General features: G+C 40.3%; 1 protein-coding gene and 1 non-coding gene across 2 annotated transcripts; one reads left to right on the top strand and one right to left on the bottom strand.

Moving 5' to 3' along the window:
- Window positions 1-42,314: 42,314 nt before the first annotated feature.
- Window positions 42,315-218,608, bottom strand: LOC126088487 (flotillin-1). Its single transcript, XM_049906630.1, has 11 exons — window positions 218,448-218,608; window positions 195,957-196,032; window positions 170,907-170,997; window positions 166,035-166,178; window positions 165,338-165,457; window positions 102,788-102,918; window positions 102,606-102,690; window positions 81,038-81,225; window positions 65,001-65,211; window positions 61,782-61,946; window positions 42,315-42,951 (listed from the first exon to the last, which is right to left on the bottom strand). Exons 1-11 carry the CDS (start codon window positions 218,497-218,499, stop codon window positions 42,934-42,936), a joined length of 1,281 nt encoding a protein of 426 aa, XP_049762587.1. The 5' UTR covers window positions 218,500-218,608; the 3' UTR covers window positions 42,315-42,933.
- Window positions 108,115-108,188, top strand: Trnat-ugu (transfer RNA threonine (anticodon UGU)). Its single transcript has one exon. It is a non-coding gene; the product is annotated as a tRNA-Thr (tRNA).
- Window positions 218,609-229,617: the final 11,009 nt, after the last annotated feature.

The raw sequence follows: 229,617 nt of genomic DNA, 5'->3' as shown, positions 1-229,617 counted from the left end.
GCCAATGACATTGTAATTCTGTCAGAGAAAGCAAAGGACTTAGAAGAGCAGTTGAACGTAATGGACAGTACCTTAAAAGGAGGATATCAAATGAACATCAACAAAAGCAAAACGAGGGTAATGGAATGTAGTTGAATTAAATCGGGTGATGCTGAGGGAATTAGATTAGGAAATGAGACACTTAAAGTAGTGAAGGAGTTTTGCTATTTGGGGAGCAAAATAACTGATGATGGTCGAGGTAGAGAAGATAAAAATGTAGACTGGCAATGGAAAGGAAAGCGTTTCTCACTAGGGGTAAGATAGATACTGCCTACAGGAAAATTAAAGAGACCTTTGGAGAAAAGAGAACCACTTGTATGCATATCAAGAGCTCAGATGGAAACCCAGTTCTAAGCAAAGAAGGGAAAGCAGCAAGGTGGAAGGAGTATATAGAGGGTCTATACAAGGGGGATGTACTTGAGGACAATATTATGGAAATGGAAGAGGATGTAGATGAAGATAAAATGGGAGATATGATACTGCGTGAAGAGTTTGACAGAGCACTGAAAGACCTGATTCGAAACAAGGTCCCGGGAGTAGACAACATTCCATTGGAACTACTGACGACCTTGGGAGAGCCAGCCCTGACAAAACTCTACCATCTGGTGAGCAAGATGTATGAGACAGGTGAAATACTCTCAGGCTTCAGGAATAATATAATAATTCCAATCCCAAAGAAAGCAGGTGCTGACTGATGTGAAAATTACCGAACTATCAGTTTAATAAGTCATAGCTGCAAAATACTAATGCGAATTCTTTACAGGCGAATGGAAAAACTGGTAGAAGCTGACCTCGGGGAAGATCAGTTTGTATTCCGCAGAAATGTTGGAACACGTGAGGCAATACTGACCCTACGACTTATCTTAGAAAATAGATTAAGGAAAGGCAAACCTACGTTCCTAGCATTTGTAGACTTAGAGAAAGCTTTTGACATTGTTGACTGGAATACTCTCTTTCAAATTCTAAAGATGGCAGGGGTAAAATACAGGGAGTGAAAGGCTATTTACAATTTGTACAGAAACCAGATGGCAGTTATAAGGGTCGAGGGGTATGAAAAGGAAGCAGTGGTTGGGAAGGGAGTGAGACAGGGTTGTAGTCTCTCCCCGATGTTATTCAATCTGTATATTGAGCAAGCAGCAAAGGAAACAAAAGAAAAATTCGGAGTAGGTATTAAAATCCATGGAGAAGAAATAAAAACTTTGAGGTTCACCGATGACGTAATTCTATCAGAGACAGCAAAGGACTTGGAAGAGCAGTTGAACGTAATGGACAGTACCTTGAAAGGAGGATATAAGATGAACATCAACAAAAGCAAAACGAGGATAATGGAATGTAGTTGAATTAAATCGGGTGATGCTGAGGGAATTAGATTAGGAAATGAGACACTTAAAGTAGTAAAGGAGTTTTGCTATTTGGGGAGCAAAATAACTGATGATGGTCGAAGTTGAGAAGATAAAAATGTAGACTGGTAATGGCAAGGAAAGCGTTTCTGAAGAAGAGAAATTTGTTAACATCGAGTATAGATTTAAGTGTCAGGAAGTCGTTTCTGAAAGTATTTGTATGGAGTGTAGCAATGTATGGAAGTGAAACATGGACGATAAATAGTTTGGACAAGAAGAGAATAGAAGCTTTCGAAATGTGGTGCTACAGAAGAATGCTGAAGATTAGATGGGTAGATCACATAACTAATGAGGAGGTATTGAATAGAATTGGGGAGAAGCGGAGTTGTGGCACAACTTGATGAGAAGAAGGGACCGGTTGGTAGGACATGTTCTGAGGCATCAAGGGATCACAAATTTAGCATTGGAGGGCAGTGTGGAGGGTAAAAATCGTAGAGGGAGACCAAGAGATGAATGCACTAAGCAGATTCAGATGGATGTAGGTTGCAGTAGGTACTGGGAGATGAAGCAGCTTGCACAGGATAGACTAGCATGGAGACCTACATCAAACCAGTCTCAGGACTGAAGACCACAACAACAATATATATAGAGGTTTATTACTGTCATAATTTTTTGTTCAGTAAATAAGTATTTGCAGTGAGCCTTACGTGAAAATTTGTAGTTATCCTAACGGCTTTCTTCTGTAATAAAAGGATATCTTGTATGTGACTACAATTACCCCACAAGATAAAGCCTTAGGATATTATACTTTGGAAAAATGCAAAGTAAGATGATCTGACATATGTTTCAGGTACAAAATTTCTGAGTTGTGTTAATAAATAAATTACTCTAGATAGCTTACTACTAATATAGTTTACATGTTGGCCTCAGGATAACTTTTCATCTAAATAAACTTCCAGGAATTTAACAGAATTAGGGTCATCAGATAGTGGCTTGTATCTTAGAGTGAAGATTATCTGCTGAGTTTTATTTTCATTCAACAAGAAACGACTTGCTCTGAACCAATATGCTGCGTGAGTGAGTGTAATTTCAGCACAGGTTTTAAGATTGTTACTGCTATGTAGAAAAGTCATATCATCTGCATAGAATGCAGTGGTGGATATAATAAATGAGGGGAGGTCATTGATCAGAAACAGGGAGGGGCGCAGTACAGATCCCTGAGGCACACCTACTTTAACATTTTCTATGTTTGACATTTTCTTACCAACACAAACTACCTGTTTACGGTTATTGAGATAGACTTTTCATAGTCTGAGACTGTTTCCTTTGATGCCATAGAATTCTAGTTTCACACAAAAGCAAATAGGGCTAATGCAGGAGTAGGTTTAATAATGAATAGGAAAATAGGAATGCGGGTAAGCCACTACAAACAGCATAGTGAACGCATTATTGTGGCCAAGATAGACACGAAGCCCACGCCTACTACAGTAGTACAAGTTTATATGCCAACTAGCTCTGCAGATGACGAAGAAATTGAAGAAATGTATGATGAAATAAAAGAAATTATTCAGATAGTGAAGGGAGATGAAAATTTAATAGTCATAGGTGACAGGAATTTGGTAGTAGGAAAAGGGAGAGAAGGAAACTTAGTAGGTGAATATGGATTGGGGGTAAGAAATGAAAGAGGAATCTGTCTGGTAGAATTTTGCACAGAGCACAACTTAATCATTGCTAACAATTGGTTCAAGAATCATAAAAGAAGGTTGTATACATGGAGGAAGCCTCGAGATACTGGCAGATTTCAGATAGATTATATAATGGTAAGACAGAGATTTAGGAACCAGGTTTTAAATTGTAAGACATTTCCAGGGGCAGATGTGAACCCTGACCAAGTAATTGCAAAAAGGTGGGAATTTAAGGAGATGGGACCTGGATAAACTGAAAGAACCAGAGGTTGTAGAGTGTTTCAGGGAGAGCGTAAGGAAATAAATGACAGGAATGTGGGAAAGAAATACAGTAGAAGAAGAATGGGTAGCTTTGAGGGATGAAGTAGTGAAGGCAGCCGAGGATCAAGTAGGTAAAAAGATGAGGGCTAGTAGAAATCCTTGGGTAACAGAAGAAATATTGAAGTTAATTGATGAAAGGTAGAAAATATAAAAATGCAGTAAATGAAGCAGGCAAAAAGGAATACAAACATCTCAAAAATGAGATCGACAGGAAGTGCAAAATGGCTCAGCAGGGATGTCTAGAGGATAAATGTAAGGATGTAGAGGCTTGTCTCACTAGGGGTAAGATAGATACTGCCTACAGGAAAATTAAAGAGACCTTTGGAGAGAAGAGAACCACTTGTATGCATATCAAGAGCTCAGATGGAAACCCAGTTCTAAGCAAAGAAGGGAAAGCAGAAAGGTGGAAGGAATATATAGAAGGTCTATACAAGGGGGATGTACTTGAGGACAATATTATGGAAATGGAAGAGGATGTAGATAAAGATGAAATGGGAGACATGATACTGCATGAAGAGTTTGACAGAGCACTGAAAGACCTGAGTCAAAACAAGGCCCCGGGAGTCGACAACATTCCATTAGAACTACTGACGGCCTTGGGAGAGCCAGTCCTGACAAAACTCTACCATCTGGTGAGCAAGATATATGAGACAGCCGAAATACCCACAGACTTAAAGAAGAATATAATAATTACAATCCCAAAGTGTTGACAGATGTGAAAATTACCGAACTATCAGTTTAATAAGTCACGGCTGCAAAATACTAATGCGAATTCTTTACAGACGATTGGAAAAACTAGTAGAAGCCTACCTCGGGGAAGATCGTTTTGGATTCCATAGAAATATTGGAACACGTGATGCAATACTGACCCTACGGCTTATCTTAGAAGCTAGATTAAGGAAAGGCAAACCTACGTTTCTAGCATTTGTAGACTTAGAGAAAGCTTTTGACAATGTTGACTGGAATACTCTCTTTCAAATTCTGAAGGTGGCAGGGGTAAAATACAGGGAGTGTAAGGCTATTTACAATTTGTACAGATACCAAATGGCAGTTATAAGAGTTGAGGGGCATGAAAGGGAAGCAGTGGTTGGGAAGGGAGTGAGACAGGGTTGTAGCCTCTCCCCAATGTTATTCAACCTGTATATTGAGCAAGCAGTGAAGGAAACAAAAGAAAAATTTGGAGTAGGTATTAAAATCCATGGAGAAGAAATAAAGATTTTGAGGTTTGCCGATGACATTGTAATTCTGTCAGAGACACCAAAGGACTTGGAAGAGCAGTTGAACAGAATGGATAGTGTCTTGAAAGGAGGATATAAGACGAACATGAACAAAAGCAAAACGAGGATAATGGAATGTAGTCGAATTAAGTCGGGTGATGTTGAGGGTATTAGCTTAGGAAATGAGACACTTAAAGTAGTAAAGGAGTTTTGCTATTTGGGAAGCAAAATAACTGATGATGGTCGAAGTAGAGAGGATATAAAATGTAGACTGGCAATGGCACGGAAAGCGTTTCTGAAGAAGACAAATTTGTTAACATCGAGTATAGATTCAAGTGTCAGGAAGTCATTTTTGAAAGTATTTGTATGGAGTGTAGCCATGTATGGAAGTGAAACATGGACGATAAATAGTTTGGACAACAATAGAATAGAAGCTTTCGAAATGTGGTGCTAAAGAAGAATGCTGAAGATTAGATGGGTAGATCACATAACTAATGAGGAGGTGTTGCACAGGATTGGGGAGAAGAGAAGCTTGTGGCACAACTTGACTAGAAGAAGGGATCGGTTGGTAGGACATGTTCTGAGGCATCAAGGGATCACCAGTTTAGTATTGGAGGGCAGCGTGGAGGGTAAAAATTGTAGAGGGAGACCAAGAGATGAATACACCAAGCAGATTCAGAAGGATGTAGGTTGCAGTACCTACTGGGAGATGAAGAAGCTTGCACAGGATAGAGTGGCATGGAGAGCTGCATCAAACCAGTCTCAGGACTGAGGACCACATCAACAACAACTAGTAGTGGTGTGTTCTCAACACAGCCAGAGGCCTTCCTTAGGACACAGGATGAGACCTGAGCAAAGCGTTTGTTCTCAAAAACTTTGAGGATGTAATTGACTACTGTGTCGATTGCATCAGTGGTCGACAGGTTCTTCCTAAACCCATATTGGGTAACATTATTTATTCCTAGGTTCTCAAAGTGAGATGATAATTGTTGGTACATGATGTATCCTATTACCTTGAAGAATGCAGGTACTATTGAAATAGGCCTGTAACTAGATGGAGAGTTTTTATCTCACTTTTTGTACACTGGGACGATCCTAGACAGTTTTAATTCATCAGGAAAATATCCTTCAAGTAAGCACTTGTTTATGCAATGGGTTAAAGGGTACAGAATGCAATAACACACTTTTTTTAGTAGGTTGCATGATATGTCATATACAGGGTGGTCCATTGATAGTGACTGGGCCAAATATCTCATGAAATAAGCATCAAATGAGAAAATTACAAAGAACGAAACTCGTCTAGCTTGAAGGAAACCAGATGGCACTATGGTTGGCCCGATAGATGGCGCTGCCATAGGTCAAATGGATATCAACTGCGTTTTTTTATATAGGAACCCCCATTTTTTATTACATATTCGTGTAGTACATAAAGAAATATGAATGTTTTAGTTGGACCACTTTTTTTGCTTTGTGATAGATGACGCTGTAATAATCACAAACGTGTAGGTATGTGGTATCAAGTAACATTCCGTCAGTGCGGATGGTATTTGCTTTGTGATACATTACCTGTGTTAAAATGGGCCGTTTACCAATTGCGGAAAAGGTAGATATCGTGTTGACGTATGGCTATTGTGATCAAAATGCCCAACGGGCGTGTGCTATGTATGCTGCTCAGTATCCTGGACAACATCATCCAAGTTTCCGGACCGTGCGCTGGATAATTACATTATTTAAGGAAACAGGAAATGTTCAGCCACATGTGAAACGTCAGCCATGACATGCAACAAATGATGATGCCCAAGTAGGTGTTTTAGCTGCTGTCGAGGCTAATCCGCACATCAGTAGCAGACAAATTGCGCGAGAATCGGGAATCTCAAAAATGTTAGTGTTGAGAATGCTACATCAACATCGATTGCAGCTGTACCATATTTCTGTGCACCAGGAATTGCATGGCAATGATTTTGAACGCCATGTACAATTCTGCCACTGGGTGCAAGAGAAATTACGGGACGATGACAAATTTTTTCCACGTGTTATATTTAGCGACGAAGCGTCATTCACCAACAGCAGTAACGTAAACTAGCATAATATGCACTTTTGGGCAGCGGAAAATCCACAATGGCTGTGACAAGTGGAACATGAGAGCGACCTTGGTGGGTTAATGTATGGTGCGGCATTATGGGAGGAAGGATAATTGGCCCCCATTTTGTCGATGGCAATCTAAATGGTGCAATGTATGCTGCTTTCCTACGTAATGCTCTGACGGTGTTACTACAAGATGTTTCACTGCATGACAGAATGGCGATATACTTCCAACATGATGGATGTCCGGCACATAGCTCGTGTGTTGTTGAAGTGGTGTTGAATAGCATATTTCATGACAGGTGGATTGGTCCTCAAAGCACCATACCATGGCCTGCACGTTCACTGGATGTGATGTCCCCAGATTTCTTTCTGTGGGGGAAGTTGAAGGATATTTGTTATCGTGATCCACCGACAACGCCTGACGACATGCGTCAGCGCATTGTCAATGCATGTGCGAACATTATGGAAGGCGAACTACTCGCTGTTGAGAGGAATGTCATTATACGTATTGCGAAATGCATTGAGGTTGATGACATCATTTTGAGCATTTATTGCATTAATGTGGTATTTACAGCTAATCACGCTGTAACAGCATGCGTTCTCAGAAATGAAAAGTTCACAGAGGTACTTGTGTCACATTGGAACAACCAAAATAAAATGTTCAAACATACCTACGTTCAGTATTTTAATTTAAAAAACGTACCTGTTACCAACTATTCACCTGAAATTGTGAGCCATGTGTTTGTGACTATTACAGCGTCATATATCACAAAGCGAAAAAAGTGGCCTAACTTAAAACATTCATATTTCTTTACTTACTACACGAATATGTAATAAAAAATGAAGGTTCGTATTTAAAAAAAAACACAGTTGATATCCATTTGACCTATGGCAGTGCCATCTAGCGGGCCAACCATAGCACCATCTGGTTTCCCCCTTCAAGCTAGACAAGTTCTGTTCTTTGTAGTTTTTTCGTTTGATGCTTATTTCGTGAGATATTTGGCTCGGTCAAGATCAATGGACCTCCCTGTATCTCTTAGCTATCAGATGATTTCAGTTGTTTTATGACCTCTTGTACAAATCTAGGTGATACTTCACAGTAATTTTGAGAGAGTGACTTTGATAACCTTATGTCTGGTTTGATAATTGTATCTCCTATTTCTTTTGCTGAATTAATAAAAAAAAACTCATTGAGTGTTTGAGTTGGAATATTAATTTTGTCCTTTTTAGTATCTGTGGCAGCACTGTTAATTATTTTCCAAGCAGCTTTGCATTTATTGGTGGAATTCTGTACACTGTTGGCATTGTAGGTTTTTTTTGGGTTGCAGCATGGCTTTTTTGTATTCATTCCTCCATTCCACATAGGCTGATTTGGCATAGTCAGATTTCATGCTAGTGTATATGTTGTACAGTAACAAAACTTTTTTTTAAAAAATCTATCAGCTGTTTAATGTACCACATATTTTGTCTGTTATGAGATCTGGATTTGTGGCTGCTGTCCATTATTTTGATTTTCTTTATGGGACTACTATGGCTAAATAGGGTCAAGAATGCGTTAAAAAATCTATCAAATATTATTTTGGCTGGCAATCATTACTTGATGTGTAATGTCCATCTACACTACAATGGCAAGGGAATTACGAAATGTGTTAATTGTATACTCAGTCACGGGTCTGGTAATCACAATTGTTGGGACAGGTCTGTTTGTATTGCTCTTATTGAGGGGAATTTTACTTGCATAATTTAAAGATACAAGAGTCATGGTCTGAGAATGGGAACACTACAACTTCACATGTGTTTTCAGTGGTCTTGAAGTTTACAAAGATGTTACCTAAACATGCTTTGTTTCTTGTGGGTCTGTTGTTGACATGATGCAAACTGTATTGTCTTAGTAAGTTTTCCAGTTCTGCAACCCTACCCTTATATTTAGTAACTTGAAAATCAGCATTCAAAACACCTCCTATTGCAATATCATCATAGTGTAGCCATTTAATATTACTTAATTCACTCAGTAGCATGTCCATTTTTTCTAAAAATATGTTAATGCTTCCCTTTGGTGATCTGTACATGGATACTACTATTAGCTTATGACTATTAATGATTATACCTGTAACTTTCCCCCCATGAATCATGGACCTTGCCGCTGGTGGGGAGGCTTGCGTGCCTCAGCGATACAGATGGCCGTACCGTAGGTGCAACCACAACGGAGGGGTATCTGTTGAGAGGCCAGACAAACATGTGGTTCCTGAAGAGGGGCAGCAGCCTTTTCAGTAGTTGCAGGGGCAACAGTCTGGATGATTGACTGATCTGGCCTTGTAACATTAACCAAAACGGCCTTGCTGTGCTGGTACTGCGAACGGCTGAAAGCAAGGGGAAACTACAGCCGTAATTTTTCCCGAGGTCATGCAGCTCTACTGTATGATTAAATGATGATGGCGTCCTCTTGGGTAAAATATTCCGGAGGTAAAATAGTCCCCCATTCGGATCTCCGGGCGGGGACTACTCAGGAGGACGTCGTTATCAGGAGAAAGAAAACTGGCGTCCTACGGATCGGAGCGTGGAATGTCAGATCCCTTAATCGGGCAGGTAGGTTAGAAAATTTAAAAAGGGAAGTGGATAGGTTAAAATTAGATATAGTGGGAATTAGTGAAGTTCGGTGGCAGGAGGAACAAGATTTTTGGTCAAGTGATTACAGGGTTATAAATACAAAATCAAATAGGGGTAATGCAGGAGTAGGTTTAATAATGAATAAAAAAATAGGAGTGCGGGTTAGCTATTACAAACAGCATAGTGAACGCATTGTTGTGGCCAAGATAGACACAAAGCCCATGCCTACTACAATAGTACAAGTTTATATGCCAACTAGCTCTGCAGATGATGAAGAAATAGATGAAATGTATGACGAGATAAAAGAAATTATTCAGATAGTGAAAGGAGACGAAAATTTGATAGTCATGGGTGACTGGAATTCGTCAGTAGGAAAAGGGAGAGAAGGAAACATAGTAGGTGAATATGGATTGGGGGGAAGGAATGAAAGAGGTGCCGCCTTGTAGAATTTTGCACAGAGCATAACTTAATCATAGCCAACACTAGGTTCAAGAATCATAAAAGAAGGTTGTATACCTGGAAGAATCCTGGAGATACTAGTAGGTATCAGATAGATTATATAATGGTAAGACAGAGATTTAGGAACCAGGTTTTAAATTGTAAGACATTTCCTGGGGCAGATATGGATTCTGACCACAATCTATTGGTTATGAACTGCAGATTGAAACTGAAGAAACTGCAAAAACGTGGGAATTTAAGGAGATGGGACCTGGATAAACTGAAAGAACCAGAGGTTGTAGAGAGTTTCAGGGAGAGCATAAGGGAACAATTGACAGGAATGGGGGAAAGAAATACAGTAGAAGAAGAATGGGTAGCTCTGAGGGATGAAGTAGTGAAGGCAGCAGATGATCAAGTAGGTAAAAAGACGAGGGCTAATAGAAATCCTTGGGTAACAGAAGAAATATTGAATTTAATTGATGAAAGGAGAAAATATAAAAATGCAGTAAATGAAGCAGGCAAAAAGGAATACAGACGTCTCAAAAATGATATCGACAGGAAGTGCAAAATGGCTAAGCAGGGATGTCTAGAGGATAAATGTAAGGATGTAGAGGCTTGTCTCACTAGGGGTAAGATAGATACTGCCTACAGGAAAATTAAAGAGACCTTTGGAGAGAAGAGAACCACTTGTATGAATATCAAGAGCTCAGATGGCAACCCAGTTCTAAGCAAAGAAGGGAAGGCAGAAAGGTGGAAGGAGTATATAGAGGGTTTATACAAGGGCGATGCACTTGAGGACAATATTATGGAAATGGAAGAGGATGTAGATGAAGACGAAATGGGAGATAAGATACTGCGTGAAGAGTTTGACAGAGCACTGAAAGACCTGAGTCGAAACAAGGCCCCGGGAGGAGACAACATTCCATGTGAACTACTGATGGCCTCGGGAGAGCCAGTCATGACAAAACTCTACCATCTGGTGAGCACGATGTATGAGACAGGCGAAATACCCTCAGACTTCAAGAAGAATATAATAATTCCAATCCCAAAGAAAGCAGGTGTTGACAAATGTGAAAATTACCGAACTATCAGTTTAATAAGTCACAGCTGCAAAATACTAACGCGAATTCTTTACAGACGAATGGAAAAACTGGTAGAAGCCGACCTCGGGGAAGATCAGTTTGGATTCCGTAGAAATGTTGGAACACGAGAGGCAATACTAACCTTACGACTTATCTTAGAAGAAAGATTAAGAAAAGGCAAACCTACGTTTTTAGCATTTGTAGACTTAGAGAAAGCTTTTGACAATGTTAACTGGAATACTCTCTTTCAAATTCTGAAGGTGGCAGGGGTAAAATACAGGGAGCGAAAGGCTATTTACAGTTTGTACAGAAACCAGATGGCAGTTATAAGAGTCGAGGGGCATGAAAGGGAAGCAGTGGTTGGGAGAGGAGTAAGACGGTTGTAGCCTCTCCCCGATGTTATTTAATCTGTATATTGAGCAAGCAGTAAAGGAAACAAAAGAAAAATTCAGAGTAGGTATTAAAATTCATGGAGAAGTAGTAAAAACTTTGAGGTTCGCCGATGACATTGTAATTCTGTCAGAGACAGCAAAGGACTTGGAAGAGCAGTTGAACGGAATGGACAGTGTCTTGAAAGGAGGATATAAGATGAACATCAACAAAAGCAAAACGAGGATAATGGAATGTAGTCAAATTAAGTCGGGTGATGCTGAGGGAATTAGATTAGGAAATGAGACACTTAAAGTAGTAAAGGAGTTTTGCTATTTAGGGAGTAAAATAACCGATGATGGTCGAAGTAGAGAGGATATAAAATGTAGACTGGCAATGGCAAGGAAAGCGTTTCTCAAGAAGAGGAATTTGTTAACATCGAGTATAGATTTAAGTGTCAGGAAGTCGTTTCTGAAAGTATTTGTATGGAGTGTAGCCATATATGGAAGTGAAACATGGATGATAACTAGTTTGGACAAGAAGAGAATAGAAGCTTTCAAAATGTGGTGCTACAGAAGAATGCTGAAGATAAGGTGGGTAGATCACGTAACTAATGAGGAGGTATTGAATAGGATTGGGGAGAAGAGAAGTTTGTGGCACAACTTGACTAGAAGAAGGGATCGGTTGGTAGGACATGTTTTGAGGCATCAAGGGATCACAAATTTAGCATTGGAGGGCAGTGTGGAGGGTAAAAATCGTAGAGGGAGACCAAGAGATGAATACACTAAGCAGATTCAGAAGGATGTAGGTTGCAGTAGATACTGGGAGATGATGAAGCTTGCACAGGATAGAGTAGCATGGAGAGCTGCATCAAACCAGTCTCAGGACTGAAGACCACAACAACAACAACCCGTAACTTCGAAGTGCTGTTCATCACACAAGGAATTTAGGTCAATTTTGGTTATTGTGCAATTAATGACTGGTTGGTATAAATTGCCACACCACCTCTAATGTGCTCTTTCCTACAGTAGCTATTTACTATGCTAAAGTTGTCTAATTTGGTAACTGCAAGTTCATTCTCATTAGCCCAGTGTTCACTCAGACAAAAAATATCAAACTGGTTATCAAGACCAAACTCATTTATGATAAGATCTTTATCTTTCAGTCCTTGAATGTTAAGGTAACACATTTTAAGATCTACACTCTTATTGCTTACACACTGAACACTGTGGTGATTGGTTTTCAAACCTATTACAAGGCTTATCTTTTGGATTTCTGCCTCTTTGTTGCCTTTTACTAAAAAATTGTTCACTTGGAGTGATAGCACATTTACTGTTTTATACCTACTCTTCCCTCCTTGTGATGATATTGTAGGTGAGGCTGCTATTACAGAAATTGATGAAACTGCTGTTATGGTGTGTGGAGGCACTGTTGTGGCATCTGGTGACTGTGGAGATGTGGATGTTGCTTCATCTTCTGCTGCTGTTGAATCCTGTACATGAAGTGTGGTAGGTACTGCTGCTGCAGCGTTTATTATGTGTGTAGGTACAGTTGCTGCTTCCACCGCTACTATTGCTTTAGAAGTAACCATTTCTTCAGGCTCTGCTTGCATCAAGGAAGGAACCGGAAGAGCAGCAATTACTTCATGGTTGTCAGATTCTTTCGGTATCATGCTGATGTTTTGGCACAGAATCTTCTTGCCTCTGTTATTAAGGTGCATGCCATGTCTCGTATAACAGTCTCTTTGCAAGGAGTCCAGACTTATAAAATATGAATTTTGGTAGGCTTTGCAAATCTTTTGAGTATTGCCTATTTGCTTTTAGGATTTCCATGATCAAGTGACCATTCCAAAAGTTCATGCCTATGTGGAATTTCGACTACAAAAATTGATTTCTCTTCTGTTGAATTTAGTACTGCCTTAAGGTTTCATGTTGCACTGTGGAGATCGTTTTTATAGACATTATTGGCTCCAGTTATGGCAACAATATGATGATAATTTTCAGTTTCTATGTTTCTAATGAGTTGTTGAATGGGTGCACCTGGTTTGACAATACTAGTTGCTTGTATACAATGACTGTAATGTAGTATTTTTGCAATTTCACGTCCATGGCTATCAGAGAATATTTTCACTTTGAGTTTGTCGTCATGTTTATTGTGGAAGTTTCTGCTCATGTGCTTTTCACTTTATAGATTCGCCGTGTTGTTGTTGTCACAGTTTTTCGTAGATTCTTCATTTATATCTGAATGTAGTGCATGAAAAAGATTAATTGTTACCATAGGATTTCTACAGTCACTATGTTTTACACGACCAAGGCTTTTTGGCCTAGTAAACATTTGTTGCTTTGTTGTTTGTACATTTATATCCATTTCACAACACTCGTTTACTGTAGGTAGGACACTGAAACTGCTTTTATTGCTGCGGTTCATTCCATTCATTGTATTTATCACCTTTTTGCTACTTTCTTCCGTGATCATGCTAGTCCTGTGCTCCCAGTTCTGTGTTCTAATTGCTTTGCCAATCGGGATATTACGCACCTTTTTCAGTTCGGTATTTTCATTTTCTAAATGCACTATGTCCCGCCTTAGAATATCTACGATTAAGTGCAGACCTGATACATGTTCATTTAGCTTTTTCACCGCACAACTATTATTTTTGTTCACTTTCTCACTATAAACAACTGCACCAGACGCCATCTCGAACACATGTGTTCCCTTTCATCATATTGTCATTGTTTCCATACTTCATCAGGATTGTATGGCAAAAGTACCCTCAGTGCATATTTCCTGTAACACTTTTATGACTTCTCTGCAACCACTGCTGTAATCTCTAAATTCAAAATGATCAAATTTTATGGCACTCGAAATTATTCTACGTTAGTCTTAATATTGTTTTCAGTCCATCAATATCTATCTGATTCTTCCATCCACACAGAGAAAATGTTCTTTGCAAATAACTCCATTAAGTACACTACTGGCCATTAAAATTGCTACACCACAAAGATGACATGCTACAAACGTGAAATTTGACTGACAGGAAGAACATGCTGTGATATGCAAATGATCAGCTTTTCAGAGAATTGACACAAGGTTGGCACCGGTGGCAACACCTACAACGTGCTGACATGAGTAAAGTTTCCAACCGATTTCTCATACACAAACAGCAATTGACCAGTGTTGCTTGGTGAAACGTTGTTGTGATGTCTCGTGTAAGGAGGAGAAATGCGTACCATCTCGTTTCAGAGTTTGATAAAGGTCGGATTGTAGCCTATCGCGATTGCGGTTTATTGTATCGTGACATTGCCGCTCACGTTGGTTGAGATCCAATGACTGTTAGAAGAATATGGAATCGTTGGGTTCAGGAGGGTAATATGGAATGCCGTGCTGGATCCCAAAGGCCTCGTATCACTAGCAGTCAAGATGACAGGCATCTTATCCGCATGGCTGTAACGGATTGTGCAGCCACATCTCGATCCGTGAATCAACAGATGGGGATGTTTGCAAGACGACAACCATCTGCATGAACAGTTCAATGTTGTTTGCAGCAGCATGGACTATCAGATTGGAGACTGTGGCTGCAGTTATCCTTGATGCTGTATCACAGACAGGAACGCCTGCGATGATGTACTCAACGACGAACCTGGATGCAAGAATGGCAAAACGTCATTTTTTCGGATGAATCCAGGTTCTGTTTACACCATCATGATGGTCTCATCCGTGTTTGGCGACATAATGGTAAACGCACATTGGAAGCGTGTATTTGTCATCGCCATACTGACATACCACCCGGCGTGATGGTATGGGGTGCCATTGGTTACATGTCTCAGTCACGTCTTGTTCGCATTGATAGCACTTTGAACAGTGGACATTACATTTCAGATGTGTTACGACCCATGGGTCTACCCTTCATTTGATTCCTGCGAAACCCTACATTTCAGCAGGATAATGCACGACCGCATGTTGCAGGGCCTGTACAGGCCTTTCTGGATACAGAAAATGTTCGACTGCTGCCCTGGCCAGCACCTTCTCCAGCTCTCTCACCAATGTACAGGGTGGGCTGCAATCTCAAAGGGTGCATGGCAAATACAGGACGTGCTTGGATCAAGGAACAGTCGGAATTGTAGTTGTAAATTGTTGTAGTTGTGCTGGGAAAGTCCCTGAGCTTCAAGTGCTAATAGAAAGCACAGAAGCTGAAATCGTTATAGGTACAGAAAGCTGGCTAAAGCCTGAAATAAGTTCTGTAGAAATTTTTAAGAAGTCTGACGGTGTTCAGGAAAGATAGATTAGGCAGATTTGGTGATGGTGGGGTGTTTGTGTCTGTCAGTAGTGGTTTACCTTGTAGTGAAGTCGAAGTAGATACTCCGTGCGAATTGGTATGGGTGGAGGTTATACTTAACAGCCGAACTAAGTTAATAATTGGCTCCTTCTACCGACCCCCAGACTCCGATAATATAGTTGCGGAACAGTTCAGAGAAAATTTGAATCTCGTAACAAATAAATACCCCACTCATACGGTTATAGTTGGTGGGGACTTCAACCTTCCCTCGATATGTTGGCAAAAATACTTGTTCAAAACCGGTGGTAGGCAGAAAACATCTTCAGAGATTCTCGTAAATGCTTTCTTCGAAAATTATTTCGAGCAGTTAGTCCACGAACCCAAGCGAATTGTAAATGGTTGCGAAAACACATTTGACCTCTTAGCCACAAACAATCCAGAGCTGATAGAGAGCATCATGACTGATACAGGGATTAGTGATCACATGGTCGTTGTAGCTAGGCTCAATACCGTTTCTTCCAAATCCACTAGAAACAAGCTCAAAATAATTTTACTTAAAAAAGCGGATAAAGTGTCACTAGAAGCCTTCCTAAGAGACAATCTCCATTCCTTCCGAACTGACTTTGCAAATGTAGATGAGATGTGGCTCAAATTCAAAGATATATTAGCAACAGCAATTGAGGGATTCATACCTCATAAATTGGTAAGAGATGGAACTGATCCCCCGTGGTACACAAAACAGGTCCGATCTCTGTTGCAGAGGCAACAGAAAAAGCATGCGAAGTTCAGAAGAATGTGAAATCCCGAAGATTGGCTAAAATTTACAGACGCTCGAAATTTGGCATGGACTTCAATGCGAGATGCCTTTAATAGGTTCCACAACGAAACATTGTCTCGAAATTTGGTAGAAAATCCGAAGAAATTCTGGTCGTATGTAAAGTACACAAGTGGCAAGACACAGTCAATACCTTCGCTGCGCAGTGCTGGTACTGTTACCGACGACTGTGCCGCTAAAGCGGAGTTATTGAATGCAATTTTCCGAAATTCATTCACCAGGGAAGATGAATGGAATATTCCAGAATTAGAAACACGAACAGCTGCTAGCATGAGTTTCTTAGAAGTAGATACCTTAGGGGTTGCGAAGCAACTCAAATCACTTGATACGGGCAAGTCTTCAGGTCCAGATTGTATACCGATTAGGTTTCTTTCAGATTACGCTGATACAATAGCTCCCTACTTAGCACTCATATACAACCGCTCGCTCACCGATAGATCTGCACCTACAGATTGGAAAATTGCGCAGGTCGCACCAGTGTTTAAGAAGGTTGTAGGAGTAATCCATCTGACTACAGACCTATATCATTGACGTTGGTTTGCTGTAGGGTTTTGGAGCATATACTGTATTTAAACATTATGAATCACCTCGAAGGGAATGATCTATTGATACGTAATCAGCATGGTTTCAGAAAACATTGTTCTTGTGCAACACAGCTAGCTCTTTATTCACACGAAGTAATGGCCGCTACCGACAGGGGATCTCAAGTTGATTTCGTATTTCTAGATTTCCGGAAAGCTTTTGACACTGTTCCTCACAAGCGACTTCTAATCAAGCTGCTGGCCTATGGGGTATCGTCTCAGTTGTGCAACTGGATTCGTGATTTCCTGTCAGGAAGGTCACAGTTCGTAGTAATAGATGGCAAATCATCGAGAAAAACTGAAGTGATATCAAGTGTTCCCCAGGGAAGCGTCCTGGGACCTCTGCTGTTCCTGATCTGTATAAATCACCTGGGTGACAATCTGAGCAGTTCTCTTAGGCTGTTCGCAGATGATGTTGTAATTTACTGTCTAGTAAGGTCATCCGAAGACCAGTATCAGTTACAAAGTGATTTAGAAAAGATTGCTGTATGGTGTGGCAGATGGCAGTTGACGCTAAATAACGAAAAGTGTGAGGTGATCCACATGAGTTCCAAAAGAAATCCGTTGGAATTCGATTACTTGATAAATAGTACAATTCTCAAGGCTGTCAATTCAACTAAGTACCTGGGTGTTAAAATTATGAACAACTTCAGTTGGAAAGGCCACACAGATAATATTGTGGGGAAGGCGAGCCAAAGGTTGCGTTTCATTGGCAGGACACTTAGAAGATGCAACAAGTCCACTAAAGAGACAGCTTACACTACATTAGTTTGTCCTCTGTTAGAATATTGCTGCACGGTATGGGACCCTTATTAGGTGGGATTGGCAGAGGACATCGAAAGGGTGCAAAAAAGGACAGCTCGTTTTGTATTATCACATAGTAGGGGAGAGAGTGTGGCAGATATGATACGCGAATTGGGATGGAAGTCGTTACAGCAAAGACGTTTTTCATCGTGGCGAGATCTATTTACGAAATTTCAGTCACCAACTTTCTCTTCCGAATGCGAAAATATTTTGTTGAGCCCAACCTACATAGGTAGGAATGATCATCAAAATAAAATAAGAGAAATCAGAGCTCGAACAGAAAGGTTTAGGTGTTCGTTTTTCCCGCGCGCTGTTCGGGAGTGGAATGGTAGAGAGATAGTATGATTGTGGTTCGACGATCCCTATGCCAAGCACTTAAATGTGAATTGCAGAGTAGTCATGTAGACGTAGATGTAGATGTAGAATTGAAACTGGCTCGTCACAATACGCCAGGCACTACTCGTGATGAACTGTGGTATCGTGTTGAAGCTGCATGGACAGCTGTACCTGTACACGCCATCCAAGCTCTGTTTGACTCAGTGCCCAGGTGTATCAAGGCCATTATTACGGCCAGAGGTGGTTGTTCTGGGTACTGATTTCTCAGGATCGATGCACCCAAATTGTGTGAAAATGTAATCACATCTCAGTTCTAGTATAACATATTTGTCCAATGAATACCTGTTTATCATCTGCATTTCTCCTTGGTGTAGCAGTTTTAATGGCCAGTAGTGTACTTATTGGTAAAAGCTTTTTCTAACACACAGTTCCCATAAAAGCTGCATAAACCTAAAATGGTTTTTAACTTGATATAATTTTTAAAAACTTGCAATTCCTTTTTTGCTTTGAATTTATTTGGATTGTGAGTTATTCCTTTTATGGTTAGTATGTGTCCTTTAAAGTTTAATTCTAATCCCACAAATTCCAATTTTTTAATTATGAGGCCATGCCTTCAGAGTTGTACATACCTAATCCAACATTGGTATTGCTATTTTTATATTTTGGGTCTGATAACAAGTCTTCAACATATGTGATGATTCATGAAATGAGCACCTTACTTAATATCTAATCTGGGTCTGTAATAAACTGTGACACAGGTATAATATATGAACAAACACTGTTGGGATCCCATCTTATTACTGACTACTGGTTTCAATCTGTGCTGCAGATCATTTTCAGGTCTGGTGCGCCAAAGTGCAGTTTGTTTGTCGACATTGCTATAAAACCAGTGTACTGATGTTGGCAAACTGCACTTTGTGGCAGTGAACCTGAAGGTGATCTGCACCGCAGACTGAAACTGGTAGTTAGTAATAAAAATTTGTAATCCAAACAGTGTTTGTTTATTTATTGTAACAAAAGGGATCATGGTTTCTAAGAGATGGCATCAATTACATGACAGGGTTAGGTCCAAAGGTATCAGCCAAAGTAATCACACTTCCCATCAAGTAAGACTGCCACATATAGCAGAGATGCTGAGTTGCAGATAGGCACAACAAGAAGACTGTCAGAAAGTGAGCTTTCAGCCAACAAGGCTGTCATTGGACACACACACACACACACACACACACACACACACACACACACACACAAAAACACACACTACAGGCTCTGGCTGTTGGGAGCAGAGACTGTGCCCCAACAGCCAGAGACTATGGTCGTGTATGTGTGTGAGTTGTGTTTACGTGTCTGTCTGTGTGTGTGTGTGTGTGTGTGTGTGTGTGTGTGTGTGTGTGTGTGTGTGTGTGTTTTTCCTATTTCTGACAAAAGACTTGTTGGCCAAAAGCTCACATTATGATAGTCTTTTTGTTGTGCCTATCTGTGACTCAATATCTCCATTATATGGGGAGTAGCAGTTATCCTTTTCATAATATTGTTACATTTCATCCTGGATTTTCCATTATTTGATACAGCCACATTTCCTAGAACTGGGATCCACAGGCACCTAACATTATCTAGCCATTAAATCCAAAGGTGATATTAATTGAACTTCTTAAAATTTTGGTGTAAGTTCTTATAAATTTTCAGGTCAACTTGTGTGTTTTGTATGTCTGTGCTGTTTGTCTGAGCATCAGTTAACAACAAGCACCCTTCACTCTTTCCTGACTAGTACAAGTGGGTTGTTGAGCTCACTATGGCTGTGCTGTGTTTGGTTATGTCCTGTTCCTCTCCTCTTTCTAATTCTTCAGCTGCATCATCCCTTTCTACTAATGATATTGGGCAGGGCTAAAAAAAAAAAAAAAAAAAAAAAAAAAAAAAAAAAAAAAAAAAAAAATCATGAGGCTTCATACTTAACTTCAAAGTCACAGTTGATTACATTTCCTGGCTTGTCAGAAAATATGTCTTCGTTGTTAGTTAAAATCTGCAAGTCTCTTTCATAATGCATAAGTAAACCCACAAGCAATATGATACAGCTTCCTTACACTTATATCTCTCTGTATCTTTCTGGTGTCATAAGCTAGATCACTCAAGAACATTCCTATTGTCAATACTTTGAAACTTCCATGGCATCAGCCGGGTATTCTCACACTCTTTGTGGTGTGCGTTGCTTGAGACAAATTATTTAATACCTAATTCTATATGTTACTTTGAAATGTTTATTGGTAGACTCAGATTAATCTTCTGCTCTGCAACACTATTACCGTATTTACTCGAATTTAAGCCGCACTTTTTTTCCGGTTTTTGTAATCCAAAAACCCGCCTGCGGCTTAGAATCGAGTGCAAAGTAAGCGGAAGTTCTGAAAAATGTTGGTAGGTGCCGCCACAACTAACTTCTGCCGTAGAATTACATAGCGCTACACAGGCATGCTTTGCAGGAACAAAACCTCTGAAAAAAAAAAAAAAAGAAAAAAGAAAAAAAAAGTGGAAGACGAGCTTTTTTTCACCGCCCCGAGTTTCGACCACTGCATTTTCATACATTATCCAACGAAGTAAATACAAATTCCGTATTGTTCATCTTCGAATGTTGCAGCATTTCCGTACTACGAAAATCCGACTGGCAAGATTGTTTGGGATGTTTGTCAATATGGCCAACTCTATGTTCTGAATTTTTTCCTACCTGTGACAAGAGATCGTTGCTAATAATAACTTTTATGAATTGTGAATCGCATGCAGTATTCTTTTCACCATAAGAATAATACCGTACGAATATAAACATTTTGCCATGTATTCTGTCGTGTTTGCTGCTATCTCATTTAAATCCTGTCTGCCTAATAAACTATGAAACTATACGAGTGAGACAACAGCAAACGCAGAATAAGATACATATCATGTCGTGTTTATATTCGTATTGTTCTTATGCCTAATAGTGATACAGTCAGAAATGAAGCGCGGCAATTGACAAGATTTTTAAATCTAAGATGACTAATTTCTGTGCAGAATGTAATGTACTACAGAGGCGTCTGTAAAGATTTTCAACCGGAGAAAAATTTTCGCTAAACTCTCGTTCAGAACATCTTCTATCATACGCATTCTATTATTTGGTTCTTGTTGATCATTATCAAAGCAAGCAGCAGTGTAAGTAACAGCAAATAGCAAGCAGTCTCTTGCCATTGTTTTGCTAGTGAGATGATTCCTTTTTTTTTTTTTTTTAACACTCACTATGAGAATGCGACAAACAATGCATGACACAGTACAGTAATGCATTTTCAGCTTAGAGTGACGTAAACATCCATAAAAAAGAGAACGGCACTTACCAGATCAAAGAAAAATATGAAATCAATTCAAACCAGATGAATCACGTGAAAAAGGAATGGTACCCATATAAATACGGACGGAGCACTTGACGCATAGCAATGGCTACATGGTAAAGCTTAACTGCTAAACTTAAGACTCGAACCAAACTACTGTAGCTGTATAGTCATTCATTCGACCTAAATTTTGTCTCATATTACAGTGGACCAACTTTGTTTCGATTTGGATGTGCAGCCTAAAACTTTTCTCTCCCTTGGAATTTCGAGTCTCAAATTTCAGGTGCGGCTTAGATTCGGGAAAAGTTTTTTTCCTTGATTTCGAGTCTCATTTTTCAGGTGCAGCTTAGATTCGAGTGCGGCTTCGATTCGAGTAAATACGGTAAATCACTCTAAAAAGGGTTTCCCTTCTTGCAGATAGGGTTAAAATTGTCACAGTTCTTATATCACCAATAAAATTCCTGTTACAATCGAAGTACAAACATCAATAAAAGTTTTGCATCACCTCAGTTCTGAGAGTTCTGGAACTCATACAGAAAATTGGAATAGAGATCAACGTAAACATCATTTCTGCCCTTTTTATTGCTTGTGAAAACCACACATTGCATGTTGTACCACCATACAGCAAGACCTTCAGAGGTGGTGGTTCAGATTGCTGTATACACCGGTACCTCTAAAACCCGGTAGTATGTCCTCTTCATTGATGCATGCCTGTATTTGTCATGGCATACTATCCACAAGTTCATCAAGGCATTGTTGGTCCAGATTGTCTCACTCCTCAATGGCGATTCGGCGTAGATCCCTCAGAGTGGCTGGTGGGTCATGTGATCCATAAACAGCCCTTTTAAATCTATCCCAGGCATGTTCAGTAGGGCTCATGTCAGGAATACATGCTGGCTACTCTAGTCGAGTGATGTCGTTATCCTGAAGGTAGTCATTCACAAGATGGGATGAATTTTTCTCCATGAAGACGAATGCCTCACCAATATGCTGCTGATATGGTTGCACTATCGGCCAGAGAATGGCATTCACATATTGTACAGCTGTTACGGCGCCTTCCATGACCATCAGCGGTGTACGTCGACCTCACATCATGCCACCCCAAAACAGCAGGAAACCTCCACCTTGCTGCACTTGATGGACAATGTGTCTGGGGCATTCAGCTTGACTGGGTTGCCTCCAAACACATCTCTGATGACTGTCTGGTTGAAGGCATATGCAACACTCATTTGTGAAGAGAACGTGATGCCAATCCTGACTGAACCATTCGGCATGTTTTTGGGCCCACGTACCGTGCTGCATGGTGTCGTAGTTGCAATGATGGACATTGCCATGGACGTTGGGAGTGGAGTTGCGCATCTTGGAGCCTATTGCGCACAGTCTTGAGTCAGAACGTGACGCCGTGTGGCTGCACAAAAAGCATTATTCTACATGGTGGCATTGCTGTCAGGATTCCTCCGATCCACAATCCGTAGGTAAGAGGTCTTCCACTGCAGTAATAGCCCTTGGGTGGCCTGAGCGAGGCATGTCAGTGACAGTTCCTGTCTTTCTGTATCTCCTCCATTTCCAAACAACATCGCTTTGGTTCACTCCGAGACACCTGGACACTTCCCTTGTTGAGAGCCCTTCCTAGTACAAAGTAACAATGTGGACGCAATCAAATCGTGGTATTGACTATCTAGGAATGGTTGAAGTACAGACAACACGAGTTGTGTACCTCTTTTGTGGTGGAATGAGTGGAACTGATGGGCTGTTGGACCCCCTCCATCTAATAGGCACTGCTCATGCATGGTTGTTTATATCTTTGGGTGGGTTTAGTGACATATCTGAATAGTCGAAGTGACTGTGTGTGTGATACAATATCCACAGTCAATGTCGATCTTCAAGAGTTCTGGGAACTGGGATGATGCAAAACTTTTTTTGATGTGTGTTGTTTCAGAAAGATTATGTAAGCTAACCACTATACTGGAAAATGTATACCAACTGTCCGCCTGCTTAGCTGGGTGGCAATGTGTTTGCCTCCAGTGCAAGCAGGCTCGGGTTCAATTCCCAGCCGGGCTGGAGATTTTCTCTGCTCGTGGACTGGGTGTTGTGTTGTCCTCATCATTATTTCATCCTCATTACTGGCACACATGTCACCCAATGTGGCGTCGACTGCAATAAGACTTGCACTTGGCTGCCGAACTTCCCCGAATGGGGCCTCCCGGGCCACAATGCTATATGCTTATTTCTGTTTTGTATACCACTAGTAGTTCATACATTACTTCCAGGTGGCTTCTAGTAACTTAAATCGATAATCACCACCAGAAACAAAACAGGACAACAATTCAAAGTCATTAGGGAACGAAAAGTCCGAACAAAATAACACACTTCAAGTTTCCATGGAAACAAGTATTATTTATTGGCTCAATTAAACTTTGCTGTGTCTGCCTTGTTCACTAAACATTACCTTTCAGAAAGCTAGTTGGCTGTAGAACCTAATTTGAGATCTCTGTCTAAAGACTGTGTGCACACTTGCTGAATGGTAACACTCACTCAGAAAATCAAAAATAAATGAAGCAGAAATCTGCACCTTTGTGTGGGAGTGCATTTTCAAATTTTCTCAGTTTTCTGTTCTGGAAGAAATAACTTTGTTGATCATGAAGGATCACTTAAATGTGTCTTCAAAAATGGAAATGCATGACAAAAATATCACCAACACCATACGAGGACTTGTGACTGACTTCTCTATTTTACAAACTCCTCAAAATTAATTTTAATATTTAGCACTTTCAACAAATCAGACTCAGGAACAGAATTCAGGTGTTTGCATTGGTCATTTCGTGCTTCTGCAAGAGCACTCTTCAGCTGCTGATGGTCTATTCAATTCTGTGAGAAAAAATTAACAGAATACTGGATGACCCAATTTCAAAAAAGCCTCTAGGGTAGATGAAATTCTTTCATGATTATTGAGATCCTGCAGAGAATTAATCATGGCAAATTTGTTCTAGCTGGTAAGTGGGATATATAAGACAGGTAACACAGCCTCAGACTTCAAGACAATTGTAATAATCCCAGTACCAAAGAAGGCAGCAAGCTCCATGTATTACCAAACCATCAGTTTCATAAATCTTGAATGTAAAATGCTAACATTACTAACATGAATTATTGAAGAAGACACACACACACACACACATTTATTGCATTTGTAGCTTTGACAATTTTGAAAGGAATACACTAAAATTATGTAGCTATAAGGAGTAAAATACAGGGAAAAACTTGTATGGAAATGTGACTATTTCAAAAATTCAAAGGATAATAGAGAAGGGAGTGAGACAGTGTTGTAGTTTATCCCCCATGCTATTCAGTCTCTATGTTTAGCAAGCAGTAAAGGTAACTGAGGGAAATTAGGAAAAGAAGGTAAAGTACAAGAATAAGAAATATGAACTTTAATGTTTGCCAAAGACATTAGTAATTCTGTAATACAGCATAGTATTTTGAAAATTAATTAAATATTGTGGATAGTATCTTCAAAGGAGATTATACAATAAATATCAACAAAAGCAAAACAGTGATAATAGTGTGTTACCAAATTAAACAGAATTAGATTAGGGAAGAAGACACTAGGACTAATAGATGTACTTCATTATTTGGACACAAAAGGAAAACAACAACAGATGATGGCATAAGTAATGAGAATATAAAATGGTGGTTGGCAATAGCAAGCACAGCATTTCTGAAAAAGATAATTGTGTTAATATAAGTGCTAGGAAGTCTTTTATGAAGGTTTTTGTGATGTGTTTCTTTGTACAGAAGTGAAACATGGGCCCTAAACAGTTCAGAAAAGAAGGGGATTTAAGTTAAAAGATAAATTTATTTTTTTGCTGATATTTTACTGCTAGTTTATACTTTCTCATGCGTTATTATTCATTGCTTGACCCTGGAAAGTTCCATTTGCCAAACCATTCTTTCTGCATTTTACCAGACCACGGAACTGCTTTTTCAAAAAAGTAAATATGACACTAATTTTTGTCTCTCTCTACTATCAAGAAGTGTCTACGTGTTGTTTCTATTTATGATGTTGTAATTTTATTTTTACAGTCATTTTCTGTATTAAATCTACTTTAAGATAAGTGTTAAAGATGTACACCATTATGTTAATTACCTTTTTAATATTTCATGACAAATGTGTGAATATAGCTCCAGACTTAAATTCCAACTGCCTGATCATTTATTCACATACTTTGTTTCATAAATCCCATGATGAAGATGACACTTAATGGTTTTGAAATGAGTTTGATTATATAATAACTGGCAGAAGTAGCCACTTTTGCAAATATCCATCACCGGTGCTTTACGCATGAGAATATGTATTTTGAGGAAAAATAAAATTGAGTGAGTGAAACATGATGTGTGGAAACCTAAAGGCTTACTTTTTGAAGGTCTATGATTTCTTAACTTGAGACACACAAGGATGACAGATATTTTCTGTGGTCTTCATTGTTTTTGTTACTTTCTTTAAAAATACTGTATGTGAATTAATTGATGGTAATTTCAAGTAAACTACAAAGGCTCTATTTAATTTCTCAGTCCACTTTTCTCAAGTGAACCAGTATCTTGCAGTTCAAAGTGGCCCTTTAACTTAGAGCAATGGTTTTCAAGAGTTTTGGGTCCACTGAAGTGTTTTTGACCCTCTTCTTATGTGTTTGGAGTGGAGTCAGAACATACTCATTTGCTCTGTCACCCAACAATATCATGTGTTAACTTACCTTTAATGTAACTTGGTCACATTTAATTATCTTCTTTATGTGGGGGTCCTGCAAAGCCTATCTCTGTAGAACTGTGCTTAGCCCTGGAAAGACTTGAACTCTTCTCCTTTACATATGTTAATGGCGGAAGGAAAAACCATATCTACTCTAATTACGAAATAACAACAACATTTTGTCATTGACTGTCTTGTATTTGTTTCAGTGTGTGTACAGATCATAATTACTTTGTAACTTGGAACAGATACAATATAAATTAAATATAACATCTGTCTTGAAGGCTCAGCAAGAAGTAAGTGACATTTCATTTTAGAGCTTCCTTTGTTCATTGTTGTTTATTTTGATGGAGAAGTTGTCTGCCCCTTGACAGTCAAAACACTGCCAAGCTACAGTGTCAAACATAAAAGGCTCCACTCGCAGCAGTTGAAGATGTTTACTCCTGTCAGCCTTGCTGATTACTCAAACCATACATCTCTCCATTTAACTCTGCACAGATGTGAAACATAACAACCACATGCAATAGGTGTTTCACAACTTATTGCCTACCTAATTCTACTTTACTATTTTGTCATCCTCATCTTTCCACGTCATAAGTAGGCTTTGGGAAATGTTTACAATGGATTGTAATACTGTACACAGTTCCCTTGACCTGAACATGAATATCCGTGGCTTCTTTTGCACATGACTTCAGGCCCAAGGTGGAGAGTAAACAAACTTAAGTTTTAAAAAAATGAGTGGTTATTTTATTACCTACTGAAAAGTGCTCCTATCAGAGCACAAAAAAGGCGAATATGCTCCTCTTTATTAAAAGACTGCCTCAATCTTCCTTCCTCAGTCCCTTTAAAAATTTTCACAAAAATATTGGTATATGAACATATTTGCACTTTTTATGCTGAGAGAGAGGAAACAATGCCAGCAGGAAAGAGACAGAGAAGTAATACTTACTGGAAGATAGTAGAAGTGGTTGTGGTATAGAAAGAGCAAAGGAGACAATGGCAGTATGAGAGAAAGGCATGCAGTGGCAGTGGAACATAGTTGACAGGGCAGTGCAAGGAAAAAAGTGAAGGAGACAGTGCCAGTGGGAGAGGAATAAAGAGAAAGTGGAAGTGGGTGGGAGTCAGTGAAAAGACAGAGTCTAAGACAATGACAATGAAGAAGAGATAGATAGTGACAGTGAGAAGAAACAGCAGCAGTGGGAAGGAGTGAATGAGATAGCAGCAGTAAGAGAGAACACGAGGGAGACAGTGACAGTGAGAGCAGGCAGTAGTAGTAGGACAGAACGGATGAGAGGAGACAGTAGTAGCAGGACAGAATGAAGGAGGCTTTGACTATGACACAGGAGACCATGACAGAGAGAGACACACAAAGAGAGAATAACAATGAGTTGGGCTGAATGAGCTAGTGAGAAAGAGCAACTGGCAGTGGATGGGTATGAACGACTTACAATTAGGAGAGTGTGTGGGAGTCTGAGGTGAGTTGAACATTAAAAAAAGTGTGAATATGTTCACATGCAAAAATTTTTAAAGGTGCAGAGGAAGGTACAATGACAATGACAATGACAATGTCATTCATCTGCAAAGAACGTGATGGATCACTACAATTTTGATAGTTTACTTATTTGAAATTGAAATAACACGAAACTAATTTTACATCAGAGGCCGGATTTTATGTACACAAAAATTTTGCATGTGGTTTAGTATCTCAACATGGGGTTCCCAGACCCCATCTGATGATAAAGGAGACACTTTACAGCATATTTCTCCATGCTGCATCACTTTATAAACTACATTTTCACCTCATACCAGATTTTACATGCATATACTGTCAATTTACAATTTTTGATGTCAACAGGCATAATTTTGATAGTGAATTAGACTTGTAATGTTAACGCAGATTTATCATGGAAATACCTGTCAGTTTAAAATTCTTGAAGCATATATATACAAATCTGAGGAATTTTATCTGCAAAATTTAGTCACACACATCATTCATTCATTAATTTGTGAGTATATCCTTCAATTTCTTTAAGTTACAGGTAGTATACCTGTCATCATCAATCAATTTATTTAACAAATAGTGTAACTTGGAACCTCTGTATCTGGGAAAGGGATAAAGACATCAAGAAAATTTCAAGGTTGTTTGAGATCGGAATCTTAGAACTATATCATACAAATTTCAGCCATTTGCTGTGCACAGCCATCTTGGAATCCTTGGCTGGGTTTTGGTCTCTGGTGACATCGGAAATATAGTAAAAATAAATTATTTTTTTTTGTTATCGAGGAACCACCCAGGAACTAATGATGCCTCTATAAGTCCCACAAAGCCTACCGCAGACCACATCAAGGTGCAAAAAGAACCAACTGACTTACTCCATTTGCCTAAGTAGGAAGAAGTTCATATTTTGACCCTGTGATACAGGATACAACCATTCTGATGGTCCCTAGGCCAAGGGTTATCCAAAATACTTGACCTTACATTTTTATCACCAACAGAACCCTACTTATGAGCACTGGAAAATCCCATTATTGTGTTTGGTGTTATGGAACATATTAGTAAACATGCTGTCACCTGCATACTGATTAACTGTTAATATAACACATCTTAATCAACTTATAATGTTATTGCAACTGATACTAGCTTATTCTTCTTCATCACTACTTCAGATCTGGACACAACATTGGAAACTGGGACTCCCAACTATATCTCCACATTCATTCACAATATATATTTCATGTTAATGTCTGCCAATGCTGAAAAGCCTACCTCACTAAGTAGGATGTTGCAAAATGTATCAAAAATCTGTGGGACTTTGTTATCTCCATGCTGATACTAACCAACCTTCAAACTGATCGTTACTGAATAAAAACAAATGTTTTACATAGTATGATTCAACTCCCATCCACCGCACTGCCATACTAATAAGACTTACTTGATGGCCTGTTAGACTTCACTACTAGCGTATATGAAATCTCTTGAACACCCATATTGTAAGGCTGCAAAGCCCATGAGGGCCGCAGCGCACAGTTTGAAAACCACTGACTCAGAGGAAACCACACTACGTTTAGAGCTTATGTTGTGGTTATTGCCGAATCTTCTACCTATTTTCATGCAACCATTTTGAAGCAGCTGTGGCTACTCACCTACCTGACTGCTGCACATGCATGTATCTACTTGCAGCCCTTTGGCAGCAAGTACTTAGGCACCTCACATGCCTGATTTGACACTGCCTACCTATTGTGATGTTCAAGTAAGAAGGTGGGTGCAGGACATTCTGCACAGGTAGAGACGGAGGCTAGTAATGTGACATCACCAGTGTGCTCTGTCTTTGTCTCATGCTACATTCTCTATCCATTGTCTATGCTGATAAATGGCACTGCTTTGGTGAGTGCCACATCACACCACTGTTTCTGCATCTGACTCACACAAGAACAATTTATTTGTTTGGAAAACTATGGATTGCACTTTTTAACATAACACTTTGTGCGTACTCTTTACCCCAACCATAATCAATGTTGTGTGGTTAAGCACCTTCACCATACCTATGCTAACATGAAAATCTATGCCATATGTTTTATGCACATGTTACTGACTCACCTGCGTAATGCTATTGACAGGAGTGACGTGGTACACTGCTTCTTCTCACCGCATATCACTCTACCAGTTGCTTTCATGTGTGCACACAATTATAGGACTAGGATACTCTGGCACTAGTTGGATTTGAGTAGTGCCAGAGTGCCAAAATAGAAACACTACGCAAGGCACATCAAACAGTGCATAAACTGGCACTATTGGGGGCCTTGCTGGGATGGGGATAGAGGCCAATGTCAAACAGGCATTAGAAGAGATTGAGGGCTCAAATGGGTCACAAAAGTGTAGGATATGCTCAAGAGGTACAGTACGAATGGCATAAGTTTCCTTTTTTATTATTAGTGACAAGCACTATGGAAATCAGGTTCATGTTCTGGCACTTAAGCACACTTTTAAGTGAACCCAAATTTAAAGAAGAAAATAACATAATAATGTAGTACACTGAGAGGAACATATAAGATGGTTGGCTTTATCTCATGGGCATAGAAATAAAACTCAAGGTTAATTTTGATGAAAGTCATCTCAAATTTGTTCCAGAGATTTAGCTACTGGGGTGGTGGTGGTGGTGGTGGTGGTGGTGGTCTTCAGTCCGGAGATTGTTTTGATACAGCTCTCCATTCTACTCTATTTTGTACAAGTCCCTCCCACCTCCCAATAACTATTGTAACCTACATCCTTCTGAATCTGTTTACTGTGTTCATCTTTTGGTCGAGCTCCATGATTTCTTCCTCCCCCACCTCCCTCTAATACTACATTGACTACATTGGTGGTCCCTTGATGTCTCGGAATGTGTCCTATCAACCAGTGCCTCCTTCTAGTCTGGTAGTGTGCAAATTACTTTTCTCCCAAATTATATTCAGTATCTCCTCATTAGTTACATGACCTAACCATCTAATCTTAAGCATTCTTCTGTAGCACCACATTTCAAAAGCTTCTGTTCTCTTTCTGTGTAAACTGTTTATCAGCCACGTTTCACTTCCATACATACCTCCACTCCATGCAAATACTAACAGAAAAGCTTCCTAAAACTTAAATCTATATCCAATGTTCAGATTTCTCTTCTTTAGAAACACTTTTCTTGCCAGTCTACATTTTATATCCTTTTTACTTCAGCCATCATCAGTTATTTTGCTGCCCAAATAGCAAAACTCATTTACTACTTTAAGCGTCTCATATCCTATTCTATTTCCTTCACCAGCACCTTATTTAATTAAATTACATTCCATTATCCTTGTTTTGCTTTTGTTGATGTTCACCTTATATCCTCCTTTCAAGACACTGTCCATTCCATTTAACTGCTCTTCCTCATCCCTGCCATCTCAGACAGAATTCTCATGGTCGCGTTCTCACTTCTCGAGCACGGGTTGGGTGTTTGTGTTATCCTCATCATTTCATCATCATTCATGAAAGAGGTGAGTTTGGACTGAGCGAAAGTTGGAAATTTGTACAGATGCTGATAACTGCGCAGTTGCACACCCCACAAGCCAATCATCATCATCATCATCATCATCTGACAGAATTACAATGTCATCACCAAACGTCAAAGTGTTTATTTATTCTCCCTGAACTTTAATTCCTACTCCAAATTTTTCTTTTGTTTCCTTTAATACTTGTTAATGTACAGATTGAATAACAGTGGCGATAGGCTGCAACCCTGTCTCATTTTACTCTCAGCCACTGCTTTGCTTTCATGCCCCTCAAGCTCTTGTAATTGCCATCTGATTACTGTAAAAGTTGAAAATAGCAGGGGTGAGAACAGGAAATAAAAGGCTATCTTCAGAATTTCAAAGACAGTATTCCAGTCAACATAGTCAAAAGCTTTCTCTAAGTCTACATATGCTATAAAGTTAGGTTTGCCTTTCCTTAACCTAACTTCTATGATAACTCATAGGGTCAGTATTGTCTTGCATGTTCCTTCATTTACTGGAATCCAAACTGTCTTCCCCGAGGTCTGCTTCTACCAGTTTTTTCATTCTTCTGCAAAGAATTTGTGTTAGTATCTTGACTTATTAAACCGACAGTTTGGTAATTTTCACAACTGCCAGCAACTGCTTTCTTTGGAATTGGAATTACCAAATTCTTCTTGAAATCTGAAGGTATTTTGCCTGTTTTGTACATCATTCACAACAGGTGGAAGAGCTGTGTCATTCAAATAACGTCCGGGAATTCAGCCAGGTAACACTTTCAGCGACCGTCGATAGTTTGGCGGGAGAACACCCCGCCATTTTCAAGGCAAACTGCAATGGACAGACGGCATACATGCAAATTTAAAACCTTGTTTCTCAGACTGAAGCAGGAAAGATAACACACACACACTGAATACTAGTGCCACCAAAGATGACCAAAGTCAGAGCTATCGATAGTGAGACTATGAATTCGCAGGTGAGGTAGCATTGACTCTGTGCCTCTGTTTCTTGACAAGGGAGAGAGCCAGATTCCAAACAGAGTTTAAACAGAAACCTCCATTCCCATTAATGAGGTTGCTTGCTAATTTAATCTCAACTGCCTTCCTAATAACACTGTCCCACTAGCTGGACGTGCATGCCAATATCTCGGTGTTATTTTATAACATGGGGTGACCAGTATCCAAGCAATGTTCGGCAATAGCAGATCTATTTGGCTGCTGTAATTGTGTGTGCCGTTTATGCTCAGTGCATCAGTCCTCCACGGTCCTGATAGTTTGACCAATATATGCCATGCCACAGCTACAAAGAATACGATATACACCCGCCTTACGCAGTCCAAGATCATCCTTAACGGAACTCAAAAGTGCTCCAATTTTAGATGGAGGTCGGAAAACACATTTCACATTGTATTTCCATAAAATATGACCAATATTGGTGGACGTGTTTCCTATGTAAGGCAAAAAGGCAGTAGACTTAGGTGTTGACTCAGAATGATCATCAATCACCCGATGTATAGTTGGTCGATAGCACAACGCACGTTCAATCTGTCTATCACTATAACCATTTTGACAAAATGTAACTTCAAGATGGGACAGCTCAGCTGGCAAAGTCTCAGCATCAGAAACGACATATGCCCTGTGTACCAAGGTACGAAGTACCACTTCACGCTGAGCCGGATGGTGACGACTATAAGCCTGTAAGTACAAGTCGACGTGAGTACGTTTCCTGTAGACTGCATGTCCCAATGATCCATCATCCTTCCTCCTAACCAACACATCAAGAAAGGGAAGGCAACCATCCTCTTCCACCTCCATCGTAAAACGAATGTTTGGGCGGATCGAGTTGAGATGTTCTAGAAAGACATTCAAATTCTCCCTACCATGAGGCCAAACAACGAAGGTATCGTCAATGTATCTAAAGAAACAGGCGAGTTTCAAAGGTGCCGACTCCAATGCACGTTCCACGAAGTCTTCCATAAACAAATTTGCGTCACAGGAAACAACGGACTACCCATCGCAACTCCATCTGTCTGCTCGTAATACTGGTCATTAAATAAAAAGTAAGTGGATGTCAACACATGCCGAAAGAGATTAGTTAATTCAGCACCAAACCTGGCCTCAATTAACCGCAATGAATCAGACAGAGGAACACGAGTGAAGAGAGAGACCACATGAAACTCACTAAAATATCAGTCATTCAACCTCAGTCCCTCCAAACGACGTAAAAAATCAGCTGAGTTCCTGATATTAATTTCCACCCTTTTTCATCCAAAAAAGATGTGACAATATTGGAGTCATCTTGCAATATTATTCTATATTAGTTCTTGAGAACTACTGCAGAACACAAAATAAGTTTTAGTTTAACCTAGAATGGAATATAATTACATTAGTTTTATCCATCACTAGATGGAAATGGGGTTGCACTTATAATTTAAAATGTTAAGAGAATATTGCAGTGAGCTGCAGTTAAGTTATTAACACTAAACTTTTAATATGTGGTTCAGTTTATATATTATATTAGATACACTGATACTCTAAAATATTGTGGCCACTGCCCACTGTGATGTTGGATGCCATCTGGTGGCACTGTGGGCAAGTGATGCTGTATTTGGGCTGCAAATGGAGAACTCCATTGAGATAAACAACATTGACAAAGGGCAGATTGTTACGCAGAGCCTGTGAATGAGTACATCGAAAATGGTGAGGCTGGTTGATAGTTCATTTGCTACTGTCATGAGCATCTAGGAAAGATGTAAGAGGACAATGCTAAATGGTTGGATGTCCACGACTTTCGCAGAACGTGGGGTTCAGAGGCTTGTCTGCTTTGTAAAGTAGTTAACACAGTGATCTGTGGCATCTCTGCTGAAAGAGCACAGTGCTGGAGCACACTATCCATCGTATGATTAGATTAGATTAGATTAATACTACTAGTTCCATGGATCATGAATACGATATTTCGTAATGATGTGGAACAAGTCAAATTTTCCAATACATGACATAATTCAGTTAATTTAACAACATACTTAAGTTAATATAACAACTTTTTCATTTTTTGTGTTTTTTTATTTTTATTTTTTATTTTTTATTTTTTTTTTAAATTTACATCTAAAAATTCTTCTACGGAGTAGAAGGAGTTGTCATTCAGAAATTCTTTTAATTTCTTCTTAAATACTTGTTGGTTATCTGTCAGACTTTTGATACTATTTGGTAAGTGACCAAAGACTTTAGTGCCAGTATAATTCACCCCTTTCTGTGCCAAAGTTAGATTTAGTCTTGAATAGTGAAGATCATCCTTTCTCCTAGTATTGTAGTTATGCACACTGCTATTACTTTTGAATTCGGTTTGGTTGTTAATAACAAATTTCATAAGAGAGTATATATACTGAGAAGCTACTGTGAATATCCCTAGATCCTTAAATAAATGTCTGCAGGATGATCTTGGGAGGACACCAGCTATTATTCTGATTACACGCTTTTGTGCAATAAATACTTTATTCCTCAGTGATGAATTACCCCAAAATATGATGCCATATGAAAGCAACGAGTGAAAATTGGCATAGTAAGCTAATTTACTAAGATGTTTATCACCAAAATTTGCAATGACCCTTATTGCATAAGTAGCTGAACTCAAACGTTTCAGCAGATCATCAATTTAATCTCTCATCAGTGGACACACCTAAAAATTTGGAATATTCTACCTTAGCTATATGCTTCTGATTAAGGTCTAAATTTATTAATGGTGTCATACCATTCACTGTACGGAACTGTATGTACTGTGTCTTATCAAAATTCAGTGAGAGTCCGTTTACAAGGAACCACTTAGTAATTTTATGAAAGACAGTATTGACAATTTCATCAGTTAATTCTTGTTTGTCAGGTGTGATTACTATACTTGTATCATCAGCAAAGAGAACTAACTTTGCCTCTTTATGAATATAGAATGGCAAGTCATTAATATATATTAAGAACAGCAAAGGACCCAAGACTGACCCTTGTGGAACCCCATTCTTGATAGTTCCCCAGTTTGAGGAATGTGCTGATCTTTGCACATTATGAGAACTACTTATTTCAACTTTCTGCACTCTTCCAGTTAGGTACGAATTAAACCATTTGTGCACTGTCCCACTCATGCCACAATACTTGAGCTTGTCTAGCAGAATTTCATGATTTACACAATCAAAAGCCTTTGAGAGATCACAAAAAATCCCAATGGGTGGTGTTCGGTTATTCAGATCATTCAAAATTTGATTGGTGAAAGCATATATGGCATTTTCTGTTGAAAAACCTTTCTGGAAACCAAACTGACATTTTGTTAGTACTTCATTGTTACAGATATATGAAGCTACTCTTGAATACATTACTTTCTCTAAAATTTTGGATAAAGCTGTTAGAAGGGAGATTGGACGGTAATTGTTGACATCAGATCTATCCCCCTTTTTATGCCAAGGTATAACAATAGCATATTTCAGTCTATCGGGGAAAATGCCCTGTTCCAGAGAGCTATTACACAGGTGGCTGAGAATCTTACTTATCTGTTGAGAACAAGCTTTTAGTATTTTGCTGGAAATGCCATCAATTCCATGTGAGTTTTTGCTTTTAAGCAAGTTTATTATTTTCCTAATTTCAGAGGGAGAAGTGGGTGAGATTTCAATTGTATCAAATTGCATAGGTATGGCCTCTTCCATTAACAGCCTAGCATCTTCTAATGAACAGCTGGATCCTACTATATCCACAACATTTAGAAAATGATTATTAAAAATATTTTCAACTTCTGACTTTTTGTTCGTAAAGTTTTCATTCAATTTGATGGTAATACTGCCTTCCTGTGCTCTTGGTTGACCTGTTTCTCTTTTAATAATATTCCAAATTGTTTTAATTTTATTATCAGAGTTGCTGATTTCAGACATGATACACATACTTCTGGATTTTTTAATAACTTTTCTTAATATAACACAGTAGTTTTTACAATGTTTGATAGTTTCTGGGTCACTACTCTTTCTTGCTGTCAGATACATTTCCCTTTTCCGGTTACAAGATATTTTTATACCCTTAGTAAGCCATGGTTTGTTACAAGGTTTCTTACGAGTATATTTAACTATTTTCTTGGGGAAGCAGTTTTCAAATGCATTTACAAAAATGTCATGAAATAAATTATATTTTAAATTGGCATCAGGTTCACGGTACACCTCATCCCAGTCTAACTGCTCTAGGCTTTCCCTGAAATTTGCAATTGTTAAATCGTTGACTGAACGTACTACTTTGGAGGACTGTTTAGTACTGCTGAATGGAGCTATGTCATATATTGTAACTAGCTGTGCACCATGATCGGAAAGACCATTTTCAACAGGCTGAGCATTTATCTGGTTAAACTTATCTTGGTCTATAAAGAAGTTATCTATCAGTGAGCTGCTATCCTTTACCACCCGAGTAGGAAAATCAATAACGGGTGGCAAATTGAAGGAACCGAGTAATACTTCAAGGTCATTTTCCCTATTACCCTCTTTCAGAGAATCTACATTGAAGTCCCCACAAATAATAATTTGCTTCCCCCTGTCTGACAGATAGCACAACAAGGAGTCCAAATTTTTCAGAAATAGATGAAAATTTCCTGATGGGGACCTATATACAGTTACAATTATAAATGTGCCTTTATTTAATTTAAGCTCACAGGCACATGCTTCTATATGTTTCTCTACACAAAACTTTTTTGTTTCTATACTTTTTGCACTATGATAACTTTTGGCATATATGGCAACTCCTCCTTTCTCCATATTTTCTCTCATTACATGTGCAGAGAGCTTATATCCACTTACATTTACCTTATCCATATCAGTAACAATGTGATGCTCAGACAGGCATAGTACATCTATTTCATCCTCAGCTTCTAAATCTTCTAAACAAACCAGAAGCTCATCTATTTTATTCTTTAAACTCCCAATATTCTGATGAAATATACTTACATTATTTTTAATTATACTTTTATGAGAACCTTTCCTTATTCTAACATTTGCAGTACTCTCCTGTCTGAGTTTCTCATTGTGCTTAGGCCTAGTTGCTATACCAGTGGTCACATGGTGTTCAGAGAGGCAGATTATGTCAACTGGGTTGGGTGACTTTAATTCATCAATGCAATTACCTAGGACTGAGATACAACTTGGTGGAGATAAAATTTCTGGTGATTGGTGAAAATTTATAATTGACAGCTGTGACTGGTGATCCAAAGTGCTAGAATTGTGCTGTTTAATTTCTTTCCTAAACTGAAGATTTGTTTCAATCCTGACCTCTCGTAGAACTTGACATCTTTCTGTCTTACCTATCCTAAAAAAAGGTGCTGCTCCAACACCTGTAACCACTGGTATTTTACCATTCATGGCAGTGCCTCCCCCCCTTAAATTTCCTGCTATTACCCCAGCCAGTTTCCCCTTCCCTTTCCTGTTGAGATGTAGGCCGTGCCTATGTCATTGAACAATCAAGCCACGCAGCAGACCATTCCTACATGTTCACATGTTGACACAACAGTGTCATCAGTTGTGATTATAGTGGGCATGGGACCATCAGGGTTTGACTGTCAATAGAAACGTGTCAGCTCTTCAGGCGAATCACATTTTTTCTGCAATAGATCGATGGTCATCTCCACAAATGGGGTCATTGAGGTGAAGAACAGCCCGAAACATACAGCTTGCCACGGACACAGGCTGGTGGGAGTAGTATTATGTTGTGGGAGACATTCTCCTTTGCTCGCATGGGACTTGTGTTAGTAATCAAAGACACACTGACAACTGCAAACCACCTGCATCCCTTCATGCTTGATGTCTTCTCCAAAGGTGATGCCATCTTTCAGCAGTATTATTGTCCATATCTCAGAACCAGAACCTTGTGAGAGTGGTTTGAAGAGCATTATAATGAACTCATGTCTCAGCAACCAAATTCATCTGGTGTAAATTCTATGAAACCCATCTGAGTAGCCACTGCATGCCATCACCATGTATGCAAATTGGTGGCCCATAAATTATGTAAATTACATGACCTGTGTGTAGACATCTGATGCCACAAACCTACAAACAAATGTCAGATCCTGGTATGCAGAATCAGTAGAGTATTTCATTCCAAAGGTGGACAAACATTCTATTAACCAGGTGGTCATAATGTTTTAGCTCATCAATGTATATGAGAATGAATTATACACACCTGATAGCAAAGGCATACAAGAACAGACAAATATGTTAAACTTTTTATTGTCCTGTATACAGCTTGGCACATTCTTTATTTGGTAATATACAAGGTGTGATCGAATAGTAATGGCAATTTTTGTTTTTCTTAAGGAATCTTGATTCATCAACATCAACTTTGTCCCCTTGTAAGTAATCCCCCTTCAGATATAATGCACTTGTTACAGAACTTTTTCCAAACTTTAAAGCACTCCGTGAACTTACTTTTTGTTATGGTGTTCAATTCCTTCAGCAATTCTGTTCTTATCTTGTCAATGGTGGCAAAACAATGTCCTTCATGGTTCTCTTCAACACTGGGAAAAGAAAGAAGTTGCAGGGTGCCATGCCTGGTCTACAGGATGGCTGTGGCAACATAATGGTTTTGTTTTTTGCCAAAAAAATCACAAACAAGCATTAAGGTGTGAGCAGAAGCATTATCATGATACAGTTTCCTTGAGGGGTTGTGTCACAATTCTGGTAGTTTTCTTTGGGCTGCTTCACACAGACCATGCTGGACTTCCAGATATAGTCAGGAAGGGATACTATGACCATTAGGCAGGAACTTATGATACACTGTCCCGTTGTAATCGAAGAAAATGGTGAGAAGAACCTTCAAGTGTAACCAAACTCAGCAAAATTTTTCTATCTTGGCTCTTCAGGGACAACTGGGCCTTGGTTTAAATGTCATACCTATATAATCATGCTTTGTCACCTGTTACAACCTTCTTTAGAAATTCTGGATTGTCAGCTTCATTCAGCAGTTCCTAAGTGATTCTACATGATGTTTCTGGTCTAAATGCAACCATTTTGGAACAAACTTTGCTGTTACACATTTCATGCCCCAAAGTATGAAAAATTGCTTGGCATGAGCCAAAGGATATGCCAACATCATAAGCAACCTCTCTAATGATGACTTGTTTTTTATTTATTGTTCCATGGGACCACATTAAGGAGAAGTCTCCATGGTCATGGAACGAGTCAATACATGAAATTATAACACGATTGTAGAAACAGATAAAATGAAATATAAGAAACATATTCAGGCGACACGTCATTAGTTTAAATAAAGAAAATCAAGAATGTAACACTGGAATTTGCTTAATTTTTTAGCTCTTCCAGGAGCTCCTCGACAGAATAGAAGGAGTGAGCCATGAGGAAACTCTTCAGTTTAGACTTAAAAGTGTTTGGGCTACTGCTAAGATTTTTGAGTTCTTGTGGTAGCTTATTGAAAATGGATGCAGCAGAATACTGCACTCCTTTCTGCACAAGAGTCAAGGAAGTGCATTCCACATGCAGATTTGATTTCTGCCTAGTATTAACTGAGTGAAAGCTGCTAACTCTTGGGAATAAGCTAATATTGCTAACAGCAAACGACATTAAAGAAAATATATACTGTGAGGGCAATGTCAGAATTCCCAGACTATTGAATAGGGGTCGACAAGAGGTTCTAGAACTTACACCACACATAGCTCGAACAGCCCGTTTTTGTGCCAAAAATACCCTTTTTGAATCAGAAGAATTACCCCAAAAAATAATACCATATGACATAAGCGTATGAAAATATGCGAAGTAGACTACTTTTCGTGTTGAAATGTCACTTATTTCAGATACTGTTCTAATGGAAAATAAAGCAGCATTTAGTTTCTGAACAAGATCCTGAACATGGGCTTTCCACAACAGCTTACTATCTATCCGTACGCCTAGAAACTTGAACTGTTCCGTCTCGCTTGTTAATTTTCTAGAACCATTTTCTTTACTTCTTCCACATTGGCATCAGTAATTGATGTGTTAGGGCATCCAGTGTGGTCATCATCTTCTTGACCCTCTTTATATCACTCATAAACTCTTGTCTTACTCATAATAGTGTCACCAAAAGCCGCAGTTAATATTTCAAATCTGGTGCTGCACTATCCATTTTTCGAACAAAATGAATGCAAATTCTTCACTCCATCATTTTTTAGAGTAAAAATTTGCTGAGCCCTCTGAAACATGTATAACCATTACGACTGTCAACAATAAACTATATATTAAATGGAAATGCAAACGTACATCAGGAACATGTGTACCAACAAGATAAAAAAAATTGAAAATCGGTTGTACAAAGCCTGCGAAATTAAAAACATTCCCATTAATTTATGATCACATCTTGCAATATAGTGGATAGATAAAAGGTCTGCTCACCAAACTGCAGGAAAAGACCCCAAAATATATGTGGAATACACAAGGTTTCAGAGCCAGTGGCTGCTCCTGGCAGAAGGGTTGAAGGAAAAGGACTACTGAGGTTTAGGAAGTGATACAGAATAGTTGCTCAGAACATTGGGTCTAGAGACTTACTAGACAGGATGAGAAGGAAAGATTAAATATTGGTGCCTGCACTACTTAAAATGTGAAAACCTGAGAACTTTAAGGTGGAGGATAGAGTAAGGATGCAAATAGAGATTACTGGTGAAAAATAATAACAGCAGAAAATGCATTCTATGTTAAGACATTGAAGAGGGGCAGGGAAAAATAAACAGGTTGGAAAATAAAACAGTAAAATGGAACAAATAAAAGGAATAGGCAATGAAAAGAAATGCTGAGACCACTAAAAGTGATGTAATTGTAAGCAAGGTGGATGTTGAGAACCAAGTTCATGGTACAAAGCCAGTTTCCATCTGAAGAGTTCGGAGAGCCTGGTGTTAGAAGGGAGAATCCAGATGGCATGTGTGGTGAAATAGACACCAAAGTTACGATTGTCACATCATAGTATGTGCTCCGGAACGCGCCACGCGTCCATCTGGATTCTCCCTCCTGACACCAGTTTCTCAGAACTCTGGAGGTGGGACTTTGTTTTACAAAATGTGCTTGATTTTCATCACCTACCTGGCTTAAATTTGCATTAATTTCTGTAGTCTAAATATTTCTTTTTAATAGTTATTACTTTTATTTGCTCACATTACTTTTTTATTTTTTGACTGTCTGTCTTTCCGCCTCATCTCTCACCTATCTACCATGGAATGTACTCATAACAACAAAAATAATCAATTTTTTGTCAGTATAATGTAATTGGATAGGAGAAAAATCTACTCATCTTTTTTCAGTAATTTCTGTCCTGCTTATTACCCCATTTGCCAACTTTAAGTTCTCAGATTTTCAAATCTATTCTCATGCAGACACCAACAATCTTTCCTTCCCATCCCATTCACTAAGTCTTCCCCGACTTGAGGTGGGTGACCTTTCCGTAACTCTTCCTATGCTTCATTATTCATTCATCATCTTTTCCTTTCCCGGCTACCCTGTGTGTCTGAAGTGCGTGCCTTGCTATGGTTTGGCTTGCATGCAGTGCCTCCCCCCCTCCCCTCCCCTGCCTGTTGGAGGTTCAAGTCCTCCCTTGTGTGTGTGTTTTTTGTCCTTAGCATAAGTTAGATTAAGTAGTGTGTAAGCCTAGGGACTGATAACCTCAGCAGTTTGGGCCCATGGGAACTTACCACAAATTTCCAATTTCTCCTCCTTTCTCTTCAACCCTTCTGCCAGAAGGCGTCACTGGCTTCGATGGCTCACACTTCCCCATATATTCTGTGTGTGTGTGTTTTTTTATCTATCCATGTTTTAAAACAATGATTATTTTCTCTTTATTTGGTAATCAATTCTTAGGCACATAATTAAATGAAGTCCCCATTCATCATGACTTCTTAAAGTCACAAGAGATATGAAGACCAGTGAAAAGACTGCAAAACTTACATTCCACACCGACTTTATTAACTAACTCTCTTTATGGCTCACCCCCTTACATACATAAAAGCCTGAACAAATTTTTGACAGGGTTTGCAAATGATGTAGCCACATAACAGCCATAATAATGTACTTCTGTGAAAGTTCTCATTATGAGAATAATATGGTTCTGATTTGTGTTTAATTTCTGTCCTCTGCAATGTTATTATTTAGAAGTTTTATAAGTACAACAGTTAAAAATAAGTCATTGTTGTAGCCCTCATTCATACCAAGAGGCTAGTTGGAAATGAAGAAAAACTTCACATAATAACTCATTTATTTTTTTAATAAATGCATGACATTTGACAAAATCCACACTACAGTAATCAAATATTCAATAATGAATGAGAAGTCTGATAATTGTATGAGATTCTATTGTCTACAATACCCATAGCATATGATTACAATTTGAAAGCAAATAGCAATCAAAGGGGAATACACTGAAATACACACTTACTTTAAATACATAGTTTTGCTTCTAAAATAAAATGTCCTGTTTAAGAAGCAAATAAATGCATAGTTATGAAAATGAAAAATGATGATTTTGATATAATTTCACATGGAATACACAAAAACCACCTTTTTTTTATCAAAGATTATTCAGAGTTTGTCTGACCACAGTATTATCTTAGTTTCAATATACTACTTGTGCCCATATATCATTTTCATTATTCTTTGTCAAAAATACGTATAGCAATTTTATGCAGGTACACATGAAGTGATTATATATAAACAACAGAATTGTCACAGCTTCTAACAGATTGTTACACGAGATTATTCACAGCTGTCATAAAATAGAGGCATAAATTGTTACACTACACATTTTAATTATCAGATCTTACAACAATAGCTGAGTGAACATCCTTGGAGTCTCCAGCTTAGGCACCATGAACAGTCTGAAAAAATAAACATTTTTCATTAAAAGAAATGTGAACTTTCCCTACACAGGTAATATTTCTGACTACACTTAAATACTTTTCATCTCAACTACCATACAGCAGTGCCATGTTTTATATTTGTGGGTTAAGTGAATGAAAACAAAATATATTCATAAAGTAATGTGGCTAATGTGATGCTGTTAACATGGTGTCCATCACTGCTCTAAAAGGCAGAAACTATGCAGAGAAGTGAATATGTAATGGGTAAAAGACAACTTCGACAGACAGAGAGAATTTACATAGAATCTAGTTGCAGCCACATATTGTTCATATGTTATAGCTTCCTCTTACCACATGACAAGTTTGGTTATCCCAAGAGCATTTGCTGGTTTGATTTGATTTCTTTATTAATCCGTGAAACAATTTACATTGTATGGATTTCGTCATTGAATAATAGACAATTTAACAGTTTAAATTTGTTGCTTATACAATAGTTGACAGTGAAATTTTCTTATAATCTAATTTAAATTTTTTAGTCTATTTCTCCATATAGTTCAACACAGAACTTTCAGATTTTAAATAATCTTCTTTAATTCAAGTACTTCATTACTGTATAGTAACTTTTATTTTGTAAAAATGTTTTTAGTTTTTCTTTGAAGGAGAAGATGGTCTCTCTGTCTTTTACGGTATGCGGTAATTTATTATATAATTTGCTGGCATTCTACAGTAGACTCTGTTGTGTTTTAACTTTATTTTTTTCTATCCAGATGCAAATTATTGCAGTTCCTAGTTTCGTAACCATGTACAGAACCATTGTTAACATAATGTCCAATATTCTTTTAATGTAAATAACATTCTGAAAAAATATATTCACATGGGACAGTTAAGATTTCCAGCATTTTAAAAAGTTCAGGGTAGTGAGCCATGCTGCCACTCTTGGTCATTATACGCACTACTCTTTTCTGCAATTTGAATATAGCTTCGATATTTTTCCTGTTCACTCCCCAGAATATTATCCCATAACTAATAACAGAATGGATATATGCAAAGTGTACTGATCTAATACATAAAGTAAGAACTCTGAGGGCATAGCATGCTGCAGAGATTCTGTTATGAAGTATTTTTACATGGTCTTCCCACTTCAACTTGCATGCCAAGAAATTTTTTGCTTTCCACCCATTGTATGGTTTCATTACCTAACTTCAGGTTATTATAATATGGTTTTTTTGTTTATGTAAAAGTTCATAGCACTTGTTTTCTTAATATTAAGTGTGACTTTGTTGTTAGCTACCCACTCATATACACTGTTAAGTGTTTCTTCATCTTTCTCTCTTAGATCTACATGCGATGTGTCACTGATTAGCACATTAGAGTCATCTGCAAACAATATTGTATGCCCATGCTTTATACTTTGTGGGAAATCATTAATATAAATTAGAAATAGTACTGGACCTAGGACACTACCCTCTGGTACACCTATATTTATACTTTTGGGGTCAGAAATTTGTTTTTCAATACAGTTGGAGTTACTTGATAAATGTGTTATTTCAGTCATCTGTATTCTATTTTCTAGATATGACTGGAACAATTTTTTTTTCTCCAATCCCCCTTATTCCCAGTTCATCTAGCTTTACCAACAGTGTTTTGTGATCCACTGTGTCAAAAGGTTTGGTTAGATTGAGAAATATACCTGTTGTATAGTTTCCTTTATCGAGTGCTTCTAGGATATATTTAGTTAGATATGCTGTTGCTGCTTCTGTGCCTTTCCTGTTTGGAATCCAAACTGGTCCTTGGCTAGGAGGTTGTGCTTATTTAAGTAGCTCATAAGTCTATGTTTCACAATAGTTTCTATTATTTTTGCAAAGCACGAGAGCGGTGAGAGTGGCCTATAATTTTCTGTATTTCCTGTGTCTGCTTTCTTGAAGAGAGGCAGTACTTTAGCATATTTTAAGTAGTCAGGAAAGTAACCCTGCTTGAATGATTGGTTTATAATATTAACTAATGGTGATAATAGGCTCTCTATACAGTCTTTAATTAGAAAAATTGGAACTTCATCTAAACCAGCTGCATTTTTATTTTTCAGTTTGCAAACTACTTTGTAGACTTCTTCCTTTGTTGTGGGCAGTAATACCATTGAATGTGGTACACTTTTGTTTAGCTTTGTGATCCGAGGGTATTTTAGCAATTTTTGCTGTAATTTTGTACCTATACTGCTGAAATAATTATTTATATAGTTTGCTAAATATTTTGGATCTTTTATTAGAATCCCTTCTTTTTTTATTTTTATGTTTGACACATTCATCTTTCTGTTGCTGGTCTCCTGTTTTACAATCTTCCAGACTGCTTTGTTTTCGTTTTCAGCACTCGGCACCAGTCTGGAGTTGTGAGCCCTCTTAGCAGCACACAACACTTTCCTGTGTGTTTTCCTATACCTTTTATAAGAGTGTGAAAGATGGATTTGTTTGACTGTGTTTGATAGAGCCGAGGTACTTCAGTGTTTGAGATGATTTTTTGATACCTTTTGTCACCCATTTGTTTTGTTCAGCTGTTGAGAATGGACGTAACACTTTAAGAAAGATCTCTTCAAATTTTAGTTTGAATAGTGTCATGAAGTTCTTGAATTTATCATTTGCAACTACCTCTGAGTATACTGTTTCCCAGTTTCATCTGCTATTTGTTTAGCAAACTCCTGCCTTTTTGGTTTGGAAAAATTTCACCTATATACTTGTATTTTCTTTGTTCATTCTGTAGTCATTTTTATATTTATAATTTGACCAGCATGGTCAGATAATCCTAGCTCAAAAACATCCACACTATGGTATTCTTTATCTAAATATGTTAAAACCTGATCAATAGCTGTCTTTGAATGGTTTGTTATTCTTGTTGCACTGTTAACCCTTGGCAATAAATTGAAACTTTGGGTGACACTTATTAATGATTCTCAGGTAGGATCTGGATTCAGTTTATCTATATTTAGGTCTCCACATATGAGAATGTTGCTCTTTGGAGTGGATATCATATCAAGTACTTGATTTAGTTTAGACAAAAACTTACTAAGGTCTCCACTAGGCGACCTGTATAAACACAAAATAGTTAATTTTCTACGTCTGTACTGGTCTCTAAATTCTATTGCTGCCAACTCACAATGTTTGTCTTCACTGATTGCACATAATCACTTCTGACATTATATGGTTAATTTTGTTTAACATAAATACAACAACCTCCACACTTCATAGAACTTCTACTGTATGCACCATGCTAAATTGTAAGATTTTAAGACTACTTGATTTCCACTTCATTGCACCAATGCTCTGTGATACAAACAACTGAGAGCTGTTTATAGTTTCCAGCTCAACTTCTAGCTGTTGGACTTTATTTCTTAAACTTTCGCTATTTTGGTGAACAATTGTGAAATAATTATTACTGTATTTAGCATTGTCATTTCTCACTGTCTTTTTGACATTGTGAATTACTTCAAGTATGTCATTATTTCATTTACATTCCTCTTTTTTTATTTTCAAATGATATCCTTGGAACATCACCCCTTTCAGAACATACCAGTTTCCCTTATTTTTAATAATTTTACATATGTCCATGAGCATTTTACTAAAGGTCACTGTGCCTAGTCTATTCAAATGCAAGCCATCCCCGCCCAGACATTTGTTATTCAGAAATTTGTTAGGGTCAACGAAAATCACGCTAAGTTCGTCGCACTGTCCCCTGACGGTGCAGTTTATATGAGTGTTACTCACTGATCTTCTATGTAAGATTCCACTGATTACGATTCTAGAGCTTGTAAACAATTTTTTCGCCAAATGAATTACATTTCTTGTATCGTTTATGATTTCTTCTTCACTGCTGCTTTGAATAGAGTTCGTCCCAACATGGATTACCACACCTCTGAAGTTTGTCATTGTATCACTACTATACTTAAAGTTAGTGACCTGCACATGATGATCTCACAATAAAAAAAAAAACTAAAGAAGGGCTTCTAAAATCTCAATTGCTATCTGTACCTGCATGAACTCTCACAGGTAATGGTTCATAGGTCACACCATTTTATTTATTTTTTTAATTATTCTTGGGTACGTAGTCAGGTACAGTTGCTAAGAGATTTGCTATCAATTTCAGTTAACTCTCGCGGTGGTGAGAGATTTCTCTTTCTCTCTCAGAAGCCAGCAAAGAATGACTTTGGACACTGGTCCAGATTTCCCAAATACTCTCATTTAGAGAGATCTGTAGCATTTTAACAAATCATCGGAAAATCAAAATATTGTAGTTTTGGAGAAGTATCACATGGAACTTCATTGTATTTTTTTTTTTTTTCAGTGAACTTTGAAATAGTGATGTGACCCAGTCAGTTTTGACCTGTACGATTTGAGATGAAATCGCCCAATAGCAACTTTTCATGTCATTAGAAAATATGGACATTGCCAAATGTTTGCTGTTGTACTAAAGACAGTCATCAAATATAGGCCAAAAGTGGCTGTTTTTGTACTGCACATGGTGTCTCATTTATCTTTACCTTCCAAAATAACTTCTAATCCAGAAGAAAAATTAAAAAAAAAAATGCATCAAGCATATGTTACTTACCTATGAGAAGAAAGAAGTCATTAATGACAGATGCAAAACCTAGAACTGACCGGGCATCAAACCTGAGACATGCGGATTTGTAGTCTGGCACTTGACCACCAAGTCACTGACACACATTTCTGACTGCAAATCAGAAAGGTCTCAGTTTCAATCCCTTCAGTCACTCTTAGGATTTGTATCTGTTACTTATGACTTCTTTCAACTCTGGCAATCTTTGCTGGTGTGAAAAATGCTGAGGTACACCATGCTTCAGACCCCACGTCGAACTGTAGGTCCCCCTATAACTGGTTGGGTATTCAGTTCAAGGGTCAGGGGAAGGCAACATTATACCACCTCCACCAGGACCATGCCTAGTAAAGCACTATTGTTTCAAAATAATCTGCGGATTGATGGTTGGCTTTACTTACTACATCTTATTTTAAATAGCAACCATTATTTTTTATCCGGTAATCCAATTCCTCTCCTTAAGACCTGCTCAAAAGTGACTGATTCTCCTGCACTGGCACATAGTGCAGGTACCCAGGGTAATGTAACTTACACACACACTGGACTTGACAGTGAACAAAACAATTATGCTTTCTTATCAACAATAGGGGTACTTTTAGTACAGCACTATAGTAATTGTAAATGGTATGTTATGTACAGAAAGGTAGCCCTTCATTAAAAGCTGTATTATTACTTTTCTTTTATTGTGGTTGAACGTAAGTGTATTAGTACTCAGACAGAGGAACTATACAGACAGAGTGTTATTTCTTGACAAGAAACCACCTTCCCATCTTTTTGCAATTAATATTCTGCTAACTTATATTCTCCACAGATGAATAGCATTTTTGCCTTCTCTTTGCTGGTGTGCATTGCACTCACACAACCCTTCAACACACATGATTGAGTGACAGGTATGCAGTTTCCTTGTGCTTCAATTTGTTTACTGTTAACTTCTGTAAGTGGATGAGTTATGTTACCCCATCAACCTTCACTGTGTTTCAGTACAGGGGAAAAAATGTCTCCTTGAGGCTTAACAACTTCTGCTTGATATATTTATTATTTTGTTCTGGACAAAGTGTTATTTGGGGGTACCAAAATAAATGTGACACCCTGTATTAAAGTGCTGACAGAATATTGTCTTAAAATAGAAATTTAAAGTTATGAGAATGCTGACTTTTGAAAAGCTTTCTACGTTATTTGGATGCAGATTAATTTGTTCTTCAGTTGGTTATTTTTAATAGATTTTCAGTAAAATCATTTTAATGACACAAAATAACCACTTGGGTTTCTGTCCCCTTCACTGGGCCCACCTCCAGGTCACAGATACTGGAAGGCCCTGAAGATATTCTGGGTATGGGGAAATCCAAAGGCAGTTGTGCCCAGACTGGGCAGCAATTTGTCACTGTCTTTTTCCCAATTTAGGAGCGGCTGAGAAAATCCTCCACGGCTATCAACCAGTATCTCTAACAATAATAATGACCCCTTACAAACACTGTCAGTCATGGAAGAGTGTGATGTGAAACAAATTATCCCATTATCAAAGTGCACAAGCAAACAAGCCAGATTCTGGGGAGTCGGCATCATCACACAGATATGAATGAGTGTTTTGGAACCTCAAGCAAGATGAAGCATAAAAAACCAAGTTACATAGCTATTTTCAATGTAAATCCTATCCTAAGAACTCAGAGACAACCCTCTTACAGAAAGCATAAAAAAAAATCACAGAATTCTTGTAATGTCACTACAAGAAACGAGATACATGGCTGAAAATAATTTTCATTCTAGAGGTTTCAGAATATACAAAGCATATGTGTGTATGTGGGGGCGGGGGGGGGGGGGGGGGCACCTTGGAATCGACTTCACAACTGACTAACATCTTTGGATCCATTATCAGCTATCAAATCTGTTAACAGAATATACACCAATGTGAATGCAAATGATCCCACAACTGGAGACAAAAAAAAGGGCAAAGAGAAGGTCAAAATCTTTTGGGACAAACTAGATGACAATTGGCAAACATTTCCAGAAAACCACAATGTCCTACTGTTGGCTGACTTCAATGCCCAGGTAAAGAAGGAGAAGAAATACAAAATTATTGTTCAAAACTATGCAGCATATATGGTGTCAGATTGATAGAACATGCCAAGCCCACAACATGATCCTGAAATACACAGCCTTTAAAAGCTATTTAGAAAACAGAAAACATGGATCTCACCAAACCACACCTATGTGAATTCCAACTCGCTGATGTGGCAATCAAACGGAAGTCCCATAAACAAATACAAAATGTCAGTGTTCAGAGAAGCCAGCCTAGATTCTGATCACCACCTTCCAAAAATAAACCTAAGAAACATCACCAACCAAACAAACAACCAAAAATGCAGAAATTATGATCTAGAAAAGATAATGAACTCTAAACAGTTTTCTCTTGCATCTGAAGACATGCAAAGCCAAAACTTAGATCAAATAAAAGAAAACTTAATAACGAAAGCTGAATAACTAGCTACCATAACCTATTAAAAAAAAAGAGGACCTTGGTTGACAGAAAATTGACACAGCATCCTTGAATTAAGTAGAAATGCATGGCAACTTACAAAACAGACAACATTTCTTAAGTGTACGAAAATCAGTGAACAAACATTTCAAAAGACCATAAAAAGCCCAAAAAGACCCTCTCCATTTTCACATCAATGGAAAGTTCATCAAAAATGACACAAGGAATGATATTTTCACTCTGCAGCGGAGTGTGCGCTGAAATGAAACTTCCTGGCAGATTAACACGGTGTGCCAGACCGAGACTCGAACACGGGACCTTTGCCTTTCGCGGGCAAGTGCTCTACCATCTGAGCCACCCAAGCACGACTCCCACCCTGTCCTCACAGCATTTGCCCACGAATGGCAAAGGTCCCGAGTTTGAGTCTCGGTCTGGGACACAGTTTTAATCTGCCAGGAAGTTCCATGACACAAGGAACTTTTACAAGACTTTAAAACAAAAAAAAAAAAAAAAAAACAAAAAAAGATAAATAAATACAGCCCACAAACCCTACAACTCCAAAATAAAAATGGAAACATTGCCCACAACAAAAGGGATAATTGTAAAATATTGACAGAGTATTTAAGAAAACACTTCAACTGTGAGGTACCCATAGAAACAATGGACTTTAGCACGTCAACAACAATCAATCCCAACTCGGAACCGCCCACCATTGAGGAACTGCAATCAATCATGTCAAATCTCAAAAATATGAGGCCTCATGAGAAAACTAAATCACAGCTCAACTTTGGAAAAATAACAAAACTGCCATACAGTCTTTCCAAAATATCTTTGAAGAAATTTGGTTAAATGAAAGACTCCCAGGGGGCTTTTGATACCTTACGTCACATGTGGCTTGTAATCAAACTGTGTGCTTATGAAATGTCATCTCAGTTATGTGACTGGATTCATAATTTCCTGACAGAGAGGCCACAGTTTGTAGTAACTGAGAGAAAGTCATTAAGTAAAACAGACAGTGTTATAGGTCCTCTGCTGTTCCTCATCTATATAAACGATTTAGGAGAAAATCTGAACAGCAGTCTTAGGTTGTTTGCAGGGGACACTGTCATTTACTGCCTAGTAAACAGACTACAACAAATACAGAGGGATCTCACTCTTAGATGACAAACAATGTAAAAATCCGGCATGGAATAATGACAGTATTTTGAAATGGATATATTGCTCCTCACCATAAGAAGAGACGCTGAGTCTTAGACAAGCACAACGAATCAACTGCTATACATTTAAGCTTTTGGCCAAAGTGTCTTCTTCTAAAGTAGAAAAAACACACACAAAAACCATAAAACTGACCATTGTCTCTCGCACTGAGGCTGGACTGCACACTGCAACTGTACCTAATGGGAGAAGCAATCTGTGGGTGGTGGGGTAAGGAAGAGGCAGGTGTGGGGAGAGGGAGGGATAGCAGCATAAGTGTAGTGCAGCTTGTGGGAGCTTGTTGGAGGTGAGGATAGGGTAGGGCTGCTAGGCAGTTGGGAGGTTTGAGGGGGGTTGGGGGAAGGAGAGAAGTGAAGGAGGGGAAAAAGACTGGTGGGTGCATTGGCGAAACAGAAGGCTGTTTAGTGCTGGAGTGGGAGCAGGGAAGGGGATAGGTGGCCAAAGAACAGGGATACATGGAGGTTGAGACCAGGGGGCTCCCACCTGCACAATTCAGAAATGCTGGTGTTGGTAGGAAAGATTCAGATGGTGCAGGCTGTGACGTAGTTATGGAAATGAAGCATGCTGTGTTGGGCAGCATGTTTAGTGACTGGATGGTCTGGCTGTCTCTTGGCCACTGTCTGTCCATGGTCATTCATGCAGACAGAAAGCTCACTGATTGTCATAACCACATAGAAAGCAGCACAGTGGTTGCAGCTTAGTTTGCAGATCATATGACTGCTTTCATAGGCCTTTGTTGGGATGGATGAGGCTTGTGAGTGGACTGGAGAAGGTAGTGGTAGCAGGGGGTTTGGGGCAAGTCTGTCATCTAGGTCTTTTGCAGGGATATGAGTCACGAGACAAGAGGTTTGGAATAGGGATAGACAAGGATACTGCATAGGAGGTGGGTGGAGGAGTGCCACTGGGGAAGGGATGGGAAGGTTAGTGAGTAAGACATTCTTCATTTCAGGACACAAAGAGAGGTACCAAAACTCTGGTGGAGAAAGTGATTATGTTGCTCCCATCTGGATGGTATTGAGTCAAGAGAGGAGTGCTCCTTTGCGGTCAGAAGGTGGGAATGTGGGAGGCAGTAGGTGACTGCAGGGACAAAGCATAGGAGATTTTTTGCGTAGAATGGGTGCTGATAACCTCGTCGTTGTGTGCCCTAAAACACTAATCATCATCATCATCATCTTTTTTATGTAGAAGGCTTAAAGGGTAATTTTGATCTGCGAAGGCCTCAATAAGACCTGTGATACATTTGGAGAGGGACTGCTTGTCACTACAGATGCAGTTGCCATGGGTGGCTTAACTGTATATAAGGGACTTCTTGGTATGGAATGGGTAGCAGCTGCCGAAATGGAGTATTGCTCGTAGTTGGAAGGTTTAACATGGACAGACGTACTACTATAGCCTGCTTCACAGCCTAAACCATCTGGATTTGTCCTGCCAACACCAGCTTTTCTGAAGTGCACAGGCAGGAACTCTCCCAGCCATACATCCGATGTTCTTGTAAAGTCCCCGGTCTCAACTTTGCTAGTCCCAGTCCTTCACCCACCTATCCCCTCCATGCTCTCACTCCAACACTACACAGCCTTCTCACTAATGTGCCACCAGTCTCTTTCTCCTACTTTTCCACTCCCCCCCCCCCCCCCCCCCCCAACCTCAAATCTCCTGACTGCATCTAGTAACCCTAATCTGCCCTCCTCACGTTTCTGCATGTCTCCACAAGTAGCACAACACATTCCCCCACCCCTGCTCTGCCATCTCTCCCTCTCCCCATCCCAGCCTCCTCCTTACCATTGCTACGAACAGATTGCTTCTCCCTTCAGACATAGTTGTTGTGTGCACTCTAGCCCCAGCAGCCAGAGACAGTGGTTGTGTGTGTGTGTGTGTGTGTGTGTGTGTGTGTGTGTGTGTGTGTGTGTGTAAGATCAAATGTACAGCAGTTGTTTGGTTGTGCCTGGCTGTGATTCAAACTCTTCTTATCATGAATGTCACTCTTAGAAGTAATATACAAGATATTCTCTGAAGTCCTACTAAACAGAGCAGAACCCCAACTACATCATCACCTGGAAGAATACCAAGCAGACTGCAGGAAAGGAAGATCCTGCCCAGGACAAAACCTAAACCTTAAAAACCTCATGGCCTACAAAAAAATCAAGACCAAAATCATATGTTATCACTTTCATTGACTTTAAAAAAATCACATGACTCAACAGACTGGGAATCCCTCTATACTAAAATAACTAATTGCAGACAAAAAAACCACAACCCTAAGCAGAGAAACCCTTACCAACACAGTACCATGGACGTTATTCCCTGATGTCTGAAGTCATGCCCTGTCATCCTTTGTCAGCCTTTTTCCATATATTCCTTTCCTCAGCAATTCAGTGGGGCACCTCCTCATTCCTTTCCTTACCAATCCACCTAATGTTCAACATTCTTCTGATTGCCATATCTCAAATGCTTCGATTCTCTTCCGTTCCAGTTTTCCCACAGTTCATATTTCACTGCCATACAATGCTGTGCTCCATTCATACATTCTCAGACATTTCTTCCTCAAATTAAGGCCTATGTTTGACACTATAATCATCCTTCTCTTGGCCAGGAATGCCCTTTTTGCCAGTGCTATTCTGCTTTTTAAGTCCTTCTTGCTCTGTCCATCATGAATTATTTTGCTGCCTGGGTAGCAGAATTCCATAACTTCATTTACTTCATGACCATCAATCCTGATGTTAAGTTTCACACTGTTCTCATTTCTGCTACTTCTCATTACTTTTGTCTTTCTTCAATTTACTCTCAATCCATATTCTGTAATCATCAAACTAATCATTTCATTCAGCAGGTCCTTTAATTATTCTTCACTTTCACTGAGGACAGCATCATCTTCAGTGAATTTTAACAGTGATGGTCCTTTCACCACTCTTGAACCTTTCTTTTCTTCTTGTCACTGCTTCTTCGATCTATAGATTGAACAGCAGAGGTGAAAGACTACATCCATGTCTTACATCCTTTTCAATCCGAGCACTTTGTTCTTGGTCCTCCACTCTTATTATTCCCTCTTGGTTCTTGCACTTACTGTATTTTACCAATTTTTCCCTATAGCTTACCCCTATTTTTTTCTCATCTTGCACCATTTAACATTTTTGAATGCTTTTCCAGATACCGTATTTACTCGAATCTAAGCCGCACTTTTTTTCCAGTTTTTGTAATCCAAAAAACCGCCTGCGGCTTAGAATCGAGTGCAAAGCAAGCGGAAGTTCTGAAAAATGTTGATAGGTGCCGCCACAACTAACTTCTGCCGTCGAATACATGTAGCGCTACACAGGCATCCTTTGTAGGCACAAAGATAAATACTGGCGCCAAAACCTCTGCGTCAGTAAATAAAATAAAAATAAATAAATTGGAAGACGAGGTTTTTTTCTCCGCCCGAGTTTCGACCACTGCTTTTTCATACATTATCCAACGAAGTAAATACAAATTCCGTATTGTTCATCTTCGAATTTCAATGTACTACGAAAATCCGACTGGTAATACTGGGATTTTTGTCAATATGGTCAACTCTACGTTCTGAATTTTTTCCTACCTGTGATAAGAGATGGTTGCTAATAGGAACCTGATGAAATGTGAATCACATGCAGTATTCTCTTCACCATAAGAATAATACGAATATAAACATTTTGCCATGTATTCTTTCGTGTTTGCTCCTATCTCATTTAAATCCTGTCTGCCAAATAAACTACGAAACTAGAGTGAGACAACAGCAAACGCGGAAGAATATACGTATCGTGTCATGTTTATATTCGTATTACTCTTATGCCTAATAGTGATACAGTCAGAAATGAAGCACGGCAACTGACTAGATTTTTAAATCTAAGATGACAAATTTCTGTGCAGAATTTGATGTACTAAAGAAGCGGCCGCGAAGAGTTTCAAACGGAGAAAAATGTTCGCCAAACTCTCGTTCAGAACATGTTCTATCATCCGCAGTCTATTATTTGGTTCTTGTTGATCATTATCAAAGAAAGCAGCAGTGTAACAACAAATAGCAGTCTCTTGCCATTGTTTCGCTAATGAGACGATTCCTTCTTTTTTTAATTGTAGGCCGCGGTAGCGCGCCATGCCGCGAGCAGCGACAGGCCGTAAACACTCACTATCGAATGCGACAAACAATGCATGACACAGTATAGTAATGCATTTTCAGCTTAGAGTGTCTGACATAAACACCTATAACATAGAAAACGGCATGTATCAGATCAAAGCAAAATAAGCAATCGATTCAAACCAGACGAAGCACGTGAAAAAGGAAGGGTATCCGTATAAATACGGACGGAGCACCTGACGCATAGCAATGGCTACCTGGTAAAGCTTAACTGCTAAGCTTTCTACTCGAACCAAACTACTGTAGCTGTATCGTCATTCATTCGACCTAAATTGTGTCTCATATTACAATGGACCAACTTTGTTTCGATTTGGAGGTGCGGCCTAAAACTTTTCTCTCCCCTTGAATTTCGAGTCTCAAATTTCAGGTGCGGCTTAGATTTGGGAATTTTTTTTTCCTTTATTTCGAGTCTCAAATTTCAGGTGCGGCTTAGATTTGGGAATTTTTTTTTCCTTTATTTCGAGTCTCATTTTTCAGGTGCGGCTTAGATTCGAGTGTGGCTTAGATTCGAGTAAATACGGTAGACAAAACCTATGAATTTGTTGGGATTTTTCTTTAGTTTTGCTTCCATTATCAACCGCAACATCAGAATTGCTTCTCTGGTGCCTTTGCCTTTCCTAAAGTCAAACTGATTATCATCTAACAAAGTCACAATTTTTTTCCATTCTTCTGTACATTATTGTTGTCAGCAAGGTGGATGCATGAGATGTTAAGCTGACTGTACAGTAATTCTCGTACTTGTTGGCTCTTGCTATCTTTGGAATTGTGTGGATGATGATTGCCCACAAGTCTGATGGTATAGCACTAGTCCCATATATTCTACACACCAATGTGAATAATCATTTTGTTGTGACTTCCCCCAATGATTTTAGGAATTCCAAATGAATGTTATCTGTACCTTCTGCCGTATTTGATTTTAAGGCTTCCACAACTCTTTTGAATGTTGATTCTAGTACTGGATACCCTATTTCTTCCCTATTGACTCCTGTTTCTTCTTCCATCACATCATCTGGTAAGTCCTCCCCCTTATGGAGGCCTTCAATATACTCCTTCCACCTATTCACTCTCTCCTCTGCATTAATTGCACTCTTAATGTTACTACCCTCGCTTTTGACTTCACCAAAGGTTGTTTTGACTCTTCTATACACCGCGTCAGTCCTTCTGACAATTATTTCTTCCTCAACTTCTTCACATTTTTAAAGTAGCAGTTTTGTTTTAGCTTCCCTGTGCTTCCTGTTTATTTCATTCCTAAGTGAATTGTATTTCTGAATTTCCCTAAACATTATTGTTCTTCTATCTTTTGTCAATCAAAGGTTCAAACGGCTCTAAGCACTATGGGACTTAACATCCGAGATCATCAGTTCTCTAGACTTAGAACTACCTAAACCTAACTAACCTAAGGACATCACACACATCCATGCCCTTTTTGTCAATCAGCTGAAACATTTCTTTTATGACCCATGGTTTCTTCACAGTCACCTTCGTTTTACCTACATTTTTCTCTCTGATTTCTGTGATTGCCCTTTTTAAAGATGTCCATTCCTACCAAGCTATTCATTAGTTTCTGTAACCTCGGAGAACTTCAAGCATATCTCTTCATTCCTTAGTACTTTTGTATCCCATTTCTTTGTGCATTGATTATTCCTGAGTAGTCTCTTAAACTTTAGCATACTCTTCATCATTACAAAAAGCTGACATGAGTCTACCAAATTTTGATATGAGTCTATATCTGCTCCTGGGTACAGCTTACAATCCAATATCTGATTTCAGAATTTCTGCCCCACCATGATGTAATCTAACTGAAATCTTCCTATATCTACTGGCCTTCTCCAAGTATACCTTCTTGTCTTGAGATTCTTGAACAGAGTATTCGCTATTACTATCTGACAGACTCAATTAATCTTCCTCCTCTCTCATTTCTATTACCAAGCCCATAATCTCCTGGAACTCTCTCTTCTACTCTTTCCCCTGCAACAGCATCCCTATCCCCCATGACTAATGAATTTTCCTCTCCCTTTACATATTGGTTTATCTCTTCATCCTCTGTTTGTGACATTGGCATGATGCCTAACCTATTGTTGTTGGTGTTGGCTTGCTGTTGAATCTAATGAGAACAACCCTATCGCTGAACTGTTCACAGTGAATCACTCTGTCTTCTATCTTCCTATTCATAACACATCCTACTCCTGTTATACCATTTTCTGCTGTTGTTGGTATTACCCTATACTTGTCTGACAAGAAACCTTTTCTTCTTTCCATTTCACTTCACTGATGCCCACTATATCTAGACTGAGCCTTAGCATTTCCTGTTTCAGATTTTCTAGCTTCCCTACCACCTTCAAACTTCTGACATTCCATGCCCTGATTCTTGGAACATTATCCTTTCATTGGTTATTCAATCTTGTTCTTATGGTCACCTGCCCCTTGGCAGTCTCCTCCCGAAGATCCAAACGGGGGACTAGTCTAGAATTTTTTGCCAATGGAGAGATGACCATTACACTTTTCCAATTATGAGCCACATGTCCTCTCCCTATAGTATTTAACTGTGGCCAAAAAGGTAGTCAGAGAGTGGAACACAAAGACCCATGCACGAATCCTACTATGATAAAAAAAAAAATCAAAGTCAACTGCGTAGTCTTTGCAGATGATATGGCCCTACTAGCAGAGACCTGGGAAGAAGCCAAGGAACAGACCCCCAGACTACAAAAAGAAGCATAAAAAACTGATCTCATAATCTCTTTGAAAAGATCAAAATAATGACAAACATAAATAACCCACCAAAACATCTTGAAATGGGACAACAAAAATTTGAAGCTGTGGAAGAGTTCAAATATCTTTGAGAATATATCAGCTGGAATGCCCTTGGGTAATAGGCTATGGAATCTATCAGAAATGAAGCTGAACTGGTCTTCTACCTAGAAAAAAAGTCCCCGGTTGGAGATCAAAGAAAGGAAGATATTAAGAATAATCCTAGGCCCGAAATTCCAGTACAGCCAATTAAGCCACATCAGAAACAAAACCCTTTACCAAACAACCAAGAAAATCCTCAACTCAGTAAAGAAAAGAATTGCTGAGTCACTCATACGCACAACAAAAAGATTTTCACAATTACAGCTTTCAGTCATTAAGGCCGTTTTTAATGATAGGCATGCTAAATGGTGAGTAGTAACTTTCCTTCTCAATATTGTTACATTCCATCCTGGATTTTACATTGTTTGAAGAAAAACAATGATTTTTATGGACACATCCTCAGAATGAACTCAAACAGATTAACCAAATAATTTTTTTGATACTTCCACGACACAAAAAGCAAACCAATTTGCTTTACGGAAATGGAGAAGGTTTCAAAAGAACTCCAAATCGCAAAAAATACGCTTACAGATTAAACTGCAAAAAATTATCCTAAGACAAGAAAGAAAGAGAGGTTCCAAGTCAAAAACCAAACCAAACAGATGAACCACATCTCTGATGAAGAAAGGAAAGCTAGATCAGAAGGATTAAAACAATACTGGGCTAATACAAAGGCACAGAACATTACTAAGTGATTGATCTAATGTACCCCAAAGTTGGGTGAAATGAAAGAAGAAGAAAATAAGATGTGCGAAGAAAGTAAGATGTGCGACGTCAATAAATATAATTGATCAATACATTTTCATTTTCAATATAAGACTAAAAAGCAATAAAAATAAAGCAAAACTGGTTAATATAAGAATAAACAGCAACAATCTAAGTAGCATATTTTTATTATTTCTATTAGGGATGACTGCTTTTAGTTACCATGACAATCATATGACCAAAATTAATTTAGCCAGATGATGGTTATCACAATCGCAACAAGTCATCACCAACAGACTTTAAAATGTGATTTAGACAGTTAATAATTATTCTTATAACAACACATTAACTTTCAGAAGGGAACTTTGACACCTAACTGGAATGTTAAAACAAAATTTTAAAATGGTAATGGATTGTGCTATATTCAAAATGACCATGAAGAAGTCTTGCCGGGTTGTGCATTTCTCTGTTTTGGTTTTTAGGTCATCTACTGTACTTTGGATTTCTCTTATATCTTCCTTAATTTCTATAAATCATTTAATGTTACTCTTTCTAGTCCACAACTTTTGTATTATTCTCTTACTAATTCTGTTTTCTGGTGTTCTAATCAAATTTCCAAAGAATAAGTTGTGATTCTTTCTGATCGTTCTCATCAGTGGTTCTACTTCCTTATATAGAGTTTCACTTGAAGCTGTCCTTGAATGATTATTTATTTGATATTGTTTATTTATGCATCTCCTAACTATTGTTCTTTCTGCCTGCAGCATTCTGTCAATTATTGCTGTGTTAATTGTTTTGATGATTGTTTCAGGTGCATAAGTTATTTCCGCTTGTGTATCTTGTGTAACTGTTTTATAATGCCGCTATCGATGTTTTTTTTCCAATGTAATTTGCTATATTCAGCTTTTTTGTTCGATTTTGCCATATCAGTTTTTCATTTTTGTCTGGTTTTAGAATAAAACACATAGATACTATAAATTGCTGTGTAAACGTACATTCTGTTTTGTTCCTTCTGGTGTAACGGAAATAGAGAAGTTCAAGTGAAGGACAATGATTTGGCAGCAATTAGAAACCTCCTCCAAGAATCATCTTATGACAACTTTTTAGTGATGGACAGACTTCTTTTCAAATTCAATGGAGGAAGAGAGACTTAGGCAATTCTATCTAATGTGAAATACTCAAGCTTGTGTATGATTATGATAAATCAACTTTAACACTGTTAAGCAAACCATGTTATTAAAATTAAAACAAATGGTCTTTGCTGAGTAGGTGGTGATGATGAAGGTCCCAGAACTATGACATACGCCAAACTGAGGCAACTCTGGCCATGTGAGTCATAATTCTCTTGAGAACTGAATGTGGAATTCAAAGATGGGAGATTTTCCTGCTGATGTGATGAATGACATACCAGAGAAGCTGTTTGATGTGCAGTAATTTATGCAAGTTCAAGAAGAAACTATGTTCATGGAGAAACCTTGAGTTACATGTCCTGTTCCTTAGTGTCATTCATCATTAGTGTTTGTAACTACAGGAGCAATAAATAGTTCATGTGAAAGTTGAAACAAATTTTCCTACAATATTAGCAGAATTTTATAAGAGTATTTGTTCACTATCCATTTGCAACATGAATGAAAGACTTATAGAATATGCAAGGATAATCTGAAAAATTAATGTAAGAGAAATAAATGATTTTTTTAACGTATGACTGCAGAAGATGCCAAAGATATTCCAGCAAGATACAGAATGAACTGAAAACCCACACAAATGATCTCGGAAAGATGTCCATCTCTGTATAGTCTCCTCCGGGTGGAATGTATTTGCTATTTTTTCTCTATAAATAATAAAATGACATTGTAGCAAAATTTTATATCACAAAGATATATCACAAATCAAATGATATTTTAAATATTTTTGTAACTCCTAGCCAGACTCAGAATCTGGATCTAAGAGCAAAAACTGATGCTCATGAAAAGGGAGATAACTGTGCTCCTTAGTTTAAATGACACTAAAAAGAATCTCATTGCATGTGACATGAAGCAGTGAGATTTACTGTGAAGACACAGAAAAGACAGCCAGGAGCACCAATTTTCAAATTAATATACTGATGTAGCAGGTGCCAATAGTTAACTACAGTAGTGATGATGACTATGACTAGATGGTTAGTTAAGGTAGTGATGGTGGGCAATAGAAGGTTCAACAGCAAATATAATTTTGTCAGAAACTGAAAACAGTCTTCTGTTTTATTAGATTTGCTGCAATGAAATATTTCAAATCGAATTACTACTCGATGCCAACTCACACAAAAGAATGTTGCAATTATCTTTTAATATGCATGAATATTGCAATAGGAATGCTCATAAATTAACACTGCAGGCATATATGAATGCAATCCATAACTTATTAGATATCCCACTGAAAGCTTTTTTCATTCTCTTCTCTTACATGGAAACAAGTCAATGAGGATATGACTATTAAAACTGGCTTTTTGCATTTTATGTACATATGTTCTCGAGTCAGTTCTGTATTCAAATAATCCCACATTATCTTCACAATCACACGTGCTTCTAGAAGATCAATTGTTCCCCATTTCCTTTCCAAACAACATCAAACATTTCTTTCCTCCACCCCCATAGTAATCGTGCTGTGCTGTGCAGTTTATCCATTTTAGAACTCGCTCATCTATGATTTTATTTAAGCAGTTGTAAGAGTATCCTGAAAATCTGATGGTCACATATTACCACATGTGAATAGGCCCTAACATAAGCAAATAAAACTGCAATTTCTTTGGCACATTTACTCCCCTTTTTTACGTGCTAAACAATGGCTCTCTTTGCAGAGATAGTTCCCGCAATTGTTACTTACCTTCACAATATCAACACCTGTTAGAGTTTTTACCACTTCAGGGACTTTACTGACAATACTAAGGACTTCACCAGTGAGCTTGGCAGCACCAACCTCACCATTTCCTGCTGATACCATAGTTATCTTCTTTGCCTGTGAGAGAGGAGCAGCAACTTCTGCTGCAACCTAAATTCAAAATATAATAAAATATTATGACACAGTAATTAAAGATATTCTTACCATATCTATATCCTAATATATAACTTTTTATGTATGCAATGACCATGAGTGATACACTAATGTCAACATTTGTTACAATTAATTCATTTTAGACAGTAAACTATGGATTCAATCTTTTTGAATTCATCATGTCCCTTAGGAGAATCATGGATATGTGGAATGAATCAAGGTATACATTTATAAAAGAGAAACAAGCTATAGGTATTTAATCTGTACAATGGTTTTTAATTGTCTCATATGTGAAGAACATTTCTTTGGATCTTACACTTATACTTTCGGTCTCCTGCAGCTATCATTTCCTGATATGGATAGAGCACCTAGAGAGCCACCTGACGTATTTAAACGCACTTGTGTGCACTCCACACACTCAGTCAGGTACCTGGGTAGCAGCTTCTGATTTGCACTGCTTTGCTGAGCCATTTTGGGGGCCCTCAAATTCTGAACGCTATGGCACAAGCCATGTAAGTCACCCCCTAGTTCGTCGAAGAGCCTCTGGTGCAAGTAGTACACCTGATTCAGAACCAAGGGCCCATAATCAGTTCTGAGGACAATCGTGCTGGTTGCTGTAATTATTCATTATGATCTTGGAGCACAGATGATAGGGATCATTTGTTCGAATGAGCACTGCAATCTGTAACTTGCTGTACACTGGTCTTTTAAAGCCTTTAGGAGCAGATTCTTCAATATAATGAACGATACTCTCAGGGATGATTCACACATGCTTAACCTTTAGTGCTCCCTTTATCCTGCAATAAGACACAGCAAGTGAAGATTTTAACACTGGCTCTGTCGAAGTTTCATCTTGAGAACATACCTCAGACTTGTAGGTTGCGGAATGACTATAGCATCAAATGGTTCAAATGGCTCTGAGAACTATGGGACTCAACTTCTGAGGTCATTAGTCCCCTAGAATGTAGAACTAGTTAAACCTAACTAACCTAAGGACATCACACACATCCATGCCTGAGGAGGATTCGAACCTGCGACCGTAGTGGTCATGCGGTTCCAGACTGCAGCACCTAGAACTGGACGGCCACTTCGGCCGGCGACTATAGCATCGTGAGATTTCTCTGGTCCCTAACACCCATTGTGATGTAACATGGTTGATTCCCCAATCTGATATGTTTTTCTACTCCCATATATAATCAAGTGTTTTCATTAATTTTTATCTTATTTTCAATACATTTCTCTGTTGGCATGTAACACCTACATCAAAATCTCACATTCTTAATTAAACTTAACTTCACTGGTATTTATTATACAGATTATTATTTTGATTGTCCTTATTCTACTGATGTAATTAATTTTCTTTATGGCACTCATAAATAGGAAATACAATCGACCGATGCTAGCACTACAGTTTGATACACAGAAAACCAATGAGCTAATCAATGTATCTAAGAAAAGTGACCTACAGCATTCAAAAGTTAAGCATTCTGATTTTTAGAAAATATTTTAAATTACCTACAACTTGCAAAATATTTAAACTGGAAGTTCAAAGCCACTTAAATATTCTATTGCAGATTTAATTATAACCACTGTTCGATTCCAAACTTTGAGTACATACTTTTGTTACCTTAATTTTTCTGTAGAAAATGATATACATCAATAACTAATTAACTCACTAATAAATAATTTCATGGAATTCACTCTAAGCTGCATTATGGCACTCCATATAAACAAAGGGATTCACACTGTGTAAGAAAAATGGTGTCCATATATTTTTCTAAATTTGTGATTGGCAACGTTTTTTATAATCAAAACCAAATTAGTTCTTTCAGTCCATTCAAAAGAATAAAATCCAACCTAGTCCTTTTCAAAGCATTATGCAGTTTTCAAAATGACAATTTGTTCTTATGCTCATCTATAACAATTAGTTGGACAGGCAAAACTGACTGTTTGCAGTTTGTAAATTTACAAGTAATCTCTATCTTTGTGCGTGCTCGCAAGTGTTGACTCATGCCACAAATCTGTTCATTCTGTTTACTGAAGTACATGCACTGGTGACCACGAAACTCAAGAATCAGAATGTTTAATAACTTTTGAGTCAATTCTGTAAACTAAATTAATTGACATTTTAAATTGACTGTGTTGTGTGGAGCGTGGAATGTGGAATGTCACTGAAATCAAATGATATAGTGATGGGCATAGTGCCGCTCATTAGCGATTGACTTAATGGAAACGTACAGTGTACAGAACTCTTAAATTTTTGCAGGACAGTGCTTAGTACAAACTGTGTCAATTTTATATAAATGAACTGGTGCCACAAAAGAACACTTAACTTTGCCACTGAGCTGTGACTTGGTACGTACAGTAGGTCCCAATCTGGACATGTGCACTAATAAATTTCCATATTCTCTATAAACTAGAAATTGTAATTAATAACTGAATCTTCAAAGGAATAAAATTTGTATGTTAATGTCATCTAAAATATGGTGTAGTGTACATCTCTGAGCAAAGACCACACCAAACTCATTTAAACTTTAAGCTGTGAAGAGATCAGGTTCTGCTACACTATGTACAGGGATGCTAGAACTACCAGTGGCACACTACTGCCAATCAAGTCAATGAGTGGTGAGAGGTCCTATATTTCCTGGAGAAGGTTGAACTTTATGCACCTTTGGTATATCTGGTATGTATTACAAATGCTTGATAATACACATTCTGACCTCACATTCTTTGTATTCTGTACAGTTTCTGTCCTGGAAAGCACAAGACTTGACTCATAAATGACCATGAATCTTAACTCATCCTACCTTAGAATTTTTCTCCTCTTTCTTAGCTCTATTTGCAGGAAGTATTTCATGTTTACTCTGTTTTCACAGGGAACCAGTTCTTGCTGTGAATGTTTGAGCCTTATTCAATGAAATTTCATCTTAACTTACACAATATTCACGTATTTGTATGTTTATTCTTTGGTATGTGTGATTACATTATAACAATTTGTGTGATATGTTTTCATACATAAATTACATTTAGTCAGAGTGTTAACCTATTTACCTTGGGTAATGTTTCAAGGAGCATATCAACCATTGCTGCTTCCTTGTAGTCCTTCCAGGCATCTGCTTTTTTTGCCATTTGTTCTGCTTCAGCTCGAGCCTTTGCCTCAATAGCAAATGCTTCTGCTTCTCCTCTGACACGAAGAGCTTCAGCTTCAGCCTCTGCTTCAAGAATCACTCTGTTTCTGTTTGCTTCAGCAAGTTTCTCCAACCTAAACAAACATTGTAGTATTTCATACTTAATCTACTGCTGACCTTATTACTATTGCTAATGAGTATGATTTAATTTACACACTTCACATTTACATCTTTTTATTGTCTGCAAATATTCTAATACATTAAAATCAATGACAAACAATGACATTTTAATACAGCTGGGAACTGTAACTATGGAAGATTACAATATATCACTATTTACTACAACTTAACTATCACGAGATATGACACACAAAGTCACAAACAGACTAAGTTCCCTCCCTCCACTGAAGAATCATTTTAAGGATTTTGGTAGATACAACTAATGGTTTCTTATGCTGTTTCACAAACCAGCCATTTTTTGTGCTGTTAGACACATCAAATATGATAGCTACATCTATCATTAACAAAAATTATCTACTTTGCCAACATTGGGTATAATTTATAACTTGTAGGCACACACACGCACATATTTAAAATGAAGTCCAACAGGTGTGCTACCATTGTGGAACAAGATCCCATACAGTTCTGCCTTTGGTCACCACTTCCAGAAACTTTCAAAATGCTTAGGAAGCTATACCAAATGTTTAATCTATAATTAATCTGATACTCTGATACCTTCTTACACCTGTGATCTCCATTCTGTGTTAACTATAATAATAATAATAATAATAATAATAATAATAATAATAATAATAACTTGTAGAGAAAAAAAGCATACAATTCTTTTACAAACTTATGTCAGATAAGCACTGACTGGTAAGATCCATTTGCGTAATTGGCACTGCAGCTCAAGACCAAATTGTAAAGTTCAGTTTTATCACAAGTTATCATACTGAACAATGATTTTGAGCTTCCAAAACTGAATATATTGTGGGAAGTATTGGAGATAACTGCCATCAAACCCCAGGAGGGCACAAATGTTTTCTTAGGACCAATGAGTCCTTAAGACAGAAAAATCTGTTAAACAAATGTCAGCCAATGATCCCAAGACAAAAGCCACATACAATATGTCAAAAGGTAATTTCCTCTTTATCAATGGTCGCTGGCACCTGGATAAACTCCCATTTTCCAGGAAATTTCTTTTGTCTTAATTCATTGAATCAACAAAAGATCATGGCCAAGGAAGAGAAGATTCTCTAAATTCAATTGCTGAAGATATGCTCAGTCATGCACAAACAGAATTCATAACAAATTATCACACAGAAATAACCCCTTTCAATTGCATGACAAAAAGTGAACAAACTGTGAAGCTAAGGAAATTTGGGTCTTCCAGCTTTCCTAATAGAGGTACAAAATTGTTACTATAGATTACACTGACTTCTGCTGTCACATGTCTATAAGATTACACTGGTTTCTGCTGTCACATGTCTTTCTTTGATGTGCAACAGCAGCCTAGACCAAAGTAATTCTCAGTTAATATGATATACTTAGTTTTTATCTATTAAAATTTGCATTGATGCATGTTTGTTATTACTTTACTACTGGATCTGCATTGTTTAACAGTCATGACTGGACAGACTATATCAGAAGTACATAAACAATATGGGATTTTACAATTTTTCATATAACATATGAAAAATGTTGTTCAGAATGATCATACACATAACATATGAAAACAATATTATTTTGTCCAATCAATTTGGTCACTGTTGAAAAATTCTTCAACAGAGTATAAAACGTGCTCTTTCTAGGCCTGTGCACTACTCCTTTTGAATGTTCCTGGCAACAGACATTGGATTTCTTGAGGCAATGTTTTGAATATTTTTAGAGCAACCACTGGGAAACTATCTTGTGTTCCAGACAGCCTACAACTTTGTATTTCAAAGTGCCTCTTGTTGCACGTGTCATAATTATTACTGTATTTCTTGTCTCACGCTGAAAGACCCTTAGTTTTCTCTTACACTGTTGAGTGCAAAAGCACATACTGGTGAAAAAGCTGAAAATGGTCATTGTTCCTAACTGGCCAAATACAGTGGATCTTGGACCTTTTGGGTTAAGTTGAAACAGGTGATAGTGGGTCCACAACGAATTATAAGGAGAAAGGGAACCAAGAATTTGAAATGCATATTTATTGTATTATGGACATACTCAGCATACACTCACAACATAGATCATAATAATTGTTCAAAACGGTGACCGCCAGTCTCAGTGCATGCATAGCAATGATACATGAATTCTGCTGCACTCTCAAAGATCCCTGTTGTCTGTTGCACCAGGAGATAGACAGCTTGGACCCTAGCAAGCAGTTCTTCATCCATTTCTACAGGGGTTTCATACACAAATGTCTTGACATAACTGCAGAGGAAAAACCCCAGAGGCACGAGATCTGGTGATGAACAATGGCCATGGGACAGGACCACCTCTTGCAATCCAATGATGGGGGTATGTGTTGTTCAGGTGCTCGTGGATTACCATTGCAGTGGGCTGGTGTACCATCTTGTTGAAGTCACATCCTATTGCAGACAACAAAGGATGCAGTGTCCAGCACATCTCAACAGGAACATCAGGTCACACGGGACCAGTTAAATTGGGAGGCAGCAATTAATGTCCTATCAAATAATCTCAGATGAAGCCTGCCCATAAGTTAACAGAAAACTGATTCTTGCGGCCACTGATGTGGGTGGCACCAGAACTGCATGTACCATTGCAATACGAGCATTGAGACTGGAGGGTGTCGTCTTGAACAATTACTATAAGCTACACTCTTGTTACGTGATGTATGCTGTGTATGTCCATATAACAATAAATATGAATTTCTGACCACTGGTTCCCTGCCTAAGTATGACCAGTTGTGGCTTACTATCACCCATTTCAATCTGACAAAAAGATTGAAGACACCCCTGTATAGGCTTCCAGTACTCTAGTCTTTTGCTTGAAGTGATGATACTAACAAATTTTTTTAGCATTTACATGTGCTCACAACCTGAAGAGTTCCCCCATAACAGTAGGCCATAATTGATGTGGATATGACATAGTATGTAACTTAAGGAGGAGCCAAAGGAAAAATACATCTGTGTCATTCAGTGATAATTTTTTATGGTTTCAAGCCAAGAAGAAAATAAAAGTGTGAAAAACCAGCTTACTAACTCACAGATAAGTCACAACAACATCCTATTTTTAAACATTCAGGGTCTTGAAAGTAAAGTTGAAATTCTGGAGCAGTTATTGCCACAGAATAAGTATTCTTTCTTATGTCTATCAGAACATTGGCTTAAACCAGAACAAATATAATACTATGTACCAGGAGGTTATAAACATGGAAACAGTTTTTGCAGATCTCAGTACCGTAATGGTGGTACTGTTATCTATGTTTCAAATGAAATAGAGTGTAGAGCACTAGATCTTAGTTGGGCATGTGTAGAGAAAAACTTTGAAATTACTGGGATCATATGTGATATAATGAAACTTATCATAGTATGTATCTACCATTCCCCTGACTCAGATGATAAAACTTTTTTAGGTAATTTAGATGGTGTACTCTGCTACATAATGAAATGGAAACAGTATGTAACTGTAACTGGGGGAGACTTTAATTCAAACTTTGATGTAACATACCCAGTGTAAATAAGTTACTGAATATGCTAAGGCAGCACAACTTCCATCATGTAAATTCAGAACCAACAAGACTAAAAGTGTGCTTGGATAATGCTTTCGTCCATTGTGCTCATGATATGTACTCCACCAAGGTAAAGGAATTTGCTTTCTCAAACCACTCCATGTTAACACATTTTAAGACATTTTATAAAAGGGCATGAAAGCAAGGCTGCACAAAAGTTAACAAAACCTAATACCTTAATATTAACAAAACACAATCTCATAAAACTAACACACCAGCTGAGCATAACAAACTGGGACAATTATTTCAAAACTGTGATTCCAGTGCGCAAACAGTTTACGAAACCTTCACTTAAAACTTCCGGGCTGATAGGCCGTGGTCGAAGTATAAAACACTGACGTTTCGTCTCCGACTGCGGGAGACATCCTCGGAGGTAAAGCGGCGAACTGCCGAGGATGTCTCCCGCAGTCGGAGACGAAACGTCAGGAGAGTGTTTTATACTTCGACCACGGCCTATCAGCCCGGAAGTTTTAAGTGAAGAAAATACTGGCCGTGAAAGCTTACATTAGTTTACAAAACATTCCACAATTACTTAACAGGTACTTTACAAGCCCATCTTGTTCAAAAGAAATACCACAAAACAAGAAAGGGTAAATTTTGGTACACCAAAGAACTGGAAAATCTAAAAAATAAGCTACTGCTGTTGAAACGCCTTGCCAAAGTAAACAATTCTAATGAAATTAAGGATCTCGAAAAAATCACTAAGAAACTGTATAAGGGAGAGTTGCAATTGGCGAAAAAAGATACAACACAAATCTCACAAAAAAATAGTAAAAACCAAAGCAAAACAGCCTGGTCAGTAATTAATACTGTTAAAGGTGAAGTCAGCAACTTTGACAAGACAGTCCCAATACCAGCAGATACACTCAATAAATATTTTGTAAGCTGTGCTGATGATATAAAAAAGTTGACCAGTAAACCCAATGTAACATGTATAGATTATCTTAAGAGAGCAAACCTAAATCATAATAGGGCCAGATCATCGTTGAAAACACTTTAAAGAGGTAAGCCAACATGAAGTTCTTAAAATAGTCAAAGAAATGAAAAATTCATACAGTACAGATATTTTTAATATGTCAAACAATCTATTGAAAGAACTCATACATTACATTGCAGCACCATTAACATATTCTATAAACCTGTGTCTCATAGAAGGGTTTTTTCCTGATCCTCTCAAACTATCCAAGGTAACTCCAGTCTTTAAGAAGGGTGTCAAATCAGATCCTGCAAACTACAGACCAATTTCACTAATTCCAGTACTAGGAAAAGTCTTTGAAGGCATAATATATCAGCAGATGTATGAGTACCTAGAACTAAATAGTATGTTAAGTGCATCACAGTTTGGTTACAGAAAAGGAAGGTCAGCTATACATGCCATAGAGCTCTTAGTCAGAGACATTCTAGCAGCATTTGAGGACCATGTGCACACACAGGTAACCTTATGTGATCTGAGCAAAGCTTTTGACTGTGTTGACCACTCACTTTTGCTCTCTAAACTTGAGTACTATGGCATATGTGATAAAAGTTTAAAACTCATCAAATCATACCTTGATAAAAGGAAACAGGTGGTGAGTTCAGGAAGTCATCTGTCAAACATACTTGAGGTTCAACATGGAGTGCCACAGGGATCTAAATTGGAACCACTTCTTTTCCTTGTACACATAAATGACTTACCACGAAATATAGATGTAAAGACATATATGTATGCAGATGACACAACTTTTCTATCTGTAAACCATGTACTTGATAACCTTTTAAGAGATATGAAATTGGCAAAATAAAATGCAAAATCATGGTTTAATGCCAATGGTCTGCTATTAAATGAGGAAAAGACCCAGAATATGTGTTCAGTCTATCAAAGACTACAAAAATAGAAAAACGAAAGGCAATGTTTTTAGCTATCGTACTTGACAACAGTCTAACATGGGACTCTCATGTTGATCACATAGTGGTTAGGTTATCAAGAGTTATATATTTGCTGAAGAGACTGATGTGTTGTATGACATTTGAGTACGTAAGGACAGCGTATTTTTCCTTTTTTCAATCTGTTTTAAGGTATAGGTTAATACTCCGGGGAAACAGCAGAAAAATAAATGAAATTATGGTGATCCAGAAGAAAGCAATCAGAATAATGGCTAAGGTAGATAATAGAACACACTGTAAACCATTGTTCATTAAATATAGAATTTTAACAGTTGTTGTTGTTGTGGTCTTCAGTCCTGAGACTGGTTTGATGCAGCTCTCCATGCTACTCTATCCTGTGCAAGCTTCTTCATCTCCCAGTACCTACTGCAACCTACATCCTTCTGAATCTGCTTAGTGTATTCATCTCTTGGTCTCCCCCTACGATTTTTACCCTCCACGCTGCCCTCCAATACTAAATTGGTGATCCCTTGGTGCCTCAGAACATGTCCTACCAACCGATCCCTTCTTCTGGTCAAGTTGTGCCACAAACTTCTCTTCTCCCCAATCCTATTCAATACTTCCTCATTAGTTATGTGATCTACCCATCTAATCTTCAGCATTCTTCTGTAGCACCACATTTCGAAAGCTTCTATTCTCTTCTTGTCCAAACTATTTACCGTCCATGTTTCACTTCCATACATGGCTACACTCCATACAAATACTTTCAGAAATGACTTCCTGACACTTAAATCTATACTCGATGTTAACAAATTTCTCTTCTTCAGAAACGCTTTCCTTGCCATTGCCAGTCTACATTTTATATCCTCTCTACTTCGACCATCATCAGTTATTTTGCTCCCCAAATAGCAAAACTCCTTTACTACTTTAAGTGTCTCATTTCCTAATCTAATACCCTCAGCATCACCCAACTTAATTCGACTACATTCCATTATCCTCGTTTTGCTTTTGTTGATGTTCATCTTATATCCTCCCTTCAAGACACCATCCATTCCATTCAACTGCTCTTCCAAGTCCTTTGCTGTCTCTGACAGAATTACAATGTCATCGGCGAACCTCAACGTTTTTATTTCTTCTCCATGGATTTTAATACCTACTCCAAATTTTTCTTTTGTTTCCTTTACTGCTTGCTCAATATAGAGATTGGATAACATCGGGGAGAGGCTACAACCCTGTCTTACTCCCTTCCCAACCACTGCTTCCCTTTCATGTCCCTCAACTCTTATAATTGCCATCTGGTTTCTGTACAAATTGTAAATAGCCTTTCGCTCCCTGTATTTTACCCCTGCCACCTTTAGAATTTGAAAGAGAGTATTCCAGTCAACATTGTCAAAAGCTTTCTCTAAGTCTACAAATGCTAGAAACGTATGTTTGCCTTTCCTTAATCTTTCTTCTAAGATAAGTCGTAAGGTCAGTATTGCCTCACATGTTCCAGTATTTCTACGGAATCCAAACTGATCTTCCCCGAGGTCGGCTTCTACTAATTTTTCCATTCGTCTGTAAAGAATTCGTGTTAGTACTTTGCAGCTGTGGTTTATTAAACTGATTGTTCGGTAATTTTCACATCTGTCAACACCTGCTTTCTTTGGGATTGGAATTATTATATTCTTCTTGAAGTCTGAGGGTATTTCGCCTGTTTCATACATCTTGCTCACCAGATGGTAGACTTTTGTCAGGACTGGCTCTCCCGAGGCCGTCAGTAGTTCCAATGGAATGTTGTCTACCCCGGGGGCCTTGTTTTGACTCAGGTCTTTCAGTGTTCTGTCAAACTCTTCATGCAGTATCGTATCTCCCATTTCATCTTCATCTACATCCTCTTCCATTTCCATAATATTGTCCTCAAGTGCATCGCCCTTGTATAGACCCTCTATATACTCCTTCCACCTTTCTGCTTCCCCTTCTTTGCTTAGAACTGGGTTTCCATCTGAGCTCTTGATGTTCATACATGTGGTTCTCTTACTCCAAAGGTCTCTTTAATTTTCCTGTAGGCAGTATCTATCTTACCCCTAGTGAGATAAGCCTCTACATCCTTACATTTGTCCTCTAGCCATCCCTGCTTAGCCATTTTGCACTTCCTGTCGATCTCATTTTTGAGACGTTTGTATTCCTTTTTCCGTGCTTCATTTACTGCATTTTTATATTTTCTCCTTTCATCAATTAAATTCAATATTTCTTCTGTTACCCAAGGATTTCTACTAACCCTCTTCTTTTTACCTACTAGATCCTCTGCTGCCTTCACTACTTCATCCCTCAGAGCTACCCATTCTTCTTCTACTGTATTTCTTTCCCCCATTCCTGTCAATTGTTCCCTTATGCTCTCCCTGAAACTCTGTACAACCTCTGGTTCTTTCAGTTTATCCAGGTCCCATCTCCTTAAATTCCCACCTTTTTGCAGTTTCTTCAGTTTTAATCCACAGGTCATAACCAATAGATTGTGGTCAGAGTCCACATCTGCCCCTGGAAATGTCTTACAATTTAAAACCTGGTTCCTAAATCTCTGTCTTACCATTATATAATCTATCTGATACCTTTTAGTATCTCCAGGGTTCTTCCATGTATACAACCTTCTATCATGATTCTTAAACCAAGTGTTAGCTATGATTAAGTTGTGCTCTGTGCAAAATTCTATCAGGCGGCTTCCTCTTTCATTTCTTAGCCCCAATCCATATTCACCTACTATGTTTCCTTCTCTCCCTTTTCCTACACTCGAATTCCAGTCACCCATGACTATTAAATTTTCGTCTTCCTTCACTATCTGAATAATTTCTTTTATTTCATCATACATTTCTTCAATTTCTTCGTCATCTGCAGAGCTAGTTGGCATATAAACTTGTTCTACTGTAGTAGGTGTGGGCTTCATATCTATCTTGGCCACAGTAATGCGTTCACTATGCTGTTTGTAGTAGCTTACCGGCATTCCTATTTTCCTATTCATTATCAAACCTACCCCTGCATTACCCCTATTTGACTTTGTGTTTATAACCCTGTAGTCACCTGACCAGAAGTCTTGTTCCTCCTGCCACTGAACTTCACTAATTCCCACTATATCTAACTTTAACCTATCCATTTCCCTTTTTAAATTTTCTAACCTACCTGCCCGATTAAGGGATCTGACATTCCACGCTCCGATCCGTAGAACGCCAGTTTTCTTTCTCCTGATAACGACATCCTCCTGAGTAGTCCCCGCCCGGAGATTCGAATGGGGGACTATTTTACCTCCAGAATATTTTACCCAAGAGGACGCCATCATCATTTAATCATACAGTAAAGCTTCATGCCCTCGGGAAAAATTACGGCCGTAGTTTCCCCTTGCTTTCAGCCATTCGCAGTACCAGCACAGCAAGGCCGTTTTGGTTATTGTTACAAGGCCAGATCAGTCAATCATCCAGACTGTTACCCTTGCAACTACTGAAAAGGCTGCTGCCCCTCTTCAGGAACCACACGTTTGTCTGGCCTCTCAACAGATACCCCTCCATTGTGGTTGTACCTACGGTAGGGCTATCTGTATCGCTGAGGCACGTAAGCCTCCCCACCAATGGCAAGGTCCATGGTTATTAATTTATATATTATTGACAGTGTTAACTACATACTTGCTGAACTACCTAATTTAAGTGTAACAAATCAAAGGCATGACTACTATACAAGAACCCGTACTTCTCTGCTGTTGCCACAAAATAGATTAGCTAAAACTAACAATATTCATAAGAATATGGCAATTAAAATATATAACAAATTATCTAAAAATGGGCCAATCAAGCCTGACAAATTATTTAAAGAAAATGTACATAACTTCTTGTTAACTAATCCATTCTATTCATTAGAAGAATTTTTAGAAATGCCCAATATCAACTTAAATATGTAAAAATTTATTTTGTAAAATTAATAGGTTAAGTGAACTGACAAAGTCTATTGCATGTAATAATGCTGAATGACCAATAAAGAATCTGAATCTGAATACACTGTTACATGGTACTGGTCAGTCAGTTAATAGACTCTTTAGTCTCCTCAGAAGGTGTATTACGTGGGAGAGCTTGGAGAACACATACACTGTGTGCTCACTCACTGATAGCTTGCTGTCAATCATGGAGCCCAACAGTTTGACAGTGACCATGCCATATAATGCTGCTGAGGCTGCACATCAGATGATGCATTTTTTCTTAATTCATTTTATTTTTATTTTTGACAAAACATTCTTTGATGTTTCTGAAGGGCACATCTGTTGCTTGGAGAGCTTGTGGGGCAGCTTTTCCTTTTGTAGAAAAGGTGGTGTCATAACCAGCAAACTGTAAAGTATGATTGTTACACTCTATATAACTGACATAAATAAGAAACAAGGGACGTCCTCTGATGGATCCCTGGGGTACACTGTGCTCCAACTTTCATTCTCGGAAGATTAATCTATGGACTGACATCTGCCTTTGGTATTCAAGGTAAGATTGAAGAGTTGCCAGAACAACACCTCCAATACCAAACACTTTAGTTTACTGAGCAGTAGCTTTTGTGAGACAGAGTCAGATGCCTTACCGAGGTCATAGTGTGTCAGTGCCAACTCCCTTTGTCCTCTGACCTCTGCCATATCTTTTTACTTAAGTCCAGTGCTGCTCTGACCATTGATTTTCCTTTTAAAAAACCATGCTGTGTGTCCTGGAAGAGTTTATTGTATTCAAAGCAACTTAGTATCTGGTGCTTCAGCACAGGCACCATAACTTTTAGCTAAAATTGGGATTATTGTAATTGATCTAAAACTGGACACTTCACATTTTGATAGACTGGTACTGTCCATGCCAGTTTCAGGAGTTATGTGAAGACACGGAAGGATAAAAAATTGTTGATTACTGTGGCTAGTGGTTGAGCAAACTCCAGAATAATTTCTTCCAACAGTGTGCAGGACATGCTATAGATATCTGCACTCTCTGAATGCTTCTATGAATTCACTATTTTTACAATGTCCTTAGGGTGCACTAAATTTTGGTTTTTAATAGTGCAATGGCTTACATTTTTTATATGAGCTGTAGAATCTAAGCATGAGTCTGGTATTTCACTTTCAGTATTTTTCACTATACTTTGTTAGGATAGGCCGATTGAAGACATCACAACTACAGGAATTTAAGGCAGAGGTAAACTACTTCCTGTGCTCATTTACCATATTCCAAGCTGATTTACAGGGATTTAATGACCCTGTCATTGTATTTCTTTCCTGCATCCTTCACTCCCTTTCTGTAATATCTCTGCGCCCTTAAGTAGTTACAACGAAACAGCCCTTTAGTTGGAAGAACTAAAGCTATCTTCATTCAGTTCCTGAACATTCTGACAATGCATTTTAGTTTATTAACTCCGGTTTATACCACATCTTCCCTTTAATAGGTTTTTCCCTCCCTTGTCATTTGTCCACAGGTATCTTCTTGGGGATTATTGCGGACATGTAACCAAATTTCATTCTTAAGGTGTGGAACAGACATTCATACGAGTCACTGGCCCCCCATTCTTGCAATTTCCTGCTGCCAGTTTACACCAGACAGTGCTGCTTTCAGGTCATTCAGTCTCTTTTCTTCAATAATCCTTCTACTGAATGTCTAACTTGAATGCCGTGTGCTTCATTGCAATTTACTGTTGCTTTTCATATTGAGTTACATCACTACTGTATTGTGATCTGCAATCACGGGTACAAGTACACTGTTGTTATAATCCAAAGTATTGAGGTTGGTGATAATGGGGTCTAGACAGTCATCACCCATTTTTGGGAGTTAGTTTGCTACAAACAGCCCATAGCTGTTTATAAAGTTCATAAAGGCCTCTTTCGAAGTCACCACATATCGCATATTTAGACTTAAGGCATGTAAGGCAAGATAAACAGTTCCCCATCTGTACAATAAAGTTTTCAAAGTTACTTTCTGGTGAATGATATACAGGGATAATAAGGAGATCTATATTTTTAACACTATTGTAGCCAGTTCATGATCCTTGTCCATACAAAAATTTTTTTAAACGATTTCCTGTACGTTAAGCTTTTTGTTTGCATACAGTGACACACCACCATGCACCTAGTCAACAGATCTGTAATAGTCACCATCTCCTTCAGTCAACCAGCGCTCACAGATACATAAAACGTCTGGTTTCACTATGTCAAAAAAAAAAGGTTCACCTTGGTTCTTAAAACACTGCACATTAGTACTTGATATAACTAAAGGCATTTTATGTCAGTTCTAACATCATTTCTCGTGTGAATACATGGCATGGGTTTTCAATTTCACACTCCATTTTACAGAGGCACTGGTTGATCTGTGGAATAAAAACTACCTTGGGACACACAGCAATGTCCATTACCTTGTCCTTTAGATGAAATTCAGCACCAATCTTGAAATTACTGATTACAATCTTAGTTTCTAGTTTCTATGCTTGAAAGTTGCTGTAACCTGGAAAGAATTTTTCCAGAAATTTCTCTACATTTTCAGTTGTTGTGGCATTTTTCACTTTTCCTAAATGGAACAGTAACCTTTTCTCTCCAAACAGCACTCCTTGCTCATCACCAGTGTCCGTTATCAAATTTTTTCTGTGTCTGGCAGTTGAATTTCTGACTCATTCCATGGCAGATGCCATGCCTCTACAGGTTTCTGAAATGGATGCCAGGCCTCTACAGGTTTCTGAAGTGCAGTCTTATATGACATTTTTGGTTGTACCAGTACATTCTCTGAGTCACTTCGTGCATGCTGTCTGTTGTTGTTCTGTAGTGGATGGTATTTGATAATCACTACAATGAGCAGTTATTTTCCTTGATGTACCTCATGCCGGTCTGTCTTTGTACTGGGTAAAAGTTTCTCCTCTGAAAGATTCACAGAGAGAAACTATTCTCATAATTACTGATTTATTCTGTTAACAGAAATATTATTCAGAGATCGGTTCTGTGATGCTTCAAGGATTTGTAGGCTCATTATTATTATTATTATAACTTGCTCCAATACATTACATAGGCCTGTCATAATTGCAACGTTGTTTTCTTGTCCCCACTCAGTTAGTTTTATAATGAATTTAGGGAGCTGTGATGCCCTTTGATTTGAATTTTGAATATTTGTACTAGACCTGTGTGTTACAAACTCAATAACTGACTCTCGATTTGGATTTAAGCATTAGTGGGACCATTTTTAGCAGCCAGTATAATACTTTTTTTGCACTTTTCCACTTTTTGTTTAAAAAAAAAAAAGAGATGTGATGCTAGATGCTTTAACCTAGAATTTTGTAATGATCACTGTGTCGAGTTGCATCATTTTCAAATTGTCTTTTATTAATCGAGTTACTGTTTTCATTAACTCTTCAACTGAACCTATTAACCTCAAAAAGTTTTTTGTATCATTCACACTAGAGGCATTGTTTTGCTTCCGGTAAGTCAACTGTACCTGGTGTACGAGGTGGTTTAAATGCATTGTCTTGTATGTAAGAACTTTTGCACTGATTATACATTTCAATATTGTCACCTACCTTCATTATTTTGATGTTACGAGGCCTCTTTCTAGTTACAGAGTCTCTGATATTTCACTGCAGACACAACTTCTGTAAGTTCGGTTTGTAACCTAGCTTCACATGTATGACAATTTTAATATGCAAAGAACATGGGGCCACACTATGTCTGAGAGACACCCATTAAAACTGCTGATCCATGACTTGGAAATTTCAATTCTGTGTCAGGATACTCTTCTTGTTGGCAAAGGTAATATTTACCTAAGGGATGAAAGATTTCTACACTGTATTTTGAATCATGTAAACTTATTCCATGATTATTTGTATTTTAACTGTCTGTGTACTTGATTTTTGTGTAGGCAAGGGTGGAAAAATAAGGCCAAAGTTATGTACATTAAGCATTTCAAGAAGGTCCCAATAGTGGAGAAGTCTTCGTCTTTTTCCTGGCCTGTATCCCATATCTTCATGGGATTGGCATTTTAATTATTGGATTTGTCAATATTAGTGGTAGAGGGTGGCCAGATGCCCTTCCGGTAACCACCCATTTCCATTGGGATGGAAATTGTGTACCCCAATTGTCTGCATATATTGTTATCCCATGTGAAACTATGTGAATGTTTTCTGAATGTTTGTGAATCATGTGACTGAGACAGGACTTTGGTACCAGCCTGGTATTCACCTAGTCAGATGTATGAAACTGCCTAAAAACCACATCCAGGCTCACCAGAACACTGGCTCTTGTCATTTCGTTAATTCATCTGGCAGATCTGATCTGGGGCTGATGCACCCCCTTGAGTACCAGAAACTGTGTGCTAATGAATGTAACTATCTGGGCAGTTCATTGGAGAAGCATGGATCAGCAATACAAAGCAAGTATTTACTGTGCAATAAATATCTAACTACAGAATGTGAAAAAGTTTTAAGGTCACATTAATAAATATTTTTGTTAACAAATTGTTGATGGCTATTTTTTAAATTGAAAAATGGGAATTAATTTCTGAATAAACCTGGTATGAACTTCAAGAGAGATGGAACAGTTCAAGTATGAAACTTGAAGGTGATTTTATGTGCAGGGTGTTCAGAAGTTCCCATTACAAACTTCGAGGACTTGTAGGAGGGAGTGAGCACATAATATTTTGAATAGGAACCCACATCTGGAAACCTACTGTTTCCATTCTAAAACTGTTTCAATTCAGATGTTTAATTCATCCACTGCTGCTTGAGGAATGTAATTAGGCATGACACAATACAATTATTGGGTAACAATTCAGAAGGAAACATAATGAAATAGCCACTTAACACTTTAGCATGTTTGTCTGTATTAATATTTAAGCATTAAGTGTTATAGTTATTCCAAAACAAAAAAAGGAATCCCACATACTGTACACACAGTACAGTACTGATGCATTACAACAATGGCTTGATGTAGCGACCACCAACATTGTTGCAGACATCGGTCTAGCCGCTGTACTAGAAATTGAAGAGACAACATGCAGGATGGAGAGTGTGTACCAGAACATGGTTTGTAGGTACAGACATTGTACCAGAACATGGTTTGAAGGTACAGACATTGTACCTACAAAGCATGTTCTGGTACACACTCTCCAAACAACCTGATGTCTCTTCTATTTCTAGTGCAGCTCCCAGAACTCTTACTAGCAGATCTTCCTCTGTCTCTATAGGAGATGTGCAAATTAAACTTTGCATATGACTCCAGCCCCGACATGGCTGTTTCCATGAATTCAGAACACAGTCCCTAGCAAACTTACACTCATCTGTGAACAGAATAGGAGTTAAATCTGTGATCACTCTGGTCACATTGCTGGACACTTTGGCCTATCCATCTTCCACCATATCGTCTGTTGAAATATCTCAAAACTGCACATGATAATTGAGGTTGTGCACCATCATGCTGAAACCACTTTTCCTGATGAATATCGAGTAGCACAGATTCCAAGAATGGATCCAATATGTTTTGTATGAAGATTATGCAGGGTGAGTTAGCTAGAGTGAAAGGCCCAATCACATCACCATCCAAAATATCTGCCTGCACATTAATACCAAACCGTTGCTGAAATCACTGAATAGGTGTGGCACAAGGGTTTTCATCTGCTCCGACATGGCTGTTTCATGAATTCAGAACACAGTCCCTAGTAAACTTACATTCATCTGTGAACAGAATTTGATGTGGAAACATGGGTGTGTTGATGCAGCAGTTCAGGAACCATGTGCAGCAGGCAACGTGTTTTGGAAAATTGACTGAACCCATAGTGTGTAACCTTTGTAAGTTATAACATTGTAATTGTTGGTCATGAAAAATGTCCCTGACGATACTGTGACTAGCACCCATTTCACAGTCAGTTGTTAAATTTGTGCAGTGGCATGCTACATTTTGGAAAACATTCATGATACACCCACACTAACATCTCTTCTGTTACCTTGAGCTTCACTATACACAAGGAGCATGTCTGTGCATTCTGGCATTGAACAGGTCTCACAGCAAGGTAGATGTAAAGTGACATCAGGTGACCCTCTGACATAGTACACATTATCCTGTCTACCCTATTGCATATCAGGATAAGAAACTCTGTGACTTTTATTTTTCCTTCAGCAGATGTGGACACTTGACACATCTGAATTGAAACTGTTACAGAATGGAAACTGCACATTTCTGGACGTAGGTTCCAGTTCAAAATATCACATACTCACTCCCCTCTACAAATCTTGGAAGTTTATACTGGGAATTTTTGAACACCCTGTGCAGTCCTGCTTGAAAGTAATAAGTTTTTAACCATAGTTCACTGTTATTCTGAAACAGTCAATAAAACCAGCATAGATCCATCTCTTACTTATACTTCTCTGCTTCTGCAGGACGTCTTATAGTAGCTTCAAGTTCTCTCTCCCTTCGCTGAATTTCTTGGTCCTGGACTGCAATCTCTTGGCTTCGTTCTACAACAAGAATCTGCATCTGCTCTTCTTTGATTCGTTGCTTTGTCTTTGCTGCTTGTAGTTCATAAGCCAGTTCGGCCTCAGCTTTCTGCAATAAATGAAATTTCCTCCCATAATTCAAAATTATCAATAATAAGTAAAGATAACCCATCACCCTCTAGATGATGAGTGATATGCAAGTCTGATATAGTAGAGTGCCTGAAAGCCTACTCTGGTCTTGCTAAATTGCTAAATAAAAAATAAGAATATAATAGAGGGAAACATTCCACGTGGGAAAAATATATCTAAAAACGAAGATGATGAGACTTACCAAACAAAAGCGCTGGCAGGTCGATAGACACACAAACACAAACATACACACAAAATTCAAGCTTTTGCAACAAACAGTTGCTTCATCAGGAAAGAGGGAAGGAGAGGGAAAGACGAAAGGATGTGGGTTTTAAGGGAGAGGGTAAGGAGTCATTCCAATCCCGGGAGCGGAAAGACTTACCTTAGGGGGGAAAAAAGGACAGGTATACACTCGCACACACACACACACATATCCATCCGCACATACACAGACACAAGCAGACATTTGTAAAGGCAAAGAGTTTGGGCCAAACTCTTTGCCTTTACAAATGTCTGCTTGTGTCTGTGTATGTGCGGATGGATGTGTGTGTGTGTGCGTGAGTGTATACCTGTCCTTTTTTCCCCCTAAGGTAAGTCTTTCCGCTCCCGGGATTGGAATGACTCCTTACCCTCTCCCTTAAAACCCACATCCTTTCGTATTTCCCTCTCCTTCCCTCTTTCCTGACGAAGCAACTGTTTGTTGCGAAAGCTTGAATTTTGTGTGTATGTTTGTGTGTCTATCGACCTGCCAGCGCTTTTGTTTGGTAAGTCTCATCATCTTTGTTTTTAGATAAATAAAAAATAAAACGGTAGATCCACTTCATTACTTGTAGCCTGACACACACACACACACACACACACACACACACACACACACACATATTGTCAAATCGTTGTAGCCTGAATGGTGTGAGAGACTGCTTTGTGTGGAGCAGTAAGAAGAAAGTGAGGACAAAAAAGGGAAATGAAATGTGATTGGGGGCTTGAGGGCAGGGACAGGGGTAGAGGTGGGGTGGGGGCATGGGGGAGAGGAGTAATAGTATGGACACAAAACATGAGTGGGACAATGTTATCCTACTGATATTGTATGTTTGCTGTGGCCCATGACACAATGAAGTGGCACATTACTTCATTTGGACGCAAACCGTTATAAAACATAACTTTGACAATATTTGTTTTGCTTGTATATAATTTTCTGCAGCAGAAGTTGTGGCATATGTAAGAAGTACTGCTACCTTTAATACTCCTTACTCATTGGTTTTTGGCACATCCAAAGCTGAGTGCACCTTTTCACTGGTGGGACCATTATCTTGCTGTTTAATGACAACAATTCCCAAGCACAAACAGTCATGTGCAGGTTTGTGAGCAGGGGGATCATTGTTTGGGTTCCTTAACACGTGCTCACAGTGTTGTGCATAAACTTCCTGAAGAAGTTGCTAAACAGTTGATTATTAGGGAAAAGTAATTTATGAATCTGTTTATTTGCAGAAAAACAGATGGAGTTATGTATGAAATTTTTCAAAGAAATAGTTTCGCGGTTGTTGGTCAGTGACTTCTGTTGGTGGAAGGAACGGCTTCCATGAACAGAGATGACCTGTTAAATCAATGTGGAAATACTATGTAGCAATGGATACACCAGCAAGAATGTGAAATGAGCTTAACTGTTAAAAATAAGAGTGTATAAGCCTAGACATTACTAGCGAGTGCGTTATGTGCCAGAAAAAAGATAGTAAAATGAAGTAACAATGTTAGGAAAAGCACATATTGCTACTCATCATAAAGATGACAGGTTGAGTTGCAGATGCGAACAAGCTAAAGACTATTGTTTCCAGCCAAAGCCTTCTTCAGCAAAACACACACACATTCATCCAAGCAAGCACACGACTGCTACCGCCAGCAGTTCCATCCGGTCAGAGCTGCGAGTGAGTAGCAACTTATCTTTTTCCTAATATTGTTGACATTCCAACCTGAAGTTTCCAGTGTTTGATAAAATGAAGTCGTACTGATTTATACTGTCATTATTTCCATTTACTCTCATGTCGATCAGTCTGATGTGGCATTTGAAGATAGCAAAATGAAATCCAAACTTTTAAATTTCACATTCCAGAAATTGTTCCCACAGGAGAATTGTATAAATGTACCATCATTTGACCATTGGATAGACTCAAGTATGAATGACATAGTAATAAGCATCCCTGGCATAGAGAAAAAGCTGAGAGATTAGAAACAAATAAACCACCATGTCCAGATGGAATCCCAGTTCAATTTTACAATGAGTACTCTACAATATTGGCCCCTTAGCTAGTTTGCCTTTATCATGAATCTCTCATCCAGCAAAAAGTCCCAAGTGACAGCACAAAAGTGCAGGTGACTCCAGTATATATGTAGGGTAAAAGAACGGACCCACAAAATTTCAGACCAATATTCCTAACTTCAGTTTGCTGCAGTATCCTTGAACATATTCTCTGTTTGAATATAATAAACATTCTTGAGACTGAGAAGCTGGTGGCCATGAACCGGCATGGTTTTTGAAAGCATGGCTAGTGTGAAACTCAGCTTGCCCTATACTCGGTGTTATATTGTGAACTATGGATGAAGAGCAATAGGCTGATTTCATATTTCTAGAGTTCCAGAAAGCATTTGACATGATACGCTATTGAAGTCTGTTAACAAAGGTACAGGCATATGCCAGATATCCAAGCAGCTCAAAGACTTCTTAAGTGCTAGAATCCAGTAAGCTGTCCTCTGTGGCAAGCCTTCATCAGAAACAAGGGTATTGTCAGGAGTGCACAGGGAAGTGTGACAGGACTGCTGCTGTTCTCTATATACATCAATGATTTGGTGGACAGGGTGGTCAACAATCTGCGGCTGTTTTCTGATGATGCTATGGTGTACGGTAAGGTATCAAAGTTGAGTGACTGTAGGAAGATACATAACAACTTAGACAAAATTTCTAATTGGTGTGATGAATGGCAGCAAGCTCTAAAGATGGAAAAATGCAAGTTAATGAGGAAAGTTGGTTGGTTTAAAAGGGTGGCAGCTGTGGGGGGGGGGGGGGGGGGGGGCAAACTGCGTGGTCATCAGCCCCTTGTCCCAGTAGAAGAATTACCCACTGCAACACATTAAAACCTCCACCCTAAAAGTTCTAGGATGGAGGACACAGAAGGACAAAGGACACGTGCTAAAACTCAGATCAAATGATAAAACTAATCCTCATGAATAAAACATAGAACTAAAGCTGCTGGTGAGGCATTGTCTCCCAACACTGAAGGTAGGGTGCTGGGAAAAGTTAAAAGCCTGCAGCAGAGCAGCTAAAAGTGGGCAGTCCAGTAAGAGGTGGACGACTGTCATTTGGGAGCCACAGCGACAATGAGGTGGGTCCTCGCGACAGAGGAGGTAACCATATGTGAGCCACGTATGGCCAATGCAGAGCCAACAAAGGACAACTGATTCCCTGCAAAAATCCCATAGGAAAGACTTCCACACATTCGCAGTCTCCTTAATGACACACTGTTTGTTGTGCATTCTGTTATGCCACTCCATCTCCCAAAGCCGAAAAACCTTGCAGCGTAAGACAGAACGCAGGTCAGGTTCATAGATGCCCATCTCCAGGAGTGGTTTCAGCATAGCCTGTTTGGTCAGCCTGTCAGAAAGTTCATTGCCTGCGATTCCGACATGTCCTGGGGTCCACACAAATGCCACTGATTGGCTGGACCTTTCCAGGGCAGAGATGGACTCCTGAATGTTCACTACCAAAGGATGGTGAGGGTAGCACTGGTCAATAGCTTGTAAGCTGCTCAGGGAGTCAGAACCGAGAAGAAACAACTCACCAGAACAGGAACAGATTTACTGAAGTGCATAAGATATGGCCGCAAGCTCTGCAGTGAATACACTGCAGCCAGCGGGCAAGGGATGCTGTTCAATATGGTCTCTGTGGACATAGGCAAAGACAAACATCACCATCAGCCATCGAGCCATTGGTGTAAACAATTTCAGAACCCCAGAACAAGTCAAGAATTGAGAGGAAGTGAAAGTGGAGAGCGGCAGAGTTAACAAAGTCCTTATGGGCGTGCAAAAGGCCCAGACGAAGCTTTGGCCGAGGTGTACACCATGGAGGTGTATGTAAACAGACCTCAAGTAGAGGTTGTAAAGGGGACTCCAGGTGAGTGAGAAGGGATCGCACGCGAACCGCAATTGTGAGCCCTGACCTGGGCCGCCGATGGGGGAGATGAAATGCCACAGGTGGGGAAAAGAGACAGTAATTCGGATGCTCAGGAGAACTACGAATGTATACAACATAACTGGAGAGCAGTTGTACACATCAGACTCGCAATGGAGGGACCCCAGCCTCCACTAGGACACTGGTCACTGGACTTGTTCCAAAAGCTCCCGTCACTAGGCGAACGCCACAGTGGTGCACTGGGTCGAGTAAACGCAATGCTGAGGGCACAGCCAAACTGTAAACCAGACTCCCATAGTCAAGGCGGGATTGAAAAAGGGCTCTGTAGAGCTGCAGCAGCATAGAGTGATCTGCACCCCAGTTGGTGTTGCTCAGGCACTGTAGGGCATGGAGGTGCTGCCAGCACATCCACTTAAGCTGAGGAAGGTGAGGTAGCCAAGTCAATCAGTTGTTGAAAACCAGTCCTAAGAATTGATACATCTCCACTACAGTGAGTGGATTGTCATTAAGATAATATTCTGGTTCTGGATGAATGGTACGATGCCGATGAACTGTACACACGACTTTGCAGCTCAAAACTGGTAGCGGTGGGCTAGAGTCCAAGACTACCCCTTGTGAATGGCTCCCTGTAGGCGCTGCTCAGCAACACCAGTACTGGAGGAGCAATACAAAACACGGATGTCATCCGCATACAGAGAAAGGGAGACCGACGGCCCTACAGCTGCTGCTAGGCCATTAATGGCCACTTAAAACAGAGATACAATACAGAGTCCTACGGAATGCCATTCTCCTGAATACAGGGGGAACTATGGCAGGCACCAACTTGGGCACGGAAAGTACAGAGTGACAGGAAGTTTTGGATAAAAATCGGGAGCTGGCTCCAGAGACCCCATTCATACAATGTGGCAAGGATACGATGATGCCAGGTCGTGTCATATGCTTTATGTAAGTCAAAAAAAATGGCAACAAGGTATTGGCGTCTGGAAAAGGCTGTACAGATGGCAGACTCAAGGGACACGAGATTATCAGTGGCAGAGCGATCCTGGCTGAAGCTACCCTGACATGGAGCCCGTAGGCCAAGTGACTCCAGGACCCAAACCAACCGCCAACATACCATATGTTACAGCAGCTTACAGAGAACGTTGGTGAGGCTGATGGGCTGATAGCTATCCACATCAAGTGGATTTTTACCGGGTTTTAGCACTGGAATGATGGTGCTCTCCCAACATTGCCATGGGAAGACGCTATCACACCAGATCAGGTTGAAGATGATGAGGAGATATCGCTTGTAGTCAGACGAGAGATGTTTAATCATCTGACTGTGGATCCGAACGAGCCCGACAGCTGTGTCAGGGCAATATGCAAAGGTGCTGAGGAGCTTGCACTCTGTAAAGGGGGCGTTATAGGGGTCACTGTGGCATGTAGTGAACGAGAGGACTTTCCTTTCCATTCGCCATTTGAGGGTACAAAATGCTGAGGGATAGTTCTCTGGTGCTTGGCAATCACGACTGTGTCGTTAGAGAGCATGCCATTGATGTTAATGCCAGGACACCTGTTGGGGTTTGGTACCCAAAAAGATGTCTGATCTTACTCCAGACTTGGGAAGGTGACATATGGCACCCAATGGTCGACAAGTACCTCTCCCAACACTCCTGTTTCCATCATTTTATAAGCAGGCGAACATGGGCACGGAGCCACTTAAAGGCTATTAGATGCTCTAAGGAAGGGTGCTACTTATGTCACTGTAGAGCTCATCGACAGTCTTTAATTGCCTCAGCGACTTCCGGCAACCACAAAGGTGATGGCTACCCAGTCTGCCTTGTTTAAAGCCCATCTCGGTGGGCGTCCATGGGCATCATGCCGAGGGAGTGACAGGAAGATGAGGAAGTGGTCACTACCATACAGGTCGTCATGTCCTCTCCAGTGGATAGATGGGATAAGTCCTGGGCTGCAAATTGGTAAATCAATGGCCGAGTAACTACCATGAGCCACATTGAAATGTGTGGTGGCCCTAGTCTTTAGAGGCGGAGGTCATGTTGGGACAGTAAGTTTTCAACATCTCTGCCATGGCCAGTAAGCATGGTGCTACCCCACAAGGGGTTATGGGCATAAAAATATCCCAAAAGGAGGAAAGGTTTAGGGAGTTGACCAATCAGTACAGCCAGTACATTCAGGGGTACCGCACCATCTGGAGGGAGATATATGTTGCAGACAGTTATTTCCTGCATTGTCCGTATCCTTACAAGCACAGCTTCAAGAGGAGTTTGAAGGGGCACAGGTTCACTACATACCGAGTTCAGGACATAAACGCAAACTCCACCTGACACTACTATATTCGCTACGGTTCGTGTAATATCCCCTGTAGCCATGAAGGGCAGGGAGCCGTATTGCCGGAAACCAGGTTTCCTGGAGGGCAATGCAGAAAGCAAGTGTAAAGTTTAACAGTTGCCATAGCTCAGCCAGGTGGTGGAAAAAACTACTGCAATTCCACTGGAGGATGACTTGATTGTGAGACTGGGAAGGCATGAAACACTCAATGAGGCAGTCTGTGCCTCAGGGTCACCTGCTGCCACTGATTTATTTCCTGAACAGACTGTATCCAATGTGTCTGAGGGTCTGGTGAGATCCAGGTCTTCAGCGGATGCCAGAATCTTCACCTGATCCTCAGACACAGAGCTTGTAGGCAGCGGTGGTGTGGGTGTCACCGCAAGTCCCTTGGTCTTGGGGGACTTCTTCCTAGATTTCTCTCACTGATCCTTGGGTTTCTCTTGCTGGGAGGGCTTCACTGATTCAGTGTCTGGGACTGTGGACGATCGTGAAGCCCTATGACCAGCTGCTTTTGGCACTTCAGACTTAACGCTTTTCTGGTTGAGAAGTGGGAACTGGTGTGTGCAATGGTTGGGGGGACAGTGCTCCTGAGGTAGGCAGTAGGAGAGCAACAGGGGACAGGAGTGCTCCCCACCATCAAGGGGGCAGGTGTAGTCTTCTGGCTCTGACAGCCAACTGGAACTTGCGGAACTGATGGGGCTACAACTGTTCTCGCAGCAGCAGCACAAGAGAAGGTCGTAGCCACAGGATGTAGCCACTCAAATTTCCTGTTCACCTCAGTCCAGAGTCTTGTATTCCATGATTTTCCTTTCTTGCTGTAAAATCCTGCAGTCTGGTGAGCAAGGGGAATGATGCTCTCTGTAGCTGACACAGATGGGAGGTGGGGTACATGGAGTATTGGGATCGGATGGACGTGCAAAATCTTGACATGTGATGCTGGGAGTACAGCAGGAAGACATATGGCTGAACTTAAGCACTTAATGCACCACATTGGGGGAGGGATATATGGCTTGACATCACAGTGATAGATCACCACCTTGACCTTCTCTGGTAATGTGTCACCCTCAAAAGCCAAAATGAAGGCACTGGTGGCAACCTGATTATCCCTCAGACCCCAACGGACACGCCGGATGAAATGAACTCCTCATGGCTCTAAGTTGGCGCGCAACTCGTGATCAGACTGCAAAAGAAGGTCCCTGCAGAATATAATACCCTGGACCATATTTAAGCTGTTATGAGGGGTGATGGTAACTGAAACATCCCCCAGCTTGTCACAAGCCAGTAGTGCCCGTGACTGGGCAGATGATGCCGTTATTATCAAGACTGACCCTAACCGCATTTTGGACAAGCCCTCCACCTCCCCAAACTTGTCCTCTAAATGCTCTACAACAAAAAACTGAGGCTTCATTGAGACAAACAAGTCCCCATCAGCTCTCGTACATACGGGATACCGGGGCAAATAAAGTTCACTGCCATCCTTAGCCTGGCATTCCTCCCATGGTGTGACCAGAGAGGGGAACGGTTTAGGATCATACTTCCTTGCATTGTACTGAGACTTGGAATGTTTAAAAGACTGCTGGCATTTTATCACCAGAAAGTGACACGTGGTACACTTCATCGCGCCTCATCCACCCTGATGCCACTCACTCCGACCAGAGGCCCTCCCCACGGGCGCCACCCAGCTGCAGCAAAGGCCACCTGGCAGGATGGCCATTGCCAGGAGTCCCGATGCCCCAGGGTGACGGGCATCTACTCCTTGGCATACGTGGGGAGTTAATGGCACAGGCATCAGCACAGTGATCCGTGTGTAGTCAGGGGGCTACAACCGACAGTGTACATGGCAGCCCCACCACAATGGACTGGCTACCATGCTGGATATGAGGTGCAAAGAATTCTGTGGTCATAGTCTGTCACCGAAATTTCCTGGCAGGTTAAAACTGTGTGCCCAACCGAGACTCGAACTCAGAACCTTTGCATTTCGCGGGCAAGTGCTCTACCAACTGAGCTACCCAAGCACGACTCACGCCCCGTCCTCACAGCTTTACTTCTGCCAGTACCTCGTCTCACAGTTTTAATCTGCCAGGAAATTTCATATCAGTGCACACTCCGCTGCAGAGTGAAAATCCCATTCTGGACACTGTCATTGTCGGTGCAGGAAACGACACTGCATAGTGGGTGGAGGAAAGTGTCCTCCTGAAAGAGATGCAGGATGAGAGGGACCGCAATGCCATGACAAGAAAGTGGGCATAAGATCTCAATGCACGATGGACACGATGCACCATGTAAGGCGCCCTTCCCAAATTGGCTCGCTCTATGGGAAAATTTTGGAAAATGGAGGTCAAACCCTGCAGGGGACCATCATATAAAGGCCAAAAGGTGTGAGACTCCTTTTAGTCACCTCTTACGACAGGCAGGAATACCTCGAGCCTATTGTAATCCCCAGGCCTGCAGGGGGGTTAAAGTGGATGGATAGGAAGAACAAACCTGTAATGTTTGGATACAATATTAATAGTGTTCTGCTTGACACAGTCAACTCTTTAAAATATCTGGGCTTAAGACTGAAAAGCAATATAAAATGGAATGAGCATATGAGAATTGTGATATGGAAGGCAAAGGGTCGACTTCACTTTATAGGGAGAATTTTAGGAAAGTGTGTTTCACATGCATAGGAGACCACATATAGGACACCTATAGGCAACCTATTCTTGGTTACTGCTAGAGTGTTTGTGATCTTTACCAGGTTGGATTGAAAGAAGACATCAAAGAAATTCAGAGGTAGGCTGCTAGATTTGTCACTGGTAGGTTTGAACAACATATAAGTGTCATGGAGATGCTTTGGGAACTCAATTAGGAATCCCTGGAGGGAAGATGACGTTCTTTTTGAGGGACACTATTGAGAAAATTTAGAGAACCAACATTTGAAGCTGACCGCTGAATTATTCTAGTGCTGCCAACATACATTGTGCATAAGGACTGCGAAGATAGGATATGAGAAATTGGAGCTCATATGGAGGCATATGAACAGTCATTTTTTCCCTCGCTCTATTTGGAGTGGAACAGGGCAGGGAATGACTAGTAGTGGTACATTGTACCCTCCGCCACATACCATACGGTGGCTTGTGGAGTATCTATGTAGAAGTAGATGTAGGTGTGGATGTAGATGTAGTAGTAGATATTTCAAAGTGAAATTTTTCATGTTTTTATAATCAAGGAACTTCGATATCTGAAAAATATAAGAGATACATGTTTGTATTTAGGTTGCATGGTTAGGTTTATTTAGAAATGAAGAGTAATCCCTCTGTACAGCTTCCATATTTGGGTCCAACTGCCAGAAGATTAATAAACTAAAAAGTGTTACAGGAGATTCACAGGTGACAGATTGAACTGTAACATAGCCCAAAGTCTAGATTGTCGTGGAAAGTGACAGCTTTGCTATGAGTTGGAAAAACCATGGAATGTGAATACTAAATCTTAAATGTTATGAAATAATGAGAATTCTAGGTTACGTTGAAAGATGACAGTTTAGTTGTAAGTTAGTGAAGCCAACAAATTTGATTTCACGAGAATAAATATATTCTTGTTATTATGCACATTTTAGACACATTGGCTTTTGAAAAGTGGTTTATGTCCACTATTCTGATTACATCATGCACCAATGCTGATGAGCAGTTTCGGCAGCTTCAGTATTTCTCATGAGACAGCTAGAGAGAAATAATGAGTAAGGAGCTGTTGGAGAAAGGAGGTGCGGTAATATTGGGGTTAAGAGGATTAAGGGTTCTCATTTATTTGAGTAACAATAATAATAAAAGGCAATTTATGGATGTGCTTGACAGACCATAACGAGACATCACCCGAAGTCAACTGGTGGGTTGCAAACCTCACCACAGAGTCCGGAAGCAAAGTTGGCCCTACCGTATTTACTCGAATCTAAGCCGCACTTTTTTTTTCGGTTTTTGTAATCCAAAAAACTGCCTGCGGCTTAGAATCGAGTGCAAAGCAAGCGGAAATTCTTAAAAATGTCGGTGGGTGCTGCCACAGCTTAGTTCTGCCGTCGAATATATGTAGCGCTACACAGGCATGCTTTGTAGGCACAAAGATAAATACTGGTGCCAAAACCTCTGCGTCAGTAAATAAATTTAAAAAAAAAAAAGGTGGAAGACAAGCTTTTTCTCTCCGCGCCGAGTTTCGACCACTGCATTTTCATACATTATCCAACGAAGTAAATACAAATTTCGTATTGTTCATCTTCGAATGTAGCAGCATTTCAATGTACTACGAAAACCCGACTGGCAAGAATGTTTAGGATGTTTGTCAATATGGCCAACTCTACGTTCTGAATTTTTTCCTATCTGTGAGAAGAGATGGTTGCTAATAGGAACTTTTATAAATTGTGAATCACATGCAGTATTCTCGTCACCATAAGAATAATACGAATATAAACATTTTGCCATGTAGTGTTTCGTGTTTGCTGCTATCTCATTTAAATCCTGTCTGCGGAATAAACCACAAAACTAGAGTGAGACAACAGCAAACGCGGAAGAATATACATATCATGTCGTGTTTATATTCGTATTATTCTTATGTTAAACAGTGATACAGTGAGAAATGAAGCAAGGCAATTGACTAGATTTTTAAATCTAAGATGACTCTAATTTCTGTGGAGAATGTAATGTACTAAAGAGGCGCCTGCAAAGATTTTCAAACGGAGAAAAATTTTTGCTAAACCCTCGTTCAGAACATCTTCTATCATACGCAGTCTATTATTTGGTTCTTGTTGATCATTATCAAAAAAATTGGTTCAAATGGCTCTGAGCACTATGGGACTTAACATCTGAGGTCATCAGTCCCCTAGAACTTAGAACTACTTAATCCTAACTAACCTAAGGACACCACACACATCCATGCCCGAGGCAGGATTCTAACCTGCGACCGTAGCAGTTGCGCGGTTCCGGACTGAAGCGCCTAGAACCGCTCAGCCACTGTGGCCGGCATCATTATCAAAGAAAGCAGCAGTGTAAGTAACAACAAGTAGCAGTCTCTTGCCATTGTTTCGCTAATGAGACGATTCCTCTCTCTCTCTCTCTTTTTTTTTATTTGTAAGCGGCGGTAGCGCGCACAGCAAGCCATGCCGCGATCGGCGACAGGCCGTAAACACGCAGTATCAGAGTACGACAAACAATGCATGACACAGTACAGTAATGCATATTCAGCATAGAGTGACGTAAACACCTATAACAAAGAAAACTGCGCTTATCAGATCAAAGAAAAATAAGCAATCAATTCAAACCAGATGAAGCACGTGAAAAAGGAAGGGTACCCGTATAAATACGGACGGAGCGCCTGACGCATAGCAATGGCTACCTGGTAAAGCTTACCTGCTAAGCTTACGGCTCGAACCAAACTACTGTAGCTGTATCGTCATTCATTCGACCTAAATTGTCTCATATTACAGTGGACCAACTTTGTTTCGATTTGGAGATGCAGCCTAAAACTTTTCTCTCCCCTTGAATTTCGAGTCTCAAATTTCAGGTGCGGCTTAGATTCGGGAAATTTTTTTCCCTTGATTTCGAGTCTCATTTTTCAGGTGCGGCTTAGATTCGAGTGCGGCTTAGACTCGAGTAAATACGGTAAATGCTTCTGTTCCCAGCTCAATACCAGCATGGTGAATAGTGTTGACATTTCCCTCTATTATATTCATATCAGTAATTTTGAGATATAATTTTCAATCTGAAGCATACACTAGGCATCAATAATCCATTAGGGATCACATGTAAGGCTTGTAGAATTATATCAAATATGCTCCATCTGCCCCATGTGAAAGTTGCTGAGTTACTGTAACATTCTGAGTGCTTTGAGGAATTTTGATCTGATGTGTCTTAGGGTTGGTAAACACATAAATCATCCATCAAAAATTATTCCCAAATATGTTAATTTTTGAAACTCTGAGAGGCACACTTCATCTGTAGTACAGGTGGGCTGAAAGCAATATGAGTATGGTAAAGTAAAAACAACCCCCCCTCCCCATCCCCACATACATACAGTTTTCCCTAATGATATTTGAAAGTACAGTGTTTGGTACATTGTTCCGAACTATTCATCATCAAATTAAGCTAATCTCACTACCCAACTTCAAATTGTGTGAACACTACTCCAGATCAAATGATGGACATGGTGGGGTTGCCATCTTCATCAAACAACACATTGAATGTAGCCCACTTCCTACCCTAAAGGAAATAGGAGCAGATAAGATCTTTGAATGTGCAGCCATAAAGCTTACAGATCTAAATCTAATTGTAGCTACAATCTACCGTCCCCCCTCCAGTAGTATTAATGATTTTCTGTTACAAATGGACTTGTTTCTATCCAAAATAAGTCAGTGGAAACAGGAGGTGATTGTATGTGGTGACTTTAATATAGACTTTCTCACCCACAACAGAAACAGGGAAACATCGATTAACATTGCAAAAACTTATAATCTGCATGGCCTTGTAAACGAGCCCACTAGAATAACACCCACATCCAAGACAGCTCTAGATCAAATTTTTGCAAATAGAAATAAACTTAACCCAACTCTAGAAGTATACAATGCAGGATTCAGTGACCATCAAGCTGTCATTCTAAAGGTCGATGTTAGCAAAGATACCTCAAACCCAGTCCCACCTAAAACTTTACAAAGGTTTTTCACCCAAGAGAACTTGAACAAGCTAAATGCCCTCTTTAGTAAAGAAAAGTGGACAGAGATGTACACAGTCAAAGATGTCAACACGAAATTCAACATATTTCTTGACAAAATGATCCACCACTTTGAAGAGGCCTTTCCGCAAAAACCAGTAAGAATAAATAATAATAGAAACAAGAGTTGGATTACACCAGCTATAAAAATCTCTTGCAAACATAAAAGAATACTCCACGTGTTATGTAAATAAAGTAGTGACTCCCCCCAACTAACAGAATACTATAAAAACTACACATGTATCCTAAGAAGAGTGATAAGACAAGCAAAAAGGATGCAGAATGATGAGTACATTGACAAATCCAGCAATAAAGTAAAAGCAATGTGGAATATCATAAAAAGGGAAAGAGGGGAAATGAAAGCTTCACATACGAACATAGAAATCAAACTCCAAAATGAATCTATATCTAATCCCGAAGTAGTGGTGAACTCATTCAACAATTTCTTTACAAGCATAGCTGAAAAACTTGTCCAAAATAATCCTAACACAAATTACCAGCCAGCAAACCAAAAATATCACACATGTGCAGAGTCAATTTTCATTACCAAAGTCACTGAAAATGATGTTTCAAAAGCCCTCAGAGAGTTAAAAAATTCATATTCAGCTGGAATTGATGGTATCCCAGCAGCTGTAATCAAAAATTGTGAACACACAATTGCTGAACCATTAACTCACCTCTGTGACTGTTCTTTCCAGGCAGGTATCTTCCCTGAAGCTCTGAAACTTTCTAAAGTAATTCCTGTCTTCAAAAAAGGTGATGATAAAGATATGAATAACTACAGGCCTATCTCAATCTCATCCTGCTTTTCTAAAGTTTTTGAAAAAATAATGTCCAAAAAAATGATGGACTTCATTGAAAAAAAAAAAAAGATTTACTAAGTTTAGCTCAACATGGGTTCAGAAGCAACAAATCTACAGAAACTGCAGTATATGATTGCATAAATACGCTTTTAGAACTGTTAGATAGAAAACAACCCACAACAGGCATATTTCTGGATCTGTCAAAGGCTTTTGACACTGTTGACCACAAAATATTACTGGAAAAATTAGAACACTACGGTATCAGAGGAATTGCAAACAACTGGATTGCTACATTCCTAAACAATCGGATGCAGAGAGTCAGCATGAAATATACTAATAGACAAAGCAACTCAATAACCGAAATACTATCAAGTAATAAAACTGTAAAGCAAGGTGTTCCACAGGGCTCAGTATTGGGACCCCTACTTTTCCTCCTGTATATTAATGACTTGGGCCTGAATGTTGATGCACACAAAACAATAATTTTTGCTGATGACACAATTGTACTCCTCAAAGAGGAGAATACAGAGGCGGTGCAAAAAGCTGTGAATGTGGCTACTGATCAACTCAGCAACTGGGCAAAAATCAACAGATTAACTATCAACACCAAAAAGACAGCTTCCATGAACTTCCACACAACACAAAATGCAAATTCCTCTGAGCCATCTGTCACTATAAATTACCAGTCAATAGATACCGACACTGTTTTCAAATTCCTAGGTCTGTGGGTTCAAGATAACCTGAAATGGAATACACATACAGGAAAGGTAAATGCCAGGATTTGTACTGGCTGTTATGCATTGAGTGTACTGAAAACATGTGCTAGCCAGACAACATTAACCAGTACATACTATGCTTATATACAAGCCCACATAAAATATGGTGTAATATTCTGGGGAAATGCTCCAACTGCTCTGAGCACATTCAGAATCCAGAAGAGAGCATTGAGGATTATTAATGGGAGCAAACCCAGAGACTCCTACAAACCCATCTTCAGAAAGTTAGAAATCCTTACACTGCCTTGCCTCTACATTCTTGAGACTCTAAAATTCTTCAGAAAACATATAGTGCCAACTGACCCCAGAGTCGTAAAAAATAATGAAATACATGAACACAACACCAGGAAAAACGCAAACCTGCATGTTATATGTACAAACACTCAACTGTGTAAAAAGGGAGTTTTCCACATGGGCCTCCAACTGTTCAACAATCTTCCCACTAGTATTAAGTCCATCGAAGACAACATAAAATTTAGCAAAGCCGTGAAGTCATATTTGTTGTGTCACTGTTTTTACTCTGTAAATGAATACTTAGATCAGTAATCTTGCTGTTTGTGCTAAATTGAAAACATTGAGCAATATAATACATTAGAATACTATAGGCTTACATTAATACATGTTAACAATGTTAAATGACATTTTCCGACATCTGCAACACTCTGTGTACCATCAGATCACATGGAATAAATAAATAAATAAAACAATATTTGGAAATGCAGCCGGGTGCTATCTTCAACAACCTCTGAAATTTTGACACATCCACAGCCCACAGGTGCAATGAGAGAATACTGTGCATGGAAATTTAGAACTTCAATATGTGGGGCATATCCAGAAAGATAACACACACTGTAAACAACTAGTGCCTCCACACAACTGAAGGTGATCAATGTTAGATGTTATCTAGCGTGGATATTAATCACCAGCACATGAGTAAGAAGCATTAATTCCAACCCCACTTATTTGACTAGCAAGAGAGAGCAGGGTTCCTAGCAAAATTTAAGCAAAAATCCCCATCTCTTTTTATAAAGTCACTTGCTAATTTAGTTTCAACTGCTTCTGTAATAATACTGTTCTTATAGATGAAACTGCACACCTAAATCTCTGTGTTGTTACTTTCTACAGGATTTCATATGATTCTTACAGAATATGACAACACAAATTCTCCAACTTAACAGGCCTGCGCAGACTCAGAGAATACAATGGAAAATATAATAAAAAGAAAGCAAGCCTTTAAATTTTATGTCAGAAAATCTAATATTATATGCAGCATTCAAGTTAAAAACACACTGAATCTTTTAATTTAACATCAGTTGGGAAGTACATGTGGTATGTTTACTGGCTTCACAGTATTAAAGATGGGTGATTCGCTTTGGAATCAATTCAAAGAGTCAGATCCTTTTAAGAAGTGGGCTGTCAGTGACTTGGAAAAAAAGGAGCAGTAGCTCATCTGATCCAAAATGTCTCTCTGTTGACAATAGTGAGCAGGACAAAGAGTCTGTGGCAGACAATGATTCCATGTCACATGGTGAAGGAGACATTTCCCAAGCTGCAAAAACATGTGCTATAGACAATGTGCATGCACGGTTTTCCATTCTTACTAATGTGCACAATTTTTCTCAGCCATGAAAAGAATAAAAAATGAAGAAAGGAAAGTTTTCCAGAAGACTGCATTAATGGAGGAAACACTTTGTCGCATTATACAAGGGTAAATGACAATTCTTTACAACATACCACAGTAGCATACAGGAAGCTGATAAGAACCATTTGATGTAGGACACCTGTTTTCTATCAAGTCATGAAACAACCTCAAATTGGCAACAACTACAAAAGCTACAAGGCATATCGTGCAAGATTTCAGTATTCTCTCACATTCTTTGCATGAACTATTAGTCCTACCAAGTAAATAAATAACCTTTTCTGTATGAAATGTAATGGAGTTTAATTTTATACCAAAATACATTTTTGCTAGAGGCCACATTTTTTGAGTTATTCAAGACAAGCGTACAAAAGTGACCTCCAAACATACTCCAGTACCTATACTCAACCCCATCAGCTGGAATTTCTAGTACGTTTTTCATAGCACTCCTTCCTAACACTGTACAAAAATGTGCGGCTACACATTGTTTCCCATATTTGACTTTACTAGTCTTCACCGACATTTCCTGCTTTAGTTCTGAGGGTTCTATAGATGGTTCTCTTAATGTAATTAAAATTTTTTTAGTCTTTTTTATGTAAGTTACAGTCATGAATGAGATAGTATTTCCTAAGATACTGAATGAGTTTACTCTTTCTATTTTCTGATTCCTTATTACTACAATGCTGGTAACTGGCTCCTGGTCCCTGAAAATCATAACTTCTGTTTTCTTTGAAGATACAGAGTACACATCTTAGGTGTTGCGTATAAAATATGAATAGCTGTTTGGAACGTATTCTTAGCTGTAAAGAAGTCCTGACCTGAAATGTGCAGCAATTGTTGAACTAGACAAATATTTTTTGAGGCATATTTCTCTAGAAAAAGTAATCCGTTAAACTAGTGGGAAACCAGAAAATTGTTATAGCCAACACTATACCAATTGGTTCTAAAATATTATGCATTCCAGCTACATCAGTGCCCTGTACATGTATCTTTTCAAAAGCAAGACACCTATACACCAAGAAAAGAAACTAAGTCACTTTGAGCAAAATAGGTCAAATTTCATTTATAAATCATCATACTGACTAATTTTGTCTTCTTTGGCAATAATATTGTCATATTTATCTAAACGATTCAATGTAGATGCTTAATTACAATTAGGTTATGATTCTTATATTTGTATTTTGTCTTCAAATTTTGCATGGAAACATAACAAGAATCATTCATGCTTTTAAAACTGTTCCACTTGATAAAATTTTCTCGGGCTTCCAGTTGCATGCAGTGGTTTAAAATCCATGAGCTTTTGGCTGAATTCTCTTTGGCCGTTGTCAAGTGGTGATGTCAAATGATTGCTGCTGCTGTTCTTCGACAGCCACACTGTCTTCAGTGACATCACTGGTGCTCGTTCCAGCGACATATATGGTAATGTTTTCATGGCGTGCTTGCCACACCTGCTTCAACTTTCTGATGGCCTGGTTCCAACCTCTGCTTAACTGCAGGCCACAGTCTTTATTGAGGGTGTTGTCAGAAATTTTTAACTTGTTCCCTTCTTTTATACCACTGTCCCAAAAACTAGTAGACTGCATAATAACAGATGTCTCAGCAAATGCAATACAGTGTCTATTCTCTAAAGCATGTTCCGCCATGTTGATTTCTCAGGATACCACAGGTGAAAACATCTCTTGTGTTCCACACGGTGCTGTTCAATAGTATGTATAGTCTGTCTGATATAGAACTGTCCACACCCACACAGTATTCTATATACTCATGGCATTCTGAGTCCCACATAGTCTTTCATAGGCCGCATTAGCTGTCAAATTTTAGTCGGTGCTCTAAAAACTGTATTGACTTTATGCTTCTTTAGAAGCTGGCTAATCTTTCCTGTTATTGAGCCACAGAACAGCAAGAATGCAAGCTTCTTCAAGCCCTCATCTGAGATCTTTTGCTTGTGTTTTGTTCAGCAAGATGGCCTGCAAAATCTGGCTGTTGTTGTAGCCATTTTCTTTGAAGACTTTCCGCAAGAGGCTCAGTTCCTCCAGAAGGCTTCCAGCATCTGAAACAGTTTCTGCTCGATACAACAATGTCCTCAGAACAGAACTTTTCTGTGAAGGATGGTGACAGCTGCTAGCATGCAGATACCTGTCTGTGTGGGTGGGTTTCTGATAAAGACTGTGGCTGAGACACCCATTTTCTTTCCGACAGACAAGAACATCTAGAAAAGGCTAAGCACCATCTGTCTACTTCCATCATGAATCTGATGTTATCATTGATGCTGTTGATGTGGTTGAAAAATTCTCCCAGCTTTTCATGCCCATGAGGCCACACAACGAAGGTGTCATCGATGTAATGATAAAAACAACCAGGTTTTGCAGGAGCTGTGTCCAGGGTGGTGTTCTCAAAGTACTACATGAAGAGGTTGGCTATAATTGGAGCTAATGGGCTTCCCATCGCAATGCCGTCTATCTGGTTAAAATAATCTCCATCACACAAAAAATACAAAGATGTCAGAGTGTGCTTAAATAAATCCACTACAGTGTCTTCAAACAACTGAGAGAGCAAATCTAAAGAGTCTTTGCTGGGAACCTGCATGAACAATGACACTGCACCACCCTATCTCCTTCTCTGAGGTGGGGTTGCATCTCAGACAGATTGTATGTACTATTGAACAGTGTTGTGTGGAATACAAAACCTATGGTATCCTGAAAAATCAGCAGTGGCGGAACACGCTTTACAAAACAGACACCGTGCTGCATTTGCTGAGACATCTGTTATTACATGAACTACCAGTTTTTGGGACAGTGTTATAAAAGAGGTGATTGAGTTAAAAATTTCTGACAACCCCGTCAATAAAGATGGCGGCCTGCAGCTAAGCACAGCTTGGAACCCAGCCATCGGAAGTTGAAGCAAGTGCAGCAACCGCACGATGAAAACATTACCATATATGGCACTGGAGTGAGCACCAGTGATGTCACTGATGACAGTGCAGCTATATAAGGACAGCAGCAACAACCATTTGACAGTCACCAATTGACAATGGCTGAGGAGAGCTCGGCTGAAAGCTCGTGGAATTTAAACCACTGGTTTTGGTTGGAAGCTTGATAAAATTTTATCATTATATATCGCCATGAAACTATGCATTCGTATATTACTGTCCCACTTGATAAGAAGCAATTAGGAATTTTTTGTAATATTTTAAATATTTAAAGCAGATGAAATATAGAACTTATAAATCTCGGAACTACTAGGGACCTAACATAAACTTATTACTTCTCTATCTATGTTCTTTCAAAATAGGACCAAATCCGATAAAAATGCTGCTATAGTAACCTGAATTAAAAAAGATGAAGCGCCTTTCTTTCATTTACTTTTGTGAGTGAATGGTGACTTGTGAGTCACAAAAAGCAGCTAATTCATTCCAGAGAGTGAGCAGTTCTTATCCAATCTCTGAAAAGAATGGTTTTACCCATCTCTACAGAGTGTACAAAATTTACTATGATTACTGTAGTCAGTCACATTCTGTCAATGTGAGATTTAACGAGGATTTGCAGCCACTAAGTGCTGGCACTTTTGCCAGCCTATTTAGCCAAGAGTGGGCACATTGTAGGCCACATTGGAGACAGCATGTGCCTTCTCCATAAATACACAAGGGGTATGCTCTTAGTTTATGAGACAAACTAGAAATTTACAAGTGTAAGAAGAAATGAAGGAAGACTAGGGTTTAATCTCTCATCAACAATGAAGTCATTAGAGACAAAGCACAAGCTCTGGCCAAGGAGGGATTTGGGGGGGGGGGGGGGGGGCAATCAGCTGTGTCCTTTCAAAGTAACCAACCTGACATTCCCCTTAACCCCTTAACTGATTTAGGAAAATCACTAAAATGGAAATCTGGGTAGTTATGCAGGAATTTGAACTGCTGTTCTCCCCAATATGACTCTAGTGTCTCACCACCACTGCATCACCTTACTTGGAACAAGAGGAAGAAGAAGTAACAAAGAGTACTTATGAACAGGATGACAGTGTGGCTAATGCCATCTTTGTTATGTATGACAATTTATTATAGAAACTGATTATTATTCATTCTTCTGGTGCTAAATAAAGTGTTCAGTGTTTGGTATTTCTTTGTGACAGTGAGTTGGGCAGCGCTCTCCAATGCCAGAATTAGTGTGTGCATTTGCTCAGTGTTCTATCACATACAGAAATGGCTTTCTGTGTGCTTTCTTTGTATTTTACATCTATCTTCAGATATCACCACATGAACACTTCATGTAGTGTAGTAAATGTCACTTTTAGGCTGTTTTCCTAAACTGGATTTTATACTGATTAAGTATTTTTACTAAACTAAACCTTTTTCAAGATCTACTCTATTACACTGCACACCAAACCTGCACCCGGACAGAAATGTCTGGAAGTCTTTGGTGCTAACTACTTCAAACAACTGAAGGACTGAAGGATGCTATAGCTTAATTGAAGCATAATGGGCATAGTGAGCATCAATCATCTGAGCTTGGAATTACAGCTAATCTCTCTTGAGGAGTAAGGGAGAAAAATTCATGAGATATGGAAAGATAGCAGAAGTAACTTGGAGGAGACAAGAATCCTGGATCAAACGAGGGGACTAGGTATAAGTCAGAAATACATAAGAAACAGTACAATTTAAAAGTTAAGTTAAAACACACAGTACACATATTGCTGTAGGGGAATACAGTGACTGTCTTGTAAACAACATTGATTCATTTCATTTTTTCAGCCACACATCACAAAGTTTGTGAAAAATACAATAAAACAGTATCAGTTGAGATTCACATTCCACTATGACATGCCATGAACTACAGGAAGCTAATTTGTGAAGAGTAAATCAACATAGCTGTAATCTTAAATGTAAAGTAATACGTAATAGACCTTTACCTTTGTTTGGACTTCAACATCGTATGCTGCTTTTTTGAGCTCAAAATCTCTCTGTGCTTTTGCAATTTCTGTATCATTCAGAAATCTGTAATACATATTAGATTAAATATATTGGATTTCTTTTGTCATACAATAATACATTATTTCCAGAAACATTTACAACAATTGCTTAAAAAACTAACCTGGCAGCCATACGTTCTTCTTCAGCAATAGCTTCTTTAATTTGGGCATCTCTCCTTGCTTCAGCTTCACCAATGCGAGCATCCCTCTTAACTTCAGCTGTCCTGGCCATACCCAAGCTTTTCAGATACCCCTACCAAAAATAAAATGAACTACAGAATATTAAAAATAACTACAAGCCACATAAACAACTACAATGTCCATGGTGCATCAAACGACAATGAGACACTTAGTGGACCAAAAGAAGAGTGTCTACTAACCAAATGCTGAAATTGGGACAATCAAGTAAGGCCGACAGACAAATTAAGAACAAAATTTTGGCTTTGAACACCAGGAGAACGAGAATGAATGAAAATATGAGTCTGTAAGAGAGTAAGAGAGAGAGAGAGAGAGAGAGAGAGAGAGAGAGAGAGATATGTTGATGAGAAAGGGAAGTCATATAGTTCTGTAGATCAAAAGAGATTTATAAATAGCACCTGACTGAGTGAAGAGATCAAAGAGGAGATTTATGAACTGAAAAATTCAGTAAATAATTTAGGAATAACCACTTAAAAAATAATGAAGGCATTGAGTCATCCATAGGCACTGGAACAAGACTGTAAACCTGCTACCTTTCAGACAAATCCCTTTTTGAGCAAGAGTACTCTCTCTCTCTCTCTCTCTCTCTCTCTCTCTCTCTCTCTCTCTCTCTCTCACACACACACACACACACACACACACACACACACACACACTCACCCCCCCCCCCTTTCCCCCTGTGCAGTTAGAATGTGTAACCTGAATACACAGTGTAGTTGTACAGCTGGTGTGTGTGTGTGTGTTGCCTTGAAAATGGATTCATCCAAAAACTATCAAGTTCTCAGTGTTTCTTATGTGCCTATCAAAAACTCAACACCTCTATTATTTACTCCTAAATTATTTACATTATACCAGAACTTTTCATCACCATACTTTTACACTGAAAGGCTAGAGGAGCAATTGGATGAACTGTGTGTATGAAACCTCTGAACAGAACTGATAATAACAGAATTGGAGAATAATGGTGGCAATTATAGCGACAATGATTACCAAAGTACAGAAGGCAGCTAAAATAATAGAAGAATTTATATGTTCAGTAAACTAGATAAAAAGGCAGCAGTGTCATATCTGTAAAAGGAACTCAAGACATTTGTATCTGAAGAGGAGCATGTAAAAGAGCTATGGCTCAGGTTTAGGAGATTTATGGACAATACACTTAATACTTAGTAGAACAGTATGATGGGAGGAACCCACCAAGGTGTATAGTCAACTGTATAGAAACTAAAGAACCAGAGACTACTACATAACATGTGCAAGAAAGCCTACGGCAATAGATAGGGAGACTCTCTTAACTTCTGAGGTCATCAGTCCCCTAGAACTTAGAACTACTTAAACCTAACTAACCTAAGAACATCACACACATCCATGCCCGAGGCAGGATTCGAACCTGCTGTCGCGCGGTAGATAGGGGGAGTCTCAATGAAATGTGTTTGGACATCATGAGGGCAATGCATGAAACCTCGAATGACTAACTTAGCACAACACCACTGAAGGATCTCTCACAAAACCTAAAGAAATCTGGTCATATGTAAAGGCTTTTAGTGGTACCAAAGTTAAGTGTTCAGACACTTGCAGGTGAGACAGGGAATGAAACTGACAGTAACAAAGTAAAAGCAAACATTGCACACAATTTTTACATTTCTCACACCACTGCAAAGGTGGTGGTGGTGGTGGCTTCAACTGAACTAAGTTCCAGGGCACAATGGAATCCATATCAGATTCTACACTGCATTTGAGCCTTCTTTTAACCTTAATCGACCATAAATCCCCTGCTTAGGGGACACTGCCTTAAAGTAGCACTGTCTGTGCAGATGAGGTGGTTTGCTTCCAGCAGGGCCACCCAAAAAGGAGGAGCCCGATGAAGTGTATCCTACAATGGCCCATTAGTATTCTTCTTCTATCCTCAACCTGTCCTTAATCTGTCCTTTTCCTGTCATCTCAAATTATAAACAAGGTATGTGTGTGTGTGTGTGTGTGTGGGGGGGGGGGGGGGGGGGGGAGGGGGGCGCTCTTAGGCATAGGGAAGCCAGCTAGAGAAGTAAATTCTTAAAAGAAAACTGAGAAAGTGGAGGTTCTGAGGTGCCTGCCTTGCCACTTGACGAAGGAACTGTAGGCCAGTCACTGTAAAGACATGATTAAAGAAATAACATTAAAACACAGCTGGACAGGCTCAAAATTGAAGACTTTTGGTATGAAAAAGACAACAAAAATAGGTTTCTGGAATGTCAAATCAGAAAGAAGGTACCAATTACATTGGAGATGAAGTACAGATTGGGCTGGCCTTGGTGAAGTGAGATGGCTAGATTTTGGAGGAATCCAAACACAAGATGGATATACCTTTTTATACCCTCTACCTGCTGAAGAATATACAGAGCACAGAAACGGGGTTAGACCTCTGTTAATCAAAGGAGCAAATGAACCTTATAAGATGGAAACCAGTTCCAGAAAGATTACTAATGGCATGCTTTAATAAGACCAGACTTTGTAATATCACAATTATCTAATGCTACACTGCTGTGGAAACCTCAGATGCTGAACAATTTTTTTTCTGTACATATATAGTTTTACCACTTCTTAAGGAACATCATTAAAAGGACCAGCAAGAGATATCTTGACATTCTGGGAGAACTAAATGCAAAAGTCAGAAACAACAATGAAGGCTTAAAGCATATGATGGGAATCCATGGCATTGGAGAAATGAATGAAAATGTTGATATGCTTTCAAACTTCTGTGTCAGTCACAATTTGATGATCAGAGGTACAGTACTTCCACACAAAAATTGCCATAAGGTTACATGGGTATCCCCTGACCACAGAATGGAAAATCAAATTGATCTTGTAGCACTGAGCAAAAAATTTAGATCAGTGATGGATGTCAGAAGTAAAGGTAGAGCCAATGTTGGCAGTGATCACCACATTATTGTCACAAATATAAATTGAAAATCATGGCTACAAATACAGACTTTAAATAATGGAACAAAATATATATGTGCGAAAATTCAGAACACAGTAACAGCAAATTAAGAATAATTCCATATTGAGCTAAGAAACAGCTGTGTGTTGTTCCATGCAGCACAGGAAAATCATGAAAATAATGTTGATGACGCATGGACTCAGGTTAAGGACATCTACTGCAATGTGAGTGGACAGATCCTTGACTTTAAAAACCATCTGGAGAAAGATTCAATGTCTGAGAGTACACGGAATTTGATAAACTGTAGAAAAGATATTAAAGCAAATTAAATATGAGTAAAAGAATGAAAAAGAAAACTCTGATACAAGCTGAGTACAGAGCTAGTGACTCTATTAAGAGAAGTGTGAGGAATGATATAAAGTGGATGATGAACAAGCTATGAGGGCAGAGACAGCCACAGCAATGGGAGACACTAAAGAACTATACAAAATCACTATAATGTTAAAAAAGCTTCGGACAAGAACAGATCTGGGAAAAGCAAGGAGTGTCAATTGTTGACAGCAGGAGACCAATTTAAAAGATGCTCAGCTCTGAGCACTATGGGACTCAACATCTTAGGTCATAAGTCCCCTAGAACTTAGAACTACTTAAACCTAACTAACCTAAGGACATCACACACACCCATGCCCGAGGCAGGATTCAAACCTGCGACCGTAGCAGTCCCGTTTAAAAGATGGAGACGTCTTTCTCCAGTGCCTAACATGAAGCAATCCGAAGAATGGGTGAAACAATGAAAGGTATCAGATGTCAATAAGAGACAACGTAAACATACCATGTTGAAATGCTGAAATCAAAATAACCCTCAAACACATAAAGAATGGGAAGGATCCAGGAAAGGATAATATTGCACCTGAGATGCTTAAAGCAGACACTGACACCCTTGTGAACCTACTGCATTCATTGTTTGAGAAGACATGGACAGAAGAGAAACTACCAAAGGATTGGAAAGACGGACTGATAATTAATTTGCCAAGGAAAGAGGATGCTACCAGCTGTAATAACTGGCGAGCCATCACCCTCCTCTCTGTACCAAGTAAAGTACTATGCAGATTAATGCTAAATCATTTTAAGGACTCTGTGGATGCATGGCTAAGAAAGATCAAGCTGGAGTCAAAGACATCAAAGTTGTGTCAATCTCATCAATACTAGGTATAATACTTGACCAGAGTGCAGACTGGCAGAACACATTCTACCTTATGTTTATTTATTTTGAAAAGGCATTTGACTCCCTTAATTGAAGAAGAAAATGGAATGCCATCAAAGATTATCAATATTGTTAAAGCAATGCATGAGGGATACCAATGTAGGGTACTGCACAATGGGAAATTTATTGAACCTATGCAAACAAATGCTGGGCTGAAGCAAAGATGTATTTTGTCACCAACCTTGTTCCTGTTGGTGATGGACAGTATAATGAAAGAGTGTTGTTGGTCGCAGAAGAAGTGTTCAATGGGGAATGCAAGACAGGCTTGAAAACCTTGATTTTGCTGCTGATCTGTATCTGTTCTTGCAAAGATATCTTGACATCAAAGAAAATCTGGCAAGACTGCAAGAGGAAGCAAAAATTGTAAAGACTGCAAGAGGAAACAAAAATTGTAGGACTAAAAGTAAATGCTCAGAAAACTCAAAAAATGAGAATGCAATCTGAAAAACAGACAAAGCGAACAGTGTATAGAAATGAATTTGAACAAGTAGATACCTTTGTATTCTAGGAAGTACCATTTGTAAAGATGGAGAGGCAGAGGAAGATATAAAGATTGAGATACTGAAGGCAAATGGAGCCTTTGTACAACCATATCCTGTCTTGCACAATAAGAACATATCAAGACAAACCAAGCTGTGACTGTTCAACAGAAATTTAAAGCCAGTCTTCCTGTATAGTTTTGAAACATAGAAGGTAACAAACATGACTGTAAACCAGCTGCAAGTCTTTATTAACCAGTGTCTTTGGCAAATTATAAATGTGAGATGGCCAGATGTAACATCAAATGAACTGTGGGAAATGACAAAGCAGTGACCAATTCTTGAGCAAATAAAGGAAAGGAAATGGAGATGGACTGGTCACACAATATGCAAAGAATATGGAGCTACTGAAAAGACAGCACTGGATTGGAACCCACAAGAAGCATGGAGAAGTGGCCTCCAAAGAAAGACATTGAAAAAAATGGTGAGAGAAGAACCTCTCAAAGACTTAAGACATGGAATGAAGTGAAATGTTTTGCTGCCAGTAGAACCAATGGGAGGTCATTACTGCTGCCCTTTTATGTTCCAAAAGGAGCCTCAGTGGCTCAGATGGATAGAGCATCTGCCATGTAAGCAGGAGATGCCGGGTTCGAGTCCCGGTTGGGGCACACATTTTCACCTGTCCTCGTTGATATATATCAATGCCCGTTAGCAGCTGAAGGTTTTAAATCAATTCTAATTTCATTCTAGGCAGCTGCAGGTCATCAATGGTGTCTGTTCTTTTGGACTTGTCCGAAAGAACAGACACCTTATCCATATAAGTATATAGTTCTGTCAATACTGGCCGTGACCCATGACCTTCTTCTTCAGTGCAAATGCACACATATTCACAGAACTCTTACGGGACTTGGTAAGAATGTCTTCCACAAGTAATGAGTGTGTTGGGGTGGGACGCTATGAATGTAGTATGTGGACATACAAGGTGAGAATGTGGGTCTCAGGGGAGGCATGCGCAAGATAGTCCCTGCAGTCACATTATCCTCTGTGCCCTCAGTGGCTCAGATGGATAGAGCATCTGTCATGTAAGCAGGAGATCCCAGGTTCGAGTCCCGGTCGGGGCACACATTTTCACCTATCCCCATTGATATATATCAACGCCTGTCAGCAGATGAAGGTGTTAAATTAAATCTAATTTTGTTCTTGGTGGCTGCAGGTCATCAATGGCATTTGTTCTTTCGGACGTGTCCGAAAGAACAGTCACCATTTCCATATAAGTGTATATAGAGAAGGGCAGCATGAAACGTCACAGGTTTGTCTGATCCATGGGTCAGTGTCATGAAAACCCTGCTTAGAAAGTTTCTGGAGCAACTTTAAGTGATTAATCTAGGAATGTATTATAACCTACTACTATCACTCCAATAGCTATTGCAAAGACAAGGCCAAACTAATTACAGCACATACAGAGGCATGTATACAATCATTCTTCTCATGCACCATATGTGAAAGGAACTAGAAAAAAGCCTAATAACTGGCACAATGGCATGTGCCCTCTGCCAAGCATTTCACAGTGATCTGCAGAGTATGGATGTTTATGTAGATTTGACCTTCGTTTCTTCCATTTAGCACATACCATTTTGTCACAATGTGACTTTTATATGCCAGGACAACACACACAAATGAACAACACACATGTAACTTGAATGACAAGTAATATAATTTTGCAATTTGAATTTTTAGATAGGAATCACGATTCTACTAACTGGCATTCCCGCTCTCTCTTCTCCTTAACTCATTATTGTAGCTTTATCTCTGATGAATTGCTTGGCCTTAGTGACATGACCATAATTCCATAGTATTGATATTCCAGCACAGGATCGATAGTGATTTCCATAATGAGGTTTTACAAAAACTGAAAAACCATTTATAGTTCCTGTCCCTTTATGCTTTTTAATCCAAGTGTGTGTCAACAGAAACCAGATTTTTTCAAGCTTTAAGAACTTCACACACTACAGCTTTTAACACTCTGTGTTAGTATCCAATCTTGACTACTGTATTTCAAATTTATATGTTTCAAAATTACTAAAGAGTAGTTTTATCATTTTAACAAGAAAAGCAGCTTCTAAAATTGAAACATGAAACAAAACACATGGTATTTTCAGGAAATCTTGGGGACTGATTGGGTAGGATCCACAACACCAGAAAGAGTGAATCAGTAAATGAAAAAGTTTTAAGTGCTGGAGAGAAATGATAATTTCATGGTGAAAGGAACATGGCTACAGGTAACCAAACTTATTCATTTCCAACAAGTCTTTGAGTCATGGGCATTGAGTTGCATATAAAAAATAAAAGTAACTGTGTTACTGGTGATGATATTTTGTGTGTCAAAATATTGGGATAACATATACGGAAAACAACTGCATGTATGAGAGAAAAGCAATTTGAGAAATATAAATGAGAACTAAGGCGAAGAAAGAACAGCTTTAAGAAGAACCAGGAACTAGGCAGTAAACCTTAGACAGGCAGATCATGTAGAAAGACTTTCAAAAACAAGGCTAATAAAGAAATTAGTCAAGGCAAAACTTGGACAAGAAAGACAAACTTGACAAAGTTCTGGGTAATAACTGTTATGGTATGTGTAAGAAACTTTAACAAAAGAGAACAGTGATCTGATAATAGTAACAGAGAGCTGAAAACAGAGATAAATGGAGAAAAGTTACATTATAGACTCATGCCCAACATGGACTGCAGAACAAGGAAAATACATAAGCACGGAATGTGCTGTGGCAGGTATAAATTAGAAATCAGTTAAAACTGCACACACAATATTGAATGGTCATGAAAAATAATTTGATACATTTGACGTACAACTCCTAAGTTTAGGAAGCTGACAAGTACATCGCAGACCCTGCAATTCCACTAAAGTATAAGTTTCAGATGAGAATTGTTGAACACAAATAAAAATGTGATATTCTCTCAGCAACAATTTTGATTCCAGAAGGGTCCTTTTACTGAACATAAAAGGTTTATATTAAATTATGCAGCATGATATTTTGGATCCTGCGGAACAGTTTTCAATGCTTTGGCCCTTGTGGCACCTAGATGAATGCTTCTATGTGGTAGGTACTGTAAGAGTCAAAGCACCTGAAGATGGATCCATAACATCTAGAAAACCAAAATGCATAATTTAAAATAACTTTATTCTTGGTAACTGTAGACAGAAGGTATTATATACATTCATTTAAACTCTTGCATTTTAGAGACTATATCATTTTTCCCATAGTTCAGATAGAGGTGCAGAAGAAATGTTATTGAACAAAATTATCTATTGCTTTTTACATGAATTGTTTTGCTTTCTGCTGAACTGACTGGCTAATTTTATCACTGACACTGAAAAAGTACCTGTTAAAATATTTTACAAATACACAAACTGCACTCCATATGTTCATCTTCTAAGACTGCTTTGGCTCGCTAACTATTTTTGTCGGCTATAAAGGTCAAAAATGGAAAAAAAAATTCTATAAACATAATGGTGTTATCTGTCAGATAAGATGAGATAAATAATTTATGTTGATTCCTAAATTAGTACCAATAACATGGCACAAACGTATTATTTAACTTTTGTAAGTTAATATAAGTCAAACTTCCCCCATCAATATTACTTTTAAGGACAACTGATATTTATATACTTATCACATCACCAAAAATGTTAAACTTTATCTTGTTTGAAATGATTTCTTATGTCATGATAATCTATTATCTATAACAGATAACATGACAATTCAATTATTAATGAGGAAATCAGTTACAGTAATTACTAATAGTCCAGCAGATTACTGTAGAACGCATCAATGTAAGGGATGTTTAAAATGCATTAAATGTCAGTTATAAATACAAATACATTTCTAGATAAAGTCCTCTGTATCTTTGTCAGCTGTTTCTACTGAAATACACTAAAATTTGTTACCAGCACAGCAACAGAGAAGAGATGGGTAACAAAGTGAATTAGCAAACCTTTCTGTGAAAAACATAAATTGTGTGGAGTGGTCACAACACACATACATGAGCTGCTGCATTCATATTGTAAGTACTTTTTCCATGTTGAGAGGTGATATTTAAAGATAATAACAGTTGAATGATAAGCCCAAAATTAATTATTCCAAGAACTAAAGCAGAACAGTGCAGACTATTGTCTAGAAGAAAACAGAGAACTCTGTCATAGAAAAGAATAGCCATTACAGGAAAAGATTTAGTCATTAAAGAAAAGAACCATATGATATACAAAAGCAAATATTTTTACCAATTTCTTCCTATATGAAATACAGAAAACGAGCTAGAGACAGCTCAAAGGGTAAGATTTCTCATAATTGAAAGACAGTATTACAAGCATTTAATAAGTCTGCTGTTAAGCCGACTTCTATGAAATGAACGAAAGCATATTACTGTTACACCCTTTTAGAATTATATCAATACAGATACAGTGTTAATAATTACTGACCAGTCTAAGAACAGTCTCCTCTAACAGTACTTTTGAACATAATTTAGTTATTATGTATACGCGAAAATTAGATTTTGTGTACTTGAATTCTATAGAGGACTTTCCACCACATGTACAATCTATTACTTCTTTAACAACACATTTAAATGATAAAACATCACAAACCAGAATTTTCTGCAATTAGTTTTATGCATTTCACTGTGCAAATCACAACGTATTTTAGGTAATGACAAACTGACAAATTTTATGGCGTATGAAGCAAAACAGTCAATTAATAGAAAAACAGTCAATTAATAGAAAGCAGTGAGTCACTTTAGGTATATCTATCACTATCCTTAAAGAACTGTCTTCTGACTTGGAGCATTACCTGCCACCACATGTTTCAATACAATGATAACTTCAGTTCTGTACAAATATATGAATGATCCTTTATCCTGAGTATGCACTACAGACCTCACTGTCACGTGACCAAATGAAAATATCCTCTTTATTATATTATAATACCTTCTTAGATAGTCGGAGCTGAGATTATCTTTACTGTAAATGCACAAATGTGACATAGTAAATTATCACTGAGATTACTGATAGTTTTTCTGTAACTAGATAACACCAAAATATCTAGGGAAAAGAAATATACACAGCACAAGGGAGGATGTAACATCAAAAATAAGAGAACATGGGGTAAGCCAACATCTAAAACAGACTGTTCCAGATTTCTTGCTGAGCATGTTAGTCAGTACATTAAACAGAAATTGTGTTATGTAGCTCTTACCACTTAAGTTCAACAACGTTTATTTTTATATGTGGCTGCTGAAAGCAGTCAGGCAGCATACTTTGTTTATGTCCATTTATTAATGTCACCAGGAACAATATTCCAGGGTAATTATATATTTAGACACTGGCTATTCACTGATAGAAATAACACAACATGGATTTCATGTATACCTACAAATATACTTTAGATCACCATTCAGGCAACTAAGAATACCAAACACCAGCCACTCAATATACAGAGCGTTTCTCAGTTGTCCCACAAACTCTTACTACACACAGTGAACTTTGTAGATAATTATTTGAATAGGAAGCCATGTCCAGAGATCAACAGCTTATTTTCATTCAGTCATTGTGTAGTATGGATCTGTATGTCTATCATATATGTATTGTTGAAATGATTGCCCAGTAGTATAACAACTACACCTACCAAGCTGTTCTGAATATGTCATTATTGATGAGAGAACATAATAATTTTTCAAATGTTAATATAATTATTTTATTTAGATCATGTAATTTTCATTCAAAAACTGCAGTATATTTATTTTTACTGTTTATTGTGTTACTGAACTGGTTGCCTAACAGTACAGGAAGAGCAAAATAGAACTAGACTGGAAAATACTTCTATTAATGTTGTGGAAATGACATTTGTTAATGAACAGGAGAATTGCCCACCACAGAAAATGCTGGAAACCATGATTTCAATGCACTACTTAGTTGCTGTCATGTGTCTATGCATGCACATGTCCCATATGCTCTGTCCTGAGTGAATGAGAAGAGCACACATTGTTAATGACTGACTGAATGCAACACAAAATGGTGCTAATCATAAAACAGATCTTGTTCTTGGTCAACTGTTATGCAAAGCACAATTCATCGAAAATATGTGCAAAACTTTTTGTGCGAGAATGTAAGACTGGAAGTATTTTGGCAAAACTTCCAGCAAAATCTGCAAAGCAAAACAGTGGCAAAATGGCACAAAATGGGTTCCATAGTAAATAAAACCTACAACTATCTGAAGAGTTCAAACAGCAGAAAGCATTGCTCGAGCGAAGGAAAGCATGGAACAAAATGATGAAATTGGAACACTATCTCTCTTTGCAAGTGGGAATGAAGAGATCATCATCTTGAAACATCAGTTATATGTATTCTTACAAATTTACTGTTGTGGACAAGTTAAACCATGCAGACAAACTTTGGTATGTTGAGTTCTGCCAGTGGTTTCTGAGTGAACTGGAACCAGTGCTTTTGGATCATCAGTTTTTCATTTTTTCAGATAAGTGCTCTTTCAGCTCGTCAGGGTACATGAGCTTAAGCTTGCAGAACATGGGTTACCGTCCATCAAAAAATCTCCAGTAGTACTCTGATAAACCATTGCATAACCACACGATTGGTATATGGTGCAGGATGTCTCTTGTCAACATTGTAAAATGATATTTCAACACAGTATTTCACTAAACTGTTGATGCTAACTGATATGTCCAGAACTGTTTAGTCTATAAGTGGATCAACTCACAGAAAACTAATGACTGTCTGGGAATTATCAGCAATACAGAGAAAAAGGAAAAAAGCAGTTGAAGGTATTAAAAGAATATAGCAGATGGCTGGGGCTGGCTACCAACAAGAAGAAAAAAGGATGAGCCAGCTACTCTGCAACACACTAAAACCTCCAACTAAGATACAAGGCTAGAGGAATACAGATAGGGAAAAAACAAACACCACAGTGAACAAACAGCAAGGAAAGAGAGAGGAAGAGTTAAAATGAAAGGATAATGGAGGCCTGGGAGAGAAGGCCAGATGTCTACCCCAGATAGTGTGATAAAAGCCCCCTCTCCCCCTCATGAATAAAATGTGAAACTATATCAGCCTCTGAGGCATTGTCTCGCAACACCATTGGCAGTGTGGCGGGAAAGTTAAAAGTCCGCTGCAGAGCGTCTAAAATTGGGCAATCCGACAAGATGTGGATAACAGTCACGTGGAAATCACAGCAACACCTAGGTGGGTCCTCACAATAGAGGAGATGACCATGAGTCAGCCAAGTATGCCCAATGCAGAGCTGGCAAAGGACAACAGAGCCCCTGCAAATGGTTTGCATGGACGACCGCCATACATTTGACATCTGCTTGATAACACGTCATTTATTTTATGTACTGACGGTGCGCCATTCAGTATCCCAGATCCCAAAAACTTTACAGCTTAAGACCGATTGGAGATCAGTCTCCGGCAGGCCAATCTCCAGTTTTGGTTCAATGGTATCCTGTTTCATCAGCCTGTCAGGAAGTTCATTGCCTGGGATCCTGACATGTCCTGGGTTCTAAATGAAAGATGCTGAATGTTCACTGTTTCCAAGAGCAAAAAAAGACTCCTGGATAGTCATCACCAAAGGATGATGAGGGAAGCACTAGTCATGGGCTTGTAGGCTGCTTAAGAGTCACTACAGATAATGAGGGACACACCTGCACAGGAGCGGATATGCTCAAGAGCTCGAGAGATGACTACCAACTGTGTAATGAAAACACTGCACTCTCGAACTAGGAGCACTGTTCATTACGTTCAGCATGTGTGTAAGAGAAGCCAACATGACCATCATCCATTGAGCTGGAATTCGCTCAGAATAGAGAAAAATCACCAGTGCAGGGGTCTCAGGTGGAACTGAGCATTTTGGGCCTTGAGATAGGTCCAGACAAAGCTGCGGCTGGGGCATGGACCATGGAGGTGTACGTTAGTGGGCCCGCAGGAAAGGTGGTAGAGGGAAAGTGTTGAGTGCAATAAGTAGTGACCAGACACTAACTGCAATTGGAATCCCTGGTCTGGGCTACCATTTCAAGAGATGGATTGGCATGTAAGGGAAAAGGAGTTGGTAATTGGGACAGTGAGGGAAACTATGAATGTGGGCGGTATAATGCAGAAGCAGTTGTTGTCACCTGATCTGCAATAGATGAAATCCAGCTTCCATGAGAAGGCTGTTCACTGGGCTCATTCGGAAAGCTTCCATCACAAGCCAAACTCTACAATGGCGTATATGGTCCAGTAGCTGCAATGCTGAGGGCGTTGCTGAACCATACACCAGGCTCCCATAGTCAAGATGGGACTGCACAAGGGCTTTTACAACTGCAGCAGTGTAAGGTGATCAGCACCCCAGTCAGTGTGGCTAAGGCAACACTGATGATGCTGCCAGCACTTTTCCTTAAGCTGACAAAGATGGGGTAGCCAAGTTAAGTGGTGTTGAAGACCAGTCCCAAAAACCGGTAAATCTCCACTACATTAAGGAGTTGGTCATCCAGGAAAAGACCGTATGTGGATGGACAGTATGAGGATGACAGAAGCGCATGATGGTTGCTGAAAACTGCAAGCTGTGAGCAAGGGCCCATGACTGCACCTTTTGTATGGCTCCCTGCAGCCAACATTCAGCCACACCAATAGAAGAGGAGCAGAAGGAAATCCAAAAATTGCCAGCATACAAGAAGGGGATACTAAGGACCCCACTGCTGCTGTGAGACTACTAACGGCAATTAAAAATAGTGGGACAGTCAGTACAGAGCCCTGTGGGACCCCATTCTCTTGGATGCAGGGTAAACTGTGTGAATCACTGCCTCGAACTCTGAAAGTGTGCAGCGACAAAAAGTTCTGTATAAAAATTGGAAGTGGGCCCCTGAGACGTCATACGTGCAGTGTACCAAGGATGCGGTGTCGCCAAGTGGTATCGAAGGCTTTTGTAATGTCAAAAAAGACAGCAATAATGTGTTGATACTGCGAAAAAGCTCAAGGAGCCAATACAACTGCCAGCTCACCATACATTCGAGCAGCTTGCACAGAACACTGGTGAGACTGATAGGATGATAGCTATCTGTAACTAGTGGGTTCTTTCCAGGCTTTAGCACTGGGACGATGATACTTTCCCATCACTGCAACGGAAATTTGCCATCGCTCTAGATGTGGTTGAAGACAGCAAGGAGGTGGTGCTGGAGGTGTTTAATCATTTGGAAATGGATGTTGTCTGAAGCAGGGGATGTGGGAGGACATTTGGCAAGGGCACTGAGAAATTCCCAGTCACTGAAGGGCAACACAGAGCAAAAGACAGGTGCTGTCATTCCACCAGCTGTTTGAGGAGACAAAAGGCAGGACAGTAATTCTCAGATGCAGAGGTGCAAGCATAATGTTCGGCAAGATGCTCTGCGATTACGTCTGGATGAGCACTTACAGCTCCATGTGTGGAAATTCCAGGTATACCTGCAAGGGTCTGGTATCTGTAATGGCGTGTGAGCTTGGTCTAAGCCTGGAAAGGAGAGGTACGTGTGCCAATGTTGGAGATGTAGCATTCCCAACACGCCTGCTTCTGTCATTTGATGAGCTGATGGAGCCATTTGATGGCAATGAGGTGCAGGGAAGGGAGGCACTAATGACATTGGAGGGCTAGCCTACAGTCTCTAATGGCGGCAGTGATTTCCGGCAACTCCCCACACTGTCTTCCACCAGGCCACTGGAGTGTCCTGTTTCTTAGCAGACTACTACTTCGTCTGCTTGCTCTCTCGCTTTTCTTTAGGAAATTGCTTGGAGGACTTCTCTGAAGTAACTTCAGGTATGGAGAAGACTGTGAAGCCCTTCATCTAGCAGGTTGTGGCTCCCTCAGCCACTGGTGAGTGTCCACTTTTGCGTTGGTGAAGACCTTGGAAGGGAGAATCCCGAGGGACACATTCCATGCAAGAGGAGCTGGAGGAGGCTGCTGCTTCTCCAGCTGGGGTGTGGGGACAGATGTCCCCGGTGTTTGGGGAGGCATTGCTCCCAAAGTAGAAGTTTTGGGAGCAATGAAAGAAGAAGTGCCCCCAACCACAAAGGGGGGGGGGGGAGGGGGGGGTAATGTAATAGGGTGGCCCTGAGGGCCCACTGTTCAAGGTAGAGGTGAGGAGGCTACCATCATCAATGAGGGTGATGTCGACGTAGCTGCAGCATACATAGATGTCAAACGAATGGGGTGCAACCGCTCATATTTCTGTTTAGCCTCTCGATACATCTGCAATCTAGATGCCTGTACTCCTCAATTTTCTGCTCCTTTTGGAGTACTTTGTAGTCTGGCAAGCAGGGGGAGGAGGTGCACATAGAGTAGACAACTGCAGTCTCTACATGTGGTGCTGGAATTGCAGCGGGAAGACATGTGGCCAAATTTCCAGCACTCAAAGCACCACGTAGGGGGAGGGATATATGGTTTTATGTCACAACAGTATATCATCTCCTTGATGTTTTCAGGCAATGAATCACCCTCAAAGGCCAAGATGAAGGCAATGGCAGCCCTATAGAAGTGCCGGATGAAGTGAACACCTCGCCATTCTAAGCTGGGTGGAGCTTGCCATCAGAGTGCAAGAGAAGGTCACAATGGAAAATAATCTCCTGGTCCAAGTTGAGGCTTTTATGGGGAGTGATGAGAACAGAAATATCACCCAGCTGGTCACAGGGCAGCGACACCCAGGACTGGGCTGGGGACACTGTCTGGATGAGGACTGCTCATTTCTTATTTTCTACAGTGCAACCACTTCCCCAAACTTGTCCTCCAGTTTTTCAACAAAAAATAGAGGCTTTGTAGCCAGAAAGGAGTCCTCATCTGTTCTGCTGCAGACTAAATACCTTGGTGAATAAGGCTCTCTCTTTCCATAGTGCTACATTCCTTCTATGTTTAGCTAGGGAGGGGAATGATTTAGGGTCTTACCTGTCAGCTTTGTAACCTCCATTCCCCTTCTTAAAGACTGCTGGCACCATTTGGTCACCGCCAAGAAATGACTTGGTCCACTTCATTGTAAGTCATCTTCCCTGATGCCATGCATTCCAATCAGGTGCTCTCCCCACAGGTGCCACCCAGCCACAACAAAGGCCACCTGGCATGATGGCCACTGCTGGGAGTCTTGATGGCCCAATAAGATGGGCATCTACTCCTTGGCATATGTGGGGAGTTTGCAGCTCAGACATCAGCAGTGTGATCCCTGTGTCGTCAGGGGCTACGACCAAGAGGGTACCTGACAACCCCACCACGATGGACTGGTTACTGTGCTAGACACTAGGTGCACAGAAATCCAATATTGTCATTGGAGCATATGAGGACAGCAGAGAATGGAAGAAAATGATATACCCCGGAATGTGTCCTCACCCAAATAGCTGAATTGTGGGTGGAGTTGCACAGCCACAACAATAAGAGGTGCAGAAAATCTAAGCACACTATCAATATCTGGTGCACTACATATGGCATCCTTCCCAAAATGGTCCGCACTTCTGTAGAATTTTGAAAGTTTGAGGTAAAACCCTAAAAGGGGACCAGAACTTAGGCTGAAAAGTGGGAGACTCCTTTTAGTCACCTCTATGACAGGCAAGAATACCTCAGGCCTATTCTAACCCCAAACACGCAGGGGGAGACAGCAAAACAGAATGAGATCCCCTGATGGAATGGTTCTGCTCAATGTTTCATAAAAGAATGGACTGTAGCAATAAAAGAAATGGATAAAGAGAATTGGAAGGGTGCAGGAATAAACATGGGCATGGGCATGTTTAGAGAATTAGTAAAAAAGTACAAACATAAACATCTACACTATGTGACCACTCTGCAGTTTACACTAAAGTGTTCGGCAGATGCAGTCACTTGTCCTGTTTAAGTGGAACCCTCTCAGCCAGCAAGATCCGGGCAGTCACAGAGGGAGGGAGTATTGGTAGCTGGGAGCTCCAACATTAGGTGCTTTATGGGGCCCCTTAGGGAAACATGACAGAAAATCCAAAGAGATTCTGGTGATCTGTAAAGTACACTAGCGGCAATCGAGGCCTTCTCTGCTTGATAGCAATGGAAATACTATCGATTACAGTACTGTTAAAGCAGAGTTACTAAACACAGCCTTCCAAAACTCCTTCACCAAAGAAGACTAAGTAAATATTCCAAAATTTGAATCAAGAACAGCTGTCAACATGAGTAACTTGAAGCAGTGAAGCAACTGAAATCACTTAATAAAAGCAATTCCTCCAGTCCAGATTGTATATCAATTAGGTTCCTTTCAGAGTATGCTGATGTAATAGCTCTGTAGTCATTAATCATGTGCAATTGTTCACTGGACTAAAGATCCATCCCTAAAGATTGGAAAGTTGCCCAAGTCACACCAATATTCAAGAAAGGCAATAGGAATAATCCACTAAATTACAGGCTAACATCTTAAATGTCAATATACAGCAGGATTTTGGAATACATTTATTGTGTTTGAACATTATGAATTACTCTCAAGGGAATGGTCTCTTGACACATCGTCAACATGGATTTAGCGAACATCATTCTCATGAAAAACAGCTAGCTCTTTACCCTCGTGAAGTGCTGAGTGCCATGGACAAAGAATTTCAAATTGATTCAGTATTTCTACAATTGATTCAGTTTTTCTACATTTCCAGAAGGCTTTTGACACTGTATCTCACAAACAGCTTGTAATCCAATTGTGTGCTTTTGGAGTATCATCTCAGTTATGTGAGTACATTTGGGATTACCTGTCAGAGAGGTCACAGTTTGTAGTAACTGACAAAGTCATCAAGTAAAACAGAAGTGATTTCTGGCATTCCCCAAGCTATTATTATAGTCCCTCTGCTGTTCCTTATCTATATAAAAATTTTAGGGGACAATCTGAATAGCAGTCTTACATTGTTTGCAAATGATGCTGTCATTTCCTGCTCACAAAAGTCATCAGAAGATCAAAACAATTTTAAAATGACTTAGAAAAGATACACTTAGAAAATTTAGCAGGTCTACTAAAGAGAGTGCCTACACTATGCTTGTCCATTCTCTTTTGGAATACTGCTATGTGGTGCGAGATCCTTACCAGACAGGATTAATGAAGTACATCAAGAAAGCTCAAAGAAGGACAGCACATTTTATATTATCGCGAAATAGGGGAGAGGGTGTCTTGAACAAGGTACCATATCTGGGTTGGATATCATTAAAACAAAGGCATTTCTCATTGTGATGGGATCCTATCATGAAATTTCAATCACCAAGTTTCTCCTCAAAATGCAAAAATAATTTGCTGAGCTAACCTATATAGGGAGAAATCATTAGCATAATAAAATAAGGGAAACCAGAGCTCACACAGAAACATATAGGTGTTGGTTTTATCCACACACTATTTGAGAGTGGAATAACAGAATTATTGTCCTGGCAGTGCAGAGTAGCCATGTAGATGCAGAAAAGTAACAAGCAACTGCTGTGCAGCATCACGAAAAATAAAAGGAATACATTTGCTCTATTCAAATGCCTGGAGAAGAAAGATGGAACCATAGCATGGAGGTACAAGGCACATATGAAAATAGATGAAGATGTGTTTTATACAGCTATATGTTGTAACAGATCAAACAGAGAACGAACTTCAAAAATCAGTAATTCTGTAAAAGACAGATGTGAGTGACATGCTACTGTCTTGAAGAGCCTGAATGAAGGCATGTCACCAGGCACAGGTGAAATAAGGGCAGACATGATCAAAGCTGTGGAATTCACAGGATCCAGTGGCTGCACAGAGAAATACTTATCATCTGGAAAGAAGGAAAAGCATATAAGAAATAATGGAACAGGAATTTAAAAAAAGGCATCAACTGTTCCCATCACCATCCTCAAAAAGAAAGCAGCAGCAATGTGGCAACTATAGAGTGTCCACTTCTGTCCCACAGATTTAAGTTAATGGAAAAAATGATTGAACACTGTTTAAAAACCACCACTGAACTGCAGCTTGGGGAAAAACGGTATGGTTTTAGAAATTGGTTTGTTGTTAGAATGATAATGAAAAGGTACTGGAAGTAAAGGACAAGATATCATCTTTGTCTTCCTAAATTTACAGAAGGCATTTGACAGTTTGCCGGGACAAATTATGGGAATGTCAGCAAAATAGTAATTTTGTTCAATGATAGAATTGTGTCCCTACAAGAGGTGGCTATTGTGACTAGTTTACAATTAGCAAATGAGTGCAGAAGAGCAGCACATTATCTCCACTCCTGCTCACCACAGCAATGGATGAAATAATGAAGAGAGTGAAACAAAAATCTGATACAAAATTCAATGACCTGTCTTTGCACACCATGTGGCGAGACACAGAAGAAGTAACACAACAGAAATTAAATATGTTGAACCAGCAACTAAAGCAATTTGTCCTAAAAAGCAGCCACACAAAAAGAATCAAGGTGCTATACAGTAAATAAGGATTACATGTGAACAGTGAGGTGGATGAAGAGAAGCTATGAAATGTTGACTACTTTCAGTTCCTTGGTAGTTCCCCCTCCTTCCCTGCCTTCCCCAGAGTATTCTGACTTGTTTCATGCAGCTTGCCATGAATTCCTCTCCTGAGCACCTCTTCATCTCACAGTAACACTTGCATCCTCAATTATTTGTTGGATGCATTCTAATTTCCATCTTCCCCTACAGTTTTTACCCTCTACCGCTCCCTCTAGCATGATTTAGGTTATTATCTGAGGGCTTAACATGTTTCCTTTCATCCTGTCCTTTCTTCTTGCAGTGTCTTCCATATATTCCTTTCTTTGATGATTCTGCAAAGAACCTCCTCAGTTCCTTATTAGTCTGCCTAATTTTAAACATTCTTCTGTACAAACATGTCTTGAACAGTACAATTCTCTTCTGTTCTGGCTTTCTCACTGACCATGTTACATTACAAAATAATACTGTGCTCCAAAAGTACATTCTCAGAAATTTCTTCCTCAAATCAAGGCTTATGTTTGATACTAGGAGATGTCTCTTGGCCAGGAGAGTCCACTTTGCCTCTGCTAGTTTGTTTTTTATGTCTTATTTGTTTCATGTGTCATGAGTTATTTTGCTTCCAAGGTAGCAGAATTCCTTAACTTCCACTACCTAATGATCATCAATTTTGTTGTTAAGTTTCTTGCTATTCTTATTTCTGCTACTTTTGGTTACTTTCGTCTTTCTTTGATTCACTCTCAATGCATATTCTGTATGCATTGTTTATTTCATTCAACAGATCCTGTAGTTCTTTCTCACATTTACAGAGGCTAGCAATGTCACCAGCAAAGCTTATCATTGATATTTTTCCCCTCTGAACCTTAATACCTCTCATGAAACTTTCTTTTAATTCCATCATTGCTTCTTTGATATATAAATTGAACACTAGGGGTGAAAGATTGGATCTCTGTCTTACACCCCTTTTAATCTGAGCACTTTGTTCTTTGTCTTCCAATTTCATTGTTCCCTCTTGGTTCTTATGCATATACAATATTGCATATTACCCTATCTTTTCCTAAAGCTTACTCCTATTTTTCTCAGGAGTGTGAGCTTCTTGCACCATTTTACATTGTTGAATGCTTTTCTTAGGTCGACAGTTCCCATGAAAGTGTCTTTATTTTTCTTCAGTCTTGGTTCCATTACCTACCAAAATGTCAGAACTGCCTCTCTGTTGCCTTTATCCTTCCTAAAGCCAAACTGATCATCATCAAACAGGTCCTTCATTTTCTTTCCCATTATTCTATATATTATTCTTGCCAGCAACCTGGATGTATGAGCTCTTAAGCTGACTGTGTGGTAATTGTCACCTTTATCTGCCCTTGCTATTTTCAGAATTCTGTGAATGATAATTTTCCAAAAGTCTGATGCTAGTTCATCAGTTTCATAGATTCTACAGCCTCACTTGAATAGGCATTTGGTTGCCACTCTGTAGTAGTCTCATAACTCACAACACCAAGTCTTCCACAGAAACCACTAACAGAGGTCAAGGAGCAGCTCACTTTTACACAAAGGATTTTCCTACAGGACCACCAAATCCCCTTAAGTGCCAAGAAAATCCTTAAACTATAAATGCTCTAGAAACCTCTATCGTCAACAATAGAGGTAAGTGTCAAACTACAAGCTGCTGAAACTAAATTCCCAAGGTAAACATTCCAAAAGCAAGAAAAAATAATGTGAGGGGTGAAAAATGTATCAAGAAACACAAGTGAAGCAACCATTATACAAAGGCATAAGAAAATCAATGGTTTGAATATATAAAGAGGGTGGTTCAAACAAGAAAATGGCTTGGAAAGGAATCTGAAGGCAAGAGATTAAGAGACTGGCTTCTTAAATGGTGACTCATTCAAGTGAAATGGGATCTGGAAGGAAAGGGGAGCAGAATGGCACCAAGGTGAGAGGGAAGAAGTGTACTTGGACATACAAAGATGTAAACTGCTCCTGCACCAGACTTGGGCAACTAAGATGATTAATGGATGACGATTATGATTACTGGACAGCTCAGGCCAGGGATATTGGACACTTTTACCTCCATTATCAACTGTCAGGTGATATGTTCATTTCATGAACATCCTCCAGATCTATTCAACAAATTACTCATTTTACACTAATATTATTACATCTTCAATAATAAGTACCAGGTCATATGTGGAACAATCCAAAGAACATTGTCTAGAAAAACAAGAAAAAAAGCATGAATGAACTTCTGTATAACAATGGCCAAGCCAATTTTGACATGCGGCTTAGAAACATGGATGATGAACTACAAATATCTTAGTTAATAATTTATGAGTAAAGGCAACAACTCAAGCATTACAGGAGACGAGTCATCAACAGGCACACAAACAAGATTGAAAAAACTTCACTAGCTTCCGAATGAATCTGTTTTGAGCTGAAGTGTGCGTAAAGGATGGAAAGTTCTCCTGTGCTACACCTCGAAAACTCCTGCTCAAAAAAGGATTTGTCCAAAAGTTAATGAAGTTTTCAGTCATATTTATGTCTGTGATAACCCTCCTCATGAACCATGGACCTTGCCATTGGTGGGGAGGTTTGTATGCCTCATTGATACAAATAGCCGTACCATAGGTGCAACCACACATCTCTTAATCGGGTAAGTAGGTTAGAAAATTTGAAAAGGGAAATGGATAGGTTAAAGCTAGGTATAGCGGGAATTAGTCAAGTTCGGTGGCATGTGGAACAAGACCTCTGGTCAGGTGAATACAAGGTTATAAACACAAAATCAAATAGGGGTAATGAAGGAGTAGGTTTAATGATGAACAAAAAAATAGGAGCACGGGTAAGCTACTATGAACAGCATAGTTAATGCATTATTGTAGCCAAGATAGACACGAAGCCCAAGCCTACCATAGTAGTGCAATTTACCTTGTATATGCCAACTAGCTCCGCAGATGACGAAGAGGTTGACGAAATGTACGATGAGATAAAAGAAATTATTCAGATAGTGAAGGGAGACAAAAATTTGAAGTCATGGGGGATGGGAATCCGATAGTAAGAAAAGGAAGAGAAGGAAAAGTAGTAGGTGAATATGGAATGGGGGTAAGGAATGAAAGAGGAAGCCACATAGTAGAATTTTGCACACAGAACAACTTCATCACAGCTAATACTTGGTTACGAATCATGAAAGAAGGTTGTATATGTGGAAGAGGCCTGCACACACTGGAAGGTTTCAGATAGATTATGTAATGGTAAGACAGATTTAGTAACCAGGTTTTAAACTGTAAGACATTTCCAGGGGCAGGTGTGGACTCTGACCACAATCTATTGGTTATGAACTGTAGATTAAAACTGAAGAAACTGCAAAAAGGTGGGAATTTAAGGAGACAGGACTTGGATAAAGTGAAAGAACCAGAGGTTGTAGAGAGTTTCAGAGAGAGCATTAGAGAATGATTTACAAGAACGGGGGAAAGAAATACAAGAGGAGAAAAATGGGTAGCTTTGAGAGATGAAATAGTGAAGGCAGCAGAGGATTAAGTAGGTAAATAGATGACGGCTAGTAGAAATCCTTGGGTAACGGAAGAGATATTGAATTTAGTTGATGAAAGGAGAGAATATAAAAATGCAGTAAATGAAGCAGGCAAAAAGGCATACAAACGTCTCAAAAATGAGATCAACAGAAAGTGCAAAATGACTAAGCAGGGAAGGCTAGAGGACGAATGTAAGGATGTAGAGGCATATATCACTAGGGGTAAGATAGATACTGCTTACAGGAAAATTAAGGAGACTTTTGGAGAAAAGAGAACCAATTGTATGAATATCAAGAGCTCAGATGGAAAACCAGTTCTAAGCAAAGAAGGGAAAGCAAAAAGGTGGAAGGAGTGTATAGAGAGTCTATACAAGGGTGATGTACTTCAGGGCAATATTATGGGAATGGAAGAGGACATAGATGAAGAGGAGATGGGAGATATGATACTGTGTGAAGAATTTGACAGAGCACTGAAAGACCAAGGTCAAAACAAGGCCCTGAGATTAGACAACATTCCATTAGAATTAGTGGTAGCATTGGGAGAGCCAGTCCTGACAAAACACTACTATCTATTGAACAAGATGTATGAGACATGTGAAACACCCTCAGACTTCAAGAAGAATATAATAATTCCAATCCCAAAGAAAGCAGGAGTTGACAGGTGTGAAAATTACTGAACTATCAGTTTAATAAGTCATGGCTGCAAAGTACTAACATGAATTCTTTACAGACGAATGGGAAACCTGGCAGAAGCTGACCTTGAGGAAGATCAGTTTGGATTCCGTAGAAAAGTTTGAACACATGACGCAATACTGGCCCTATGAATTATCTTCAAAGATAGGTTAAGGAGAGGCAAACCTACATTTCTAGCATTTGTAGACTTAGAGGAAGCTTTTGACAATGTTGACTGGAATACTCTCTTTCAAATTCTGAAGGTGGCAGGTGTAAAATACAAGGAGCAAGAGGCTGTTAACAATTTGTACAGAAACCAGATGGCAGTTATATAAGTTGAGGGGCATGAAAGGGAAGCAGTGGTCGGGAAGGGAGTGAGACAAGATTGTAGCTTATCCCTGTGTTATTCAATCTGTATATGGAGCAAGCAGTAAAGGAAACAAAAGAAAAATCTGGAGTAGGAATTAAAATCCATGGAGAAGAAATTAAAAGTTTAAGGCTCACCGACGACATTGTAATTCTGTCAGAGACAGCAAAGGACCTGGAAGAGCAGCTGAACGGAATGGACAGTGTCTTGGAAGGAGGACATAAGATGAACATCAACAAAAGCACGACGACGATAATGGAATGTAGTCAAATTAAATCAGGTGATGCTGAGGGAATTAGAATAGGAAATGAGACACTTAAAGTAGTAAATGAGTTTTGCTATTTGGGGAGCAAAATAACTGATGATTGTCTAAGTAGAGAGGATGTAAAATGTAGACTAGCTATGGCAAGGAAAGTGTTTCTGAAGAAGACAAATTTGTTAACATTGAGTATAGATTTAAGTGTCAGGAAGGCTTTTCTGAAATTATTTGTATGGACTGTAGCCATGTATGGAAGTGAAACATGGAAGATAAATAGTTTGGACAAGAAGACAATAGAAGCTTTCAAAATGTGGTGCAACAGAAGAATGCTGAAGATTAGATGGGAAGATCACATAACTAGTGAGGAGGTACTGAACAGAATTTGGGAGAAGAGGAATTTGTAGCACAACTTAACTAGAAGAAGGGATCGGTTGGTAGGACATGTTCTGAGGCATTAAGGGTCACCAACTTTGTATTGGAGGGCAGCGTGGAGGGCAAAAATCAGAAGGAGACCAACAGATGAATACACAAAGAAGATTCCAAAAGATGTAGGTTGAAGTAGTTACTTGGAGATGAGGAAGCTTGCACAGGAAAGAGTAGCATGGAGAGCTGCATCAAACCAGTCACTGTAATGAAGACCACAACCACAACAACAACAACAACAACAACACTACCGATTATTTACATTTTGCCAGAGCTTTCCATACTGGGATCAAAATTAATACTGGAAAAAAATTAGTAGAAAATGCTAAACTTCTGCTCACAAAAATAAAGATTTTTTTTCAATATATATATTTTTAAATCATGTCAAATTAATAATGAGAGAGTTCAGGGTGTTCAGCAATAGCTGATTTTGTATCAAATACTTGTCAAAAATTGAATATGTTGTGGATCTGTGATTATAACAATATAATAATAATAATAATAGCATCATAATCATCAACACCATAAATTTCATTGTCTAGAACACTGCTCTCAGAAATCTAGATAGTTCTATAAATATAATGATTGTTTACCTTATATTTTGTAGGTTACTTAAATTCTTTCTAGCTAGTGGTTTTTATTGGAGTCTTCTTCTTGATACAAGGAGCCAAGTGCAATTATATTCAAAACTTGCGTTACTGCATGATTAACTCATAAATCCTAGACAAAGAACTGTTTCAAACTTTGACTAACATGTGGACAGAAGCTCCTGGCACTGTTTGTCTGTTCTGCTTTGTTTACTGAACTCTTCTAGATGGAAGGTAGTGTTCATTAACTGTAGAATTTGTTATGCCTCATCGAAGAGTGTCAATGAGACAGAAAACAACTAGATTTATTAAAATCAATGAGCCAACTGAATTAATACATATAGTAAATATGCTTTTGGATGGGGGTCAGCCTTTAGCAAAACACAATTTTGTTTTGTCCCAAACATGTTTCAGTGCAGTTGCAGCATCATCAGTGGGCTTGTGGCATCTCTGACGCAAAGTGACAGTTCTTTGACTATACTTTTTGGTTTTGTCTTCTGGTCTTTGTGTTCTAGCACTATGTTTGACAGCCATATTTCTCTATTTGCTCTATTAAGTGACGAAATAAATGTTGTTTTGATCCTAAAAGTGTGTTATTATGGTTGAATGCCACGTAAAACCCACAATGGTGACCCTGACTTCAACACTGTGCATCTGGGAATTATTTTGTGCTTATTTTCATCAGTAGAGGACTCCATGTGCTGACCCACACTGTCTTGAGAACAGTGGATCTACCAGAGTTGTTTTGTGCAAGTGCGTCACACCCTAGCAATTATGCTCGCGTTTTTAATAGTGTTCCTAATGTACAGTTGGTTAAAAGTGAACAATTTACTGGCCCCTGCCATGCCAATGGCCACTTAACCGTTGCCAGCCTAACATGGTACCATCAAATACTACAATGCAGCAAGGCCTGCCACCCGGACAGTGCAAGCTGCTCACCGACATTGTGAACGATAATCGTGTGAAGGACTTTCTGTTTCACCCTCCGGGTTAGAAGTTGCTTTCCGGTTGGTTCGATGTGCAGATGCAGTTTGAGAACTGCACTCTGAAAGCTCATATGCATGGGGTTGCAAATTCTTACTTGCCTGGTGTCACTGAACCCCCCCCCCCCCCCCTCCCCGCATGCCATCTTGGTGACACCGGTCGCCCCAGCCACGCTGGCTGCTGCGACAATCGCTCTGTGGTCACATCAAGATTGCTTTCCGCCTGCTCTCGCAACGGCACCAGCCATTTCTTCCACGATGGTTTGGGGATCAGTCCCCCCTTGGCTGTACCGCGACCGCCTTCCGTCCACTGTCACAATGGCAGTGGCCGTTACACCCGTGCCATGCCTGCCTCTGGGCCTGCAGTTGGGACACATTTTGCAATCTGTTGTGCCAACCCACTCCTCTTCACATGCTGCTTGAGGCCTCCCCGCCCCCTCCCCCCCCTCCGCCCCCCTTCCCCTGCCCATGCAGACCTCGGGTGATGCATCACCCACCGCTGCTGTACTCCCGGCATCGGAAGCTCCCTCAACTGCCGACACAGATCTTCGCTTGCTTGTGCAACAGCAACATGTGTTACTTGGCAGATTTACTAAGCTGCCTGCTTTGCAAAAGGACAACCCTAAGACTTAGCTCGCCCTGGTGGACCATCTACTGGATATCCACGGGATCTTAAGATGATGACGCACATTTTGTCTGCCTAGTGAGCCACCTCCATGACCATCCTGACCAAATCAGTGATCCTGCTACCCTCACCATCCGCTTCACCCAAGTATGTGACAGCAGAAACTCTGCTTATCGAACGCTTTTCTCGCCCTCCGGCCGAGGCCATCCACCACATCATCTGTGACGAGCACCTTGACGACCGCACACCTTTGCAGCTCTAGCGGCGCCTTTGTACATTATTGATGACCAAGCACTACCTGACGCCATGCTGTGGACTCTGTGGATGATCAAACTACCATCAGACCTTCAGCTTCACCTGCTATTGTATGTCGCCGACCCTCTCAAGGTCTGCCTATGCATAGCCAATCGGGCCTACGCAAATATACGTAACCAACACCGCCTGTCATAGACGACATCGCCTTTGCCTTCAGTTGGCACCCCTCCTTTAGGGTTCCACGTGCTTCCGTTAGAGGCCAGTGTGCAGCCCTCAGCAGCTAAGAGACCTGCCAAGAGCTGCCTCCTGGCGGCCTACAGGAAGTACTACCTGTGCCCTCCCAACAGCAGCCAACCTCACCCGAGCAGCAGCCCATGCATTCTCAGGCTAAGACGCAGCCAGATGCATCCCCGCCCGCCCCACAATGCCTCGCCTCCAAGCTTACCCGCTTTGCTGATACCATGCAACCTACGGGGACACCACTCACAACTGCCACAAGCCTTGTGCGTACCAACAAGGTTTTGGCAGGCATGTTCAGGTGCTACGTCCCACCATGATCATCAACAGCACCTACCTTCTGACGCCGCACCGCTTGCACCAATGGCACGACACCTCTATGTCACGGACTTGTTGTCAGGCATGAGCTTTCTCATTCACAACAGTGCCGATGTTAGCGTTATCCTGGCCAAACATGCAGGCAAGACGTTTTCTCCTGCTAACCTCACACCGATTGCCACAAACTGCTCTCATATTGCGATCCTCGGCTCTATCAAGATGTCGCTTCGTATGTCTCCGGACCTGACATTTCCTTGGGCCTTCCACATCACCGACGTGCATGAACCTGTGATTGGGTTGGACTTTCTACACCATTTCGAGCTTTCGCCAGACCTACGGGCTGCTACACTCTGCCACACATCTGGTTCTACCATCCCGTGCTCAGATGAGTGCAGCACGTCTCCGCTCTCTGTGTCCTTGGCCACGCTTTCCACATGTGCTTCTCTGCTCGAAGATATTACGGCTCGCCTCTCTAATTTATCAGACGTCCGCAAGCAGACTGACGGACTACACACACACACACACACACACACACACACACACACACACACACCATGGAGTTACACTCCCGCATTGCTACTGCCTCTGCTGAATTGGCCCACGCACGGATGATGTTATGCTCCCTCTCTGCAGAGTCGCTCTTTTTAATGCAACCTCCCTCTCCTACTGTGTCTTTCTTCTCCTTCACTCTTGTGTCTAGCTGCACCTTTCCTGCTGCCGGTTCCACACAGACACAGTTGGACCTGTAGAACGCTTCCACCTCTGCTTCGCGGAATCCTTCGTATCACGTGACCATCATGTCATGTCCACCGTCACTTCTCCCGCCGAGGCCCTGCCCACATCACTCCAACCCAGCTCGGACGCTCATGTTCCCACTTCACAGGATCACTCGTTTTCCGTGGTTACCGTGCCGTGTGCTCAGCCATTGCTTACTGCCAACACTTCGTACACTTCATCCTAGCACACCAAGGTCGGTCAACTGCTGTCACTCGTGGCCCCCCCTCTCGCCCCAACATGCGGGCCTCCCTTCGCGGGTCTCGGCAATCAGTAACAGCACCTGCCACCAAATCCGCACCATGGATGTACATCACAAAGCTCGATGTATTAAAGCTTCAAAATTGTTGCGAGCAAAACAGATAGTTCAGGATATACTGTCTTCGGGTGTGCTCCGACCATCAGACAGCAACTGGTCCTCTCCCAACCACCTGGTGGCTAAGAAAGATAGTTCGCTCCATATATGCGGCGACTACAGGTCCCTTAATGCTAGGACTATTACAGACAACTATCCAATTCCTCATATCAAGGATTTCATGCAGTTACTGCAGGGCTCGAAGTTATTTTCTGTCTTGGACTGTTCGAAGGCATATCACCAAATTCCAATGCACCCATTGGACATTCCGAAAACAGAGATCATTACGCCTTTCAGCCTTTTCAAATACTGCTTCATGCCCTATGGTTTAAGAAACTCTGCTCAGACATGGCAACATTTCATCGATTCAATTTTGCAACCACTTCCTTTCGCTTTTGCTTATTTGGATGACGTACTTACCAATTTCGCCTTGACGCAGTTTGTGCGGTTCTTGCGGCCAATAGCATGGTTATCAACCATGACAAATTGCAGCTCTGTTCCACATCTGTTACTTTCCTTGGCTATATGGTTTCAGCCGACGGCCTCCGTTCTACTGACTCATGAATCGCAAACATTCTTGTTCTGCCTCTCCCCGAGGATTATGCATAACTGCACCGTTTCCTAGGGATGGTGAACTTCTATTGGCAACCTATACCTCAGGCTGTCTCCATCCAGTCAACGCCCTCTTCGGTAAAAATACAACAGGAAAGTGTAAACTGGACTGGACTAGGCCAAAGTTGGACTGTTACGACAATCTGTTATTGGCCATCAGCAGGCTATCACTCTCGCACACCCTGACCCTGAGGTGTGGATTTCTATCACTACCGACGCTAGCAAGTTGGCAGTAGGTGCTGTCCTCCAACAGCACACTGCAGACTCAACGCAGCCACTCTATTTCTTCTCAAAAAAGCTAAGAAGCAGTCAGTGTAAATGGTCAGCCTTCGACCATGAGCTCTTCGCTGTTTATGAAGCAGTCAAACATTTCAGAAGCGATGTCGAAGGATGTGTTTTCAGCATCTATTTGGACCATAAACCTCTTGTTAACACGACCCACAATCCGGAGAAAGATCTTGCACCGTGCCGCTTCCGGCACATGGACTTTATTTGCCAACATTCTTTGGACGCTTCTTATATCTGCGGTTTGGAAAACATTGTTGCCAACTACCTCTCCCACATTTCAATGATCTCTGCCCCATTGAACTTAGAGGAACAGGTGCAGCTTCAGGCTGAAGAAGCAGACACACATCTGCTCTCAGTCGATGGTTCTTTGCTAGTCATCAAACCTATTGCCCTGCACGGGTCGTCAACCCCTATCATCTGTGACATTTCTACTGGTTCGCCCGACCCCTTGGTGCCTTCCCCCCTTCAGCATGGGATTTTCGACATGTTACATAATACTGCCTGCCACGGGCAACAACACAACTCTTAACTGGACATTTCATCTGGCCGGGCGTGCAGCATGATGGCCGCTCATGGTCACACACATGCGTTCCTTGTCAATGGAGCAAGGTGAGCAGACATGTGAAACTGCCTTTAGGACGGTTTGTTGTCCCCAGGGGCCACCTGTGCCATGTCCACATTGACATGGTCGGTCCTCTTCCCCCATCTGAGGGATACAAATACATTCTTTCCATGATCGACCGCATCACCCGTTGGGTTCCCTGGTGGACATTATGGCTGAGATAATCGCTCGCGCATTCATTTCGTCGTGGGTGGCTAGATTTGGTTGCCCCCTGTCACTTACCACAGACCAGGGCCGCCAATTCAAGTCATCGCATTTCACTCGTCTGTGTGAGTTGTGCGGAATGGCGAAATTTCACATGACTGCATATCATCCGCAGGCCAGTGGACTAGTGGAGCAATGGCACAGAATGCTAAAAGCTGCGGGCTTTGGTCTGAGGCTCTGTCATGGGTATTGCTGGGAATCCGCTCCGCACACAAGGAGGACCTCAATGCTTCATTGGCGGAGGTCCTGTATCGTTAACCACTCATACTGCCTGCCGAATTTGTCGAGGACACTTCTCTGACCAATGCTACCGACCTGCTGGCCCTCGTCAAACGAGTGCGTGTTCACGTGGCCCGGCTTCACCTGCCTCTACCTCGCGCTCACACCATGCCACAGGTGTTTGTTCATAAGGACTTGAAATCATCGATTTCATCATGTTACAAGATGACTCTGTTTGTGCAGCTCAGAAATCTCTGTACTCCGGCCCACACCATGTATTATGCTATCAGGTCAATACATTTGTGATTCTGCTCAATGGCCACCCGAGTACAGTTTCAGTACAACGAGAGAGAGAGAGAGAGAGAGAGAGAGAGAGAGAGAGAGAGAGAGAGAGAGAGAGAGAAGCTGGTGAACAGTGAAGAAGATGAGGAGAAAAGAAAATGTGACAAACTGTGAAACAAAACAGGTACTTTAAAAACATAATACATCAGGAAAACCACACCATGTGGTAAAAAGCCATAAAATAAAAACCCACTGATGATGCTGCAACTGCAGTGAAATATGTTTGGGATAAGAAACAAAACTGTGTTTTGCTAAAGGCGGACTGTTGTGACTCGCCGATCATTCAAAGTCCCGCCACGCAATTACACGCGTCCTCTACGTGTGGCGCTGTCTGCCAGCCATGCAGCAGCTGCGCCACCTAAGCGGCCAGCTGAGCAGCGGCCGCTAGACTGGGACTCAGTGCTCATTCGAATGCTAACGTGTACACATGTCTTACTTGTCAACTTACTCTGTGACTTATATGTGTTGTGTCGTTCCGAAATATATGTGTCAAACTTGACGTTATAACAATTGGTGACGAGGTAGTGCGGGGCGTTTCTCGTCGTTGGCTATACCTCCTTTTCCTCCTTACGACGAGACGGCAGAAGACTGGTCTGATTATGAAAAATGTCTTCGACAGCACTTCTTGGCATTTCATATCACGGACGAACAACCATGTAAGTCTCTGTTCCTTTCCTGGATTTCACCTCAAATGTATCGGTTGTTGTCGCAATTGGCTCCTTTGAAGGATCCTGCGTCTTTGTCCTTTGCTGAAATGTGCTCACTTCTGTCTGTCTATTTTCAAAAGCAAACGCATGTGGTAGCCCCTGGTGTTGCCTTTTATCGTTGTCAAAAACAGCCACATCAATCCTATCGCACTTGGGCTGCTGAACTTCACGGCCTCAGTCGAAAGTGTCAATTTGTTATTGACGTTTACAAAGAATCCTATGCCGATTCCATGGTATGGGATGCTATTATCTGGTTGGCACCCGACAAAGAAGTTTGGCAACGTGCCCTTCAGTTGGCGAATCCGACTCTAGATGAAGTTCTCTCCATTGCGCAGTCTTTTGAAATTTCTCGCGCCGCTGGGGCGCAAATAAAGGCGTGGGGTGATGTCGGAGAAATACAACTTCTGTGCGCTGTTGACGACACGTGCGGCGCGTCCCCGCCGGCCGACGTAGCCGCAGTGCGCTCCCACGTGCAGCCTCGGCCTAGCCGTAAACAACCCGCAAAACCCCCGGCAACTTCCTTCATGTCCGCGGTGTTTTACGAAACATTCACACGAGGATTGTCCCCAACGTTGGGCTGTGTGTCACAATTGCAAAAAGAAAGGTCATGTGTCTCCCGTTTGCAAATCCGACCGCATACATGATGTTCATGAACATGACACTGATTGTGATTCTGTGCTGTCTGTCAATTGCTCTTCTCCCCTTTCAGGGAAGTTATTCCTCACTGTCCAAATCCTTGGTCGAGATGTTCGCATGCAAGTGGATACCGGTTCTGCTGCCACTATAATTAATTCTCAGACTTATCTTCAGTTGGGTTCTCCACTCCTGTCACCTGTCACTCGGAAATTACGGACGTACAATAAACAGAAGATTTCTCTCTTGGGACAGTTTAATGCTGAGGTATCTTACAAATCCGTTGTTCGCACTGTTCCCATATTTGTGGTCAACCAGAGCAACACAGAAAATCTTTTTGGTTTCGATGCCTTTCGCGTTTTTGGGTTCTCCATAGATGACTCTGTCAATATTGTCTCTGATGCTATTCCTTATGCTCAACTGGATTCCTTGTCGACAACATTTTCGTCCCTTTTTTCTCCTGGGTTAGGCCGTGCAAACGACTTTGAAGCTCATATCACGCTCAAACACACTGCTTGGCCTAAGTTTTTTCGGGCTCTGCCCATTCCTGTGGCCCTTCGCGATCGGGTAAAACGGGAGTTGGATCGTCTCACTACTTCAGGGGTCTTGCTTCCTATCACTTCCAGTGAGTGGTCCTCTCCTGTCGTCGTCATTGCTAAGCCAAATGGTGATATTCGTCTCTGTGGCGATTTCATAGCCACTGTAAATGCTCAATGCCTCATCGACACTTACCCTATGCCCCGTCCTGAAGAACTGTTCACTAAACTTGCTGGAGGCCAGTATTTTTCTAAAATTGACCTGTCAGAAGCTTATCATCAACTTCCTCTCGACACTGCTTCTCAGCAGTTTCTGGTCCTTAACACACCTTTTGGCCTCTATCAATACCAACACTTGTCATTCGGGGTTGCTAGGGCCTTGTTCTCTTTCAGTGATTCTTGGAACAATTATTGCTCCCTGTCCCTGGGTGTATCAATTACATGGACGACATTGTTGTCACTGGCTCCACCACTGAAGAACATCTTCAAAATCTCCGCACACTTTTTCATGTCTTACAGACTGCCGGTCTTAAGTGTAATCTTCAGAAATCACCATTTTTGCAGGCATCTATCACGTACTTGGGGTTTCAACTCTCTAGGGATGGTATTCGTCCGCTTCAACAAACTGTCGCTGCGATCGATGCCCTTCCTCGCCCTACATCTGTTAAGGAACTGCAGGCCTTCTTGGGGAAAATAGCATACTATCACAAGTTTTTACCGTCTGCGGCTTTGGTGGCTTAGCCGTTGCATCGCCTGTTGCATAAAAACGTGCCTTTTCACTGATCCGCGTCATGTGAAGTGGCTTTCCAGAAATTGAAGACTATGCTGAAACAGGCCCCGTGCCTGGCTACTTATCGACCTGGTCAACATCTTATTCTTGCCACAGACGCCTCTCAATACGGGGTCGGTGCAGTCCTTGCGCACCACTGGGGACAGGCTGGCGGCTGCTACGGGTTCTGACCCTACCCTCTTCCGGGTTTTACGCTGTATTCAGAAGGGTTGGCCAGATCGCCCGTCCGCTAAGATTTCTGATCCTTTGTGGAACTACTACGCTTTGCGCTACCGCCTCATGGCTAGGGATGGTGTTATCCTCCTCTCCACTGACAATGCTTCACCGCGTGTTGTGGTACCTGCGTCTTTGCGTGCTTCGGTCTTGCGCCTCCTTCACCAAGGGCACTGGCGTGTGGTGGTGGTCAGTGTTTAACGTCCCGTCGACAACGAGGTCATTAGAGACGGAGCGCCAGCTCGGGTTAGGGAAGGATTGGGAAGGAAATCGGCCGTGCCCTTTTAAAGGAACCATCCTGGCATTTGCCTGAAACGATTTAGGGAAATCACGGAAAACCTAAATCAGGATGGCCGGAGACGGGATTGAACCGTCGTCCTCCCGAATGCGAGTCCAGTGTGCTAACCACTGCGCCACCTCGCTCGGTGCACTGGGGTGTGTCTCGCACAAAATCTCCGGCGCGCCGTCATGTGTACTGGCCTGGCATCGACTCTGAAATAGCTCACATGGTCGCTGCCTGCGGCCCTTGTGCGACACAGGCCGCTGCCCCGAAGTCATCTTTGTCACCGTAGCCTTTGCCCGAGAAGTCCTGGGAGTGCATTCATGCTGACTTTGCGGGACCCTTTTTAGGTACTTATTGGCTCCTCATAATTGATGCCTACTCTAACTTTCCTTTCATTGTCAGTTGCACGTCACCTACCACCGCAGCAACCACCAGTGCTCTCGCCTGCATTTTTTCTTTGGAAGGCCTCCCCTCTACTCTTGTTACTGATAATGGTCCGCAATTTGCCTCATCCAAATTTGCGGATTTTTGTGCTCGTCACGGCGTCATGCATGTCACGGCCCCACCGTTCCATCCACAATCCAACGGTGAGGCTGAACGACTGGTCCGCACATTTAAGGCTCAGATGCAGAAACGTCTGACTTCTTCTGCTGCTGATGATGCGCTTCTCCAGTTTCTGGCGTCTTACCGTTTCACCCTCATGGGCGACCACAGCCCAGCTGAGCTCTTACATGGCCGACAGCCCCGCACGCTACTTCATCTTCTGCGGCCTTCCACCTCCTGGCCGTGGGTGCCTTCACTTGGCCGGTTCACCGCCGACGACCTCGTCTGGGTACGGGGATATGGCAGGCGGCCAAAATGGAGTCCGGGCCGCATCTTAAGACACCGTGGCAGACGCCTGTATGAAATCCAGATGGACACGGATGTTGCAGTGCGTAATTCGGACCAGCTTCGGCCACGTGTGTCGGCAACGCCTGTTCCAAATGACGCTACACCACCTTTGGCTCTGCCTGACGCTCGGGATCTTGGCATCTCTCAATACTCACAACGCAGCCCTCTCACCGTCATCGCGGTGCCAGCACAAGAATGGACACCACCAGGAGACGTGCCCACGCAGGAACCGGATGACCATCCTCTGTCAGAGCAAATCTACTTGCCTCCTCCTCCAATGGACACCAACACATCGCCCATGTCTCCTGTCATATCAACTGGACTTGCCGCAACGGGCAGATTGGTGCATGGGGCCCCAGCATATTCGACCCCTACGTCTCCTGTCATCTCGACCAGTTATCATCGGGGACACTTCCGTCCGTACGACAAGCCTCCTCCTGGAGACTTTACGGCGAGTCAAGCAAGGCCTATGGACGTTAGCCATCTCCAGGACACCTCCATCAAGACCAGTGCAACAATTTCAAAGGGGGAAAAGTGTTGTGATTCGCCGGTCATTCAAAGTGCCGCCACGCAATTACGCGTGTCCTCTACGTGTGGCACTGTCTGCCAGCCATGCAGCAGCTGCGCCACCTAATCGGCCAGCCGAGCAGCGGCCGCTAGACTGGGACTCAGTGCTCATTCGAATGCTAACGTGTACACATGTCTTACTTGTCAACTTACTCTGTGACTTATATGTGTTGTGTCGTTCTGAAATATATGTGTTAAACTTGACGTTATAACATGGACCCCATCCAAAAACATATGTATTGTTAAAGCCAACACAGACAAAAGAGCTTCAACCTCAAGATGATCAATTATTATAATAAACTGTATCTTTATTTACAGACACAGGAAACAATAGAAAGAGAGAAAAGTTATATGGTAGATGTAACAGAGGCCACAATACAACATTCTGAACACAACAGAGCTGAGGCGCAATTCATAAAGCTGTTATTTTTATGGAGTGACTGCTGAATACATTTTAACATGCTACAATTTTATTATAAATTATAGGTAAACAGGATAGAAAGTACAAAACTTTCGAAAATTATGGTCCAACTGATACTGCACATTATCCCATTACACATAAAAGCTGTAATACGTACTTCTACTTTTTAAGTTAATGCTCACCTTACAGTGCATTGTTTATAACCTGTAATTAACAAGGTATAGTATTTTTTGGATTTTATAGCTTAAGAGCAATGAATCTATGATGTATCAAGAAATTGTCTGTTTTCTTGCTATATGCAGGGATATTGTTTGAGTGGGTGTAGTAGAAACAGTGAACTTTTACCTTGTTACCCCAATCTGCAAAAACGAAGTTATAGAGAAAGATGTTAGGGAACATGGCTACTGTTGTTTCCTACTTGTTCTTTGCATTGTTTTGATCAGTGTGGTACTGATCTTGAATGTTTTGTTTGGGTGTGTGTAGCAGGGAACTAAAATGATAATTTGTGGCAGTGTGTGTCACAATCTCATACTACCTTCATCAAGTCTTAAGACTGCATTTTGAAGATGAAGAATTACATCAACAGTAGGCATATATAATATACTTTTAGTCCTAAAATAATACCATACAAAACTATTACTATTTATAACTTAATTTTACAGAAGTAAAGAGATCTACATACTATTGACATACTCTCATGACAGAAAAGTTTGCAGTTTTTCAGAAAGCAGTATTATAATAACTACATTTATTTTGCAAATATGGCTAAAACAATAAAAAGAGCTCAAAAATCTGAAACAAAATGATTCTTCCACATTTTCTATTTCTTTGCTGTTGACTTTACTTTATTCTTGGTAAACATAATATCCAATAATAGTACTCCATCTACATTATAACAGTGTACAAAAATTAGTATCAGTGCTAGTGTGTAGTCACCCATCCTCTATTATATTTGTTGTTTAATTCTGGAAGGGCTATTATTGCAATATCTATACCATAACCAAATATATTTACACAACTGTCTGCATGCCATGATAAGGTTTGTCGATATACAAATAAAATTACCATTTCATTCTTTAACACTCAAGACAAAACTGAAAGGTATTATTTTGACATTTACCCTGTAAATGAATATTTTTAACAGTAAAGAAGATATCTAGTCAAAGAATTTCTATTACAATGTTACCAATTACCAATATTGTATATGAATGTTAATGTTTCTTTAAATATGAATTTTGTGACACGCAAAAGGTTTTATACCAGCAACTGGAAGTACATTTTACATTATTTAGAGCATACTGCTTCATGCTTAATGCATGCAATACTTCTTTATCTACACACTAGAGAACTGTCTGTTGTACATGCTTGGAGCTGGCAATCACAAAAGTAGTGCACAGCATTTTAGGCTCAATAAGAAAGTGAAGAATGTTGACAGAGAAATATTGACAGAGATAAGGATTTCTGGAGATAAAACTGCAGGATGAGCTGAGGATCAGATTGGATGTTAGGTACACAGAACAGTACCTCCATGCCATGAACTTCAAAACATTACTGTGTGACTAAAAATTTAGGAAGACAGTGTAAAAAAAAAATCAGGATTTCGTCTAGTTAGACAAAATGAGCTGTTCAACACCACTTTTGGATTTGAAATTTTTCACACACTTTTAGTTTTGGAAGCACCAATACTCAGCTCCTGTTGAAGCTCACGAAACATCAGAGCATTTTCGGCAACAACATTTTTCTTATTTGTCTGTTATTAATGAGAACATTTCTGTTAGTACCAACATGGAAACATAGTTGGTCATCTTATTAGTTCCACATTAAAAATACACAAAATAAATGGAAACATTATTTTGAAGGCAAATGTTTCCTGAAACCAATGTAACTTCCCATCACCTAATTTGTTCAACTCATAGCAGATGTCAAGGAAAAGTGCAAAAACCATTTTTTTAGGCTGTTCCTGACTATACAAATTATTACCCATTATTTATACAGTTACCGTTCGATTACAAAAATAAATTTGGCATTATGAGAAATATGTTCATTTGTTGTAAAATCAAAAAACTGCAATATGTAAACAGTGTTTTATAGATGTTTCATTCTGGGGCCTTCCATATTTAAACTGCAATTATTTAACAGACCTACTGTAACTATTTTTGTTCTTTGACTTCCCCACACATGAAAACACATAATTTTATCTAAATTTACACTAAAAGAAAAACCGCATGTCACTAAAGTAATTAAAATTACAATGGAGATATACAGAACTTTCTGGTGGGTGTACATAGGTTATAAATCTTGAAAAATTCATACTAGAATGCATGATTTAGTTTCTTACTTCTCTGCAAGCAGTTTGTAGACAGTAGTTTGTTCTTGGATGTTAAATACACTGCATATATGTCTTGTCTTTAAAACGCATGTTGGAATACAATTCTTTGTCTCATCCATTTGACTTTGTTCGCACAGTACAATGCAGAGACTTTTTAGTATCATATGGTGCATGACTGTGAAAGCTTTTATAATGTGATCTTCTGTTATATTAAACAACATGACACTGTTTGAAATAAACTTTATTCTAAGATAATATGCAACTAAAAACCAACCAAGACATAAAGGAAAACAAATTGAAATTAACAATCAATGCATTGTCTCTATTCTTGTAAATTTAAGACCTGGCTATCTCTTGACAAAGAACACCTTTTCCACAGAAATCGACAGAAAAAAGATGAATAAATAGCTGAAATCAAACTGGACCACTTTCCTTACCCAAGAGTAAAATAAGCCAGATTGGCGCTGTGTTCTCTAGAAAGATATTATAAACTGCTGAGGTTATTTTAAACATTAATGCTCAAGAATGCATTATTTTTTTGTACTGATGCTTCATAGTTGCAGAAATTAATGCTTAGTTTGGATGGGAGTAGTTTCAACAGCAATGCAGAAAAAACAAAATTTTCCTCACGGGAAATCTGCACTGGACACATCACATTGTGCCATACAAAATCAAGAACAGGGGTTCAGCATTGGACGGTGCATCTGGTGCAGATGGAAAACTGCACAATTCTGTACATTGATGAGCAACAATGAACAAATTCTGAGCAGTGTTGGTACACCTAAGAGAAAGGTTCATTCACCTGCACTCTATATGGAGTTTCTCGCTGCTGAGCCAGTAGCTGATGTAAATGCTTTATTAAAGGCATGACCAGGTTCATAATTTAAACTACATCATCAGGTGCAAATCTGAATAAAAAGAAGAAAGAGATCATAAACACATGCCACATCACAGTGATAAAAAGTGTTCCCAAGACTGAATACTTACATTACAGTGGTCAAGCCACCACGTTTACAGTCTGATCCCAACCCTTTCTATAAAATCTGAGAAATTTCACAAAAAGCAATAGTCATGGACTAAAATGTGGCAATCAAACTGGAACCTATGAACAAATAGTATGAGAAAAAAGATTATAAAAATCATGGGAGAGAGGGGGGAAGGGGGGGGGTGTAAGACGAAGTATAGAGTTAGCAAACTTTCTGGTCTACATGTCCCCACAGGTACACCATTGTCTAATTAGATGTAAAAAACCACAACATGCATTCCACGATCCCCATGGATCTGGTTAAAAATATTGTTAGGAAAACTCCAGCTCCTGGACTTACGTTTTTAATTTCAACATTTCAAGTTTAATGATGACATCTATGTTCACTCCTGTCAATTTCTTTGGCTAACATTTTTATGACTAATTTAGAACATTGGAATTTCAGTGAGTTGCCTGTGTACTACAGTGTCTTTTTTTCATATAAGAATTCTCACTGTAGTATGACAAATTCCTACATCGTCTTAATGTTTTCAAATAACATGTGGTGCAAATGGGCTTTATCATTTTTCAACATATCGATCGTTATGTCGGGGACCTGTTTGGCATATAACACTTTTAGGAAATCAGAAACCATGGATTTCGTTATTCACAGCTCTTCCTTACACTCTCTACACAGAATAAAGGGACAGATTTCAGGTCAATGATTTATAGATTACATGGCACCCCTTTATTAGCATATGAACCCAAATATAGGGCCATCCAGTGCATAGCATATTCTAATGGGTACCATGCTGATTTCATCCTGAGTACTGACAAGAGCCTTTTAAAAAAGAAAAAGGGAAAGAGCCACAGGGCTGCTCTGGCCCAGGGTTAACAGGTACGAAATGGTTTCAAATAGAGTGGATATACAGTTGGCTACAAAAGATATTGTTCCAGCATATTCTACTCCTAGGAATAATGGGATGAGGTTTAAACACAGGGAGAGGATGAAACTGGAGTCCCAAAAGCTGTCTGGTGTTTAGAACACCACCTGTGATGATTGCCAGTCTATGTACGAGGTGCTATCCAAAATTTTCGAGACTGGTGCTATCCAAAATTTTCGGGACTGGTGCTGCCATCTGTTGAAAACCTTACCTTTGGACTAATGGTCACAATCACCCTCGAAGTAGTTCCCATCCGCATATACACACCAGTCCCAGCACTTCTACCACTAGTCAAACATTGTCTGGAAGTCCTGTCCTTTGAGGGTGTTTATCACTGCCAGCGATGCTTCTTGAATCCTCTCTAGAGTGTCTTACAACTTGAGTTTCAGTTTTGGGAATAGCACAAAGTCACAAGGTGCCAAATCTGGTGAGTACGGTAGGGGGGGGGGGGGGGGGGGCGTACAGCACCATGTTGTTTTCTGCCAAAAAGGTCCTGGTGAGCAAGGACGTGTGATAGGGCATGTGGTCGTGATGCAGCAGCCAGTTCCCTTGACGCCAAAGTTTGGGCTGTTGTCATTGCACGTTTTCACGGAGCCATCGCAAAACATCACAGTAGTATGTGGAATTCATTGTTTGGTTGGGTGGGACGAATTCTTTGTGCACAATTCCCTTGGTATTAGAGAAAACGATTATCATGTTCTTCACTTTGCTCTTCACCTGTCTCGCTTTTTTGGGTCTTGGAGAGCCCGGGCTCCTCCACTGGGATGATTGTTGCTTTATCTCTGGGTCATAACCATAAATCCAGCTCTCGTCACCAGTGATAACCCGTGACAAGAAGGTTTGATCATTCGATGCGGTCTGACGCAGGTCCGTGCCCACCTCAACATGCTATGCCTTCTAATTGGCAGTCAAGATCCTTGGCACAAATTCTGCAGCAATATGGTTCATGCCCAATTCATCAGTCAACATTCATTTACATGTCCCATAACCAATACCAGCTTCATTCATAAGGTCTTGAATGGTTCAATGTTGATCAGCATGAACTAATTGTTGAAGTTTGGCAACAATGTCTGGTGTTGTGTGGCTAACAGGCCTTCCAGTGTGAGTATCATCTGTGACGTTTGTACGCCCGGCCCTGAACCAAGCATGTCACTCTAACACACGCGTACGGCTCATGCTCTGTCTCCCAAACACTTGTTGAATCATTGCAAGGGTCTCCATAGCACTTTTTCTGAGATTCGCACAGAATTTGATCCACATGTGCTGTTCTGTTCATGGATCCATCATAAAATCACCGCACACCAAACACAGATTATTACGGAAATCAATGTGGACACGCAACACATCCTCCCAGCTGAATGCCACTCTGCACACTGACTCATCAGATATGCAGCTCTTGCCACTTAGTGGTGCAAAGATCTACCATTCCTACTTTACAGATGGCAGCACCAGTCCCGAAAATTTTGGATTCCATCTCGTATATATGCCAGACTGGAAGATCCTTTGAAGTTAGGTTTAAGGAATATATTTTTGGTTCACTTTCCAGTTCTGCTGAAACTGGTGACTCAGTTTCTAGTATTACATCTTGTCTTACAAGTTTGCATACAGAACACATGGGTAATATTCTTAAGATCTTTTGTGCATTAAGAAAATCTTCCAATCAATACTTCATTCGCAAACTGAATGAAGGCAGAAAGCCATTTTGGCTAACTTTGATTACTTAAATAGCCTGCTCCATTCGCTCTTTCCCTCTTACATCCTCATACATGGTGCCTTGCTAAGGCAGTTCTTCTTTCTGAACAAAAATTTTAAAAACATTTTTTAAATTTTTTTTTCAAAAACATTGCAAGTTAAATAACTGACATTATCAGGTGGAGAATGATCAACTAATTCAATGTACAGAAAGCCTTGATTGCATGCATATACATGTGATCAAGGCAACAAAAACCTTCAGATCAGAATCTTTCTTTACAAAATTCTAAGAATAATTTTTTTTTTTTAATTCTAAATGTTATGTTTATAAATGACCCACAGTAGGTCCTATGCTTTGCATGGCTATGTCTATGAGTCATTCAGCTGAGATTTTCTAACTTTGTAATACGTTTACTTTTGTATGCCCATTTCCCAACAGTTTTCTTAATGTTTATCAGATGCTACGCATTCACCTGCACATGTGCCACTTCCCATGGGGCCTATATTTTGATAACCTGTCAGTTCGGGAATGGCAGTCACACCATCCTGGTGTGGCTTCAGCTGAGGTACAGTTTACACTGTACTTTGTTCTCCCTCCCCCTTTCCGGTGCATTTTATAATCTTTTTTCTCATCCTATTTCTTCACAGGTTCCAGTTTCATTTCCGTGTTTTGATCCATGACTATCACTTTTTGCAAAATTTAAAGGAAGTTTTGGGATTAGGCTGTAAAATTGGCTCGACCACTGTACTGCAAGTATTTAGTCTTGGGCGCTTTATCAGTCTGATATTGTCTTTGTGTAATATTGTTTATGGGTTGTTTCTTTCTTTTTTTAATTCAGATTTGCAGCTGATGATATAATTTAAATTACAAAACAGGTCACACCTTCAATAAAGAATTAACAACATCTGCAGTGGTTTTTATTCAACATGCAAAAGTTTGGCCATGGATTCCCGTCCAATAAACTATTCTGTTCAGTACAATTGTGAACAACGATCCTGTCAATCCACCTGACTCCTTTACCTACACATTCTCCACATCAGGTAGCACACTTGTCCTTTCAGGGAGGATATAGTGTGCTTCCAGATCCATCACTTTGCAGAAATTTGTTAATAATTTTACCTCCTACATTACAATGGTACAAAAAGGTAATTTGAAATGAAGCATCTTTCTTTATAACATTCTGCATTTCTACAATTAGGGTCTTGTTTCTTTATTACTGGCTCAAACTAACCTAGCTTTTGATGTCTTCTGATGAAATACAATAAAAATTTTCAAACTATGTATCACTTTTTTTGAGGACATCATCCGAGTTCCAACAGGTTTGATGCAGCCTGCCACAAATTCCTCTCCTGTGCTAACTGCTTCATTTCAAAGTAGCACTTGCAACCAATGTCATCAATTATTTATATCTAAAAAGAAAGATGATGAAACTTACCAAACAAAAGAGCTGGCAGGTCGATAGACACACAAACAAACACAAACATACACACAAAATTCTAGCTTTCGCAACCAACGGTTGCCTCGTCAGGAAAGAGGGAAGGAGAGGGAAAGACAAAAGGATTTGGGTTTTAAGGGAGAGGGTAAGGAGTCATTCCAATCCCGGGAGCGGAAAGACTTACCTTAGGGGGAAAAAAGGACAGGTATACACTCGCACACACACACACACACATATCCATCCGCATATACACAGACACAAGCAGACATTTGTAAAGGCAAAGATACTCTTTAAATGTTGTATCTTTAAGTATGTACTGACATGACTTTGATAATTATTTTTATTCAATTTACTGATTCAAATGTAATTTTCTGTTTCTATTTCTTTATCACATCACTTTAATCATCGTAGAATTTTTTTCTTTTGTTCTCATTTTTTTTATCATTCTTTTTCCACTCAGAATTTTTGTGAATGTAAATTTTATTATTTTTGTCTATTTTAATATTTAAAAATGCCAATGTATTGCTTAAGAAACAAAAGACTTTGGTGTAAGCCAAAGTACAATATGTGTATTCTGCATGACTACAATGTGTCAATCACACAGCCTGCAACATAGAGGGAAAACACAGCATGTGGTCATTGTCATTCGTCAGCGCCATCTACCATGGTAATGATGTATTTCCGAGCACATGTTCATGGGACCTTTTTTTCCTCCATTTCCGGTCAGGGATCCATCCCTGCAGTTTTTTAGTTTTCTTAGCACATCTGATGTTGTTGTTGTTGTTGTGGTCTTCAGTCCTGAGACTGGTTTGATGCAGCTCTTCATGCTACTCTATCCTGTGCAAGCTTCTTCACCTCCCAGTACTTAATGCAACCTACATCCTTCTGAATCTGCTTAGTGTATTCATGTCTTGGTCTCCCTCTGCGATTTTTACCCTCCACGGTGCCCTCCAATGCTATATTTATGATCCCCTGATGCCTCAAAACATGTCCTACCAACCAGTCCCTTTTTCTTGTCAAGTTGTGCCACGAACTCCTCTTCTCCCCAATTCTATTCAATACCTCCTCATTATTTATGTGATCTACCCATTCTTCTGTAGCACCACATTTCGAAAGCTATTCTCTTCTTGTCCAAACTATTTATCGCCCATGATTCAATTCTAAACATAGCTACACTCCATACAAATACTTTCAGAAATGACTTCCTGACACTTAAATCTATACTCGATGTTAACAAATTTCTCTTCTTCAGAAACGCTTTCCTTGGCATTGCCAGTCTACATTTTATATCCTCTCTACTTCGACCATCATCAGTTATTTTGCTCCCCAAATAGCAAAACTCCTTTACTACTTTAAGTGTCTCATTTCCTAATCTAATTCCCTCAGCATCACCCAATTTAATTCAACTACATTCCATTATCCTCATTTTTCTTTTGTTGATGTTCACCTTATATCCTCCTTTCAACACACTGTCCATTCTGTTCAACTGCTCTTCCAAGTCCTTTGCTGTCTCCGACAGAATTACGTCATCGGTGAACCTCAACGTTTTTATTTCTTCTCCGTGGATTTTAATTCCTACTCCGAATTTTTCTTTTGTTTTCTTTGCTGCTTGCTCAATATACAGATTGAATAACATCGGGGAGAGACTACAACCCTCTCTCACTCCCTTCCCAACCACTGCTTCCTTTTCATACCCCTTGACCCTTATAACTGCCATCTGGCTTCTGTACAAATTGTAAATAGCAAAATGTAATAGCACATATGATAATAAAATCAAAACAATTTGAAATATTGTTAAAAGGGAAACAGGGCAACCAAGAGCACAGGAAGACTGTATTTGTGGCAAACATAATGAAAAGTTTGTTAACAAGAAGTCAGAAGTAGAAAACATTTTTAATAATCATTATTTAAGTCTTGTAGAGAAAATAGGATCCAGCTATTCATTAGAAAATGCAAGGCAGTATATGGAAGAGGCAGCATTTATGCAATTTGATAAAATTGAAATTCAACCCATCTCTCCTACTGAAATTAGGAAAATAATAAATTCACTAAGAAGTAAAAGCTCATATGGAATTGACGGCATTTCCAACAGAGTACTAAAAGCTTGTTCCCATCGAATAAGTAGGATTCTCAGCCACATATGTAGTAGCTCACTGAAACAGGGCATTTTTAGAGATAGACTGAAATACGTATTGTTAAACCATTGCACAAGAAAGGGGATAGATCTGATGCTAGCAACTATCACCCAATCTCACTTCTGACAGTTTTATCCAAAATTCTTGAAAAAGTAATGCATTCAAGAGTAGCATCACATATTTGTAAAAACGAAGTACTAACAAAATGTCAGTTTGGTTTTCAGGAAGGCTTTTCAACAGAAAATGCTATATATGATTTCATTGACCAAATATTAAATGCATTGCATAACTCAACATCACCCATTGGGATATTTTGTGATCTCTTAAAGGCTTTTGATTGTGTGAACCATGAAATTTGTCTAGATAAGATAAAGTATTGTGGTACGAGTGGGACAGTGCACAATTGGTTTAATTCATATTTAACTGGAAGAATGCACAAGGTTGGAACTAACAGTATAGATAGTCTGCAAAAACCACGAGTCCTCTAACTGGGGAGGTATCAAGACGGTGTCCCACAGGGTTCAGTCCTGGGTCCCTTATTGTTCTTAACACATATTAACAACTTGCCACACTATGTTCAGGAAGGTGCAGAGCAACTTCTTTTTGTTGATGATACAAGTATAGACTCACACCCAACAAGTAAGAGTCAGCTGAGAAAATTGCAAATAAGAACTCTCAATAAATTTTGAGAAAAAAACAGTTTATACAATTCTGTACAGTAAATTGCATAACATCATTGATAAATATAGACTATGAACAGAAGTCTGTTGCTAAGGCAGAATACTCAAAATTTCTGCGAGTGTCCATTGATGAGAAATTGAATTGGAAGAAACACATCGATGATCTGCTGAAATGGTTAGGTTCAGCTACTTACACCATTAGGGTTACTGCACATTTTGGTGATAAACATATCAGTAATTTAGCCTAATATGCCTATTTTCATTCACTGCTTTCATATGGCATCATATTTTGGGGCAATTCATCATTAAGAGAGAAAATATTCATTTCACAAAAGGGTGTAATTAGAATTATAGCTGGAGCCCAACAGCGAAGTGCATAACTACAACAGTAGAAGAAAGGATGATCTTCATTATTCTGGATTAAATCTCACCTTGGCACAGAAAGGGGTGAATTATGCTGCCACAAAAAACTTTGATCATTTGCCAAATAGTATTAAAAGTCTGACAGATAGCCAACCAACATTTAAAAGCAAATCAAAAGAATTTCTGAATGACAACTCTTTCTACTCAATAGATGAATCCTTAGACATGAAGTAGTAACTGTAGGAAAAAAAAAAAAAAATATTTATTTCGCGTAAAGAAAACTTATTTTAAAGTTACATGTACCACATCACTATGAAATGTCGTATTCATGATCTATGGAACAAGAATTAATGTATGTGTGTGTGTATGTATATATGATGTATGCTGTTAATTTGATTGTGTTTAATTCAGTTTTGAAGTTGTTATCACTCATGTGGATGGATATTAGGCAATATATCATGGAATGAAAGGCACCATGTTTGTGGGTCACTGGGAGTTGAGAATTAGCAAGTATTACAATGTCAGTGGTGATAGGCTTAGTGTAAATATTGAAAGTGTGAATATGATCACTGATATCTATGGCCAGGTCTAAATAATTTATGGAGTTACCTGAAACTCCACTGTGAATTTGATACTCAGCTTAGCTTTGAATTTAGCTGGTTGTGGAATGTTTGAAGTTGTCTGGTATTACCCTCCATAAGCATAACACATCAATACACCTAAACCAGTATCCAACCTTGGAAGGGACTAGATTATTTTCCACGAAATATTTTTCAAAATTGTCCACAGAGAAAATTCTGTTAGGACTGTCTGGACTGAGGAGAACTCTCACAACTATACCATCTAACAGTTTGTATATCCTGCCACTGCACAGAAATAATTTTGTGTAGGCAAATATGTGTTACTCATCTTATGACATCTGTGACAACTAGGTAAAGTCCTGATTTATCAACTATGCCTATGTGAATGTCTAGGGACTCATGGAAATACTGGTGAAATCAAAAGAACCTAGCTTGTCACTAGGAAGGGATTTGGCTATCTTTTAACTTGATCACTAAGCCAATCAAATTAAGAACACCAAGAGTATGTTAGAACATAGTTTTGATTTTGATCAGATTATTCAACTCTCTGGCTAATTTGTAACGTGGAGCTAAGAATGAAGACACTACAGGACAGATTAAGATATTGCCCTTATGGAGTTTAGAAAGGCCATACAGTCTGGGAGCTATAGGGTTCATGTCAGTGAGAAAGTATGTATCAGTGCCAGATATTACACTTTTGCAATGTATAATAATATGTTTTACTTTACCACTGTAAGATTGTGTGGGGTCTTTCTGGAAGTTGCTAAAGTTTAAGAAATGTTCCACTTTGTTTTCATAGTCACTTTGTCCAATCTTACCGTTATAACATTAACATCACTCATTTTCATCTTGAAACTGTTTAAAACATTTCTCTCTTTATGTGACTGGGTACTAGAAGTAAGGTTGGCATTTTCCAGTTCATGGGATATGAGATGTTTAGTTGACTTATCGTCATCTAATGCACTTTATAGATCTATCTTTATCAATTCCATTTGCTTTTTTAAACTTTTTGTGGGGACATGTAACTGAAGCCTCTTACCTCTACATTGAGTTCTTGTTTGGTTGTTCCTAAGTGTCATAGTGAAATAAAACTGTTTTGTACCACGGACATTATATTTATTGAGGGAGAAACTGCATACACCATCAGAGCGGTAACAGAGCAACACTATAACAACACTTTGACTGTCTTTTTAAATAATGTCAAAGATAATCCAGTCACATCATAAAAATGGAATGACTGGAATAAATAAAGGAGCTCTTAACAGTTCACCCCTCGAAATGATATCTAAAAGTAACCAAGTATATCATTTCAAACATAGCATTTTCTTACAATGACACTCAGAAATATTCTGATTCAATGGTTTGTTTGCTCTGTTTTTATCTGTTGAAATGTACTGAATGTCACTTGTTCCATCCATTACTTTCTCCCTGATGAAATGATGTTTTGTTCCTGATTTGTCTATGTGATTCTTGGGGCATGTGATTGCTGCTTGATTAACATACCACACTGATGTTTATTCTCCAATCAGTTTTTTCAGGTTAAGGCTCTCCAGTAATTATCTCATCCACACCATCTCTCTTGTGCAGACTGCTACTGACATGTATTCTGCTTCCATTGCGCTCGTAGCAACAGCAGTTTATCATATTCTTTCAGTACACCACAGATCCTGCCAGTAATGTTACATATCTTATAATACTTTTGTGATCATCTATACAACTAGCCCAATCTGCATCAGCGAATGCCTCAAATATTTGACCAGTGAGATAATATGTGAGTTTGTGTCTTAGTACCCTTTTTGTTGCACTTCAGTGGTTCATACTACATTTTCAACAACATTGTGACAACTTTGCCACTGAGAAAGCTCGTCTGGTACAGTCTTCTGTGAAAGGTAAAGGAGTCCACCAACAAGCACACAATACGGAAGATGTTTAACCTCCCCAACACATTTCTCGTCAAGGATATTCAGTTTCATTTCTGTTAGGGCCTTGGCACCCTTAGAATTTTGGAGTCTAAATCTATCAAGTAGTTGATAGAAAAAGAATAATTATTTCATCTTCACTGTTCTCAAATTTCACTCCTAACATGTGTTACACCGTGCCCTTATGATTAATTTCAAAGCAACTTTCTGAAAGAGTTTTTACCTTTTGCCTCATCTTTTCATTTTGTGCAAATGTAGGCAGTTAGAAAAATTAACATCTCTTGGCAATAATATTTAAACAAGATTAGAATGAACTTCATTAAAATACAATGAGTCAGATGCAGAAGAAAAGAATTACAATCTATTTGTTATTCATATAGAATTCAGATTTCACAAAAGTTTTAACGAGAATGCATTGTACAAAGCACATCTTGTAAAAGACTTATGAAAAAGCATAGTATCATACAGCAATCATCACTCTAGGATTCTCTTGATACCATCATTTGTAACTGGCTACAAGTTTCATAGTCCCAAGCACATATCAGATACCACTATCTCCAGACTATACAGAAATACTAAATACTAATAGCTAGTGTGATACACTTGACATCTGTTATCACTGCTGTGTTATGTATCTGGCAATAAGGAAAAAAACCCATGACATCTGTATTGGGAAGGGCTCATAAAGCCATTATATTCTCTCCTGAACTGGCCCACAATTGTTGTAACTGGTCCTTGATATCCTGGATACTGGCACCATGATGAAGTGGACCTCTGAGATTTTCTCACACATGTTCTATTGGAGACGGATCTGGGGATCTCATTGATCAAGAGTACCTCAACATCATGCAGAAAGCTAATAAAGGTATGTGCCATCTGCAGATGAGCACAGTCCTGTTAAAAGTGGCACCACAATATTGTCAAATGAGAGATAACACATTAAGATGTTGATGTGTGTGTAATGTACCACTGTGCCAACTGCATGCCCTCAGTCACTACTAACTGTGACCTGAAGTCAGTGCCTCCTACACCATGACACCAGGAGTAACACTGCTGTGCCTCTCCAAAACATTGGAATAATGTGATCTCTCCCAGGGTCACCACCAAACTCAGCAACGATGATCATCTGGGGCAGTGCAGATCTGTGACTCATCACTGAACACAATCTGATGCCATTCAACAACAGTATATGCCTACGATCAAAGTGTCACTTCAAATGCGGCCATTTGTGTTGTGGTGTTAATGGCAGCCTACAGATGACACAGTAGTCCAGATGTTGCTCCTGCTGCTACTCTTCAACCAGTGGTGCAGGATGACACAAAATGTTGCTGGGAGTCCATTAATTGTTCCTGGATGTCAGATGAAGATGTGAAGGGGTTACAATGTGCCTGGTGCACAGGCAGACTTGGTCAACCAGAACCTTCTTGATGAGCACACCTGCCCTCATGTTTCCATGCAGTCCAACATTGGGTCACAGTTACATTCAAATGCCTCATGAATTTGGATATTGTACAATTCAACCAGCCATCCAAAAGGAAATCCACCATGACACCTCTTTCAAATAATGTTAGGTGCTGATAATGCTGCCTTACACAGGTTTGTGGCTTGTCTATATACAGTACTTCACAGTGATGATTCAACATCTGATGCTGTTCATGCCCCTTATGTACCCTACCAGGACTAGTAACAACACTAAGCATGAATAACAGTAATGCACTCTGGAGATCCTTCTACCTGTCACAGAGAATTGCAGTTCTAAATCATTTCCACATTGATGGTGTGTACATGTACAAAGTTAGATAATAATGGAAATTCCTGGATGGAGCAATATGTAAAATAGGGAAAGGCAGCCACTCACCTACAATGTGTGGAGCACAGCAACATACAATAGGAAACAGTATTCACACTACCTTTCAAGCACTAGCTCTTTTTCCAGAAATAGTACAGATATTCACACACACACACACACACACACACACACACACACACACACACACACCACATAGATGCCGAAATGCACACTACTGTAGCAATGGCAGTTGGACTTGTCATGGGCACAGGAGTGTGCATTTGAGTGTCTGTATGGTTTTTTACATTAAATACAGCCATGTCTTCTGGGCACCTCTCTCTCTCTCTCTCTCTCTCTCTCTCTCTCTCTCCTTTTTTTTTTTTTTTTTAAAAAGCAGCATATTAACAATGTGACATCACACACATGTAAAAAGTTAAATGTGTTGGAGAGTCTGTTCCCACCTACAGGATACAAAAGCATTGTTATTACACCCCTTTGTCTCTGAGCTCCACACATGAGAAATGAAACACTAACATTATGTTTGTTCTCATCATCAGGTTAATTTTAATCATTGTTAGTTTTCTTTCAGTCATCATCCTCAGCTTTCTTTTACACTTTATGTATTTGCTTCAGCTCTTTGCCTTTACAGTTCTCACTGCTGCTTAAGACTTTCTTTCTCTAAATAAGTAAATTTCTCTCTCTCTCTCTCCTGCCCATTTCCCCATCATCATCTTGTACGTTTCATTTCTACCTGCATGTTAAGCTTCCAGCTACGAGTTTTTTTAACTACTACTTACACATCTGTTTGTTGTGTGCATTGATCTCTTGATCAGAAAGTCTGAGAGATTCCCATTTCCCACAATATTTCTACATTTTTTCCATTAGCTTTTTCTGTATCTGTCTTCTCGTTTTCTATTTCTGCAAGCAATACCAGTCTGATAGCTAAGTATTTGGTGTACTTTTCTACTTTTCCTTTTCTAATTTGCTCTAACCATTATTACTTTGACAAATACAAAATTATGTTCTTCCTAGGATAATGTTAAATTACAGATTTTCCACAAATTTTCATTGTACTATAAATATTCACACACCTTGCTCAAAACTGTTACTACTCAAGTTCTTTGTAATGCAAGGGACTGACAATATTTGGTCTGAATCTGTGATAAGATCAAATGTCAAAGATTACAACACATGTAGCCAAAGTGCCAAATTTACAAAGCACACAGTTTGAAATTAGGCAGTTTTTAACATCAACAAAAACAGATCAGTACTGCATCCAAGCCAACCAAATGTTCCTCTGAAGAAGCTTCATATTCACTATTAACTTTCTTGTTTATCATTAGTTTAAGCATCACTATCTGGCAAATGTGAGCTTACATGGCATGCAGGTGCTTAGTTACTTAGTCAACTGAGCAAACTTACTGCCAAATTAGAGTTTATTGTTCCTACACAGCAAGTCATAAGCAGTGAGGCATGATTATTTGTTTATTCATTTTACTTAAGTAATCATTTTTCTCACATGCTGTTTGAGAGTGGAATAGCAGAGAAGTAGCTTGAAGGTAGTTCAATTAACCTTTCGCCAGGCACTTAATTGTAAATTTCAGGGTTATCTTGTAGCTGTAGATATTGCTTGACCGATGTCTGTGTGTCTCTTAACAGAGAGTATTTAATAACTTTTAATCTCATTACAAATCCCTGACAACATTTAGACTTTTAAGTAAAGTGTAGTCTACATTAGAAAAAGAAATGTAATAACTTTTACTTCTTTCCAAATACCATAAACATTAGGACACACAAAACAGAAAGAAAATTTGCTAGCCTTCAGAATAAATCCTTTATTGAGCTAGAGTACCTGGCATAGTGAGTCCAACCATCACTATGTAGGCGCACAAGGTTTGTGGTTAAGGAGGGGGTGGATATATATATATATAATAGAAGAAAACATTCCACATGGGAATATATATATATATATATATATATATATATATATATATATATATATATATATATCTAAAAATAGATGATGAGACTTACCAAACAAAAGCGCTGGCAGGTCGATAGACCTGTGTGTTTGTGTATGTGTGTGTGTGTTTGTTTGTGTGTCTATCGACCTGCCAGTGCTTTTGTTTGGTAAGTCTCATCATCTTTATTTTTAGATATATTTTTCCCACGTGGAATGTTTCCCTATATAAAAAGAAAGATGATGAGACTTACCAAACAAAAGTGCTGGCAGGTCGATAGACACACATTTGTGCCTGTATATGTGTGGATGGATATGTGTGTGTGTGCACGAGTGTATACCCGTCCTTTTTTCCCCCTAAGGTAAGTCTTTCCGTTCCCGGGATGGATTGGAATGACTCCTTACCCTCTCCCTTAAAACCCAAATCCTTTCGTCTTTCCCTCTCCTTCCCTCTTTCCTGACGAGGCAACCGTTGGTTGCGAAAGCTAGAATTTTGTGTGTATGTTTGTGTTTGTATCGACGTGCCAGCGCTTTCGTTTGGTAAGTCAAATCATCTTTGTATATATATATATATATATATATATATATATATATATATATATATATATATATATATATATATATATATATATATATAAGAATATAATAGAGGGAAACATTCCACATGTGAAAAATATATCTAAAAAGAAAGATGATGAGACTTACCAAACAAAAGCGCTGGCAGGTCGATAGACACACAAACAAACACAAACATACACACAAAATTCTAGCTTTCGCAACCAATGGTTGCCTCGTCAGGAAAGAGGGAAGGAGAGGGAAAGACAAAAGGATTTGGGTTTTAAGGGAGAGGGTAAGGAGTCATTCCAATCCCGGGAGTGGAAAGAAATGAAATGAAATGTCTGCTTGTGTCTGTGTATATGCGGATGGATATGTGTGTGTGTGCAAGTGTATACCTATCCTTTTTTCCCCCTAAGGTAAGTCTTTCCACTCCCGGGATTGGAATGACTCCTTACCCTCTCCCTTAAAACCCACATCCTTTCGTCTTTCCCTCTCCTTCCCTCTTTCCTGACGAGGCAACCATTGGTTGTGAAAGCTAGAATTTTGTGTGTATGTTTGTGTGTCTATCGACCTGCCAGCGCTTTTGTTTGGTAAGTCTCATCATCTTTCTTTATATATATATATATATATATATATATATATAAAAAGAAAGATGATGAGACTTACCAAACAAAAGCGCTGGCAGGTCGATAGACACACAAACAAACACAAACATACACACTCCTTACCCTCTCCCTTAAAACCCATATCCTTTTGTCTTTCCTTCTCCTTCCCTCTTTCCTGACGAGGCAACCGTTGGTTGCGAAAGCTAGATTTTGTGTGTATGTTTGTGTTTGTTTGTGTGTCTATCGACCTGCCAGCGCTTTTGTTTGGTAAGTCTCATCATCTTTCTTTTTAAATATATTTTTCCCACGTGGAACGTTTCCCTCTATTATATATATATATATATATATATATATATATATATATATATATATATATAATAGAAGGAAACATTCCACGTAGGAAAAATATACCTAAAAACAAAGATGATGTGACTTACCAAATGAAAGTGCTGGCAGGTTGAAAGACATAGAAACGCACACAAACATACACACAAAATTCAAGCTTTCGCAACAAACTGTTGCCTCATCAGGAAAGAGGAAGGAGAGAGAAAGACGAAAGGATGTGGGTTTTAAGGGAGAGGGTAAGGAGTCATTCCATTCCCGGGAGCGGAAAGACTTACCTTAGGGGGAAAAAGGGACGGGTATACACTCGCGCACACACACACATATCCATCCACACATATACAGACACAAGCAGACATATTTAAAGACAAAGAGTTTGGGCAGAGATGTCAGTCGAGGCAGAAGTGCAGAGGCAAAGATGTTGTTGAATGACAGGTGAGGTATGAGTGGCGGCAACTTGAAATTAGCGGAGACTGAGGCCTGGTGGATAATGGGAAGAGAGGATATATTGAAGAGCAAGTTCCCATCTCCGGAGTTTGGATAGGTTGGTGTTGGTGGGAAGTATCCAGATGACCCGGATGGTGTAACACTGCGCCAAGATGTGCTGGCCGTGCACCAAGGCATGTTTAGCCACAGGGTGATCCTCATTACCAACAAACACTGTCTGCCTGTGTCCATTCATGCGAATGGACAGTTTGTTGCTGGTCATTCCCACATAGAATGCATCACAGTGTAGGCAGGTCAGTTGGTAGATCACGTGGGTGCTTTCACACGTGGCTCTGCCTTTGATTGTGTACACCTTCCGGGTTACAGGACTGGAGCAGGTGGTGGTGGGAGGGTGCATGGGACAGGTTACAAGGGTAGGAGCCAGAGGGTAGGGAAGGTGGTTTGGGGATTTCATAGGGATGAACTAAGAGGTTACGGAGGTTAGGTGGACGGCGGAAAGACACTCTTGGTGGAGTGGGGAGGATTTCATGAAGGATGGATCTCATTTCAGGGCAGGATTTGAGGAAGTCGTATCCCTGCTGGAGAGCCACATTCAGAATCTGATCCAGTCCCAGAAAGTATCCTGTCACAAGTGGGCCACTTTTGTGGTTCATCTGTGGGAGGTTCTGGGTTTGAGAGGATGAGGAAGTGGCTCTGGTTATTTGCTTCTGTACCAGATCGGGAGGGTAGTTGCGGGATGCGAAAGCTGTTGTCAGGTTGTTGGTGTAACGCTTCAGGGATTCCGGACTGGAGTAGATTCGTTTGCCACGAAGACCTAGGCTGTAGGGAAGGGACCGTTTGATGTGGAGTGGTTGGCAGCTGTCGTAATGGAGGTACTGTTGCTTGTTGGTGGGTTTGATGTGGATGGACGTGTGAAGCTGGCCATTGGACAGGTGAAGGTCAACATCAAGGAAAGTGGCATGGGATTTGGAGTAGGACCAGGTGAATCTGATGGAACCAAAGGAGTAGAGGTTGGAGAGGAAATTCTGGAGTTCTTCTTCACTGTGAGTCCAGATCATGAAGATGTAATCAATAAATCTGTACCAAACTTTGGGTTGGCAGGCCTGGGTAACCAAGAAGGCTTCCTCTAAGCGACCCATGAATAGGTTGGCGTACGAAGGGGCCATCCTGGTACCCATGGCTGTTCCCTTTAATTGTTGGTATGTCTGGTCTTCAAAAGTGAAGAAGTTGTGGGTCAGGATGAAGCTGGCTAAGGTAATGAGGAAAGAGGTTTTAGGTAGGGTGGCAGGTGATCGGCGTGAAAGGAAGTGCTCCATCGCAGCGAGGCCCTGGATGTGCGGGATATTTGTGTATAAGGAAGTGGCATCAATGGTTACAAGGATGGTTTCTGGGGGTAACGGATTGGGTAAGGATTCCAGGCGTTCGAGAAAGTGGTTGGTGTCTTTGATGAAGGATGGGAGACTGCATGTAATGGGTTGAAGGTGTTGATTTACGTAGGCAGAGATACATTCTGTGGGGGCTTGGTAACCAGCTACAATGGGGCGGCCGGGATGATTGGGTTTGTGAATTTTAGGAAGAAGGTAGAAGGTAGGGGTGCGGGGTGTCGGTGGGGTCAGGAGGTTGATGGAGTCAGGTGAAAGGTTTTGTAGGGGGCCTAAGGTTCTGAGGATTCCTTGAAGCTCTGCCTGGACATCAGGAATGGGATTACCTTGGCAAACTTTGTATGTGGTGTTGTCTGAAAGCTGACGCAGTCCCTCAGCCACATACTCCCGACGATCAAGTACCACGGTCGTGGAGCCCTTGTCCGCCGGAAGAATGACGATGGACCGGTCAGCCTTCAGATCACGGATAGCCTGGGCTTCAGCAGTGGTGATGTTGGGAGTAGGATTAAGGTTTTTTAAGAAGGATTGAGAGGCAAGGCTGGAAGTCAGAAATTCCTGGAAGGTTTGGAGAGGGTGATTTTGAGGAAGAGGACGTGGGTCCCGCTGTGACGGAGGACGGAACTGTTCCAGGCAGGGTTCAATTTGGATAGTGTCTTGGGGAGTTGGATCATTAGGGGTAGGATTAGGATCATTTTTCTTCGTGGCAAAGTGATACTTCCAGCAGAGAGTACAAGTGTAGGACAGTAAATCTTTGACGAGGGCTGTTTGGTTGAATCTGGGAGTGGGGCTGAAGGTGAGGCCTTTGGATAGGACAGAGGTTTCGGATTGGGAGAGAGGTTTGGAGGAAAGGTTAACTACTGAATTAGGGTGTTGTGGTACCAGATTGTGTTGATTGGAATTTTGAGGTTTTGGAGGGAGTGGAGCTGGAAGTGGGAGATTGAGTAGATGGGAGAGACTGGGTTTGTGTGCAATGAGAGGTGGTTGAGGTTTGCTGGAAAGGTTGTGAAGGGTGAGTGAGTTGCCTTTCCGCAGGTGGGAAACCAGGGGATTGGATAGTTTTTTGAGGTGAAGGGTGGCATGCTGTTCTAATTTGCGGTTGGCCTGTAGGAGGATGCTCTGAATAGCCGGTGTGGATGTGGGAGAGGAAAGATTGAGGACTTTTATTAAGGATAGGAGTTGACGGGTGTGTTCATTGGCTGAGTTGATGTGTAGGTGAAGGATTAGGTGGGTGAGGGCCATGGATTGTTCAGTTTGGAACTGGTATAGGGACTGATGGAAAGAAGGGTTGCAGCCAGAGATGGGAACTTTAAGTGTGAGGCCTTTGGGGGTTATGCCAAATGTCAGACAAGCCTGAGAAAATAAAATATGCGAGCGTAATCTGGCTAGGGTGAAGGCATGTTTGCGGAGGGAATGTAAATAAGACTTAATGGGGTCGTTGTGGGAGTGTTGTGAGGGTGACATGTTATTAGAAGGTGGAAAGTTTAACATGAGGTTGAAATGAAAATGAAAGATAGAAATATATGGGGAGGGATAAAGGTGAACTAGAAAGCAACTGGAGATCTGGTATGAAAAAAGGCGAAAAAGTGTTGGTTAAGTTGATCCTGTGGTGAACTTGGGTTGGTAGACAGCGATGTGCATAAAGGTTAGGTGGTTGTGTTGCCGCTAAATCACGTTAAAGGACGGAGAAATTCGGGAAAATTTCGAAAAAACGTATTAAAAGGAGTGGTGTTGTGGTGAAAGATTACGAAAATGGGGCTAACAATTGTCTGACGAAGAAATAATGACGTTAAAACCTGTGTGGAGCGGCTAAAATGATCAGTGATGTGCGAAAAACGGAAGTGGAACTAAAGTGAAAGTTATTAGAACTAGCCGAAATGGTTGTTTAATACGTGAAAGCAGCTGTTATTGAACTAGAAACGGTGGATTTTATAGCAGCGGTAGTGTTGAAAGCGGAAAATAAAATATTTTTTTGGTTATGGTTTGGAAGTGGGTTACGTATTGTTGAGCATATATAGGCGGGATAAAATTGTATAGTAGATTACGGTAAAAAGGGAAGGTGAATACAAAGTGAGACTACTGGTAAAAACAGAAAGAGAAAATAAAGAGAATATAAGACGACAGGAAAGATTTCGAAATGCAACAGTGACAATAACAAACGTAATTGTTGGGTTCAAATTAATGATATGGTTATAATAGAAGGAAACATTCCACGTAGGAAAAATATACCTAAAAACAAAGATGATGTGACTTACCAAATGAAAGTGCTGGCAGGTCGACAGACACACAAACGAACACAAACATACACACAAAACTCAAGCTTTCGCAACAAACTGTTGCCTCATCAGGAAAGAGGGAAGGAGAGGGAAAGACAAAAGGATGTGGGTTTTAAGGGAGAGGGTAAGGAGTCATTCCAGTCCCGGGAGCGGAAAGACTTACCTTAGGGGGAAAAAGGGACGGGTATACACTCGCACACACACACATATCCATCCACACATATACAGACACAAGCAGACATATTTAAAGACAAAGAGTTTGGGCAGAGATGTCAGTCGAGGCAGAAGTGCAGAGGCAAAGATGTTGTTGAATGACAGGTGAGGTATGAGTGGCGGCAACTTGAAATAAGCGGAGATTGAGGCCTGGTGGATAACGGCAAGAGAGGATATATTGAAGAGCAAGTTCCCATCTCCGGAGTTCAGATAGGTTGGTGTTGGTGGGAAGTATCCAGATGACCCGGACGGTGTAACACTGCGCCAAGATGTACTGGCCGTGCACCAAGGCATGTTTAGCCACAGGGTGATCCTCATTACCAACAAACACTGTCTGCCTGTGTCCATTCATGCGAATGGACAGTTTGTTGCTGGTCATTCCCACATAGAATGCACCACAGTGTAGGCAGGTCAGTTGGTAGATCACGTGGGTGCTTTCACACGTGGCTCTGCCTTTGATTGTGTACACCTTCCGGGTTACAGGACTGGAGTAGGTGGTGGTGGGAGGGTGCATGGGACAGGTTTTACACCGGGGGCGGTTACAAGGGTAGGAGCCAGAGGGTAGGGAAGGTGGTTTGGGGATTTCATAGGGATGAACTAAGCGGTTACGGAGGTTAGGTGGACGGCGGAAAGACACTCTTGGTGGAGTGGGGAGGATTTCATGAAGAATGGATCTCATTTCAGGGCAGGATTTGAGGAAGTCGTATCCCTGCTGGAGAGCCACATTCAGAATCTGATCCAGTCCCGGAAAGTATCCTGTCACAAGTGGGGCACTTTTGTGGTTCTTCTGTGGGAGGTTGAGGCCACGATGATTTCAGGAGCAGAGAATGTATTGTACAGATAACGCCCATCTGCACAGTTCAGAGAAGCTAGTGATGGAGGGGGGGATCCTGATGGCCTGGGTTGTGAAGCAGCTACTGAAATCAATCATGTAATGTTCAGCTGCATGTTATGGAACAGGGTTGTCTGCTTTGCTCTTGGTCACAGCAACTCTTTGCAACTCAACATGTCATCTTTACGATGAGTACAACCAATTCTTTCCAAATTTTTGGTATTCCAACCTGGACTTTCCTTTGTTTAATAATTTTGTTCTGTCAAAGGTAATACTGTTTCCCTTTCTTTGCATCATAAGAGGTTAATTACTTCACAGAACTATTTTTATTTCCATTAACTACAAAGATGTAAAGTACAAGATTATGGTCGAAAAAGGGTTGTTCACAAGTTTTAAAAAAAAATGAGATGTGTAGGTAACTTTATAATAGTCATGGCACATTTAAAGGTGCTTGATAAAGCCCTATCAACATGATGATGTTTTAGACAAAATTATGCAACAGACATAGCAGAACTTCTAGTGGCTGTTTACTGAAGACCACTAATGTTACAAAGTACTCACTGTGACTTCATGAGAATGCCAATTGTACAAGGTCTTAGGAAGCATCACAGGAGTAATATGTAAAAGTACAGATATGTCACTGTTGTTAATTTCTTTCAGTAAAATTGTGAGATGTACAAACTTGAGTTGTACAATTTCTGAAATCCTAGATAATCAATGGTTCTCAGGTTGATGCTGTGTCTCTTGATTTTCAGAAGCATTCTGGTATACTGATCACACAATTTTACATAGCCCCTGAGCAGAGGGTGCTGGGAACAGGAGCTTGTGATCAGCTTGTAGCACACTGCTGAGACAAGTCCCACCACCTTTTCCCAGAGCAGCCAGCTTATAGCTTAGAAAAGAAATGAACATGTAATGGATTAATGCGACGCAGAAGTGATTAGGTAGTTTATGGAGAGTTGCCAGAAAGACCCGGTACAGCCTCTTTGCTCACTGTTAATATTATTCACAAATATTACAAATATCACTACCCACAACAACACACATGGATTAATACTATATTCACAATGGCTACTTATTGTTTTGGTGGAAAATACTGTTACATAGCTAAGATTGGCAATGAGCATAAACTTTTCGGAGTGGCACAAAGTTAGTCAACTTCCACCAATCACAAAGGGCCCAAGTAAATGTGTGTGACTAGTAATTTCTTATTGTCACACAACCAACAAAATGTGTGATCATGGAAGACAAGCTGATCTTCTGTGAGTGCCAGAGTAAGACAACATAGGTAAACAGGTGTTTGAAAAAACCATCAGCAATAAATCTTTAGGCTCACTTTCCACAGTCAAATATGCAGTGCCTTAAATGAAATGATCACATAAATTTAGTTGTTACAGAGGAAGATTCCCTCCTCACAGTAAATGAAATTAATCTTAAAAAGTGTAATGCATTCCTCTTCCTTTGAATTTTGCTCAACAAAATCCACAGAAAAGAAAGAAAATGTTTTGAAATGAATGGCATGATCCTTCATGAGTTTTCCTGGTCAGATGGAGTGTGTCATAGGTACACTCCACAAACACAATAATCAGAATGATAAAATTTAGAAAAATATGCTCATACAGAACCTTACAGGCAGTTATGTGTATATACACATTGCTCATGAACCAAGTACAGGGTGTGACTACTACCATTAGTAGACTACAAACCACAGCCACTATATAGTCCTAGATAGTGTAAATTCTCAGATACTCTTAATATAACTCTAGAAGCCAGTAAGTTTAAATGTGAAGACATTCAAAGCCTGTCCTTAAAGTCACCCAGGAAAAGATGCTTTGCCAATTCATGGCCAAACTTAACTGAAATGCTTAAACTTCTAAGTGACTATATAGGAATCTAAGATGAATATTGGATACCTGCACAGTCCAAGATACATTTGCTGGCCTTAAAGTTCTGGTGTCAATCTTTTCCTATTCTATTCCTTTACATTTCAGAAATGTGTTGTGTTTTCATTGAAGCTTCCATTTCTAACTCTTATTTGCATGCTAAAATTACTGTATTTTCCCTGTTTACACACTGTCTTTATTACAACTTACAATTTTGATCTATTTGTTTGGGCAGTTTCTAAATTGTTCCTTGTGCTTCTAGTGTGAGAAATATTACCATTAAGCTCACCAGAAATCCAAGTTTCTCCCACTTGATCAAATGTCATGCAGTGTACTGGAGGAATCTTATGAACTAGCACTAAATAAGAAACAAAATCAAAATACATGTTCCCATGGTCCAAATATTAGTAAGACTGATACTGAGACTCAATGTATAAGGAATTAGGGACGAAAAGGCTGTCACTTTGGTTCCTCACTCTGAATGCTCATCATCATGTTGTGGACAAAAGTAATGCCTTTCCAGTTCTTGGTTCCCACTCTGCATGCAAATACTACTGGCTACATCAGCAAAAGCCAATGAGCACAGCAATCAAGGATAGTAGTACTAAGCAGCCTGACGCAGCCATCTCAACATACAGAATTTACATTTCTGACATGACAAAGGAGACTGTACTTCAAATTTGAGTAAAAACTGTAATCCATCGTCAGTAATGCATTGAGAAAATGTTACATCTTTCATTGCCCACATTTCATGGAGCTTTATCAATCTACACAAACCACTTTAAAACATGTAAATGTAAGATATGCTACTGAAACACACACAATGCAGAATGGCAAGAGTACAATGTCCATCAATGCTTATTCACAAATGCTGAATTTTAAGAAATAAATAATCTAAAAAAACTGCCCAAACGCTACAAATGTGCTTATAGAGACATTAATCAGCTTCTTGTAAATGCTGCTACTCATGCCATGGTACACCATTTATGAGAACAATTCACCAAGGAGATATGTAACATACCTTTGCCCCCTTGAAGCATAAGACAAAGCCAACAAATTATAATCAAAACAAAATGGTAGGTATCTAAACTACTTCATAGTGCTTAAACTTGAATTGTATCAGGTCAGTATTTAATGCTCTCCAAACACATATGCTATTCACTTACAGCTATCAAGAAACCATGCATTAAGTTCACTGTAACAAAATTTGGCTATGTATCTAGTATATTGACCATTTATGGGGACAACTTAATTGAATGACTAAACAAGACAGACTTACAGGTTATGGAGAATAAATTAAGAGCACTCACCTCTTCATCTCTTATGTCTTTCAGAGTATATGATACAACAGTAATTCCCATGTTCACAAGATCTGATGAGGCAACTTCAAAAACTTGTTTGCTAAACTTCTTCCTATCTTTGTATATTTCCTGAGGAAAAAAAGGTGGCATTTACATACCAAATCTGTATATATCTTTCATATTGGCCAGAGGCCATGTTCATGCTACAGTGTGAAAAGTTGGTTGTAAAAATCAATATAAACAGTAAAATACTGATTTAGCAGTCAAAAATAAAACTGAAATAAATCTAATAAATGTTAAAATGAAAAACTATTCTCAGTGCTGAAGCCACAACAAATTATTTAAAACACAAGTGGTTTTAAGATATTTCTAACCAGCTATTGTCAATAGCTTTCAAACTCGTTCTTTCAAACTCCACAATATTTCAACTCAGTTTCACGAGTATTGCTTGTTATATGCACATTCAATTTGCATATTGCTGGGTCTTCTTATAAAAGTCAAATTTATCATTTGACAAAAGTGAGCAGATATTCTGTCAAGGAGCACTGGAGTTTCAGAGAGATGATCTGACAAAATGCCCAAGTGCGATCTTAGCACCAATGACAGTGCCACTGTGCAATCACCATTTGTGACGCTCTGTCTGTCCAATGCTTGAACTTGAATAGTACACAAAAATATATTAAAAAACCTTGAAATTGTTACTTACCTCAACAGTCATACTTCCCATAATAGCTCTCTGGTGACCTTCCAGTGTGACCAATGCAATGTGCTGAATTTCATGTTCTGGCTTACCAAGAAATTGTTCACAGGCAGCAAGTAGCATTTCTTCATTCTGGCCTTGTATTTTAACCTTTTAGGGAAACACAATGAAGATCAGAGTTTAACATGTAACATCACCCAAATGTTATAATTAAAGAAATATATCCATCAAATAAGAAATGCCTGAAAAATTATAACTAGAAAATATGACAAATTTTACATGGCAATAGTAATGAAAGATCTTCCTGTGAAATGAGTCAAGAACTTCAGCCAACACAATGTGAATACATTTGTCTCAAGACTAAATGAAGCATCCTGGTCTTTCAGCAACCGGTACTCAGTAAACACAAACTACAATGCTTTTGTATTAGAATTCATGAGTGTTTTCAATGAATGCTTCCCCTTCACAACAGCATGTGACAAAAACTGTAAAAAGAACTCGTGAATAACTGAAGGCATCAGGATCTCTAGTATTAGAAAGAGGAAACTGCACATGCAAGCAAAGAACAATCATGATGCAGAGTTTGTCAGCTATGTAAACAAATACAGAAGAATATTTGGTAGAGTAGTTAAACACGAAAAACAAATGCCAAACAGTAAATACGATGCCAGAAATAAATCAAAAGCTTTATAGCAAATTGTCAGGAATGAAAAAGGTGCAGAAAAAACAAGAAGTCTTAATCATAAATTAGAAACAGATGGGGAAATATTGCAAAGTATTCAACAGGTATTTCATAAATTCTAACAAAGACGTACCTCAAAAATAGGAAACAGAGGGTAGTAAAACAATGCAAGGGTAGTAATACAACGCACGGGTGAGAAAACTTGCTCTAGTTGGAAGGAAATACAAGCAGTTGTACCCCAGACGTCCATATTAGGCCCACTACTATTTCTATATTATATAAATGACATACCACGTAAGGTAACTTCAGAAGCTATTCTGTAGGCAGATGACTCAACAGCAGTAGTCTGCTGTAAGAACACTGAAGAATTAGCACAGAAAACAAAACATACTCATCAAGAACTAGAAAACTGGATAAATAATAATGCTATGAAACTAAACTTAACAAAAAGACAAATTGTACACTTCAGGACCAAACAAACTGTTGAATACATAACACAGTTAAGTTTTGAAGGCAGAGGACTGATAACTGCAGAATCTGTCAAATTTCTGCGAGTGACCATAAACAAAAACTTGTCATGGACTGATCATGTGGGTTGCTTACTGAAGCAGTTAAATAGTTTTGTTTACGCAATGAGGGTTCTGAATAAAGTAACTGACTTAGCTGTTAGGAAAATTGTGTATCATGCATATTTTCTATCAGTTGTAAGATATAGCATAATTTTTCGGGTAGTTGAAAAAGGAAGCCTCCTCAGAGTGTTCAAGCTACAGAAAAAAATTATCAGAGCTATGAATGGGCCAAACAATAGACAATCATGCTTGACTTACTGACAATTCCTTCCATGTTTATATATGAAACACTTCTCTTTGAGTTAAAAAACCCATGTCTTTTTGAGGGAAATTCATTTACACATGCTTATGAAACAAGGCACAAACAAGATTACATTTTACCTTACCAAGGACTAACATTATTTGAAAATACTCCATATTACATGGCTTTGAAGCTTAGCAATAAAATCCATTCAAAGTTGAAAGACTGCAAGCTAGAATCCACTGGTGCAAACACTGAAAAATATTTAAAAAGCAAATACTACTACAGTGTGGATAATTTCATAAATGAGGAAGACAAGTAGGAAATAATGCATTTGTTTTGTTTTCCTGTTTTCTCTACATTACGTTCTATGTGTATGCTTATTTCCCTTTTAATGGAGTTATATGTTCTTTTTATATGTGTCCATACTTATAAACTATGTATCGTGTGAACTATGTATCTATCTATCTAGTTGTAAACATATATACTACTATTATGAAAGTTTGTGGTCTTTGAAGTATGTCCATATTTATAAACTACAGAAACAAACATGAAAAATACAAGAATGATTTCAAACCACTGTGGAAATTTTAAGAAAAAGGAAGAAATCTAACATTTAATTACTTTTTATGTCGTAATGTGCTTATTGGAGCATCCATATGCTTTACTTTAATGTATCTTGTTTTAGGTATACTTAGGTAGGCATAGAATTATTCAGTGACGAGTCACCAGTGTTTCAATCAAATGATTGTAGTTAACATGTCAGGTCATGTGACAATAAAGATTCTATTCTATTCTATTCTATTCTATTCCTTCAGGTTCCTTCCATCACCTTTTTAAAGCAAGAGAACAGAAAAAGTCATGTGCATAATGTGTCTACTGTTGCTTAAAAGCAAGGAACGAAACTGCTTAACATGAGATAAAACTTGGATTCTTCAACACATGATTCCAAGCCATGCTGCTTTCAATATGATCAGACAATGTTGCAGAATAGCAAAACAGAGTTTGAGACTTTTATAGAAGAGACTGACCATTATCTTTCAACACTAGAAAGAATATAAAAACCACTTAGGAGGCCAATTAATATGTGATCAATAGTAATGATTCTTCACACATTTATCAACAAACTTTGCAAGTCTAATTTGCATAAGCCAGTGTCAGATAATATTTTCACAGAGCTTTGCTTATGACAACAATGAAGGATCAGAAATGATAGAAGAAGAAACCTGACACTCCATTGCCATCCAATTTCTACCTTACTTGCCTTCTAAGGAGACAAAATGACACATATCTTTTGAGCTGCTTCTTGCACATTTAGATATCATCCTTATCACAGTTTCACATATTGTGGTACATGGACTTTCATCTATACCTTAAGAGATAATGCTCATATTCCACTCTTGATTATATTTTGCTTCACACATCACAGATACTGGTACTTAATTCACAATTATTATTAATAATTATAACAGTTTGGCAGTAGCATACACAATAATTTTACAATCTCTGTTTCTTACAACAAGTAGAAAAAAAGTTAATTAAGTTTACATGAGAAGTCAGCTGGGGATATGCAAACTTTCACAAATATTTTGTTTAATATTCACTAATTAAAAAATTACTTTTATTATAAATGAATGTATTCCAAATCTAGTCTCATCTTATTATGGAATGAAAAAATAATATCAATATAATCGAAATACAGGTCAATCAAAAATGAAAGTTGAAAATTAACTTTAACAATATTACATAGTGATAAAGAGCAATTATTTAACAACTTCTGAAACATCATAAATGAAGCAAAGTTAGACCCATATATTAAAAACTATAGTTGAATGTCTTTTACTAAAGAGAGTAATAGGAAATACAAAGAATAGAGAGAAATATGGATGAGAATAACCTTTCTAGGCTTAATATATGGAGAGATTAAAAACAAATAAAAAATTAAGAATTGTTCACTGCAGTATTTTGGAGCAACTTTTTTCCTTCCCTCTAGCACTTCTATATCACACACTGTCTTTTCCTATTTTATATATTTACTTTCCTGGCAGAAAAAAGCTACATATTCAGACACATTTTAATTTAAAGGCTTGTCCTTGCTCCTGCTTGTTCTCATTTTGGTAACTGGCAAATTAAATGCTCTCTTTTACTTCAAATCTTTGAGCATATTAAAATTTGGGTTTTACAACATACTTTATTATTTTAATGTTTAACTTTACTGAACAGATTTAATGAGAAATCAAACGGTGGAACATCCAGAACAGAAGAAATAACAACAATATTATGAAAACAATAGATTGTAGGGCTTATTCTGAAGTAGAAAACATGCACTCATTCACAAGCAACTAAATAACTCACATAATCAATCAATCTCTCTCTCTCTCTCTCTCTCTCTCTCTCTCTCTCTCTCTCTCACACACACACACACACACACACACACACACACACACACACACAATTACTACTCTTGATCATGTGTTTGTGAGTTGTGCTTGTGTGAATGTGTGTGTGTTTTCTACTTTGGAAGAAGGCCTTTTGCCTGACAGCTTAAAAATGGCAGTTTTTTCATTGTGGCTGTCTGCCACTCAATGTCTCTTCTCTACGGTGAGTAACATCTATCCATTTCATAATATTGTTACATAATGTACTGTTTTACTTTTAAAAAAAGTCAGTATTCTCTAACTCCTTGGGAAAAAGTACAAAATTTAAAACTATACAAGAAATGGAAGTTTTGAAATGAAATCGAGTTATAAAGAAGGTCTTCAGTAATGGACTGCTGGGGTTGAAATATACCACATTAAATGAATAATGAAGAATAAGACTGCTAAAAGGGAAAAAATCAGTGCTGCTATAAGGTCAATATTTCCTACATATGGTTATCCAAAACAGTGCTTCCTACTGGTCTAATTATGCAATGGTACAAAAAAATGCACATCTTACACAAAATGAAATTGCAGTTTAAAAGTTTTGTTTTGGAATTCTCTATTCATAGCATTATTGCTAACTAATTCACAAGACAAATGAGACAAATTCAAAAATTTATGAAGTAATGACCATATTAACAGACTACACTATAACTACATTGCTGTACTTGTTTGTCTGCTCTTTAAGCATATGCAAACTCACAGCTCTTTTCATACAACACTGAAATAAAGATGATCACAAATTCAAGCTCCACCAAATAAAATCCAAGGCAACATTACATTCTATATAACTTGAGTACAATCAAATAACTATGCTCTTCCACAACAGACCAATGAAAGTGCTTTCAAATGCAAGCAAGCAAAGCTGCACAAACAGTAATTGTATGGCCTTTACTTCAATCCAACACACTGAGAAATGAGTCTCTAACTTTTAACATATTATAGAAATATATAACATGTTCTCACCTGTGCTATACCGGTAACAGAAATGGGCACGCCCTGGCTGGTGTAGACAGTGGGACTTTCAACTTGAAGTGTCATTGTATTCAATGAAATCCTAAGCATAAAAAAATATTCTGAAAACCTATTTTTTCTAGAGATGATTATTAGTTTTAGTGCTAAATAAATTACAGAATTAACTGGTGCACATCACAGGCACAAATTTAACAGCAGAGTAATTGAACCTTCCTGGCAGATTAAAATAGTGTGTCAGACTGAAACTCAAACTTGGGACATTTCCTTTTCATGGGAACATGCTCTACTGGCTAAGCTGCCCAAGCATAACTCTCAACATGTCCTCACAGTTTTACTCATCTTCTACCTTCAAAACTACACAGAAGCTCTCTCATGAAATTTGCAAAACTAGCACTCCAAGAAGAAAGGATATTGTGGATACATGGCTTAGCCACAGCCTGAGGGATGTTTCCAGAACAAAATTTTCACTGTGCAGCAGAGTGTGTGTTGATATAAAACTTCCTGGCAGATTATAACTGAGTGCCTGACCAAGACAAACAAGGATTTTTGCATTTTGTGGTCAAGTGCTCTACTGACTGAGCTACCCTTCCTTCCAGGAGTGCGAGTTTGCAAGTTTCACAGGAGAACTTCTGTGAAGTTTGGAACATAGGAGATGAGGTACTGGTGGAAGTAAAGCTGTGTGGATGGGTCGTGCTTGGATAGCTCAGTCAGTAGAGCACTCGCCCATAAAAAGTAAAGCTCCCGAGTTCAACTCCCGGTCTGGCACACGGTTTTAATTTGCCAGGAAGTGTCATATCAGTGCGCATTCTGCTGCAGAGTGAAAATTTCCTTCTGGGAACAGAGTAGCTGCTGTATAAACAAACGCAATTCCTTACATATAGCTCAGAGTACTTTATTCTGTAAGAATATTGCACATTAATTTCTACAGTACATTGAATTGTGGCACTGGCCAGGAGGACATCAGATCTAACAAGGCCAGTTATAGCTTCGGTAGTGTGTTTTGTGCTACAAACAAATTTTTTAATGCAGATGTGATTCACCACACACACGAATGTATAGGCACTATTATTACATACATGCAGAAGAAATAGAGCATGAATTTAAATTTATATGTGTTGCAGCCAGACAGTAAAGTGCCATCTACTGAATAAACTGTCTACCCCCTCTTGTCAACCATATTAAACAACAAGCAATTTGAGCAACATGAATAGAACTAAGGTGAACCTGACCATATGGTAACACTTAACAGTGCAATGCATTGAACAATAGAACATCAGTGCTTAATAACAACATCAAAGCATGCAGGTACTTAAAAACAATGAGGGATGAAGTTGGTAAACACTGCATGTAAGGATAAGGAATGGCAGCAACAGCTTACCTACTGCATGAGTTAGAAAGAAGGGTATCAGGATCTGGGAAAATAGAATGTAACAATATACGGAAAGTGTTAATCAACCACACCCAAACACTATTTGGTTATAGTTTGATAAAACTATATGTAGAGTTTATATGGTGTCAAGAAGAGGAGTAAAGAAGCGTCATATGACACCAGAGCACAGACGCATGTCTAAATGATAAGATGATGATGATGATGATGATGATGATGATGATGACAATGGCAATTATGAAAATGATTATGATACAGCTGTATTTGTTTCAGCAGACAACACCCAGGTTTTTACCACCAGTAATCTTTCATGTGGCGTGCGGCTTGAAGGAAAAATATGCATTAAAAGCATTAAGGCAATGATTGAGCATTTAAATATAAAATGTAATCAGCACATAACCAGGAATTCTTGCTGAATGCTCAGTGGTTCAAACCTCATATTATGCTGTGATTTAAGTGGTGTTATTTCTTTATCTAGTTTCAATTTCATATTAAAAAGTAACTTTAAATTATATATTTTGATTTTTTACAACCATAATTCATAAAACAAACACATCATATGCTGAGGGAAGCATTTTTATTCTATCTTTACTCTTTAAACAATGCAAATATTAGATAAGAATGACATTAACTTTTTTCAAAAGCTGCAAGACATCATAACAGAAACCACATTACATACACATACTTTGTTCTTTCGTTGCTTGTAACAGAATTTTTAATCATTTGTGGTACATTGTTTAAGAAGTTAGACTGACAGAAAGAGAGGTTAGCGTGTAAGCACAACAATCCATGGTTGATCAGCTTTTATTACATTTTTACTCAAACATTTTAGTCATCACACAATATCAACTGTCTCAGTAAGTAAATATACTGCAAATTATCAGAAAATGCAAACAGGAATTACTTAATATAATGTACATACAGTGATGAGCCAGAAATCACGATTACTGCCTGCTGAAACTGAATGTTGCTTGTTGGGGTTGCCGGCACATGATGTGGTAAGGAAAGTATATAAATAAAGCAGACCCAAATGAGGAATCATAGTCTAGGTAGGTTGTTTGGTTTAAAAGGGGGAAGGGGGGGGGGGGGGGGGACCAAACTGCGAGGTCATCGGTCGCTTGTTCCCAGTAGAACAATTACCCAAGGGAAAGAAGAAAACAAAGACAATGTATGGCACAACAACAGGAGTAAGGGAGAATCGGAAGAATGACAGAAGGACAACAAACACTACAATGGACAAAACAGGACAAGAAAACCACAGAGTGACACAAGAAACTGGGAGAAGAAACTAAAAACAAGGAAGCAGATTACCATGGCTGGCTGACCATGAGAATAAAAAATGAGAAGCCAGCAACTCTGCAACACATTAAAACCTCCACCCTAAAAGTTCTAGGATGAAGGACACAGAAGTACAAAAGACAAAAAGACACGTGCTAAAGTTCAGATCAAATGATAAAAGTCACCCTCATCAATAAAACGTAAAACTAAAGCTGATGTTGAGGAATTGTCACCCAACACCGAAGGTAGGGTGCTGGAAAAGTTAAAAGTCTGCAGCAGAGTGGCTAAAAGTGGGCAGTCTAGCAAAAGGTGGACGACTGTCATTTCGGAACCACAGCAACACTGAGGTGGGTCCTCGTGACAGAGGAGGTAACCATGTGTGAGCCACTTATGGCCAATGCGGAAGCGACAAAGTACAGTTGATTCCCTGTGAGGAGCCTGCAGGGAAGACTTTCACACATTCGCAGTCTCCTTAATGACACGCAGTTTGTTTTGCATACTGTTATGCCACTCCGTCTCCCAAAGCTAAAAAACCTTATGGTGTAAGACAGAATGCAGATCAGGTTCAGAGATGCCCATCTCCAGGAGCGGTTTCCGCATAGCCTGTTTGGCCAGCCTATTGGCAAGTTCGTTGCCTGGGATTCCGGGGTCCACACAAACACAATTGAATGACTGGACCATTCCAGGGCATAGATGGGCTCCTGTATGTTCGCTACCAAAGGATGGTGAGGGTAGCACTGGTCGATAGCTTGTAAGCTGCTCAGGGAGTCAGAACAGGGAAGAAACAACTCACCAGAACAGGAACGGATGTACTGAAGTGCACGAGATATGGCCACAAGCTCTGCAGTGAATACACTGCAGCCAGAAGACAAGAAATGCTGTTCAGTACATTACCATCAGCCATCGAGCCATTGGTGTAAACAATTTCAGAGCCCCAGAACGTGTCAAGAATTGAGAGGAAGTGGCAACGGAGAGTGGCGGAGTTAATGGAGTCCTTAGAGCCATGCAAAAGGTCTAGATGAAGCTTTGGCCAAGGGGTACACCATGTAGGTGTATGTGAATGGACCTCAAGTAGAGGTGGTAAAGGGAAGGACTCCAATTCGGAGAGAAGGGATCACACACGAAATGCAATCGTGAGCCCTGACCTGGGCCGCCGATGTAGGAGACGAATTACCGTGGGTGGGAAAAGGAGACAGTCATTCAGATGCTCAGGAGAACTACAAATGTGTGCAACATAACTGGTGAGTAGTTGAGCACGTAGTATCCGCAATGGCGGGACCCAGCCTCCACCAGAGCATTGATCACCGGACTCATTCTTAAAGCTCCCATCGCTAGGTAAACACCACAGTGGTGCACTGGGTTGAGTAAACACAACACTGAGGCTGCTGCCGAACAGTAAACCAGGCTCCCATAGTCAAGGCGGGATTGAACAAGGGCTCTGTAGAGCTGCAGCAGCGTGGAGCAATCTGCACCCCGGTTGGTGTTGCTCAGGCAGTGGAGAGCATTGAGATGCTGCCAGCACTCCTGCTAAGCTGACGAAGGTGAGGTAGCCAAGTCAATCACGTGTCGAAAACCAGTCTTAAGAATCAATATGTATCCACTAAAGTGACTGGATCATCATTAAGATAAAGTTCAGGTTCCGGATGAACAGTACAACACCAACAGAAGTGCATGGCACATGGCTTCGCAGCTGAAAACTGGAAGTCGTGGGCTACAGCCTATGACTGCAGCTCGTGAATGGCTCCCTAATAGGTGCTGCTCAGCAACACCAGTACTGGAGGAGCAATACAAAATGCAGAAGTCATCCGCATACAGAGAAGGGGAGACCGATGGCCCTACAGCTGCTGCTAGGCCGTTAATGGCCACTAAAAATAGAGATACAATACGGAGTCCTACAGAATGCCATTCTCCTGAATACAGGGGGAACTATGGCAGGCACCAACTTGGACTAGGAAAGTACAGAGTGACAGGAAGTTTCGGATAAAAATCGGGAGCTGGCCCCAGAGACCCCATTCATACAATGTGGCAAGGATACGATGACGCCAGGTCGTGTTGTATGCTTTATGCAAGTCAAAAAAGACGGCAACCAGGTGTTGGTGTCTGGAAAAGGCTGTTCAGATGGCAGACTCAAGGGACACAAGATACAAGATTATCAGTGGTAGAGCGATCCTGGATGAAGCTGCCCTGACATTGAGATGTTTATATTTTCGCACCTCCGTGTTGCATATGTTTTCAGTGAAATGCCCAGTCGATGCGCTGTTGTTTTCACGTCAATTCTACCAACATTGAGAGTTGTTTAGTTCTTGGGGTTTTGTAAAATTCCTGGATTCATGTCTCGTCACTGTGCAGCCTATGAAAAGGATTGCGGAAGACTCCCAAATAAATTCCCAAGTACAGTGCAGTTTTAATACCAATATATTTCCAGGACTCTGGTGTCCGAGCCTGGTGAACTGTACCGGTTACATCACATGTACCCAAAGTTGACATCAAACGACACAGAGTTCACAACAATCAACAAACGAGTGAGCCTACAATACATTTGCTCGCAACCCTAGCCAAAAAACGAGTGCCCCAAGGCTTCACTTCACTTCGCACATGGCTGAGGGATGGACCCTCTTCAGTGAACGAAGTTCTAGCGCTTTATGCGCTTCTCCTTCTTAAATGGTGTGGTGGTGAAAGGGGTTACATGGTGGGTGTTTTTTGGTCTTGACTTTTGTGCTGTGTTTTTTTTTTTTTTTTTTTTACAAAAGTAGAAAGGATAGTTAGAGTGATAGTGGAAGAAGTGGGAAAACGAATGGCCCAATTGACTGGCCGTGGATTACTACTAAGTTACAGATTAAAGGAGAGGAGGAGGAATAGTGAGAGATGGTGAAAGCGAAAGGCCATTGTCCTGGCCTCTTCTTCTTCTTCATAGCGGCGTCTTGATGGTGGTGGTAGTCGGTCTTGATGTGGCGGGTTGGGGGGGTCGGGGAAAGAGAAAGAAGTCAGAGAGCGACAGATGGAGAAGGGAAAAAGGAAGGGCCTGTCATGATTAGGCCAGCATTTGGTGGGATAGTGTGGGTGGGGGGGGGGGGGGGGGGTGTTGGAGAGTGAATGACTTGACATGTTGGGGGGAGTGTTCTATGATGTGAGGGAGAATAATTGTCATGAGGTGAGATGGCTATCGCATGTGAAGTCATGGGGGGCGAAATAAAAGGTCAGGCCATCGAGTGGTGGCTAGTCGGTGAACACGGGTACCCAGGGATAGGATTAAGGGATTAGGGGAGAGACGGGTTTGTTGGTAAAAGGAGTTGGCTGCGGAGAGGATGCGGGTGCGAAGGAGCGGCACTTCGGCCAGGTTATGGAGCTCTTGAGTTGGGAAGTCGAAGGGGAGGCGGAGGGCACGCCGGAGAGCCCGGTTCTGGAGGGTTTGAAGTCGACGGAGGTGGGTGGGGGCAGCATCGCCCCACACCACCACCGCGTATTCAAGGATGGGGCGAACAAGGGAGGTGTACAGTCTAACAGCAATGTGTGCGGGGAGTGAGGAGGTTGGGTTGATGAGAGGGTAGAGCAGGCATAGCCTCCCTATTGCCTTTCGACGCACGTCATCGATGTGGGGGCGCCAGGTCCAGGGTAACCCCCAAGTACTTCGCAGTACGAGTCCAAGGGACTGGGGTACCAAGGACCATCACCTGAGGGAGCCGAATGGGTATATGGCGTCTGCAGATGATGAGGGCTTGGGTTTTGGTGGGATTAAATGCCAGACGCCAGGTCCTAGCCCAATTGGTTAGGGAATCTGTAGCCCCCTGGAGCCGCTGTTGGAGAACTGCCGCACTCCGAGAACGAGAGAAGAGTGCAGTGTCATCTGCGTAGAGAGCTAAATGTACCCTCGGCGCAGAGGGCAGATCGGCTGTAAAGAGGGAGTAGAGTAGCGGTCCAAGTACGCTGCCTTGTGGTACTCCTGCCCTGATTCGTCATCGTGTAGATTTCCCATCTGGGATCCTAACATGGAAGGTGCGACCTTCCAGGTATGTGGCTATTAGCCGAACATGGGACACTGGAAAGCCAAGGGAAAATAATTTGTAGAGCAGCCCCTCGTGGCAGACCGAGTCAAACGCTCTGGACACGTCGAGGAGTATGGCCCCAAAGTACTCCCTACGTTCCATGGCGTCCAGTGCCTCTTCTACAAGGCGCAGGAGTTGGTGGGTAGTTGCATGTCCCTGCCTGAAGCCAAACTGCTCATCAGGGAGGACTCGTTCTCGGGCAATGTGGATGAGCAGTCGTTTAAGGTACAGCCTCTCGAACACCTTGGAGATGGCAGGCAAGAGGCTGATGGGGCGGTAGCTGGCGGGGGAACGAAGATCCTTCCCAGCCTTGGGTATGGCGACCACTTCAGCATGTTTCCAGGCAGAGGGATATTGCCTGGTTGTGAGGATGTTGTTGAAGGTGGCCGTCAGGATGGGAATAGTAGCTGGGGGAAGCTGTTTGAGTAGGGCATTAGTCAGCTTATCGGGGCCACCAGCTTTCTTGGATTTGAGGTACCGCAATTGCAGTTCAACCTCCTCTTCGTTGATGGGTGTGATTTCATCCTCTGGGTCCTGGATGGCAAGGAGTTGTGGGAGGCGTGCCGTTACCAGGCGGATGTGGTTGGGGTCAACGGGGTCAGTTGGGGTCAACGGGGTCATTGACCGGAGTGAAGTTGTGTGCGAAAACATCAGCCAAGGCGTTAGCCTTGGCGTCTGGTTCGGACACAAAGTCATTGCCAACCTGGAGTGGGGGGATCCGTTGCCCTCGTCTCAGAAGGCTTTTTGTGAGCCGCCAAGCAGACGGGTCACTCAGGTCAATGGCAGAGATTTTGTTCGCCCATGTCTGATTGCGGTGGTCTTGCACCGCAGCCTTGATTTGGCGCTGTAGTCTATTGATGAGGCGCTTGGTTGCCGGGTTTCGAGTGAGCTGCCATTCTCGAATGATCCGGTTTTTCTCTGTGATGAGGGCAACGATGTGGGGGGGGGGGAGTGGACGCAGATGGTCTGGGGGTCTGTGTGGACGGTGAGGGGTCGCTGCTGTTGCGGCGTCTAGGGCAATGGTGGTAATGTGTATGAGGGTGTTATCTGCGTCCGTTTGATCGGCAGCAGGGATTGTGGGTAGGGCTGCTTCGACCCGTCTCTGGTAGGACTGCCAGTCAATACCGCGGATGTTCAGGCCCTCACTCGGCGCGATCGGGGTTCCAACGAGGTCAATGGAACAGATGATCGGCTGGTGGTCCGAGGCTAGAGCAATGCGGGTGGCAGCAGTGATGAGGTGGGGTAGACCTTTCACCACTGCGATGTCCAAGACATCTGGAGGACGTCCTCCAGAGGGGTAAATGGTGGGTTCATGCAGGCCGATGGTGCGGGCAAGGTGCCGCTCAGCGACCCGAAGGAGTCGACGACCAGATGTGTTTGTCAGTCTACTGTTCCAGGCAGCATGTTTTGCATTGAAGTCGCCGCCAACGAAGACGTCGTTGCCGAGCGACAGTAATGATTCATAGTCCGGTGTTTCAAGTAGGCCTCGTGGTGGTCTATATAGAGCCACAAACGTGATGGGGCCCCTCACTGTGTGGACAACAACGCCAGTGGCTTCCACAGTGTTAAGTGCGGGAAGGGGTATGGGGTGGTGGCGGAGGGAATTTCGCACGTACACCGCCGTGCCACCATAGGCGGTGGGCCTGTCTGTCCTGTAGCAGGAGTAGTTTGCTACACGAACGAAAACACCGGGTTTCAGGTGCGTCTCAGCAACAAGGCAAATGTCTACCCCCTCATCAAGGAGGAACTGTCGGAACTCGCCCTGTTGTTTGGTGAGACCATTGGCGTTCCAGATCATGGCTGTCAAACCGTGATGTCTAACAGCCATGACTGGTTGGGATGGGAATGGTGATGTGGGACATGGATTGGGAGAGGGCGGTGGTGAGCTGTTGTGGGATGGTTTGGAGGAGGGAGGTAAATGTGGTGGAGATTGCGGAGGTCAGTGCCTTGACGATATTAGTGATGATGTCGCCTAGGTGGGTGGGATCAGTGGATGTGGTGGGGAGAGGGCGTTTCTGCGACTGTACCGGGGTAGAAGAGGGGGAGGCAGTGCTTAACGCCTGCGGGTGAGATGGGGAAGGAACAGCGGAGCGTGACACCCGCTGTGGGGAGGGGGAAGCAGTGCTTGACACCTGCTGGGTAGGGAGGTGAGGGAAGGATGTTGTGGGGGGTTGGATAGGGATGGAGAGGAGGGGGGGTGGATAGGAGCCCAAAGGAGCGGGATGGGAGCGAGACGCAAAGAGGGGGAGGGGCCGTGGCGCCGGACCCACCAGAGCACCAGAGTAACTGGCGCCCGGGCGGGCCGTCGCCGATGGTCCTGCAAATCGTTTCTGGTTTGCCTTGAATGACTTGATTTTTGGGCAGCCCATGTAACTGCCCGTGTGACTTCCACCGCATCGGGCACAGGTGGGGGGGGCGTCTCGGGGTTTAGAGCACTCCGAGGAGGCGCGACCACCAGCACACTTCACGCAACGCACCTCGCGGGTGCAATCACCCGCGAAGTGCGCCAGTCCCTGGCATCGATAGCATACCAGGGTCATCCTCCTGGAGCGCGGTTTCTCCATCGTCACGCTAACGTGATCGATGAGCGAGAGGGTGAGGAGGTTGCGGTTCTCCGGCGTGTCAGGAGCGGAGACAAAGAAGAGCGGGGTGGGGAGTCGGGTTCTAGGGGAGATGATCCTGGCTATGACTGTAGTGGAGATATTCAGTGATGAAAGTGCCTTCCTCAGGTCATCATCAGAGTACTTCATTGGGAGCCCTCTGACAATAACCCGTAGGCGGCGGGTCTTTTTAGGGGGAGAGGAGAAACCTATGTTGAGCTTACTGAGGATGACAAGGGTCTTGGTAAGGTCTGTGGGGGACTGGAGATTCAGGCGGAAATTATCTTCGCCGTGCAATTTTAAGCGGAAGGGGTGTTCGGTGTGGGTAGTTAGGATTTCTAGAAGCTCCCTGAAGGGTCCCTTGTGTTGTATGCAGATGGGTGGGGGGGGCGGGAGGGGTGGCTGAGGGTGCGGGGGTTGGGGGAGTTGGTGGGGTGTCTGCGGCACCATCAATAGCCGCATAGGTATTGCTAACAGGCACGTCCGACAATGACGTGGTGAACTGGCGGCGAGGTGCCGTTTTGCGCGGCACCTGGAAGCCCTCTGCGTCAACAATGGCCTTCTTTTTCTTGGTGAGTCCGCGTTCAGCGGGCTGAGTGGCCTCAGAGTCCGATGAGGAGACTAACTGCCGCTTCCGACGTTCAGCGACCGGGCGCCGATGGTCGTCATCAAACTCCATCGCGCTCCCGTCATCGCTGTCGTCGGGCGCGGCAGCCATGTTCGGGTAGAAGATGGCCTGGCGCTGCACTGGGTCGACCAGGTGGCCTACCTCCTCTGCAGCGTCTTGGAGGGCAATCAATTGTTCCTGGAGTCCCTCCTGGATGTCTGCGTCTGACATCAAAGATGACGCAATGTGCTCGGCGTGTGCCGGTATCGGTTGGGGGGCACATACGGCATCCCGTATGTCCGGCATATCGAGTGGTCGGCTGGTGGGGAGGGGGACGGGGGAGCGGGATCTAGAACGCGGCGCACGCGGGCTGGTCCCACATGAAGGGGGCCCTGATGCGCAGATTTCCCTAATCGCCCTAGGTGCCGTTTCATTGATGCCTGCATCAATGAAACTGCAACCGGGAATGGCAGGGGAGGGGCAGGTGACAGTGGATGTGATGGTGGTGGTTAGGACATTGCGTTGTGAGTGCCCCAAGGCACCTGCGTGACCTCTATTTATACTTTTGTTAACAATCACCTACAATGAAAAATGCGTGACCTCTATTTATACTTTTGTTAACAATTACCTACAATGAAAATTACAATTTTATGTAAAATAACAATTAAAAGTTAAACCAAACATGAGCTACACATTGCTAAAAATTTACAATCTCAGTGCTGAACAAGGTGAACCTATTTTCAACTTAGTTACGAGTTAATATAACATTTTCTGACTAATTATGTTACAGGTAACAATTACATTTCTAAATTTGTTTATAACAAATCAACTAGTGCCTGAATTTTAGTGCTAACTTATATCGGAGATTCAATTAACGTGCTTTATTTATATTTTCTATTTAATTTGCTGTAGTAATTTTATAATGATAGGTTTACTGGTACATCCTGATCATGTGCTCTATTTCTTCGGATTAGTTACAGTATTAATTTCACATTTATATTGTGTTTCTCACATAAGAACAATGTTAAATGCTTTTGGCACATTCAAAATACACACGGTGGCTTTTACACATATGGTTTCAGCAAAGCATCATTTTCGAATTATATGTATACTGAAATAGTGGTTATTTTTGTATGCAATTTGGAAACATATCACTTTACAATTGGACAATTAGGACTGGTGTTTATCTTCAATGCTCTCCGAGGGGTTCTGATAGGTAGCAATGAGAGACAGTAATATTTCCACATGGAGCCAGTAGGCCAAGTGACTCCAGGACCCAAACCAACCGCCAACATACCATATGTTACAGCAGCTTACAGAGAACGTTGGTGAGGCTGATGGGCTGATAGCTATCCACATCAAGTGGATTTTTACCGGGTTTTAGCACTGGAATGATGGTGCTCTCCCAACATTGCCATGGGAAGATGCTATCACACCAGATCAGGTTGAAGATGATGAGGAGATATCGCTTGTAGTCAGACGAGAGATGTTTAATCATCTGACTGTGGATCCGATCGAGCCCGACAGCTGTGTCATGGCAATATGCAAAGGTGCTGAGGAGCTTGCACTCTGTAAAGGGGGCGTTATAGGGTTCACTGTGGCATGTAGTGAACGAGAGGACTTTCCTTTCCATTCGCCGTTTGAGGGTACAAAATGCTGGGGGATAGTTCTCTGGTGCAGAGGCTTGAGCATAGTGCTCAGCAACATGCTTGGCAATCACGACTGTGTCGTTAGAGAGCATGCCATTGATGTTAATGCCAGGGACACCTGTTGGGGTTTGGTACCCAAAAAGACATCTGATCTTAGTCCAGACTTGGGAAGGTGACGTACGTCACCCAATGGTCAACACGTACCTCTCCCAACACTCCTGTTTCCATCATTTTATAAGCAGGCGAACACGGGCACGGAGCCACTTAAAGGCTTCTAGGTGCTCTAAGGAAGGGTGCTGCTTATGTCCCTGTAGAGCTCGCCGCCACTCTTTAATTGCCTCAGTGACTTCCAGCAACCACCAAGGGACTGTCTTTCGCCGGTTGCACCCTAGAGAATGAGGGATCACCTTTCCGCTGCAGAGGAGATTGTTGTAGTAACCTGCTCAATCACAACATCAATGGCACCATGTGGGGAAGATTCAATGGTGACAACAGGGGTGAAGGCTACACAGTCTGCCTTGTTTAAAGCCCATCTGGGTAGGCATCAGTGGGCATGGGCCGAGGGAGTGACAGGAAGATGAGGAAGTGGTCACTACCATACGGGTCGTTATGTCCTCTCCAGTGGGTAGATGGGAGAAGATCTGGGCTGCAAATTGATAAATGAATGGCTGAGTAACTACCATGAGCGACACTGAAATGTGTGACAGCCCCAGTATTTAAGAGGCAGAGGTCGAGTTGGGACAGTAAGGGTTATGGGCATCAAAATATCCCAAAAGTAGGAAAGGTTTAGGGAGTTGATCAATCAGCACAGCCAGTACATTCAGGGGTACTGCACCATCTGGAGGGAGATATACGTTGCAGACAGTTATGTCCTGCATTGTCTGTATCCTTACAGGCACAGCTTCAAGAGGAGTTTGAAGGGGCACAGGTTCACTACATACCGAGTTCAGGACATAAACGCAAACTCCACATGACACTATTATATTTGCTACGGTTCTTGTAAAATCCTCTGTAGCCGTGAAGGGCAGGGAGCTGTACTGCTGGGAACCAGGTTTCCTGGAGGGCAATGCAGAAAGCAGGTGTAAAGCTTAACAGTTGCTGTAGCTCAGCCAGGTGGTGGAAAAACTGCTGCAATTCCACTGAAGGATGATGTGATTGTGAGACTGGGAAGGAATGAAACACTCAATGAGGCAGTCTGTGCCTCAGGGTCACCTGCTGCCACCAACTTATTTCCTGAACAGACTATATCCATTGTGTCCGAGGGTCTGGCGACATATGGATGAACTTCAGCACTTAATGCACCACATTGGGGGAGGGATATATGGTTTGACATCACAGTGATAGATCACCACCTTGACCTTCTCTGGTAATGTGTCACCCTTGAAGGCCAAAATGAAGGCACAGGTGGCAACCTGATTATCCCTGAGACCCCGACAGACACGCTGGACAAAATGAACTCCTCATTGCTCTAAGTTGGAATGCAGCTCGTCGTCAGACTACAAAAGAAGGTCCCTGCGGAATATAAGCTGTTATGAGGCATGATGGTAACGGAAACATCCCCCAGCTTGTCACAAGCGAGTAGTGCCCATGACTGGGCAGAGGATGCTCTTTTTATCAAGACTGACCCTAACCGTATTTTGGACAACCTCTCCACCTCCTCCAACTTGTCCTCTAAATGATCTACAACAAAAAAAACTGAGGCTTCATCGAGACAAACGAGTCCCCATCAGCTCTTGTACATACGAGGTACCAGGGCGAATAAGATTCACTGCGGATAAGGTTCACAGCCATCCATGGCCTAGCATTCCTCCCATGGCATGACCAGCGAGGGGAACGATTTAGGATCATACTTACTTGCATTGTACCGAGACTTGGAATGTTTAGAGACTGCTGGCAGTTGATCACCAGCAAGTGATGAAGTGGTACACTTCATCGTGTGTCATCCGCCCTTATGCCACCTACTCCGACCAGAGGCCCTCTCCACGGGCGCCACCCAACTGCAGCAAAGGCCACCTGGCAGGATGGCCATTGCCAGGAGTCCCTATGCCCCAGGGTGATGTGCATCTACTCCTTGGCATATGTGGGGAGTTAATGGCACAGTGATCCATGTGTAGTCAGGGGGCTACAACCAACAGGCTACATGGCGGCCCCACCACAATGGACTGGCTATCACGCTGGACATGAGGTGCAAAGAATTCCCTGGTCATCATCGATGCAGAAAGTGACACTGCATAGTGGTGAAGGAAAACACACCCAGGAAGGTGTCCTCCCGTAAGAGATGGAGGATGAGCGGGACTGCAATACCACGACAAGAAAGTGGGCTTAATATCTCAATGCACGATGGACACGATGCACCATGTAAGGCGCCCTTCCCAAATTGGCTCGCTCTTTGAGAAAATTTTGGAAAATGGAGGTCTAACCCTGCAGGAGACCATCATATAAAGACCAAAAGGTGTGAGACTCTTTTTAGTCACCTCTTATGACAGGCTGGAATACCTTTGGCCTATTGTAACCCCTGGGCCCACAGGGGGGGGTTAATGTGGATGGATAGGAAGAACAAACCTGTAATGTTTGGATACAGTATTAATAGTGTCCTGCTTAACACAGTCAACTGTTTATATCTGGGCTTAAGATTGCAAAGCAATATTAAATGTAATGAGCATATGAGAATTGTGATATGGAAGGCAAAGGGTCGACTTCACTTTATAGGGAGAATTTTTGGAAAGGGTGTTTCAGATGTATGGTAGACCATATATAGGACACGTGTGACCTATTCTTGAGTACTGCTAGAGTGTTTGGGATCTGAGAATAAATATATTCTTGTCATTATGCACATTTTAGACACATTGGCTTTTGAAAAGTGGTTTATGTCCACAATTCTGATTACGTCATGCACCAATGCCGATGGGTAGTTTCGGCAGCTTCAGTATTTCTCATGAGACAGCTAGAGAGAAGTAATGAGTAAGGAGCTGTTGGAGAAAGGAGATGTGGTAATACTGGGGTTAAGAGGATTAAGGGTTCTCATTTATTTGAGCACTAATAATAATAAAAGGCAATTTATGGATGTGCTTGACAGTCCATAACGAGACATCACTCAAAGTCAACTGTTGGGTTGCAAACCTCACCACAGAGTCTGGAAGCAAAGTTCACCCTTAATGCTTCAGTTCCCAGCTCTATACCAGCATGGTGAATAGTGTTGATAATTTTGAAATATAATTTTCAATCTGAAGCATACACTAGGCATCAATAATCCATTAGGGATCACATGTAAATCTTGTAGAATTATATCAAATATGGTCCCTCTGCCCCACATGAAAGTTGCTGAGTTACTGTAACATTCTGAGTGCTTTGAGGACTTTTGATTTGATGTGTCTTAGGGTTGGTAAACACTTAAATCATCCATCAAAAATTATTCCCAAATATTATGTTAATTTTTGAAACTCAGAGAGGCATACTTCATCTGTAGTACAGGTGGGCTGAAAGCAATATGAGTGTGGTAAAGTAAAAACAACAGCGGAGGTGAAAGTTCCCCAGTCCGCCTTGTTCAAAGTCCATCTGGGCAGACGTCCGTGTGCCTGATGCTGGGGCAGTAACAGGAAGATGGGGAAGTGGTCACTATCACGCACGTCGTCATGTTCTCTCCAGTGGATAGATGGGAGAAGTCTGGGGCTGCAAATTGATTAACCAATGGCCGAATAACTACCATGAGTCACACTGAAACGTGTGGCAGCCCCAGTATTTAAGAGACAGAGGTCAAATTGCGTCAGTAAAGTTTCGACATCTCAGCCTCGGCCAGTAAGCTTGGTACCACCCCACAAGGGGTTATGGGCATCAAAATCTCCCAAAAGTAGGAAAGGTTTAGGGAGTCGATCAATCAGTGCAGCCACTACATTCAGGTGTACTGCACCATGTGGAGGGAGATATACGTTGCAAACAGTTATTTCCTGCATCGTCCGTATCCGACAGGCACAACTTCAAGAGGAGTTCGAAGGGGCACAGGTTCACTACATAACGAGTTCAGGACATTAACGCAAAATCCACCTGACACAATTGCAGCCAGGATGAGCCAAGCCACTAATGGGAAATCCAATGGCGTACGCTACTTTGACAAAGGACAGGTTGTTATGACCGAACACCAGGGAATGAGCATTTTGGAAATGGTGAAGCTCATCTGTTTGCATGCTACTATTGTGAGCATCTACTGAAAGTCCCTTTAGAATGATGAAACTATGAGTAGGTGACAAGGTGATGGACATCCACACTTCAGTACAGAACCTGGCAGTCAGAGGCTTGCCCATTGCAGGCCCAAGTGTTTCGGAGCACACCATTCAGCACAAACAGTTGAAGAGGAACTCTCCTGCCGATTACCACTATGTGCTCTCTTGCTGACCCAATTACATTGTCAGTCATGATTGCATGGAGCACAGGGCCATCAAGATTGAATTGTGGATCAATGGAAACATGATGCTTGGTTATATGAGGTGCATCTCTAGTTACATCAAGTTGCTGGTTGTGTCCAGATGCACTTCATTCAACAAACAGCTCAAATGGTTGCTCAAGACATGCATCTCAAAATGGACACAGACTGGTGGGGACCATATTTTGCTATTGGGACAGGAGGGGGTGTATTATGCTCACTCGTGCTTCCATTGATCGTGTGGCAGCAATCAAAGGCACCCTGACAGTTGTGGACTATCTGAACATTATTGTGGATCATCTGGATCCTTCATGCTTGATGTCTTTCCCTATTGTGTTGGGATCTTACAACAGTATGCCTGTGTATTACAGTGCCAAAATCGTGCTACAATGATTTGAGGAGCATGATAGTGAACTAATGTTGATACACTGGACACCAAATTTACCTGATCTGAACCTGATGGAGGACATCTGGGACATGATTGGGTGCTGTCTTTGTGTACACAAACCACTGCCACATAATTTATGGAAACTGTGTGAAATGAGCAACATCTGGAGCTACATACCTCCAGAAACCTACCAAAGACTTGAATCCACACTACACAGAATCACGGCTGTACTGCACTTCATATATGGACCAACACGGTATTAAGCAACTGTGAACCAACAAGCTATTAAGCAGGTAGTCATAATGTTTTGGCTTATCAGTGATAATAACATAATCACTCTGTCCTGCATTTTGCAACACCAGTTCTGCATTATGTTTCTTCTTGTCATGGTGCTATTCTGAATAAAAAGCATGTAATCCTGGTAACTTGCCACAGGTTCAACATCCCCTAGCCCATCCCCTTCTCTGTTGGTTGGTTTGTGGGAGTGAAGGGAATCAGACTGCTAGGGCTATCGGTCCCTTGTTCCAAAACCTTCAAACACCCACAAAGAACAAAAACAAACAATGGAGATGACAAGAGACAACACAGGACAAGAAAGTCTCAAACAGAGACCAGACAAAAGGAATTAAAATCACACAGAGTGTGACAATGGTTGGCTGACCATAGAGACAAAAAAGGAAAAGCCAACCACCAAGAAACATACTACAAAACTCAGTCTAAAATCGTAGGCCAAAGGCCAGACTCAACACAAAATAAAGACAAACACTTAGATCACGTGATAAAAGCCCTCTGCATGAATAAAACACAAAACTAAGCCTGGCATGGCAGTGTCATCTGTTAAAAGTGCAAGGAGCGTATCAGGCAGCGCAAACATCTGCCTGAGTGCAATTAAAAGGGGACAGGCCAACAAAAGGTGGACCACTGTCAAAGCCGACCTGCAGCGACATAGAGGAGGGTCCTTATGGCACAGTAAATGGCTGTGTGTCAAGCGGGTGTGCCCAATGCGGAGCCAACAAAGGACAACTGAGTCCCTTCGAGGGGCTTGTTTGGAGGACCGCCATATATTTGTCATTTCCTTGATAGGACGGACTTTGTATGGTGTGGTCAGGTTGCACCATTCAGTGTCCCAAAGTTTGAAAACTTTGCAGCGTAAGACAGCTCGCAAATCAGTCTCCAGGAGGCCAATGTCCAGAGGTGGTTTACTGGTGGCCTGTTTGGCCAGGCGGTCAACATGTTCATTGCCCGGTATCGCAACATGGCCTGGGGCTCACACAAATACCACAGAGCGGCTGCAACGGGCAAGAGTATGGAGAAACTCCTGGACAGCCATCATCAGACGAGAGCGAGGGAAACACTGGTCGATAGCTTGTAAACCGCTCAGGGAGTCGCTACAGATAACAAAGGACTCACCTGAGCAGGAGCAGATATAAACTAGGGCATGAAAGATGGCGACCAGCTCAGCAGTGAAAACGCTGCCGCCAGCCGGCAATGAGTGTTGTTCGTAATGGTCCCCTAGAGTAGAGCACAACCGATATGACCAGCAACCATCGAACCGTCAGTGTAAACAATGCCAGAGCCCTGATACGTGGCAAGGATGGAAAGAAAGCGGCGGTGGAAGGCCTCAGGACGGACTGTGTCCTTCGGGCCCTGTGCCAATTCAAGCCGAAGGCATGGGCAGGGCACACACCACAGAGGTGTACGCAGAGGGGCCCGGAAAGGAGGTGGAAGAGGGAAAACCCCAAGCCTGGAGAGAAGCTCTCTGATGCGGACCGCGATCATACAACCCGACCGGGGCCGACGTTCTGGGAGATGGTCGACCGACTGAGGGAACAGGAGATGATAATTAGGATGCCCAGGCAAGCTACAAATGAGTGTAGCATAAGTGGCCAGTAAACGTTGGCGCCGTAACCGCAATGGAGGGACACCTACCTCCACAAGTATGCTGTTCACAGGGCTGGTCCAGAAAGCTTCAGTGGCAAGTCGGATCCCGCTGTGGTGGATGGGGTCAGCACCCGCAACGCAGAAGGGGATGCTGAACCAAAAGCCAGGCTCCCATAATCCAGATTGGACTGAATTAACACCTAGTAGAGCTGTAAGAGGGTAGATCGGTTGGCTCCCCACCTAAACCGATGTGTCTCCACCACAGCAAGAGGTTCGCTATCAAGATAAAGCCGTGGCTCAGGGTGAACAGTGCGTTGCCAGCAGAAATGCATAACGCAGGTCTTGGCAGCCGAAAACTGGAAGCCATACACTACAGTCCAAGACTGCGCCTTACAGATAGCACCCTGCATCTGACATTCAGCAGCTGCAATGCCAATAGAGCTATAGTAGAGGCAGAAGTTGTCAGCATACATGGACACTGAGACAGACGTTCCCACCGCTGCAGCGAGTCCATTACTTGCAATTAAAAACAGGCAGACACTTAAGACAGATCCCTGCAGTACCCTGTTCTCCTGAACTCGAGGGGGGGAACTATGGGAGGCTGCAACTTGCACACAGAAGGTACAATGCGACAGAAAATTTTGTATGAAAATCAGCTGCGGACCCCGAAGACCCCAACTGTGAAGTGTAGAGAGGATGTGATGTCGCCATGTCATATTGTATGCCTTCCGCATGTCAAAAAAGACAGCGACGAGGTGCTGATGGTGGACAAAGTCCATACAGATGGCTGACTCCAAGCTCATCAGATTGTCGGCAGCAGAGCGGCCCTTACGTAACCCACCCTGAGACGGAGCCAGAAGGCCCCGGGACTCTAGTACCCAACTCAACTGCCGGCTCACCACGCATTCGAGCAACTTGCAAAAGAACATTGGTGAGGCTAATGGGGTGGTAGCTGTCCACATCCAATGGGTTCTTGCCAGGTTTCAAAAGGGGGATAACGATGCTTTCCCCTCCATTGTGACAGAAACTCACCCTCGACCCAGATACGGTTGTAAAGGTCGAGGAGGCGTCGCTGGCAGTCCACTGAGAGGTGTTTGAGCATCTGACAGTGGATGAGATCTGGCCCGGGAGCTGTATCAGGCCAAGCAGCTAGGGCACTTTGGAATTCACACTTACTGAATGGAACATTGTAGGATTCAGGATGGCGCGTGTGAAATGAAAGGCTCCGATGTTCCAACCGCTCTTTAATGGAGTGGAAGGGCAGTGGGTAATTCGCGGAAGTGGAACTCTGAGCAAAATGCTCTGCTAAGCTGTTGGAAATTGTGTCGGGGTCAGTACAAACTGCTCCATTCAGTGAAAGCGCAGGGACACTGATGGGGGTCTGATAGCCATAGAGTCGCCGAATCTTGGCCCATACCTGCGATGGAGAGGTACGGAGGCCAATGGTGGAGACATACCGTTCCCAGCACTCCTGCTGTTGGAAATTGTGTCGGGGTCAGTACAAACTGCTCCATTCAGTGAAAGCGCAGGGACACTGATGGGGGTCTGATAGCCATAGAGTCACCGAATCTTGGCCCATACCTGCGATGGAGAGGTATGGAGGCAAATGGTGGAGACATACCGTTCCCAGCACTCCTGGGCGAATGAGGCGGCGGGTCCGCACACGGAGCGTTTAAAGGCTATGAGGTGTGGTAATGAGGGATGTTGCTTGTGACGCTGGAGCACCCGCCAGTGATCTCTAATCACCTCAGCGATCTCAGTCGACCACCAAGGCACAGTCCTCCACCAAGGGGACCCAGAAGAACAGAGAATAGCAGATTCTGCGACAGTAATGATGCCGGTGGTGACGGAGTGAACCACTGCATCAATGGCATCACTGGGAAGAGGCTCAATAGCGACAACGAAGGAGAACAAGTCCCAGTCAGCTTTTTTCATAGCCCAGCTACAGGTGCACCCACAAGAGTGACGCTGTGGCAGTGACAGAAAGATCGGAAAGTGGTCACTACCGCACAAGTCATCATGCACCCTCCATTGGACAGACGGTAAGAGGCTAGTGCTGCAAATCGAAAGATCGATTTCTGAGTACGTGCCATGCGCCACACTGAAATGTGTGACGGCACCATCATTTAAAAGGGAAAGGTCGAGCTGCGCCAATACGTGCTCAACAGTGGTGCCTTGGCCTGTTGCCACTGATCTACCCCACAGAGGGTTATGGGCGTTGAAGTCGCCCAGTAACAGAAAAGGAGGCGGCAATTGGGCTATCACCGCAGTCAGGACATGCCGCGGAACATGAAGTGAAGACTGCAGACAGTAACAGCCTGTGGCATCCACACCCAAACAGCGACAGCCTCTAAAGGTGTTTGTAGAGGGACAGACTTGCTCTGAAGGGAGTGAAGGATGTAGATGCAGACGCCACCAGATACCCTTTCATAAGCTGCCTGGTTCCTATAATAACCCCGATAGCCACAGAGGGTGGGGGTTCGCACTGCCATAAACCAAGTTTCTTGAAGAGCAATGCAGAGGAAAGGGTGAAGGCTGAGAAGTTGTTGGAGCTCAGTAAGATGGTGGAAGAAACCACTGCAGTTCCACTGGAGTATGATACTGTCCATGGCTGAGAAAAGCGTGAAGGGACTGGGGAGGCAGATTACACTGCTGGGTCACCTGCTGCCACCGATTGAGCACCTGTGCAAGTGCTATCCATGGTGTCTGAGGGACCGGTGAGATCGAGGTCATCAGCGGTCACCAGGATCTCCACCTCATCCTCAGACGCAGAGCTCAAAGGTTGCGGTGGGGTGGGTGCCACCGCAAGTTCCTTGGGGTCTTCCTCTTGGACTTCCCTCGCTGCACCTTGGGTTTCACCGGCTGGGAGGGCTTCACCGATTCAGTCTCCAGGATGGAGACCATCTGCTTGTGGGCACTTATGCCACTGTCGGGCGTCATCCTTCCCGCTTGTGAAAACCTGGGAAGGGAGGGTCCCAAGGTACCCCTTGCGAGTGAGAGTAGCCGAAGAAGTTGGATGCTTCTCTGGCTTAGAAACGTGGACGGATGTCCCCGATGGGTGGGGGGTGTTGCTCCCGACGTAGGTGGCGCAGGAGCAACAGGGTGGGTAGTGCTCCCCACGGGCAAGGGGGTATGTGCAGTTGTACGGCTCAGCGATCTGGCTGGAATTTGCTGAACTGATGGGGCTAGCATGGTTGTTGTAGCTGCAGCATAAGAAGATGTCATTCTCACAGGATGTAGTCGGTCATATTTCCTCTTAGCCTCAGTATAGGTCAGTCGGCCCAGGGTCTTATATTCCACGATTTTTCGCTCTTTCTGTAAGATCCTGCAGTCTGGCGAGCAAGGTGAATGATGCTCTCCACAGTTGACACAGATGGGAGGCGGGGCACATGGAGAATTGTGATGTGATGGGTGTCCGCAATCTCGACATGTGAGGCTGGAAGTACAACGGGAAGACATATGGCCAAATTTCCAGCACTTGAAGCACCACATTGGGGGAGGGATATAGGGCTTAACATCATACCGGTAGACCATCACCATGACCTTCCCCGGTAATGTAGCACCCTCGAAGGACAAGATGAAAGCACCGGTAGCAACCTGATTATCCTTCCGACCCTGATGAACGTGCCGGACGAAATGAACACCTCGGCGCTCTAAGTTGGCACGCAGCTCGTCATCAGACTGCAAAAGTAGGCCCCTATGGAAAATAATACCCTGTACCATATTTAAACTCTTATGTGGTGTGATGGTAACGTTAACATCCCCCAATTTGTCACAAACAAGTAACCTTTGTGACTGGGCAGAGGATGCCGTTTTTATCAAAACTGACCCAGAGTGCATTTTGGACAAGCCCTCCACCTCCCCAAACTTGTCCTCTAAATGCTCTACGAAGAACTGAGGCTTTGTGGACATGAAAGACTCCCCATCAGCTCTCGTACAAACTACACTCCTGGAAATGGAAAAAAGAACACATTGACACCGGTGTGTCAGACCCACCATACTTGCTCCGGACACTGCGAGAGGGCTGTACAAGCAATGATCATACGCACGGCACAGCGGACACACCAGGAACCGCGGTGTTGGTCGTCGAATGGCGCTAGCTGCGCAGCATTTGTGCACCGCCGCCGTCAGTGTCAGCCAGTTTGCCGTGGCATACGGAGCTCCATCGCAGTCTTTAACACTGGTAGCATGCCGCGACAGCGTGGACGTGAACCATATGTGCAGTTGACGGACTTTGAGCGAGGGCGTATAGTGGGCATGCGGGAGGCCGGGTGGACGTACCGCCGAATTGCTCAACACATGGGGTGTGAGGTCTCCACAGTACATCGATGTTGTCGCCAGTGGTCGGCGAAAGGTGCACGTGCCCGTCGACCTGGGACCGGACCGCAGCGACGCACGGATGCACGCCAAGACCGTAGGATCCTACGCAGTGCCGTAGGGGACCGCACCGCCACTTCCCAGCAAATTAGGGACACTGTTGCTCCTGGGGTATCGGCGAGGACCATTCGCAACCGTCTCCATGAAGCTGGGCTACGGTCCCGCACACCGTTAGGCCGTCTTCCGCTCACGCCCCAACATCATGCAGCCCGCCTCCAGTGGTGTCGTGACAGGCGTGAATAGAGGGACGAATGGAGACGTGTCGTCTTCAGCGATGAGAGTCTCTTCTGCCTTGGTGCCAATGATGGTCGTATGCGTGTTTGGCGCCGTGCAGGTGAGCGCCACAATCAGGACTGCATACGACCGAGGCACACAGGGCCAACACCTGGCATCATGGTGTGGGGAGCGATCTCCTACACTGGCTGTACACCACTGGTGATCGTCGAGGGGACACTGAATAGTGCACGGTACATCCAAACCGTCATCGAACCCATCGTTCTACCATTCCTAGACCGGCAAGGGAACTTGCTGTTCCAACAGGACAATGCACGTCCGCATGTATCCCGTGCCACCCAACGTGCTCTAGAAGGTGTAAGTCAACTACCCTGGCCAGCAAGATCTCCGGATCTGTCCCCCATTGAGCATGTTTGGGACTGGATGAAGCGTCGTCTCACGCGGTCTGCACGTCCAGCACGAACGCTGGTCCAACTGAGGCGCCAGGTGGAAATGGCATGGCAAGCCATTCCACAGGACTACATCCAGCATCTCTACGATTGTCTCCATGGGAGAATAGCAGCCTGCATTGCTGCGAAAGGTGGATATACACTGTACTAGTGCCGACATTGTGCATGCTCTGTTGCCTGTGTCTATGTGCCTGTGGTTCTGTCAGTGTGATCATGTGATGTATCTGACCCCAGGAATGTGTCAATAAAGTTTCCCCTTCCTGGGACAATGAATTCACGGTGTTCTTATTTCAATTTCCAGGAGTGTAGGAACCGGGGCGCATAACAGTCACTGCCATCCTGAGACTTAGGCTCCTCCCATGGTGTGGCAAGGGAGGGGAACGCTTTTGGATTGTATTTCTGACCATTAAATTGAGCCCGAGAATCCTTAGAGACTGCTGACGGCTGGCCACCAGAGAGAGATGATGTACCATGCTTCATTGTGGGTCAACCGCTCTGATGCCAACCACCCCGACCAAGGGCCCTCCCCACAGGCGTCACCCAGCCTCAGCAAGGGCCACCTGGCAGGATGGCCATTGCCGGGAGTCCCAATGCCCCAGGGAGATAGGCATCTACTCCTTGGCATACGTGGGGAGTTGATGGTGCAGGCATCAGCAGAGCGATTCCTGTGTTGTCAGAGGGCTACAACCAACAGGGTACATGGCAGCCCCACCACAACGGACTGGCTACCGTGCGGGATATTAGGTGACAAGTAGTCCACGTTCGTCGTCAGTGCAGAAAGCGGCACTGCACATTGCATGGTGGAAAATGTATGCAGGAATGTATCCACGTCCAAGAGATGGAGAGCGGGCAGGACTGCAATGCAACAACGAATAAGCTGGCAAAAGGTCTCAACGTACGATGGACACAATGAACCAAGTAAGGTGCCCTACCCCAATCGGTTCACTCTCTGGAAGAATTTTGAGATATGGAGGTCAAATCCAACAGGTGACCATCACATAAAGACTGAAACGTTTGAGACTCCTTATGTCTCCTCTTACGACAGGCAGGAATACTGCGGGCCTATTCTTACCCCCGAACCCGCAGGGGGGGGCCCTTCTCTGTATTTTGCATTTCCTTCATACCTTTTCTGCCCATTACTCCAAATGAAAGAACTTGAGTTATCAGAGATGAAGATCCTGTGATATGTATTCTCCTCCTTGTGCGCACTTCAGTTACCTCTGTTTGTACTTCCTATTAACATGCAGTATATTTAATTACACTGAAAATGTTACATTCTGTTGTAAGTAAAATATTAGAGCAAGAGTTTAATTAAAGTGATCAGCCATGTATGGTTGTGCTTATAAATTATGTTCTTTTTCTATTGGACCAACTTCAAAAAGGATAAATTATGTAATAAACAATTAAATAACATAACAAGCATTTGTGAGGATTTTTTTGTGTGAATTTAAAGTGAATATCATATTCTGAAGACTTGGAGAGCAATGAATTATGAAAGTACGCATCTGTGATGGTGTCTTGCAACTTTTCAGAATACTCCTTTTGTCATGTGATGTACTTATTTTATGAATTTTAGTAAAATTTTGCATTAAGCACACATGTGTGTGGTTTTTTTTTTTTTTTTTTTTTTTTTGTGCGCACTCATGCAGAATAATGAAAAATTTTACTTCCAACTGGCAAGCACAGCTACCTTCATTATATTGGAATTTTTTTTTGTAAAATATCACTAACCTTTGAACACACTGAATAGTAGGCCACACAAAGGCTCGGCCACCAGGGACAAGAAGAGGTTTATTGTAACAGCAACCTGAAATTAGACACACTCATTGTTAGGTTAAATTAAAGGGGGCTTTGACAACTTTGATAGAAAGTTTGAGAAAACTCACTAGTTAGTTCTTTACTCCTAAACAAACAAATGAAAATACAGCAATATTCGAAAAGCGAGCATAACTTGCCTACCAATAATAGAACACAAATCAAACAATGGAAAGTCCATTACGAAAAGAACAGATTGCTACTCACCCTAACGATGACACGCTGAGTTGCAGACAGCCACAATGAACAGCCTTCTATAGCAAAGAACAGGTACACATTCACACAAGCAGGCACACCTCATGCACACATGACCACTATCTCTGGTTGCTGCCTAGTTGATTAGATTAGATTAATACTAGTTCCATGGATCATGAATACGATATTTCGTAATGATGTGGAACGAGTCAAATTTTCCAATACATGACATAATTAAGTTAATTTAACAACATACTTAAGTTAATATAACAACTTTTTCATTTTTTTGTGTTTTTTATTTTTATTTATTTTTATTTTTTTTTTAAATATTTTTTTAAAAATTTATATCTAAAAATTCCTCTATGGAGTAGAAGGAGTTGTCATTCAGAAATTCTTTTAATTTCTTCTTAAATACTTGTTGGTTATCTGTCAGACTTTTGATACTATTTGGTAAGTGACCAAAGACTTTAGTGCCAGTATAATTCACCCCTTTCTGTGCCAAAGTTAGATTTAATCTTGAATAGTGAAGATCATCCTTTCTCCTAGTATTGTAGTTATGCACACTGCTATTACTTTTGAATTCGGTTTGGTTGTTAATAACAAATTTCATAAGAGAGTATATATACTGAGAAGCTACTGTGAATATCCTTAGATCCTTAAATAAATGTCTGCAGGATGATCTTGGGTGGACTCCAGCTATTATTCTGATTACACGCTTTTGTGCAATAAATACTTTATTCCTCAGTGATGAATTACCCCAAAATATGATGCCATATGAAAGCAACGAGTGAAAATAGGCGTAGTAAGCTAATTTACTAAGATGTTTATCACCAAAATTTGCAATGACCCTTATGGCATAAGTAGCTGAACTCAAACGTTTCAGCAGATCATCAATGTGTTTCTTCCAATTTAATCTCTCATCAATGGACACACCTAAAAATTTGGAATATTCTACCTTAGCTATATGCTTCTGATTAAGGTCTATATTTATTAATGGCGTCATACCATTCACTGTACGGAACTGTATGTACTGTGTCTTATCAAAATTCAGTGAGAGTCCGTTTACAAGGAACCACTTAGTAATTTTCTGAAAGACAGTATTGACAATTTCATCAGTTAATTTTTGTTTGTCAGGTGTGATTACTATACTTGTATCATCAGCAAAGAGAACTAACTTTGCCTCTTCATGAATATAGAATGGCAAGTCATTAATATATATTAAGAACAGCAAAGGACCCAAGACTGACCCTTGTGGAACCCCATTCTTGATAGTTCCCCAGTTTGAGGAATGTGCTGATCTTTGCATATTATGAGAACTACTTATTTAAACTTTCTGCACTCTTCCAGTTAGGTACGAATTAAACCATTTGTGCACTGTCCCACTCATGCCACAATACTTGAGCTTGTCTAGCAGAATTTCATGATTTACACAATCAAAAGCCTTTGAGAGATCACAAAAAATCCCAATGGTTGGTGTTCGGTTATTCAGATCATTCAAAATTTGATTGGTGAAAGCATATATGGCATTTTCTGTTGAAAAACCTTTCTGGAAACCAAACTGACATTTTGTTAGTACTTCATTGTTACAGATATATGAAGCTACTCTTGAATACATTACTTTCTCTAAAATTTTGGATAAAGCTGTTAGAAGGGAGATTGGACGGTAATTGTTGACATCAGATCTATCCCCCTTTTTATGCCAAGGTATAACAATAGCATATTTCAGTCTATCGGGGAAAATGCCCTGTTCCAGAGAGCTATTACACAGGTGGCTGAGAATCTTACTTATCTGTTGAGAACAAGCTTTTAGTATTTTGCTGGAAATGCCATCAATTCCATGTGAGTTTTTGCTTTTAAGCAAGTTTATTATTTTTCTAATTTCAGAGGGAGAAGTGGGTGAGATTTCAATTGTATCAAATTGCATAGGTATGGCCTCTTCCCTTAACAGCCTAGCATCTTCTAATGAACAGCTGGATCCTACTATATCCACAACATTTAGAAAATGATTATTAAAAATATTTTCAACTTCTGACTTTTTGTTCGTACAGTTTTCATTCAATTTGATGGTAATACTGTCTTCCTGTGCTCTTGGTTGACCTGTTTCTCTTTTAATAATATTCCAAATTGTTTTAATTTTATTATCAGAGTTGCTGATTTCAGACATGATACACATACTTCTGGATTTTTTAATAACTTTTCTTAATATAACACAGTAGTTTTTACAATGTTTGATAGTTTCTGGGTCACTACTCTTTCTTGCTGTCAGATACATTTCCCTTTTCCGATTACAAGATATTTTTATACCCTTAGTAAGCCATGGTTTGTTACAAGGTTTCTTACGAGTATATTTAACTATTTTCTTGGGGAAGCAGTTTTCAAATGCATTTACAAAAATGTCATGAAATAAATTATATTTTAAATTGGCATCAGGTTCACGGTACACCTCATCCCAGTCTAACTGCTCTAGGCTTTCCCTGAAATTTGCAATTGTTAAATCGTTGACTGAACGTACTACTTTGGAGGACTGTTTAGTATTGCTGAATGGAGCTATGTCATATATTGTAACTAGCTGTGCACCATGATCAGAAAGACCATTCTCAACAGGCTGAGCATTTATCTGGTTAAACTTATCTTGGTCTATAAAGAAGTTATCTATCAGTGAGCTGCTATCCTTTACCACCCGAGTAGGAAAATCAATAACAGGTGTCAAATTGAAGGAACCGAGTAATACTTCAAGGTCATTTTTCCTATTACCCTCTTTCAGAGAATCTACATTGAAGTCCCCACAAATAATAATTTGCTTCCCCCTGTCTGACAGATAGCACAACAAGGAGTCCAAATTTTTCAGAAATAGATGAAAATTTCCTGATGGGGACCTATATACAGTTACAATTATAAATGTGCCTTTATTTAATTTAAGCTCACAGGCACATGCTTCTATATGTTTCTCTACACAAAACTTTTTTGTTTCTATACTTTTTGCACAATGATAACTTTTGACATATATGGCAACTCCTCCTTTCTCCATATTTTCTCTCATTACATGTGCAGAGAGCTTATATCCACTTACATTTACCTTATCCATATCAGTAACAATGTGATGCTCAGACAGGCATAGTACATCTATTTCATCCTCAGCTTCTAAATCTTCTAAACAAACCAGAAGCTCATCTAGTTTATTCTTTAAACTCCCAATATTTTGATGAAATATACTTACATTATTTTAAATTATACTTTTATGAGAACCTTTCCTTATTCTAACATTAACAGTACTCTCCTGTCTGAGTTTCTCATTGTGCTTAGGCCTAGTTGCTATACCAGTGGTCACATGGTGTTCAGAGAGGCAGATTATGTCAACTGGGTTGGGTGACTTTAATTCATCAATGCAATTACCTAGGACTGAGATACAACTTGGTGGAGATAAAATTTCTGGTGATTGGTGAAAATTTATAATTGACAGCTGTGACTGGTGATCCAAAGTGCTAGAATTGTGCTGTTTAATTTCTTTCCTAAACTGAAGATTTGTTTCAATCCTGACCTCTCGTAGAACTTGACATCTTTCTGTCTTACCTATCCTAAAAAAGGTGCTGCTCCAACACCTGTTCACAAAATGGTCACAGATTTCCTTCATGTGTCTTATTAGAAACAAACAAGGCTTTTTCACAAGAAATTTACACTACACTGAATTTCCTTTGTTTCACAAATGAGAACTTCTAGTTTACAAAAAGATTTAAAGATTATTTGTTTGTATTATTTGTTCACTATACTTCAAAATAACTATAACATTGCAAAGTAGTTAGGTTCTTCATTGGCAAGAAACATTCTTATTGACTACATATTTGTACTGTTATGTTGTTTGAGGTTTTCCTGATACACAAGTGTTATGGGGCTCTTGGGTATTGAAGGAAGATGGGGCTTTTTAAGGATCTGTGGGGTTTTGATCAAGCTCCTGCTAGTCATCTGTAGATATTGATGTAAACTGTTTTGGAAAATCTCAGCAGGTAACTGTGTTGCAGTAAAACATGACTGTGTGCATAATCAAGCAGTAGTTAGATCCAGCATCCAGTAACACTGCACTTTTTATAAATGCAACGAAAATATGCCATCAAGAGAGAGAGCAAATCCAAAAGTTCAAAGTAATGGTTTATTACTACTGTTGTTACACTGTCCTCTGAACTCTTGGATGGAGAGTGCAGTTATTTATACAAATACTGAATACTCCAGAATGCTATTATTTATATAACTATTGAATATTCCAAATATACAAACATGAGATACTTCAAGAACCTTCCACAATAATAAATACCAATCAGCTGCAATTTGCATGAAAACCCTATGAGATGATGCAGCCCTCTGGATGCATTTTTAATAACTTTACTTATGTCTTGACCACACTTTTGTTTTTCATCAGCCTTATGCATTTTGACTTTCCATCATTTTCAAAGACACTGCTATGTCATTCATATAAAAATATTATATATCTAAAAACAAGCAATGTCTGCTTGTGTCTGTGTATGTGTGGATGGATGTGTGTGTGTGTGCGCGCGCAAGTGTATACCTGTCCTTTTTTCCCCCTAAGGTAAGTCTTTCCGCTCCCGGGATTGGAATGACTCCTTACCCTCTCCCTTAAAACCCACATCCTTTCGTCTTTCCCTCTCCTTCACTCTTTCCCGATGAAGCAACTGTTTGTTGCGAAAGCTTGAATTTTGTGTGTATGTTTGTGTTTGTTTGTGTGTCTATTGACCTGCCAGCGCTTTTGTTTGGTAAGTCTCATCATCTTTGTTTTTAGATATATTTTTCCCACGAGGAATGTTTCCCTCTATTATATTCATATAAAAATATTAGCTACATTGTATCACATCAATGTTCTCGAGCATGAGACAAGTGCACTCGTTGGGGCTGATTATAGCACTCTGGATCTAGATCTTGTCAGTCACAAAGCGAAAAAAGTGGTCCAACTAAAACATTCATATTTCTTTATGTACTACACGAATATGTAATAAAAAATGAGGGTTCCTACTTAAAAAAATGCAGTTGATATCCATTTGAGCTATGGCAGCACCATCTAGTGGGCCAACCACAGCGCCATCTGGTTTCCCCCTTCTAGCTAACGAGTTTTTTAGTTTGATGCTTATTTCGGGAGATATTTGGCCTGGTCACTCTCAATGGACCACCCTGTAGACCCTCTATTTCTAGTACTGCCATCTCCCATCTGTGAGAGGTTACTGCACATTGATGCTGAACATAGGCAGTGGTCTCAGTAATGTGAGTGGACCACGTAAAACAAAAAATTTAAAGAGCTGTGCTCTGTCATTAATAAGTTATTCTTGCAATACATGTCCCTGTTGGTTGTAAATATTTTCCATTTGCGACTTTCAGCACAATCACTTTCATATCACAGAACAAAGTATTCTTTAGCTAAAGGACACACACTAATTGACTAGTGGTCTGACAGGATGACCATTGATGATAATGTCAGAGGCCCCTTAACACCTTTGTGATTGTCATCCAAGCATTATTTGCTTCTGTGGTGGTCTCATAGATCATTGTCTCGCTTAGTTTTTCTGAAGTCAGTGGCTATGTTAGTAGCTGGCTTTATGGTGATGGGAAGCAGCTACAGCAAGTTTATGGAGTGGTCTTGGGCATGGTACAGTGATGGGCTTCATCCCACAAATCGACTATAATCATCTGTCATTGACTGGCATGACTAGGACTGTTGAGATGGTGGATGTCTTGCAGTTTAATAGTTTTGAACACTCATGTTGTTCTCTGCAGTAGTGTACAATGTGTCCAGGGCACCCACAGTGAAAACATACCAGTATGTTGTCCACTGTCTTCCATACATCTGTTTTCACCGGTGCAGTGTAATTGGCAGTGTCAATTGTACCTGCATTGGTCGGATAGCATTATTCCGAACTGGCCAAGTCCACACTTCATGGCGCAGTCCACTAGTGGTGGAGATTAATGTTAAAGATCAAAACACCCTTGTTTGACATTCTGTATTACTTCCTGATTTATGGGGTTGAAATTCATGGCTTCTATCATTTGTGTACTCTGTGTGATATTCCTGGCTGCCATAAATTACTACGGTATACCTCTCCTCTTATTATCTGGTATATGATAGAGAAAAGTTCATGGTGGTCTTCCTCAACTGTCATTTGTACCACATACGGTAGTCAAAAGTCATACTTCTTTTGTTCAGTCCTTTTATGATGCATTTCCTTGATTCGCTGACACCACTTTATGAATTCATCATCCTATACCAGAAGAGCACTGTACATGTTTTCTGTGAGTCTTTTCATCAAGTGGGAGTTCTTGTCAATTTCTGTCATAATTTGGTTCACAATGTGGCACAGGGCCAAGACATTCTGTATGTACGACTGCAATTTCCTCATGACACTGAACCCTGTTCTTCAGTTGTTCTTACTACTGTCACCAAACGTTTTCTTCAGTTCTGCCTGAAATTTTTCCCAGCTATTGATAGAGCTTCTCCTCATTGTTAGCTAATCACTGGTGAGCTGTGTTACCTAAGTAAAATTACATATCAAACATATCATGTCATCCCACCTGGTTTATTTGATGACTTGGTCAAATCCTTTCAGCCATTTTGTCAGGTCTTGACCAGTGTCTCCAGGAAACACTGATGTGTAGATGATTTACTGCTGTTTTGGGATCCACTGAAAGCACATTTTTTACTGAGATACTGAGACCAGTGTACAGCTAGAACTTAACTGAAGTCCTAGATGGAGAAAGTAGTTATTTATATGAACATCCAAATATTTCAGAATGCCAGTATTTATACAACCATCAAATATTCTAGATATACAAATACAACAAACATAAGACATTTCAAGAACCTTCCAGAAGTGGTAAATATGAAATAACAAGTAACTGTTGATGGTAGGGTTTGAACCAGTGACACGCTTCATGCCAGCCAGGAAGTCTAACCAATACACCACACTGCATGCAAAAGACCTCGCAGTAATATTAGCCTCAAATCCTACATCTTGCTGAGATTATGAATTGGGTCTCTGCTGGTTAAATTACCAAATCTATGGCTCTCTATGGCCTCATTCATAACACAGTCCCAGAAGAAGGAAGCAATAGTGATGACCTTAGTGTTTTTATACTCTATCTCATGTCCTGTGCTTCCACAGTGAGGCAGCATTTGATTTTCAGTTGCCATGGCTAGGTATGGCACCAATGTTCATTGCAGCTACCTTTAACATTGCTCAAATCTATCCTTTACCCTATTAAGGCATGTACATATGTTAAAAGGCGCGCGCGAGCTCGCGCGCGCACGCACGCACGCACGCACACACGCACGCATGCAGAGAGAGAGAGAGAGAGAGATCACAGAAGAAAGTACTCTTTAGCTAAAGGACACCCACTAGTTTACTAGCACTTGGACAGGATGACCGTTGATGATAATGTCAATGAGATTTCCTGACATCTTGGTCTTGGTGACGGTAATCCAAGTAGGATTTTCTTCTGTGGTGGCCTCACCTTCTTAGTGTGGCTGACTGTCATTTCAGTATTTCACACAGGTTTCTAGTTATCCTACAAAGAGGGCTACAGAATACGTTTTCATCCATTTCATTTGCATTCCAGCACACATTTGAAGAGAAATGGTGTAATTTTGATTATCAGCAGGAATAATACACTCCTGGAAATGGAAAAAAGAACACATTGACACCGGTGTGTCAGACCCACCATACTTGCTCCGGACACTGCGAGAGGGCTGTACAAGCAATGATCATACGCACGGCACAGCGGACACACCAGGAACCGCGGTGTTGGTCGTCGAATGGCGCTAGCTGCGCAGCATTTGTGCACCGCCGCCGTCAGTGTCAGCCAGTTTGCCGTGGCATACGGAGCTCCATCGCAGTCTTTAACACTGGTAGCATGCCGCGACAGCGTGGACGTGAACCATATGTGCAGTTGACGGACTTTGAGCGAGGGCGTATAGTGGGCATGCGGGAGGCCGGGTGGACGTACCGCCGAATTGCTCAACACATGGGGTGTGAGGTCTCCACAGTACATCGATGTTGTCGCCAGTGGTCGGCGAAAGGTGCACGTGCCCGTCGACCTGGGACCGGACCGCAGCGACGCACGGATGCACGCCAAGACCGTAGGATCCTACGCAGTGCCGTAGGGGACCGCACCGCCACTTCCCAGCAAATTAGGGACACTGTTGCTCCTGGGGTATCGGCGAGGACCATTCGCAACCGTCTCCATGAAGCTGGGCTACGGTCCCGCACACCGTTAGGCCGTCTTCCGCTCACGCCCCAACATCATGCAGCCCGCCTCCAGTGGTGTCGTGACAGGCGTGAATAGAGGGACGAATGGAGACGTGTCGTCTTCAGCGATGAGAGTCTCTTCTGCCTTGGTGCCAATGATGGTCGTATGCGTGTTTGGCGCCGTGCAGGTGAGCGCCACAATCAGGACTGCATACGACCGAGGCACACAGGGCCAACACCTGGCATCATGGTGTGGGGAGCGATCTCCTACACTGGCTGTACACCACTGGTGATCGTCGAGGGGACACTGAATAGTGCACGGTACATCCAAACCGTCATCGAACCCATCGTTCTACCATTCCTAGACCGGCAAGGGAACTTGCTGTTCCAACAGGACAATGCACGTCCGCATGTATCCCGTGCCACCCAACGTGCTCTAGAAGGTGTAAGTCAACTACCCTGGCCAGCAAGATCTCCGGATCTGTCCCCCATTGAGCATGTTTGGGACTGGATGAAGCGTCGTCTCACGCGGTCTGCACGTCCAGCACGAACGCTGGTCCAACTGAGGCGCCAGGTGGAAATGGCATGGCAAGCCATTCCACAGGACTACATCCAGCATCTCTACGATTGTCTCCATGGGAGAATAGCAGCCTGCATTGCTGCGAAAGGTGGATATACACTGTACTAGTGCCGACATTGTGCATGCTCTGTTGCCTGTGTCTATGTGCCTGTGGTTCTGTCAGTGTGATCATGTGATGTATCTGACCCCAGGAATGTGTCAATAAAGTTTCCCCTTCCTGGGACAATGAATTCACGGTGTTCTTATTTCAATTTCCAGGAGTGTAAATGGATCCATAAATTACCACTCTATGCTTTAGACCACTTCCCCATGGTGGAGGCATGACATGACAGTTTTAAAATCACTTGTACTCTAAGCTTTCACAGTATTTTATATGCAGTTTCAAAGAAAAATATTGACCTTTCTAATTCAGTAATCTGTGGCAAATGATCGACTTCAGATTAAATATTTGTCCAGAACATGATCTGCCCTTCCTAAAACCACATTGATATTCACCTAAATTATTCTCCAATGTTATTTCTACTCTGTTTAGTACAATCTTGGAAAATATGTTATATGCAACTGGTTGCAAAGAAATTCTTCTGTTGTTAACATCTCGTTTATTGCCTTCTTTATGTACTGGTTGTATCAAGGCCACTCTCCTGGGAATTTTTCTGTTTTACAAGTTTTCTCAAAGATTAATTTTAGCTCTTTTTTCTTTTGAGTAAGCCCATTTCAAAAGTTCTGCTGTAATAGTCTTCTCCACTAGCTTCATAAGGTTTTTAATAACGCCTCGATTTTTTTGATAGTTGGGGTAAGTCATCCAGATTTTCATGAGTGTTTGAGTATTCAAACTTTTGCATTGGTTCTGGACATTTAAGAAGCATATCAAAATATTTTGCAAATATTCCAAAATTTTCAGTGTTGTCCAAGCCGAACTGGTGAGCATCATCCCACACTCCTCCATTGTTAAGAGTTACATCTGAAGTACATCTACCTAACTTTTTAGATCTCACATACTACTCTAATGGTTTACTGGAAGAGCTCTCTTTAGCAGATTATCTACACATACTAAATCTCCTTTTACACTTGCTGTTTTACCACCCTCTAGCCTATAGCCTTGTGACTTACAAGGGTAGTTATTGTAACTAAATCGAACATATTAATTTCACATATAAAAAGTGAACTGTTGTTTTTAAATTTTATAATATTTAGTTTAAAATTGCAAGGAATGAAAACAAGAAACATTTGTTGATATTAATAGGAATCAAACCTGGGTTCACAATTACCAGTCAGTGCTATACGCCACTGCCCCACAGTGCCATCACAACAACGGGCCTTTAAAGAAGTTTTCATACTCTACACTTGTACAACATGCTACACAAAATATCAAAGAAAAATACTCAGCTGATACTGTGAGCATCATAGAGTATTCATAGTGGCAGAAGGGATGGCATCAAACAAAACATGCACTTTTTTTGTGCAAATCCTTACAAAGAACATAACTGTTATCCATATGTATTGTACATTTCCACCACATCTCTTCCTCAAACACTGAAGCAACTTCAACCAAACTAGGTACTCAGATCTTTTACTGTCTGGCAACAATCACTGGGGGGGGGGGGGGGGGAGGGGGGGGAAATAACAACCAGTACCTAGCATATCTCAGGAACAATGAAATGCATGAAAAACTGCCGCATCATGCATGACATTTAAATGTATTACTTCTTTACTACTAATTGTATTTGCAATAAATTTCACACCCAGTATCCACAAATGCCACTAAATGACTTAGAGAAGTATATTGTAGTACTGCACACAGATACGATGTCATAAACACTGAGATGCTTGAAAAATTGCCGGATCATGCACAAAGCTCTAATACATTTATTCTTTACTACTAAGATACTCATAGTCGAGTCCGATTAAAGAAATCTCTGACAACTGGCAGTGTTTTTGACTGCTTTCAACTGCTAAGTGCAAACGGCCTTAAGCGAAAAGAGGAGCATCTCTAGAACTATGAAGCAGCGGTGTCACACAGAAGTATACAAAATAATCTTAAGGATACTGTATTTGAACATTATGCACATTTCTTTGTAGCCTACAAATGTTTTGTAATTGCAAAGGTATTTTCACAAATACATGGGCATGAAATTTTTTCGATCCTCCGCTACAAATGTAGCTCATTTTTTGTTTTGTTTTTTGTTTCTAGCAGAAGATTGGCAAAAAGAAACCTGGGCAGTGTCTGGTTTGTCAGCTAATGCATAAATAAATTTACTGCAGCAGCTCCATGTGGCCAAAGAAAGAAAGAAAGAAAGCACCATTCACTTACAGACAAAAACAGAAGATTTGAAAATGTCACTTGAAGTGCCTTATCCTCAAAGAATTATGGATCTGCAAATTGAACCTTCCCACATTCTGGTTAGCACTGACATTCTTCATGATATCAAAAACATTACTTTGCAAGTGTCTTTTACAGCCCATTGCTGCCAATTTTTAGGAGAGCTGTGTTCCGCTTTCATAGAATATTCTTATGTTCATATCATTATCATCATCATCAGCAGCAGCAGCAGCAGCAGCAGCAGCCGCCAAACAGTATCCACTGTTGAACAACAGCCTCTTCTCAACTTCTCCAGACATTGCAATCTTCAGCTATAAACAATTATGTTACTTTCCCATTTCTAATGCCATCTGCCCACCATCAATCAGCTCATTTTCATGCTCTTTCCTTATCTCTTGGTATCGAATAATCTATATCATTGCTCCATTTACCATCCACTCATGAAGATATATGCCCTCTCCACCTCTGTTTTATTTTCATTACTGTCATAATCACTTTTCTCACTACAGTCTGTTTCTCAGTGTGTTTATTTTCTTGTCTCTCCTAGTAATTTCCAACATCCATCTCTGCATTTCTCACTGAGTAAACCCCAGTTTTTGAATGTTTTTTATGTTGACTGTAAATGTGCCATTGCTGTAAGACAAAATTTTTAATACACACTGACTGTGAACCTTTCCATCAAACATCAAAAGCTTAGTTTTTAAATCTCTGTTTAGTTTAACAAATGTCCTCCTTACTTTTTTTACTGTCCAGTTTATTTCTTGGCTATCCATTTATTCTGTAGCTGTCCTAAACACTATATTAAGTTGTTCTATTTGTTGTTGAAGATTACCTCAACTAGCTGCAAGCAGTATACTTCTTTACCCTCTCCACAGGACCTCTTGGGCCCATCAGTACTGACTGACCGCACTGTAATCCTCTGCCAATGGTGTCACTGGTTGCTGTATGGAGAGGCGTAGGGTCAGAACACTGCTCATCCTATTATCAGTTTTTGTGACTATTTCTCAATCAAGTAGCTCCTCAGTTAGTCACATGAGGCTAGGTGCACCCTGTTCCTTCGCAGTGCCGAAAATTGAGCCCGGGTCCTCCGCATGGCAGTTGGCCAAGCTGACACCTCAGCTAAGGAGGCGAGCTCTTGCTATGATGTGGTATGAGTCAGTTTTAAAATTGCAGTACACTTTCTGCGTGAAAAATATGGCAACACACTGCAGGAAAATTCACATGCATTTTTCATTTAATATGAGACTGATTCTGCAATTTGAGGTTGATAATGATTCACATTTCACTTGCTATGTTTTTATTATTAAAGTATATTGGATCACAGTAACTGTTCTTACTGATTTCTATGCAGCTGTATTTCCTTTCACGCAACATAATGTTGGGCTCACTTGCTTTTCTGGATTATTGTTAATGTGTGATTTTGAAGATAACCATCAGCCAGTTTTTGACAAAAATATGGCTTGCAGAAAACAACAGCAAATCATTTTGAGCTGCTTCCGGGATTTTATGCTGGTGCGAACCTTGCTACTGGGTCACCGTGTTTTGCATTTTCTGTTATTAGCGGGTAGGCATGGTTTGGTGGGAAAATATAGCAGAATATAAGAATGAGCTAAGACTATCAGAGTTGGTGCTTATGCACGGAGGCGAGTGGATCGAAAGTATCCATGTGAAACCACAACTAGAAGAGTTGGTGGATAGACATGGCAGAAAGCACACTTTAGTGATGACCTGAGACCAGAGTTGCGGCCAGAGCGACATGCCCTCAGCCACAGTGTCATTTCCGTGACAGCAGAGTTCACCACTCTTTACAGTGAGCATTAATAACACTGGCATGATAAAGGATTCTTGGTCCAAACTTTTGTAATTCTGTCAATCACCCGTCTCATGTCCAGCATTGCTGTAATGAGTGTACAAGCTAGCCAGAAAGTTTAGTTACTGTTTTTTGTTTGGCATTAGTGAGGTTTCGGATTTTTCTGTGTTTTTGTGCAAATCCCCACTTCACGAAGCCATGGTGGGCCCACAATTAGTTTTCTGGGTCAGAGTGACTTCCAGTGCAGGAGGTTTTTTCAAAGCAGGTATGATTTCAGTTGCTGTTTGGAATTAATTTTATTATCTATTAACTCCTTACATCACTGGGTATCTGATCTGAGATTTTTCTGGCTGCATACCTCAAACCTTTCTGTGTGACATCTGCTGCTCACACTATGTATGAGGGAGAACTTGGTACGAGGAACATTTGTTTACAAATTGAAATGAAGCTGTTGGGTGGGTTATGAGCCATGTTTCGATAACTCAATCATCAGAGCACTTTCCCACAAAAGGCCAAAATCCCAGGTTCAAGTCCCAATTCTATACACAGTTTTGTAAGCTCCTTTTGTGTTGCTTTTTCTCCTGCTTTAATCACTTTTATTCACACACCCCTATCTCCAAGAGGCATTCTTTTCATTGACACCAGATCGCTTTACAAACCTCATGTGGGATTACTTCTCTTGTGCCATTATTAATTATCTGCATTTCTGACTCATCTCTAAGCACACAAGTATACCCATGAAAATACAAATATTTAATTCTAATATTTATTATTACAACCAACTGTCACATATTAGAATTATATTTCAGATGTTGCACATTTATTGACACTTGCTTTTGTGTCAAGCTTTCATACATCTTCGTATGTTTGTAGAATTTTCTCTCTGTTGTTGAACAAACAAAATGCGACATCTACCCTACATATGTTTCTGTTTCACTTCCTTCACAATCTTATCATTTTCAACCATTTCTCTTATCAAAATTTCACTATATCACCTCACATCCTGTTGAAGACATTTCTGAACTGTTTTCTTTAATTCAGTTCATTCTTTCAAGTTACCATTACGATATCATCTTTTCTTTTGCCATTGTCACACCAATGAATCTTTTGTCATTTTCCCCAAGTACGTTTGTTACATAACTGTTACTTTTGTCTATGTCTGTACGATGACTTTCCAAAATATCAGCCTATTTTCAGTAAATAACAAATACTTTAAACAGTCTTCTGTCACTATAGTGTTGGATCCATGGGGAATGTGCCTGAAGACTGCTTTTGAAATTAGGCATATCCTGAGCAATGCTCACTTTTGTCAGCAGCAGGTCCTTCCAGCAGTGGATGAAGATAAGAAGGACCTATGGTGTCAAACTGTTCATAGAATTTTTTTTTCACCATGATACATTAAGGATGCCTTATCATAAGGCTACATCAGACTTTTCCACTCCACATAAAAAGAGTATGTTTCAGCGTAATACAGTGGATTTCATCATTTCCAGGCAGGAGCGTACTATTTCCATTAAGAGCATATCTACTGTGGGTGGGGGGGTGATCAAATCTTAATGGTCACCAACTGCAGAGCATACATTCATAGAGTCACTGGACACCTATGTGATGGTGTCCAAGACCACTGTACATCTGCAATAATCAACTGAAAGGTAGTGTCGCCGTCATCATCAAAAAGCTCAGACTACAGCCAGTTCTTGTGGCAAGAGCTTTGAACTTTGCAGTCATGGCAATGCCCATACCCCAAGTTCTGTGGCAATCAGATCAAATCCCCAACAGACAGAGCAGGAGATGGATAGTGTGCTGAAAATTCATTTTTTCACTCTTTCACGTTGGGTGACTAAGGCTGGCATAATACTCTTATCCAGCAAATTCTTGTGTTCTTTGTTTTTATGTGAACTATTCTCTTTCCTCTAGAAAGTATGTTGTAAGTCTTACAGTAAAGCGAAAAAAAGATAACTGTTGCACTTTTACCTGATAACTGCTCAAACACAAGGCAGTAGATTTCCCTTCCTGTTAACTATGGAAACATGCCAGAGGTAGCATAATAATCTTCCTTTCAAGGATAAGGTGTGATGCCTAGTCTGTCTTTGTAGGTCACTTTTATTTCGGTAGCATTATGAGAGATATAAAGAGCCCAAAAATGCTTGGTGTTATGTTACATTACTATTGGCTTCAACAGTGCTAGCACCACAGCAAGTAACGATAATAAAATCTTTTTGTGTAAAAAAGTTCGAAACAATGTGCCTTGTGTCAGTAATATGTGTATTCACCCACAGAAAAATGTCATTTTATATAAAATTAGAAAATACTTTTAATGAGGTTTCCAAGGGACTCAACAGTGTCGTCACTGGTCACTTTATCTTTATACTCAATGAGCCACTAGAAGAGTTTTGTGAGTAATATAGGAGGAGTTGAATTATACGGTATTTCATTTCGTTGGACACTGTTTGATTAATGTGGACTTAGTATTGTTTCTTCATTACCTTTTTCTTGTACATGTCCATGACCAATCTTGTGTAGTTAGTGCATTAAGGAAATTCAATACTGCTACTCTAACTTCTCTTGAATAATATATGAAGAACTATCATACTGATAATCTGTGTATTGTCTACAAATGCATACAATGTCAGTTGGATAGTATCAAACTTCTGTCAAATCATAATGTTAATATGAACACTCTATACAGAAGTCAGTCTGTATAAAGAATGAATATGAATGTAACATTTCTGTTTCACTGTTCAACCCCAGAACTGTCGTCAAAAATATACATTCTCCAAAAACTTCATGCTTCTCCAAAGTAGTCAGGCAGTGCTAAAGAGCTTCTATAACTGTGTCCACACATCTACCTCCTCTCATAAAGTTACTGAGATTTACATCCCATCTTGAAGAAATGCATCGTCCCTTGGCATGATTCTCCACACACAAATAAAATAACAGATCCTCGCAGTATTTGTGCTCTTCTCTATGATAACTTATTTTATGGTTTTACTTAGTGAGTATCATTCTCCGGTAAGAATACGAAGAGATACATATTGCCCCTCTATGCTGATGTGTAACAAAATATGTATTAAGGAAAACACCGAACATGAATATTAGTAAAAGAACATGCAGGATATGCATAGATGACAGTGACGTGTGTGTAAAGGCTCCCCAGAACAAGGATTGTGGTGTAAGATGTGGGGCATTAATTCTCTCTCCTCCCCTGCCGCGACACAAGGAGAGGACGATTTGAAAATGGAAAAGTCCTTAAACATATTATGGGTCATAAGGACAAATAACTCAAAGACTGATTTCATGTGAAGGGCACATCTAATAGAGATTATGTCTGGGTAAATGTGAACCTGGGTGAGAAGAATTTCACTGAAACACTTCAAAGAAGTACGTAAAGATGAAGTTCTTAAAATTGTCAAAGAAATGAAAAATTCATATAGTACAGATATTTTTAATATGTTAAACAACCTACTGAAAGAAATTATTCATTACGTTGCAGCACCCTTAACATATTCTATAAACTTGTGTCTCATAGAAGGGGTTTTTCCTGATCCTCTCAAACTATACAAGGTGACTCCAGTCTTTAAGAAGATCCTGTAAACTAAAGTCCAATTTCACTAATTCCTGTACTAGGCAAAGTCTTTGAAGGCATAATGTATCAGCAGATGTATGAGTACTTAGAACTAAATGATATGTTAAGTACGTCATCATAGTTTGGTTACAGAAAAGAAAAGTCATCTGTACATCCCACAGAACTCTTAGTGAGGCACATTTTAACAGCATTTGAGACCATGTTCACATACAGGTAACTTTATGTGGTCTGAGCGAGGCCTTTGACCATGTTGGCCACTTTGTTTTACTCTCTAAACTGGAGTACTATGGAATATGTGACAGAAGTTTAAAACTCATCAAATCATACGTTAATAAAAGAACACAAGAGGTGAGTTCAGGAAGTCCTCTGCCAAACACACTTGAGGTTCAACATGGAGTGCCACAGGGTTCTAAATCAGGACCACTTCTATTCCTTGTACATATAAATGACTTAGCAGGAAACGTAGACATAAAGACATTTATGTATGCAGATGATACAACTTTTATGTCTGTAAACCATTTATTTGATAATCTTGTTAGTAGTATGAATATGGCAAAAGAAAATGCAATTGCTGTTTACACAGTCACAAACGGTGCAATATTGCACAGAAGATGCATACCAGAGTCTCTGCTGTGGAGGACCAGAGAAAGATAGAAAGCAGAACAGTCGCTAACTGATGTGGCTCCATGGCTTAGTGTGAATCATTCTGCTCTTTCTCGGATGTGGTGACAGTATATAGAGATCGAAACTGTATCCCGAAGTCCTGGCTAGGGCTGGCCATGTGTGACTTCAGATGAGAGGACTGTTATTTGGCTGTAAGGGCACAACAGTACCTCCTTAGCACTGCGCGCAACTGGCATGTGAGTTCATAGCATCAACTGGATGTGTTGTATAGAGGCAAATGGTGTGCAGAAGGCTTCGGCAGAGTGGCCTTTATTGTCAGAGACCTGCTGTATTTCTACCTCTGACACGTCTTCACAGAAGGGAACGCCTAGAGCGCAGTCATCAATATGCCACCTGGGCAGTCGAACAGTGGACAAACGTTTTCACAGATGAGTCCCGATTTCATCTGGAGAGTGATTCTCAATGGATTTGCATCTGGAGGGAATATGGTGCATGATTACATGATTTTGGGACCCAAACGTTGTGGAAAGACTGATATTGAGGAGGACCCTGAACAGTATGGGCAGGGATTATGTTTACCACTCGAACCCCTCTTCATGAAATTACAGCCGCGCGGGATTAGCCGAGCGGTCTAAGGCGCTACAGTCATGGACTGTGCGGCTGATACCGGCAGAGGTTCGAGTCCTCCCTCGGGCATGGGTGTGTGTTTGTCCTTGGGATAATTTAGGTTAAGTAGTGTGTAAGCTTAGGGACTGATGACCTTAGCAGTTAAGTCCCATAAGATTTCACACACATTTGAACATGAAATTACATAGGTAAATCGGCAAGGTTTAACTGCTGTAATGTATAGTGACAAGATCTTGGGACCTCATTTGCGGTTGCTGCGAGATGCTGTGCGCCCAGACTTCATACTGATGGACACTAACGCTCGACCTCATAGAGCACACGTGACTGGTGTCCTCTTGGAAATGGAAGATATTGCACGCATGGCGTGGCCTACTCACTCGTTCAATTTGAATCTCAGAGCATGTTGGGGATGAAACTTCCTAGCTGATTAAAACTGTGTGCCAGACTGGGACTCAAACTGGGGACCTTTGCGTTTTGCTGGCAAGTGATCTACCAACTGAGCCACCCAAGCATGACTCACAACCCGTCCTCACAGATTTACTTCTGCCAGTACCTCATTTTCTACCTTCCAAACTTCACAGAAGCTCTCCTGCGAAACTTGCAGAACTAGCATTCCTGCAAGAAAAGATAGTGTGGTGACATGGCTTTGCCACAAGCTGGGTGATGTTTCCAGAATAAGATTTTTATTCTGCAGCAGAGTGTGCACTGATATGAAACTTCCTGGCAGATTAAAACTGAAGTTTGAAAGACAGGAGACGAGGTACTGGCGGAGTTTTAATCTGCCAGGAAGTTTCATATCAGCACACACTATGCTGCAGAGTAAAAATCTTGTTCATGCCTGGGATGTACTAGGGACATGGCTTACATCACATCAGTATCCACCAACCACTCTACAAGACTGCAAGTAGCTCTGCGGGAAGAATGGGCGTTATTGCCTCAAAATGAGACTTATGACATCATTCACAGCATGCCGCATCACTGTCAGGCCTGTATTGCTGCCAGAGGTGGTCACACCCCATACTGAGCACATTAACCAGTTGTCGGAATGTTCATGCAAATCTATTAAGTTGGAAACAAATGAAGAACATTCTTGTCTACCATTATGCAATATTGTGGTTGTTTACATTCTTTATTCTTTGCATTGTTACTGCTTTACTGTCACCTGTTTATACTGTTTCGTGGCAAAATAAATGCAACCTTGCAAAATTTGTTTGATGCCTTAATTTTGGACACCACTGTATTTATTCTTCATACTGTTAACAATATACTTGCTGAACTACCAAATTTAGTTGTAACAAATCAAAGGCACGACTACAATACAAGAATCTGTACTTCTCTACTCTTGCCACAAAATAGGTCAACAACAACTAACAATAGTAGTAAGTACATAGCAATTAAAGTATATAACAAATTGTCTAAACATGCCTCAAGCATGCCACTCAAAGTATTTAAGGAAAAGTTACACAACTTCTTGTTAACTAACTTCTTCTATTCATTAGAAGAATTTTTAGAAATGCCCAATATCAACTTAAATATGTAAAAATGTATTTTATAAAACTAATAGGTTAAGTGAGCTGACAAAGTCTATTGCATGTAATATTGCTGAATGATTAATAAGGATTCTGAATCTGAATCAGTCCCCTATGCATTGCTCACATACGGATAAGATTAGAATAATTACAGCACGCCCAAAAGTGTTCAAACAATCGTTCTTCCCATGCTCCATAAGTGAATGGAATGGTAAGAAAGCCTCAACTAGTACAATGGGACGTACCCTCTGCCATGCATCTCATGGTGGTTTGCAGAGTACAAATGTAGATGATATAGCAGTCTGTCACCACTACCTACATCCCAAAAACTAATAAAGATGCAAAAGAAATATTGCCAGTGTTCTGTTCGACTACTGATGGCACATGTATAACATCACATACCAAGTCATCATTATGTTACAAGACAAAGTTGACATCCAGTATCTCTAATCACAATTCGGGTATTTTAAACAGGACAGAGAAAATGTGATACACAGTCCCACAGCCAAAACACGAGAAACACCTGTAATATTCACATGTCTAGTCCAGAACAGCCCTATATTAGATAATACAGGAGATTTACATTATTCAATAGTCTAAATGGCCATTTTAAATAGCAACAAAATAAAAAATCCTTGTAAAATGAACTTAAATCAATTTTGAGAGAACATTTCTTATATTCAGCAAAAAAGCTTCTAGAACTACAAATGGAATCTGTAACCTTAAATGAAAATGATCAGGCAAATTAGAAGTATGTGGCTGCATATGATCAAAGGTCTAATCTGACATACAATTATACAGCTATCGTGTTTCTATTTCTGCATAAGTAGAAAATTTGAGAAAGGAATGTGTGGAGGCATTGGGTACATTTTGCTGTGAGTTTTACACAAATTTTGTCGTGTTCCTTCATTCTTAATATTAAATGATTCTGACTGAAGACTACACAAATATCACAAGCAAAAAATTAGTACCACCAATCACACACTGCAAACTACACACCAGTAAGATGATCACAAAACTCAATTAATGGCCGACTTCACATTTTGTAATACACTGCACAAAAACTCTTTCCTTGTATATTATCAATCTGCCTGTAGACTTCAGAATGGATTTTATATTCTGCAATAAAAGTCTGTAAAAGGTTGCCTACAGCCATCAGTCAGAAAATTGAAAATCTCAAGACATACAAAATTGTGTGAAAGAGTAGATTATTAGCGAGTATTTCTATAATTTAACTGTAAATCTGGCCTCATGGAAGTAAATTACATTTTAACATTCTTGCTAAGCAGGTTCTGACTTTTCCAATGTAAACAAAGTATAAATAAAGCGGGACTCACTGTGGCCACTGGCGTGTGTATTCAGAAATATGTGTGATTGTTTGGTGAATGTGTGTACTTCTAATACAGAAACTTCAAGACCCCAAAAGCTAGAGTAAATACTGCTTACTGTTCTGTGTTTCTATGTTCCACACATCAGTCACTTGCAGGTGAATGGTTGCCTTTCATTTATTTTACATGTTACTCCACCCAGTAACGCCAAGTGTTGCAATGTTTAAAGTGCTGTATAAAAACAACAGCTAATTAGTAGAGGAAGAGCAATAGACGTTTATTTCCAAAGTGTCTCTTTTCCCCAATATACATATAATACGATATACAAGTAATTTCTACAATTCTTAGTGTGAGTAGTACAGCACTACTCATAATGTATTTTTGGTGTACTTTACAGTACGAGCCACTAATTGCTCCTTCTGCCTGTTATTACATACTCACTTCATTTCCCTGAAGGCTACGGAGTTTAGGGATTATACAGTGTGAGTAAATGAAAGAATACACATGCAGTTAAAACTGCTCCTTTATTTCACTCTCTATGGTATGGAATAATTTTCTGAAGTAATATACCAGTAAATAAATATCAATTTATGGAACAAAAACAATAAGTAAGGAGAGTGACCACTCAGAACACTTTATTTTTCTCGTGTACCAATACTCTCAAAGTTAGTACCAGAACAATGTACTGCACGTGTGTAGGGTCAACTCTCACATTAAAAACTTCATAACACACCTTAGTAAGTATTACATCCATGTTGCATATTTCTAGTAGAGGTAATGATATTCCGAATTACATGCCAAAATGCCGACCTTACACACAATTTTCTTATTTGAAACTTATTAGTATATAACACAAAAATTGAAAGTGTAATAACGGAGGTTTTTCTGTATTGGTGTATACTTGAAGCTTTCTAATAAGGTCGCTAAGGCAAACGCAATTTGTTACCATAACATGCTCAATAATAAGTTAGCAAAATTTATTAGAATTTAATAGGCCTACATTAAACTCTGTGCTAATAGGGCCCTAAAAGTGATGCGTAATAGTTGCTCATATATTACCTACATGACAAAACTGAAGTAAATAATTTTAGTACGGCTTTTAATGGTACTTTTCACTTATTACGTATTATAGCAATAACTTAATCTCCTTCGTTTGCTACTTGTTTACTTGTGAACTAAATAAGTGACAGAACTAATAGCAATCGTCGGCGACAAATTGTCTTGTGCGTGAATATCAGTGCTCTGAACCTATCTTCACATTTCAATGCATTTCTTTCGGTATCACGGATAAACAGTTGAATCAACAATTCACTGAAGGAGCTGCCGACAAAGCTAGCGTGCTAAGACGCATAACATGTAAGTGGCAGAGAACACATGTTACAGACAATTTTCTGTTTGGGGAGATGGAGGAATGTAAAGCTACAGTATCTCAAACTGGTAATAAATAAAAGCAGCATTTCAGGTGTAATCTTTCCCATCTACAAGCATCATAGCCTCGCATAAACTTCAACCGTATCAACGATTACGTATATCAGATTCCAAACAAACGCCACGCCCACTTCTCTCACCTGAAATGACGAGGGCCTCATTTGGCCCACAAGTTACAAAGCCCCACGTCATGGTGCAGACTGAAACAGATGAGCTCCTGTAAAAACTGGAGACTGGTTATAGCAGATATGGCAGACTTAATAAGCTACCAGGAAAACCATTTCAACAAATGGCGTACCCGCCACGGGGCTTGCGCAGTATGCAACCGCCAAATTCGAAAGTCAGTAGAAAAGTCAACATGAACGTTTGCTCCAAATCACTCATTTTTCTTATTCCGTCGATTATGCAAGCTTCGCTCTAAAGAGGGCTGTAATTCTGCGGTATTGCGAAACGTAATGTTTTATTTCCTCCAACCACATTTTGTTAATCATGGTTAGGGAAACACACTTGTAATTACACTTACTAGCAATTTTTTCCAAAGACACAGTGAGAAGAGTTATTACTTATATGCCTCCTTCCGATTCACTAGAAGCTCACTTTTAATTTGACAATCATAAGGAAGACGGATCAGTGAGTTCTGAAAAATTACAAGTCCATCCTGAAAAATCGGACAGTGCTGCAGTCGCTACCGCGGGCAAAAAAGGTCTGTGTGATTCATGCTATCTTTCTTCGTACACATAATACAGTAAAGAGGGTAAAGTCGATCCAACTTTAAGCTTTTTTATTGATTTTATGGGTTAGTCCTCCAGGGACCATAGGATTAGCATTCCCACGTCTCGCTGGTCCTGCCATCTGTAGACTAGAATGAGAAACACGTGAAAATTCCCGCCGCTGCCAGCAGTCACTCTGGCAACAATCGACAGAGCATTGTATGTCTGTTGTGCTCTATCTGGTGGCAAGTAGACGTCTTTTTGATGTAATTTCGTGATTTTGTTTGTATATCTACAGACAATTGCATTTGTAAGTAATTCCACGATACTTATTCGATATTTTATGCAATTTTCTTCATGTTAACGCATGAAAGAAATTTTCTAGTCCATTCCAACACATCAAAAATATGTTGTTAACATGTGGGAATATTTGCTCCTGCGGCCCCATGTGTCTGGCACCTATTCAGACTTTTAGTGTAGACTATAGGCCTGTTTACTGATGTGTTATTAGGTACATTCACTTAGCTTAGGTTTCTGCAGAATTACTTTACCAGAGAGGAAGATGTGCTAGAATATCTCTTCTCACTTTCTGAGAATGAGTCAGTTTCTGACACTGAATCATACGATGTTTCAACTGATGAGGAAAGTAATATACTGACAATCCACCCACAATCTCCTGCTCCTTTCAACAACAAGTGCATTCAATAGGAAACAATGTTTCAGTCCATGTAGTGTGTTCAGTCTTCACAAGTTCTCCCACAGAGTCGAAATAAATTTCAGCTTTGGGTGATGATGATGAGAGTGCTGTTAACTGATTGGGATGAAACACTGCCTCAGTGTTTAGACATAGATTCTGTTAGAAAAAGCTTAGCATTGCCAAAGAAAGCATCCTCTAAAACGAATCGTTCATATGAGTATTTTCTTGAAGTCTTCAATGAAAATATCATTCAGAATATTGTAGAACAAACAAATTTGTACGCATCTCAAGAGCGATACAATTTTCGACTGAGCTCTGAAACACCTGTAAGAACAAAGAACTTGGTGGCCACAACAGGCTCTGAAATAAAAGAATTTATTGGGTTGCTTATCATTACAGACATCCACAAATTGCCCCATTTATCAAATTACTGGAGGTCAGATACCCTTCTGCATGTCAGAGCATACTCTCAAATGGGCCAAAAATTTTTATAAAACGTTCATCTGATCGATAATTCGAAGGCAGTGGGGAAGGCTGCTTATGGATATGATAAACTATACAAAGTGAGGCCCCTGACTGACGCCCTAAATGCTACTTTCTTAGAGGCATATAATGATCTAGGCAGATTATTCGTTGATGAAGAACCTTTCAAGGGAAGATCGAGCGTAAAACAATATATGCTCATGAAGCCTATAAAAAAAGGGTACAAGGTCTGATGCCTGTCTCACGCTAAGACAAGCTATCTACTGAAGTTCCATATCCGTTGTGGAAAAGGGGAAGACAATATTGCCAATATTCAATTGGTGAAAGGGTTGTACTTGAATTGTGTTCATCTTTGAAAAAACAGTTAATTTATTGTTGTATTTGGCAACTATTTCACTTTGTACAACCTAATGAAAACACTTCTGGATAATGGAATATATTCTGTAGGTACTGTCAAGGATCAACAGGAAAGGTCTTTCAGAAATGATGAAGGAAAATAGCACACTTTCACAAGGCGAGTTCAAAGGTGCAGATAAAAGATTCAGTCGTCGTGATAAAGTGGCAAGACACAATGACAATAACAGTTTTATCCACAGCAACATCTCCCAAGGATATTACATTAGTTTCCAGAAAAGGAAGAGATGATTCCATATGCAGCATTGTTTGACCAAGCGCCGTAAGTTTGCGCAACAGTGTAATGGGCGATGTGGATCTCTTCAACCAGAAATGGTGGCACAGTATTTTTTTTTATTTTCTGGTTGATGCTGCCATTTTGAATGTGTTTATAGTGCATGCAGCAGTCACAGGAAGTGGAGAGCAGCTAACATTCCATTTACAGATTGCACAACAATCACTGTCAGGTTTCTCGTGAAATGATGTGGATGTCCACCTGTATTCATTTAAAAAAAAGCAGACAGCATGGGTGAACATCTACCAAAGAATATTGTGAAGTACAGACGTTGTCATATGTGCAGTGCAAGAAAAGAAGAAAAAAGGATGAGAATAATATGCTCAAATTGCAATGTGGCTTTGTGTGTAGATCCATGTTTCAGACTGTTCCATAGCATCTAGAGTTGAATTTTTGTTAATATTTTATGAGTAAAAGATAATCTAGCAATGCTGTTTACTTTTTTATTTTGTTTTGCAGTGTCAATATTTACAATAAAAAATTACTAAAAACTTGATAGTATCATCTCACAGTCCATGGGAAGCCATCTTCCCACATAAATTAAAAAAAAATAGATGACCAGTTTTTTTTTATTTTTCCATGGTATGGCATAGGTGATTCATAGGGAGTCACTGAACTACAGACTGTTATCCATAATTAGATCAGAAAAATGTTCCCATGAAAAGGTTAAAGAAAAACAAAATTTCTATTTTCTAAGAGTGTCAATTGTTCTTTAAATGCGATCAAAGTTACCTGCCTAAGTAGGCTAAAGTCGATCACTGATTAAACTTAATGGGAGATTGTCTTTAGAATGTTATAAGAGTATAGTGGATCACTATAAAATAAAATAAAATAAGAACTTTTAACCTTTTTCCCTGTCCTTTTTTTGTTTCACTTGTAGATTTTTTATTTTATTTATTTATTTATTTATTTTTTTTTTTGAGGAGGGATCCTCTTCAAATGCTCGGTAAAGATTCCTAACCAGGAAAAGTCTGCAGAGGTATCCTTTTCCTCATTATCAGGAATTCTACTTAACAGTTTGTCTGGATTGAAGGGAACTATACCAGAGCCACAAAATCCAGACTTCACATTTTCTTCAGTTCTGGTACAAACTTCATCGAAGGCTTAATTCAGCATGTGCGGGATCTCGGTCTTTCGCAATGTCCCTCTGTTCTTCATATTCTAAGTGTTCAAAACTTTCCACCATGCAGACTTCAAAGGGCGAAAACATGCCAAGGGGTTTGGCAAATATGTGTTGTATTTAGTATAAGTAGAATAAAACTTATGCTGTTTTCTTCACAGCAATGGATTATATCAATGGACATGCGGTTTGATAAGTTATCACCAATAATGACCTTACACCCATCCTTCCTCTTTACATAATGTAGGAGAACCTTGTTGAACCAATCATTGAACATTATCATGCAGAACCATCAACCTGAATTTCTATTCAACGCTGAACCTTGGTCCCCTCCTTCACACCAACCAGGATATAAGTGTTCTGCTTTATAAACTGTATATGGAGAGAGAGGAATTCAGTCAGCCGCTGCATCCATCATTAGATCTGTACTACTTTTTGAGGTGTCCTATGATCCTTTTCACATGCTTTGCACCACACTTAACTATGGCTTTCGTGGATCTACGATCACCAGCAAAATTAGTTTCATCAGAATTTATTACTTTTCCTTGGAGCACTCCATCAATAGATTCTAGAAGGTTCTCAAAGTAATTTTTCATTTCTTGTTTAGTGATAGCGCAACTTGATCACTTCACATTCTGTGTGGAAGCTCCTTATGACGACAGAGGAAACTTTTCCTTCTTTATGGAGATCACTGCTTGCCCGATATATAATCTTTGAAACGCTTCTCGCCCTTACCCTCACAATTCAGATGGTATTAAACAATATCCACAGCATTCTCGAACATTTTGTGGAAATCCCCATGCTGCACTAAGCATGATACCTTCTACTAATTTCTTTTTGTACTCAGCACTAAGTGCAATTCAGTGGCCGTAATTAAGAGGATGTCTGTTACGGATTCTGTCCTTCAGTGTTGTGTATGGCAACGCATACTCCAGTAATGCTCGCCTAATACTCATTCTGGCAGATTGGACAGCCTTCAATGCCAGTTCCAAATACTTGGAAGAATAATTTCAATTTCAAACAAGTTCAACCTTCTTTCTATAATTAGATGGTATGGTCGACTTTACTATATAAATATACAAATTTTATTATATTAATAAGTAACTGTCTTAAGATTTACAATTTGAGGAACGCCAAGTTCAGGATAGGATCGTAAAGCAATTTACTTAAGTATTCTTTCTTCTTTTTCATCATAATGAAAACATGATTCTCTGTGCTTCAGATTGATTTCGTGTGATGGAAGAGAATTGAAAATAACACCTTTCATTCATATTAATGTTAGGTTACAAAATGCACTGTTGTCACGGAATTTGTACATTCATAAAGCTCCATATTATTGTAACTGTGAGTTAGTGTTGCTATCTAGCGAAATACCAAAATTTATCAAAGATAATAGACTCAATATATAGAAAGTCGCAAGTGACCGATTTTACTCTCGATGATCTATTTTACCCTTTTTTGCGGTATGTTCCCTTTCAGAACTGGCTACAGATTGTACACACTAAAGAAGTATTCAAGAACAAGCATTTTTTCTAGGACTCTCTTGCGCGAAAATGTGTTTTCGTTATCCACACAAAGTAATCGAACCATTCACTATATGCGCCAATGAAGTTGAAACTTGGCACTGCATCTGATGGTAACGACTGTAATGGCATATCTGATTTATAGTCGCTCCCATCAGATCCCATCCTGAGTGTCAATTTAGTTTACACGTGTAGTAATTCGTTTTACTCACACCCCAACCTGTTAATTAAATACCTGTTACATAGTTTGCAGACACTAGCTAAATTTACTTTATTTAACACTCTTCCTACTTTTTTTCACCATCTTCAGTAGTACTGCAAAGATGGTAACTCTGAACTAAGTACATTATTAATACTGTGATATCACATTTACATTTTTACATTACACTAGTTGTATTCCATGCAGCCCACTGCTTCTCTGAATGTAGAAATAAACTGAAGAAGTACACTTAATTTAAATCAAGTGTAGTACAGTGAAACGTCTTAACAGTAGTAAATCTATCTATGAACTAACATGAAACATTAAATTTAATTGTTTCTGTGATGGTTCTCTTCAGTGGAGCAGAAACAGTTGTTCAAAGAATGTTCCTTAATTCATTCTTACACTCTATCATATTATCTTTGTGACAATGTAGACCACTCTCATAGGTTGCTGAATAAATGTGTACCCATGTATCTGGCTCCTTTCTACGCAAGCATTATCCTAGCAGTCAATGTAAGGGTCATTTAAAGTCCTAGTTGTATATATGTCTAAGACATTTGACAGTGTGAACCACTATATCAGCCTGGATAAAATGAGGTTTTATGGACCTGATGGTATAGCCAACCAATAGATAATGGTATATCTAACCAAAAGAACATGCAGAGTTGTATTTAGTAATGCAGCCAATATAATCTGGGGAGAATCCTCTGACTGGGGAGAAATCACATAAGGAGTTACCCAAGGCTCATTAGCTCTGAAATTATTCCTCATACATGTAAATGATCTTCTGTCTAATACACAACAAACAGAATTATTTATTTTTGTGGATAGCACTAGTACTGCAATCAATCCAAGAATACATCCAGCAACAGAAGAAATGGCAAACAATGTTCTTAACATTGTCATTGACTAGTTTTCTGTGAATGGTCTGTCTCTAGGTTTTAAAAAGTCACACCTTATTCAATTCAGCATATCAGAAGGTACTACACCATTGATAAATGTAATACAAGGCGAGGAAATAAACAAACAATGTGAAAACTTCAAAATTTTCAAATTTTTAGATGTCCATTATGACGAGAATTTAAACTGGGAAAAGCACATTTTAAACCTCTTAGTTCAGCTAAATTTGCACTTAAAAACATTACAAATCATGAGGAGAGACAAAGCAGCAAGTTCAAAATGGTTCAAATGGCTCTGAGCACTATGGGACTGAACTTCTAAGGTCATCAGTCCCCTAGAACTTAGAACTACTTAAACCTAACTAACCTAAGGACATCACACACATCCATGCCTGAGGCAGGATTCGAGCCTGCGACCGTAGCGGTTGCGTGGTTCCAGACTGTAGCACCTAGAACCGCTCGGCCTCCGCGACTGGCAAAGCAGCCAGTTGATGACATATTTTGAGTATTTTCATTCAATAATGTTATATGAAATAATGTTTCTGGGGTAACTCATCTTTAAGAAGGAAAGTCTTCTTTGCTAAAAAAAAAAAAAAGTGCTGTAAGAATAGCATGTGGTGTTCACCAATGAGCTTCTTGAAGTCATCAGTTTAAGGAGTTGGGCTTTCTTACTACTGCTTCACAGTGACCTAATCCTCGTGACATTTGATGCAAATAACACGCTGCACTTCAGAAGGAACAATGGTGTGCATAATTACAATACCAAGAGGAAAGATGATATTTGTCACTCCACAATAAAATGTCATTAGCACAAAAAACTGTGCATGATGCTGCAACTAAAATTCTTGATTACTTAAAATTAAAATGTCTGACAGATTGCAAATAAAATTTGAAAACATACTGAAAATGTTTCCCCCTGACATCACCTTCTATTCCATAGAAAAAGTTCTATTATTGTAATGTGCAAAAAGTGGTGAGAAGGAGTTAGTAACTCACATCCATACATTTAATAATAATAATAAACTTATAAATGTTCAGCATGTATCCATTTTTACCAATTAATTTGTGATGAGTTTGTAAAACGACCCACATAAGTCTGCAGGCTTCCCCAGCCAGAGACTTTTTGAATAAAATAATTTAGGGTTTGAGGCCAAGTCATTTAAAAACACTAAAGCAACTAAATTATCGAGTTTTCCACCAATTTATTGCTGTTCTCTTCAGGGCCATTAACTGCTCTGTAGAGGAACACTGCAAGTCGCTCAAATCATGAGCAATTTAGTTGCTTCAGTGTTTGAAAATGATGCAGCCTAACACCCGAAATTATGGAACATGATTTGTTCCACATCATTACGATTTATCATGCAAATGTTCCATGGAACATGAGACTAAGTAACTAACACATGATTATGGTGTGTTTTTTTATTCATAATGACAATGGTGTAGTTGTCAAAGTACTCAGTTTTTTTAAAGATCTTTGCAGCATGTTCTAGGACCAAACACAAATTTAATTCCTATAAAACACTCCTCTACTCCGAAAATACGGTGTGTGTAACTTGAATTTCCCCAGAAGATAATTCCATTTCAGTAATTAAAGAAATGGAATGTGCATGTACTGGACACATAGCTGAAGAAAGGCTCTTCGTTAATTCTAGGAAGTGGGTTTTCCAGTTGAGATTATGATCTATCTTTAGTAGCGAAATTTAAGACTTTCTGTACTTCATTGTTTGAGAAAACTTTTCCTAATTTATTTTCAGTTCTATCTGAAGCAGCGAATGGTATTATTGGGTCTTGTCAAAAGTGAGTAATAATCCATTTCCTTTGAACTATATGTTGATTTTTTTGAATATTTCATTAGGTGCCTTTACAGTAAGCAGTCTGTAACTATTTTTATTCTTATACTTGTATCGTCTGCAATAAGGACAAAGTATCAGTCTTCTGAAACTATAAGTGAAAGATCATTTATATAATATCAGAAACAACTAAGGACCCGAAATCCGAAACTTGTGCTACACTGTGACTGATTTCAAACTGAGTGACTATCGTTACGTGACTGACATGGAACTGATACACATTGCTTTCTGTCATTGAGATAACATAAAAACCATGAAGCTCCCTGGTCTACTATTCCATAATATTTTAACTTCTGCATTAAGATTTCATGGTTCACACAGTCAAAAGTCTTAAACAAGTACCCAGCGATAATAATTTTAATAAATCGTCTGTCAACACACAGAGAATCTGTTCAGTTGATATTCATTTTTGAAATACGAACTGTTTTATACTGTTTTACTTTTCCTAGACTAAGTGTTTATACTGTCGATTGTACGCGACCTTTTAGAAAATTTCTAAAACAGAAGTAGTGATGAGACATGTCATTAACTATACACCGACGTTTCTCCCTTTTTTTGTGAAGTTACTTGACAACAGCACGTTTAAGTCTTTCTAGGAGAGTACCAATGTGAATGATTTATTGGATACAGTGTGATAAGTGTAAAGTGGTCAATTAGCTTCCGAGTTCTAACTCGGCAAAAGTTTTTAGAATCGGACTTCATCAACGACCTACATAACCAACATAGACTGGCCAAGGCGCCGCCTATTTGAAGACAACTTAAAACTTAGTCATCATGTTTTGCAATGTCATGTTAAGCAATATCCTCGTCTGCTAGCACGCAGTCATATGGTTTATGGTTTTGTGTGTCATACAATGAAATTTGTTAATACCTGTCACAATTTTTTGTTTATTTATTGGCTGCATGAAGCTTTCCGGGAAATAATTTCTGAATATGAAATGCGTTTTTCGTGTACTATGTCATCTCAAGCGTGATGTTTGTGATGTGCGAGCAGCTTTGTTATTCTGGTGAAGAATGTGTCTTACCCTACAGATACTGGTGAATTTCTGTACAACTCTTACTTACAGTTATTACACCTCTGATGTGGATGATGTTTAATGCGTTTTGCGCTAGGAAGTTGTGCCTTACGCATCTATCAAAAAAATATATTGATATAGGTTGCTAGTGCTTATTGAGGAAGTAGGCAATAATAGTCGTAAATAAATATTTTAATATGTGATTCGACGATTTACTATCATTGCTATTGAGGGCAAATCCAGATACATGGGCTACAGATTCCAGTGTCATGATTTTTGTGTGGGTTTCAGCAATTCTAATGCAATGTAGGACTGTTGTGTTTCATCACATATTGCATTAGGATTTTCTTCTTCAGAAAAGAGCATTTCCCAGATGCTCTAAGATGAGAAGAGTGTATTTAACTACACTTGAGTGGTCTGACCACTTGTTCCTGAATTATGTTGGTTATCCATTTTTATGTCAGTTCAAGGTTTTTCAAAGGAATACTGTACAAGAAATGAAGACTAGCTTACAGTTAATACACATGCCTCTTGGTATTTATTGTCTAATACATAATTTTATTCTGGGAAAACATGTATTGTTGAAACACTGTTGTTGTTGTTGTGGTCTTCAGTCCTGAGACTGGTTTGATGCAGCTCTCCATGCTACTCTATCCTGTGCAAGCTTCTTCATCTCCCAGTATCTACTGCAACCTACATCCTTCTGAATCTGCTTAGTGTATTCATCTCTTGGTCTCCCTCTACGATTTTTACCCTCCACACTGCCCTCCAATGCTAAATTTGTGATCCCTTGATGCCTCAAAACATGTCCTACCAACCGATCCCTTCTTCTAGTCAAGTTATGCCACAAACTTCTCTTCTCCCCAATCCTATTCAATACTTCCTCATTAGTTACGTGATCTACCCACCTTATCTTCAGCATTCTTCTGTAGCACCACATTTCGAAAGCTTCTATTCTCTTCTTGTCCAAACTAGTTATCGTCCATGTTTCACTTACATACATGGCTACACTCCATACAAATACTTTCAGAAACGACTTTCTGACACTTAAATCTATACTCGATGTTAACAAATTCCTCTTCTTGAGAAATGCTTTCCTTGCCACTGCCAGTCTACATCTTATATCCTCTCTACTTCGACCATCATCGGTTATTTTACTCCCTAAATAGCAAAACTCCTTTACTACTTTAAGTGTCTCATTTCCTAATCTAATTCCCTCAGCATCACCCGACTTAATTTGACTACATTCCATTATCCTCGTTTTGCTTTTGTTGATGTTCATCGTATATCCTCCTTTCAAGACACTGTCCATTCCGTTCAACTGCTCTTCCAAGTCCTTTGCTGTCTCTGACAGAATTACAATGTCATCGGCGAACCTCAAAGTTTTTACTTCTTCTCCATGAATTTTAATACCTACTCCGAATTTTTCTTTTGTTTCCTTTACTGCTTGCTCAATGTACAGATTGAATAACATCAGGGAGAGGCTACAACCCTGTCTTACTCCCTTCCCAACAACTGCTCCCCTTTCATACCCCTCGACCCTTATAACTGCCATCTGGTTTCTGTACAAACTGTAAATAGCCTTTCGCTCCCTGTATTTTACCCCTGCCACCTTCAGAATTTGAAAGAGAGTATTCCAGTTAACATTGTCAAAAGCTTTCTCTAAGTCTACAAATGCTAGAAATGTAGGTTTGCCTTTTCTTAATCTTTCTTCTAAGATAAGTAGTATGGTCAGTATTGCCTCACGTGTTCCAACATTTCTACGGAATCCAAACTGATCTTCCCCGAGGTCGGCTTCTACCAGATTTTCCATTCGTCTGTAAAGAATTCGCGTTAGTATTTTGCAGCTGTGACTTATTAAACTGATAGTTCGGTAATTTTCACATCTGTCAACACCTGCTTTCTTTGGGATTGGAATTATTATATTCTTCTTGAAGTCTGAGGGTATTTCGCCTGTCTCATACATCGTGCTCAGCAGATGGTAGAATTTTTTCATGACTGGCTCTCCCGAGGCCATCAGTAGTTCAAATGGAATGTTCTCTACTCCCGGGGCCTTGTTTCGACTCAGGTCTTTCAGTGCTCTATCAAACTCTTCACGCAGTATCTTATCTCCCATTTCGTC

The sequence above is a fragment of the Schistocerca cancellata genome, chromosome 1, assembly GCF_023864275.1.
Source record: "Schistocerca cancellata isolate TAMUIC-IGC-003103 chromosome 1, iqSchCanc2.1, whole genome shotgun sequence".
NCBI classification, from domain to species: Eukaryota; Metazoa; Arthropoda; class Insecta; order Orthoptera; family Acrididae; genus Schistocerca; species Schistocerca cancellata.
Note: the sequence above shows the minus strand (reverse complement) of the source record. Positions and strands in the feature narration are given on the sequence as shown.

Bases quoted from the DNA above. Each gene is read 5' to 3' on its own strand.
- LOC126088487 (XM_049906630.1), bottom strand. From the start codon at position 218,499: ATGACGTGGGGCTTTGTAACTTGTGGGCCAAATGAGGCCCTCGTCATT. The intron at 196,033-218,447 runs GTGAGAGAAGTG...GTCTAATTTCAG, and splicing joins TGAGGCCCTCGTCATTTCAG to GTTGCTGTTACAATAAACCT. The intron at 102,919-165,337 runs GTGAGTGCTCTT...TATTTTTGGTAG, and splicing joins AAGACATAAGAGATGAAGAG to GGGTATCTGAAAAGCTTGGG.